Below are 237985 nucleotides of genomic sequence, written 5' to 3'. Positions count from 1 at the left end.
CAGAAGGACCAAAGCAACGGCCAGTGGCTTAAGAACTGCTAGCTCGTCGTTAAAAAGTGGGTAGGGGTTTCTAAAGACTGGGGAACGTGGCTGCTTGTGGGGGGAGTCGGGCCTTGCAGGTCCGAGCTCTCCCACCAGCCTGTGTTCGGCCTTGTGAGGCTGCTTGCAGAGATGAGGAGATGAGGGAATCTGCAGGTGGGCGCCCGTGGTCGTCTGCCTCCATGGTGGGTGGTGGACTCTGGCGCCAGGAAGCCCAGGAGCTGGGCCCGGGAAGCTCTGGTTTCTTGATATTCTCTGGACGGTAGCTTTCCAGTGATAAACTTCAAGGACTGTGATTAGCCACAACTTTAGTGGGAGCCCAGCGTGAGGCCAGCTGCGCTTCAGCTATTTGTAACTTCTATTTGGTCTAAAGCTCAGGGAATCAAAGGTTAGGGAAACAGATGTTTACACAAGTGAAACAGAAGAAGCAGGCGAGGGGATGAGTGCTTCTGGTTGTAACCCCACACGTGCTGGGTCCAACGTAGGGGAGCCGACGTCAGGCGGTGCTAATTACAAGCCTGTAACAGGCTGAGTTCCCACCCTCTCGTCCCCTGTCCTTCCTGGTGACCTGAGCCACCTCGTAAGCACAAACACACTCCCAAATGGGGTGTAGACGCCGACCTACAGAGTCAGCATCAGATTTACCCACGCTTTACCTCTTTCCCTGTGCATGCCAACCTTGCACTGAGACTTTCCCTTCTGGGACTTTTGCTACAGGACTTTCCTTTTGCTGAAAGTCATCCTTTAGAATTTTTTTTTTTTTTTAAGATATTTTTCCTTTTTCTCCCAAAGCCCCTGGTACATAGTTGTGTATTTTTAGTTGTGGGTCGCTCCAGTTGTGGCATGTGGGATGCTGCCTCAGCATGACCTGATGAGTGGTGCCATGTCCACGCCCAGGATTTGAACTGGTGAAACCCTGGGCCGCCGGAGCAGAGTGCGCGAACTTAACCGCTCAGCCACAGGGCCAGCCTCGTCCTTTAGAGTTCTTTAAGTTTTAAGTTAGGCTCTGCTGTGGCAAGCTTTTTGTACAATTCTGCACCCAATTCCGATGTGAGGGTTCTTCCCCAACTTCATGCAGTTCTGCGACTACAGCGGGGGTCCCACCGTTCACCCTCGTTCTGACATGTGGAGATGGCGTCAGACCCCCACAGGTTAAGGGCTCAGTCCTACAAGACCGCCTCTCCTTCAGATGCCAGGTGTCACCTGTGCACCTGACCACTGGCTCCAGATCAGAGGCTCCCCGACCCCTCCCCGGTTGGACAGGTTTGCTGGAGCGGCTCACAGAACTCAGGAAACATTTCGCTTGCCAGATCACCAGTTTCTAGTGAGAGCATATAACTCAGAACCGCCAGGTGCAGAGACGCACAGGGCAGGTCTGGGAAAGCGCCCCGCACTCCCACTTCCTCTCCGAGCACACTGCCCTCCTCCAGGCACCTCCACGTGCCCGCCAACCCACAAGCTCTCAGAACCATCCTTTTGGGTCTTCTGGAGGCTCCATCACACAGGCTGATCAAATCATGGCCCACTGGTGATTGATTGAAGCTCCAGCCCCTCTCCCCTCCGGGGGTCCGGGGTGGGACTGAAAGCTTCAGCCTCTAATCACAAGTTTGGTTCCCATGGGGACCAGCCCCATCCTCAGGGCTGTCCAGAGTCACCTCGTTAGCATAAGCTCAGGTGTGGTTGACGGGCTTGTCGTGACTGTCAAGACCCGTTTATCGCTCTCATCACAGGAGAGTCCAGGGGTTTTGGGAGCTCCGTGCCAGGAACGGGACAAGACCGAATACGTATTTCTTACTATAAATCACATCACAGTGTGAGAACGTCTTATTTAGGATGAGACAGTTTTGCTGCTATGCAGTTTTAGGCCGTTAATTTTTCTCTCAGTACATTGAAGATACTATTCGCTTTTCTTCTGGCTCCCACGGTTGTTTTTGATAAGCCACATTTTAAAAAAAGATCTTGTCTCTGCTTACCTTTAAGATCCTCCCTCTGTCTTTGGTTCTGCACTTTCACTAAGATGTGACAGGGTAGAACTTTTTATTCATACTGCTGGGGACCCACTGGGCTTCCTGAGGCTAAGAGCTAATGACTTCCATCAATTCTGGAACGTTCTCAGCCATTTTGTCACCAACTAGATACCCCGAGGAACTCACGGGTGGGTTTGGACATTTTAACGTTTTCCAAATTGTTCTTTTTCCTTTTGTTATGTTAAGGAATGCCATCACCAACCACCCTGAACCAGACTAGGCCTCGCCATGAGAGCTACACCTGTGGCCTTTGCCTTATTTTTAGTGCTAAGATCTTTCCAGGAAGAGCTAAAGCCTTATTCTCATCACCTGCAGTGTGTGTGGGATCACGTTTTCCAACTGAGGCTGCGCAAGAGGATTTCCACCTTTCCCTTTTGAATATTCATTCCCCATCCCAAATGTCCCTGCTTCCCAGGGGCATTATGACCCTGGAGTGATTCCTCACGGTCTCCTACTTGCCGCAAATAGACCTTCCTTTGTGAGACAACTACTTCTGGTGTAGTCTGATTTAACTCGCCAGGAGAGAACTCACTTGGGTTTCGGTAACAATTATTTCTTTGAAATAACAATCTCCAGGGAGAGCGGGGCTGGAGGTCCCGCTGCACAGACGCTCCTGGGCCAGGAAGTTGATGAGCTTCCAGGTTGGAGCCCTGGAGGTGCTGGGGCATTGCCCGGAGCAACCACGGGGCTGCACGCACCACACCCCATGCTCACCTGTGCATCTCTCCCATTTGGGTGGTCGTGACTCGCATCCTTTATGATAAACCAGTAAACCCAAGTGTCTGCTGAGCTCTGAGTTCTTCTAACCCATTATCAAATCAGAGTAGGGGGTTCTGGGAACCCCAAATTTATAGCCAAGTGACATCAGTGCTGGTGGCCTGGGCACCCCATTGTGACTGGCATCTGAAGTGGGGGCAGTCTTGTGGGCTGAGCCCTCAAACCTATGGGGTCTGTGCCGACTCCAGGAACTCACTGTCAGAACTGAGTTGAATTGTCAGACACCTGGTTGGTGTCAGAATTGGAGAGTTGGGTGATATTGGAAAAGACATCACATATTTGGTGTCAGAGAAAAAAAACCACAGATACATCCTCTGTCATCATTAATTGGTAAATCAAGTCAAGAGAAGTCAACAAAGACAAGATGATAACAGAATTGAGAAGCTTGATCTAAAGCATCCGTGAGCCATTGCACTCACGACTGGAGAATGACATTCCGATCAAAAGCACATGGAATATGTGTGAAAATTAACCTGGTTCTCAGCCCTGAAGTTTCCATAACTTTCAAGGTATCAGTTTCATAGGGACCGTATCCTTTGACCACAATTCTGTTAAAAAAGACAGCAATGGCAGAAAGGCAACTGAAACCCTTCACACACTCGAGTTAAGGAGCTCGTTGTAGATGCCTCATGCATCAAGAGAAAATCACAAATTTTCAGCTACTTAGAAATGAATGACAATGAAAATACAACAAAATATGGTTGTGGGTGTACATTTATTAGGGGTAACTATACCATTAGTCATATTATTAAAAAAGACTGGAAATTGATCAGCTGTGCTTTCGACTGGAGACATTCGCAAAATAACAACAGAATAGGCTCAAAGAAAGTAAACCGAGGGAAATAATTAACAGAAATGAAAGAAAGATGGGGCGGAAGGGGTCCGAGGCTCCATGCTGCGTTGGACAGCTGCGTCCCTCCCTCCCCAGCCTGGCCGCAGCGCTGTGGGTCACTGGATCTTCCAGGAGTGCTGGTTCGAAGATAGACAGCTGTCGGGTGTTCATCGGTCTGCCTGTGCCTTCTTTCTCCGTGTAGCGGGGGCACACGTGTTCAGTAGTTCACAGTGCCGTGTCTTGCCTGTTCCCCGCATCGTGAGCACGCTCCCTGTCGTCACGTGCATGTTTGGCGGCGTCCAGTGTCTGCATGTCGCTCAGTTCCGTCACCTCCGTGGACGTGGGGTGCCCTCCCTGTGCTCTGCTCTCTGAACAGTGCTTTGATGCGCATCTACCAGATAAGTCCTGTGGGACGATTTTCTCTTGACTGTATGCTTGCATTTCAGGGGCCTTGTCCACCTGGGCAGGAATGGGGACACTTACCCCCTAACGTCGCCACCGTGATGTGTTTACCTGGCACTGGTGTGAGGAGTATTTATCAGTGGGTTTGAGGAAGATGTGAGTTGGAAAGCTGAGACAGAGTAGGGGAGAGACCCCATTTGAAGAGGGCTGTACCAGGAGCTTGTGCCCTGACTCCCAAGTGTATCTGAGTGGTGGCCAGCGGGCAGTGAGCACCAGGGTCTGGGGTCACTGGCCCTGCTGGGGGAGCCCCCCCCCAGTTATGGTCCTTGTGTAGAGGTGCTTTCTCCATTTGATGTTGGAAAAGCACGTCACAGGAAGTGAGAGCTGTGCAGTAAACACCCACGGACGTGCGTGATTGTGATGAGCTGCTGCTGGCCTCGCCCCTTTGGGTATCAATCCCCCGGCCCCCATCCTCTAGGCCCCCTCTGCCCTTCTTATCTATTGACGCATTTCCCAGCCAGTGGCAGGCCTCAGCCCCCTCACCCCTAACGCCTTCCTCAACGTCATTTACGGTTATTTTTCTCCCTTGAAGGTAAAATTAACATACAGTAAAATTGTGCATACAGTGAAATGCACAATTTCGGCTGTTTGATGGATCCTGAGAAAGCAAGCATACCACTGTGCCACCCAGACCTGGGGGAGTCTGGAACATCCCTCCCTGGGCAGCTCTCTCCTGCCCCAACCACCCCAGAGGCACCCAAGCTTCTCTGAAGCTGTGTGTCGGTCTGGCACAGGTGCCCACATTTCTCTCTCGGCCCCTCTCTGAGCCTCCGCAGGCTGTGTGTCTGCCCACAGTGCCGGCCTCTGTCAGGTCGCGTGCTGGGTGGAGGGACACAGGAAGCTTGTCATTGCGGCCTGGGTGCTGCGGGTTGTTACGGGCAGAGCGGCTCTGAGCAAACGGACTAGGTCCAGATTGCAGTAAATAGGACTCTGACCCGCAGCCTGCGGTGAACTGAAGGACGCCCGCCCACCTTCTCCCTCCCGGCCCCTGTCCTCTCTGTGGTCTGAGGGAGCATGTGCGGGTCAGCTCTGGGGCCCCTGTCCTCTCTGTGGTCTGGGTACCTGGTCCGCTCAGTGTCTGTGTCCTCAGTTTCTTTCCCAGCGATGTCGGTTCCTTGGCTCAGGTGTTTGTGGGAGAAGCATTGTTTCTGAATAGGCTTGATGTCGGAGGCGCTGGAAATGAGCCGTTGGTGCGGGAAGTCAGGGCGCAGACCCTGCTGTGAGGCCAGAGGGCTGGGCTCTGTCTGTCTCTGCTCGCCCTTCCTTCCGTGCTGACTGAGCGCGGCCAACCACACGCGGGAGCACGGCGCCCGCGGGGCCGGACCGGTGCGGGCAGAGAGCAGGGCGCGGGGCTCGGGGCCGTGCGGCACGGGGTCGGGGGCCTGCAGGACGGGTGTGTCCAGGCGGAGGGCACCGTGGGGGCGAGGCCCTGAGCCCGACGCCGTCTGGAAAGCTCTGCAAACAGCCGAGGCCAGTGCGCTTGCGGCCGGGCCGCTGGGACAGCTGGCGCGCACGAGCGGGCACCACCGGCCCCTCCGCCCGCGGGGTCTGCGCGGCAGGCACGATCCCGGGGGAGCGGGGCGACGGCGAGCCCTGCGCCCGGGGCGGGCGGGCGGCCTGGGGTCCCGGGCACAGCGTGGGCTGCGGGCGCGGGGAGCGCGGGGACCGGGAGCGCGGACACGGCCCGGCCCCAGCGCGCGCCTCTCCTGCACGCGGGCGGCCCCATGTGCTGCGCCGTCGGGACTGTTCGAAGGAGGTTCTGCCGAGACCACCGCCGTGTAGGAAATGATGCGTGGAGGTCCCCCACCCCCAGGTCACTTCTGGCAGAACTGAGCCGCAGCACACAGGGGCGTTGACCTGCCCGCCCGCTGCCCTCACTCAGACCCGCGGTTCTTTGCGCTCCTCTGTGGTCCGCGAGTGCTGTGCTGTCTATCACAAGGGGAGGTGGCGTGCCTCGCTCTAGTCCACATACAGAACATCGCATCCTGTAGATACCGCTCGACACAAGGTTGACATGAGGGAAGCCATTGTAGAAAAGAAACCGTACTGTAACTTTAAATGACCTCAAACTAGCCCAGACAGGCTCTGTAGATTTTGTGGCCCCTCTCAGCTGCTTTAAGATGATAGCTTTCTTCTTTCGAGTTCCTTAGGAATGTGATGACCCTGGGCAGAGAGTCTATGCTGATGGCTATCATCAATGACAACTGAAAGATCAGGGTATAGGCATTGCTCCATTCTCTGGTGCATATCCAGTAAAACAAAGGACTAACGGGAACTGTGATCAGATGTCTGCCCCACCCAGAGACCAGCCCCGTATATCGCTGGCCTGTAGTCTTTGTTCTGGGAGATGGTTCTTTTGGACACGAGGCGACCATCTTCCCTCTTGCTAGCAAGCTGTAATAAAGGCCTTTCTCCCCTACCCCCTTGCCTCCTATTGGCATGTCTTGCGGCAGGCAGACGAGCCCACTTGGGCGGTAACAGCAGGGTCCCTGCTGGCCCTTTGTAGCCACCACACGGTCACCCACCCCAAGCCCCTGGCCACCACCCATCTGCCCTCCATTCCGAAATTCTGTCAATCCCAAAATGTGACGTAAATGGTTTCGGATAGTGACCTTTTCCACTCAGCCTGAGTCCCTGGAGTTCTGCCTGGTGGTGGCTCTGTCAAGAGTTGACTTGTCCTCAGTGCTCGGTGCAGTCGGTGGTGTGGGTCACAGTCTGTGAAGGCGGCCACCTGGGCGAGGACACTTGGGTTGTCTCCAGTTGGGGGTATTAGAAATTAGGCTGCTCCAGGTTTCGTGTGGACGCAGTGTCATTTCTCTGGGCTTAGTGGCCGGGCGAGCCGTGGCTGGGCCACGTGGCGGTTGCCTGTTTAATTTATAGGAACTGCAGACTTCCAGAGTGGCTGCGCCATTTTACACCCCACCATCAAAGTCCGAGAGGCCCAGTTTCTCTGTCTCCTCACTGGCTGTTTTCAGCTCGGCCATTCTGACGGCTGCAGCGGCCTCTCCCTGTGGCTGACGTGTTGACCTATTCCCCCGGCTCATTCGCTGCCTCTCATGACGTTTGTCCGTTTTCTAATTGCATTGTTTTGTTTTCACTGTGGAGTGTACACCTCAACCTCAGTCCTCTGTCGGATGTGGTGGATTCTCGCTGTTGGAGGTGGTTCTGTCTGAAATCACACAGACACTGACTTGGCGAGTCCCGTGCCACTGCCCCCGGGCAAGAACGAGCGAGGGTCCCACCAGCCTCTGGGCACGACATTTTTGTCAACCGACCAATAGGTGACTGGAGGGCTCGTGCCTGGAGGAAGCTCGTCTCACACACGTGTTTTCTCCCTGCACACGTCCCAGCCTTCTCGAGCTCAGGAACACTAGACAGCACTCCAGCTGGGCGCCTGCCGGCCATTTTAAAGAGTGAAATTACCAACAAGCAGCACAAGAACGCAAACAACAGAGCACCAAATAGACCGTGAAAAGGCCACTTGTTTACAGTCCGAGCGCTGGGACAAGAGGGCAGGGTGAGGCCTCGTTCCACCTCGGCTGGGAGCCTGGGCACTGGGAGAGTCGAGCTTTGAAGCTCTGAGCGTGTCCGCCAAGGCTGCGAGAGCACCTCGAGTACTGGTTTCGCGGTTACAGGTAAACCTATGGGTAGGTGAGTTCACGAGTACAGAATCTGCAAGTAACGAGGACCAACTGGCTTGCACATGTTTTCCTCCACTGTAGCTTGTCTTTTTATCCTCATCTCATGGGCTTTTGCTGAGCAAAAGCTTTTAATATTCATGAGATCAAGTTACCAGTGTTTCCTTTTACGAATCATGCTTTAGGGCTCGCTCAAGTCCAAGCGCTCTTTGCCTAGCCCTGGATTCTGAAGATTTTCTCCTATGTTTTTCCTGAAAGTTTTATAATTTTATGTTGTATATTTAAGTCCATTATTTGAGTTAATTTTCACATAAAGTGTGAGATTTAGCTCGAGGTTCATTTTCCGCGGACATCCCATTGTTCCAACACCACTTGTTAAAGGTTCTCCTTCCTCCGTTGAATTGCCTTTGCTCCCGTCAAAGATCAGTTGGGCAGATTCGTGTGGGTCTGTTACTGGGTCTCTGTTCTGTCCTGTTCATCCGTGTGTCTGTCCCTCTGCGACACCCACTGCCCTGACTTCTGGGGCTGTATAGCAAGGCTTAACGTCGGGTAGAGTGATTCTTCCCGCTTTATTCTTCTTCTTCAAGACCATTTTAGTTACTCGGGGGCCTGTGCCCTTCCACGTGAGTTTTAGAACAAGCTTGTCTGTGCCTACAAGAGGCCTTGCTGTTTTTTTATGTTTCGTTTTTTTTTCTTTTATTGAGAGCATGACAGTTTGTTGTGCACAGGAAGGCTATGACTTCCTGTATTTACGCTAACAAACTTTCTTTAAGTCTGTTTGACTTTTGAGGACATGAACATCAGTTTATTTAATTAATTTTACAAATATATTAAGAACCTCCTTGTGTTGGATGCTAGAAATCTAGTAGTGAAAAAAGTGGACATACTTTAGCAGTTCTCAGCATGCATACTGTGTATTTTAAGTAAACTGCGTATTGATAGAACTGTAGAACTGGTCAATTTGGCCCTACTTTACTTGGTATTAATTGAATATTTGAAATTAAGAGATTTGCCCCATATTCATAAAAATTTTCGTTAGAATGCATCCCCTCAATGCAGGATTTGATATTATCACCAAAAACACTGGAATGTCAGTCAAGAGGACAAAGTCTGAAGTGTCCGGGAGCCCAGAGTATAGATTTAGGAAAATACTTGATCAGCAAAACATAACTACACAATATTCTCCAGTATCTAATGGAGAAGACAATGAACTAAGTGTTGCAGCTTAGATTTTCCTCCAAAGGAGGAAAATAAAGCTCAAAGGAAAACTGATTCATTTTCTGGAAACTTACTTTATGGCCAACTTACTTTATGGCTCAAGAGTGAGATGGGCAGTGGGTGATGCAGAGAGGAACTGCCAATGGAGAAGGTAGACGGGGCACACGGCAGGCCAGCGCTGGCAGATTTTTAAAGTGCAGGAAGGGGACAAACAGGGAGGAAATGGCTACAGCAAGCCCTCCACTCAGCCGGGCTCTGTGGCAGACGACCAGGGACAGGCCTCAGGTCTAGAGCCAGTGTGGAAACATAACCCCATAACCCGCAGTGGGAGAGGAGAGTCAGCTGCAAGGGCTGAGTGCTATGAATAAAACACAGTGCTGTGGGGAGGGAGATGGAGAGACGGAGAGTGAGGAAGATCAAGCAGAGTTGAACCACGCACACCGCGGGGTCCCAACACATCCTGGAAGGGAGCGTGCGCGTGTGTGGTGTGCAGGGGTGCAGAGGCGGCTCAGATGCCTGGGCGGGCAGCAGGGCAGTGTCAGGCGACATTTGGGTCTGGGCAGCAGCTGTTTGGCAAGCCTTTACCGTTTCTAGACTTAACGGAGCTTGAGCTAGTTCAAGAGTATGGCTGATCTCTTGCTGGGATTTTGGTAGGAGGTGCATCGGACTTACAGACCTGTCTGGGGACAACTGACCTGTTCTGTGGAGCGGGGTGATGGTGGCCACCCCCCTGGGTCTTGGGAGGCCTCGGTGTGTCCCAGGTCCGCCCCAGGGTGCATCTTGCATTCTTAGGGCTCCTGTCCTTAAAGTGATGCCCATGGGCAGCCCTCGTGGGCGACACTTTGCCAGCAAAGCTGTTGGTCTCAGTTTTGCTGACTTTCAGTAAGAAGATGACACCACGTGGGCCAGCCGAGCAGCAGCTGTGGCCAGCGGCCTCCACAGCTTGCAGGATGTGTCCGCCCCACCCCATCCCGGTGTCCTGGCCACAGGCTCCCAGCACCAACCCACACCTCGCGGGCCTGTTCCCTGTCTGTGCAGGAACACACAGCTGGGGCTGCGCCCGCCCGCGTGGGTCTGCGGTGTGCACCTGGCGCTGCGAGGAGGCCCGGCAGGTGCGGCCCACTGTCATGGAACAGACCACCTAGAGGGGCGGGGGCTCTGCTGTGAACGGACTGCCGGTGCAGGAAGGGAGGCGGCGGCCGGGGGGCGGGGGGGTGACAGCCCTGCGTGCAGGTCACCGAGACGTAACCGGTGGTCCTGGGTGGGGGTCCAGCAGTGGGACCGGGCCCCCAGCGGTCCCTCGTGACCCCACCACCCACCCCCCCGAGTCAGAAGCTGTGTGCATCAGCTGCTTCCCATGTTAGTTTGCTCTGATGCAGCTGAGCTGGCTCCCGGGGCCGGGTCAGGTAGGGGTCCCAGAGAGAGCGCCTGTTCCCCCTGGGGGCCGGGAGGGAGCACTGGAGTGAGTGGGCATTTAGGTGCTGAGGGGGGTTCTGGGGTGGGAGGGGTTTCTCTGGCTGGAATTGAACACGGGGGCCTGGAGGGGGCCACTCAGAGCGGCTCCCTGTGGGAACAGCTACCCCCCGACAGTCCAGGAGTGAGCCCAGGCGTGTGGCATCAGCTCTCACGCCGCAGGTCGGGTCCCTTCAAGAGACATGGGTGTGACTGCAGAGTGCGGACAGCTGGAGAGTGGCAGGAGGCTGGAAACAGGAGGAGGAAGTTCTAGGAATCCATGAAATATGGCAATCCAGTTTTTAAAAAAAGTTTACATTTTAAAATTGTGGTAAAATATATACAACATAAAAATTACCATTTTAACCATTTTTAAGCATAGATTCCATGTCATTAAGCACATTCACATTGTTGTGCAACTGTCACCACATACCCCACTTCCAGCAGTGGACAGATCATCCAGACAGAAAATCTGAGGAAATACTGGACTTGAACTCTACCTTAGACCAAATAGACCTAACAGACGTATGCAGAACATTCTCGTTTTCTTTGGTGATGTCTTTTCAGGGCGGAAGTTTTTAATTTCAACCCAGTTAACTTTCATGGATTTTTTCTTAAGGTGTGTGCTTTTTGTACCTGAGGTCATGCAGCTGTTATCTACTCTCACTTCTAAAACTTCTGTAGTCTGCTTTCACACTCAGGTTTTCATTGCCTGGGGCCAATGTGGACGTGTGGTGTGAGGTGGGGTTAACTTTGGCGTTTTGCTGTTTGTGTGACCAGCTGTCCCAACCCTGCTCACAGAGCAGCCCTCCTTCCGCGCTGACCCGCAGCGTGCTTGCTCACCCCCGACTGGCCCACCTCTGGGGGTCTATTTCTGGCCTTTGCATTCTGTTCCACGGGCTCCATCTGCCCGTCTCTGTGCTGGCACCGTGTGGTCTTAATTACTGCATCTTGAGGACAATTCTTTGGCTCTGGTGCGGCTCTATAACAAGCCAAGACCTCGAGACGGCACTGTGGCTGTTGGTGCTTTGCTCATCCACGTGAATTTTAGAGTCAGCCTGCTTATGATCTGTTCACATACATCCTCTTGCACACGCACAATAGCATTTTGATCGGATGCATTAAATGTTTGGGTCACGTTGGGGAGAACTGCCATTGGGGTGCTCTTGAGTTTTCAAGTCCATGAACATCACACATCTCTCCATTTATTTAGGACTACTTTAATGTCTTTTACAGCAATTGTATCATTTTTCTAGAGTTCTTATATACCTTTTGTTAAATTAATCCGTGTGGTCTTAAAAATAATTTTGATACTATTGCAAATGGCATCCTTGTGAAATTGCATTTATCTAAACTTTTGTTCACGATGTCTAGAAATAAATTTGCAAAATTGTAAGTGGTTCTCAGTGACTCTTTTCTGCAGGTGGTTTGGGCTTTTACTGTAGGCAATCAGCTAATCTGAGATGAATGACGGTTTTGTTTCTTTCTTGCAGCTCATACACCTTTATTTTTTTCCATGCTTTCCTGTGATGGCTTGAGTTAAAGAGGGACGTGGTGCCTCACTGTTCTTGACCTTAAAGGAAACGTCATGGTTGTTTCACCACTTGGTCTGATGACTGCTGAGATTTTTGGTAGAAATCCTCTTTCAGGTTGAGAAAGTTTTCATGACACTTCAAGTCCCAGTTTGCTAAGTTTTTTTGCTGAGGAAGATTAGCCCTGAGCTAACATCTGTGCCAGTCTTCCTCTATTTTGTATGTGGGTCACCACCACAGCACGGCCACTGACGAGTGGTGTAGGTCCACGCTCGGGAACCAAACCTGGGCTGCCAAAGTGGAGCACGCTGAACTTAACCACTAGGCCACAGGGCTGGCCCCCCAGTTAGCTAAGTTTTAAAAAAACCTCATGAATGCTGGTTGAAGTTTATTGATTTTGGGGGGGGGTATGTTTTGTAAGAATTTGTCCATATCATCTAAATTTTCAAATTTTTTGTAATAACATTATTCTTAATATCCTATTGTATAAAAAAAGTCTATGCTGAGGTATAGTTGATGTACAATAAAATGCATCCATTTAAAGCATACAATGCGATGGCTTTGGCAAACGTCCTCTTATCTTTTTTCTAATCATGCTGTACATTAGAGCCTCAGAACTTTTTATCTAACTGAAAGTTCGTACCCTTTAGCCACATCTCCCCTTTTGCTCCTTCCCCTCGTCGCGGCAACGGCCATTCTACTCTCTGCTTCTGTGAGTTCAGTATCAGGAGCTGTCGGAACTGGAACAGGAACGCACAGCTGAAGAAGAGGCATGAGAGAAGGAAACTGCAGGAGAAGAAAAAGAAGAAGAACCTCCAAGAAAACTCACTGTGAAGGGTTTAGCGGAAGCTCTTGCAGACCTCAACAAGCTCTTTAAAAAGTTTGAAAACATGGACCCCAAGACCAGACGGTTTCCATTAATAGAGAGGAATGTTCATGGTACATTATCTGCTTATGAGAAAACCCATGATGAGAAAAAGAAACAAACGACCATGGACGTATTTCTGAAAAGAGTGACACCTCCTCAGTAAGAGCCTCAGGCAGGTCCTTCAGGGGGTGTCGCAGAAGAAGGCCTGTTATCATAGGAGATGACAGCTCCATGCGTGTTATTGCCCCTGAAGACCTCCCAGTGGGACAGGATGCGGAGGTGGAAGACAGTGATGTTGATGATCCTGACCCTGCGTAAGCCTGGGCTAATATGTGCACTGTGTCTTAGTTTTTAACAAGAAAGTTTAAAAAGTAAAAGAATTTAAACTATTTTAAAAATAGAAAAAAGCTTATAGAATAAGGATAGAAAGAAGAAAATACTTTTTGTACAGCTGTAAAATGTTTGTATTTTAAGCTAGGTGTTATTACAGAAGAGTCGAAAAGTTAAAAAGAATTAAAAAGTTTCTGAAGTAAAAAAGTCACAGTAAGCTAAGGTAACGTTATTATTATCATTTTTTAGGATTTTACTTTTCCTTTTTCTCCCCAAAGCCCCCCGGTACATAGTTGTGCATTTTTAGTTGTGGGCCCTTCTAGTTGTGGCATGTGGGATGCTGTCTCAGCATGGCTTGATGAGTGGTGCCATGTCCGCGCCCAGCATCCAAACCGGCGAAACCCTGGGCCATCGAAGCAGAGCACGCGAACTTAACCACTCGGCACGGGGCTGGCACCATAAGGTGATTTCTTATTGAAGAAAGGAAAATATATATTTATAAATGTCACTTAGTCCTAGTGTGCAGTGATGTCCTGGCCCCTCACTCACTGACTCACCCAGAGCAACTCCCCGTCCTGCAGGCTCCATTCACGGTAGGTGCCCTAGACAGGTGTACCAGTTATCTTTTACACTGTCTTTTTACCTTTCTATGTTTAGCTGCGTTAGACACACAAATACTTACGCTGTGTTACAGTCACCTACAATACTCAGTGCAGGAACATGCTGCAGGTTTGTCACCTGGGAGCCATGGGCTATGCTGTGGAGCCTGGCTCTGCAGTGGGCTACACCGCCTAGGTTTGTGTAAGGACCCTCTGTGACGTTCACAAAATCACCAATGACATTTCTCAGAACGTGTCCCTGTGAGGTGTGACTAGATCACCGCTTCTTTATCCATTCATCTGTCGATGACACCGGGTAGTTTCCATATCTTGGCTACTGTGAATAAGGCTGCATTGAACATGGGGGCACAGACATCTCTTCAAGATACTGATTTCATTTTCTTTGGTTAAACACCCAGAAGTGGGATAGCTGGGTCATATGGTATTTCTAGTTTTAGTTTTTTGAGGAACGTCCATACTATTTTCCATAGTGGCTGCACCAGTTTACATTCCTACCAACAGTGCACAAGGGTTCCCTTTTCTCCATGTCCTCGCCAATATTTGTTATTTCTTATCTTGTGTTTCCTCCCCAAAGCCCCGGTGCACAGTTGTATGTCCTGGTTGTAGGTCATTCTAGCTCTTCTGTGTGGGACGCCGCCACAGCACGGCTTGATGAGCGGTGTGTGTGTCCGTGCCCAGGATTGGAACCTGCGAACCCTGGGCCGCCAAAGCAGAGTGTGCAAACTTAACCACTAAGCCACTGGCCCAGCCCCATATTCCTTATATTTTTGATAATAGCCATTCTAGGAGGTGTGAGGTGATAATCTCATTGTGGTTTTGATTTGCATTTCCCTAATGATCAGTAATGTTGAACATCTTTTCATGTCCCTGTTGGCCACCTGTGTGTCTTTGGAAAAATGTCAGTTTGGATTTTCTGCCCATTTTTAAATCAGATTGTTCGTTTTTTGCTATTGAGTTACATAAATTCATTAGATATTTTGGATATTAACCCTTTATCAGATATGTGGTTTGCGGATATTTTCTCCATCCCATAGGCTGCCTTTTCACTCTGCTGATGGTTTCCTTTGCTGTGCAGAAGCTTTTTAGTGAGGGGCCGGCTCCATGGCCGAGTGGTTAAGTTCTCACGCTCCTCTGCGGCGGCCCAGGGTTCGGATCCTGGGCCCGGACATGGCACCGCTCATCAGGCCACGTGGAGGCGGCGTCCCACATCCCACAGCTAGAGGGCCATGCAGCTAAGATATACAACTGTGTACAGGGGGGGTTTGGGGAGATAAAGCAGAAAAAAAAGGAAAGAAAAGATTGGCAACAGTTGTTAGCCCAGATGCCAATCTTATGAAAAAAAAAGAAGCTTTTTCGTTAGATGTGGGCCCAGCTGTTTAGTTTTGCCTTTGTCGCCTGTGCTTCGGGAGTGAGGTCCAAAAGTCATCACCGAGACTGATGTCACGGAGCTTTTTTCTGTTTCCTTCCAGGAGTTTTGTGGCTTCAGGTCTTCTGTTTAACTCTGATTCATTTTGAGTTAATTTCTGTGAGTGCTGTAAGAGAGGGATCCGGTTTCATTTTTTGGATGTGGATGTCTGGTTTCCCAGCCCCATTTATTGAAGAGACTGTCTTTCCGTGTTGTGTGTTCCTGGCGCCCCCGTCAAAGATGAGTCGCGAGGGTTTGTTTCTGGGCTCTGGATTCTGTCCCCCCGGCCGGTGTGCCTGTTTCTAGCCTGCAGCACACAGTTCTGACTGCGGCAGGCCTGTGGTACAGCTTGCATCCTCTCACTTCTTCAGTGTGTGGCATCCTTTCCTTCCTCGTGTGGACTATCCAAAGACACATCCTCTCCTTTTTTCTTGGTCAATTCTGACAAAGGCTTGTGGAGGAAGCACACGTAGCTTTCTTTATCCTCTCTGCTTTCTTCTTGCGCTCTATTTTGTTAATTTCTGTTCTTATCATTCTTCTGTCACTCCTTACATGTCCCTTGTGCTTGTTCGACGTTTGTCTTCCGAGCCTCTGAGATTGGTGAGTAGCTTTTGGCTGTGGGCCGTCTTCCTTTTCTGCTCTGGGCCGTACGTCCACTTCTTGCTCAGAGTCCTCCGTGTGTCCCATTGCTGGACAGGCAGTGGTGCTGTTTCATTTTAGTTCTAAATATATTAAAATTTCCATTGCAATGTTTATTGGCCTTAAGTTATTCAGAGGTGATGTCTAAATGAATGGAGCTTGTCTTTGTCTTGTTTTTGGTGAATTTTTACACTCTGGTCAAAGATGAGCTGTTCCGTTGAAGTTACGCTCCCTGCCAGACTGAGCCTCTTCTGACGACCTCTGAACTTCAGTTGTGATTTCCCCAATTTTGTTTCCTCGTAGCATAGCTGCTCCAGCTTTCTTTTGGTTGATATTTGCCTTTTCTGTATTTTCCAGTTCTTTTTCTTTGGACTTTGCTATATGCTTATGTTTTAGATGTGTCTCTAATAAAAACTATTATTTAAATTTTTATTTTTGTTGTCCATCCTCCAAATCCTTTTCATTTAGCTACAATATGTGTGTGTTCGTGATACACACACACGTACCTAACTGGTGCATTTCTACCACTCACACAACAGCTGTTAGCTTAGGAACTGAGTCCTCATGTCCGTTGTTCAAACCATTACATGGTTTAATGCCGGCGCTTTAGATTTATGTCCCGTGCAAATCTGGGGTCACTTGGGAGGGTTTTGGCCTTGGAATTACTTCAGGTCCTAACAACTTTTGTGGACCCCAAAGAGCTTTGCTTCCGCTGTGATAAATCTATTGATATAAAAAATGAGACAAAATTTATTTAAAATAATAAAAAGACCATTGTATGTTAATATCACGAATATATTTTTCATGAAAAAAATAACTGTACTTTCCAAAACCAGCAAAAAAAAAAAAAAAACATAGGGAGGACAGTGGTGTTTGTTACAGTGTGCAAACCACTCCAAGGCCTCATAAGACACGGCCGGGCTCTGCTCTGGAGTCCTGCAGCCGTGGGCGAACTGCGTGTCTGAGGGGTCAGCCTGAAAGAGAAAGCGCAGCTCAGCGTCACGTGGAAGCCGGAGAGATGATGGGTCTCTGCAAGGGGCTCAGAGCCTCCCTCACCTTGGCCCTACCATGACCCTGATCCTGACCCACAACCTGACTGTCACCCTCCCCTGCCCCAGGACCTCCCCTGAGACCTACCCCTGGACCTCACCTGGGCCTCACTCTAACCCTCTGCCTGCCTTTGCTCTGACCCTCACCATGGCCCTCACCATGGCCCTCACCCGGGCCTCACCCTGACTCTAACACTGACCCTCACCCTGACCCTCACCCTGGCCCTCACCCTGGCCCTCACCCTGACCCTCACCCTGGCGCTCACCCTGACCCTCACCCTGGCCCTCACCCTGGCCCTCACCCTGACCCTCACCCTGACCCTCACCTGACCCTCACCCTGACCCTCACCTGACCCTCACCCTGACCCTCACCCTGACCCTCACCCTGGCCCTCACCCTGGCCCTCACCCTGACCCTCACCCTGGCCCTCACCCTGGCCCTCACCCTGACCCTCACCCTGGCCCTCACCTGGCCCTCACCCTGGCCCTCACCCTGACCCTCTCCCTGGCCATCACCCTGGCCATCACCCTGACCCTCACCTGACACTCACCTGACACTCACCCTGACCCTCACCCTGACCCTCACCCTGACCCTCACCCTGACCATCACCGTGACCCTCACCCTGGCCCTCACCCTGGCCCTCACCCTGACCCTCACCTGACCCTCACCCTAACCCTCACCTGACCCTTACCCTGACCCTCACCTGACCCTCACCCTGACCATCACCCTGGCCCTCACCCTGGCCCTCACCCTGACCCTCACCCTGACCCTCACCCTGACCATCACCGTGACCCTCACCCTGACCCTCACCCTGACACTCACCCTGGCCATCACCCTGACCCTCACCCTGACCCTCACCCTGGCCCTCACCCTGACCCTCACCATGACCCTCACCCTGACCCTCACCATGACACTCACCCTGACCCTCACCCTGACCCTCACCCTGACCCTCACCCTGACCATCACCGTGACCCTCACCCTGACCCTCACCCTGACACTCACCCTGGCCATCACCCTGACCCTCACCCTGACCCTCACCCTGGCCCTCACCCTGACCCTCACCTTGACCCTCACCCTGACTCTCACCCTGACCCTCACCCTGACCCTCACCTTGACCCTCACCCTGACTCTCACCCTGACCCTCACCCTGACCCTCACCCTGACCCTCACCCTGGCCCTCACCCTGACCCTCACCCTGACCCTCACCCTGGCCCTCACCCTGACCCTCACCCTGACCCTCACCATGGCCCTCACCCTGACCCTCACCCTGACCATCACCTGGGCCCAAACCATGACCATCACCCTGACCTTCACCCTGGCCCTCACCCTTGCCCTCACCCTGACCCTCACCCTGACCCTCACCCTGACCCTCACCCTGGCCCTCACCCTGACCCTCACCCTGGCCCTCACCCTGACCCTCACCCTGACCCTCACCCTGGCCCTCACCATGACCCTCACCCTGACCCTCACCCTGGCTCTCACCCTGACCCTCACCCTGACCCTCACCCTGGCCCTCACCCTGACCCTCACCCTGACCCTCATCCTGGCCCTCACCCTGACCCTCACCCTGACCCTCACCCTGGCCCTCACCCTGGCCCTCACCCTGACCCTCACCTGACCCTCACCCTGACCCTCCCCATGACCATCACCCTGACCCTCACCCTGACCCTCACCCTGGCCCTCACCCTGGCCCTCCGTATGGCCCTCGCCCCCGCACTGTGTGTTCTGCAGCTGCTGCCTCTCTGGTCCCCCGTTTTCTTTGCCCTGTGAGCCGCCCGCCCGTCATCTTCAGCTGCTCCGGTCAGGACATACACTCCGGTTTGGGCACCTCCTGGTTTCTCCCCGGCCTCCCCTCTGACCACAGTGCTGCCTGTGCCTGGCTGGGTTGCCCAGGTTCCCGCCCGGTGCCGCGCTTGCCCGTGCCGCCCGGTGCTGCCCTGCCAGCTCCCTCCGCCCCGGATGCAGCTCCAGAGCCCTTCAGCTTGGCTTCCGTCTTCTAAAATACTCCCCTATTGTTGTTTTTAAGTGTAATGGATATGCGCCTGCTGAGTACAACTTCACGCCACAGAAGCCCAAGGCATGAGCCTGTGTGTCCTGTCGACCCTCCTGAGGCCTCCACGGTCGGCTGTTGTGTGCTTACAGACACAGAGACATCAACGCATTTGTGTCCACACCCTCTGCCATGAGTCGCTCTCTCCAGGCTTAAATGGCTCTTGCCTAGATGTGCTCTCTCTGGCTTGCAACTCGCATGTCCGCATGGGTATGGGTGTCGTGATGGCTAATTTTACATGTCAACTTGACCCGGCCGTGGGGAGCCCAGGTGTTTGGTCCAACGTGATTCTGGGAGTGTCTGCGAGGGTGTTTCTGGATGAGGTTCACGTTGAACGGGTGGAGTGTACACAGCACATCACCCTCCCCAAGCTGGTGGGCTTTGTCTAATTAGTTGAAGGCCTGACTAAACTGGGTGGAGGAAGAGGGCCCTCCTCCTGCCTGAGTGTCTTGAGCTGAGACACCGTCTTCTGTGCTTGGACTCGGAGCGTCGGCTCTCGGCTCTCCAGCTTGCCGACCCGGACGCATGGTAGGTGCATCGTGCTGGATGTGCCTCTTTAGACGGGGTCTAAACACCACCAGCGTCTCCCGTGTGGTGGGCGAGGCCCTGCGGGCTCTTCCGTGACGGCTCCCTGCCCTCAGCGATTCCTTTGATTCTCCGGTGACTGAGCTTGCTGAGGACGTTTGCTGCCCGTGCCGCCATGGGTGTCTTGTGCGGCATCAGGGCACACGTGTGTCAGAGCGCCGGCAGCCACACCTGCACCAGGCATCACTTCGAGTTTCTTTGGTGACTTTTTTTTTTTTTTTAAGATTTTTTATTTTTTCCCTTTTTCTCCCCAAAGCCCCCTGGTACATAGTTGTATATTCTTTGTTGTGAGTCCTTCTAGTTGTGGCATGTGGGACGCTGCCTCAGCGTGGTTTGATGAACAGTGCCATGTCCGCACCCAGGATTCGAACCAACGAAACACTGGGCCGCCTGCAGCGGAGCATGCGAACTTAACCACTCGGCCACGGGGCCAGCCCCTCTTTGGTGACTTTTGCGGGCAGACGTGACGAGTTTTAATGTCGTCAAATTAAGTTTTTCTCTTTTAGGATATCTTCTGTTTTGTGTTTTGCCCAAGAAATCGTTGCACACACGTATTCCCAATTTTCTTCTAAAAGCTTTTTTTTGTTGTTAGGTTTTTAAATTAATCTCAGCTGGATTTTTTTTATTGAAATAAGATTTGCATAACATAAAATTAGCCATTTCAAAGTGTGCGGTTTAGTGGCATTTAACACATTCTCAATGCTGTGCAACCATCAGAACATTTTCTTTATCTCAAAAGGAAACCCCACACCCACTAGCACTTGCTCCCTGTCCCCTCCCCGTAGACCTGCTGGCCTCTAGTCCACTCTGTCTCTGTGGATTTGCCTGTTCTGGACGTTTCCTATGAAAAGAAACAGGCAAAATGTGGCGTTTTGTGTCTGGCTTCTCTCACTGAATATAGTGTCTCCAAGATTTGTCCGAGTTGCAGCACATTGCAGTGCCTCATTCCTCTTTGTGGCTGAATGGGATTCAGTCAGGATAGACCACACTCTGTTTATCTGTTTGTCCACTCACCAGTCGGTGGATATTTGGGTGTCTCCGCATCCTGGCGATTGTGGACAGCGCCGCTGTGAACGCTCACGTACGCGTTTTGCGTGGCTGTGTTTCTGTCCTCTTGAGTCTGTGCCTAGGCGTGGAACTGGAGGTTGTGTGGCAATTCCATGTTTAATCAGCTTGAATTTCATGTATAGCATTGTATTAATTTCCTAGGACAGCCGTAATAAATTACCGCAAATTGAGTGGCTTAAAAAAGCAGAAATTTGTTCTCCCACAGAAGCCCAAAACCAAGGTGTGGGCAGCCGTGCTCCCTCTGGAGGCCCGAGGGGGGATCCTTCCTGCCTTTTCCAGCTCCTGGTCCCCCGGGCGTCCTGGCTTGTGGCTGCGTCCCTCTGGTCTCTGCCTCCGTCTTCACATGGCTCCTCCCTGTGTCTCTACGTTGTCTTCCCTCTGAGTGTGTCACTGTGTCCAGATTCCCCCTTAGAAGGACACCAGTTATTGGGCTGGGGCCCATCCTAAGGACCTCATCTAACTTGATTGCAGGAAGATCCCAGGCACAGATTCTGGGCTGAGGACTTCAACATACGTTTCTCTGGGGACACCATTCGCCCCATGACAGGTCTGAGTGGAGATCTGGTTTCTGTTTGTTCAGAGCAAGCTGGTTGTCCAGAAGATTCTCGGCTCCTCTGCAGGGACATCTGTGTCTGGAGGTGTGCAGGCCAGCTTCCAGACTCCAAGCTGCCGCAGCTTCCCCAGCTCAGTGACATCTGGGTCTGTGGTTGGAAAGTGGGGCCTGCCTCTCGCTTGGACGGCTTTCTCTGTCCTCTCGACTCTCCTTCTGTGCTAGCCCCGGCTCTGGCTGGTGAAAACCCAGCAGTGGCCATGTGGAGGCCCTGACAGCTTTGTGGTATGCCCCGCAGATGACTTTGTCCAGGGCTGGCCCCGATGCTCAGTGGTTAAGTTCGGTGCACTCCGCTTCGGTGGCCTGGGTTCACTTCCTGGGCACGGACCTGCACCACTCGTGTGTTGGTGGCCATGCTGTGGTGGCAGCTCAGACAAAATAAAAAAAACTAGTTTTAAAAGAGGAAGATCGGCAACAGATGTTAGCTCAGGGCTAATCTTCCTCAGCAAAAAAATAAATAAATAAAAATGAAAAAAGAAAAAATGGAAAAAAAAAAAAACCCAAAACACAAATGACTTTGTCCAGAGCCTCTGGCAGCACAGCCCTGGGACAAGGAGAGGCCGACAGGATGTTGCATGAGCTGAAATCTGGGAGACAGAGCTGGGGTCTCTTCAGAAAGGCCAGTGAGGCAGGGGATTGAGACGAAGCAACTGCGTCACTGTGGCAAAGTGGTGGCCCGAGGAGGTCCACTCTCCAAGCGTGATAGGGTGGCAGGATCGCCAAATTAAGTCACCCGGTTAACTGCGGCCCTTCGTTTCTGCTCTGGACTCTGTGCCCCCTAATCCGGCGTTTCCAGGGAGGGAAGGTGGCTGTGGGGGGAGGTGGCCCGTGTTCTGCCATGAGCCCAGGGCCCGCGGGCTCTAATTTTAAACCATGACAGGGAAGGAGGGCCCAGCTGCGCTGCTGACACCCGTGCAAGGGCGCCCAGAGGTTCACCTTCCTGGGACATGTCAAGAGGATTTTCCACGAGCCTTTTCAAAGGCAAATACTCTGGGCCAAAATCTTTTTCATACGCATTCTCTGGAATTTGTTTTAGTGGATGCAGGTTAGATCATCAAAATCCACGCAGGTAAATTGTTTAAATTCTTATGCCAGCTCTGCTTCCTGAAACACTCTGTCCAACTACGGAGTCATTTTTGGATTTTCACCCAAATAAGTCATCACCACTGAATTCCTGTTGAACCCTGTGAGGACACCCCAAGGACGGAGGAGAGAATTCCTAGAATTCAACCAACAGCATTGCAGTCCCACCAGCAGGCACTTCAAAGCATCCCCAGGATTTGAAATCAGGTTTAATAATAGTTACTGATCTGAATAATAGTAACATAATTTCAAGCATGTTGCATTTATTTCAGTGCTCTGACTCACGTTTTTGAAGATCCCATTTTGGCTGATGAGCTGTTGTGCCGACAGAGGAGGATTTACCCTCAGTCCGTGCTCTGCTCCTGCTGCCTCGTGGGGCCGGTTGTCTCTGATGAGAAACGAGCTGTCAATCGTGTTGGGTGACCTGTTTTTATCGTGCTATCCTGGTGCGCCTAAGGGCCTCCCATGTTTCTCGAGGATTGTTGGCGTTCGTCATCTCTGTTCTCTGTTCTTTGGATTGTGTAAATGTAGCAATCTGTCTTCAAGTTCGTGGATTCTTTCTTCTTCCAGGTGACATCTACCAGTGAGTCCCCCAGGGGAGGTTTCACTTTGTAATTTCTGTCTCTTGATCGCTGTTGTGTTCGGTGAGACGTCATCACGGCACCTTCCTTTCCCTCTTCCTGTGGTTTCCTCGAGTTCTTTGAACAGTTACAATGGCTGCCGAGAAGCCTCGTGCACCAAGCCCAACATGTGGGCCCTCACGGGCAGAGCTCTTCCTGCTTTTCTTCCTTCCTGTGTGTGGCTCACTTTCCTGTTCTTTGCTTGTCTCTTAATTTTTTTTTCATTGAAAACTGGATATTGCATCCACTCTGGCCCCCGTTTGCCCTCCTCCCTCTGCAGCTTGTTTTCGCAGGTGCTTGTGTACTTCTGTGCTCAGTGACGCCCCTGGTGTCACTCCTCTGAGGGTGCAGCTGGAGCACGAGCACTCCCCAGGATGCAGGACTCTTGGCGTGCCCTCTGACCGTCTCTTTCCTGGTCCCCCCATTAAGCTGCCTGTCTCAGCTGGCATCACACCCAGCTGTCGGGCTCCACTAATTGCTGGCCGACTGGCCTGATGTTTTCAGCAATGCCCTGGGGCATAGACTGCTCCACAGTCTTCTGGCCAGGGCTCAGTTCGAGTCCAGTCTCTGAGGTTTGTTTCAACCCAAGGTCTCCTCTGAGCCGTCTCTTTCCATGGTTCTCTCTGGTGAACTAGCAGGTAAACTGTGGTGCAGCTTCTTGCTCTTGATTAAGAGGAGCTGTTGTTTTCAAGAGCAGCCTCAGGCCTCAACTCTCTTTCAACTCTTTTTCAGAGAAATCTGTTTCCCTTGGGGAGATCTTAACGCCTCCTCTGGGTGGTGGGTGAGCTGGGCTCTGGGCAGCGGCAACCCTCGTCTGCTTGCTGGCTCTCCTGGGCTGGAACCTCTGCTCTGTTAGTGAGCTGTGGTGGGCACAGTCAGGTCTCAGTGTTCTCAGCCTGCCAGGCCTCCACGGATGGAGTCGAGCCCCCAGTGGGGGGCAGGTGCCAGGCGGAGGAAGGGCATCCCCAACTCGCGGCCACACTCACCAGGAAGATAGCCCCTCTGGCATGGAGTTGGGGGATGGGAAATGTTGCTGGCCTGCCCCCTGCAGATCCCACAGCCCTCGTGGGGAGCCAGGGGGAGGGAGAGCCAGGGGGAGACGGAGCCTGTCTTCCTGGCCACACCCACCCCAAGTGGAGCTCTGCCAAGCTGAGCTCAAGTGCCCCAGGTTCTCACTGTTCTTAACGAGTTTTAGTAGATTTCCTTGAATCAATGTCCCTCCATTTGCTGTACGTATGAAGGACCATTTTCAGAGGTCATAAATGTTTGGTTTTTTAAATTAACTTTCACCAGATTTACCTATTTTGCTGTGGAGTGGGTCTGCAGAGCTCTGAGGCTGACCTGGGAGTCGGACCTTCCTGCCTTGTTTGGAACTGAGGCTGATGCCCGTGGTACAGCCTTGGATGCATTGGAGTCACCTGGGAGGAGCCTTAAAAACCCTGCTGCTTGGCCATTGGGTTGCTTTGTGTTGACGTGAATCACACGGGTAAGAAATGAGGAAAATTAGGGAGGCTTTGTGGGCTTGTCCTGGAGAAACACCGGCCTCAGCCTCACTGGATCTGCATTTGACGTGCCCGTGGGTGCCAATGCACCTCCAGCATCATTTGTGAAAATACGTGACTGCTCTTCCGTCTTTGTTGCAAAGTCTTTTCAAAGTGCGCAAGAATTCTTCTAGTGATAAGAGGGCACAGGTGGAACCCCCTGCATCAGATAATTTCTGCAGGTGACTGATGTTTTACAAAGCAAAATAGCTATTGAAATGTTCAGCATTTACAATATCCCATTGTGTAGTAGCAATTTATTAGGATGTTAACAGAATTAAAGTGTCAAATACTGACTTGAATTTTTAAATGGCTATAAAGGACGGCTGTGTATGTACAGGTGACAGGATGAGTTCATGTATCTTTATTCCTTACGGGTCCCCCCCCCCTCAGTGTTACATGTATCCTCAGTGAAGTTTTCTGTTACAATTACAGTGCCCCTTAAGCTTTTAGAATAGATGGGTCCTGGGGTGTTTTCCAACAACCACAACCAATTCTCCTATTCTTGGCAGATACCAGCTGGGTGTTCAACAATTTAACTCAATTCTAAAACTATTTACCTGGAGATGGTGTCACATCCCACAGGTTAAGGGCTCAGGCCCACAAGACTGTCCCACTTTAGGCCTGCCTCACTTCTGACTGACCGGTTGTGAGTCAGGGCTGCCAGGACCCCCTCCTCAGGTTTGATAATCTGCTAGAACAGCTCACAGAATTCAGGGAAACACTTACCTACGTTTATTGGTTTATTATATAAGATATGTAATGGATACAGGTGAACAGCCCCATGAAGAAGCACATGGGGCGAGATCCAGAAGGGTCCCAAGTGCAGGAGCTTCTGTCCCCATGGAGTTGGGGTGCATCACCCTCCCTGTGTGGACGTGTTCACCAACCCAGAAGCTCCCCAAGCCCTATCCTGTTAGGGTTTTATGGAGGCTTCATCACCTCGGCATGATCATCTTTAACTCCCTTTTCAGGTCTTCTCCCCTCTCTGGAGGTTGAGAGGTGGAGCTGAAAGTCCCAAGCTTCTAAGCAAGGCTTGGTCTTCCTGGTGACCAGCCCCATCCTGAGGCCATCTAGGTGCCATTAAGAGTCACCTTGTTAGTACAAAGATGCTCCTATCACCCAGGAAATTCTAATGGATTCAGGAACTGTGTCAGGACCGGGGAGAAAGAACACATACGTGCTTCTCGTTGTGCCACAGGCCCTTGACTGTTTCAGAAACCAAACTGCCCAGTACCTGACCGTGAGCTCTCTGACCCCAGGAAGCTCCACAGCCACTCTGTTCTCCTGGAACAAATTTTGTCTTTCACTTCTCTTTCTGGCAAAGTGTGAAAACTAATAAAAGGAAACCTCATTTAAAACCGAGTCAGGGGGCCAGAAGGGAGAGCTCCCCCACAGTACCACTCGAGGTCAGTTACAGACCTCAGCAAGAGTCAATAGGAAAGAATTCTTAATTATAGGAAGAAACGTGCATTCCATCCCACACAGAAGTCAACAACCCCAGCGACTCAGCCAATGAGAAACCACCACCACCCTGAATTCCTGCTCTTCTCGATAGACTTTCATGCAGAACAACCCTCCCAATTTCCTCCTTTCTCCCTAAAAAATGACGTTCCTCTCCCCTGTTTGTTGGATTTGCCCCTGGTCTGCCACAGCATGCACATCTTGAATTGCAATTCTTTGGCTATTTCCAAATAAACTCATTTTGCTGATACAATAACTGGCTCTTTTTTTAAGGTTGGCAAAAGAAGTCTGTGCTCTGTGTTCAGAATTCAAATAATATGCAAGTAGATATTACCTCCCCCCCATTTCTAATGATAACCACAGTTGGCAGTTTACCAGGAGTTTTCTGGATGTTTCTCTCAGTCCTTTCATGGTTCCTGACTATGGAACGTGGACAGTGGTGGCCTCAGGGTCGCTTCCTCCCCGGGGCAGGCACTTATGCCCTGGGGATTCTCGAGGCTTCCCCTCTGAAAGCTGGTCAGAGCCACACAGACCGTCCTTGTAACCAATGTTGGAGCGAGGTTCATTTTCAGTTTTTCTCGGTCGTCCTTTCTCCTAACACCTTGGGAGGATGTCTGTCATGAGACAACCTTGTGGCTGTTCTGAGGATTGAAATGCCTCGTGTTCCAAAAAACTGCAGTCACTGTCGTGGGGTCCTCTCCATGTTGAGTTTGGCCTCACTATTTCTTACACATGGTACAATTTTGCCACAACCCCCATTCACTGGCACTTGTTGCATCTCTTGTGTTTTGCAGTGTCAACTTAAAAAGCAAATTTGCCTGTTATTTATCTCAAAATGAGTTTATTCAGGAACAGACAAAAGAACTGCAATTCAGGCTGCGCGTGCTATGGGGAACCACGGGCAAATCCAGAGAGCGAAGGAGGGAGCTGCTTTTATAGAGAAAAGGGGGAGAGGCAGGGACTGTTCTAAAGGAAAGTCCACTGGGGGAGAGGAACAGTTCAGGGCAGCAATGGATTCTCATTGGCTGGGCTGTGGCATCTTTCATTGGCTGAGCTGAGGCATTTCTCATTGGCTGGGCTGTGATGTTTCTCATTGGCTGGGCTGTGATGTTTCCCATTGGCTGGGCTGCGATGTTTCCCACTGGCTGCAGCATTTCTCATTGGCTGGGCTGTGATGTTTCTCATTGGCTGGGCTGAGGCATTTCTCATTGGCTGGGCTGTGATGTTTCTCATTGGCTGGGCTGTGATGTTTCTCATTGGCTGGGCTGTGACGTTTCTCATTGGCTGGGCTGTGATGTTTCCCATTGGCTGGGCTGCAACGTTTCCCACTGGCTGCAGCATTTCTCATTGGCTGGGCTGTGATGTTTCTCATTGGCTGGGCTGAGGCATTTCTCATTGGCTGGGCTGTGATGTTTCTCATTGGCTGGGCTGAGGCATTTCTCATTGGCTGGGCTGTGACGTTTCTCATTGGCTGGGCTGAGGCATTTCTCATTGGCTGGGCTGTGATGTTTCTCATTGGCTGGGCTGTGATGTTTCTCATTGGCTGGGCTGTGACGTTTCTCATTGGCTGGGCTGAGGCATTTCTCATTGGCTGGGCTGTGATGTTTCTCATTGGCTGGGCTGTGACGTTTCTCATTGGCTGGGCTGCGACGTTTCTCATTGGCTGGGCTGAGGCATTTCTCATTGGCTGGGCTGTGATGTTTCTCATTGGCTGGGCTGTGATGTTTCTCATTGGCTGGGCTGTGACATTTCTCATTGGCTGGGCTGAGGCATTTCTCATTGGCTGGGCTGTGATGTTTCTCATTGGCTGGGCTGTGATGTTTCTCATTGGCTGGGCTGAGGCGTTTCTCATTGGCTGGGCTGTGATGTTTCTCATTGGCTGGGCTGTGATGTTTCTCATTGGCTGGGCTGTGATGTTTCTCATTGGCTGGGCTGAGGCGTTTCTCATTGGCTGGGCTGTGATGTTTCTCATTGGCTGGGCTGTGATGTTTCCCATTGGCTGGGCTGTGATGTTTCCCACTGGCTGGGCTGCAGCATTTCTCATTGGCTGGGCTGTTGCCCTTGGGGAGAGAAATCTTCCCTCCTAGTAAAGTAGCTGCACTTGCTGTGGAAAGTGCTCTGTCTCTTCCTTGGTCTCGTTGCCTCTTTGGTGTGATCGACAGCATGTGATGGGCTGAGCGCTCCCCCAGCAGGCCTTCCCCATCCAGTTTAGTTAAGGTCTCCTTATTAATTTCCACAGCAGCCTCCCGTGTGGTGCGCCCGGGTTTCCTGACCCCTGGGAGTTGGGGTCCTGGACTGAGAAGACAGCCCCCCTGTCTTGGGACTTGCTGTGGTCCTGGCGAGGACCCTGAGCTCAGGCCTAGAGGCAGGCCACACGTGTCCTGGATCATGGTCCCCGGGTCCACGCTGCCAGGGCAGGTTGGGGCCAGGACAACTCCTGCCCTGGGTGTGTGGTGCACTCAGATCCAAGAGGAGATGGCCAGCACCAGACAGGGAGACAAGTGGGGTGCTGGTAAACCCCACCTTGGTCCCTGTCCTCTGGACGTGTGTGCCCCTGTGCTCCCTCCCTGTACCTATGGCTCCAGCCCTCCCTGCACCCAGGGACCCCGTGGGGCCCCCTCCCTGCGTCCAGGGCCCATGACGCCTCCTCCCAGAGGCCTGTCCAGAGCAGCACTCCCAGAGCCAACTCCCCTTTCTCAGTGCCCTCCCACCCCGCCACCTGGTGAGTCAGTCCATCACCCATGCAGAGCCAGGCCCGGCCACTCCCTCTCCTGCTACCCACACGACTGGTGGTCAGTGGTCAGCCCAGGATATCCCTCAGGTACCTCCCTTCCTCCTGGGCCCTCACCGCCTGGCCAAGGGCCCCCTTCCAGCTCTGCCCTGGGGAGGGCGTCCTGCAGCTGTGACCAGGTCTGCACTCCTGAGCAGGGGGTCCCAAAGGCCTTGTGGGCAGATGCCAGGACCCCAGGGCCCTCCGCAGCCCTGCCGTCCTCACCCAGGCTGTGCTGCCTGGCGGGGCCTCTTTCCTTGTCCTTCTGGCACGTTCTTCCTTCCTCCATGAGCTCCGGCCTCATCTCCTCTTCAGCCTCACGCCTACCTCTCCTCTGCTGCCTCCTGAGGGGCTGAGCCTCTGGGGCTGAGGGAGCGGTGGGGGCACCAGGAGCCACAGGTGGTGCCGGGAACAGAAGCCCCAACTTCGGCTGGTTGTTCTTCTCTTGATCCCTTACTTTATTGACTGACATGTTTTTTACGGCTAACCCTGGATACAATTCCAGTTCATTGTTAAGAGTCATTGTAACCCTCACTGCCCAATGACACAACCACTTCTTCATCCTTTAAAATGTCGGTGGGCATTTAGGTTTTTCCAAAGTTTCTGTATTAAAGCAACTGTGTGGTTAAAATCCTTCCATCCACTTGCATACACGCAGGAGTCTCATCTGGTGAGCTGTCTTCAAGCACGTTGTCTTTGTGTCCCCACGGGAACTTTTAACGCTTTACGCACTTTTTCAAAGCTTGAACTCCAGACTTTATATGTATTTCCGAGTTTTCCCATTATTGTCCCGTTTTGGTCCAGAATGTCACGAAGGCTGTGATGCTGCACTGGGTCGTCACTTGCCCTGGTCTTACGAGCTGCTTGTCATTAGTCTCAGGAGAGACTTGGTTAAGCACCGTCCGTTGTGTGAACTTAAGCAAATCATTCCAACCTCTCTGAGCCTCAGGTCCCTCTACTGTGAAATGAAAAACACCGTTTTTGAGAATATCCAATAAGATATTAATATGAAATACTGGAAAGTGTTAATACGCTTCTTGTTTTCTACGTGGGAGCGGCATTAGCTACATTTGTGTTTCCGCTAGCTAGCCAAACATCATAAATGTCTTCCCTTTAAAATGCTCAGAAGGGAATCAAGCCCTCTTTCCACCCAGAATATACAACTTCATCTTTACAACTGCCATGAACCCACAGACTCCTGGCACGTTCATACAGGACTTGCCCAAGATCCTCCTCTCTGCTCATGGGAGCATTGGTGTGAGGGTCCCAGCAGGGTGGAGAGAGTGGTCAGCGCCCCAGGACCCTGGAAGCACGGGGTCTCCCCAGATTGACAGACACTCATGGCACAAGGGGACCCGGTGGGTGATGGGTTCTCCTGTCCCTGCCACGGCTCATGAGGGTGGACGCCGCACCTTCCATGGGGAGCAGCAGCTGTGTGGGTTGTCGAAAAAGACCAGCTGGTTGAGTGCCAGGCACTCTCCTCCAGGATGGCGATCACCCAGGGGACCTGGTGTCCTGCGAGGGCCCAGTGATGTCTCTGGCAGGGGACTTAGCTGATGATCAGGCAGAGCAGAGATGGGCTGTTCCTAGGGTTTCCAAGGCCTGGAGAAGGATGGAAGACAGAGGAGGAGGACGGGGGAGGAGGAGGGTGAGAATGGAGAACAAGGAGGAGGACAGAGGAGGAGGAGGGTGAGAATGGAGAACAAGGAGGAGGACAGAGGAGGAGGAGGGTGAGTGGAGAATTGAGGACAGAGAAGGAGGACAGAGGAGGAGGGTGAGTGGAGGATCGAGGACTGTCACACTGGTTGTAACCGCATCTCGGAGGAGGGGCAGGGTTCAGGCCTCCGTGTGAAGATGGTAAGTGGAGGCAGGATTCTACCTGAGCTTTTCCTCCAGTTTGGCCCCTCAATGACCCCACGCAGGGTGGAAAATTCTCTTTGCGGAGGATCCAGCAGGGAGCGCCCGCTGGCCTGCAGCCCAGCTGGTGGGCAGGACGCCTCGGGTGCTGTCTTGAGATGGCCTATAGGACGAGCACCCCACCCTCTTCAACAAATAGGCTGTGGGACAACAAGAGGGACAAGGAGGAGAGCCCACAGACCGGCCACAGGGAAGTCGCAGGCCAGGCGGGGACAGGGCCGGGCGGTGCCGTCCAGGGTCCAGGGCGGGGCTGCCTCCAGCCTCTCTGGCTTCACCCGCTGCAGCCTCTGCGCTCAGCCCGCGCTGTCGTCTTGGGGTCAACAGTCAGGGGAGAATGGACATCGTGCCCGTCTATCTGGGCCTCACTTCTGCCAGGACGCCCTGTCGGCAGCTGGCCAGCGTGGATGTCCCCTCTGGGCCTCCTGTGGCCCGCCCCTGGGGTGTGCAGCATGCACAGATGCACGCATGCACACAGGCGGCACACGCACACACACGCACGCATGTGCATCAGCTGTGGGTCCCCAGGCCTGACTCCCGACGCTGGGCTCTCCTTCGAGTGTTCTCTTCCTCGCTGGGTGCTACAGACTGAATTCACGTGTGGAGGCCCTGCCCCCGAGTGTGAAAGTGTTGGAGGTGGGGCCCTTGGGATTAGAGGAGGGGTTGGGGTTAGAGGATTAGTGATTGGGGTCAGAGGAGGTCATGATGTTGGGGCCCCCATGGTGGGGTTGGTGTCCCTGTAAGAAGAGGGCAGACACCAGAGCTCTGGCCAGGTGAGGACACAGAGCAGGCGGCCGTCTGGGAGTGGGCAGAGCTCTCACAGACACAGAACCTGCCGACAGCTTCAGCCGGGACTTGCAGCCTCGACAACAGGGAACAATATATAGGCCCTCCCCCCGTCTGTAGTATTTGTTATGGTGGCCCGAGATGACTAAGACCTTGGTACCCCCAGGGGACCCAGGACCACCCCTCAGGGGACAGGCTGCCATCGGCTACACGGGAAGTCTGGTCTGTGCTCGGAGCCTTGGTTTCCCCACCGGCTACCAGCCTGGGTGCAGAGGCCATAGACGGGTGAGGGGATGGGTTGGACCCTGGGCTGGGGGCGCCAGGCAAGGACACAGCGCCCTGGTGCTGGCTCAAGGGTGGGGGTGAAGCTGGGGTTGCAGAGCAGCACCCCCTCTGGCAGGGGTCAGCCTGTGGACACACCTGCAGTGGAGTCCCCGGATCAGATGGGTGCTGGGGGCCTGCCTCAGCCCTGGCTCCCACCTCAGATGGGGGCCCCTGCAGGGAGGGCCCCTCTTTCAGGCCTGGGCCCCTGGGGATGAGGTTTGGCCCTTTCCTGGGAGAGGCTCCAGGACTACCACCGGGCAGCCCCTCTGGCTGCCCGTTAGGCCCCGTGGGTGGGCCTGGTGTCCTGTCCCTGGCCTGGGGCAGCCCTCCTGGGGCATAAAGCAGCACCCCTGGGGCAGGGCCCCTGGTCCCCAGGCAGTGAAGTTCCCAGGCTGGGGTCTCAGGGACCTCCACTCCCATTTAAAGGTGCCACGGACACCCAGCTAGCTCGAGCACTGCAGGAGGGACCAGGGATAAAGGACCCACCCCCATCATGGGTGGTTGGGGTGGAGCAGGGTTGACCTTGGGTACCTGCACTAGGTCCCTGGCTGCCTGCCTCCACCGAGAGGCCTCATGACTGTCAGGCAGCCAGTCATTTTGGGGTGATCCTGGGTCCCCTGGAGGTGTGCTAGGTCCCCTCTAGGTGGTCTTGGGTCCTCTGGGGGTGTCCCAGGTCCCCTGGGGGTGTCTTGGGTCCCCATGGAGGTGTCCTGGGTCCCCCAGGGGTGTCCTGGGTCCTCTCTAGGTGGTCCTGGGTCCTCTGAGGAGTGCTGGGTCCCCTAGGTGGGTGCTGGGTTCTCTGGGGGTGTCCTGAGTCCCCTGGGGGTGTCCTGGGTCCTCTCTAGGGGGTCCTGGGTCCTCTGGGAGGTGTCCTGGGTCCTCTGGGGCTGTACCAGTTCCTCTGGGGGGTGTCCTGAGCCCCCTCTAGGTGGTCTTGGGTTCCCTGGGCTTCTTCCCACCCTGCACTCCAGGATGCTGGTCTGGGAGAGGGGTCCTAACCAGCTGGGATCTCTGCCCTGCCCATGTCATCGCTGAAGATGTGGGCCTCCCCCTCCTCCTGGCAGCCCTGAGCCTCTGCCCTTTGCCTCAGTGGGGCCAGGGCTGAAACCTAATCCTGGGCAGTGACACCAGGCTATTTTGGAGCTGGGCTGGGCCAGCCATGTGGGGGCCGGGTGGAGGGCGGGCCCAGCCTTCTCCAGCTGACAGCGTCTGCCTGTCCTTTCGTCCCCGTCCAGTCTGAGGACCGGCCGGAGTGCAGGCTGCTGGGTGGGAGCCGTGTCAGTCCTGGGCCACAGGAGGGAGGTGAGACCTGGTGGCCTCTGCCCCACCGTCTGAGCCCCCGGCCTGGGCGTCCGCCTGGAGCCCACGTAGAGACAGGTGAGGAGGCAGAGAGCAGGCAGGGGTGGGGGGCCATCCTGTGTCCCCTGAGGGTGGCTCAGCTGAAGGTCACGGCTCTGGGGAACAGAGTGGCCTGGTGGTCTGGCCAGGCTGTGCTGCTCCTGGGTTTGGAGCCGGGATTCCAGCCCCTGGCCCACTGGAGGGCTGAGCTGGGCCCTCTGGCTGGGAGGGAGCTGCCAGGCAGGAGGATGGGCGTGCATGCACCCACCTCCTTCGCCTGCTGCCCAGCTCCGAGGGTGGCCTGGGGGTCCGGCCAGCCCTGCCCCCAGCTCTGCTGAGATGGATGCCCGCTGACAGCTGGGGCTATTTTGAGCCTGTTGGCTCAGCGGAGGGGACAGCCACAGGGGCAGTGACACCTGACTCCAGGAAAGAATTTCCCCTGGAGTTCTGGAAGCCGGAGCCCGGGGGTCCAAGGGTCCAAGGGGAGATGCAGACTCCAGGAGCTGCCCTTGGCTGGGAAGTCTTTTCTGGAAGGGCCTAGGAGCAACTGAGTGGTGGGTGGAGGGGGCACCAGGGAGACGGGGCTCCGGAAAGGGGCAGGGGGGCTGAGGTTCTGCTGTCAGGCTGCAAGCCACTTCCCACTCCCAGGGCCCCACAGAGACCAAGGGTGGCCAAGTTCTGGAAAAGCAAGAGTGGGGGGTGTGGGCGGAGCTCCCAGCTTAGGGCGCCTTGGCCCTGCTGGCCTGTGAGGAAGGCTGCCTGGCGGGGCTGCTGTGGGGTAGACTCCCAGGCAGCCGTGTCTGGGTGAGCCCCCTCGGACCTCACAGGGTCTGCCGCATGGAGGGTGGGGCATGCAGGCGGGGCCTCTGCCCACCCTTGCCAAACCAGGGGACAACCTGTGCACCCCAAGGGCTGGGGCCAGTTCTCCCAAACTTGTGCAGCGATGAAAGCTCCCTCCGCTGTCCCTGTCCTCCTGGCCCCCAGAGACCACCGGGCTGAGGTGGCCCCCTGCCCCCACACGTGCCTGCTCATGTGCTCGGAGCAGCCAGCCGTCTCAGGCGCCTGCCCTGGGTGTGGAGCGGGGAGGGTGCTGCGTCCTGTTTCAAGGAACCCACAGACCCACCATGTGATTTGGGAGGGGGCACTGGGAAGCACTCAGGGCTCAGGGTCCCCAAGGTCTGGTGTGAAAATAACTGTTCCACAGAGGGGTGTTGAGGCCCAGAAGGGTGCCATGGAGGGGGGTGCCCCCCGCCCCTCCCAGGCCTGGAGCCGGCCAGGCCATGGGGGGAAGCCAGAGGTGGGGGTGTCAGAGGTGCTGACTGCACCGTGAGTCAGCAGGCTGGTCTGGGCTGAGCCTCCTGTGGGGGGAGGAGGATTAAGGAGATTAGCTCCTGAATCACAGGACTGGGAGCCGGAGGGCTGGGAACACAGGCTGCTGTCCGGAGGTGGGCAGCCCGAGCCCAGAGGCTGGAGGCTTGGCCCCTGAGGTGGAGGGAGTCAAGGTGCTTGGGGCCAGCCTGGGCCCAGGGGGGCCCACAGTGCCCACTGTTCTTATAGGAGCCCCCGTGCAGGCAGGGCCCAGTCTCACCTCACCCACCCGTGCTGGGGGACATGGGGGCCCAACCCAGCCTGGGTAGAGGCCAGAGGCAGCTGGGGCCTTTGGCATTGATGGTGCCCAGCCAGTGGAGCCGCAGCTGAGAGCTGCAGAGTGACTGGGCCACCTGCAGACCCCCAGGTGGGGGCCTGGCTAGCTGGCCCGGCCATCCTCAGCCTGGAGGTCCCTGGCTGTTCTGGGGAGACTCTCTGGCTCCCCTCCCCAGGCACCCCGCTGACTGTGGGCTGCCTGGCCCCTCCCCACTGTGACCTTCGAGGGGAGGAGGCAGATGCTCCTGGCGATGGGGCACTGGCAGCCCAGTGGGCCAGGGGCACCTGTGTTGTTAGGAGGAGCCCACTGGCTGTGGAGTTTCCATTCTTTCCCTGCTCATTGACGAGCATCCCCCTCAGGGGCCGAGGGGAGGTGGGGGACCCCAGCAGAAGCGAGGTGTGCCCCAGCCCAGGCAGCTGCAGACAGGACTGGCCCTGTGCACAATGCTCTCTGTCTTGGGCACCACCTGGTGAGGAAGGCTGCTGGGCGCACAGCCAGAGGTGGAGCCCAGAGGCCTGGGCGGGGCGGGGAGTGGCCCAGGGAAGGAAGAGGCGGGCAGAGGGGTGTGCCAGGCAGAGGGTTCAGAGGAGAGCCTGGCCCGGTGGAGAACCTGTGACCTCTGGTGTGCCACAGTCAGAGAGAGAATAGGCCAGGGACCCACTGTGGCCCTCCATGGGCAGGCCCTGTCAGGGTGCATAAAGGGGCCTCTCTGAGTGGGGGAGACTAGGCAGACTGCAGTTTTAGACCCCAAGAGGCAGTAGCGTGTGGGGAGGGGGACAGGATGCAGGAAGGCAACTGGAGTGAGGAGAAGGTTGGGGGCCAATAGCGCAGGCGCTGCACAGGGAGGAGGGCCCGGCTGCACAGGGAGGAGGGCCTGGCTGGTGCTGGGGCCGTCCGTGTCTAGGGACAGGCGCTCCACTGGATCTTGAGCTGGGGCAGCAGGACTGGAGCTGGGGGAGAGAGAGAGGAGATGCATCAGTTAGAAGAGCCCTTTTGGGAGAGGGGCATGAAGCCAGTACCCAAGTGCCCAAAAAGGGACAAATCTGCGCTTCTGGACCACGGCGCCTTCTGGCAATGCCACATGCAAGAGGGAGAGGAGGCCAAATGCAGAGGGGGTCATGTAGGGGTGTCCACACTGGGTTAAGCTGGGTTCTCCAGGCAGCACTGGATGGGTGAGGTGGGCGGGTGGGGCAAATGTGGGGGCTTGGAGCTCACCCGGGTACATCCGCAGTGTGACCTTCCCTCATCCCGCTCGCAGGTACACCCGCCCCCGCCATCACTATGGATCACTCATTCAGCGGCGCGCCCCGCTTCCTGACCCGGCCCAAGGCCTTCGTAGTGTGCGTAGGCAAGGATGCCACGCTGAGCTGCCAGATCGTGGGCAACCCCACGCCGCAGGTGAGCTGGGAGAAGGACCGGCAGCCAGTGGAGGCGGGCGCTCGCTTCCGCCTGGCCCAGGACGGTGACCTGTACCGCCTCACCATCCTGGACCTGGCGCTCGGCGACAGCGGGCAGTACGTGTGCCGCGCACGCAATGCCATAGGCGAGGCCTTCGCGGCCGTCGGCTTGCAGGTGGACGCCGACGCCGCGTGCGCCGAGCAGGCGCCTCACTTCCTGCTGCGGCCCACATCCATCCGCGTGCACGAGGGCGCCGACGCCACCTTCCGCTGTCGCGTGCGCGGCTCGCCGCCCATGGCCGTAAGCTGGGCCAAGGATGGACGGCGCCTGGGCGCGCCCGACGCCCCCCGAGTGCGCGTGGAAGCGAGCGGAGAGGCCAGCGCGCTGCGCATCCAGGCTGCGCGGCCGCACGACGAAGGCACCTACACGGTGCACGCCGAGAACCCGCTGGGCGCAGCCAGCGCTGCCGCCGCGCTCACAGTGGACGCGGATGCCGACGCGGCCGGCCCGCCCGGGACCTCCACCGCCGCGCTCCTGGCGCACCTGCAGCGGCGGCGTGAGGCCATGCGCGCCGAGGGCGCCCCAGCCTCACCGCCTGGCTCTGGCACGCGCACCTGCACGGTGACTGAGGGCAAGCACGCGCGCCTCAGCTGCTACGTGACAGGCGAGCCCAAGCCTGAGACCGTGTGGAAGAAGGATGGGCAGCTGGTGGCTGAGGGCCGGCGCCACTTGGTGTACGAGGACGCGCAGGAGAACTTCGTGCTCAAGATCCTCTTTTGCAAGCAGTCGGACCGCGGCCTGTACACCTGCACGGCGTCCAACCTCGTGGGCCAAACCTACAGCTCCGTGCTGGTCGTCGTGCGAGGTGAGCTCAGGGCGCGCGGGCGCCGTGCGCAGTCGCTGGGGCGCGGGCGGAGGCTCCTCCCCAGCGCCCGCGTCCTGTGGCGCCGGTAGTGGAAAGCAGAGTTGGAGGTCTTGGCGGCTCTCGCCTTTCCGGGTCCGCAAAATGCGGGCGACGAGGGCACCCTCAGCCTCACTCACTGTCTTTGTGATCCACACGAATTAAGAAAAAAACGCTTTGTCACCGGCAGCCCCTCCCACTGGGACACGGTGGGGGGGCCCAGTAGCTGACCCTGTCCTGTCCAGGCTGGGAGTGACCCGGGTCCTCCCTCAGGATGCTAAGGGGGCCCTGGCAGAGTGGGAAGGAGGGCAGGAGCAGAGACAAACGCTTGTGCCTTCAGAGGCCTCGCTCGGGACTGGGGGAGCGGACAGGGGTCCGCCACGATGCAGCCTGAAGGCGGTTCTGGGCCAGCTTGCAGCCTCCCGTCGGGGTCTCGGGCTCTCCCAGGGCACGTGGGGGCAAGTGTGGGCAACACGATCAGATTTCGTTGGGGAGGCCCATTTATTGTTGTCTCCTAAGAGCAGCCCCTTGATGTGGTCCGAGTCCCACCTGCACTTCTTACACATCTTACCTGCTCTAGGATTTCGGACAGGGCTCTTCGGTCTTCGCGTGCATGCCTCAGTTTCCTCGTTCTTGCGGGAAATGGCCCCTCGCTCCTCGGGGGGTCGGGGCGGTCCCTGCAAAAGCTGCCTGGGGAGGATGCTTGGGCAGCAGGGCCTGGCCCACAGCCAGCGCTCGGGCAGTTTAGCCATTTCGCCGGCCAGTCCTGGTCTCGCTGCCTCGCCAGGTGCGCGGGCCGCCCACCTAGGACCAGCGTCGGGGCTGGTGGGCGGGGCCGCTCCGCCCGCCTCGTTTCTCCTGTGCTTTTCCAGACTTCTCATATTTGGGGCGGGGACTCTTTCCTTTACGTTCTGTCCCCTCCCCTGCCCTCCTTCCCCCAGCCCCCTGCCTGCAGCCCCTGCCCCCTACTCTCCTTCCCCCGTACCCCTTTCCGCGGCGCCCCCCTCCCCGTGTCCTCCTGTCCTCACTCCCCTTCCCAGTGTACCCCCTGCCCCGCCCCCTGTGCTGCCCGGCCCCGCCCCCTCCCCGCGGCCCCCTCCCGTGCCCCCGTCCCGCTCACCTGCCCTCTCCCCGCAGAGCCCACCGTGCCCTTCAGGAAGCGGCTGCAGGACCTGGAGGTGCAGGAGAGGGAGTCGGCCACGTTCCAGTGCGAGGTGCCGCTGCCAGCCACGGAGGCCGCGTGGTTCAAAGAGGAGACGCGGCTGCGGGCGAGCGCCAAGTACGGCATCGAGGAGGAGGGCACGGAGCGCAGGCTGACGGTGCGCAACGTCTCTGCCGACGACGACGCCGTGTACATCTGCGAGACGGCCGAGGGCAGCCGCACGGTGGCCGAGCTGGCGGTGCGAGGTGCGCGGGAGCGCTCAGGGGATGTGGGCGGGGCACATGGGGCAGGACCCTCCGGGGACAGGGGTCACGGCGCAGGGGGCAGGGCGCTCAGGGCACAGGGAGCGGGGCACAGGGGGCGGGACATTTAGGGGACAGAGGGCGGGGCACGTGTGGGACTTGGGGCGCGGCACAGGGTCTGACCAGCTCAGGGCCCTGCTCACCCCAGGCAACCTCACCCGAAAGCTCCCGCGGAAGACGGTGGTGCGAGTCGGGGACACGGCCATGTTCTGCGTGGAGCTGGCCAGGCCTGAGGGCCCCGTCCGCTGGCTGCGGAACCAGGAGGAGGTGGTGGCTGGGGGCCGCGTGGCCATCACTGTGGAAGGCACATGCCACACGCTGACCATCTCCCGGTGCAACCTGGACGACGTGGGCGAGGTGGCCTTCGTGGCTGGGGACTGCCGCACATCCACCCAGTTCTGTGTGTCGGGTAAGGGCCTGGGGATTGCGAGTGGAGGGACCCACCCCTTCCAGCCTGCCTCCTTGGGCCCCACTGCACTGGCTTGCTGCAAGGAGGGCTGCATGGAGGGGGTGACCGCTGTCCCAGCTCTGTCCCCTCGGATCCCTGGTTTGCTGGCTCTCTCCTTCACTGTGGTCACCCTAGTCGTTTGTAGTGAAGAAGTCTTGGTGGCCCCTCCCACTTCGAACCAGAGGGAAGGTGCAGATTGTTCTAGAAGCAGAGCATGTGTGTGGGGCATCATGTGTGATCATGTCCTCTTTCTGCGGCCTTTGGTGTCAAGTTTGTAGATTGGGCAGCAGGTCCCTGCTCCCTCCAACCCCCACAGGGTCAGCCTTTTGCTAGGGGCAGGAAAGTGCCCCTGCACGCAGGTCTCAGCCCCCCAGAAGGGTCATTGTGCCCTGCCTCAGCCTCTGCCTACCCTACCATCCCGATGCACAGGTAGGGATCTGTCCCCAGGCCACGTGGACAGCTCCTGGTGGCCCTTGAGGCCCAGCTGCCCTCAGGACCGGGGCTGGGGGTCATGGGCGTACAGCCTCCCTTCAGGCCAGTGGTCCGCTTGGGCTGTGGCCGTTCCAGACCACCAGAGTGGGTCTGGGAGGGTTGGAGATTCTGACGCCCTTCCCCGACCCAGGCGATGCTGGACTTAGGGCTCAGGGAGGAGATCCCGTCGGTGATGTGGTCCGGTCCTCTCCCCAGCCCCTAGGAAGCCACCCCTGCACGCCCCTGAGGCCCCGGTGGTGAAGGCCAGGACGGAGAGCTCTGTGACCCTTGGCTGGTCCCCACCGCCCCATGGGGACCGCCCTGTCACCATTGACGGCTACCTGGTGGAAAAGAAGCGACTCGGGGCCTACACCTGGAGCCGGTGCCACGAGGCCGAGTGGGTGGCCACACCCGAGCTGACGGTGGCCAGCGTGGCTGAGGAGGGGGACTTCCAGTTCCGGGTGTCAGCTGTAAACAGCTTTGGCCAGAGCCCCTACCTCGAGTTCCCGGGGACTGTCCACTTGGGTAAGTGTGGAAGGTTCAGTCCACCCGCCACGTGGTGATGGCCTGGGGGCCATCCGCCGCTGTGTTAGTCAGACCCAGAGCATAGCCCAGGCCTGAGGAGGCCCCAGTGACCTCATGGAGCCTCTTTATTGGGTAGGGGTGGTGCCAGGGTCCTGATGCTGTTTGAACCTCCTCTGTGGGAAGAGGAGGGGACCCTGAGACAGTATTTGAGCCCCTCCCCACCCCCCGGTTTTGTGGGATCTGGAGGGGATCTCTGGTAGTTCTGACTTGTCCCCACTTCGTCCTGGGTCCAACGTTCGCTTGTGGTGTCCGTGCATCTGTCTGCCGGGCTTCCTGGAGGACGAGGCATTTCGGCCCGGGCTCTGGAGGAGGAGGAGGAGAGGAGGGCAGGGGCCTGGCTCCTTCCTGACACTGCCACCCTGCAGCCCCCCAGCTGGCCGTGAGGACGCCTCTGAAGGCAGTGGAGGCAGTGGAGGGTGGCGAGGCGACCTTCTCGGTGGACCTCACCCTGGCCTCGGTGGGTGAGTGGTTCCTGAACGGGCAGCCCCTGAAGGCCAGCAGCGTGTATGTGATCCGCAGCGACGGCGCCCGGCACACTCTCACCATCCGCTCAGTGCCCGCCAGCCTGCACGGCGCTGAGCTCAAGTTTGTGGCCAATGGCATCGAGAGCACCATCCGCATGGAGGTCCGAGGTAGGGGCCTGGCTGGTGACCCCTGGGCCTCTCCAGCCGGTTCCTCTGGGCGTGGGGTGGGACAGGGTCCCGGGGCCTCAGGGTTCCTGGAGGGTTGCTGCTGCTCTCGGGGCAGGGGCACTGCTGGGTGGGTGCCTGGATGAAGCAGGCTGGGCGGTGGGTGTGCCAGGCAGCTCGCCCAGGCCCAGTGGGCGGTCCCAGACACGGGGTGTGACGGAGGAGGGGCTGGGGAGCCCTCAGTGGCGCAGAGGTTCATCTCCCCATCTGTCTCCCCTACCCCTCCTCATCTTCCTTTCTCTGTCCTCTCTTCCTCTCTGTCCATGCCCCCTCTGTCCACCTGTCTGTGGCCCCAGCGGCCCCAGGGCTGACCACCAAGCCTCCAACAACAGCTGCTCGGGAGGTGCTGGCCCGGCTGCATGAGGAGGCGCAGCTCCTGGCTGAGCTGTCGGACCAGGCCGCGGCCGTGACATGGCTCAAGGATGGCCGTGCGCTGCCCCCGGGCCCCAAGTATGAGGTGCAGGCGTCGGCCGGGCAGTGGGCCCTGCTGGTGAAGGACGTGGCCCGAGACGACGCCGGGCTGTATGAGTGCATCAGCCGCGGGAGCCGCATCGCGTACCAGCTGTCCGTACAAGGTGATGCCGGTGGGGTGTGTGTGCGACCACGTCTTTCCTGGGACCCCCATGGCCACGGCCACGTGTTCTGTCCCCCAGCTCTGGACAGGCTCTGGGGGGTTCTGGGCAGTGGGATCCACTGTTCTCTGTCCCTGTGGAGTGCGTGGGGGTAGAGGGCTCAGGTGACGGTGCGGGAGGATGGGGGACGCGGCTCTGCTCGGTGGAGGAGGAGCTTCCTAACAGTGGGTGGCACTTGGGTGGCTGGCAGTCAGCAGCCAAGGCCGGTCCTGTTGCTGAAGGGGACCCTGGTCTGGGCCAGTGGTCGGGGCTCTGCTGGCCCCCTGACTTCCTGTGTGCCCTCGCAGGCCTCACGTCCTTTCTGCACAAGGACACAGTGGGCGGCCACGTGGATGCCGTGGCTGGGGGTCCAGCCTGCTTTGAGTGTGAGACGTCGGAGGCCCACGTGCGCGTGCGCTGGTACAAGGATGGGGCCGAGCTTGGTGGCTTGGGCCAGCGCTTCTCGCAGGAGGACGTGGGCACGCGGCACCGGCTGGTGGTGGCCTCTGTCACCAGGCAGGACGAGGGAACCTATTCATGCCGTGTGGGCGAGGACTCCGTGGACTTCCGGCTGCGTGTCTGTGGTGAGTGCACTGCCTCCGGGGCTTGGTGGGGGGGGAGCAGGTCTGGCTGCATCCAGCACTTGCAAGACCACCCACTGGGCCCTTCATTTCTTTGACAAATGCTTGCAGTGGGGCAGTTGCTTCTGGATTTGGGAAAAGAAACTGCCCACAAAACTCACTTTTAGAAGGTTGAAAAATGCAGATGTGGAAAATAAAAGATAAGGAAATTTGAAGCCCTGTCCTCCTTTCAAAGATGAGGAAATGAAGCTGAGGGGATCCAGAAGGTGCTGGGAGTATTCTCAGAAGGGTAGATTTGGATCTCAGTGGATCTAAGGCCACAGCTCTTTCTAGAAGCCACTGGGGCCTCTTGGGAGGTGCTCCCAGTCCTGCTCTACCCAATCCTGACCCTTGGGAGGGTCTCCACCGTGCCTTCCATGCCTTCTCTGTCTGTCCCAGGCACCGCCACTCATGGTGGTCCCTGAGGCCCCTCCCTGCCACACCCAGGAGGGTCAGGCATCGGGCCCACCTCTGCTGGGGTGGCCCTGTGTGCAACACCCGACCACCAGGGATCCCCGTGGCACGACCTGAGACTGCCTGGGGTCCGGAGCCTGTGTCATGGCTCCAGGACTGGGAACCTCACCTCAGCAGGGGCTCTGACCCCGTGTCCCTCCCTACCCCCAGAGCCCACGATGGTGTTTGCCAAGGAGCAGCCAGCCCGCAGGGAGGTGCAGGCTCAGGCGGGGGCCAGCGCCACACTGAGCTGCGAGGTGGCCCAGGCCCAGACGGAGGTGACGTGGTACAAGAGCGGGAAGAAGCTGAGTGAGAGCTCGAAAGTGCACGTGGAGGCCAAGGGCTGCACCCGGCGGCTGGTGGTGCAGCAGGCGGGGAAGGCAGACGCCGGGGAGTACAGCTGCGAGGCCGGGGGCCAGAAGGTCTTCTTCCGCCTGGATGTCACAGGTCAGTTGGCATCCATCCTGTGGGACCATCTCAGAAACAGGCCTGGAGGCAGCGTTTGGTGGCGGGGGGATGCTCAGCAGACTCATCAGGCCTGAGTCAGTTGGTTATCTGGTGCCCAGTAACAAATGCTCCTAGACATAGAGTCCAGGAGGAGCAGTGGGTGTGCATCCCGCGGCTCTGTGGGTCAGGAGTTGGGGCAGGGCTCTGTGGGTGCCTCCTCCTGACTCTCACGGTGACGGCTGGCACAAGAGGGTCCAGCCTGGCTTGTCCGGCGTCTGATGTCCCCGTGGGGATGGATCCCTTGGATGGACTGGCGGGGATAACGGCCTCTCTCTCCCTGTGGTTCACTGCTGTGTCTGGACCCCATTCTCTCCTCTGGGGTTACCGTCTCCTCGTGACGGTGCACCCCCAGGCCCTCATTGTTCGTGTGGGCAGCCCAGGCTCCTTCCCCTGGTGACCGGGCTCCCCTCGGGACAGTAGATGCAACAGGACTTGTGAAGGTCTGTTCTCAGCAGTCCTAGAATGTTACCTTCTCCGTGCTCTATGTGAAGACCGGGCAGCTCCGAGCAGGTGGAGAGGTGGCTTGCTGTGGTGAGGGTGTGGACACAGGGAGGCTGCTCACTGGGGACCGTTTCCAAGTTGTGAGAACCTCACGGGGGCACAGGCTCTGTCTGTCTCTAATTCTCTGGCGTCCTGAGCATGAGATAAAGATCCTTCTATGCCTAATGCCTCCCGGTCCCAAGAAGGCTTCCGTAGCTCTGGCCACCATGTTTAAGGAGAGAAGAACACACAAGAGGCGTGTGTGTATTTTTTTCTTACTGCTGTACAGCAAATTGTCCCAGGTTCTGTAGCTTAAACGATACCTGTTTATCCGCTCATAGTTCCGTAGGTCCTGACGTCCAGCTGTGGTGTGGCTGGGGTCTCTGTTCAGAGTCTCACAGGCTGGAATGCACAGCCAGCTGACTGAGCTGTCTGGGAATCCTTGTCCAGACTCATCTCAGTTGCTGGCAGAATTCATGTCCTTGTGGTTCTGGGTCTGAGTCTGTTTCCTGGCTGGCTGGCAGCCGGGGGCCACTCTCAGGTCCTTTGCCACGTGGCCCCTCCGTCTTTAGTCCAGCCATGGAGAATCCCCCTTGTGTCCACATGCTCTCGTGCTTCAAATCTTTGGCCAGGAGGAGCCCCCTCCCTTTTAAGGGCTCACCTGTTGAGGCTAGGCCCACCTAGGGTAATGTCCCTGTTGATGAACTCAGTGCCAGCTGTTCTGGGACCTTAATTCCTTCTGCAGAGTCCCCTTCACAGCAGTGCCCAGATTAGTGTTCCCTGGGGTCACTGGGGGAGGGTGTGTGCACATCGTGGGGCAGGGGTCTCGGGGGCATTTCTACCCACACAGGGTGTCACCCCTGCTGTTTCTTCTATTTGGAAGACAAACGCTGTCTGAGGAGCCTGTGGCAGATTCCCCTTACTCTTCCTGGCTCCATGTGGGTCCCAGGCTGCACCCCACTCCAGGCAGCCTGGGAAAGTGAGCTCCTGCCTTCCAGCCTCACCAGTGAGACATCAAGGATGGTGGAGGTTTTTCAAGGTTTATCCATGTTGTAGCAACTGTGGGTGCTTCATTCCTTTTTACGGCTGAGTAATATTCCATTGTGTGGACAGACCACATTTTGTCTGTCCTTTCGTCAGCTAATGGACGTTTGAGTTGTTCTCACTTTTTGACTGTTATGAACAGTTGTGCTATGAACATTCTTATACAAATTTTTGTGTGAACATATATTTTCAATCCTCTTGGGATTGCCGGGAATTTAGCAGTTCTGTGTCTAACTTCCTGATGAGCCACCGAACTGTTTTCCAGAGCGGCTGCGCCATTTTTCAGCCCCACCAGGAACGTGCAAGGGTTCTGTTTTCTCCACAGCCTCACCAACACTTGTTATTTTCAGTTCACTTTTTTTGACTGTAGCCGTCTTAGTGGATGTGAGGTGCTGTGTCATTGTGGTTTTGACTTGCATTCCCCTGATGACTAATGACAGTGAGCATCTTTCCTGTGTGAATTGGCCGTTCATCTGTCTTCTTGGAGAAATGTCCCTTAAAATCACTTTCCTGTTTTTTGAATTGGGTCCTTTATCTTTTTGTCATTGAGTTGTAAGAGTTCTTTATATATTCTGGGTATTAGATCCTTATCAGATATCTGATTTATAAATATTTACTCCCATTCACTTTCTTGATTGTGTTCTCTGATGTACAAAAGTTTTTAAATTGCGATGAAGTCCAGTTTATCCTCTTTTGCTTATGTGTTAGTTGTTATATCTAAGAAACCATTGCCTAATCCAAGGTCATGAAGATTGACGTCTGTGTTTGCGTCTGAGAGTTTTCTAGTTGTAGCTCTTACCTTTAGGTGTTTAATCCATTTTGAGATAATTTTTTTGTGTGGTGTGAGACGGGGGTCCATCAGTATCCTTTGCACATGGAAATCCAGCTGTTGCAACACCATTGTTGAAAGGACATTTTTCCCTCTGGATTTTCTTGGCACACTGGTCAAAAATGGATTGACCGGGGGGCTGGCCCCGTGGCCGAGTGGGTAAGTTTGCGCGCTCCGCTGCAGGTGGCCCAGTGTTTCGTTGGTTCGAATCCTGGGCACGGACATGGCACTGCTCATCAAACCACGCTGAGGCAGCGTCCCACATGCCACAACTAATAAAAAAAGGGACCCACAACAAAGAATATACAGTTATGTACCAGGGGGCCTTGGGGAGAAAAAGGAAAAAAATAAAATCTTAAAAAAAAAAATGTATTGACTGGAAGTGTCAGGATTTATTTCTGGATTTGCAGTTCCATTCCATTGATATATATGTCTGTCTGTCTATCCTTGTGTCAGTACCACACGGTCTTGATTACTGTAGCTTTGTGGTAAGTTTTGAAATTGGGAATTGTTCTTTTGTTCTCAACTTTGTTGTTCTTTTTCACCCAAGACTTTTTTTGGCTATTTGAGGTCCTTGCATTTCCATGCAGATTTTGGGATCGAATTTTGCAAAAAATGCGCCTGGGATTTTGATTGGGATTGTAGTGAATGTGTAGATCAATTTTGGGGAATATTGCCATCTTAACATTAGTCTTCTAATCTACAAGTGTAGGATGGCTTTCCATTTGTTTAGGTCTTTTAAAAATTACTTTCAATGATGTTTTGTAGTTTTCAGTGTACAAGACTTGGACTTATTTTGTTAAGTTTGTTGCGAAGTATTTTGTTCTTTTTGATGCTACTGTAAATGGAAGTGTTTTCTTAATTTCATTTTTGGATTGTTCATTGCTAATATACAGAAACAGAGTTGATTTTTGTACATTGGTCTTGTATCCTACAACCTTGCCAAATTTGTCTATTAGCTCTACTCATTCTTTTGTGAATTCTTTAGGATTTTCTTTATACAAAACCACGTCACCTGCAAATACAGATAGTTTTACTACATTTCCAATCTGGATGCCTCTCATTTTGTTTTTGATTACTGATTAAATCTCTCAAAAAGAATCTCTATGTGTTATAGGTCTGTTCAGGTTTTCTATTTCTTCTTGAGTCAGGTTTTTAGTTGGTGTGTTTCTAGGAATTTGTCCATTTCGTCCAGGTTATTTAGTTGTTCAGTGTGCAATTGTTCACAGTATTGTCTTGTGCTTCTTTTTATTTCTGTAAGGTCTGTATTGGTGTCCCCACTTTTATTTCTGATTTTGGTAAGTTTAGTTATCCAACTTTTTTTCTTGGTCGGTCTAGCTGATGGTTTGTCAGTTTTCTGGAACTTTTCAAAGAACCAGCTCTGGCTTCCTTCATTCTGTCTGTTGTTTTTCTATTTCCTGTTTCATTTATCTCTGCTCTAGTCTTTATTTCCTTCCTTCTGCCATCTTTGTGTTTAGCTTGCTCTTCTTTTTCTAGTTTCTTAAGGTGTGAAGTTAGTTGTTGATTCGTGATCTTTTTTAACACAGGCCTTATAGCTATGAATTTCCCTCTGAGCACTGCTTTCACCACGTCTCCTAAGTTTTGGTATGTTGTGTTTTCATTTCCACTTATCTCAAAATATTTCCTAATTTTCCTTGTAATTCCGCTTTGTTAAAGAGTACTTGGTTTAACTTTGATATACTAGTGAGTTTCCCAGTTGTCCTTCTGTTATTGATTTCTAGCCTCATTTCACTGCAGTTGGAAAGATACTTCATATGATTTCAGTCTTTTTAAATTTATTGAGGCTTTCTTCGTGGCCTAACATATGGTCTGTGCTGGAGAATTTTCTGGGTTTGCTTGAGTAACGTGTGTCTTCTGCTGTTGTTGGGCGGAGTGTCCTGTAGACGTCAGTGAGGTCTAGCCGGCCTGCAGTGTGGTTCAGGTCCTCTGCTTCCTTATTGATCTTCTGTCTGGTGCTCTAGCCATTATTGAAAGCGGGGTATGAAAGTCCCCTGGGTATTACTGCTGAACTGTCTCTTTCTCCTTCTAATCTCTTAGATTTCACTTCTTATATTTTGAGGCTCTCCTGTTAATTGTGCTTATGTGTATAGTTGTTGTATCTTCTTGATGAATTGACCCTTTTATCAATATATAATGCCCTTAATCTAGATATGTCAATCAGTATATAATGCCGCTAATCTCTGCATATCAGTCAATGTGCAGTGTCTTGTAGTGGTTTTGCCTTGCAGCCCGTTTTGTCTGACATTATTGCAGCTGCCTCAGGTCTCCATCGGTTGCTGTTCGTATGCAGCATCTTTTCACTTTCAACCTATTTGCATCTTTGGATCTAAAGTGAGTCTCTTGTAGACAGCATGCTTTTTAAAAAAAATCCATTTTATCAATCTCTACCTTTTAATTGGGGGGTGGGCTCTATTTACAGTTAAATTAATACTTACAAGGAAGGACCTACCTCTGCTATTTTGTGGGGTTTTTTATGTGTCATATTTTTTTTTGTTCCTCATTTTCTCCATTACTGTCTTTATGATTAATTAATTTTTTTTCTAGTATAACATTTTTATTCCCCTCTCATTTCCTTGTATATCCATATCTATGTATCTGTGTATCTCTTTCTGTACAGATCTATTCGCTTCTTTTCTTAGTGGTTATCTTGGGGATCACAGTTAACATCTTAACTTTATAATAATCAAGTTTGAAATTATACCATCTTAGTTTCAATAAAAAATTATGCTTCTTTATAGCTCTGTGCCCCACCCATGCTTTATGATGCTATTGCCACAAGTTATGTCTCTATACATTAACTTTAGTTCATTAACTTTATAGTTTTATAATTTTGCACTTGTATTTTAAGTTATATAGGAAAAGAAGAGTTACAAACTGAAAGTTCTATAAAACTTTTATATTTACCTATATAGCTATGTTTACTGTTGTTTATTTTTTTCATGTGGTTTCAAGTTATTATTTAGTGTATTTTCATTCCAACCTGAAGGACTCCTTTAGCATTTCTTTTTTTTTTTCCCTGTGTTTTGTCCCCAAATCCTCCCAGTACGTAGTTGTATATTTTAGTTGTGGGTCCTTCTAGCTGTGGCATGTGGGATGCTGCCTCAACATGGACTGACAGGTGGTGCCGTGTCCATGCCCAGGATCTGAACTGGCGAAACCCTGGGCCGCCGCACCAGAGTGCGTGAACTTAACCACTTGGCCATGGTGCTGGCCCCTCCTTTAGCATTTCTTGCAGGACAAGTCTACCAGCAACAAAATCCCCAGTTATTGTTTATCTGGGAACATATTAAATTTTCCTTCTTTTTTTTTTTTTTCATGAGGCAGATTGTCCCTGAGCTAACATCTCTGCCAATCTTCCTCTATTTTGTATGTGGGTCACTGCCATAGCATGGCTGATGAGTGTTGTAGGTCTGTGCCTGACATCTGAACCCATGAACCTGGGCCGCCAAAGTAGAGCGTGCTGGACTAATCACTATGCAATGGGGCTGGCCCCCTCCTTCATTTTTGAAGGATAGTTTTGCCAGATATAAAATTCTGGTTGATAGTTTTTCCTTTCAGCAGTTGAAATGTCATCCTACTGCCTTCTGGCCTCTATGGCTTCTGAAGGGAAATCAGCTGTAAACCTTAGTGAGGAGCCCTTGTGTGTGATGAGTCGCTTCTCTCTTTCTGCTTTCAAGTTTCTCTTGCTCTCTCTTTTTTTTTGGCTTCTGACAGTTTGACACTTAATATGTCTCAGTGTGGGTCTCTTTTAGTTTATCTTGTGTGGAGTTTGTTGAGCTTCTTAGATGTGTAGATTCATGTTTTTTGTTCAATTTTGGAAGTTTTTGACTATTAATTCTTCAAATATTCTCTCTGTTCCTTCCTCTTTCTCCTCTCCCATGCACTCCCATTATGCAAATGTGGGTACAATTGATATTGTCCCATAGGCATCTGAGGCTCTGTTCATTTTCTTCATTCCTTTTTCTTTCTGCCCTTCAGACTGGGCAATTTCAAGAGACCTATCTTCAGTTGTCTGATTCTTTCTTCCGCCTGTTCAAATCAACTGTTGAACCCCTCTAGTGAATTTTTCATTTCCATCATTAAACTTTTGAAACCCAGAATTTCTGTGTAGTTTCAAAAAAATCTCTGTCTTTATTGATTTTCTCTATTTGATGACACATTCTTCTCATACATTCCTTTATTTCTTGAGAAATGGTTTTGTTTAGTTCTTTGAACAGACATAAGATAGCTGATGTGAGGACTGTTTATGGACTAACACTGGACGTTCTCAGGGGCGGTTCTGTGGACTGCTGCCTTTCCCACGGATGGGCCGTGCTTTCTTGTTTCTTTGCATGTCGTGTAATTCTTTGTCGATGACTTGAATATTAAGTAATGTAATGTGGAAACTCTGGAGTTCAGATTCTCGCCCTCCTCCCCAGAGTTTGTTGTTGCCGTTGTCTGTGTGTCCAGTCACTGTTTTGAACTAATTCTGTGAAGTCTGCATTTTGTGTTGTGCGAGCCACTGAAGCCTCTGCTCAGTGACCTTATTATTCAGCTAATGATTGGATAGTGATTTCCTTGGCTGCATGTAACCAGCGAGTCTCCCAGCATTTGCCAGGGGCCTTTGTTGTGTGTGGGTGCAGGCATACACCCCATAGCCGGGTGGTCCACGGCTCCCCCTTGCCTTCATTCATGCTTCCGCAGAATCTCAAGGTCAGCCAGACGTGTGAGGTCAGGGCCTTCTCGGGTGTTTCCTGACCGTGCGTCTCTGTGTGGCCTCCTAGATACCCAGGAATGTGCCAGAGCTGTTCAGAGCCCTCTATGGACATCTCAGGCCCCAGCGTTTCCTTTTAAGCTCATTGGTTAGCCTGTTGTTTGCCCGACTGTTATCCACTACCTCAGGCAGCCGTGATGCTCATTAATTGCCTGTAACTGTTTTCATCAAATGCTCACAGGGAAAAGACTGTTTTTACTCAGTGAGCTTCTGTTCAGTCTTGAATAATAGATAAAGACAGGCTTGGGAGTAGAGTTTTCCAGAACCACTGAACAGATCAGATGGTGACAATTCACCTGGAGTGGGGCTTTGAAAGAACTCTCACCCCATTCTTCCCCCTCAGGAGGCTTTAACACTGCTGGTTTTCACTGTAATTGCAAACTCTGGACTCAGAGCTGGGGAGGGAGGTATGAGAATTGGGAAAGTTAAAACACCACAAATCTTGCTGTTCTTACTGAGATTCAACTGTTTTTCTTGGATATGTGCTCCCCAGATTAATTTCCAGAGCTCTGAAAAAGTTGATTGCAACAATTTTTGCAAGTGTTTTAATTTTATGGAGGAGAGATTTTAAAGAATTTGTTATTTTGCCGTTTTTGCTGACATCCCTCTGAGTGATCTTTAAATATTGAACCAGCCTTGCCTTCCCGGGATTATGCCCACTTGACTGTGGTTTGTTATTCTTTTTACGTGTTACTGGATTCAAGTTGGTAGTCTTTGGTTGGGTTTTTTTATATTTATGTTCATGAGGAATTTTGTAGCTTTCTTATACCATTTTGTCTGGTTTTGGTGGCAGGGTAATGCTGGCCTCACACAATGAATTGGAAAGTGTTCCCTACTCTTTTGATTTCTTTTGTGTAGGATCTATGTTATTTCCATTCCTTATTTAGTTTCGTTTTTAATTATTTCACTGACTAAGCCAAAGAAGCCATCCTGGCTTAGAGATTTTTTTTAAGGAGATTTAAATGATAAAAACATCTTATTTATAGTTATGAAACTGTACAAGTTATCTGTTTCCTCTTGGGCACGTTTTGGAAGTTCATGGCTTTTGAGGAATTGGTCTGCTTCACCAAATTTGTTTAGTTCATGTGCATAGAGTTGTTTGTAGTATTTCTTTATTACACTTTTAATGTCTGCAGGGTTTGTGGTGATATTCCTTGTCTCATTCCTGATATTATTAGTTTGTGTCTTTTCTCTTGTTTTCTTTTTTAATATTGCAAGGGGTTTATCAATTTTCTTCATCTTTTCAAAGAACCAGGCATAGGTTTCACTGATTTTCTCTATTTTTTTAATGCCATTGATTTCTGTTCTTATCTTTATTATTTACATTCTTCTGCTTGCTGTGGGTTTATTTTGCTCTTCTTTTTCTAATTTATTAAGGTGGAAGCTTAGATTACCAATTGAAATCTTTCTAATTTTATAATATAAATATTTAATACTCTAAATTTCCCTCAAGGCACAGCTTTTAACTTTATCCTACACATTTTGATATGTTGTATTTTCATTGTTGTTCAGTTTAAAATATTTACCCATTTCCCTTGAGACTTCTTAAACTGACATATTATTCAGAAGAGTGCTGTTTAATCTCCAAGTGTTTAGAGACTTTACTGTTATCTCTGTTATTGATTTCTAGTCTAATTCCATTTTGGTCAGAGAACATACTTTGTATTTTTTCAACTTTAAAAAATTTTTGGAAATATCTCTTGTGAACCACCATATGGGCCATGTTGGTGAATGTACTGTGTGTACTTGAAAGGGGTGTGTGTTCTGCTGTTGGGTGGAATGTCCTACAGATGCAAGTCACACTAATTCAGTTCTTCTATATGCCTGAGAATTTTCCGTCTACTAATTCTGTCAACTGTTGTGCTAAGAGTGTTGAAGTCTCTAGCTATAATTGCGGGCTTCCTGGGTTTTCTTGCAGTTCTGTCAATTTTTGCTTCATGTATTTTGAAGCTCTCTTGTTAGGCACTTACTCATCTAGGATTGTTATGTCTTCTTGTAAACGGACCCATTTATCTGTGTGCAATGCTCTCTTTATCCCTAGCAATTTCCTTAGCTCAGGAGTCTTCTCTCTGATATTAATGTAAATACTCCAGAAATGTAGTGATTAGTGCTTGCACTGTGTGTATTTTTCATTCTTTTACTTTTACCTACACATGTTGGAAGTGAGTTTCTTGTAGACAGCATAAAGTTGGGTCATTTTGATCCATTCTGACAATCTCTGTCTTATAATCAGTGTGTTTAGACTGTTTTCATTTAATGCAATAGTTGGTATGTTTGGATTCAGGTCTACCATTTTATTATTTGTTTCTGTTTTTTTTTTTCTCTTTTTTTTATTCCTCTTTTTCACCTTTCCTGCCTTTTTGGGTTATTTGTGATGTTTTTAGTAGTCCATTTTAATTTATCTATTGTGATTTTGCATATATTTTTGTGTGGTCGCCCTAGGGATTGCACTACACTTACTCACCTCCTCACCATCTACTCAGAGTCAGTATTTTACTACTCAGTCGGAATGTAGGACTTTATCAACAAATAGGTCCTATTGTCCTCCCACCTTTATGTTATCAGCTGTTTTATGCATTATCTTTATTACTGAAAACCTCTTCAGGTGATGTGATGATTTTTGCTTTCAGCTATCAAACACGTTTTAAAGAATTCAAGAGGAGGGCGTGATCTGTTTTACTCCCCAGTGTATGAGTCAGTCTAGGCTGCCCTTACGAAGCACCACAGGTCGTGTGGCTTAAATAGCAGAAACTTATTTCTCACGGTTTTGAGGCTGGAAGTCCCAGATCAGGTGCCACCAGGTGCCAGCATGCCAGTTTCTGGTGAGCGCTCTCTTCCTGGCTGGCAGACAGCTGTGTCCTCTCGTGGTCTTTTCTCTGTGGGCACGGGGGGAGCAGGAGACATCCCTGGTGTCTCTTCCTTTTCTTGTAAGGACACCGATCCTGTCAGACTGGAGCCCCCCCGTTATGACCTCTTCTAACGTAGTCCACTCCCGAAAGGCCCTGCCTCCAACACGGGGACTTAGGGCTTCAGCATGTGGATTTGGGGGGACATGATTCATGGTCCATGACACCCAGATGTTTACCATTTCCGTTGTTCTTCCTTCATTCCCGGTGTTCCAGGTCTTCCTACAATATCATTTCCCTCTATCTGAAGAACTTCCCTTAGCAATTGTTTTAGAGCAGATCTGACGGCAATGAATTTTCTTGGTTTCCTTACTTTGGAACGTCAGTATTTCACCTTCGTTCCTGAAGGATATTGTTGCTGGATATAGAATTCCGGGCTGATGGTTTTCTTTCAGCATTGACTGATGTTTGGTGAGAAATTCACAGTCATTCAACATGTTCCCCTACAAATCGTGTGTTAGCATTGTCTGCCTGCTTTCAAGAGTTTTTCTTTGTCCTCAGTTCCCAGCAGTTTTGGTGTGGTCTGTCTGGGTGTGGATTACTTTGGGTTTATTCTGTCTGGGCTTTGTTAGGCTCTTTTAGTCTGGTTTATGTCTTTCACTAAATCTGAGAAGGTTTAGGCATTGTTTTTGAATTTTCTTTTTCTGCACTGCACTCTTTCTCCTCTCTAGGACTAACAGCATAAGTTTTAGTCCTTTTGGTTTTGTCCCATAGGTTCCAGAGGCTCTTTCTAGAAATTTCCTTTCTTGCCATTGTTTAGACTGGATAATTCCTATTGATCTGTCTTCAAGTTCAATAACTCTTTCTTCTCTTGTCTATATTCTGACATTGAGCCTATTTAGTGAGTTATTTCACTTATTATATTAGTCTACTTAGAAAAGTTTCACTTGATTCTTCTTTACCTCTTGTATTTCTTTGTTGAGATTTCCTATTTTCCCATTCCTTTCAAGGGTATCTGCTTTTACTTGTTGGAGCATTTTTGTAATAGCTGCTTTAAAGTCTTTGTCAGATATTTCCAAGATTTGTGTCATCTTGACATTTATATCTGTTAATAGTCTTTTCCCCTGCATGTGAATTGGGAGTTTTCTGGGTTCCTCATGGGCCAAGTAATTTCAGATTGTATCCTGGACGTGTTGAATACCATGTTGTGAGACTGGGTCTTCTTTACATCCTATGGGGAAGGTTGAATTCCTTAGCTGGAAATTAGCCAGTTGAGTTCAGGCTGTGGGTTCCTGCCAGCCTCCCACGGGTTGTTTCCAAAGACTTTGAAGTGCCATTTGGATCTGTCGTGAACATGCCCACCCAGTGGTCAGTGTGGTGGACAGTGGCTTGTGTCCTAGTTTAGGGCTCACAGTCCTTGGTGTGCTGATGAGAGTCAGACCCACTCACGCATGGACTAGGGGTGAGCCCTGGAGTTCCTGAGTGACCTCAGTGCCACATCCTAAGCTTCTCATTCTCCAGCCTCTCTGGGACCCTGGGGATTCCTTTTCAGTTCTGTAGTTGGAAGGCTGGAGGTAAGGTATGCTGCTCTGATGCTGCCTTGCCATGGCACCACCTGTGTCAGAACCAGTGATGGGAGCTCAGAGAGAGGAAGGTCAGTGGGGCTCACTCCTCCCTCTAGGGACCAGAGCTCCTTCAGTTGGAGAGGAACACTCCATGCCCTCACAGTTTTAGGGGTCTTAAGTCTTCATGGGCTGGAGTGTGATAGCATGGAGAAAAAACAGGGTGTCTTGGGGTTCCCTTCCTCACACCTTGTGCAAGAGCTGAGGAGCCTGCTTCTGGATTTGGGGCTACCCTGTGTGCAGGCCAGGGGAGAAAGGCAGATTCCTTTCTCTTTTATTGGGACTTGGAACTCTGTTTTTTCCCACAATCCACCTACTACCGCTTACTTTGAGAGCCCTCAAATAGTTACTCTGTGGCCTTGTAGCTGCATTTGGTGAGCAAGACAGGGTGAAGGGTGCGTGTGTGAAAGGGGAGCTGCCCGTAGACGCTTTTGTGAAAATACAAGTTTAATTTTTGTAACTATGCAGATGAACCCAAACCTTGGCGTTTCTAGTGTGGGACATATCCTAAGTCTTCTTACAGTGGTATTTGTAACTTGTTCAGGTGAATTTTGAAGGGAGACCACTGTGTAGCCGCGGACCTCATGGTGTGGGCTCAGCTCTGGTGTCAGAGTGACCGTGGAGGGCTCCCACATGCTTCTTCCCCAAGTGCAACCATCGATAGATGGTCTCAAACAGACACATACACGTCCCCCAACATCTGCATATAGACGCGTCCACACACACAGACATGCACACACTTACACACACGTGTACACGCACATTTATGCTCGTAAACACACACGTATGTATACACACATGCACAGACACACAAATACACACAGACATACCACAAACATGCTCCCATACATGCACTTCTACACACACACACACACACATTTAAACATACATACACTCTCACAACACACACTCAGAAACACACACATACACACGGACATACAGACGTACACACACCCGACATATGCATATCGACATACCCCCACACACAGACATACATGTACACGGACACACATGCACAGTGTGCTCAGGAGTGATTTGGGAACATTTGCACAAAGTGCACAATTCCCCTCAAGATTAGTCTGAATTCTTCTGTGAAGTGAACATTGAAACAGTAGTGACCTGGGGCAGCCATGCCCTGGAGATGCGACTGAGTCTGGGGCCGTGAAATGAGCAGCAGGTGCTGCACGGTACCATCTGGCCATGGCCGCGGGCGACAGCTGGCTGTGGTTGGGTGTTGTCTGCTTCACATGGTGGATTTGTGAGGGCTTGTCAGTTCACAGAGTGCCAGGCAGTAGCCTCACCAGAGAAGAGATGAAAATGAGAAGTTGTGGTTTCAGAAGCAAGAGTGTCATTGCTGGGAGAGCAGGGCAGGCAAGCAGGTGGGCGTCAAATCCACGAGGGGCACGTGGATTCTCACCAAGGCTCTTGCATTGCCAGGACCTCCTGACCCCTGAGGACATCTCACGGCAGAGATCTTCCTCTGGACACCCCACCTGCAGTGTCCGCTGAGGGGAGTGGGCTCCTGATTCTGGCACAGAAGCACAGAAGGGACTCGTTTAGATTTGGGTTTTGGAACGGCCACTCTGGCTGCACTGGGGAGAATGGATTTGGACACAGGGAAACCAGGCAGGAGCCCCTGCCCTGGGATAGGAGATGCCTAGGCCCAAATAGAGGCCACAGTCAAGGGGATGGAGAGGGAATGGGGGTGGAGTGGATAGAGTGGTGGTCAGGTAGATGTGGGGAAGAAGCATGTGGGAGCCCTCCACTATCTGGGATGTGGCAGGTAGACAGGGGCAGGTGTCTTGGGAGGAGTGGGTGATGAGCCAGCGTGGGTGCCTGGAGTGTCCAGGGGGTGGTCAACTGTCTGGGCGTGGACTTTGGTCAGTGCTGGGCTGGAGAGAAGACTTGGGAGTTGCTGGCCCATTGGTGGTGGGAGAGGCTGGGCATGTGTCAGGGAACCTGGGGGAAAAGTCAGTCTGGAAAGAGAGGGTGATGGCAGGACCTATGCTGGGAGTGTTGAGGGAGCTGGGACCATGAAGGGAGAGGCTCAGGGGCAGTGGGAGAACCCAGAGAGAGCCCTGCCGTGGAACCAGGAGAAGACTTTCCTGCAAAGGGTGCAGTGAGGGCACTAATGCCACAGAGAAATCAGAGAGGCAGGGGAGGAGCTGAAGGATGGGCCTGTGGGCTTTGGTGAGGTGAACCTGGGCTGAGGAAGTGGACCCAGCAATGTCTGCAGCTGTTTTCCAAAGCCCAGCTTTGAGGGGTTGGTGAGACAGCAGAGGGGAAGACCCACTGAGGCAGAGGCCAACCGTGGGCCCAGAAGGCCTGTGAACCACTGTGTGGATTGTTGGATCCTCATCACTGCCTGCTGTCCAGGCGCTTGCCCCTGCGTGGTACCAGGTTATTGAGGATGAGCAAGCAAGACAGCCAGCTTGACACTTTATCTTTTCCTCCATGAAAAATATGTTTAAGGCATAAAAATAGAACCATTTGCATTTTGGACACAGATGCATTTTTTTTTAAAAAAAAAAGATAAAAAATCCAATTCAGGGGGAGTTCAGAGCTTCTGCTGGCTTCCCTGGGAAATCAGAGAGGCGTTTGCAGAGCACAAAGTCCCTAATAGATGAAATTGAATAATCTCATCTGGAGAAGTAGAGTTGAAAACACCCATCTGGATTTCTGGTTCCAGCGGTACTGCAGACTGCTGTAGTGTGAAACTCTCCCACCGTGGACATCTGAAAATGTGGGGCAGAATGGAGCAAAGTCAGGTTAGGTTACTATCTGAACTTGCAAGGGAAATTTCCAGGTCCTGGAAGTGAAGAGGGAAGGGAACTCTAAAGCAGTGAGTGATGGGTTGGTGCACAGTGGGGTTTGGTTCCAGACCAGGGCCTGACTCACACCACCAGCTTGCACATAGGCAGTGGGTGCTTAGGTGAGAGAGGTGAGGAGGTGGGACAAAGACCATACAAAGAGGGGTGCTAGTAGAAACACATCGTTAAGGAAAAGATGGACCAGAAGAGTGATCTGCCCACAGCCCAGGGAGGTGACAGGGCACTGGGCTGTCTGCCTTGGCTCGGGTGGGAAAGTTCCCCCAGGAAATGGAAACCTGTTTGTTACTTGGGATTGGGGTTTTAATTTATATAACTGAAGACCCCAGACTGAGACGTTAACTTAAAGATGGAGCTCCAGGGGGCCGGCCTGTGGCCTAGTGGTTAAGTTCAGCATGCTCTACCTCAGAGGCCTGGGCTTAGCTTCCAGGCATGGACCTACATCACTCAGTGGAAGCCATGCTGAGGCAGCAACCCACATACAAAATAGAGGAAGACTGGCACAGATGTTAGCTCAGGGCCACTCTTCCTCAGCAAGAAACCAACCAAACAAAAAACCCTGAAAAACATGGGGCTCCAGGCCAGAGATCCTGGAGTCCCTGGCAGGAGTAAATGTGAAATACTCAGGAGGGCTACCACCCCTGAGGCCACACTTAATTACTGTCAAGTAAAGAAGCCCCGCTAATGATTGGTTCACAATAAAAGTGTATCTAAGCACCAGAGAAACAACCCAGTGTAAACAAGAGTTGTAAGTTACAAAGAAGATCAGGATTAGACCACCCAGGGACTTCAGATGATAGAAGAACAATCTGGAAGAGTATCTAAAATAAGCATATTTACAATATTAAAGAGATATATGGGATACTTGGAAACATAAGAAAAAGCAAAATACCATGGAAAAAAATGGGCAGATTCAAAGAACCAAAAGTCCTAGAATAAGAGACACAACATTCGTAATGAACAATTTGGTAGAGGGATAAACAGCAAATTAGACGTAGCTGAAGAGAGAATTTCTGAATTGGAAGATAGATCTGCAGAAATTACTCAGCGTGAATCACAAGGAGATAAAAAATAAGAGATATTGATGGATATGGAGAAGAGAAGCAGGAGGCCATACATATGTCTAAAACAATTTCTGGGAGAGGCTAGAATGATGAAGATGAAATAATGAAAAAACTCATGTAGAGAATTTTTAGAGTGGTAAAACGTGATTCCAAAACTTCGAATCCCACGAAGAATATGGGAAATGCTAAGAAAATAAATTCACAGCTAGACACACCGTAGTGAACCACAGAAGGCCAGAACCCAAGAGGAGATCTTAAAAACAACCTGAGACCAGAAAAAGATTTATGGAGCGACAGTTATCCTTCCTGTAGATTTGTGGACAGCAGTGAAGAGCACAGGAAAGATGACATAATCTCCAAAGTAGCGAGGGACAGTGACCGTCAACCTAGATTCTATATCCAGCTAAACCACCATTCAAAAGTCAGGGAGAAGTAAAGACATTTTCAGAGAATGGATGGAGAGAATTTACTGTTCACAAAACCTTCTGAAAGAATTACCAATGGGTGTATTTCATAAAGAAGAAAATCTAGTCAAGGGTAACAGAATGGGTCATGGAATAATATGCTGTGAAGCTAAGGAAGTAAGTTAATAAAAAAACAACCCTGATCTCAAGGCCAGGGATTTGGTTACATGGATGGTGACTGGCGCACTAGGAGTTGTAGACTGCATGAGCAGCCCTAAGTATCACTGTTCTTGTGACTCAGGGATATCGCCCATTCTTGGTGACTCTGCATAAGGATATCTCCTTGACAATACCTATGCTTTGAAGTGCTGGCTTCAAACTGTGCCTCCATTTTTTAAGATAATTATGAAATCACTGCTGCTAAACAGATGCCAGAGCCTGAATTGTAACATAGACAGACCTGAGAATTACTGAAGGGGCAGGATGCAGATTCTGAGAACCGACCTGCTCCCTGCTTTGTGCATCTGAGCAGTATGAGTTCTCTGTGTTGAGAAAGGCAGGGCGGGGCAGGCATTATGGTGTCGTGATTCAAGGGTGGACTCTCATTCAGAACTAGAAATTTGATTGTCTCTGACCCCGTGTCCCTCTCTGTCCCCAGAGCCCACGGTGGTGTTTGCCAAGGAGCAGCCGACCCACAGGGAGGTGCAGGCCGAGGCGGGGGCCAGTGCCACACTGAGCTGCGAGGTGGCCCAGGCCCAGACGGGGGTGACGTGGTTCAAGGACGGGAAGAAGCTGAGTGCGAGCAAGAAAGTGCACGTGGAGGCCAAGGGCTGCACCCGGCGGCTGGTGGTGCAGCAGGCGGGGAAGGCGGATGCTGGGGAGTACAGCTGTGAGGCCGGGGGCCAGAAGGTCTCCTTCCACCTGGGCATCACAGGTCAGTTCTTGAGGAAGGGGGGTGAACTCGCCTTGCTTGGAGGTGATGAAGGACTGGCTTACAGCCCAGATCACCCTGGTGCTCTTTCCACTGGACCTCATCTCTTCTAGCCTTCCATCCTCCCAGTTCTCATATCATACCCATGGCTGGACCAAGGGAGGCGGGATGGGAAGGGTGTGAACAGAAGGGAGGGTGGTATTTCCACAAGTAATGCATAGTCATAAATTCCCAGCATCTGCTGGGAAACTTCCAGGTGCTTCCTGGTGTCTGAAACTCTGCCTCTGCCTTGCACTTGGAGTCTGATGTAGACCAGGCGTCTCTCACCGGTGGGTATATGAACTTCCTCATCTTGGGAGTCCTGGCAGCTCCCAGGTGCCCTTACCCAGCAACACATGCGGCTTCACACTAGGCAAGGAGGTTTGCATTTCATTAAACCAAGATAAGGGGAAATTTCTGCTGCTGAATTGTACTTGGATTTATCTCGAGTGAACTCTGGGTTATCAAAGTTTTAGGTGTTGCAGACACTCTTCCCTCCTTGGATAAAGAAGTTATCTGTGCACCTACATATAACAAAACCTACATCCATGTTTTCTTGCAGTGTCTGTGCGAAGTAAACAAAAACCAGAGGATTGATGGATGTGCATCTGAGACATGCATGCATGAGGTCTGGAGTCTCCTTTTAAAAGGAATCTTGTTTCTCTCCTGTTAGAACATTCTGTGTCAGGGGGCCAGCCCCGTGGCCGAGTGGTTGAGTTCGTGTTCTCCACTTCGGCGGCTTGGGGTTTCCCTGGTTCGGATCCTGGGCACAGACCTAGCACCACTCATCAAATGATGCTGAGGTGGCATCCCACGTAGCAGAGCCAGAAGGACCTACAACTGGAATATACAACTGTGCTGCGTCCTGGGGGGCTTTGGGGAAAAGAAGAAGAAAAAAGACTGGCAACAGATGTTAGCTCAAGGCCAATCTTGAAAAAGAAAAAAAAGAACATTCTGTGTCAGAATTCCCCTTGGAGTGTGATTTACAGATTGAGCAATGAGGAGAATAAGTGGCTCATCCCACAGCGGCAGGCCTTGTTAGAGACGAGTTCCTAAAGAAGCGGCCCGACCGGCGAGGCAGTGCTGGTTTCCCGCATTTCCTGATGATGGGAGTGTGTCTGTGCCTCCCTGGCTGGTTCACAGAGAGGTCTGAGGACTAAATTTATTTTCCTTTTGTTAAGAAACTTCACGCCAAATAAAGATGGGCATCAGTCCCGTGTTGACTTCTAGTCAGTATGTAACGGTGTGTAATTGTATCTGTGCGCAGTGGTTTGTGGGTGTGTTTAGACACCAAAAAACCCACTGTGTATCTTTTTTCAATGTTAATTTAGGAGAATATGACAAATTGTTTTATAGTAATAAATATGAAAAGGTTTGACAAGTTGACCAAATTCTTAGAAAAATATATAAAAAGTGACATAAGAAGAATTAGACAACCCCAACAGTCTATAACCTTTAAAATAAATGGAACCTCAGTAAGTAATCTCGTAGAGAAAGATCTAAGCCTAGTGGCTTGTCTGGTAATTATACAAAATATTATGGAAAGAAATTATTACGTGTTCTTGGAGATTCTTCTAGGGAATAGAAAATCCAGATAGTCTCTGATTTGTTTTACGTAGACATCATGACTTCAGTAACCAAAATCTGACAAGGAAAGTAGGAATTACAATTACAGGCCAATCTACGATGGACATCAAGGCCAAAAACTTAAACAAAATATTATCAAAATAAAATCAAAAATGTAATAAATGAAGCGGATAATTCACTCTGATGGAAGTTGTTGAAATCTTAGAAACATTAGTAAATCAATATAATGCACGACATTAACAGATTGAAACAAAAAATGAAGTGATTACCTCAACAGATGCAGAATGAAGCATTTGATACAATTTAACATCAAATCCAAAAGAAATGTTTGGTAAAGTTATCACTAATTCATGTCAGAAAATTCTTAACAAATTATAAATAAGACAGTTCTTCCTTAATTTGATAAATCATACTGCAGAAAAGCCGGCTAATCACAGAAAGAGAAATCTTGAAAGCTTGGCCTTTGCAATAGGGAACCAGAGGAGGCGGCTGTCAGCACCCCTTGCCACAGGGCACAGCACAGTGAGGAGGAAAATAAAGAAAAACAGATAAAGGGGTGAAAAAACAAACAGATGATGTGATTTATACAAAATATAAATTATTAGACTTAGTACGATAGTTGAGAAAAATCATTGTGTAAAAAAATCAATATGCAGGAAACACTTCTCTGTCTATATACTTGCAACAAACACTTGGAAAATGAAAATTTAAAAGAGTTAAACAGCATCAGAAGAATGTTTTTCTAATTCTGAGTCGAATAAAAGGTGCTTAGAGGCTTGGTGGGGGATTACTGAATGTTTTTGAGAGACAGACAAGAAGATCTAAGTAGATGGATAGAAATCCACGGAAGAATCCAAGATGTTCACTAACAATCAGAATGTGAGCAACATTCGTTTGGTGGGATGGAGTGGGGTTGAAAATTGACGAGCAGATCGCAGAGGCCTTGTGCAGCCACCATACTGGAGAAGAGAGCAAAGTGTTAGCGTTTGCTGGCCTGGCGTCAGGACTGCCCTAAACACAGTGGTGAAGACCGCGGTGTCTCGACTCGCAAGTTGATACCCCTCTGGAGGACCAGGCAGCGACCTCACAGCCCTGTGCTGGAGTGGCCCCACACTCCTCTCCGCCTTTCTTTCACTGTGGAACCGTGCAAGGACTGGAGACAGCATGGTTTTAATAAATGCTGCACGACCATTTAACTACATAGAAAAAAGATCGACCAGCTCCTTTGGGTACAGACTTCAGAGAAGAGGGGCAAACCGTGAGACTTTGAGATGATAACACAGATGCGTTTAGCCACCTCAGTGGAAGGAATGGTTTCTCAAACAGAATGTGAGTGCAGTAACCACAGGGAAACAGGCCTGACAGACTTGAGTCTATTAAAACGGAAACTTTGATTCATCGGAAGATAGTGTCAGGGAGAGAAAGACAAGCCACCAGCACAGGAAGATATTTTGAACACAGCTGTCAATGCTCTAGCATTTAAAGATCTAAAAGACCCTAAACATGAACGGATGAATGACAGACAGGGCTACTGAAAGTCGGGCAAAAGCTTTGAGTAGTGACGCCAAAGAAGAATGAACACCAATGACCAAAACATCAGAAAAGGTGCTCCCCGTTGTGTGTCAGCGGGACCTGAAGGGGCAGCCCTGGGAGGTCCAGCTTCACTCCCACCAGTCGGCCATCAGCTGAGACACTGAGGGAGGTGAGAGAGTGGAGCTGCAGGACCTCACCCGCACTGCGGTGAGAACGCTCGCTGCACAGCTGCGTGGAGAAGACCCATCGTCCCCTAGGAGGTTGGGCTGTGCCTGCCTCACGACCCCAGATCCCACGAGCACAGAGGTCCTTCACAGCCTCCCCACCTGGAACAGCCAGGCGGAGCCATGCTGTAATGCACAGATAAATTGTGTCTCTTGTTGCTGAGAGGGTGGTGGGGCTCCTCCAGGCCACTCAGCTGGTACAGAGCCTGGAGAAGTTTCCAGCCCTCTGCCTCCCCCATCCAGGCCTTCTTTCCCCAGTGCTGCCTTCCTGACTTAGGTGGTGTCTCTGACCCCGTGTCCCTCTCTGTCCCCAGAGCCCACGATGGTGTTTGGCAAGGAGCAGCCGGCCCTCAAGGAGGTGCAGGCTGAGGCGGGGGCCAGTGCCACACTGAGCTGCGAGGTGGCCCAGGCCCAGACGGAGGTGACGTGGTTCAAGGATGGGAAGAAGCTGAGTGCGAGCAAGAAAGTGCACGTGGAGGCCAAGGGCTGCACCCGGCGCCTGGTGGTGCAGCAGGCGGGGAAGGCGGACGCAGGGGAGTACAGCTGCGAGGCCGGGGGCCAGAAGGTCTCCTTCCGCCTGGATGTCACAGGTCAGTTCTTGAGGATGGGGGGTGAACTCGCCTTGTGTGGAGGTGATGAAGGACTGGCTTACAACCAGGACCACTGTGGTCCTCTTTCCATTAAACCTCATCTCTTCACGAATCCCAGTCCCCCTCCCATTTTCTTACTCATGGCAGAGCCCAGGGGTCTTGGACTGCAGGGGTGTGTACAGCAGGGAGAGGCCCTTCTTCTCCATCTTAATGGTGTTTGCACGTTGCAATTCCACATCTTGCACTTTTCCCAGAACCTCCTCAGGACCCACCGTTGGTCCTTGGTGTCCCGGACTCTGGCTGTGTCTAGTGCATTGGGCTGAGGTAGAGCAGATGTCCCTCACCTGAGGACGTTCTCCTGGTTCCCATTTGCCTTCACCTGCCCCAGATGAGGGATCTTGCTATCAAGAGATGTCTGCATTTCATTCAGCCAGGATAATAGCAAATTTCAGGCACCAGTCATACTGGGATTTATCTCAAGACTGAACTTGGGTTCCCAAAGTTCTGGGGGTTCTGGAGCACTCTCCCTCCTCGCACATGGCTGGAGAAGCTCTTTCTGCACCATATGGGCCAGAACACAGACACATGTTTCACTACAGTGTCTGTGCAAAACCAGTGGAGAGCAGAGAATCGGGAGCTGAGCATCCGTGATGCACACGTGTGAGGCTGGAGTTTCTTTTCAGGGCAAATCTTGTTTTCCTTTGTCTTCAGTTAGAATATCCCAAGTCAGAATTCCTCTTGGGGTTTGATGTGTAAACTTAGAAGTGGGGAGAAATAAGCAGCTGTGGCATACGGGCACTCTGTTTCTGAGGACTTCCTGAGGTGGCAGCCCCTGCCTGGTAGAGCCGCGTTGATTTCATAGCGTTTCCTAATGGTGAGGGTGGGTCTGTGCCCTCCTGGCTGGTTCACAGAGAAGTCTGTGAACTTGCTGTTTTCCCCTTTCTTAGGAGGGTTTAACTCACATGAGGGTCAGCTGAGGTCTCACATGGACTCCTGGGTGCCACCCGTAACTGTTTGTTGTTGTGTCAGTGTGCAATGTTGTAGGTGTGCATGGATACCAAGAATCCTGCTGTGTATGTTTGACATGCTATTGAGGAGAATCTGACAGTATTCTGTGCAAGAGAATAGGAAAAGTTTGAGAAATTATCCTATTTCTAGAAAACTAAATAAAAACTGACCTAAGAAGAAACAGACAGCTCAAACAGTCCTATTGGAGAAATAGAACCAGTGGGAAAAAAATCTTCTCATAGAACAAATTCTAAGCCCAGCGCTTTACTGGTAGAGTCTTCCGGTAACTTAGAAATTAATTATCCCTTGTCCATGGAGAATCTTCTAGAGAATAGAAAAAGGAGATCAACTTTTTAACTCTTTTTATCTGGTAGCATAATTTTGATATTGTAATATGACAGGCCAGTAGGAAGAATTCATATTATAAGTAAATCCATTATGGATTTCAAGGCCAATATGCTAAAACAATTAGCAAACTGAATTCAGCAGTATATGAAAAGAATCCTACAGTCTGATAAAATTCAGAATGCACCAGGAATCAAGGCTGGTTCAACATTAGAAACATTAGCAAATCAATGTAAAGCCTGACATTAACAGATGGAAGAAAATCAAGGTGATTACCTCAATACATGCCGAATCAAGTCTTTGACAACAATTTTACATCATAAATCCAGAAGAAATGTCAGATAAAATCTAGCATCAATTCATGCCATAAAATCCTAACAAAGTATAAGTCACAGGATTCCCCTGAATTTTATAAATGGATTGCAGAAAAGTCGTGCTCACTTCACAAAGTGAAACCGTGAAGGATTTGCCTTTGAGCTGGGGAACAGGACAGGAAAGCCATGTCACCACTTCCATCCCACACTGCACAGCACAAATAAAGGGGAGGAAAATAAAATGAAAGTTTGAAAAAACAGAAGTAGAATTCACAGCAGATGTGATTTATCCAAAAGAGAAATTGTTAGATTTAGTGAGAGTGTTGAGAGAGATTACCACATTCAAAATCAATATAGAGAAATATATATATAGTGTGTATATATATATATATACTATCTATATACTAGCAAAAAACAGTTAGAAAATGAAAATTTAAAAGATTTGGAATAACATCAGAGGTATTGTGGTTTTCTTCCAAGTCTAATAAGAGATGTTTAGATGCTGTGTGGGAGGGGATGGTTAGATGTTTTCAAAAGAGGGTAAAGAAGAGTGAAATAAATGGATAGACATCCATGGGGGAAACTAACATGTTCACTAACAATCCAGTCCTCACAAGTGCTTATTTGGTGGGATGGGGTGGGGTGGGGTTGATAATTGACTAGTGGACTGCAAAGGCCGTGTGCAGACAGACAGTGTGCCCCTGAAGAGAGCCAGTGTGGGCATTGGGGTCGCAGATCTCCAGACTTACAGCTCCAGTGACGAAGACGGCAGGGCTCGATGCAGGAAGAGTTGTCAGATAAGGGGACGGGACGGGCCCAGAGGCAGATTCCTGGGTGAATGGACCTGCCACTGGTTCCCTGCCCTCCTTTGTTTCTACTGTGGCTCCTGTGCAAGGTGTGAAGAAAGGATGGTCTTTTCATAAACGGTACTTTGAACATTTAACCATATGTTTTAGATGGTATCTCTGACCCCGTATCCCTCTGTCCCCAGAGCCCTCGGTGGTGTTTGCCAAGGAGCAGCCGGCACACAAGGATGTGCAGGCTGAGGTGGGGACCAGCGCCACACTGAGCTGTGAGGTGGCCCAGGCCCAGACAGAGGTGACGTGGTTCAAGGACGGGAAGAAGCTGAGTGCGAGCTCGAAAGTGCACGTGGAGGCCAAGGGCTGCACCCGGCGGCTGGTGGTGCAGCAGGCAGGGAAGGCGGATGCTGGGGAGTACAACTGCGAGGCGGGGGGCCAGAAGGTCTCCTTCCGTCTGGATGTCACAGGTCAGTTCTTGGAGGTACTTGGTCAGCCTACTTGGAGTTGATGATGGGCCTTGCTCACAGCCTAGACGGCCCTGGTGTTCTTTCCATTAGACTTGTTCTCTTAATGTCTCCCATCCTTCCATCTTCCATCATACCCATTTTGGGCTGAGAGATGCTGGGCTGGAAGGGTACATGGAAAGGAGAGGCCGTTCCTGCAAACCTGGAGGGGCAGCTCCATGCAGTAATGCTCCGTCGCCTGCCTGGAACCTTCCTGTCGGTCCTGGTGTCCCAGGCTCTGGCTCTACCTGGAGCTTGGGTCCGAGGTAGACCAGTTGTCTCTCACCTGGGATGTGTAACTTCCTCGCATTGTTTGTTCTGACGACTCCACATGCCCTCACTAGCACCTCATGCCAGCTCTTATCAGCAGGAGATAGTCCAGTTTCACTGACCCTGGGTTAGTGGAATTTTGGCTACACCATCATACTTGAATCTATGTCAAGAGTGAACATTGGATTATCAAATCTGAGGTGTCTTCCCTCTGTGTAATGAGATGTAGATACATGTTTTGTTGTAATGTCCGTGCAAATGCAGGAGAGAGGTGATATGTAGGGTCATTCTGTCAAAGTGAATATCATTTTGCCCTTGTCTTCAATTTGGGTGTTCAGTGTCAGAATTCCCCTTGGAGTTACGTTTGTGAAGTTAGGAATGGAAAGGAAGTCACTTCTGCCACATCAGCGTGCTTTGCTGTGAGGAGCAGCCTCTGACTGGTAGAGAGAGCAGTATTGATTTCATAGCGTTTTCTAATGGTGAGTGCGTACTTTGCCTCCTTACCTGGTACATAGAGAAATCTAAGAAATTAAATTATTTTCCTCTTGTTAAGAGAGTCTTGATGCCAAATAGGGGTGGCTCCCATCCCACATTGACTTCTAGGTGCCTACACGTAACAGTTGGGTATCACATCAGTATATAATGGTTTGTGGTGGGTCTAGATACCAAAAATCCACCTATATGTCTTTGTGAAATGTTAGTTTAAGAGAGTATGACAAAATATTTTATGGTAATAAATTCGAAAAGTTGTGACAGTTTGTCTAATTCCTCGTAAACTATATGAAAATCAACACAAGAAGATATAGGAAGCTTGAATAGTCCTATGACTTTTAAATAAATGGGACCAATAATAAAAAATCTTCTAAGCCCAGTAGTTCTCTGGTAAACTCTATTAAACATTCTAGGGCACAGTATTTCCATGCTTGTGGAGATTGTTGTGGAGAACAGAAAAAGGAGATACGCTCTGCATGTCGTTTTATGTAGATAATGTGACATCGACATCAAAATCTGACAAGAGAAGTAGGAAGAATTAAATTACAGACCAATCCGTGATGGATATTAAGGACAAAATCATAAGTAAAATTAGAAAAATGAATTCAACAATATATCAAGAGGATATACACTATGAGGAAAGTCCTTGCCCAGGATTGCAAGTTTGGTTTAACATTAGGAACATTAGATCAATATAAAACTTGACATTAACAGATTGAGTGAAAACTCATGTGATTTCTCAACTAATACAGAATAAGATTATTTGATTACTATTTAACGTCATAAATTCATAAAAATTGTTTGATAAAAATTAACATCAATTCATGCTGTAAAATTCTTAACAAACAATAGAAAAGTGTTCTTCCTTACTTTGAAAATGGTGCTGCAAAAACATGAATTATGTCATGCTTAAAGTGAACCTTGAAAGCTTTGACGTCAGGGACAAGACACGGGGAAGCTGCCCTCACCACTTCTGTCCAACACTGTATTGTAGAGTAAGGAGGAAACTAAAATAAAAGGCATAAAATTTGGAAAAAATAAAAGTGGAGTTCACTAATGATGTGAACATCAATTCAGAAAATCCGAAAGATAAATTATTATGGTATGATTGTTGAGAAAGATTACAGTAAGAAAAGAAAAGGGAACACTTCTCTGTCTGTACACTTGAAACAAATACTTGGAAAACAATGTTTTTGGTGAGGAAGGTTGGCCCTGAGCTAACATCTGTTGCCAATCTTTCTCTATTTCGTACGTGGGATGCTGCCTCAGCAGGGCTTGAATGGTGCATAGATCCATGCCCTGGATCCGAACCTGCGAATCCTGGGCCGTCGAAGGAGAGTGAGTGAACTTAACCACTACGCCACCGGGCTGGACCCTGGAAAATGATATTTTAAAAGAGTTGCAATGGCATCAGAAGAATCATTTTCTACCTGCAAGTCTAATAAAAGGTGCTTAGAGGCTCAGTGGGGGACTATCGAACATTTCTGAGAGATATTCAAGAGATCTAAATAGATGGATAGAAATCCATGGAAGAATCTAAGACATTCACTAACAATCAAAATCAGAACAAATGTTTTTTAGGAGGATTGAAAAATAACAAGCAGATTCCAAAGGCCAAGTTCAGTTAATACACTTTTCTCTTGAATAAAAGCAAAGCGTGAGTTTTTGCTGTAGCAGATGTCAGGAATTATCATAAAGCTGCAGTAATTAAGACAGAGGATCTCGATGTAGGGACAGTCATCAGATTAGAGGAACAGAATAATGAGCTCAGAGACAGATCCTTGCATAAATGGGCTCCCGCCACTCCCCTTTTTACTGCAGTGTCTGTGCAGAAAGTAGAGAAAGGATAGTGTTTTCATAAATAGTGCTTAGACCATTTAACCATATGGAAAAATTAAATTATACTGGTAATTCACACCATACACAAAGTCAACTCCTGGTGTGTTAGAGGCCTCCATGTAGAGGTAAAACCATGAGACCCTCAGATGATGGCATGGATTGTTTAAAGACCTAGGGTGAGAATAGATTTCTTAAAAGGCACGCAAATGCCCTAACCACAATGGAGCAAGCTAGACAGATTTTTCTGTATTAAAACTAAACACTTTGATTCACCAGAAGAGAGTGAATGTAAGTCCCACAGGTGGGAAATGTGTCACAGAATACATGGTTGTCATTGACTAACATTTAAACATATAAAGAGCACCTTAAAATGAGAAGAGAAAAAGAAAGACAGTACTGTTGATAATGGGACAAAAAGATCTGAATAGTGTCACCACAGAAGAGCAAACAGTAATGGCCAACCCAGGAGCTGGAAGAGGCGCTCAGCTTCATTAGTCATCAGATAACAGGAAAGAAAGTCAGAGGAAGGAAAAGGTGCACCCACCAGGTGCCACAGGCGACAGCACCAAGAGCCTGCAGCCTCAAGAGTCTCATGAACGGCGAGTGGGAATGCTCGCTGCACAGTTCTGTGGAAAAGACTCCCCGAGACTCCTTGTCCCCAGGAAGTTGAGGACCGCATGTTCCTTCCCAGCAGACTGTGTGCACAGGAGTCTTTCACAGTGTCCTCACCTGGAATAGCCCATATGGATGTGCAGATAAATTGTTAGAACATACACATGAATTGTGTTGCTTGTTGCTGAGAGGATGGTGGGGCTCCTCCAGGCCACTCAGCTGGTGCAGAGCCTGGAGAAGTTTCCAGCCCTCTGCCTCCCCCATCCAGGCCTTCTTTCCCCAGTGCTGCCTTCCTGACTTAGGTGGTGTCTCTGACCCTGTGTCCCTCTCTGTCCCCAGAGCCCACGATGGTGTTTGCCAAGGAGCAGCCGACCCACAGGGAGGTGCAGGCTGAGGCGGGGGCCAGCGCCACACTGAGCTGCGAGGTGGCCCAGGCCCAGACGGAGGTGACGTGGTTCAAGGACGGGAAGAAGCTGAGTGCGAGCAAGAAAGTGCAGGTGGAGGCCAAGGGCTGCACCCGGCGGCTGGTGGTGCAGCAGGCAGGGAAGGCGGACGCTGGGGAGTACAGCTGTGAGGCCGGGGGCCAGAAGGTCTCCTTCTGCCTGGGCGTCACAGGTCAGTTCTCAGAAGTACTAAGTTAACCTATCTGGAGTTGATGGTGGGCCTGACATACAGCCCAGATGACCCTGGTGTTCTTTCCATTAGACTTCATCTCTTGATGTCTCCCATCCTCCCCCCTCCCATTTTCACACCCAAGATTGGGCCAAGGGAACATGGACGGAGGGCGTGTACGAAGGGAGAGGCTGTTGTGTACCAAGCATTGCATTTCCATGTCGTGGTGCTTAGTCACATTTTCCCAGCACCTGCTCAGAACCCTCTGGTGGTCTTCATGTCCAGGAATCTGGCTCTACCTGATGCATGGGACTGAGGCAGACCAGATGTCTCTCTCCTGGGTTGTTCTGGCAGATCACACCTACCCTCACCCAGCACACATGAGGGGTCCTGCTAGTCAGAGATGCTTGAAGGCATTCAACCAGGACAAAGGGGAATTCCAACTACATAATCAAACCTCAGATTAGCTCAAGACTGAGCTTTGGGTTATCAAAGTTTTAGTGTTCTTGGACACTCTTCCTTGTTTTCACGTGCATGGAGAAGTTCTGTCTGCACCCATGTGTAACAAAATCTAGATCCACATTTTGTTTCAATGTCTGTGCAAAATACACAAAGAGCAGAGGATTACAAGTTGATCGATTCCTAGAAAACTATATCAAAACTCACACAAGAAAAAATAGACAAGTTGAACAGTCCTTTAATCTTTTAAATAAACAGAACCATAATAAATAGTCTCCTCACAGCATAATATCTAAGCCCAGTGCTTCTACTGTTAAATTGTACCAAATATTCTGGAAATAAGTTATTCCGCATTCGTCGAGATTCTTCTAGAATGTTGAAAAGAGAGATATACCCTTTACTCACTTTATGTAGGTAACATATCAGTACCAAAATCTCACAAAGTAAATATGAAGAATTAACACAGGCCAGCGTCTTGTTGATATCAGGCTAATATCTTGAACAAAATACTAGCAACCTGAATTCAGCAATTTATTAAGATGATGCTACACCATGACAAAAGTCATATTCCAGGACCGCAAAGCTGGTTTAACATGAGAAATATTAGAAAATCAGTCCAAAACTTGACACTAACAAACTGAAAGAAAAAATTATGTGGCTTCCTCCCAAAATGGAGAATAAAAGCATTTGATAAAATATGACATCATAAATCCAGAAGAAATATTTTATAAAATTTAGCATCAACTCCTTCCATAAAATTCTTAACAAAATGTAAATAAAAGGGTTCTTTCTTAATTTGATAATATTTTAATTTAATAATATTTCTTAATTTGATAGTATAATAATTTAATAATATTTCTTAATTTGATAGTATAGGGAAAATTAGCTGAATCACACTTAAAGTGAAACTTTGAAAGCATTGCCTTTGAGACGGGGAACCAGCCAAGGGAGCGGCTGTCGCCACTGCAGTGCAACCTTGACAGCACAGTTAGGAGGGAAATAAAACAGGTGCAACACTTGGAAATGTCAAAAATGGAACTCACAGATGATATGATTTCCAATTTAGAAAACCCGGAAACAGTAATGATTCAACTTAGTAAGAGAGTTGGGAAGGATTACTGCGTACAAAAGTCAACATTCAGAAAGCACTTAAACGTCTACATACCAGAAACAAGAAGCTGAGAAATCACGTTAAAAGAGTTGCAGGAACATCGGAAGGATGATGTTACCAATTCCAAGTCTAATAAAATAGATTAGAAGCTTCATAGGCAAAAACTATTAAGTATTATTGAGAGACAGAAAAAAGACTTAAATCAATGGATAGAAGTCAGTGGAAGACCCAGAGGTGTTCAGTCCCTGTCAAAACTCAAATAATAGTTGTTTTGGGTGTGAGAATGTTGACAGGTTGATTGCAGAGGCCAGCAGAGCCCAGCCAACAGGCGGAACATGTGGGGACATCTGCTCTATCCGGCGTCAGACAGTGGGTCTCAGTGCAGACAGACAGCAGCCCGAAGGAGCGGAGGTGGGCTCCAAGTCGGCTCTGTGTAAGACCTGACTGCCTCCCTTCCTGTTACCCTGGAGCTGGCATGAGCTGTGGAGAAAGGAGCATCTTCTCATAAATGGTCCTAAGACCATTAGCCATATGGAAAAATAAAGTGAAATTTGACAGCTACCTCACACCACACAAAAATCACCTCCAGGAGGCCAGCCCCATGGTGGAGTGGTGGAGTGCAGTGCACTCCACTTCAGCAGCCGGGGTTTGCAGGTCCAGATCCCAAGCACGGGCCTCCACCACTCGTCATCCATGCTGTGGCAGTGACCCACATATAAAGTAGAGGATTATTGGCACAGATGTTAGCTCAGGGAAAATCTTCCTCAGGAAAAAAAACTCCAAGGGAGTTGGAGACTTCAGCGTGAGGGGTAAAACAAACTTTTATCAGACAATGTGGATTATTCAATGACCTCAGGGTAATGAAAGATTTCTTACACAGAACACTAATATGCAAACCACAAAGGACAAAGTGATATATTTGCCTATAGCAAAACTAATAACTTTATTTCACCAGAAAACCTTTCCTCATGAAGGAGTGAAAGGCAGGGCACAAATGGGGAGGATAATGACAGACACACCCGTCAGCACCCAGCTTTAATGACTTAAAGAGCTTCTCAAGGAAGGCGACCAGTAAGTCAGTGCTGTTGAAAGTCGGGCAAAAGCCTTGGATAGTGATGCCACAGAAGAACAAACACCAATGACCAAACCATTGAAAAGGTGCTCCCCTTTGTGCGTCATGGGGACCCACTGGAGGCAGCTCTGGGAGGTCGGGCTTCACTCCCACCAGGCTGCCATCAGCCGAGACACTGAGGGAGGCGAGAGGGTGCAGCTACAGGACCTCGCCCGCAATGCAGTGAGAATGCTCGCTGCACAGCCGCATGGAGAAGACCCTGCGTCCCCTAGGAGGTTGGGCTGTGCCTGCCTCACGACCCCAGATCCCACGAGCACAGAGGTCCTTCACAGCCTCCCCACCTGGAACAGCCAGGCGGAGCAGTGCTGGGATGCACAGATAAATTGTGTCTCTTGTTGCTGAGAGGGTGGTGGGGCTTCTCCAGGCCACTCAGCTGGTGCAGAGCCTGGAGAAGTTTCCAGCCCTCTGCCTCCCCCATCCAGGCCTTCTTTCCCCAGTGCTGCCTTCCTGACTTAGGTGGTGTCTCTGACCACGTGTCCCTCTCTGTCCCCAGAGCCCACGGTGGTGTTTGCCAAGGAGCAGCCGGCCCACAGGGAGGTGCAGGCCAAGGCGGGGGCCAGCGCCACACTGAGCTGTGAGGTGGCCCAGGCCCAGACAGAGGTGACGTGGTTCAAGGACGGGAAGAAGCTGAGTGTGAGCAAGAAAGTGCAGGTGGAGGCCAAGGGCTGCACCCGGCGGCTGGTGGTGCAGCAGGCAGGGAAGGCGGACGCTGGGGAGTACAGCTGTGAGGCTGGGGGCCAGAAGGTCTCCTTCCGCCTGGGCGTCACAGGTCAGTTCTTGGGGCTGGGGGAGCTGGGGGGCAGAGTGCCAGCTGCAGCTGTCAGAAGAGATTATGAGATTGACTAATAGACCCAGTGGACCCAGCGCTCTTCCCTATAGGTTTCATCTCTTCCGGTCTCCTATCCTTCCACTTCCTTGTCTCATGCCCATGGCTGAGCCGAGGGAGTTTGGATGGAAGGGTGTGTATGGAAGGGTTAGGGTAATTCTTGTACACCTTGAGTGGTGTTTCCATATAGTAATGCTTAATCACGTGTTTACAGCAGCCTTAAGATGCCACCAGCAGATTCTTCCTGGTGGTCCCTGGTGTCCAGGACTCTGGCTCCACCTGGTGCTCGAGGTTCGAGGTAGACCAGGTGTCTCTGACCTGGGAATATGTGACTATCCTTCTGTGGAATGTTCTGGCAGTTCTCACATCCCTCACCTTGCACCATGTGGGGGTTCTTGCTAGTGAGTGTGATTTTTAAATTTAGAAATTTAGAAACCAGTAAATAGCTTATACTGCATCACCACACTTTGTTAAAGATGAATTCCTGAAGTAGAAGCAGCCACTGTCTCATGACACAGTATTTATTTTATAGAATTTCCCTGATGGTTACTGTGTGTGCCTCCCTGGCTGGTTCACAGAGAAGTCTGAGGACTAGATTTATTTTTCTTTCATTAAGAGACTGTTAATGTCAAATAACAGGGGCTGCGATCCTACCCTGACCTCTGGGTGCCAACACATAATTGTTTGGTGTGATTTCAGTATATAATGGGTTGCGAGTGTGCACAGATACCAAAAACCGCATTCTGTATCTTTGTCTGACATTATTTTAAGACAATATGGCAAATTAATAATCAATTTGATTGGCAAAATCTGGTAATCAATTGGAGAAGTTTTGACAATTTGGCCAGTTCCTGGACAACTATATCAAAAGTGACACAGGAAGAGTCAGACAACTCCAACAGTCCTATAACCTTCTAAATAAATGGAACCACAAGAAATAATCTTCTCAGAGAGAAAGATCTAAGCCCAGTGGCTCTACTGGTAAATTACATGAAATATTCTGAAAAGAAATTACTCCGTGTTCATGGAGATTCTTCTGGAGAATAGGAGATGCATTCTCCAAATGGTTCTCTGTAGTTAACATAATATGGTTACCAAAACATGACAAGGGAGAGACAAGAATTAAAATTACAGGTTAATCTAGTATAGATATCAAGGCAAAATCTTAGACAAAATATTAGCAAACTGAATTCAGCAATGTATGGAGAAGATACACACTGTGATGGAGGTTGTGGTCCCGGATCATGCAAGGCTGGTTTAGCTCTGGAAACCTAAGCAGATCAATATAAAGCACGACATTAATGGGTTGAATGAAAAAACTGATGTGATTATCACAATAAATGCAGAATAAAACTTTGATAAAATATAGCAGTGTAAATCCAGAAGTAAAGTTTAATAAAATTTAGCATCAATTCATGCCGTAAAATTCTTAACAAACTATAAATAAAAGTGTCCTTCTTTCATTGGATTAACGGTGCTGCAGAAAACACCAGGTAGCTGCACACTGAACGTGCACCTGAGAGCTTTGCCTTTGGGACGAGAGCAGCAGAGGAGGCTGCATCACCCCCTCTGCCCACCGCTGTACAGCAGAGTGAGGAGGAAAATAAAATAAAAGCTATAAAACTTGGAAAAAGCATAAGTGGAATTCACAGGTTATATGAATATTGTCAGAAAACTTAAATGATTATAGTTAGTACAAGATTGAAAAAGATTACCATGTAAAAAAATCAATATGAAGAAAACACTTCTATTTCCATATGGTAGCAACACAGTTAAAAGATTGACAACAGCTTGAAAAGTATTATGTTTCTAATTCCAAGTCTAATAAAGATGTTCAAGACCTCATTGGAGGAAAATTGCCAAACGTTTTTGAGAGAGAGTAAAAAGAGATCTAAAGAAATGGATGGAAATCTATGGGACACTCAAATATATTCGCATCCAATCAAAATTCAACAAATGTTTTTCCTTGGGGGTTGAAAATTGAGAAGCAGTTTCCAAAGGCCAAGGAGAGTCAACACGCTCTTGAAGAGGTGCCAAGTATGGACATTTATCTACCAGATATCAAGAATTAGCATAAAGCTACAGTAATAAAGAAAACAGGGTCACAACACAGGGACAGCTACCAGATCAAAGGGCAGAAGAGTGAGCTTACGATCAGACCAGTGAATAACAGGTGGACTCCCCCCCCAACTTTTGTTTTTTTACCATTGAGCCTGTGTAGGCAGTGGAGAAGGATGGTCTCTTCATAAATAATGCTTTCAACACTTAATCATATAAAAAATTGCATAGGTAACTCGCACTCCACTCAAAATTGAACTCCAGGTGGGTGAGAGACCACAGTGGGAGGGTAAAACTATAAAACCCTCAGATGATGAAATAGATTATTCAGTGACTTCAGAGTAAGGAAAGATTTCTTAAATAGAACAATTTCCCATATTTGACTATGTTAAAACTAAAACTTTAATTCATCCAAAGATGCCACAGGAGTGAAAAGGAAGATTGTACAGATGGATAAGATACTTAGAAAATACTTAATTGTCAATCTCTAGCACTTAAACATATAAAGAGATCCTGAAAATGAATAAGGAGGAGACAGTGCTATTAAAAGTTGGGCAAAAGACTGAACAGGACACCACAGAAGAGCAAATGGTAATGGCCAAAGGATTGAAGTTGCTCCCCTTTGTGCGTCATCGGGACCCACGGGAGGCAGCCCTGGGAAGTCTGGCTTCACTCCCACCAGGCTGCCGTCAGCCGAGACACTGAGGGAGGCGAGAGCGTGGAGCCACAAGACCTCGCCTGCACTGCACTGAGAACGCTCGCTGCACAGCTGCATGGAGAAGACCCTGCGTCCCCTAGGAGGTTGGGCTGTGCCTGCCTCACGACCCCAGATCCCATGTGCACCGGGGTCTTTCACAGCCTCCCCACCTGGAACAGCCTCATGGAGCCGTGCTGGGATGCACAGATAAATTGTGTCTCTTGTTGCTGAGAGGGTGGTGGGGCTCCTCCAGGCCACTCAGCTGGTGCAGAGCCTGGAGAAGTTTCCAGCCCTCTGCCTCCCCCATCCAGGCCTTCTTTCCCCAGTGCTGCCTTCCTGATGTGGGTGGTGTCTCTGACCCCGTGTCCCTCTCTGTCCCCAGAGCCCACAGTGGTGTTTGCCAAGGAGCAGCCAGCCCTCAAGGAGGTGCAGGCTGAGGCGGGGGCCAGCGCCGCACTGAGCTGCGAGGTGGCCCAGGCCCAGACGGAGGTGACGTGGTTCAAGGACGGGAAGAAGCTGAGTGTGAGCAAGAAAGTGCACGTGGAGGCCAAGGGCTGCACCCGGCGGCTGGTGGTGCAGGAGGCGGGGAAGGCGGACGCAGGGGAGTACAGCTGTGAGGCCGGGGGCCAGAAGGTCTCCTTCCGCCTGGGCGTCACAGGTCAGTTCTTGGGGCGGTAAACTAGCCTTTTGTGGAGGTGACGGGACCAATTCAGAGCCTAGATCATCCCTAGTGTTCTCTCCATCACTCACAGCTCCGATCCTGCTTCCTGCCTACTTTTCCTCCCACAGCTGGGCTAGGGCAGCTAGACTGGATGGTGTGAAGGAAGGATAGGCCCTTCCGTCTTTCCCTAGCGTGTTTAGCACAGCGGGGCTCAGCCTGGTGTCCCCAGCACCTGCCTGGTGTTCTTTGTTGTCCGAGACTCTGCGTAACTTGGCTCTTGGGTCTGAAGGAGACCAGACGACTCTCCCGTGGGACGAGTCTATTTCCTCCTCCTGGATGGTCTGACAGCTGCCAGGTTCGTCCCCTAGAACCACATGCAGGTTCTCACTCGCGAGATGTTGGATCCCACTGACCAAGGATCAGGAGGAGTTTCAGCTCCCCAGCCAGCAGTATCGCGGACTGCACTTCGAGTATCAAAGGCCCCTCCTCGCACCTGCGTGGAAAAGCTCTCTCTGCGTCTGTGTGGCAGGATCTAGACCCTGCCTCGCTGCAGTGTCTGCAAGGTGCACACGGAGCCGACATTGGCGGACATGCGCCTGTGGTCTGCGCGTCTGAGGTTGCGATGTTCCTTTAAAAGCGAAGCTTGTTTCCCTTTTGTCTTCAGTTAGAATGTCCTCTGTCAGATTCCCCTTGGAGTCTGGTATATCAACTTAGAAATGGAGAGGAGCAAGGAGCTTGTGCGCCCTCGGCATGCGTTGCTGGAGATGCGTTCTCGTGGCCGCGGCCTGACCCGTAGAGCAGTGTGGGTTTCCCAGCATTTCCTGGGGTGAGGTTGTGGCTCTGCCTCCCGGGCTGGCTCGCAGAGAAGGCTGGGAAACAAGTGTATTTTTTGTTGTTGTTAAGTGTTTTAACATTAAATATTAGGGGGAACTGCGATCCCACGTTTGACTCCTTGGTGCCACCGCAAAACAGTGTGGTGTTGTATGTACTCAGTGGTTTGTGGGTGTGTATAGATACTAAGACCCGCTATGTGTCTTTGGGAAACGTAATTTAAAGAGAACATGACAAATTATTTTATGGTAAAAATGTGAAAGTTGTAACAATTTGGCTAATTCCTAGAAAGCTGTATCAAAACTGACACAAAGGGAAACAGAAAACTCAAACAGTTGTATAATCTTTAAAGAAACAGAACCAGTAATTAAAAAAAAGTGCTTTCATAGGGAAAGGCCCACGCCCAGTGGCCCTCCTGGTAAATTACTGCATGTTCATGGAGATTCTTGTAGGCAATAGAAAAAGGAGATGCACTCTCCAACCCACTTTATGAAGTTAGCATACTATCAATACCAAAATCTTACAAGGAAAATACGCAGAAGTAAAATCGCAGGCAATCCCTTATGAACGTCAAGGGCAGGATCCTAAACAAGAAATTAGGCAAATAAGTTGTGATATGTGAACAGGACAGTACGCTGTGAAGGAAGTTGTAGGCCGAGATTGTATGGTTGTTTTAACATTGGAAATATTAGAAAGTCAAAATTAGGCTTGATATTAACATATTGAAACAGGAAAATGTGATTATCTCAATAAGTGCAGGATTAAAATATTTGATAAATTTAACGTATATCCTGAAAAAATATTTGGTAAAATTTAGCATCATTTCATGATATAAAATTCTTAATGAACTGCAAATATAGGAGTTCTTCCTCAATTTTGAAAATGGCGCTATAGAAAAGACCAGCTAACATCATACGTAAAGGGAAAGATTTGCATTTGGGTTGGCTTCCTGTCACCACTTGTCTCTAACATTGTACAACGAGGAAGGAGGAAAATAAGATAAAGGTGTAAAACTAAAAAACGAAACTAAAGTGATATTTACAGATAATACAGTTATCAACTTCAGAGAATACAAAGATTAACACTAATTAGAGCATTGAGAAAGATTACCACATAAAAAAATCTACAGAAGGCACTTCTGCATCTATATACTAGCAACAAACACTTCGAAAATGAAGTTTTGAAGCTTTACCATAGCTTCAAAAGTATCATTTTTCTATTTGCAAGTCTAATAAATGATGTTTAAGGGCTCAGTGGGTTAAATTATGAAAGGTTTTTGAGAGGTAGTAAGGAAGATTAAAGAAATAAATAGAAACCGTGGTAGACTCAGATGTTCATTCCTAGTCAGAATCTGAACAAATGTTCCTTTGAGGGCGGTGAAAACTGACGAGCTGATTCCAAAGGCCAAGTAATGTGTGGGAGGTGAGCAGAGTGAGAGCGCTGGCTGTGCCGGGTGTCCGGACGCACTGCGGAGCTGCAGTAATTGAGACGACGTGGCCTGAATTCGTGGACAGACCAGAGGAAGGGAATTAGCCTCAGAAACAGCTCTGTTCACAACTGGACTGCCCCCCTCGCCTTTTTGTTTGTTTTACCACGCTGCTAGTGTGAGGTGCAGAGAAAGGATGGTCTGTTCATAAATGGTGCTCAGATCATTAACCATAGGGGAAAAAAATAAAATTAGACGTCCCTGGCACACCACACACAAACATCGACTCCGGGTGGGTGGGGACCTCAGTGTGAGAGGCAGGACAAGGTCAAAGCAGGCAACGTGGATCATTTAATGACTCGACATAATGAAAGGTTCGTAAACAGAACAGAAGTGCACTAGTCACACAGGACCAAGTGATGTATTTGTTTAGATTAAGAACTTTATTGGATCAGAAGATATCATGAAAGATTGAAAAGGCAAGACATAGAGACGGAAAGATTTTTACAACGTGCACAACTGTCAGTGCTTTAGCATTTAAGTAAGTAAATAGCTCCTAAGAATGAATATGAAAAGAGAAGTAATGCTATTGAAAATGGGTAAATCTCGAATAGTGACAGACAGCTGACACTAATGACCAAACCATTGAAAAGGTGCCCCCCTTTCTGCGTGATCGGGACCCATTGGAGGCAGCGCTGGGAGGTCGGGCTTCACTCCCACCAGGCTGGCATCAGCCGAGACACTGAGGGAGGCGAGAGTGTGGAGCCGCAGGAACTCACCCGCACTGCAGTGAGAACGCTCGCTGCACAGCTGCGTGGAGAAGACCCTGCGTCCCCTAGGAGGTTGGGCTGTGCCTGCCTCATGACCCTAGATCCCACGAGCACAGAGGTCCTTCACAGCATCCCCACCTGGAACAGCCAGGCGGAGCCGTGCTGGGATGCACAGATAAATTGTGTCACTTGTTGCTGAGAGGGTGGTGGGGCTTCCCCAGGCCACTCAGCTGGTGCAGAGCCTGGAGAAGTTTCCAGCCCTCTGCCTCCCTCATCCAGGCCTTCTTTCCCCAGTGCTGCCTTCCTGACTTAGGTGGTGTCTCTGACCACGTGTCTCTCTGTCCCCAGAGCCCACAGTTGTGTTTGCCAAGGAGCAGCCAGCCCTCAAGGAGGTGCAGGCTGAGGCGGGGGCCAGCGCCACACTGAGCTGCGAGGTGGCCCAGGCCCAGACGGAGGTGACGTGGTTCAAGGACGGGAAGAAGCTGAGTGCGAGCAAGAAAGTGCACGTGGAGGCCAAGGGCTGCACCCGGCGGCTGGTGGTGCAGGAGGCGGGGAAGGCGGACGCAGGGGAGTACAGCTGTGAGGCCGGGGGCCAGAAGGTCTCCTTCCGCCTGGGCATCACAGGTCAGTTCTCTGTGATTCTCAGTCTTGTTTCGGGTCATGACTGGAGTGGGTTCTGGATTCTGGAGCTCTTTCTATTAGACTTCATGTCTTCAGGTCTCCCGTTCTCCCACCTCCTATCTTCATATCCATGACTGGGCCAAGGGAGGCTGGATGGGAAGGTCGTGTGTGGAAGGGAGAGGAGAGCTATTCCTGTGCACCGTGAGTGGTGTTTCTGGGTAACCGTGCTTAGTTGTGCCTTCTGGGAACTTCGTGGTGTTCCTTGATGTCCAGGACTGTGGCTCTCTTGGGTGCTTGGCTTCTGAAGTAGACTAAGCATCTCGGCCCCAAAAAGACTGCTTGTTTTGGGTGTGTTGGTAGCTCCCAGCAGCCCTCTTAGCACCATGTAGGGGTTCTCCTTAATGAGACATTTCAATTTCTTTGAAGCAAGATAAGGGGAAATTTCAGTCACATAATCATACTTGGAATTATCTCAACTAAACTGTGGATTATCAGTGTTTTAGGATACTCTGTCCTCTTTGCACATGGGTAGAGAAGTTATCTGTGCACCTATATGTAGCAAAATCTGGATCCATGTTTTCTTGCAACATCTGAGCAAAGTAGATGAAGACCAGAGCGTTGCTGGATGTGCATCTGAGACATGCACATGTGAGGTCTGGATTCTCCTGTTAAAGCAAATCTTGTTTCCCTTTTGTCTTCACGAAGACCATTCTGTGTCAGAATTCCCCTTGTAGTTTGACTTATGATTTCAGCACTAAAAAGGAATAAGCAGCTTAAGCTACACCAGCACGCTTTATTAGACAAGAGCCCCTGTGGTGGCAGCCACTGGCCGGTAAAATGGTATTAACTCCATGGCATTTCCCAGTGATGAGTGTGTGTCTGTGCCTCCCTGGCTGGTTCATGCAGGGGTCTGAGGACTAAATTTACTTCCCTTTCACTGAGTGAGTCATAGCATCAGAGAGGGGTGAGCTGCAGTACCACGCTGACTTCTGGGTGTCAACAGGTAACAGTTCGGCAGTATATAATGATCTGTTGGTGTGAACAGATACCAGAAGACTATGTCTCTTTCTTAACTGTCTTTTAAGAGAATATGACAAGTTATTTTATGGTCACAATTTTGAAAAGTTTTGACAACTTGACCAAATTGTAGAGAACTATGTGAAAAAGTGACACAAGAAGAAATAGAAAACTCAAACAGTCCTATAACTTTAAAAAAAAATGGAACCAGTAATAAAAAACATCTTTTCATAGAGAACAAGTTAAGCCCAGTGGCTCTACTGATAACTTATACAAAATATTCTGGAAAGTAACTATTCCATGTTCATGGAGGTTCTTCTAAAAAATAAAACAAAGAGATGCACTGTCTGATTTGATTCAGGCAGATAGCATAACATCAATACCAAAATCTGGCAAGGAGAGTAGATAGAATTAAAATCACAGGCCAATCTCTTATGGATATCAAGGCCAATATCTTTAACAAAATATTGACAAAGTTATCTGAGCAGTGTGTCAAGATGAGAATACTTGATGATGAAAGTCATAGTCCAGGAATGTAATGTTGGTTTAATATTTGAAACAAGAGAAAATCAATGTAATGCATGATATTAACTGATTGAAAGTGAAAACCAATGTGATTGTCTCAATAAGTGTAGGAAATAAAAGTTTGATAAAGTTTAACATCATAAATACAGAGTAAATGCTTAATGAAATTTAGTGTCAATTCATGTCATAAAATTCTTAACCCACAGTCAATGAACAGACTCTTCCCACCTTGATCAATGGTGCCGCATAAAACACCAGCTAACATCACACTTAAAGGGAAACCTTGGAAGTTTTCCCGCGAGGTAGGAAACAAGAAGACCGCCAGCACTTCTGTTCAACATTGGAGAGCGTGGAACGGAGGAAAATGAAATAGAACGTATGAGGGTGGGAAAAACAAAGTGGAACTCACAGATTATCAATTCCAAAATTCCAAAGATAAAGTGTTAGACTTAGTGGGGGTGTTCAGAAGGACAACTGCATACAAATATCAACATACAGAAACACTTTTTTATTTATATAATAGCAACAAACAGTTGGAAAATGAAATTTTGAAAGATTTACAATAGCATCAGAAGAATCATGTTTCTAATTCCAAATCTAGTAGAAGGTGCTTAGTGACTCTGTGGGGGAAAATTATTGAATATTTTTGAGAGATGATAAAGAAGCTCAGAATTAATGGATAGAAACCCATGGAAGAATCTAGGATGTTCAATAATGATCCAAATGCAAACACATGCTCTTTGGGAGGTGGAGGCGCTGAGAACTGACCAGCAGATCCAGCGTGAGTATTTGCTCCACCGATAGCAAGAATTACCATGAAGCTGCAGTCATGAAGACACTGGGTCTCCGTAAAGGAACAGTGATCCGATCAGAGGAGCAGAGTAGGGCTCAGAGACAGACCCCACCATCAATGGGCTCCTGCGTCATCCCCGATTTTATTTTTTAATGTCGTGCTTGGGCAAGGAATGGAAAAACAATTTTTGTTTTTCTGGGAAAGACTCACCCTGAGCTAACATCTGTTGCCAACCTTCCTCTTTTTTCTTTTTCCCTCCCCAAAGCCCCAGTACATAGTTGTAGATCCTTCTCGTTCTTCTACATGAGCCACCACCACAGCATGGCTATGGACAGACGAGTGGTGTGGTTCAGCACCTGGGAACCAAACCTGGGCCACTGAAGTGGAGTGCACTGAATTTTACCACTAGGCCATCAGGGCTGGCTCAAGGATGGTTTTTTCATAAAAGTCTTTTGGCCGTTTCATCAAATGGAAAAAAAAGTTGACCGATAACTCAAACCACACACAAAGCCAACTCCAGGTGGGTTAGAGACCACAGGGTAAGGGGTCAGGCCATAAAACTGTTCAATGACAATGCAGAAGTGGACAAAACCCACTGACCACTGTGGAGCAAGGACGACATAGCTGGCACATTGTGACTGAACACTGATTCATGAGAGGACAGCATAAAAGACTGAAAGGAGGGTCACCCACATGTGGAATATCAAGGCTCTGCATATAAACAGAGGTCCTAACAGCGAAACAGGAGACAGACAGTGCTATTAAAGGTTGGACAAAAGACTGAACACACACCACAAAAGAGCAAACGGTAATGGCCAAAGGATTGAAGAAGATACTCCCCTTTGTGTGTCATCAGGACCCGCAGGGGCAGCCCTGGGAGACCCGGCTTCACTCCCACTGGGCTGCCATCAGCTGAGACATTGAGGGAGGCAAGAGCGTGGAGCCGTAGGACCTCGCCCGCACTGCACTGAGAACGCTCGCTGCACAGCTGCATGGAGAAGACCCTGCGTCCCCTAGGAGGTTGGGCTGTTCCAGCCTCACGACCCCAGATCCCATGTGCACCGGGGTCTTTCACAGCCTCCCCACCTGGAACAGCCAGGCGGAGCCGTGCTGGGATGCACAGATAAATTGTGTCTCTTGTTGCTGAGAGGGTGGTGGGGCTTCTCCAGGCCACTCAGCTGGTGCAGAGCCTGGAGAAGTTTCCAGCCCTCTGCCTCCCCCATCCAGGCCTTCTTTCCCCAGTGCTGCCTTCCTGACTTAGGTGGTGTCTCTGACCCCGTGTCCCTCTCTGTCCCCAGAGCCCACAGTGGTGTTTGCCAAGGAGCAGCCGGCCCACAGGGAGGTGCAGGCTGAGGCGGGGGCCAGCGCCACACTGAGCTGTGAGGTGGCCCAGGCCCAGACGGAGGTGACGTGGTTCAAGGACGGGAAGAAGCTGAGTGCGAGCAAGAAAGTGCACGTGGAGGCCAAGGGCTGCACCCGGCGGCTGGTGGTGCAGGAGGCAGGGAAGGCGGACGCAGGGGAGTACAGCTGTGAGGCCGGGGGCCAGAAGGTCTCCTTCCGCCTGGGCGTCACAGGTCAGTTCTTGAGGAAGGGGGGTGAACTTGCCTTGTTTGGAGGTGATGAAGGACTGGCTTACAGCCCGGGCCACCGTGGTCCTCTGTCCATTAAACCTCATCTCTTCACGAATCCCAGTCCCCCTCCCATTTTCACACTCATGGCTGAGCCCAGGGATCTTGGATGGCAGGGGTGTGTACAGCAGGGAGAGGCCCTTCTTCTCCATCTTAATGGTGTTTGCACGTTGCAATTCCACATCTCTCACTTTTCCCAGAACCTCCTCAGGACCCACCGTTGGTCCTTGGTGTCCCGGACTCTGGCTGTGTCTAGTGCATTGGGCTGAGGTAGAGCAGATGTCCCTCACCTGAGGACGTTCTCCTGGTTCCCATTTGCCTTCACCTGCCCCAGATGAGGGATCTTGCTATCAAGAGATGTCTGCATTTCATTCAGCCAGGATAATAGCAAATTTCAGGCACCAGTCATACTGGGATTTATCTCAAGACTGAACTTGGGTTCCCAAAGTTCTGGGGGTTCTGGAGCACTCTCCCCCCTCGCACATGGCTGGAGAAGCTCTTTCTGCACCATATGGGCCAGAACACAGACACATGTTTCACTGCAGTGTCTGTGCAAAACCAGTGGAAAGCAGAGAATCGGGAGCTGGGCATCCGTGATGCACACGTGTGAGGCTGGAGTTTCTTTTCAGAGCAAATCTTGTTTTCCTTTGTCTTCTGTTAGAAAATCCCAAGTCAGAGTTCCTCTTGAGGTTTGATGTGTAAACTTAGAAGTGGGGAGAAATAAGCAGCTGTGGCATACGGGCACTCTGTTTCTGAGGACTTCCTGAGGTGGCAGGCCCCGCCTGGTAGAGCCGTGTTGATTTCATAGCGTTTCCTAATGGTGAGGGTGGGTTTGTGCCCTCCTGGCTGGTTCACAGAGAAGTCTGTGAACTTGCTGTTTTCCCCTTTCTTAGGAGGGTTTAACTCACATGAGGGTCGGCTGAGGTCTCACATGGGCTCCTGGGTGCCACCTGTAGCTGTTTGTTGTTGTGTCAGTGTGTAATGTTGTAGGTGTGCATGGATACCAAGAATCCTGCTGTGTATGTTTGACATGCTATTGAGGAGAATCTGACAGTATTCTGTGCAAGAAAATAGGAAAAGTTTGAGAAATTGTCCTATTTCTAGAAAACTAAATAAAAACCGACCTAAGAAGAAACAGACAAGTCAAACAGTCCTATTGGAGAAATAGAACCAGTAGGAAAAAATCTTCTCATAGAACAAATTCTAAGCCCAGCGCTTTACTGGTAAAGTCTTCCAATAACTTAGAAATTAATTATCCCTTGTCCATGGAGAATCTTCTAGAGAATAGAAAAAGGAGATCAACTTTTTAACTCTTTTTATCTGGTAGCATAATTTTGATATTGTAATATGACAGGCCAGTAGGAAGAATTCATATTATAAGCAAATCTATTATGGATTTCAAGGCCAATATCGTAAAAAAAAAAACAATTAGCAAACTGAATTCAGCAGTATATGAAAAGAATCCTACAGCCTGATAAAATTCAGAATGTACCAGGACTCAAGGCTGGTTTAACATTAGAAACATTAGCAAATCAATGTAAAGCTCGACATTAACAGATTGAAGAAAATCAATGTGATTACCTCAATACATGCCGAATCAAGTCTTTGATATAATTTTACATCATAATTTCAGGAGAAATGTTGGATAAAATCTAGCATCAATTCATGCCTTAAAATGCTAACAAAGTATAAGTAAAAGAATTCTTCCTGAATTTGATAAATGGATTGCAGAAAAGTCGTGCTCACTTCACAAAGTGAAATGGTGAAGGATTTGCCTTGAGCTGGGGAACAGGACAGGAAAGCCATGTCACCACTTCCATCCCACACTGCACAGCACAAATAAAGGGGAGGAAAATAAACAAAATAACATAAAAAGTATAAATCTTTCAAAAAACAGAAGTAGAATTCACAGCAGATGTGATTTATCCAAAAGAGAAATTGTTAGATCTAGTGAGAGTGTTGAGAGAGATTACCACATTCAAAATCGACATAGAGAAATATATATATGTATATACTATCTATATACTAGCAACAAATGATTGGAAAATGAAAGTTTAAAAGATTTGCAATAACATCAGAGGTATCATGGTTTTCATTCCAAGTCTAATAAGAGATGTTTAGATGCCGTGTGGGAGGGGATGGTTAGATATTTTCAAGAGACGGTAAAGAAGAGTGAAATAAATGGATAGACATCCATGGGGGAAACTAAGATGTCCACTAACAATCCAATCCGAATAAGTGCTTATTTGGCGGGATGGGGTGGGGTGGGATTGATAATTGACTAGTGGACTGCAAAGGCCGTGTGCAGACAGACAGTGTACCCTTGAAGAGAGCCAGTGTGGGCATTGGGGTCGCAGATCTGCAGACTTCCACAGCTCCATTCACGAAGACGGCAGGGTCTCGATGCAGGAACAGTTGTCAGATAAGGGGCCGGAACAGGGGCTCAGAGGCAGACTCCTGGGTGAATGGACCTGCCGCTGGTTCCCTGCCCTCCTTTGTTTCTACTGTGGCTCCTGTGCAAGGTGTGAAGGAAGGAAAGTCTTTTCATAAACAGTACTTTGAACGTTTAACCATGTGCCTTAGATGTTGTCTCTCACCCTATGCCCCTCTCTGTCCCCAGAGCCCACAGTGGTGTTTGCCAAGGAGCAGCTGGCGCACAGCCAGGTGCAGGCTAAGGCGGGGGCCAGTGCCACTCTGAGCTGCGAGGTGGCCCAGGCCCAGACAGAGGTGACATGGTTCAAGGATGGGAAGAAGCTGAGTGCGAGCTCGAAAGTGCACGTGGAGGCCAAGGGCTGCACCCGGCAGCTGGTGGTGCAGCAGGCAGGGAAGGCGGACGCTGGGGAGTACAGCTGTGAGGCTGGGGGCCAGAAGGTCTCCTTCCGCCTGGATGTCACAGGTGGGCACCAGGCTCTAGCTGGTTGTGGCAGATCAGCACCTGACAAATCCCCCAGATGGGCACCCCTCTGTGAGGCTTGTCCCTGCCTCGTGTGAGCAGTTGTCCTATTCTCTGTTCTCTACTGATGTGCCCAGCACCCTGTCCACTCCGAGGTCATTTCGTGGAGCTGGGCATCTGCTGGCAAAGTTCCTGGACCTTTCACGCCATCCCCACTTTCCCCAGCATGAAACCTACCGCTGCACCTTCCTTAGCCATCTGCGGGCTGCTCAGGCCTGAGGTCTGTGGAAATGGGGACTGGAGCAGACACTTTTCCCATTTTAATTCCCTCTGGGCAGCTGGAGAGCCCAGCCTTGCTCTGGGGAACCTCACCTGAGGGGCTGCTGGACTTGGGTGCCATTACCTTCAGTGAGGATGAGGTCCCTGTCTCTGGCCTTGGGGCCAGGCCTGTCCAGCTGTCCTTAGGCCAGCCCTGTGGCCAGATGCCCATCATGGCCTGGGCCTGCGCCATGTCCATGTACTGTCTGCACCTGTCCCTCTCCAACCCCCCACCCCCACCCCAGCAGCCGATGACATCGTCAGGCTTCACCATCCTGAGTTGACCGACACTGCCCCTGTCCCCAGCTGTGGCCCTCACCCACCTGTCCCCAGCCCTGTAGCCAATATGACTTTTCTAGTTCTCCTGGGTCAGACCTCACAGGGTCCCTCCAGGGCCCCCTCCCAGGGCCTTGCCCTCCCCTCTGGGCCTCAGGCTCTGTCCAGCTTGGCTGCTGGAGGCACTGAAGTTTTGCACCTACCAGTTTGCCCTGATGTCCCACCACCCAGGCTGCCCTTGCGTGCCTCCCCTCCTGGCCCTTTTCCCCGAGGCCCTTCTGGAATGCTGGCCCACACTCCAGGCTGCCTGCCACTCTCCCTGCAGTGTTTTCCCAGGGGCCCGTGCTTCCCGGGAGGACAGTGGTCTCGGGCTCTTGGCTCTTGGCTGAGACAGAGCTGGTGGGCCTCAGGCTGTAGTCCCTGGGCTCCGCCTGGCTGTCCTGCACCATCTCCGGGAGCCTGGATGGTGCCATCAGGCGGCGTGTGGCTCTGCTTTGTTTGCTGTCGGGCTGGCTCAGTGGAGAGGCTTCAGCCAAGGGCTGGACAGAGCTGGCCGTTGCAGGAGATGGGAGGTTGGGAGGGTTCTGTCTCAGGTCTTGTCCCACCGAGGGTGGGGTGCGGGGCCCAGGCCGTGGGTGCCAGGGTCCCTGCTCTCATGCCCACTGACCCTCCCCACCCCGCACCCAGAGCTGGAGCCTGAGCCACCAGCCCTGGAGAGACCCGGCCGCAGGGAGCCTCTGGTGGTCAGGGAACACGAGGACATCGTCCTGACGGCCACGCTGGCCACACCCTCTGTGGCCGCGGTGACGTGGCTCAAGGATGGCGTGGAGATTCGCCGCAGCAAGCGGCACGAGATGGCCAGCCTGGGGGACACCCACACCCTGACCTTGCGCGGTGCGCAGACCATGGACAGCGCCGTCTACAGCTGCCGCGTGGGCGCGGAGGCGCAGGACTTCCCAGTGCAGGTGGAAGGTCAGCGGGGCAGGGGGCAGTCCTCTGGGAACCCCGTGTCTGTGGCGTCCCAGAGCGGAGCCAGGCTGGGACTCAGGGCGCGCGACCGGGCAGCGCAGAGTAGCCTGCGCCTCGCCCGGCTGACGTCCCTTCCCTCCCGCAGAGGTGGCCACCAAGTTCTGCCGGCCCCTGGAGCCCGTGCGCGGGGATCTGGGCGGCACGGTGACGCTGGCCTGCGAGCTGAGCCCGGCGCAGGCCGAGGTGGTGTGGCGGTGCGGGAGCACGGAGCTCCGGGCCGGCAAGCGCTTCCAGATGGCGGCCACGGGGTCCCGGCGCTCGCTCACGGTGTCGGGCCTGCGGGCTGAGGACGCGGGAGAGTACGTGTGCGAGAGCCGCGACGACCGCACCAGCGCGCGGCTCACCGTCAGCGGTACGCGGCCGCCGGGCGGGCGGGCTGGGGCGCGGGGCCGGACGTTCCGAGCGGCTTCCTGGAGGAGGCGTCCTTCTGCGGCGTCTGCAGGGTGGGACCTCCGCTCCTCCTGCTCACGTCTCAAGCGGAGCTTCTGTCCACAGTGCCCCGCGAGGTCAAGTTCACGTCCGGGTTGAGTGCCGTGGTTGCGGAGGAGGGCCGCGAGGCCACCTTCCAGTGCGTGGTGACCCCCGCGGACGCGGCGGTCACGTGGTTCCGGGACGGCGCGCAGCTGCAGCCCAGTGAGAAGGTTGTCATATCACAGAGCGGCGGCAGCCACAGCCTGACCATCTCGGGCCTGGTCCTGCAGGATGCCGGCCAGATCACCGCCGAGGCTGAGGGCGTCACGTCCGCCGCTGCCCTCCGAGTCCGAGGTGCACGCCTGGGGCGCAGGGAGGGCGCCTCCCCCTGGGCTGGTTCCGCGGGCGCATGCCGCTACTGGCCTGCGGCCAGCTCGTCCCGCTGACCTCAGGGGACCCGGGGTTTGTCGGCTGCACAGAGGAGATTTGGGTGAGACCGAGGGACCAGGCACTTGCTCTGAGGAGAGAAAGTAAACTCCTGTACTGCTCACCTGGGCTGGGAGTGGGCAGAGGCTTCTTGGAGGAGGCGTCCCACGCTGAGCCCATGGACAGCAAGGTGGGAGGGAGTGGAGTTGGCAGACAGGGCAAGCAGAGGCAGGAGGTGGAAACATGCTTTGCCGGCTGTAGCCAGATTGTGTTGGGGAGAGCCAGGACTCACCTGGGGGTAAGTGGCAGCCATCGCAGGTTTTTGAGTAAGGGAATACATGGGCTGATGCACCTTCTGGGAAGATCACAGCACAGCCTGAGACTGGAAGCCCCCTTGAGCCTGTTTCTCTTCCGTAACGTGCACCTGCCCAGGCTCTCCTTAAAGGCCTGTGGGCTCACAGGCTGCCTGGCTCACTAGCTCCCACATCCTGATGCTGCTGGTCACTGGCCACCCTTAGGAGATCCAGGCACTAGGTGGGACATGGCAGGGTTGTTCAGAGCAGGGCAGCAGCAGGTGGGAGGGGGCTGGGGAAGGAGAAGCCCCCGTCAGCTTCGATTTCCTCCCGTAAAATTGTACCTGTGCAAGTGTGCGGCCGGGCCCTGAGTACCGCCAGGGCCTTGCCCAGCTTGAAGTCCGAATGTGAGGTCCTGGTGGGGGCCCTCTGCGGCTGGCTTTTCCGAGAGTGACAGTGGCTGAGGTGACCTCCCTTTTCTGTCCCCAGAGGCTCCAGTGCTGTTCAGGAAGAAGCTGGAGCCGCAGACGGTGGAGGAGCGGAGCTCGGTGACCATGGGGGTGGAGCTGACGCGGCCGTGGCCCGACGTCAAGTGGACACGCAATGCCGCGGTCCTGGCGCCGGGCAAGAACCTGGCGATCCACGCCCAGGGCGAGAGTCACCGCTTGGTCATCCATAGTGTGGGCTTCGCTGACCGCGGCTTCTATGGCTGTGAGACACCGGATGACAAGACGCAAGCCAAGCTCACGGTGGAAAGTGAGTGGCAGGGTGGGCTTGGCCTGAGGTCGGGCTTCTAGGAGGAGGGGGGCTAAGGTGGGAGGGGAGCAGATTTCCCCCACCCCCACCCTGAGGGCAGGCCCTGGGGACAGGGCGGGGCAGCGGGAAGCGTGGGGGGGGGCCTCCCCTGGAGTGGCAGGCCCGCCCCACCCCCTTCAGGCACCTTGCTGAGCTCTTAGGCCCCCTCCGGCGGTGGGGAGTTGGGGCTGGCCCGAGGACCAGGGTCTGAGGCGCAGTGCCTCACCTGCCCCCACGCTTGTCCCGCAGTGCGCCAGGTCCGGCTTGTGCGGGGCCTGCAGGAGGTGGAGGCACGGGAGCAGGGCACGGCCACCATGGACGTGGAGCTGTCGCACACCGACGTGGAAGGCAGCTGGACGCGCGACGGCCTGCGGCTGCAGCCGGGGCCCACGTGCCAAATGGCAGTGTGTGGCCCTACCCACACCCTCACGCTCTCGGGGCTGCGGCCGCAGGACAGCGGCCTCGTCGCCTTCAAAGCAGAGGGCGTGCATACATCCGCACGGCTCACGGTTACGGGTGCGTGGACCCACTCCACACCGCAACTGCCCTTGTCGCCAAGCTGGCCCAGGGAAGCAGGTGGGGGCAGGGATTCGGAATCACGAGGGGGCGCTCATTCCTAGAGCCGGCTGAGTGATTCCTCCAGCTCAGGTTGCGGCCCAGCCCGGAGGGGCACCTCCAGTCCATGCTTCTCACCTCCCGCTCCTGCCTCCCTAGAGCTGCCGGTCAGATTCACGCGCCCGCTCCAGGACGTCGTGGCCACAGAGAAGGACAAGGTGACCCTGGAGTGTGAGCTGTCTCGCCCCAACGTGGACGTGCGCTGGCTGAAGGTGCCTCTGTCCCCCGGTCTCCTCTGCCCACTCCTGCTCCTCAGTGTGTGACGGTAGGTGTGGGATGGCTCTGCTGGCCAAGCTGGGAGCCTGACGTGGCCTGTCCCTCCACAGGACGGCGTGGAGCTACGGGTGGGCAAGACGGTGGGCGTGATGGCCCAGGGTGCCTGTAGGAGCCTCATCATTTACCGGTGTGAGCTTGGAGACCAGGGCGTGTATGTGTGTGATGCCCACGACGCCCAGAGCTCGGCCTCCTTGAAGGTGCAAGGTGAGGGCGGGCAGAGTGGTGGATCGGCAGGTGCGGGGCAGGTGCAAGAGCCCCCTGGTCCTCCTGCATCCCCCAGGGGGCTGTGCTCTACTCCTGTACCCTCAGCCAGCTGGTGCGGGGGAGCAGGGGGGCAGCTTTGTGCGTCCAGGTGTGGCAGAGCCTGCTTGCTGCCCCAGGCCGCAACGTCCAGATTGTGAGGCCCCTGGAGGACGTGGAGGTGATGGAGAAGGAGGGCGCCAGCTTCTCCTGCGAGGTCTCCCACGACGAGGTGCCCGCCCAGTGGTTCCGGGAGGGCAGTAAGCTTCGTCCCAGTGACAATGTGCGCATCCGCCAAGAAGGTGCGACTAGGATAAGGGGCGGCCGTGGGAGGGTCTCTCCACCTTCCCTTCCCTGCCCACCCCCCCCAGAGCTGAGTGGCCTGTGTTCCCAGGAAGGACATACATTCTTGTCTACCGGAGGGTACTGGCCGAAGACGCAGGGGAAATCAAATTTGTGGCGGAAAATGCAGAATCGCGAGCTCAGCTCAGAGTGAAAGGTGAGACCGGCTTGGGGAGGGGGCTGCCGGACAGTGTGTGTGAACCCGCACGTGTGCTGGGCCCTGCAGGGCGGACAGGCCTGCTGTCCTGGGGCAGGCCTGGGGCTCTGGGCCCGGGCTCAGGAGAGCAGTGACCCAGGACAAGGAAAGTGGGTGTTGCCTTCTTGGCGGTAAGATGGCGGCTGGGGGAGGGGCCTTGGGCTGTGAGGGCTTGGGGTCTCCTCCCTTGTTTAAAATGGAAGTACCAAAGGGTTCTTCATCCTGAGACTGCAGCAAGCACGGAGAAGGGTGTGAGGCCCTGGCAGGCAGGGAGTGGGAGGCCTTCCCTGGGGGCCTTGATGACAGAGTGGTGATGGATCACGAGGAAGGGAGGGCCTGTGGATGGGCGAGGGCGGGATACGGGGAGGATGCGGGGTGAGGGCGGGGCGGGCATGCGGGGCTGGCGCATTGGGAAAGGGCGGGTGTGCAGGTGTGCCCACCTTCCTGGTGGTCAATTGTACACTGAGGGTCTCGGCCCTGAGGGCGACCCTCTGCCTAGCTACCTACTGGCCCCGGCAGACGGGTCTGCGTGGGTGTTGGCCCGGAGCGCAGTGGCCCAGCCTGGCTGGTTGGAGGTGGCACAGGCACAGTACCCAGCCCAGGGGCTCGGGAGCAATGAGTGCTGGCCCTTACCCCCCTTCCTCCCGCCCCCCCGTTCCCCCCCCCCCCACGCCCACAGAGCTGCCAGTGGCCATCCTGCGCCCACTGCGGGACAAGATCGCCATGGAGAAGCACCGCGGCGTGCTCGAGTGCCAGGTGTCTCGGGCCAGCGCCCAGGTGCAGTGGTTCAAGGGCAGCGCAGAATTGTGTCCTGGGCCCAAGTACGAGATGGTCAGCGATGGGCTCTACCGCAAGCTCGTCATCAACGACGTGCAGCCCGAGGACGAGGACACCTACACCTGCGAGGCTGGCAATGTGAAGACCAGCGCACAGTTCTTTGTGGAAGGTGCGGGCAGGGCCGCCAGCAGTGGCCCCGTGTGCCGGGGCAGGAGCTACTGCCCCTACCATTTGCCCTGGCACTTGGAGGTGGCCAGTCTGAGAAGGGCCTGACTGGGCACGTGCGGGCAGCCGGGGAGGATGTGAGCATGCGTGTGGGGGAGAGGGTTTGTTCCCAGGAGGGACCTCGGAGCCTGCAGGGGCGGCTGGCGGCCTTCCCGCGGTCACCGCACCCGGTGACTGAGACCTCGCCCACAGAGCAATCCATCACCATCGTGCGGGACCTGCAGGACATGACGGTGATGGAGCCCGCCCCTGCCTGGTTCGAGTGTGAGATTTCCATCCCCTCGGTGCGGCCGCCCAAGTGGCTCCTGGGGAAGACGGTGCTGCAGGCAGGCGCGGACGTGGGCGTGGAGCAGGAGGGCACTGTGCACCGGCTGACCCTGCGGCGCACCTGCTCCACGATGACCGGGCCGGTGCACTTCACCATCGGCAAGTCGCGCTCCACCGCGCGCCTTGTGGTATCAGGTGAGCGCGCGCAGAGGGGTAGGGGCTGCCGATGGGCAGGCGCGGGGCGGGGGCGGTGGTTTTGGGGTTCAGGCCCCGCGGTCCGGTCCGCTCGCCGCAGCTGTGCCCTCCCCCACCCCCCAGACATCCCTGTGGTGCTCACGCGGCCGCTGGAGCCCAAAGCGGGACGCGAGCTGCAGTCAGTGGTCCTCTCCTGCGACTTCAAGCCGCCCCCCAAGGCCGTGCAGTGGTACAGAGGGGACATGCCCCTGGCGCCGTCCCACAAGTTCAAGATGAGGCTGGAGGGGCACATGGCGGAGCTGCGCGTCCTGCGGCTCACGCCCGCCGACGCCGGCGTGTACCGATGCCAGGCCGGCAACGCCCAGAGCAGCGCCGAGGTCACCGTGGAGGGTACGGAGCGAGGGCACGGGGCCACGGGAGGGTATCGGGGCAGGCGCCCGTGGCGTGAGCGCTGAGCCGGCCGGTGTGCTCCCGGCAGCGCGCGAGGTGACAGTGACGCAGCCGCTGCAGGACGCGGAGGTCACGGAGGAGGACCGCGCCTGCTTCTCCTGCGAGCTGTCCCACGAGGACGAGGAGCTGGAGTGGTCGCTCAATGGGACGCCCCTATACAACGACAGCTTCCACGAGATCACTCACGAAGGCCACCGCCACACGCTGGTGCTGAAGCGGGTCCGGCGGGGGGACGCGGGCATCGTGCGCGCCTCTTCCCCCAAGGTGACGGCCACTGCCCGCCTGGAGGTCAAAGGTGAGGCGTCCCTGCGGAGTCCGTGTGGTCTCCCCGGGACGCGTGCCCGGCTCCCTTTGGGTCTCACCTGGCGGCTCGCTCCCTTACCTGCCCACACTCTCCCCGCAGCGAAGCCGGTGGTGTTCCTGAAAGCGCTGGATGATGTGTCTGCGGAGGAGCGAGGAACGCTGACCCTGCAGTGCGAGGTCTCCGACCCCCAGGCCCGCGTGGTGTGGCTCAAGGATGGCGTGGAGCTGGGCCCCAGCGACAAATACGACTTCCTGCACACGGCGGGCACACGCGGGCTCGTAGTGCACGATCTGAGCCGGGACGACGCGGGCCTGTACACTTGCGACTTGGGCACCGACGAGACCCGCGCGCGCGTCAATGTGCACGGTGCGTGGCTGCGGCTGGCCGGCCCCAGAGGGCGGGGCCCGGGCTCGGGGGCGTGGCACTGGGGCGGGGTCGCCTCTGCCAGGGCCCCACCCACTCTCCGAGGCCCAGGCCTGTTCTCCTGAGCCGGCTTGACATGGTCATAGGAGGCCCAGGTACAGGTTGGGTCAAGGATGATGGGCAGCAGAGCCAAGGGTGGGAAACTGGACTGGCTTTGCCTGGTAGAGCCCCGCGCTGGGAGAGATTAGGCAGAGCCAGAGACGTTCACCCTACACCACGGAACGTGTGGGCTAGTGCACGGATGTCAGGGGAGCCTCCTGGAGGTGTCAGGCAGGAGATGCCTGGCAAGGGCTCCCAGGCACGGGCACAGCCTGGTGAAGGCAACTGTAGGCGGGCCACGTTCCTTTCAGACATCGTCCCAGCTTGGCCTCAGACCACGGGGCAGATGCCTGGCCTCTGTTATCCACCGCTGTCCTGGCCCAGCTCTGATAATCCTGTTCTCCCCACATGCAGGGGGGCCTGCTCCTCTGAGACCGCCATGTCGGGTCTCAGACAGTGTGGCTGGATTTGAGATGAGACGGAAAGGGAGGGTGGTGTGGTGAGTTTGTCCCAGGGCCGATGCTCCTTCCTTCAGGGCACTCTCCTTCTGGTGGGAGCCTTGGGGCTGGCGACCACTGTGGGCCGTGCTTGTTCTCTGCACATTGTTCTGTAGAGATAGGAAGGCAGCCGCCGTGGGGGGGACTCACAGCTGTTGTCCATCCACCACCAGTGTGCAGCCCGCAGGAGGCAGGGGGGCGTTTGCCTGAGGGGCAGCAGGCTGGCCACGGGTGGGGCTGGGGAGGGCTGGTCTCGCCTCTCCCGGGGTCTGGCCTGGGCCACTGTGGGCTCGATGGTGTGTTCTTGACGGTGGGCATCTGTGGGCCTGGCCGGCATGACGGCCGTCTCCCATGGTCTGCAGACCTGCACGTGGGCATCACCAAGAGGCTGAAGACGGTGGAAGTGCAGGAGGGCGAGAGCTGCAGCTTCGAGTGTGTCCTGTCCCACGAGAATACCAGTGATACGGCTGTGTGGACCGTCGGTGGGAAGACCGTGGGCAGCTCCGGCCGCTTCCAGGCCACACGCCAGGGCCGCAAGTACACCCTGGCTGTGCGAGATGCCGTGCTAAGTGACGCCGGGGAGGTGGTCTTCTCTGTGCAGTGCCTCACCTCCAAGGCCGCACTCATCGTCAGAGGTGGGCACCCCTGGCTGGGGCGGGACAGGGTATCTCCTTGGTGGGGTCTGCTGGGCGGGGACCTCGGGCAGCCGCCAGGGAGTGTTCCTGGGGACTGTCTTCTCCAGCCTCTGATGGGGCCCCGAGACACCTATTTGGGCACTGGGGGCTTCTGGTCATCTGGGGGCTCACTGTCTCGGCTGAGGTTCTGAGTCTTTGGACAGGAGCAGGGTTTCTGGTCTCTGACCTGGGGTCTGACTGCCGCACTAGCCCCAGGGCACGTGGCTCACTGTCTATGGAGTCACCGTGGTCATTTCTGAGCGTGCTGCCAGCATAAATACCAGTGCAGATGCATGACGTTCAGTTCACAGCCTGCCTCTGCCCATGGCCACGATTTGAGTTGCAGGGCTCCTAACGATGCTGAGAACATAAGACTCTGTGCTCTAATAGCTACCTCCCACACCCCTCTCTTGTTGTGACTGTGGGGACTCCCAAACTCCAGGGCTCTGAGACTCCCAAGTCCGAGGTCCCAGAGTTTCAGGCCTGTAGGTTCTGTGGTCTCGGCCTTGGGAGTCTGAAGGTCCCTGAATGCTGGCCCTGCTTTCGCCCCAGGCATGGCTGGGAGTGTGGCCATGGCTGGGGCTGTGGCCGTGCCTCATGAGCTACTGGCTCTGCTCCCCTCAGAGAGGCCGGCAGACATCGTGAAGCCCTTGGAAGACCAGCGGGCTGCACCAGGTGAGGATGTGGTGCTGAGCTGCGAGCTGTCGCAGGCTGGCACCCCGGTGCGCTGGCTGAAGGACGGGAAGGCCATTCGCAAGAGTCAGAAGTATGAGCTGCTCGTTGAAGGCACAAGGGCCATGCTGGTTGTGCATGCGGCCTCGCTCAAGGACTCGGGCGAGTACATGTGCGAGACTGAAGCTTCCAAGAGCACAGCCAGCCTCCGCGTGGAAGGTAACCCCACGAGAGACCCTGGAGTGGCCCTGGTGTCCTCTGGGGCCTCTTGGAGCTTAGCTGTTCTGTCCCAGGTGGGAATAGAGGGGAGCCCATCAGAGAAGGGGCTCGCCCAGACCTTGAGGTTCCACAGACAGACCGGGAGGAGAACTGCCTGTGGTGGAGCGATGCCCTGTACCCTCGGGTCTAGCGTGGGGTCTGGGCAGGCCTCACACCCGGCCCCTCTTGCCCCCTCTCCAGAAGCAGCGAACCGGTTCACAGAGGAGCTGGCTGACCTGCAGCTGGAGGAGAAGGGCACGGCTGTGTTCATGTGTAGGACGGAACGGCCCGCGGCTGCGGTGACCTGGCGCAAAGGCCTCACAGAGCTTCGCCCCTCGGGGAAGCACACGCCCAGCCAGGAGGGCCTGACCTTGAGGCTCACCATCAGCGCCCTGGAGAAGGCAGACAGTGACACCTACACCTGTGACATTGGCCAGGCCCGGTCCCAGGCCCGGCTCCAGGTGCAAGGTGAGGCCCGCATCCTGCTGGTTTGCACACGGGTTTCCTGGCTGTGGCGCACTGGGGTGTGAGCATCTGTTAAAGTAGAGTCTGGGGGGTCAGAGGTCAGGGCTCTGCTGGGCCCTGGAGCAGCCTGATGCAGAATCCACCCCCGTGTTTATGACTTCTCTGTGAGCTTTCGCCAAACCTGTGTCAGCAGCAAGAAAGTTTCTTTCTACCAATTCACGTCGTCTATTCTCCAAAGCATTTGACTTGAAGTTTTACACGTCTGACGTCTTTTTCACATTCCTACTTCTTCTGTTAATTCAAGACTTAGTTGCCTTACTTGACTTCGGGGACAGGCACGATCGGCATAGGCGGGGAACGTGCACAGCTGGGGAGGGGCTTTCTGTGGACCCCCCCTGCGTGCTCTGCAGAAGGATCCCAGAGGTGGATTTGGGGCTCATCAGTGGACCTAAAGCAAGTACAGTGGATGGTTCAGCTCTGACCCAGTCACTGTTTTCTGAGTTTCATCATTCTGAGGCTGTTGAAGTCAGCTGCTCCCTCTTGGCTGTGAGCCCGCCTGGGTTTAGGGGATGCCATGTTTCCCTCCACATGGGCGACCATGGTGTACCTGTCTGTGCCCCTGCAGGCCAGCGGGTGCTCATCACGGAGGACCTGGAGGACGTGGAGGTGCGGGAGGGCTCCTCAGCCACCTTCTGCTGCCGGATCTCCCCTGCTGACTATGGGCCTGTCCACTGGTTCCTGGACAAGACCCCTCTCCAGGCCAACGAGCTCAACGACATCGAGGCCCAGCCAGGAGGCTACCACGTGCTGACCCTGCGGCAGCTCACGCTCAAGGACTCGGGCACCGTCCACTTCGAGGCGGGTGACCAGCGGGCCTCAGCTGCCCTGCGGATCACAGGTAGGCTGTGTGCCTAGTGCTGGTGGGGGCCAGCACATGTGGCTGAGGGCACAGCCAAGGGGTCCTGGGGCTCATGGAGAAGGCGCCGTGAGCTGTGGGTGGGCTCAGCCCTCAGATCCCGGATGGGTGGGGGCCAGCACACATGGCTGAGGGCGTAGCCGAGAGGTCCTAGGGCTCACAAAGAAGGCACCATGGGCTGCCCGGGGGATCGGCCCTCACATCCCAGGTAGGTGGGTTTGGGAGAACAAGTGGGGCTTTTTCAGGATGAACCATGCATGTGCCATGGAGAGGTGACCCCACAGTCAATTTGGTCTGGGATGAGCCACACCCCTCTGGTGTGGGGAGCCACATAGAGCCTGTCCTGTTCCCCCAGTGGCCCCGTCGGCAGCCCCAGCCTGAGCTGGGCAGGTGGGGTATCAGCTGGTCTGCAGCAAAACCCACGGTTTCTCCTGCAGGAGCCCCCAAGCTCCCTGTGCTTCCCTCTCTGTCCCCAGAGAAGCCAAGTGCCTTCTCCCAGGAGCTCGTGGATGCCTCGGTCACAGAGGGGGAGGATCTGACCCTCGTCTGTGAGACCGTCACTCCAGACAGCCCTGTGTGCTGGACCAAGGATGGAAAGGTGCTGCGGTCGTCAGCCCGCTGCCGGTTGACCTACGAGGGCCGCCAGGCCCAGCTGGTCATCACTGGCGCCACCCTGCAGGATGGCGGGCGCTATAAGTGTGAGGCCGGGGGTGCCTGGAGCAGCTCCATCGTCAGGGTCCATGGTGAGCCCCCGGGCGGCGCCCATGTCTCAGCTCGCTCAGGGGAGGGACCCGGGGACCCCATCTGCCTCCCTCTCTCTCTGTGGGGGGGGGGGTTACCAGCTCCTGGTCCCCCTCTCTCTCTAGCAGCTTGTCCATCTCACTTTGCTGCCTCCCCGTTTCTGGGAATCTGCTGCTCTGATAGGATTCCCCTTGCCCTCTCTTGGTCTCCTGACCAGCAGTCTTTTTTTACTTCATTCCTGTCTTTGTCTTGTGTTCCGACATCTGTGTCCCTCTCCTGCTAGCTTTGGCTCATCTCTGTCTGTCTCTGTCAGCTCAGGCTGTGTAACAAACACCGCACCCTGGGGGCTTAAACAACAGACATTCATCGTCCCCCAGTCTGGAGGCTGGAAGTCAGAGGCCCAGGGGAGGGCAGGGCTGCTCCCTCCTGAGGCCTCTCTCGTGGGCATGTAGATGGCCGTCTTCTCCCTGTGTCCTCACATGGTCACCCCTTCATGTGTGTCTGTGTATGTCCTCGTATCCTCTTCTTATAAGGACACTGGTCATGTGGGATCGGGGCGCACCCCAGTGACCTCGTTTTACCTTCATCATCTCTTCGTCATCCGTCTCCACATACAGCCCCATTCTGAGGTCCTGGGGGCTCCAACATATAGATTTCTGGGGGCAGAATCAGCCCATGACTCTCCACCCTCCTCTGTTCCCTCCTGTTTGGCTCCCTCTCCTGGAGGGGCAGAGGTCTTAGGGTCACCATCACTAGCTCCCATTGTAGAAGAGGTGAGGTAGCCCCCTGCGCCTGCTACCCCTGGCCCTCCTCACCTGTAGGGGGTGCCCCAGGTAGGATGCAGGGGGGTGAAGGCAGAGCTGAGCCGTGCCTGTCTGCAGCTCGGCCGGTGCGGTTTCGGGAGGGGCTGAAGGACGTGGAGGTGCTGGAGGGCGGCGCTGTGACACTGCGTTGCACATTGTCGTCCGTGGCTGCGCCTGTGGAGTGGCGCCGTGGAGATGAGGTTCTGCGGTCAGGAGGCAAGTTCTCTCTGCGGCAGGAGGGCACCATGCTGGAGCTGGTGGTCCGGGACCTGAGGCCCCAGGACAGCGGGCAGTACTCCTGCTGCTTCGGGGACCAGACAACCACGGCCGTGCTCACTGTGAAGGGTGAGCATCCCCCCACATCCTGCCCACGCAGCCCCTTCATTCCGTACGGGAGGGTGGAGATGACGTTGTTTATCCATCGGACCTCGCTGCAGCTCTGCCTGCTGAGTTCATAGGAAGACTGAGAAGCAAGGAGGCTGTGGAAGGGGCCACAGCCACACTGCGCTGTGAGCTGAGCAAGGTGGCCCCCGTGGAGTGGAGGAAGGGCTCTGAGACCCTCAGAGCCGGGGACAGAGTCAGCCTGAGGCAGGACGGGGCTGTGTGTGAGCTGGAGATCCGTGGCCTGGCCGTGGCGGACGCCGGGGAGTACTCATGTGTGTGTGGGCAGGAGAGGACCTCGGCCACGCTGACCGTCAGGGGTAAAGACCTTGTGTGGCTAAGCAGAACCATATTTGGTGTCCAGTTGTTGACTCCATGATGTCCCCCTACATTCGTTCCATGTTCTCTCCCTGTCTTTGTGTCACCATGTTCCTGTAACTCCACAGATTCCCTTCCACCTTTCTGGGCTATTGTACAAACCCTGAGACCTGGCATCTAAGCCACTTTCCACTCCTCGTGTCACCACTGGTTCACTTCTGTTGTCCTGTTGGAGTCTGTGTCTTTTCCTCCATCCCGTCCTGTCCTGTCCCCCAGCCATCTCCAGAGAATCTCATGTTCTCTGTCTGACTTTCTTCAGCTCTGCCCGCTGAGTTCATAGGAAGACTGAGAAGCAAGGAGGCCCTGGAAGGGACCACGGCCACACTGAGCTGTGAGCTGAGCAAGGCAGCCCCCGTGGAGTGGAGGAAGGGCTCTGAGACCCTCAGAACCAGAGACAGAATTAGCCTGAGGCAGGACGGGGCTGTGTGTGAGCTAGAGATCCGTGGCCTGACCGTGGCAGACGCCGGGGAGTACTTGTGTGTGTGCGGGCAGGAGAGGACCTCAGCCACACTGACCGTCAGGGGTAAAGACTGTGTGTGCCCACGTGGAGCAGCGGCTTCGTGTCTGAGGACTTGGTCGCATCCCCTCACTCTGCCTTTGTCTGTGTGTGGTCTTTCTGGTTCTCTCTTTGTTTCTTGCATTTCTGCAGCATGGTCTGCTTGTGTGAGGTCTGTCTCAGATAAACAGTAGAGAACAAGGCCCTTGTTGCCCTCAGGGGGGTCACATCTGGGGAAGTTGAGGGCAACCACACAATACCAACAGTGGGGTTATGATCGTCCTGAGGCCTTGGCGGTCGGGGGAGTGACGTGCCAAGAGAGAAGCTGGGAAGTAACTCAGTGTGGTTCTTGAGGCAGGGATGCAACAAGGGGTGATCGAGGGAAGGAAGCCAGGCACCCATGATGGGCCATGAGAGAGCCATGTGGGGAGTCCCAGGGACTACCATCCAGCATCTAGGTGCTATGGGAGGTGAGGTCTCGGGATGAAGGGTGAGGTGGAGGTGAGTTGAGGTGGAGGTGAACTGGGTGTGAGGTAGAGGTGAGGTGGGTGTGGAAGTGAGGCAGGTGTGGAGGTGGAGACGAGGCAAGGTGAAGGTGAGATGGAGGTGAGGGGTGTGGGGAAGTGAGGTGGAGGTGAGGTGGGTGTGGAGGTGAGGTGAGTGTGGAGGTGAAGATGAGGTCAGGTGGAGGTGAGATGGAGGTGAGGGACCTGGGGGAGGTAAGGTGGAGGTGAGGTGGGTGTGGAGGTGAGGTGGAGGTGAGGGGGGTGTGGAAATGAGGTGAGTGTGGAGATGGAGATGGGGTGAGCTGGAGGTGAGATGGAGGTGAGGGGCACGGGGAGGTGAGGTGGAGGTGAGATGGGTGTGGAAGAGAGGTGAGTATGGAGTGAGGTAGGTGGGTGTGGAGGTCTGTGTGTGGAACGTGAGGTGTGAGGTGAGGGTCTGTGTGTGGATAGAGCTTGGCTGTGGAAGCAGAGAAAGGAGGGTCAGAGAAGGCCATGAGGAGGGGACCCAGAGCCAGAAAAGGCATATGCATGTCCGCCTGGGACGGGGGTTCATGCCTGTTGTCCGTGGCTGCATCGATTGGCTCTCAGCACCATCCATGGGAGACAGTCTCTTGGGCTGGGGCTAGGATGTGGGATGAGAGGGCACAGGCCAGTGGGGGTGGTGCATGGTCAGCTGGAGCAGGAGGGCTGGCCACAGGCTAGGGGCTTGCAAGGCCACGTCCTATGAGGGGCAGACAGCCGATGGCGTCCCGTGAATAGGGGGAGGTGGGAGCCTCCTTTGTAGTGGAGTAGCCACCATGTGGGGCTCTCTCGTGGCCCATCATGAGTGTCCTGGCTTCCCTCCCTCGATCACCCCTCCTTGCATCCCTGCCTGGAGAACCACGCTCTGAGTTACTCTCCTGGCATGTGCCGCCGCACCCCCAAGGCAGGTACCTGTGTTGCCAGCATCATGTCTGTGGCCCATTTCTTGTCTGCAAGCTTCAGAGTCTGATGGTCTGTGTGTCCGTCTGACCTTCCCCAGCCCTAGCCACCCAATTCACAAAAGTTCTGAGGCCTGAGCAGGCCACTTGAGAGGCCACATCCACACTGTGCTGTGAGCTGAGCAAGGTGCCCTGTGCTACGGTGGAAGGGGCTGGAGACTCGCAGACATGGGGAGTCAGGATAAGGCCTGGCTATGGTGTGGCTGGTGGCCTGGTCAGCTCCCCATGCCTGGGGTCCTGGTCCTCAGTAGCCATTCTGAGGGCCTAGTCACTTACTATGGGGGAAGCAGACGAGACAGAGGTGGGATGAGGCTGCCTGCCACGTCCTGGAGGGTCTCAGCAGCAGCATTGGTGAAGGGGCATGGAGGCGGGCGTGTCTCAGAGAAAGCAGAGGAAAGGACAGCTCTTCAGGTGCACAGGGGCCTCATGTCCTGACCTCTGGTGGGTCCCACTCACACAACAAGGACGGTCAGAGAAGAAAAGGATTCTGGAGGCTGGGCAGGGCCATCACGTGCACAAATGTTCAGACCTTTGGGGAGAGGCCAGGCCACCATGCCGCCTCGACTGCATGGACGGAGCACAGCATCCCCAGTATGGAGGCAGCAGGCCCTCTAGCTGGTCAGACCCACCAAGAGACTGTGGAGGATGTAGGCTTGGAGGCCCATCGCATGATCTGAGCAGCTTCCACCCCGGGAAGTGCTGCCAATGGCCCAGGAGCAGAGGACCCAAGTTGACCAGCTACAGTTGGCCCAAGAGAGCTGCTTGCAGAAGTGTGCAGCTCCTAAGGACACCTGCTCAAGTGTGACTGGCCAGGAGAAGGGCAGCTCCTGCTTCCCTCCTGGCTGGGATGTTCTTTGCTCTGGTCAGCCCTGGTCAGTCCCAGGCTCTGGCCTCAGGAGCAGCAGGAATTGACGAGATGGGGGCACTGGTGCAAACTCATGGGAGAGTTTAAGCAGCCTTTTTGGTGTCTCCTTCCCCAGCTGTACTTGTCATGATCACAAAATCACCAAGAAATAGGGAGCCGCAGAGAGGGCCACAGCCACGGTCTGGTGTGAGCTGGACAGTCAGGCATGTGTAGGGTGGGGAAGGGGCCTGGGCCCTCAAATCTAGCATCAGATGCAGTCTGATGAAGGACTGGTCATTGTCTCTGTCCATCCTGTGACCACTGTGGTCATTTCCATGAGGACCCTGACCTGAGGTCCTCAATGAGGATCCCAGCATCTCCACCTCCTCACTGGACTCCACCCAGATGAACCTGGCCCAGTCTATCCTTACCCCCACGGTTCTGCTTACCCACTCGTGTGTCCAGGCTTTTATTCCCTGTTTGCTCCAGAGTGTGAATGTTTCATTGTCCAGTGTCCATGTCCAGACCCCCAAATTCTCCAGTGAGTCTAATGTTCTCTGTGTCCCTCTGACCATCCCCAGCCCTGCCTGCCAAGTTCACCAAGGGTCTGAGAAAGGAAGAGGCCACAGAGGGGGCCACGGCCACACTGCGCTGTGAGCTGAGCAAGGCGGCCCCCGTGGAGTGGAGAAAGGGCTCTGACACCCTCAGAGCTGGGGACAGAGTCACCCTGAGACAGGACGGGGCCATGTGTGAGCTGGAGATCCATGGCCTGGCCATGGCGGATGCCGGGGAGTACTCATGTATGTGCGGACAGGAGAGGACCTCGGCCACGCTGACCGTCAAGGGTAAGACCGTGTGTTGTGGGGCCAAGCTGTGTTTTGGCGTCCAATTATTCACTTCATGACATCCATCAGAATTCATTCCATGTTCTCTCCCATCTCAGTGTCCCCCTCTTCCCGTAACTCCACACAGTCCCTTCTGCCTCCTGGGCAGTTGTACAAACCATGAGAAGCCAGCATCGGGGCCACTTCCCACCCCTCATGTCCCACTGGTGGGGTCCTGTTGGAGTCTGTGTACTTTCCTCTGTCCTGTCGTGTCCTGCCTCTAGAGTTCTCCAGAGAATCTGATGTTCTCTGTGTGTTTCTGACACTCCCAACCCTGCCCGCCGGATTCATACACAGCATGAGGCCTGAGGGGCCACGGAATGGACCACGCCATACTGTGCACATACTGGCCGAGGGAACGCACACCCCACAGTCTGTCCTTGGCACCCCCAACACATGGCTTGTGTGCCCATGGGTTTCTGTCATCTCTGTGCTGTCCATGTCCTGTGTCTTCCACGTGTTCAGAACATAATTGTTACCATGTTGTTCTTGCCCTCAGCCCTGCCCGCCAAGTTCACCAAGGGTCTGAGGAAGGAAGAGGCCACAGAGGGGGCCACGGCCACACTGCGCTGTGAGCTGAGCAAGGCAGTCCCCGTGGAGTGGAGGAAGGGCTCTGACACCCTCAGAGCTGGGGACAGAGTCAGCCTGAGACAAGACGGGGCCGTATGTGAGCTGGAGATCCGTGGCCTAGCCCTGACAGACGCCGGGGAGTACTCGTGCGTGTGCGGGCAGGAGAGGACCTCGGCCACGCTGACCATCAGGGGTAAAGACCGTGTTTGGCCAAGCCAAGCTGTGTTTCGGCGTCCAGTTATTGAGTTCATGACATCTGTCTGCGTTCCCTTCCATGTTCTCTCCCATCTCAGTGTCACTTTCTCCCCACAACTCCCTGGAATTCCTTCCACTTTCTTGTTGTGTGAACCACAGGAAACTGGAATCTAAGCCACTTCCCACCCCTTGTGGCACTGCTGGTTGTGTCCTGTTGTCCTGTTGGGTTCTGTGTCTTTTCCTCTGTCCCGTCATGTCCTGTCTCTGAACAATCTCCAGAGAATATCGTGTTCTCCGTGTTGTTCCAAACCTCACCATCTCCTCCCATCAGTTTCATACAAAGCATGAGGCCTGAGGAGGCCATGAAAGGGGCCACAGCCACACTCCACAGGCTGGGCTGAGCGAAGCCACAGCCCACAGCATGTGCTCAGTACACCCAGCATGTGGCCTGTGTGCCCACGGGTTTCTGTCATCTCTGTACTGTCCATGCCCTGTCTCATTGGTGTGCTCAGCAAGTGTGATAGCCCATGTCTTTCTGGCCCCCAGCCCTGCCTGCCAAGTTCACCAAGGGTCTGAGGAAGGAAGAGGCCACAGAGGGGGCCACAGCCACACTGCGCTGTGAGCTGAGCAAGGCGGCCCCCGTGGAGTGGAGGAAGGGCTCTGAGACCCTCAGAGCTGGGGACAGAGTCAGCCTGAGGCAGGACGGGGCCGTGTGTGAGCTGGAGATCCGTGGCCTGGCTGTGGCAGATGCTGGGGAGTACTCGTGTGTGTGCGGGAAGGAGAGGACGTCGGCCACGCTGACCGTCAGGGGTAAAGATCACGTGTGCCCACATGGACCAGTGGCTCGGCATCTGCACGTTTCCACTATGTGTCTACCTTTTCCCATGTCAGGCTCTGTGGGCGTCTGTGTCTCTCCATGTGGGGTCCCTGGGTCTCTCCCAGCTCACATCTCCCCCTACAATCTGTGTCCCGATGTTCGTGTCCCGTCCTTTGTGTCCTCTGTTCCTCTCCTTCCATTTGCCTCCCTCACCATCTGTGCCTCTGTTCACTCATTCATGCCGTGACCCTTGGCAGTTTGTGTGGTTGTTGTGGGTGTCCCTGTCCTGGACACAGAGTCCCCCATAGAGTGAGATGTTCTCCCTGACTTCATGGCCATTGCAGCCCTGCCTGCCAAGTTCACCAAGGGTCTGAGGAATGAGGAGGCCACAGAGGAGGCCACGGCCACACTGCGCTGTGAGCTGAGCAAGGCGGCCCCTGTGGAGTGGAGGAAGGGCTCTGAGACCCTCAGAACCGGTGACAGAGTCAGCCTGAGGCAGGACGGGGTCTTGTGTGAGCTGGAGATCCGTGGCCTAGCCATGGTGGACGCCGGGGAGTACTCATGCGTGTGTGGGCAGGAGAGGACCTCGGCCACAGTGACCGTCAGGGGTAAGACCGTGTGTAGTGGGGCCAAGCTGTGTTTTGATGTCCAATTATTGACTTCATGACATCCATCAGAATTCATTCCATGTTCTCTCCCATCTCAGTGTCCCCCTCTTCCCGTAACTCCACAGGATGCCTTCTGCCTCCTGGGCAGTTGTGGAAACCATGAGAAGCCAGCATCTAGGCCACTTCCCACCCCTCGTGTCCCCACTGGTTGGGTCCTGTTGGAGTCTGTGTGCTTTCCTCTGTCCTGTCGTGTCCTGCCTCTAGAGTTCTCCAGAGAATCTGATGTTCTCTGTGTGTTTCTGACCTTCCCAACCCTGCCCACCAGATTCATACACAGCATGAGGCCTGAGGGGCCATGGAATGGACCACGCCATACTGTGCATATACTGTCCGAGGGAAGCTACGGGCCACAGTGTGTGCTCGGCACCCCCAACACATGGCTTGTGTGCCCATGGGTTTCTGTCATCTCTGTGCTGTCCATGTCCTGTGTCTTCCATGTGTTCAGAACATGATTGTTACCATATTGTTCTTGCTCTCAGCCCTGCCTGCCAAGTTCACCAAGGGTCTGAGGAAGGAAGAGGCCACAGAGGGGGCCACGGCCACACTGCGCTGTGAGCTAAGCAAAGCGGCCCCCGTGGAGTGGAGGAAGGGGCCCGAGACCCTCAGAGCTGGGGACAGAGTCAGCCTGAGACAGGACGGGGCTGTGTGTGAGCTGGAGATCCGTGGCCTGGCCTTGGCGGACGCCGGGGAGTACTCGTGTGTGTGCGGGCAGGAGAGGACCTCGGCCACGCTGACCGTCAGGGGTAAAGACTGTGTGTGGCCGGGCAAAGCTTTGTTTTGGCATCCAACTATTGACTTCATGACGTCTGTCTGTATTCGTTCCATGTTCTCTCCCATCTCACTGTCACTTTCTTCCCACAACTCCCTGGAATTCCTTCCACTTTCTTGTTGTGTGAACCACAGGAAACTGGAATCTAAGCCACTCCCACCCCTTGTGGCACTGCTGGTTGTGTCCTGTTGTCCTGTTGGGTTCTGTGTCTTTTCCTCTGTCCCGTCATGTCCTGTCTCTGAACAATCTCCAGAGAATATCGTGTTCTCCGTGTTGTTCCAAACCTCCCCATCTCCTCCCATCAGTTTCATACAAAGCATGAGGCCGAAGGAGGCCATGAAAGGAGCCACAGCCACACTCCACAGGCTGGGCTGAGCGAAGCCACAGCCCACAGCATGTGCTCAGTACACCCAGCACGTGGCCTGTGTGCCCACGGGTTTCTGTCATCTCTGTACTGTCCATGCACTGTCTCATTGGTGTGCTCAGCAAGTGTGATAGCCCATGTCTTTCTGGCCCCCAGCCCTGCCCGCCAAGTTCACCAAGGGTCTGAGGAAGGAGGAAGCCATGGAAGGGGCCACAGCCACACTGCGCTGTGAGCTGAGCAAGGCGGCCCCTGTGGAGTGGAGGAAGGGCTCTGAGACCCTCAGAACTGGGGACAGAGTCAGCCTGAGGCAGGACGGGGCCGTGTGTGAGCTGGAGATCCATGGCCTGGCCGTGGTGGATGCTGGGGAGTACTCATGCGTGTGCGGGCAGGAGAGGACCTCGGCCACACTCATTGTCAGGGGTAACGACCATCTTTGGGCACCTGAATGACTTTGCTATTCGTTCTGTGTTCTCCTCTTGTCTCTTGGTGTTACTGTTTCTCAGGGCACACTCACCATCTCTCTGATCCATCCCACAAACACACAATGAGAATATACTAGTTGACCCTGTCTAGGCCCTGGGGATACAGACCCCGAGGGGAGGTGGTGCAGGGACCTGCAGGGAGGCACCAGCAGACAGGCATCAGGGTCCATGAGAGCTGCCTGGGGCCACTGGCCTGCATGTGGCCGAGCCTGCAGAGATGTGTAGGCTGTGGGCCCCAGGCATGGAATTGGGGGCTTGCCTGTCATTTGACAGACATTCCCAGGAGGACTGAGGTGGAGCATTGAGGGGTTCAGGGAAGAAGTAGCCAGACAGGCCAGGCCCTCTGTGTCTGGTGGCAGCATTCGACCCACCCTTGAGGTTTTGCAGAAACGCCCTCAGCTGGGGATGTGTAACAAATACCAGACAGTGACTTAACAGCCATTTATAGTCTCCCAGTTCTGGAGGCTGAAAGTCCGAGATCAAAGTGTCTGCTGGGCTGCTTCCTCCTGAAGCCTCTCTCCTTGGTGTGTACACGGATGTCTTCTCCCTGTGTCCTCATCTCCTCTTATCGCCTCTTCTTATAAGGACACCAGTCCTGATAACCTTATTTTCCTTAGTTATCTCTGTAAAGACCTTATTTCCAAACAAGTTTACATTCTGAGATCCTGGGGGTTAGGACTTCAACATACGAATTTCAGTCTGTAAGTCTCTGCCCTCTTGCCCCCCCAGAATGCGTGTCCTCACGTGCAGCGCACATTCATCCCATCCCCAAAGCCCAAATGTCCTAACCCATTCCAGTGCCAACTCTAAGTCCAAAGCGCGATCTAAATATCGTCTAAATCGTGGTGAGAGTCGAGGTGCAATTCGTCCTGAGGCGGAATTCCTCTCCAGCCGTGAACCTGCGAAAGCAGACAAGTTATGCACTTCCAAAGCACCAGAGTGGGACAGGTGTAGGAGAGAGATTTCCATTCCAAATGAATAAATACGAGAGAAGAAAGAGGCCTCTGGTGCCATGGAAGCCCAGCACGGGTGGACAAATTCTGTTCGACTTTAATCCTGGAGAAGGATCCTTTGGCTCGATGCTCTGTCCTCGGGCCCCACCTGAGTGGTGGCCTTGCCCCCTTGGCCCTGGGGAGAGGTGGCATGGCCCTCTGAGCCTATGGATGCAATGGCAGCTCTGCCAACCTTGGAATTGCCTTTGGAGTCATTTTTCCCCATCCTTGAAGGATAACGTGTGTTCACAGCCAGATAGCTCTGTTGGCCCATCGTGGAGAAATCCCAGGACTCTGACAGCTTCCATTGTTTCATCCCTTCTCTGTCCTATTCAGGCATGGTTGGCAGCATTTCTGCTGGTATAAAATTCTCAAAAGCCTTGTTGGTCTCCCATGAAGTCCACAGGAGTCCAAGCCATGAGGCAAGAGGGCCCTCCACGCATCCTTCCTGGATCATCCCATCTCTATCCCCGGCTTCTGCTGAGAGGGCTGGTTGGATCCAGGGCTCATGTTCATCATCTGTTATGCAAATGATATTCCAGCCGCACCCTTGGTGTTCTCTATGGAACGTGGTTTCTCACTTTTTGCTATTTGGATAGACTAAAAATTTTCTCAATTTTCAATTTCTGGTTTCTTTTTGCTTAGCAATTCCTCCTTCAACTTCTCTCTCTCCTCTCTTGTTGTACTATAAGCAGCAAGGAGAAGGCAGGCTGCTCCCTCAGCACTTTGCCTAGATGTCTCCTTGGCTAAATGTCCACATTCACTCACAAGTTCTAACTTCCACAAAACCCTAGGCACAACTCAGCAAGTACTTCACTGAGGACTTTTATAAAAGGATCACCTTTCTTTCAGTTTCCAATAACAGGTTCCTCATTTCCATCTGAGCCCTCACCAGAAGCACCTTTAATGTCCACATTTCTACAGATAATCTCTTCAAGGCAACCTTGATTTGTCTAACACGCCCCTCAAAACTCTTCCAGCTTCTACCCATTACCCAGTTTCAATGCCACCCCCGTGATTTTAGGTATTTGTCACAGCAGCACCCCAACTCCTCGGACCAAAATCTGAATGGCTTAACAACGTAACTGTGGCTTAAACATCAAAAATTTATTTCTTCCCAGTCTGGAGGCTGGAAGTCCAAGATCTGGGTATCAGCAGGGCTGGTTCCTCCTGAGGCCTCTCCTTGGCATGTGGACAGCCCTCCGTCTTTCCCCTGTGTCCTCACATGGTTGTCCCCCTGCAGGTGTCATGATCTCCTCTTCTCATAGGGACACCAGTCATGTGGGATCAGGGCCCACTCCAGTGACCTCATTTTGCCTTAATCACTTCTGTAAAGACCCCATCTCCAAATACAGCCCCATTTTGAGGTCCTGGAGGTTAGGACCCCAACAGGGAAATTTTAAGGGAATGTGGTTCAGCCCATGACAGGGTGTAACCAGTGTGGGCCCTGTTCAGCTGTAACTTGTGAAGCTCACACTCTGCCTGGAGTCGGGATGAAGAAGAGGCTGGCAGGTCAGCAGACCAGAGGAGGTTAGGAGGCCACGACTGGAGTCCACTGGGGTCTGAGGGATCAGAGACAGGAAGTGGGGGTGCAGTGGAATCAGGACAGGAACGTGTGATTTGGAGGTGGTGGAGCCTGGCATGGGTGGGGATGGCATGCATTAAGCCCAGATGTGTCCAGGTGCAGGTGGTGCTGGACGGACGCGCTGCTTGAGATGGGCAGCACGTAGTTAGGGTGACAAGGGGGCTGTGGATGTCATGACCAGAAGGTGTGTCCCAGGGGGTCTTCCTGGGAAAGGTGTCCATTGCATTGTTGCATGAGAGGGTGGTGAGCTAGGGGAGCCCGGCTGGGAGCTTGGGGTGCAGGAGAGGTCAGCACTTGGCCCATATGAAAGGTCACGGGTGGGACAGGATGCCCTTTAAGAAGACAAGAAGCTGGATGGAGCCAGTGCCCCGCCACCCTGCACCTTTGCAGGCAGGACACAGGAGGACCTTACTGTCATGCACACACTGTCTTGCCTCCTCCCACGCGTCCACCCTGCCTGCTTTTGTTTCTACCTTGTGTTCACATGGTGGCCCCAGTCCCCCAGAAGAGCTGATGGCTTCTGTCCATCTGACCCTCCGCAGCCCTGCCCGCTAAGTTCATCCAAGATCTGAAGACTAAAGAGGCCACAGAGGGGTCCACGGCCATTCTGCGCTGTGAGCTGAGCAAGGTGGCCCCCGTGGAGTGGAGGAAGGGGCCTGAGACCCTGAAAGCGGGGGACAGAGTCATCCTGAAGCAAGATGGGGCCGTGTGTGAGCTGGAAATCCATGGCCTGGCTGTGGCAGACACTGGGGACTACTCGTGCATATGCGGGCAGGAGAGGACCTCGGCCACGCTGACCGTCAGGGGTAAAGACCATGTGTGGCTGGGCCAAGCTGTGTCTTGGCATCTAATTATTGACTTTGTGACATCTGTCAGCATTCATTCCATGTTCTCTCCCATCTCAGTGTCCCCCTGTTCCCGTAACTCCACACAGTCCCTTCTGCCTCCTGGGCAGTTGTACAAACCATGAGAAGCCAGCATCGGGGCCACTTCCCACCCCTCATGTCCCACTGGTGGGGTCCTGTTGGAGTCTGTGTGCTTTCCTCTGTCCTGTCGTGTCCTGCCTCTAGAGTTCTCCAGAGAATCTGATGTTCTCTGTGTGTTTCTGATCCTCGCAACCCTGCCCACCAGATTCATACACAGCATGAGGCCTGAGGGGCCACGGAATGGACCACACCATACTGTGCACATACTGGCCGAGGGAAGCCACAGCCCACAGCGTGTGCTTGGGACCCCCAGCACGTGGCCTCTATCCCCTTGGGTTTCTGTCATCTCTGTGCTGTCCATGTCCTGTGTCTTCCACGTGTTCAGAACATGATTGTTACCATGTCGCTCTTGCTCTCAGCCCTGCCTGCCAAGTTCACCAAGGGTCTGAGGAAGGAAGAGGCCATAGAGGGGGCCACGGCCACACTGCGCTGTGAGCTGAGCAAGGCGGCCCCCGTGGAGTGGAGGAAGGGGCCAGAGACCCTCAGAGCCGGGGACAGAGTCAGCCTGAGGCAGGACGGGGCCATGTGTGAGCTGGAGATCAGTGGCCTGGCCTTGGCGGACACCGGGGAGTACTCGTGCGTGTGCGGGCAGGAGAGGACCTCGGCCACGCTGACCGTCAGGGGTAAAGACTGTGTGTGGCCGGGCAAAGCTGTTTTTCGGCGTCCAGTTATTGAGTTCGTGACATCTGTCTGCGTTCCTTCCATGTTCTCTCCCATCTCAGTGTCACTTTCTTCCCACAACTCTCTGGAATTCCTTCCACTTTCTTGTTGTGTGAACCACAGGAACTGGAATCTAAGCCACTTCCCACCCCTTGTGGCACTGCTGGTTGTGTCCTGTTGTCCTGTTGGGTTCTGTGTCTTTTCCTCTGTCCCGTCATGTCCTGTCTCTGAACAATCTCCAGAGAATATCGTGTTCTCCGTGTTGTTCCAAACCTCCCCATCTCCTCCCATCAGTTTCATACAAAGCATGAGGCCGAAGGAGGCCATGAAAGGAGCCACAGCCACACTCCACAGGCTGGGCTGAGCGAAGCCACAGCCCACAGCATGTGCTCAGTACACCCAGCACGTGGCCTGTGTGCCCATGGGTTTCTGTCATCTCTGTGCTGTCCATGCCCTGTCTCATTGGTGTGCTCAGCAAGTGTGATAGCCCATGTCTTTCTGGCCCCCAGCCCTGCCCGCCAAGTTCACCAAGGGTCTGAGGAAGGAGGAAGCCATAGAAGGGGCCACAGCCACACTGCGCTGTGAGCTGAGCAAGGCGGCCCCCGTGGAGTGGAGGAAGGGCTCTGAGACCCTCAGAGCTGGGGACAGAGTCAGCCTGAGGCAGGACGGGGCCGTGTGTGAGCTGGAGATCCGTGGCCTGGCCGTGGCGGATGCTGGGGAGTACTCGTGTGTGTGCGGGAAGGAGAGGACCTCGGCCACGCTGACCATCATGGGTAAAGATCACGTGTGCCCACATGGACCAGTGGCTCGGTGTCTGCACCTTTCCACCATGTGTCTACCTTTTCCAGTGTCGGACTCTGTGGGTGTCTGTGTCTCTCCATGTGGGGTCCCTGGGTCTCTCCCAGCTCACATCTCCCCCTACAATCTGTGTCCCGATGTTCGTGTCCCGTCCTTTGTGTCCTCTGTTCCTCTCCTTCCATTTGCCTCCCTCACCATCTGTGCCTCTGTTCACTCATTCATGCCGTGACCCTTGGCAGTTTGTGTGGTTGTTGTGGGTGTCCCTGTCCTGGACACAGAGTCCCCCATAGAGTGAGATGTTCTCCCTGACTTCGTGGCCATTGCAGCCCTGCCTGCCAAGTTCACCAAGGGTCTGAGGAATGAGGAGGCCACAGAGGGGGCCACGGCCACACTGCGCTGTGAGCTGAGCAAGGCGGCCCCTGTGGAGTGGAGGAAGGGCTCTGAGACCCTCAGAACCGGTGACAGAGTCAGCCTGAGGCAGGACGGGGTCTTGTGTGAGCTGGAGATCCGTGGCCTAGCCGTGGTGGACGCCGGGGAGTACTCATGCGTGTGTGGGCAGGAGAGGACCTCGGCCACACTGACCGTCAGGGGTAAGACCATGTGTAGTGGGGCCAAGCTGTGTTTTGGCATCCAATTCTTGACTTCATGACATCCATCAGCATTCATTCCATGTTCTCTCCCATCTCAGTGTCCCCCTCTTCCCGTAACTCCACTGGATCCCTTCTGCCTTTTGGGCCATTGTACAAACCATGGGAAGCCAGCATCTAGGCCACTTCCCACCCCTCATGTCCCCACTGGTTGGGTCCTGTTGGAGTCTGTGTGCTTTCCTCTGTCCTGTCATGTCGTGCATCTAGTGTTCTCAAGCGAGTCTGATGTTCTCTGTGTGTTTCTGACCTTCCCAACCCTGCCCACCAGATTCATACACAGCATGAGGCCTGAGGGGCCACGGAATGGACCACGCCATACTGTGCACATACTGGCCGAGGGAAGCCACAGCCCACAGCGTGTGCTTGGCATACCCAGTGTGTCACGTGTGTCCCCAAGGGTTTTCTGTCTTCTCTATGCTGTCCATGTCCTGTATATTCCACATGTTTAGAACGTGATTATTACCATGTCGTTCTTGCTCTCAGCCCTGCCTGCCAAGTTCACCAAGGGTCTGAGGAAGGAGGAGGCCATGGAAGGGGCCACGGCCACACTGCGCTGTGAGCTGAGCAAGGCGGCCCCCGTGGAGTGGAGGAAGGGGCCCGAGACCCTCAGAGCTGGGGACAGAATCAGCCTGAGGCAGGACGGGGCCGTGTGTGAGCTGGAGATCTGTGGCCTGGCCGTGGCAGACACCGGGGAGTACTCATGCGTGTGCGGGCAGGAGAGGACCTCGGCCACGCTGACCGTCAGGGGTAAAGACCACATGTACCCACATGGACCAGAGGCTCGGCGTCTACATGTTTCCACCATGTGTCTCTACCTTTTCCCATGTTGGGTTCTGTGTGCATCTGTTTCTCTCCATGTGGGGTCCCTGGGTCTCTCCCAGCTCACATCTCCCCTTCCGATCTGTGTCCCGATGTTCATGTCCAGCCCTTGTGTCCTCTGTTCCTCTCCTTCCATTTGCCTCCCTCACCATCTGTGCCTCTGTTCACTCATTCATGCCGTGACCCTTGGCAGTTTGTGTGGTTGTTGTGGGTGTCCTTGTCCTGGACACAGAGTCCCCCAGAGAGTGAGATGTTCTCCCTGACTTCATGGCCATTGCAGCCCTGCCTGCCAAGTTCACCAAGGGTCTGAGGAAGGAAGAGGCCACAGAGGAGGCCACGGCCACACTGCGCTGTGAGCTGAGCAAGGTGGCCCCCGTGGAGTGGAGGAAGGGCTCTGAGACCCTCAGAACCGGTGACAGAGTCGCCTTGAAGCAAGACGGGGTTGTATGTGAGCTGGAGATCTGTGGCCTGGCCTTGGTGGATGCTGGAGAGTACTCCTGCGTGTGCGGACAGGAGAGGACCTCAGCCACGCTGACCGTCAAGGGTAAAGACCATGTGTGGCTGGGCCAAGCTGTGTCTTGGCATCTAATTATTGACTTTGTGACATCCATCAGCATTCATTCCATGTTCTCTCCCATCTCAGTGTCCCCCTCTTTCCATAACTCCACAGGATCCCTTCTGCCTTCTGGGCAGTTGTGGAAACCATGAGAAGCCAGCATCGGGGCCACTTCCCACCCCTCATGTCCCACTGGTGGGGTCCTGTTGGAGTCTGTGTACTTTCCTCTGTCCTGTCGTGTCCTGCCTCTAGAGTTCTCCAGAGAATCTGATGTTCTCTGTGTGTTTCTGACCTTCCCAACCCTGCCCACCAGATTCATACACAGCATGAGGCCTGAGGGGCCACGGAGTGAACCACGCCATACTGTGCACATACTGGCTGAAGGAAGTTATAGCCCAAGGCGTGTGCTCAGCACACCCAGCACGTGGCCTCTGTCCCCTTAGGTTTCTGTCATCTCTGTGCTGTCCATGTCCTGTCTCATTGGTGTGCTCAGAAAGTGTGATAGTCCATGTCGCTCTTGCTCTCAGCCCTGCCCGCCAAGTTCACCAAGGGTCTGAGGAAGGAAGAGGCCAAGGAGGGCACCACGGCCACACTGCGCTGTGAGCTGAGCAAGGCGGCCCCCGTGGAGTGGAAGAAGGGGCCCGAGACCCTCAGAGCTGGAGACAGAGTCACCCTGAGACAGGATGGGGCCGTGTGTGAACTGGAGATCCGTGGCCTGGCCGTGGCAGACGCCGGGGAGTACTCCTGCGTGTGCGGGCAGGAGAGGACCTCGGCCATGCTGACCGTCAGGGGTAAAGACCTGTGTGGCGGAGCCAAGCTGTGTTTTGGTGTCCAATTATTGAGTTCGTGACATCCATCAGCGTTCATTCCATGTTCTCTCCCATTTCAGTGTCCCCCTCTTCCCGTAACTCCACAGGATCCCTTCTGCCTCCTGGGCAGTTGTACAAACCGTGGGAAGCCAGCATCTAGGCCACTTCCCACCCCTCATGTTCCCACTGTTGGGTCCTGTTGGAGTCTGTGTGCTTTCCTCTGTCCTGTCATGTCCTGCCTCTAGAGTTCTCCAGAGAATCTGATGTTCTCTGTGTGTTTCTGACCCTCCCAACCCAGCCCACCAGATTCATACACAGCATGAGGCCTGAGGGGCCACGGAATGGACCACGCCATACTGTGCACATACTGGCCGAGGGAAGCCACAGCCCACAGCGTGTGCTTGGGACCCCCAGCACGTGGCCTCTGGCCCCTTGGGTTTCTGTCTTCTCTGTTCTGTCCATTTCCTGTGTCTTCCACCTGCTCAAAATGTGATTGTTATCATGTCTTTCTGACTCCCTAAGCCCTGCCTGCCAAGTTCACCAAGGGTCTGAGGAAGGAAGAGGCCACAGAGGGGGCCACGGCCACACTGCGCTGTGAGCTGAGCAAGGTGGCCCCCGTGGAGTGGAGGAAGGGCTCTGAGACCCTCAGAGCTGGGGACAGAGTCAGCCTGAGACAGGACGGGGCCGTGTGTGAGCTGGAGATCCGTGGCCTGGCCGTGGCGGACGCCGGGGAGTACTCGTGCATGTGCGGGAAGGAGAGGACCTCGGCCACGCTGACCGTCAAGGGTAAAGACTCCATGTGGTCACTTGGACGAGCTCGGGTGCCCATTCTCGTCTCCCTGTGTCTGTGCCCACTGGCTCCCCATGTGTCTCGCCTCTCTGTGCCCTGGACAGTTTCCGTCTGTCCCTGTCTGCTCACCTGTCACAGCATTGTCCGGTTGTCTATTGTCTGGTACTGATCTCAATCCCAGTGACCTCATGTGGCCAGTGCTTTTTGTGGGGACAGAATTCCCACCTTGTTCCCTCTCCATCTTAATCCACCCAACTTTCCCCCATCCCTCACAGCCTCTAGTCAGGATCTGAGGGTTGTGGCCCTGCCCACGGGGTCTGCATGGACCCCCTGCCCTGATGACCTGGAGGGACACAGCCCTGCCCATGGGTGTCCTGGGTAGAGGCCACATGACAACAGCCCTGGCCAGATCTAGAGCTCGTCTCACGGTCCTCACCACAGTCCCTCCTCCCCTTAAAGGGGACCCAGACTCGTGACTCACGCTCCCACCTAGGCCTCCTGGAGCTCAAGGCAGTGGGCCTGTGGGCAGGCCAGGCGGCTGAAGTGACGCCAGTGGCCATGCCTGGCCTACGCCCTCAGCAGAGCTGACTGAGTGTTGGGTTGCCCGTCTCGGGGCTGACCCTGTCTCCCCTCCTTCCGCCAACCCCACAGCCCCACAGGTGGTGTTCAGGGAGCCGCTGCAGAGCCTGCAGGCTGAGGAGGGCGCCATGGCCAGCCTGTGGTGCGAGCTGTCAGAGCCCAGCGCCACCGTGGTCTGGAGCAAGGGCGGCCTGGAGCTGCAGGCGGATGGGCGCCGGGAGCCGCAGCAGCGGGGCCACAGGGCAGAGCTGGTGCTGCGGGACGTGCGCCGGGAGGACGCGGGCGAGTACACCTGCACCTGTGGCTCCCAGGCCACCAGTGCCACCCTCACTGTCACAGGTGGGCCCCGAGGCCAGCCTGCCCTCGTTCAGGGCCCTCATGCTTTGGGGGGACCCTCTGGGCTGCAGCCCCACCCTGGGCGTCCCAATGGGGGGAACATGAGCTCACGCAGGGTGGGTGGAGCTGGCCTGAGGCTCTGCGCCCCACTGCTCACAGCCCCCCTCCCGTAGCTGCCCCTACGGTCCCACCTCCTGTATCTGCGCCTGTACCCAATCTCATGCTCTCTCCCTACTCGGTAGCTGCGCCTGTGCGGTTCCTCCGGGAGCTGCAGGCCCAGGAGGTGGATGAGGGCGCGACAGCGCACCTGCGCTGCGAGCTGAGCCACGCAGGTGCCAGCGTGGAGTGGCGCAAGGGCTCCCTGCAGCTCTTCCCCTGCGCCAAGTACCAGATGGTGCAGGAGGGCAAGGTCGCTGAGCTGCGGGTGCATGGCGCTGAGCAGGAGGATGCCGGCCGCTACACCTGTGACACGGGCCACGCGCAGAGCACAGCCAGTCTCTCGGTCCGTGGTGAGCTGCCCGCCAGCCCCTGCCCGCCCCGGCTCCACCCCCAACCGTCCCCGTGGAGTGGGCAGGCTTGCTCAGTGCCCTAAGCGCCCTCCCTGGCCCCCCAGCCCTCAGGCCCGCATTCGAGACGGAGCTGCAGAGCGTGGAGCAGGAGGCAGGTGGCGTGGCCCGGCTGCGCTGCGAGCTGAGCACGGCGGAGCCTGGGGCCCCTGTGCGGTGGCTCAAGGAGGGCGAGGAGCTGCACGGGAGCCCCAAGTTCGAGATGCGGCGCCAGGGGGCCGTGTGCGAGCTGCTGATCCACGGGCTCGAGGCCAAGGACACGGGCGAGTATGCCTGCGTGGTGGCTGGCCAGAAGACCTTGGCCTCCGTCAGGGTCGGAGGTGAGCCCTCCTGCCACACCTGCCGCCCCAGCATCTCCCCCGCCTCCCATCAGGCGCTGTTGCAGAGGTGGCTGCGAGGCCCCTGGGGTTACAGGCTCTCTCTGCTCATTTCTGCACCACACCCATCCTGATGCCCCCAGAGAAGTGTTGACAGTGGGGAAACTGAGGCTGTGGCCCCTGAAGGCTGCCCTGCCTCCTGCCCCCAACCAGCAGGTGGGCAGTCTGGCCTGGGCTACCATCTCTGAGCCCCTGCCTGTCTGTCCTGAAGGTCTTGCTTCCCTGATGTCCCAGCCAGGGGAGCGCTGGCTGCAGGGTGGGGACCAACCGAGGCAGCCCACCACCCCACAAGTCCTTGCCTGCTTCTTCCAAACAGAGCCACCCCCAGCCAGCCTCTGCTTCCAGAAGCTCAGTGTCATGGGAGGGGGCCGTGTTTGGTGGCAATGCCCTGTGGGGCAAATAGAGGCTGTGGCAGGAGAAGAGCATGCAAGCGTTTGGGAGGTCTTCCTGGTGGAGGGGCATGGGAGCTTGTCTGGGTGCTCTGACCTGGCTGGTAAAGAGCCCTCCTCGCCCAACTCCCAGAGCCGGAGGTGACCATCGTGCGGGGTCTGATCGATGCCGAGGTGCAGGCCCACGGGGACGTGGACTTCAGCTGCGAGGTGTCTCGGGCCGGGGCTACGGACGTGCAGTGGCGCCTGCAGGGCCTGCCGCTGCAGAGCAATGAGGTGACAGATGTGGCTGTGCGTGGCTGCACCCACATGCTCCGGCTGAGGGGCGTGACGCCCGAGGACGCAGGCACTATCTCCTTCCACGTGGGCCGCCACACATCCTCTGCCCAGCTCACCGTCCGAGGTAGTAGCTGCCAGCTGGTCTCCCTGCTCACTGCGCTTGAGCCCCAACGTCCAGGGCCTGTGGGGCAGAGAGTCAGACCGCAGGGGTGTCCGCCTCTAGGGGCGGGGAACTGGCAGGGAAGTGGACCTGTGAGTGGGCCACGTGGGGATGGCCCGAGGTATCAGGGTGGGTGGGGGCATCCCGGGCTGAGGGGCCGAGTCAGGCTGGTGGGGTGGGGGTGGCGGGCTTCATGGAGGCTCACGGGGTGTCTGAGCTTAGCTGTACCTCCTGATTCTCTTGTTGGGGGGCTGCTGCAAATTTCGGCTCACCCCCAGCCTGTGGTCACTCCATCATCTCCGAGGGTCAGAGTCCAGACTTCGGACTCTGCCGAGAGGTGGAGGACGCAGAGAACGGGACTCCTACTTGTCTTCAGGAATTGAGGGGGGGGTGTCTGGGGACAGACCCCGAGGACTGGGAGGTGCTCCTGATGGAGTGAGGGGCTCCCAGACACCGAGGCTGACACCATGCCCCACTATGTGCAGCTCCTGAGGTGACCATTGTGGAGCCCCTGCAGGACGTGCAGCTCAGTGAGGGCCAGGATGCCCACTTCCGGTGTCGGCTGTCCAGGGCCTTGGGCCAGGAGGCTCGCTGGGCCCTGGGAGGGGTGCCCCTGCAGGCCAACGAGATGAATGACATCACGGTGGAGCAAGGCACCCTCCACTTGCTCACCCTGCACAAGGTGGGGTCCCCGGGACCTGCTCCACCCACAGTGCTCCAAGGGGTACAGGAGGGGGACGGTTCCAACTCCAGCTGGGTTGGGCTGGGACTTGCAAGCAGAGATGGTTGGCATGGGGTTGTCGGCTGAGACCCCATCTCTGTCCCTCAGGTGACTCTCGAGGACGCTGGAACCATCAGTTTCCAAGTGGGTTCGTGTAGCTCAGAGGCCCAGTTGAAGGTCACAGGTGGGCAGCCCCTCCCGCCCCTGGCTCCCCTGCTGTGGGTGTGCGTGTTTCTCTCATCTAGTAGCTATTGGGGGTACAGCCAGGAACCCAAGCCTTCTAGTAGATATCTTGCCTTAGGGGACAATTTACTACCCCCTGACCACTAAAGCCACAGGCCAGAGAGGCCACTGTGGTGGACCAGTAAGGATCAGTTTGAGAAATGCTGGGGTAGGGCATCCCTGTGTGGGATTAGTGCTGTCTGCAGGAGGGAGACGGGAGCCCGGCTGCTGTGGGCCTGGGCCCTGAGGTGGAGACAAGGCCTTTTGCATTTCCACCCTCCACATAGCTACTCCTGTGACAGAGGTCCATGCGCTCATGTCCATGTTAACACCTGCACGCCCGACGGGCTCCAGGTGCTGATGCAACAGCGTACCTGTGACACGTGGGCAATTTTGGGCATAGTGTACTTGGCCCCAGGCATGCAAACAGGATTTTTAAGGATATTCAACTTGGGTTATACTTTGTCCCCAGAGCAGCACATCCCTGAGTGCCTGACCTTGAGTGCCCCTCCCCTGCAGTCCTACTCCAGCTTCTCAAACTGGTCCCATCCATCCACCATCCATCGATTCATCTATCCATCCATCTACCATCCATCCATCATCCATCCACCATCCATCTACTATCCATACATCCATCATCTATCAACCCTCTTCCATTCATTTATCTGTGTATCCTTCCATCCATCCATCCATCTATATTCATCCATCCATCCATTCATCCACTATCCATCCATCATCTGTCATCCATCTGCCATCCATCTACCCACCAGCCATCCATCTATTCACCCCTCTACCATGCACCCATCATCTGTCTACTATCTACCTCAAGAGAGGTCAGATACAGCGCTGCCCTCAGGGAGCCTCCAATCTACTAGAGAAGTTGGACATGGAGACAGTGTGTGTCCTGAGTCCCAGGTGCCCCCTACCACAAGTCTTTAGAGGATGGACAGACATGGTCAGCTCTGTGGCCTCTGGGGCCAGGAGAAGCTCCAGAGTGCAGTGCCCTCAAGTTGAGTGATGGGAGAGGGTCAGTTTTCTGCATGTCCTCAGCAGGGCTGGACCTCATGTGTTCGTCAGGGTGGGCATCTGTGAAGGGCAGCATGGAGCTGGGTTGGGTCCGCTGAGGGCTGTGCCTTGGCCCCTCTCTTGGCCAGGTGTCCTCAGCCAGGGCAAGCTGGCCTGCATACAGACACTGGGCTGTGGGCGTGGGTGCCCAGTGGGTGGCGTGTAGGCAAGCCTGGGAGCTGTGCTGGAGATGACAGGCACTGTGGGGACAGACATGCACTCTCGGGAGAGGGTGGGGGTGGGGGGGCTGGGGCTGGGTGTTGGCAGTGCACGACGAGGAAGGCTGTGTGGGCTTCTGAGGGAGGGCTGCCTGGGGTGGACAGGTGGCTACCCTGTGGTGTGGTCCCCGTGTGTGTGTCGCTCGCCTGCCCCTCTCACCTTCCTCCTGGTGGACAGGAGTCAGGGCTGTGGGATCAGGTGCAGAGGAAGCTGGGCTTTGCCAACTGTGGACGTGTCTCCCTCTTCACGAGGGGCCCCAGGCTGGCCTGGGGAAGGTGCGCAGAGGGGAGCGTGGGGGCAGGGTATGAGCCTCACCGGGGAGGACGCACCCCCAGCCCCAGGCAACTAGGGTGTTGCTATCCCTGCCCCGAGTCTCCCCTTCCCTCTCGCCCACGGGGCGAGGGCAGCCGTGCTCTCGGCCGGTCTGCTGTGTCTGCCCTGAGGTGGAGGATGGAGGAAGCGAGGCAGGTGGGGACAGCTACCACATGGCTTTAGGGCCTCAGAATCTTAGGGACTGAGGGACTTCACGGGACATCAGGACAAACAGCACTCTGCGAAGGGAGAAGCTACTGCTCCCATACTCCCAGGGACGGAGGGCTCACTTCCTGAGGCAGACCCCCCTCTCAGAGCGGCAGGCCCCATGGTCCTTCCTCCCCACCCCACAGCCTACCCCATAAAGATTGCAGTTGTGGGGCTTGACGCATGTCCATTCTGCCTTCTGCAAAGGTAGATGCAGGTCACTCATCTCCTTTGGTGAAACCAGGCGTGTTCTGAGGGGGGCTGTGGGGTGCAGGGGGGCTCGGCCAGCTCTCACGGGCTCACTGTGGGTGGTTGCCATGTCTCATTCTGTGAGCAGGAAGGGCCAGTTGGCCCAGGCAGATCTCAGATGCCAGCCCCAGGGTGGCCCCAAATAGTGGACCCCAGTGGCCCCTGAAGACCCCAGGGTGTCCCTGCAGACCCCAGGCACCCTGGCATGTTGGACCCCAGGGTGGCCCCTGAGACCCCAGGGCAACCCAGACTGCCCTCCTTTCGCCCTCTTGCACAGAGGCAGCACCATACCTGGTACGAGGCTTGCAGAACATGGACGTCTTTGCGGGGGAGGTGGCCACATTCTCCTGCGAGGTGTCCCGTGCGGGTGGGCCAGAGGCCCGCTGGTGGCTGGATGGGACCCTGCTGCAGGACGGCCCCCAGAGTGCCATCTCCGTGCGTGACGGCACCTTCCACTCCCTCGAGCTCTCGGGTCTGGGGGTCGCCGACTCGGGCACTGTCACCTACCGTGCGGGGCCCCTGGTCTCTACGGCCAAGTTGTTGGTCAAAGGTATCGGCCAATGAGACCCCACCCCTTGCTGGCGCTTCTGCACCTGCTGCCCCTGCACGCTGCCTTCAGTCTTCGGGGCGAGAAGTCAAGGACTGGCTGCCAGGCCCAGGACTGGACTCTGCTCCACATGTGTCATGGGTGCGTGTGGCTGGCAGGCTGCTGTCCCACATGATGATGACTGGGAGTGATGAAACTGAAAGCCAACCCATGCCACCTGCTCTGTAGGGCCCTGGGCACTGCTGCCTACCTGCTGCCACTCGGCTGCACTTCCCTCACACACACACAGAGGGCAGCCTGGAGGCAACGGCACCCTTCACGGTCCCGGCGCGGCCTGCACTGTCCCTGCTCTAGACTGCTTCCCTGCTGTGGGCTTGGGCTAGGTCTTTTGCTCTTCTGGGAAAGAGCGAGCTGAGGGGGAGGGCAGCGGGCTGCCAGGGACCCCTCAACCCATTCGCAGTCGGGTGTTGGGTGCTCCATGGGCAGCCTCTCACGGGGCTTGCCTGGCGTGTTTGCTGACAGGCCCCCTTGGCACTACTGCAGAGTGAATGTGACGTTCACCCAGGTCCGCAGGGAGAACCATTTGTTGACTAGGATTTTGGCAGGGGGATATGGGATGGAGACTGGGGGGGCGGTGAGACCCATGGAAGAGGGACAAGAGGGCTGGGGGTGCCGTGCGCCCAGTGGAGTCTGTGGACCCTGAGGAGGCCTGTGGGCTTTCAGGAGGGGGCATTGTGTCCCTGCTGGGGCAACATGTGCCCTGGGCCTCCAGGGGGGCTTAAGGGGGAGGAGGGGCACAGTGGATGGAGGCCAAGCCAACGGTGCCATTTGCCATGGGTAGGGCGAGTGGGGGCAAGGTTTGCCCTGTGTGTAGGGCCCTGGGCCACCGTGGAGGGTCCCGTTCCCACTGTAGCCCTGAGCTTGCTTGCTGCTGAGCCGCTGATGCTGACCACAGAGGGCGGGCGGGTTGCAGTCACACTGCTCCAGCTGACGCGTGCCCGGCGTGTCGGCCGACAGATCCCGTGGTGGAGGTGGTCAGTGCCATGCAGGACCTGGCGGTGGAGGAGGGTGGCCCGGCCGAGCTCCTCTGCCAGTACTCACGGCCGGTGCAGGCCACGTGGAAGATGGACGAGCAGGAGGTGCGGGCTGACGGGCACCGCGTCATCATAGAGCAGGACTGGACGGTGGCCAGGCTGTCCTTCCGGCCGGCCTTGCCCTGCGACAGCGGCATCTATTCTTGTGAGGCCGCGGGCACCCGTGTGGTGGCCCTGCTGCAAGTGGAAGGTGAGGTGGCCTGGGGGGCAGCCCAGGCCCAGCATGGCTTCGGCGTGGCTTGAGCCAAGCAGTCCTGGTGGAATGGCAGGCAGTGACAGCCAGCGCCGTGTGACCATACTAGAAAGACAGGATTCCAGCGGGTGGATCCTGCTGAAGCTGCGCTGGGCCCTGAGCCGACCCATCCCAGACCCCCTCCCCAAGCAGCCTGACAGGACGGGGTGGCTGGAATAACCCTGGGCAGAGGCTGCACTGAAGAACCTGCATCCAAGACACCCAGGGAGGTTGGGGGAGGTAGAGGCAGGCAAGGCGGAGCGGTGGGCGGGCCTGGGGTCTGCAGGGCTGTGTCCTAGAGCAGAGGCACTGGGCTGAGCTGCCTGAGGCCCGGGGTTCAGACCCCAGCTCTGCCCCTTCGCTGGCTGGTCACTCAGAGGATGCTCCCAGTCCTGCGTCCCTGTTTGCAACACTGCAGCCACACACAGTTGGGGGACCAGGCGCGGGGGACAGTGGGCTGCAGCCCCTGCTGGGGAGGGGTGTCATTTGGCTGGGACTACTTCCTATTTGGGAAAATTTGAAACGTTCAGGTGGTGAGTGAGCGGGAGGGTGGGGGCAGTTGTGAGGGGAGCATCCAAGCGGGGATGAGCATGGGGGAGTGGTCCAGGCCACTGACTGCCTGAGGTCACGCCGGCCTCATTCACTCATGAGTTCAACAAGCAATTTTTTTAAACATTTTTTTTTTGGCCCCTAGAGGCACAGCAGGGAACATACAAAAATCCCTCCCTTCAAGGTTGTGAAGTTGTGGGGAGGCCTGCAGTGAGAGCCCAGCCTGGAGGAGAGGGGCTGGGCAGTGGCCATCTGGGGCGGAGCCTTCTGGGCCTCGGCAGGGCTGAGGGGAGAACAGGCACAGGGCAGCACCCGGGGCTGGCACTGCTGTAAAGTCGGGGATTTTGTTGAAACCCAGCAGCGGTGATGTCCTTGGATGGGAGCTGAGGAGGTGAGCTCCAGCAGTGACTGCAGGCCTGGCCCGCTCCCTTGTCACCCTGCCCCTCCCGTCGCGGCCAGAGCAGCTGTAGATCCTGCTGGCCCCCGGCTGTCCACCGGAGCTCGGTGGAGATGTGGGACACACCCCCAAGGCCCCGTGGCCACTGTCAGTTCTGACGGGTGGGGCTGGGACGAGGGAGAGCCTGGTGTGTGCGCAAGCAACCCAGGGCCAGGAGGGTGGCCCAGAGAGGGACGTGGTCAGGCCCCACCGGTCCTCTGCTCTGAGATGGCCTCCCCCCTACTCCCCCAGGGCCCCATCCAGAGCGGACACTCCTGCCTGTGGTGTGTGTAGACTCTGTGGACGAACTGAGAGGGAGCATCAGGGCTGTGTGCGGGTTCCATTTGGGGTACCCCAGAGAGCAGTTCGGACTGTGGGCCTGGACGTTGGGCCAGGCTGCCCCCATCCCTCAGCTCAGTGACTGCAGTGGCTCCTGGCTGTCCTGTGGCTCAAGGCCAGACCCCCAGCCCCCCAGCATCCAGGCCAGCCCTGGGTCACCTGGTGCTCCTTTCCTACCTGACCTCACCCTCTGCTCTCAGTCCTCTGCCTGGCCATTTGCATTCTTCACCCCGTTGGCCTGCCTTCCCGCTGCCCCCACACACCCTTCCTTATTCCCATTCTGGTGTCCCCTCTTGTCACTCCTCCTGCGGGGACACCTCCTCTGCCCAGCTCAGTCATGCCCATCCTCAGAGATATACCTCCTCCAGGAAGACCCCCTGGGCTGCGCAGCCCACTAGCATCCCCTGCAGTACGTGGATTGTCATCAGAAGGGGTCCTGGGAGGTGGCAAGCCCCCCTGTGGCTAGACATGGAGTTCATGGCTTCCATGAAAAATGGGTGGCTGCTTATTAGACTCACAGACAGCGTATACAGGAGAATTAGAAAGGGGTTCTGACTTAGGGCCGAGGTCTCTGTTCCACTGGGTGAGCAGCAGGGGGCAAGTCTGACAGGACTGGCTGGGGGACCAGAGGAAAGGGAGCTGGATCCAGAACCGGAAGCAGCAAGGCGCACTGGGGCTCGAGCGTGCTGGGGCTCTGGGAGCTTCTAGTCTGTGAGGCTTCTCGCCTGTGAGGCAGGGAGGAACCTCTCCGGGCCAGAACGTGGTGATGGTGTCGGCAGGGCACATGGCAGCTCCACGTTGACACCGAGCGCGGCCCTGCTTGTGGTCACATTCTATTCAGCCCTTTGTCTTGCGGGGATGGGGGGGAGACTCTCCCACGTGACTTCGGGGGGTGGGGGCGCCCTGGGCCGGAAGAGGCCGGCGCCCCTGAGCCATCCCCTCCTTGCAGCCAAGAACACGGTGGTGCGCGGCCTGGAGAACGTGGAAGCGCCCGAGGGCGGCGAGGCGCTGTTCGAGTGCCAGCTGTCCCGTCCCGAGGTGGCTGCCCACACCTGGCTGCTGGACGACGAGCCGGTGCGCACCTCCGAGGACGCCGAGGTGGTCTACTTCGAGAACGGCCTGCGGCATCTGCTGCTGCTCAAAAACCTGCGGCCGCAGGACAGCTGCCGGGTGACCTTCCTGGCGGGGGACGTGGTGACTTCGGCGTTCCTCACCGTCAAAGGTTAGGGGGCGGGGGCGGGGGCCAGGTGGGCGTGGTCTCCGAGGCCCCTCCCACCGGATCCCTTGCAGCAGAGGCGCGCGGAGGGCGGTGCTGGGGCTGCGGGGAGGGGCCGCAGGTCTCTGAGGCTTCTCCCACCGAACCGCGCGCTGTGGGGGTGGGGGAGGGTGTGTGACCGCGGTGGGGGCCTGGGTCTCTGAGATCCCTCTCTCTGAGGCTGGGCTGCCTCCTCTGCCAGGAGGTAGGGGCCGCGAGAGGGGTGGCCTGGGGGTCTCCGAGCCTGCCGGAGGCCGCCCCTCGGCCCCGCGCTCACGCCCCCCTTCCCCCCCACCGCAGGCTGGCGCCTGCAGGTCCTGGAGCCCCCGCGGGACGCGGCCGTCCCGGCTGGGGGGCAGGCCCGCTTCAGCTGCGCGCTCAGCGAGGCGGTGCCCGTGGGCGAGGCCACCTGGTACGTGAACGGCGCGGCAGTGCAGCCGGACGATGCCGACTGGACGGTCACAGCCGACGGCAGCCAGCACGCCCTGCTGCTGCACCGCGCCCGGCCGCACCACGCAGGCGAGGTCACCTTCGCCGCCCGGGACGCCGTGGCCTCCGCGCGGCTCACCGTGCTGGGTGGGTGCTGGGGCCTCCCGCTGCAGCTGGGGTCCAGGGCTCTGCGGGGCGGGGTGGGAAATTTCAGCCCCTGAGGCTCCTGGGGGCTCCCCGCGGCCCCCACGCTGGGCGGGCTGTAGGTACACAGTCTCGCTGTGACTCCAGCACACGACCCTGGCTCCCTGAGACGGCCGGGCGCCGGGCACAGCGGCTCACAGGCCTGGGGGCAGCCCGCCCAGCGCCCACACTTGGCCGGGACCAGATCCCAGGGCGGGCGGGGCTGGGGCTGACCGGGACCCTCCCCACAGGCCTCCCCGACCCTCCCGAGGACGCCGAGGTGGTGGGGCGCAGCGGCCGCTCCGTGACGCTGTCCTGGGTGGCGCCCGCGAGCGACGGCGGCGGCGGTCTCTGCGGCTATCGGGTGGAGATGAAGGCGGCGGCCACGGGCGAGTGGCGGCTGTGCCACGAGCTGGTGCCGGGGCCCGAGTGTGTGGTCGACGGCCTGGCGCCCGGGGAGACCTACCGCTTCCGCGTGGCAGCCGTGGGCCCCGCGGGCGCCGGGGAGCCGGTGCACCTGCCCCAGATGGTGAGGCTCGGTGAGTTGTGCCCTCGGCCGCTGGTGAGGGTGGGGCCCGCCTGGAGCGCTCACAGCCTCCCAAGTCACCGGGGGAGCCTGGGGTGCGTCCTTGCTGATGCGCCCTCCCTGCCGGGACGCTGTTCCCGCAGAGCCTCTGGAGCCCGCGCCTGCGCCTGCGCCCACCGTTCCGGAGAGCCTGCAGGTGGCAGCCGGCGAGGAAGTGCGTCTGGAGTGCGAGGTTTCTGAGGCAGGGGAGGTCCTCTGGCTGAAAGGGATGGAGCCCATCCAGCCCAATGGACGCTTCCAGGTTCTCACCCACGGTCAGCGGCAGACGCTAGTGATCCGTGGCTTCTCCGCGGAGGACCAGGGCGAGTACCGCTGTGGCACTATCCAAGGACCGGCCTCCACCGAGGCTGCTGCCTTCCAGGGTGCGTCCTCTTGGGGCCCAGCGTGGGAGGGGCTGGGGCATCTGGGTGGGCTGGCCCTCCATGCACGGGGTCCTCCTGGGGAGCTCTCCTCACACCAGGGGAGATTGAGATGGGAGTGGCTCAGCCCCCTGTCAGAACCCCTATCCCTGGGTTTCAGGCCAGGCTCTCCCTGAGCCGAGTTCTGGCCAATGTAGTCCTTGGTACTCACTTGTGGTCCCTTAAGTCCTCAGGCTCTTGCACTCTTAGCCCCCCTGCGCTCTGAACCCCCTTCCCCCTGTCCTGAACCCTCCCTTCACTCTGAGACCCCCCCCCCCCCCCCGCACTGACTCTGACTCTGCCTCCCCGTGTCCGTCTTCTCCCTACGCTGTGACAAGGCCCCGTGGGTTCCAGGCCTCCTCTTGTGCAACAGAAGCAGAAGGGCCCAGGCAGGCCCAGTCTGACTTGGCTGAGCCCTCTCTTTCCTGATGGTCTCGTACTCCATGCTGGAGGAAGGCTGGGGCCTCCCCTGGTCAGAGGGCACTGAGGCTTTGAGAGGGCCCTTCAGAGCCTCTGAAACCTCAGCAACATTGTGCCATCAGAGTTCTCTGGGGGCCAGGCAAGCAGCAGAGGCCTGTTGAGGGGAACCACGGTCAGCAGCCAGTGCTGGTCTGGGATCTGGTCCTGTCCCAGCCTGGCTGACCAGTCTCCCGCCCTCCTTAGTGGTGCTGACCCCGGGATCAGGGGATGAGGCCCCTATGCAGCCCAGCCTGCCCCCTGAGGCAGCCCAGGAGGGTGACCTGCACCTGCTGTGGGAGGCCCTGGCCCGGAAGCGCCGTATGAGCCGTGAGCCCACGCTGGACTCCATCAGCGAGCTGCCGGAGGAGGATGGACGCCTGCAGCGCCAGCGGCAGGAAGCAGAGGAGGTGGCCCCGGACCTCTCCGAGGACTACTCCACGGCTGACGAGCTGACACGCACTGGCGAGGCTGATCTCTCGCATACCAGCTCTGATGACGAGTCCCGGGCGGGCACTCCTTCCCTGGTTACCTACCTCAAGAAGGCTGGGAGGGCTGGCCCCTCACCACTGGCCAGCAAGGTGAGGCTCCAGCTTTGCCTGAAAGGAGAGGCCTGGGTGTCTCAGATCTTCACCACCCATCCATTGTCCATCTGTGCCTTGTCCATCCACCATCTGTGCGTCGGCCCATCTGCCATCCATTTATCCATCTGTCTGTTCATCCACTGTCCATCTTTCCATCTATCTACCTACCTGTGTGTCTGTCATCCATCATCTAGCATCCATCAACCATTCATGCATCATCCATCTACCACCCAGCCATTCCTCCATCCACCATCCATCCACCTGTTCATTTATCCACCCATCCATCCATCCATTCTTCTACCTGTCTGTTTATCCACCCGTCCATCTATGCTTCTGTCCATTCGTCCATCCACCATCCATCCGCCCACCCATCCATCTATCCAGCCTTCTACCTGTCTATTTATCTACCCATCCATCTGTGTTTCTGTCCATTCATCCACACATCATACATCCATCCACCTATCCACTCACCCGTCCATCTATTCATCCACCATTCCTGCACACATTCACCCATTCATAGGGTTACCTGTCAGCCTATCCATCTCTTCATCCACTCATCTACCTACCTATCTGTTCATCTATCCATCCATTTACCCAACCACCTATCCATCCATTGACCACTTCTGCACTTGTTTATCTGTTCATACGTTGATCTGTCAGTCTGTCTACCCACCTGTTCTTTCAACTGTCCATCTGTTTGTCCTCCACCTGTCCCACTATCTACCTATCCACCTATCCATCATGTACCCATGACACCCCTTCACCTATCCTTTCTCCTTCTACTCACCTCTCCACCCCCCATGCATCCATCCATCCACTTACCCATCCACCATTCACCTGGCTGTTGAAACTTTTTTCTGAAGAGCTGGAACTGGTTTCTCTGGGGCGTTCCTCACAACTCTGTCAGTCCTGACCAGGGTGACCATGTGAACTGATTTCAGGGAGGGTGGGCTTGCTTTGTGGCAATAGCAGGAGCCAGGCATACCGGCTCAATGAAGGTAGTGTGGTTGCCAGCAGGTAGGGAGGCAGAGTGGCATGCAGGGGGGAGATGTGGAGCTGGGGTGGGAGACCGGCCCCTGCTCCCAGCCCTGCCCTGTGTTGCCCTGCTCCATCCTTCCTCAACCCGGGCTTCGGTTTTCCTGCTTTACCTGTACATACAGGTTGGGGTCCCAGAAGCCCCGTCTGAGAAGCCGCAGAAGCAGCAGGAGCAGCCGGCCACAGTGTGCCCACCGCCAGGAGAGCTGAGGGTGGAGGACCTGGGTGCCCCATCCATGGACCAGGCAGCTGTGAAGATCCAGGCTGCCTTCAAGGGCTACAAGGTCCGGAAGGAGCTGAAGCAGCAGGAGGGGCCTGTGTTTTGCCGCACATTTGGGGATGTTGAGGCACAGGTGGGGGATGTCCTGCGTCTGGAGTGTGTGGTGTCCAGCAAGGCGGACATGCATGCCTGCTGGCTCAAGGATGGTGTGGAGCTGACTGACGGCCGGCACTACCACATCGACCAGCTTGGGGACGGCACCTGCTCTCTGCTGGTCGCTGGCCTGGGCCATGCGGACGCTGGCCACTACACCTGTCAGGTGAGCAGCAAGTTTGGCCACGTGTCCCACAGCGCCCGCGTGGTGGTCAGCGGGACGGAGAGCGAGGCCGAGAGTTCCTCCGGGGGCGAGCTGGACGATGCCTTCCGCCGGGCCGCCCGGCGGCTGCACCGCCTCTTCTGCACCAAGGGCTCGGCCGAGGTTTCAGATGAAGAGATCTTCCTCAGTGCGGACGAGGGCACCGCAGAGCCTGAGGAGCCTGGGGACTGGCAGACCTACCATGAAGACGAGCACTGCATCTGCATCCGCTTCGAGGAGGTTGCTGAGGCCCAGCAGGCGGCCGCCCGCTTCCAGGAGATGTTTGGCACGATGGGCATCGGAGTGGACATCAGCCTCTTGGAACAGAGGCCTCGGGGGGTGGAGATGCGCATTGGCAGGGTGGCCCCAGCCCCTGCAGCACCTCCGGAGCCAGTGCCCAGCTTGCTGACCCCAGAGGCTGGTGAGTCTGCAAGCCACCTGAATTGGGGTGGGGAGAGAGGAAGGGCAAAGCTGAGCACTCGGGGAGTTGGCTGGGCTCAAGCTTCAGTCCGTTTACGGATGCAACCCACTGGGCTGGGAAGAGCCCTGACTTTGGGGTTAGACAGAGCTCAACTTACATCCCACCTCTGCCTATGACTAGCTAGCTTCTCTGAGCCTCATCGGTGAAACAAGTACGTGAATACTGACTTCCTAGAGGTTTTGGTCACCTGCACCATCATGTCTTGAGGTCTCTCTTCTCCAGTTCTGAGCCACTCTTGCATCTCCAGTCCCTGACGCCCAGCCCACACGACCTTGGTCTCCCCTTTACCTCCCTCTCCTCCCTGTTTCTCATCTGCTGTCCCTCTGGCCTCACGGTAGCTCAGGAACCAGGCTGGCAGAGAGAGGATTCTCCTGGAGAATGGGGAGAAGCGTTTAGCCACTGGGTCTGCAGCACTCCCATGGGAATGGGTGCTGTGCAGATCGTGCACATGGAACCCTGGCAGCTGGGGCAACTAGGGGGAGCCCAGGGCTAACTCCTGGCATGCCCTCCTGTCACTCCCAGCCCCCGTGTTCCTGACCGAGCTGCAGAATCAGGAGGTGCTGGACGGGTACCCTGTGAGCTTCGACTGTGTGGTGACGGGCCAGCCGGTGCCCAGTGTGCGCTGGTTCAAGGATGGGAGGGTGCTGGAGGAGGATGACCACTACATGATCAGTGAAGACCAGCAGGGTGGCCACCAGCTCATCATCACAGCTGTGGTGCCGGCAGACATGGGCGTCTACCGTTGCCTGGCCGAGAACAGTGCAGGCGTGTCCTCCACCAAGGCAGAGCTCCGCGTGGACCGTGAGTACCACGGCCAGGGTTTGATGGCCCCAGGGTGGGCGGCATGGGGACTCCAGCCGGGAGGGACAGTGCTGGGTTGGAGGATGGTCAGGAGAGCGTTGGTCTTGGCCAGACAGGAACTGGGGCCTCAATGTCTTGTGGCCAATGGAGAGTTCTCTGGGAGCCCCCTGGGGTGGGGTGGGAGCGTTGTCTCCTTGAGAGGCGTCCAGACTGGGGAGGAGCCCAGCAAGGTTTGGAGGTGCCCCAGGGCATGGTGGGTGGTTAATGTCACTGTGGGATAACAAGAAATGCTCATTTGGTCTTTGTCTCTGGTTCCTGGCCTGCAGCTCTTAAGTCCTTTAAAAATTCCTGAGTGACCAGGGTGGGCGGTGCCCTTCGTTCTAATGTGGTGACTCCTGCTGGGCCCCTAGACAGCTTCAGGATGGAGAATGGTTGCCAGGACCCCTACAAATAACGTCCACTAATTTTTGGCAGAAGTGCAAAAGCAATTAATTGAAGGAATAGAATTTCAACAGATGGTGTGGAGTAATTTGGACATTCATAGGCAAAAAAAGGAACGTCGACCTTATCTGAAAGTTAACTCAAAGTGGGTTACGTACTTAAAGGTAAAATATAAAACTGTGAAACTTGCAGAAGAACAACAGGAGGAAATCTTCAGCACCTAAGACTTCTGAGACTTGGTAGTAAAGCAACACCTGTGAAAGAAAGAGTGGTAAACTGGACCTCTTCAGAGTTAAACACTCCTGCTCTGAGAAAGACTTGGTGTTAGGAGGGAGGAAGTATCTGCAAACCACAGGTCTAATAAAGGGCTTTTTTCTAAAGTGTATGAAGAATGCTCAACATTAAACAGTAAAATATTATTCAAATCCAGTTAGGATAGGAGAAAGGACACATCGGGACATTCTGTGGGAGGGTGCACAGGTGCAGCTGGGCCCACGGAAGGTGCTCAGCTTCGTGTGCCGTCAGGGAGAGGCAGAGCAAAGCCCCAGCGGGATGTCACTGTGCGCTGATCAGGATGGCTAGAGTAAGAAGTGGTGACAGCCCCAAATGCAGATGAGCACACAGAGGAACGGGATCCTCCATGCACTGCTGGTGGCGTGTAAAATGGGGCAGCCACTCTGGAAACAGTGTGGCAGTTTCTCACAAAACTAACCATGTAGTTACCGTACAACCCAACAATTGCTTTTTGGGGCATTTACCCCAGAAAAATGAAAACTCAAATTCATAATAAAACCTGTACCCAAATGCTCATAGCAGCTTTATTCCTAGTAGTCAAAAACTGGTAACGACCCAGCTGTCCTTGAGCAGGTGAATGGTTAAACTGTGGACGGCTGTCCTACGGAGTAGACTTGGCAAGGAAAAGGAACGCGTTATTGACATGTGCAACAGTGATAAAACAGCATTTTATTGCGCAAAATTAAACACGCATACACTCAGTGGAGTTTGGGTGAAACTTGTGAAATCGGAACAAGGTCAAGGGACATATCAATGTCCCCTTTTATAGTTATGAGAGGAGTTAACGTTGCTGGAACCTGGGTGAAGAGTGCGTGGGATCTCTGCTATTTCTTAGAACAACATGAGGATCTACAATTCTCTCAAAATAAAAAGGAAAAAAGCTGTTAAAAAACTCAACAAGAACAACATACCAAGAATAAAGAGGAAACAACCTGACGAAGATCATTTGTAACATGTGAACTTGAGGGTTTTTTTTTAAAAGCAAAGAACAAAAAAAGGTCACAAAAGAACAACAAAAAAGCCAATGTATGAAATAAAAAGTTGAACTGATATGTGAAGAAATGCAAATCAAAAACATAATTTTGTCACTCAAACTTCCAAAGATTTTAAAAAAGATAGTGAGTATTATTCTCAGGGGTTTCAGTAAGTGACAATTTACAGCTGCTGGTAAACAAATGTATATTAATGATACAAGTTTTCAATGAAGAATTTTACCAAAACAAGTGTTTTAGACAGCTGTACGTCCCCAAAAATATTAGATGAACAAAAATATGTGTAAGTCTCTTGAATTGTAGTTATTTATATTAGCAAATAAAAACCTAATCTGGATGTCTACTAGCAAGGAATTGGTTAAACATTTTATGATAAAAACCCCACAACAATAACAACAGGTTGATCACCTTAAATAGGAACCCATCTTATCTATTTTTGCGGGCCATTCTCTTTCCATGCTTTCCATTCTGTTGTGTACATCCAGATTTCCGTCTGGTGTCACTTACTTTCTGCTTGAAGGACGTCTTTTAACATTATTTTTTGTAGTATGGGTATGCTGGAATTCTTTCTTTTGTATGTCTGAAAAAATGTGTTTATTTCGCTTTTGTTTTTGAAAGATATTTTTGCTGGTACAGTGTTTCTTTCCATACTTGAGTGATGTGGCTCCACCAGCTGCTAGCCTGCATGTTTCCACTGAGAAGTATGATGTCGTTCTTGTCTTTGCTTCTCTGTACATAAATTGTCTTTTCTATTTGGATTTTAAAGTGTTTAGATGTTTGCACACCGTAAAATTCACCATTTTAAAATGTGCAATGTAGTCGTTTTCATGTATTCACAAGGTTGTGCAACCATCACTACCATCTAATTCCAGAACTCTTGCATTATCCCAGAAAGAAACCCCATATCCACTGTCCCTCACTCCCCAGCCCCCTGGAAACCACTGAACTACTTCCTGTCTCTTTGGGTTTGCCTGTTCTGAATATTTCATGTAAATGGAGTCATATGATATGTGGCCTTTTGTGTCTGACTTCTGTCACTGGGCATGTTTCCAAGGTCCATCCATGTTGTAGCATGTGTCAGTACTTCATTCCTTTTTATGACTGAAAAATACTCCATTGTGTCTGGACCGATCAAGCACACATTGGACGATGTTTATCCATTGATCCTTTGGGCTACTACGAATAATACGAATACACGAATGTGAACACTCATGTACCAGTTTTCGTGTGGATGTCCGTTTTCACTTCTCTTGGGTGTATACCTAGGAGTGGAATTACTGGACCATATGGTGACCCTATGTTTAACTTACAGGTAGTGATGGTTGCACAACCTTGTGAATACATTAAAACCACTACACTGCACATTTTAAAATTGTAGCTGTTTTCCACAGTGGCTGCCCCATTTTATATTCCCATCAGCAATGTACGAGGGTTCCAGTTTCTCCACATCCTCACCAGCACTTGTTATTGTTCACCTTTTCCATAATAGCCATCCTAAAGGGGGTGGAGTGGTATCTCATATGGTTTTGTTTTGCATTTCCCTAATGACCAATGATGGTGAGCATCCTTTCATGTGCTTATTGGCCCTCTGTATATCTTGTTTGGAGAAATATCTGTTCAAATCCTTTGTGCATTGTTAAATTGGGTTATTTGTCTTTTGATTTTGAGTTGTTAGAGCTCTTCATTGTGCGGGGTACTAGCACATATCAGATAGGTGATCTGTTATCTATTATCAGATGGATGATTTTGAATATTTTCTCCCATTCTGTGGCCTGTTTTTTCCCTTTCTTGATAGTGTCCTATGATGCATAAAGGTTCTTAATTTTGAGCAAGTCCAGTTTATCCACTTTTTCTTAGTTTCCTGGTTCTTTAGTTGTCGTGTCTAAGAATCCATTGCCTAGTCCAAAGCTATAAAGATTTACACCTGTGTTTCTTCTAAGAGTTTTATAGTTTGAGCTCTTATATTTAGGTCTTTGGTCCATTTTGAGTTAATTTTGGTATATGGTATGAGGTAAGGGCCCAAATTCATTCTTTTAATGTGGATATCCAGTTGTCCTAGTACCATTTGTTGAAAAGACTATTTTCTTCCATAAAGTTGTCTTGGAATTCTTGTCAAAAGCTAATCTCCATTAAATGTATGGATTTATTTCTAGGCTCTCAATTCTGTCCCATTGATCTAAACGTCTCTCTTTTTGCCAGGGGCTGCACTGTCTTGATTAGTGTAGCTTTGTAGTAAGTTTTGAAACCTAGATGCGTGAGTCCTCCAACTTCATTCTTTTTCAAGATTGTTTTGAATTTTCTGGGTCTCTTGCATTTTTATACAAGTTTTAGGATCAGCTTGTCAATTTCTGCAAAAATGGTCTCAATATTTTTTGATTCCTTTTTATTATTGGTTTTGAGTAATTTGATTATGCTTTTTTTTGATGTACTTTTCTTCATGTTTCCTTGTGCTTGCAGTTAATTGAGCTTCTTGGTATTTGGTGTTTATAATTTTCGTTAAGTTTGGATTTTTTGTTGGCCATTACTTCTTCAAAGGTTTTTGCTCTCCCCCCTCATTTGGGGACCTCAGTTACACGTATGTCAAGCCGCTTGAAGTTGTTCCACTGCTCACGGGTACTCTTTTCGCTCTTTAAGTTTCGTTTTTCTCTGTGCGTTTCATTCTGGGCTTTTACGTCCATGACTCTTTTCCTGTGTGACGAGTAGTCTGCTTTTCATCCTGCGCCTTGCATTTTTTTTATCTTTAGAAATTCCACTGAAGTCTTTTTAGTATATTCTATGTCTCTACTTAACTTTTCCAACACATAAGATACAGTTCTGTGCCTATTTTAATGTCCATCTCTGCTGTTCTAACATCTGTCAGTCTGGGTCGGTTCTGGCTGAGTGACTTTCTCCACGTTCTGGGTCCTGTTTTCCTGCTTCCTCGCGTGTCTTGTGCTCCCTGACTGGACGCCTGACACTGAGTCTGACCCTGCTGGGAGCCGGGTATTTTGTGTTTCTGCAGGTCCTGTGGGGCTTGTTCTGGTTACAGTGAGTCTCTGGGAAGCAGTTCCATCCTTTTGGGTCTGGCTGTGTGGTTGTCGGGCGGGGCTGAGGCTGGTCCTCCCCTCTCCTGGGGCGAGAGCTTTCCTGAGCCCTCTGCCACTGCCCTGTGGACTGTTTCCAGGCCAACTGTGCAGCCTTCTGTTTCTCCGGCTCCATTTCCTCTAGCCCTGTCACGTGGCTCTTTCCTCATGTGCGGTGCAAATCTGTCCTCTGCTGAGTCCTCCAGGGAGGGGGTCCTCTCTGTGCAGCTTTCTCTTCTCTGGTTTTCTGTCCTATGGACTCCAGCTACCGTCGTCTCCCAGGACATCAGCTCTGTCTCCTCAACTCAGGGTCTGCCTCAGTTTCCCCTCCTGGGCCTGGAAACGCAAGGCAGGGAGCTTGGGCAATCATGGGGCTCACTTCTGTTTCTTCTCTCTAATGGATCACTGTCCTTCACTCACTTAATGCCCAGTGACCCGAAAACCATTCGGATGATTCTGTACCCAATTCCAAAGTAAGGGTTCTTTCCCCACTCCATGCAGTTCTGCGACTGCAGCGGGGCTCCCACCATTCACCTGCGTTCTGACACCATCCATCTGGACACAGCGTCAGACCCCACAGATAAGGGGCTCGGTCCGCGAGACCGCCCCACTGCAGTTGCCAGCCCCAAGTCCGGGCATCACCTGTGCTCCTGACCACGGGCTCCAGAATAGAGGCTCCCCAACCCCTCCCCGGTTGCTGGAGCAGCTCACAGAACTCAGGAAACATTTCTCTTGCTAGATTGCTGGTTTCTGTGAAAGCATATAACTCAGAACCGTCAGATGCAGAGACATACAGGGCAGGCCTAGGGAAGGGGCTCCGTGCTCCCACGCCCTCTCCAAGCACACCGCCCTCCTCCCGGCACCTCCACATGCCCACCGACCTGCAGGCTCTCGGAACCGTCCTTTTGGGTCTTCTGGAGGTTTCATCACATAGGCTGACTGATCAAATCATGGGCCACTGGTGATTGATTGAAGCTCCAGCCCCTCTCCCCTCCAGGGGTCTGTTGTGGGACTGAAAGCTCCAGCCTCTAATCACGGGGTCCCTACCCCTGGCGACCAGCCCCATCCTCAGGGGCTGTCCAGAGTCACCTCGTTAGCATAAGCTCAGGTGTGGTTGACAGGCTTGTCGTGACTGTCAAGACCCCTTTATCGCTCTCATCACAGGAGAGTCCAAGGGTTTTGGGAGCTCCGTGCCAGGAACGGGACAAGACCAAGTGTGTATTCCTACTGTAGATCACAGCATCCCAGGCATGCTCCGTATCTTCTGTTTGTTTTGGTGGTTTCAGCGGGGAGGGTGTCTTAGTTCGGCGGCTGTAATGAAGCACCATAGACCGAGAGGCTTATAAACGACAGTTTACTCCTCACGGTCTGGAGGCTGGAAGTCAGAGTCAGGGAGCCAGCGTGGTGGGCTCTGCTGAGGACTCTCTTCAGAGTTTCCGACAGCTGTCTCCCCGTGGCCTCACGTGGTGGTGAAGGGAGGAGCTCTCTGGGGTCTCTCTTATAAGGAGCTGATCCCATCCTGGGGGCTCCACCCCATGACCTCAGCACCTCCCAAAGGCCTCATCTCCCCATACCATGATGTTGGGGTGAGGATTCAGCTTGTGAATTTTGGGGGACACAGACTTTCAGCCCGTAACAGAGGGCAAACCCAGTCCCTGTTCCTCCGTCCTGGTGGCTGTGTTCTGAGGCCTGTACACGCCGTCCTTGCTTTCCACTGCAGTGTGACTGGGAGACGCTGCCATTGGCCCTGCTTGCCATTTATGAAGCCCAGAATCGCCTGGTATCTACAATTTGTTGGGTCTTACAGTCAGTTACAGGCCTGGAAACATGACGGGCACAGCATGGGGGCGGAGAGGGGCCACAGGGTAGCTGTGTCCCCTGAGACTTCTGACTCAGGCATGCGAGTGGCTCCCAGGGACGGCTGTGCAGTGGAAACCTGGTGGCCTCTAGGGGGCCGTGTGGGGGCAGATGGGTGCAGGCCTTGCTCCAGCTGCCCTTTCATCCCCAGTGACCAGCACAGACTATGAGACGGCCGCTGATGCTACCGAGACGTCATCCTACTTCAGCGCCCAAGGCTACCTGTCCAGGTGGGGCCACACAGAGGCGGCAATGCCAGCCAGCTGGCAGTCCTGGGCCCTGGGGTGGGGGTGGCAGAGCTGGATTGGAATGACAGAATCAAAGTCCTAGAACCTTCAGCCAGGATGCAGCAGCCAATGGGACCTCAAAAGCTATCTGTACCTGACCCTGGCCCCCTCCTGTCTCCTCACTGGTGCACTTCACGTTGCCCTCCTCTGTTCTCCCTGCCAGCCGCGAGCAGGAGGGCACGGAGTCCTCAGAGGAGGGGCAGCTGCCCCAGGTGGTGGAGGAGCTGAAAGACCTCCAAGTGGCCCCTGGCACTCGCCTGGCCAAGTTCCAACTCAAAGTCAAAGGTGAGGGGGAGGGGGCAGAGGGTCAGGAGCTGCCTCCCCCCAGCAGAGATCGGGTGGTCCCCTGCAGCCCAGGGGTCTCTGAGGCACCCCCTCCCTGGGCCATGTGGAGGGCAGAGTGCCCACTGGCTGACAGCTCTGTGCTGACCTCTCCCCTTGTGGCCCCAGGCTACCCAGCCCCCCGCCTGTACTGGTTCAAAGATGGGCAGCCCCTGACGGCGTCTGCGCACATCCGCATGGCTGACAGGAAGACCCTGCACACCCTGGAAATCCTCTCGGTCACCAGCGAGGATGCCGGCCAGTACTCGGCCTATATCAGCAACACTGTGGGCGCCGCCTACTCGTCTGCTCGGCTGCTGGTCCGAGGTGGGTGGTGGGGGACCCGGCAAAGGCTGGCGTCCACACCGGGCTGATATCCACCCACATGCTGGCTGGGGCCGAGCCCAGCAGTCATCACCCCATATGCAGAAGCCTCACAGGTGGCCAGAAGCCGGCCCCAGGGAGCGCGTGCCCCCGGGGGCATGGGGCCCATGCACGCTGACCGGGCAGGCATGCTGGCTGGTGAGGTAGACCCAGGCGAGCATGTGGCCCCCAATAGACTGTTAGGAATAGAGGTCGGAAGTTCCTCATTCTCCAGAGTTCTGAGCACTGCAGGGTGACTCCATATCTGTGCCCCGACCCACCCTGGACACAGGGCTCAGCGCCACCTGGGCCCCTTCAGTGTGACGTCCAAGTGCTGGCCCTAGGGTGACAACCCCGATTCCTGGGGTTGCACAGAGTCTGGTCCATGTGGCCTCTTGTCTCTCCACACCTGAGTGTGAATTCCAGGGCTGCACAGCCAGGCTCAGGAGAGGTGCTGTGCAGGAGCGGGCGGGCCGCCCTCGGCAACCACGCTCCACCCAGCAGCCCCACCAGCCCAGGGAGGGAGGCGCCTTCAGCCGCAGTTCTGACTTCTATGCCTCTTTTAGGCCCCAACGAACCAGAAGAGAAGCCGGCGTCTGGTGAGCCGCCTCTCCACGGGCAGAAGGAAGGGGGAGGGGGGCAGTGGGCACTTGGGGCTTTGCGAGAGTGTGTGAGGGGTGACCTCGTGGGTGGGCGGGGGGGCCTGAGCAGGTGGGGGCCAGGCCGTGGAAGTGGGACCACACCAGGGGCCCCTTGAGACCACGGAGCCCACCCCACACACAGAGCCAGGACTCTGTGCTGGCTGTTCCGCTGCACTGGGACATGGTGTGTGTTCCCCACCAGCTGCCCCGTGTCTCCCCAGATGTGCAGCAACAGCTGGTGCCGCCCCGCTTCCTGGAGAAGTTCACCCCCAAGAAGGTGAAAAAGGGTGCCAGCATCACCTTCTCCGTGAAGATCGAAGGTAGGGCGCTCCGGCTCCCGTCCCTACTGAGGACCCCAGGAGGTTCAGAGCAGATCCTGTGTCCCCACTGAGGCCCCAGGAGGCTCAGAGGCAATCCCCTTTCCCATACCCCGCCTCCCAGTTGGGGGGGTGACTGCACTGTCCACTCCTGCCTGCAGGTCGCCCCACCCCGGCGGTGCACTGGCTGCGGGAGGAGGCCGGTGAGGGCGTGCTGTGGATTGGCCGTGACACGCCAGGCTACACGGTGGCCAGCTCCGGGCAGCAGCACAGCCTGGTCCTGCTGGATGTGGGCCGACAGCACCAGGGCTCCTACACCTGCATCGCTAGCAATGCTGCAGGCCAGGCCCTCTGCTCTGCCAGTCTGCATGTCTCCGGCCGTGAGTGGGAGTGGATGGCCGGTGGGGTGTGGGAGGGGGTCCAGGGCCTCCTGGGGGCAGGCTGCTCCTCCCCAGACCCCTCTCCCCTCGGCCCAGCCAGAGCTGGCGAGATCTGAGTGCAGAGCCCCAGGGGCCAGCTCCTATCCCCTGCCCTGTGGGCTCCGCTTAGCTGGCCAAGACCCTCCCAGAAGCCCCCTGCTGCCCCGAGTGGTTTCTTCATGGGCCCTCAGCCCCTCTGAGGCCTGGCAAGTCAAGCACGGAACCTGTTCCTGTCCCCACCCCCAGTGGGGGAACTGTGGCCCGAGCTGGGACGCTGGGCACAGCTCCTCCTCAGGGCTCTGGATGAACAGGGTCAAGGCCTCTGGGGTGGCCTAGACATCGTGGGCAGGGGTCCCGATCGGAATCAGCTCAGCAGAGGCCAGGGTGTCATCTGCTGGCTCACCTCGCTCTCCTGACAGTGTCCAAGGAGGCAGGGGCGGTGGAGGAGCAGGCCGGGGTGAAGGAGGCCCTCATGTCCACCTTCCTGCAGGGGTGAGTGGGGGCTGCCCAGAGCTGGCCGGCCATGGTGGGGCCGGGGGCAGGGGCCTGGGAGTGGGGTCAGTGCTGCAGCTGGGCAGGGAAACCTGCCCTGGACCGCAGCCCAGCTCTGCCCTTTGAAGGCAGGGTGGCTTGGGCCAGCCCCTGTCCCTCTCTTTGCCTCAATTTCCCCATCGCAAAAGGAGCGCTTTCCGGGGCCCTGACTGTGGCATCCCAGCCCCCTGTCCCCAGACCCTCTTCCTCTCAGAAGCTCCCGCCCACGGGTGCGGGGAGGTGGGGTCCACCCCAGGCCCCTCAGGACACCCCTCCCTCCTTTAGGACCCAAGCCGTCTTCGCACAGATGTCAGAATCTGCAGGTTTCACAGACCTTGCCGGGCAGAGGAAAGGTACCAGCTGGGTGGTATTCGCAGGGCCAGGGTGGCCGAGGGCCCCGATGCCGGGGTGGGATGTGGAGGTGGCTGCCCAGCCAGCAGGCCCCAGTCCCACGAGGCTCCTCCCAGACCGTGTGGCCCCAGAAATGCCTGCTTGTGTAGCTCTGAGCTGGGGCTCTCTGCCCCTCGTGACCCTGCTTCTGAGCCTTGGTTGGTCTTGGGGCCGTTTCTGAACCTTGTGGATCTGGGAGCCCGAGGGGCCATGGGGATCCTGTAGCCTGGGCTCAGGGCTCATGTGCAACAGGCTGTGTGGACTCCTGGACCAGTCGGGGCTGGTCTGGTATGAGGCCAAGTGTGGAGATTGGTGCTGGGCGTGCCCTGGCAGGGATGCACTGTTCCCACCTCCCCCTCCTGTGCCTCCACGTGGGCCCCCACCTGTCCAGCTGCTGTCTGGCCACCCATGGGGGGCCTCCCAGCACCTCAGCGTGTGTGTAACTTTCTTATGGAAATGCTGAATTTGCACAGACGTAGAAAAGAGAGAGCTATGCTCCCTGCGTGCTCGTCATCCACCTTTGGGATCACTTCTCGGTTGACCACTTCACACTGCTGTTCCATGTACCGCCCCCCGCAGGCCCCTCGTTCACCCTTAACCCTGACTCTGCACAAAACATCCTGCTTCTGTCGCGCAGACTCCAAACCTCCAAATCTCAGGTCCCCCAGCCCTCAGGCCAAGATTTGGGGCCCTGCCCCTGCCTCAGTGTCCAGAACCTGCCCTCGTCTCCCGCCATCTGGCTGAGCTGCCCCTGCCCCGTCCTGAGCCCCTTCCCAGACCAGCGGCGCAGTGGCCACTGAGAAAGGAGGCTGCACAGACCCTGCCATGGCCCCGTGGCTCAAAGCTCCTGCCCCAGCTCGATGGCCGGTCTGGCCTCTACCCAGCATGGCTCTCAGTGCCTTGACCGCTGTGCCCCTGGCTGGCTGCTGCCTCCTGGCCACTTGGTGTCCTTGACTGCCCACTGTCCCCCTGCCCGGACACTCCCCTGCGTTCACAGCCCCTCTGCCTGTCACACCTCGGCTCAGATGCCCTTGAGCCAACCCAGCCCCTAGTCCTGGTCAGCCCTCCCTGCTTCCAGTGGCACTGGCCCCAGGCCTGTGCATCCTCATCTCCTCGGACTCCTGAGCCCAGGACGGGCTGGAGGGGTGCTTGGGCACGTCTGTGGAGCATATGGCTGGCTGAGCTAGAGTTTGGCCCCCAGGAGAGCCCCCGGTGATGGAGGCCCGCAGCCACCTGTCCCTGGCTGAGGTGGGCACGGAGGAGTTCCTGCAGAAGCTGACCTCGCAGATCACAGAGATGGTGTCGGCCAAGATCACGCAAGGTGAGGGCGCTGGGTGAGAGTGAGGTCGGGGGGCTGTGTCCTCTCCCCACCACCCATGCCCTGGAGACCCACGGGGAGAGGGCTTGGGGAGCTGGCCCTTCCCGGGCGTCATGTGCCCTTTGCCCCCCAGCCAAGCTGCAGGTGCCTGGAGGTGACAGCGATGAGGAGTCCAAGACGCCATCTGCGTCCCCCCGGCATGGCCGTTCGCGCCCCTCCTCCAGTGTCCAGGAGTCATCCTCAGAGTCAGAGGACGGGGACTCCCGGGGCGAGGTGCGGGGGCTGGGAGGGGGCAGGGGGCACACACCTGAGTGGCCTACATCATCCCCATGATCCAGAACACCCCGGCACCTCCAGAGCTTCCTCCTTTCCTCTTTGGGGTGGCTCCACCCCACGCCCCTGATAGGGTTTCCATCAACAGAGAGGGGTGGGGCCTATTCTAGGACTTCACAGAATCTCCTCTTAGCTTCTTCTCTCCACTTAGTGCCAGAGGCTCTGCAGTCTGGGGCCTTGGGAGGCCCACTGGCCCCTCTCCGATCCCCCTCCCTGTGGGGTCTGTGGGGGCTGTCGGGGCTTTGGGAGGTCTGGCTAGCCCCTTCCTGGGTCCGACTAAGCGCCCCCCCCTACAGATCTTTGACATCTACGTGGTCACGGCTGACTACGTGCCCCTGGGGGCCGAGCAGGACGCCATCTCACTACGGGAGGGCCAGTACGTGGAGGTGCTGGACTCGGCCCACCCGCTGCGCTGGCTCGTGCGCACCAAGCCCACCAAGTCCAGCCCCTCGCGGCAAGGATGGGTATCCCCTGCCTACCTGGACAAGCGGCTCAAGGTAGTTGGACAGCTGGTGGGGGGGTCCCAGGATAGTCGACCCCCCGTGAGGGCGAGAGCCAACCTCACTGGGCAGGGCCAGAGCTCACCACCTGCAACCCCTCCTGTTTCTCACCAGCTGTCACCCGAGTGGGGGCCTGCCGAGGCCCCTGAGTTCCCCGGGGAGGCTGTATCTGAGGACGAGTACAAGACAAGGCTGAGGTGAGGGGTCGTGGGTGGGGGCCACAAGGGGGTTGAGGTCCTGCTGGGCCTCTGAGATGCTAATTCCACAAGAGCCTCCTGGCCAGCCTCATGCCAGTGACACCTGTTTGATGACTCCGTGTGGCGGGTGGCCTTGGGGATGCAGCCATTCTGAAAGTGGGCGGCAGGCTGCACACCACGCGAGGTGCCCCCGGCTCCGAGCTGCGCTCCAGGGCCTGCCCCTGCATTGTCGCCTGCAGCTCTGTCATCCAGGAGCTGCTGAGCTCAGAGCAGGCCTTCGTCGGCAAGCTGCAGTTCCTGCAGAGCCACCACATACGGCACCTGGACCGCTGCCCCCATGCGCCCCCCGCCGTGGCCAGCCAGAAGGCTGTCATCTTCCGCAACGTGCAGGACATCAGCCACTTCCACAGCAGGTGGGCAGACGGGCAGGCCTACAGTGTGCACACGGGGACACAGACACGCAGAGGTGTATGCACACACCGACACACATGAGGACGTGTATATGCACACGGGAATATTCACATGCTTGCAGACACATGCACCCAGATACAAACACACGTGGACACATGTACTCATGGGGCTGGGACATGCAGGTATGGGCAGGCGTCTAGGAAGGAGAGAACCTTTCTGGACGTGACTTATCTGTTGGCCCCCCACACCCTGTACAAGGACACACGTGTCCTAGGACACAGGCGTGTGCACCAGCTTACCCAGTGAAGTGCCTGCTGCAACCCACGTTCACCGGCACGCCCCAGAAACATGCACACACATAGCTGTGCACACTAGCATGCACACACTAGCGCACACATACATGCTCTCACACGTGACACGTACACGGCACACACGCACCTGCATACTTGGGTGCATACGTGTACGTGTCACACAGGCCTACGTGTGCATGCCGACACATAAGTGCACACCCACACCTGTACACAGGGCATGCACCCTCAGGCACACCCTCACAGACTGCACGTGTGCCTCCACAGTCCAACACACTCACTCTCACCCGTGGGAACCTGGCCCTGGGCAGGAGCCTGTTTCCTCCCAACTTGAGGGCTCGGGGCTGGGTGTTGGGTCGTGGGTGGGGGTCCTGAGGTCAGCCGTCCCCTGACCGCCGTCCCCTCTGTGGCAGCTTCCTGCGGGAGCTGCAGAGCTGTGACACAGACGATGACGTGGCCATGTGCTTCATCAAGAACCAGGCGGCCTTTGAGAAGTATCTGGAGTTCCTGGTGGGCCGAGTGCAGGCCGAGGCGGTGGTGGTCAGCACGGCCGTGCAGGACTTCTACAAGGTGCCCCCCTGCCCGGCTCAGGGGCCTGTCAGTGCCCCTGTCCCCAGCCCCAGTGCTGGCCCTGGAACTCATCTTCCCTGACCCTGCCCGGGCCCCCCAGACCTTCCCAGACCCCCTGGGCCCTGGCTTAGTACGGAGAGCAGGCAGAGCCCCCAAGCACTGATCACTTGTCAGTGACATGGGCCATCGCCCGGGGCAGGGTGAGGCCCTCCGGGTGCAGAGGCTGCCTGTGTGTACATCCCCAGGACCCCGACACCAGCTCTGGAGTTCTGATGACATGGGCCGTCCGGGGGCTGTGTGTTCCTGCCCTGAACCCTGCCCCGCGGTCCTTACAGAAATACACCGAAGAGGTGCTGTCGGCCGCAGACCCCTCGCAGCCGCCCCCGCCGCCCCTGCAGCACTTCCTGGAGCAGCCGGTGCAGCGTGTCCAGCAGTACCAGGCCCTGCTCAAGGTGGGCGGGCTGGCCGGGCGCTGCGGGCCACCCCTTGCCCAGCTGCCCCAGACCACAGCCTGACCTGTCGTCTCCGCAGGAGCTGATCCGCAACAAGGCGCGGAATGGGCAGAACTGTGCACTGCTGGAGCAGGCCTATGCCGTGGTGTCTGCCCTGCCCCAGCGTGCTGAGAACCAGCTGCATGTGTCGCTCATGGAGAACTACCCCGGCACCCTGGAGGCCCTGGGCGAGCCCATCCGCCAGGTCTGGGGGCGGGGCGTGGCAGAGGCCCTGGGCAGGGTGCATGGGGGTCTGTACCCCAGCCCGGCCTGGCTGACCGTGGGCTGACGGCTCCCCCAGGGCCACTTCATTGTGTGGGAGGGAGCGCCGGGCGCACGGATGCCCTGGAAGGGCCACCACCGGCATGTCTTCTTGTTCCGCCACCACCTGGTCGTCTGCAAGCCCAGGCGGGACTCGCGCACTGATACCTTCAGCTACGTCTTCCGGAACATGATGAAGGTTTGCGGGGCACCGGCAGAACTCGGGGGGCCCTCAGGGCGGGCAGAGGCCGTGTCTGCTCCTATGGCGGCGACCCCATCCGTGGTGACCGAGGCTCGGCCTGTGTCCAGGAAGTCACCCTGCGTCCTCCCCCTACAGCTGAGCAGCATCGACCTGAACGACCAGGTGGAGGGGGACGACCGCGCCTTCGAGATCTGGCACGAGCGGGAAGACTCGGTGCGCAAGTACCTGCTGCAGGCACGGACGGTCATCACCAAGAACTCCTGGGTGAAGGAGATCTGCGGCATCCAGCAGCGTCTGGCCCTGCCCGTCTGGCGTGAGTGCCCAGTCCTGGCAGCGGGGCTGGACGGGGGACTCGAACCTTTCAGCCTGGCCGCCTGCTTGGTTTGCATTAGGGAAGAGGGTCCATCCAGGGGCAGACGGCTCAGTCTCCCCTCCTTCAGCTCAGCTTCCTGGGAGCCCTGAGCCGGGGTGTCATGCTGGCCCTGACCTGAGTGTGGGGAGCCTCAGGGTCACTCAGGGGGGCCGCCAGCACAGGGCAGCACCCAGACCGGGTTAGGGGATGTGAAGGGCCTGGGAGCACTGGCTCTGCTTCCTCACCTGGAACAGAGAGAGGCTCCCCTTTCAACACACTCTCCTTCTCCACAGTCCCCCCCACGCCCCAATATCCAGCCAGCCTGCCTCCCTCACTCTGATTCCTTTCTGGGCCCAAGTGTGAGATCCTGGACGAAAGATCACCAGGGGTGGTGTTCGTAGCAACACACCCTTGGTCATGGGGCTTCTGGCCCTGCCAGGGGTCGCCTGAGGGCACTGGTGAGTCACCCACAGAGCACTCAGGGCACCATGCGTGTGTGCGTGTCCCCAGGTCCCCCGGATTTCGAAGAGGAGCTGGCTGACTGCACGGCCGAGCTGGGCGAGACGGTCAAGCTGGCCTGCCGTGTGACGGGCACACCCAAGCCCGTCGTCAGCTGGTATAAAGGTAGGCCCCAGCGCCCAGGGACGCGCATCCTGCAACAGGCAAGAGCTGCCCAGAGGGAACAGGCTGGGCAGGGCCTGGGACCCAGACTGGGGCCTGGCTGAGGGCTGCGGCCTGCTCTTCCAGTCGCCTGCTCCGAATCACAGTCACCCTGGCCAGGGTGCACAGTGGACGCGGAGGGCGTGCGTCGGTGTTTCCGACTCCATGACCCTGCTGGCCGCGGAGTCTTGCTCGTTAGCTCTCTTGTTTGACCAGTTGCACTGAGTGCCAGGTGCCGCTCCAGGTTGGGGGAAACAGCAGCAAGCAGGCCAGGCAGCCGGTCCGAGGGGGCCAACCTTCTGGGTGGAGACAGACGGCAAGCAGACAGACAAACGTGTGATGTGAAGTGGGGAAGTGACGTGGCCGGCCAGGGAAATAAGGCAGAGCACGGGGCAGGGTGACGGTCAGCCAGGCCCCTCCCAGGGGGCCTGTGGGAAGAGATCCGAGGTGGCCAGCAGGGCAGGGGGCAGGCGCTGAAGCGGTGCAATGGGAGCGAGGGCCACAGGGGGTCATCTCTGCACGTGAGGGGAGCTGCACAGTTCGAGGGTCCCTGTGACCACCCTCACTCTGACACCAGGTGGGGGCCCCATGACCATCTTCGGGTTCAGCGACGTGCTGGACGGACTCATGCAACTGAGCAGGCTGTTCAGCTCAGGGTCCTGTGTACTGCAGAGAAAGGAGGAGGCGCACGGGGCAGGGTCTGGGCGTCCTCTGTGGAAGGGTGTGGAGGGCGCCTGTTTCTCTTGCATCGACGTGTGACAGCACTGGGAGTGTGTCCACCAGGGGCGCTCACCGAGCCTTGGTGTCCAGGGTTCTGTTGGGGGTCACTGCTGTACCAGGCTGACCACTGCATCGCCCCTCCAGAGGTTAAGCTGATGCCACGTGGCCCAGAGCCCCCACCCTAAATCACAACATAGCATAACCATCTGGTGTGGTCTGAGGCCCCCAGGTGAAGCAGGACACTTGTCAGGATTCTGGGCTGATGGTTGGCCTCACCTGGGCTGGCAAATAACCCCCTGAGTTCCCAGTTCAGTCTGAATAACCAAATCCAGCCCTGGTTTTGGAGGAGCCATCCCAGGCCAGTCAGTCCCTCCTGTCCTGCTTGACCACCACCAGCTAGGGGCATTTGTCCGCCCACCAGCAGCTAAGGATGGGGCTGGAGAGGACATGCTGGAGGGGCTGTCCTGGGTCCCTCAGTCAGAGCCGCAGGCTGGAGCCCTGGTTGCAGCAGCTGATTCCTGGCGGCAGCTTGAGTGAGCCGCCCCTGAGGTCTCCCTTCTGGAGCAAGGCCCGTTGCCCCACGTCCTGGGTCCCAAAGGTCCTTCCCAGTCGCCGCCTCCTGCACAGAACCTGTGAGGGACTGCCCCCCCCCACTCCCCACCCCGTCATCCCTGCTCAGGCCCAGACCTTCCCCCTGGGAGGGCGGCTTCCCAGGGACCAAGCCGTTCGTAAAAGTTGTCCAGAAGTGAGCATGAGCCCCTCAGGCCACTCTCCTTTTGGCCAGGCTGCACCCAGGAGGGTGTGCCACCCGCGCCGTGTCTGAGGGGACAGGAGAGTGCCCTTTGCCCAGGAACTGTCAGGGAGGGATGCGGGGTCCCCACCCACACCTGGGCCGTCCTTGGTCACTTTCATCCTGACCGTTACTCGGTGAGCAGCCTGGTCTCTGGGGACAGTTTTGTCCAGTGAGTGGAGGAGGCGAGGAGCAGCCAGACACTCAGCTGGTGTTGGCACAGGTGGTCGAACTGCAGGTGGTCCAGGCAGCACACACGGCCAGAGGGTGTGGCCAGAGCTGACCGTTCACTGAGCCAAATGGCGTCACGATGGGAAATACCGCATACAGCACCAAGAGTCAACGATCTGCCAGGATGGGGGTCCACCCCGTGCGATGTGTCCCCCACCAACTCAGCGTCTCTCTCAGGGTGGCGTTCTGGGGACTCAGCGCCACGTAGAACCCTGGCGGTCTGGGTGGGGAGCCCCGTGAGTGGCCTCGCTGTGCCTCCGTGGCTCATGGCCCCAAGGAGGGGTGTCCTCGACCGCCTGTCTAGTGTGTAAGTCGAAAACCAGCTTGGCCATTTGCTATAGCTCAAGGACAGTGAGCACATATGGCCTCGGCCCGGCAGACTCCGTAGGGCAGAAGTCAGACTTGCCACCTGGCAGGACGTCGTGTAGACAGTGGGAGCCCCAGAGCAGGGGGCAGAGGGCCAGGTTCTGACCCCCAGCGGCAGCCGCTGGTGAGCAGGGATCTGGAGACGAGTGTTACAGCTCCTGCCACATGAGTGCGAAGCGGTCTTGGTCCCAGCGCCCATGAGACGGAAAGCAAGCGGCCGAAATTCCAAGACTCCTCTGGAGCTGTCAGCCTGCACGGACCTTTACAGCCCCCTGTCTACACCAGCTGGAGCCACAGGAGCAGTGCTGGATGGGGTGCAAGCATCGAGCCAGCTGCCAGCTCCCTCTGGCCGTCCAGGGCTGTGGAGGTGGGACGCGGCCTCCCTGGTCACCCCAGATGCCTTCCTGTCACCCGGAAGGCCCCGAACTTCCTTTCTCTTCCTGGCTTCTGTTGGCTGACCCAAGGGGACAGATTGCTGGGCTGGGATTGGTTATGTGCTCCACGGCCGCCTCTCCACGTGCAGAGTGTCCCCCCCAGGAACGTCCCCCCACCACTCGAGGGGCAGGAGACACAGCAAACATCGGGTCCAGAGGCAGGAGCCACAGCCACGCCACCATGACTTGGCCCCAAGATGACGTCACCTTCCCTGCTCAGCCAAACTGTGTGCAAATCCCGCCAGTGGGATCCAGGTGCCTGCACCTGGCAGGGCCGTGGCAACCTGAGTCCTCCCCGCTGAGGTCCCCCGCACATTGGAGGGCACTCAGCGCCCCTGGTCCCTCTGGGTACATGGAGACCACAGCCCAGCCCTGGTCGTCTTGCTCTTAAAGCTGCAGAGGTCAGGGAGGAGGCGAAGGAAGGGGGCAGGGGCAGGGCTGGAAGAAGACGTGCTCCACGGCTCAGTAACATCTGGTGTTTGGGGCTCACCAAAAGCCCCAAACGGGGCAGCAAGATCAGTGGTCGATGCTGATACCGTCTGTTGCAGCTTTGGTCCCCCCTTGACGTACAGCTTCATCCAATGGCTCCCCACGCTCTGTGCCTCTCCCCTGCTGGAGTTCAGCTTGCAGGCGGTGCCCTATGGACGGGGCCTGCATGGCAGGGGCGTCCCCGCCTCTCTCCGGGTCTGCCTGTAAGGGCGGAGCGAGGTTTCCTGCCAGAGTGCACTGACCTCCCTCCAAGTCACCTTCTCCGTCCTCAGCTGTCACCGGGGTCATAGGTGCCCTCCAGGTGCCATGGCCCACAGGCCAGCCATTGGCAGTTCCCCATGGGGTTTGTCTGCGTTGGAGACATCCCAAGCAGGGCCCCCTGCAGACACTCGGCTCCTTTACTGTCATCTCGGAAAGAACCCCTCAGCATGTTTGGTGCCTGTGTCTCAGAGTTCCAGCCCTGCTCCTGCCTTCTGCCCGCGGGGTTGGCGACAGCCCTCCCTGTGCCCCCAGGGTGGGTGTGTGTTTCTGTGCCTGGTCCGAAGGATGTGGAATCTTCCTTGCGCCCGGCACTGGTGCTAGCATTTGTTGGGAAGTGGGACCACCTAAGGCACCTCCCGGCTCCAAGGAGAGAGCATGTCAGCCAGGGCACCGTCCAGGTGTCTGTCTGGACCCACTGCTCACTGCTCAGACTGTGGCCACCAGCCCCGTGTCCCTCCATTCACAGGCAGCAAAGGAGATGGCTGTTTACTGCCCAGCTGACCGTGCAGTTGGGTCAGCATGTCCACCACAGCCCCATGGGCCTCCCTCAAGTCCTGTTAACTCATTCAGGGGCCACCTTCTTTTCCTTCTGGAATGACAGTGTCCATTGTCCCGAAAATTGCAAATCAGAAACTGTGAAGGATCTGAGGTGTTTCCCTGCTTGGAAGCCAATAAGCCAGCTGCCAACCAGAGATGGACAAAAGACACAAGACCCTCGGGTGGGAGACCAAGACTCTTTGTCACAGGACAGCAGCAGCATCTTGCATGGGCGGTCCACACCCCGGTCACCCCATCCTGGGACCAGATCTTAGGTGCATGCAGTGGGCTGCACCATGAGAGAGAAGCCCCCAATTCTAGTTGACACTGAGGTGTCGTGGGGCTGCCGGTGCATCTGCCCGTCCTTCCCTCCAGAGAGAAGTGACCGTGGCCCTGGAAGGCAAGCCTCTCCCAGGGAAGGAAGGAGAGAGCTTTGTCTCTGCTGCCCCGGACGGCCCCTGGGGGTCTCCTTACACAAGCAGCCCAGGCCCGGCCGCAGGTGCCTTTGGCTGGAGGATCTGGCCATGCGAGATGCCGGGGTCCACAGAGGACTGATTTGTGACAGTAAGATGAGGTCTGGGAATTGACAGTGGATGGAAGATGTCACGGGTAGCCTGGCGAGAACTGTTTTGTGGGCGAAGTGAAGGCCGGCGGTGTGGATTTGAGAGAAGATGGAAGGGGAAGCATCTGGAGATGAGGAGTGAGAACAGCTCTTTCCTGGAATTGTGATACTGGGACGCAGAGAAGTGGGGTGGCAGCTGGAGGATTTGGGGTTATTTTGTATAACTTAAAACCGTTTCTTAAGATTTCCTGTGAATCAGAAGTCAAGAACCGTCACAATTTAAACAACCTTGTTCAGAACATGCAGAGCTATTGGAAAGTGTTTCTCTGTGAAATTTTGCATGTTTATGGGGGAAAGAGTTCTTTGTAGTGAAAGATGTGCATCTCCCCATCCTTCACCGAGAAGAAACGTGTGAGGGCAGGAGATGTAGGTGGGTGGGCACCCGGACGAGGGTGGTTAAAGAGGTGGATGACGTCTGAGCACCTCTGCTGCGTGCATCAGCGCCTTGGAGGTACCCAGGGAGTCACACAGGCGCTGGCCACGTGAAGGAGGGTCTGGTTGTCAGAATGGGAGGTCCTCTGTGGGGTTTGGGTCCCCAGCCCGGCCCTTGCCTCCAGCTAAAAGCCTGCCTTCCAGAGGCCACACTATGTGCACCAAGGTCTGGGGCAGTCGGTGGGGTGGGTCAGTGCCGCCTCTCCATTCAGGGCTCCATGTCAGCTAGGCCAGCCGGACCACGATGGGGAGCCCACAGCCTTGTGCTCCAGGGGCAGCCCCCCATCACCACCCGTGACTGTGAGCCCCAGGCAGGCCCAGCCTCTTGGCCCTGATGGGGTCCCCTCCATAACAGCTTGCCTCTTCCTTCGCAGACGGGAAGCCGGTAGAGGTGGACCCCCACCACATCCTCATCGAAGATCCTGACGGCTCATGCGCCCTCATCCTGGACAACCTTACTGGCGTTGACTCTGGCCAGTACATGTGCTTTGCAGCCAGTGCCGCTGGCAATGCCAGCACCCTCGGCAAGATCCTGGTGCAAGGTGGGCGCCCGACCCTAGCCCACCGCCGAGGCCCAGTGGGGGCCTCGGCCTGGGCCTGCAGACGGGGCTGGCAGGGGTGGTGTGCATGTCTGACCAAGGTCTAGGGGCTTGCTGGTGCGTGCGGGTTCCTGCTCCATCATGGTGTCTCTCTCTGTTCCTCTCTGTCTTTCTGTGCATCTCTCTCTCTCTGTCTGTCTCTCTGTCTCTCACTCTGTGTGTGTGTGTGTCTCTCTCTCTCTACCCTCCGCCTCCTACCCTGCAGTCCCCCCGCGGTTTGTGAAGAAGGTCCGGGCAGTGCCCTTTGTGGAGGGAGAGGATGCACAGGTCACCTGCACCATTGAAGGCACCCCACACCCTCAGATCAGGTGGGCTGCATGGCTCGGGGCACGTGGAGGAGGGGAGGTGGGCCTTCCCTGGGTCACCCCTGCCGCCTGTGAAACAAAGAGGGCAGCGCATTCTCCCGGTCAGGGGCGGGCTGGACCCAGAGCCTCAGCCTTTCCGATGATAAGTGGGTGTGGCTGGGCTGAGGCCCATTCTGGACACAGTCCTGGCTGCACCAAGGCAGATGTTGGCTGAGCTGGATGTTGGGTGGGTGTGTGGCGTAGAGAATGTGGGCTCAGTTAGGACACTTGGGTCTGCCAGTGGGAGAGGGGAAGCTCCTGAGCACAGGTGAGGCTCTGCCTCACCACCCCGGGGTTGACTGCAGGTGGTACAAGGATGGAGCCCTCCTGACCCCCGGGGGCAAGTACCGGCCCCTGAGCGATGCCCGCAGTGGCCTGCTGGTGCTGGAGATCCGGGCGGCCAGCAAGGAGGACCTGGGCCACTATGAGTGCGAGGTGAGGTGGGCAGGCACAGGAGGAGGGGGCGCTGGGGCAGCCTGTCTCGGGGACCCCAGTGTTGTCACCACCATCCATGACCTATGATGAAAGAGAGGACACCAGGTCCACTGTCACCCACCGTCCATGATGAGGGGACACTGACTAATGCCCCGGGTGGAGTGGCCTCGGCCTTCTGTGGCTCGCAGGTGGTCCAGGAAGCTGTATGCTGGCTGTGGCTCTTCCTGGCTACCCGCCTCCCTGATGCTGCTTCCTGTGGCCTGGGGGGCCATGTGGCGCCTGCCCCCATGGCTGCTCCCAGAGAAACAGATGGACCCGAGTCAGCTCTGGACCTACCCTGTCCAATTTGGTCACTGCTGTCCACACATGGTGATTTAAATTTGAATCAGTGAAAGTTAAGTCTAGGTAAAGATCTGGTTCCTTTTCAAGTGCTCGGGGCCCCCACGGCCTCCACGCTGGACAGTGCAGACAGAGCGAGTCCCCACCATTGTAGAAAGCTCCCAGGCAGTGCTGGGTGTCCTTGGAGACATGGTGGCTGGGCTGGGACCCTCTCCCCTGTGGCCAAGCGTCGGGGCTCTGCGAACAGCCGGGGCGGGCCCCACGTGCTACAGCCAGCCTGCACAGCCCCAGAGAGATGGCCCAGGCCCCTGGGGAGCCACGGCCTCTAAGCAGACCCCTGCCATCCGTCCTGCAGTTGGTGAACCGGCTGGGCTCCACACGGGGTGGGGCAGAGCTGTCCATGCAGAGCCCGGCACTGCGGGCCCGGGAACAGCGCCGCAGGGAGCAGCTGGCTGCTGTGGAAGGTAAGTGCTGTGCTGCTGGTCTGGGCAGGGCTGGACCCTCCATGCACCTGGGCAGGGCCGGGAAGGTGAGACCACCAGCCCTTCCAGTGGGGGCATGCTTCCTGGAGGAGGGGAGGGGGGATGCGGGTGGGGGGTGAGGGGGGCTGCAGGGGCTGCAGAGCAACTGCTGGTTCCCGGCCCCTAAGCGTGGGCTGGCGAAGGGTGGGCTGTGAACCCAGAGCCCAGAAAGACGGAGGGGCAGTTGTGAGGGTGGGGAGTCCCTTAGTCTGCTCACCATCCCTGGGGGAATAACAAGTGCATGTAAAGGCTAGACCTGGGGCCGCCGGCTAGGCGCTGGTCAGGGACGTCTCTGGGAGGGGTGGCAGGGACAGTAGGAGGCATGGCTCCATGAAAGGGGCCCCTGCCAAGTGCAGAGCAAGGCCGTTGGTCCCAGGTTGGCTCCCAGGAGAGGGAGCGGGTTTCAGGGGCCTGGTCCCTCCACACCGGGTGGGGCTGGCCGTGGAGAGGACAGACCACTGTGGCTGGGCCTCCCCGTCCTAGCCTGGATCCCCCCTGGGGTCCTGGATGGTGGCTGGGCTGCAGAGTGGTCTCTCCAGGGAGAGTGTGCTCCTGGGCAGGAGGTGAAGGGGGGTGAGATGCTCATGCCTTGACTCACACCTGGGCTCCAGGGTTCTAGCTGGCCCAGCTCAGGGATGGCCACGAAGGCAGGAGGGCACCTGGCGTCTGTCCTGGGCTTGCTCGGTCCGAGGGAGCAGCCTTACAGGGCTCGCAGGGCAGGCTGCGGCCCCAGGGAGAGCTACTCTTTGTCTGAGCTGCACCACCTGGAAGGGGCTGCCTGGGTGGGTGGCGAGCCTCCTGTCCCTGGTGGCATGCAAGCAGAGGCTGGACCAACACCTGGTGGAGCTGCAGTTCTCACAGTAGGATGGGTTGGGATACGTGTCCTCCCAAGTCCTGGAAGTTGGCTTCTGTGATGCCTTGGGCCACTGGATCCAGTCCTCACAGGGCCCAATGTCTGGGGGCCGCTGTCCATCTGGACACTCACAGAGTCGGGCCACCTGGCACCCGGAGCCCTGCCTCGGGGCCCTTAGCGCCCTCCAGGGCCCTCACGGAGACCCCTCCCTCCCCCAGAGGGCAGCCAGCACTGGTAGAGCCTGTGCCCTCTGGAGGCCCACGGTGTCCACGGCGCCTCAGCTTCCTGCCACGTGGCGTCTCACGTCAGGGAGGTGCTGAGCGGGGACCTTGGCGCTCCCTCTCAGCTGGTGACAAGTGTGCGCTACAGAGCCATTCACTTCGTTATCGTGATGGGTCTCTTTCTGTCAACGTCCCACGGCCATGGAGGCTGGGAACGGCGTTGGTGCCTCCTGCGGCGAGAAGGCCGGTCCTTGCAGACCCCGGAGTTGGAGCCCGCCGCCTCCTGCTTCCTAACCCTATCCTGCCGCTTCATCCTTAACCTGGCGGCCGCAGCCAGCACGGGCCCTGGCTGGCCCTGGGGGTGGGCGCCGCCCCCTCGCTTGTGAACTGCGGCTGGAGCCCTGCTTCGCACAGCTGCTCCCCTCCTGTAGTTGCCAGCACTCACGTGGCCCAGCGCCCATCAGGCGGCAGGTTAGGTCAGGAGCAAAGATGTCAGGAGTGTAGCAGCCCAGAGGTGCCCTGGCCACCACTGCCAAGAGCAGCAGAACGGGGCCCCAGTCAGGAGGATGAGGGAAGGCGTCCCGGGTTCTCCCAGTGCTCTACGCACGGGGTCTGGCCTACAGGCCACCAACAGACTGGCTCTCTCTGGGCCCAACTTAGTCTAAACACACAGGGCATCTTGACTTGATCCCGTCTCTCCCAGTATGCTGCCCTCTTCAGGAGGCAGCTTGCACAAACATGCACGCACACATGTATGCATGCACACAAATACATAGGAGTGCATGCCATACACATGTGTGTGCATGCATATATGCACACCATAAATGTGGTTCCCGTGTGCCACACACACACAGTGAGTACATTTAATTCACATGCACCTAATCAGAGACATCTAAAGGCACCTAACCTGAGCCTTCAGCAAGTCGTAATCCTTTTGCCGGTGGAGGGTCTTATAAAAAACACAATATCTGCAAAGCACGATAAAACAAGGTGGGCCTGTACTCTTGGTCATCTCAGGGAAAGCTTTCCTCTATGAGGCACTGCAGCAAAGCAGAAAATCCCCAGACCAGGAAGCAGGAGGCCTGTACCCCGGGCCACACCATTTGACTTTCTGAGCCTCCCCCTCAGTTTCCCTGCAGGATGGTGAGGGGGCTCTTGGGATGTGAGGGTACTGGTAGCTGGTGGAATGCCTACTGTCCAGCTGGGCAAGGCTGGGAGGGGGCATCTCTGTGCCAAGACTGACCCTGCCCAGGAGCTGCAGGGGAAGAGTAGTGCTCCCTGGACCCAGATGAGTCCTGCCCTGTCTCTGGGACTTGGGTCCCCTGTCTGCAAAATGGGAACCACAGGCCCTATCCTACTGGCTCCAGGGCGGAGGAAACTAGGAGAATCAAAAGAGACAGTTGAGTCTGTGGGGTGCTCGATGGGAAGACCTGGCTTTCCCTGCTCACTTGGAGCTCGGGATCCTGCCCAGCATCCTCAGGTTGCTCCCAGTGGGATCTCCGTGGCCTCATGCTGTGGAGCCCAGATGCGCTACCTCTAAGACCCCAGAGTCGTTCTCCCCTCGAGTGATGGTTTTCGGTCTTTAGGACTTTTTTGTAAAACAGGCATCAGCCATCCCAGTCCCAGTTTGGCTGCTGGTTCACCTTGCAACCACAGGTCATTCCTCCTACCTCTCTAGGCCTCAGTTTCTGTCTGAGAAGTGGGACTTTAGGCCTGACACATTCACAGGGTTCCTGACCACATGCGCTGAAGGAGAAGCTGGGGTTTCTGTGTGGGCAGCAGGGCCCTTACTCTCCCTGAAGCTTCTGCAAGACCGTCACGAGGGACAGGGGCCTACTGTCATGTGGGGCGCATTGCTGTCATACCTCCTATCCCCCAGGCACTCAGGGCAGGCATTGTCACCTCCATGTCAAAGGTGAAGGAACTGGGGCTCTAAGCTGAGGCAGCCCTCCCAGGAGCACACAGCCAGATAGGGTTGGATCCAGCACTCCTAAGCTGAGCAGGTTGCCACACTGCCATGCCACTCAGACAGCTCAGCCTCCGAGTGCTGGCTCATCTGTAATCCTTGCTATTCCAACTGTTTTCTTTGTAGTCACTGAGCAAGAGACTAAAGTCCCCAAGAAAACCGTCATCATGTAAGTGCAGGCGTGTTCCTAACCCCCCTCTGACTGCAGTGCCCCTGCATGTCCACTAACCTGCCTGCACCTGCCCCTTGGCCCAGCCGCCTGCCTGGCTGACCGCTGCCCACAGGGCCTCTGCTCACTGCTCAGACTGCCAGCACCGTGCGGATACTCCCAGGGAGCCCACCTTCCCCGGGACCCTGGCCACCCTCACACTTCGCAGCTCTCTCTTCAGTGCCTCAGGACGCTCTCCAGGGCCCTCTCGGCAGGACAGACTTATTCTGTGCACTTCACAGTGGCTCGCCCAGGACTTGCACCCAGAGCCACACCAGTGAGGGCTGCAGTTGGAACTGTAGGGCCACTTCCTGCAGTGGGCTGGAGGCAGAAGTCTGTCCTTCAGTACCCTAGCGTCTAGGGCGTTGTGGTCCAGCAGGACTTTTCATGATGATGGAAATATTCTGTATTCACACTGCCCACTACAGCAGACACTAGCTGCCTGTGGCTGTTGAACATTTAAAATGTGTCTAGTGTGACTGAAGAAGTGAATTTAAAAATTTACTTAATTTTCATTAATTGGAATTTAATTTAAATGGTGTAACCAGGGGCTGGCCCCGTGGTGTAGTTGTTAAGTTTGGCATGCTCGGCCCTGGTGGCCCAGGTTCATGGGTTCATATTCTGGGTGCAGACCTACACCACTCATCAGCCATGCTGTGGCAGCATCTCACATACAAGATAGAGGAAGATTGGCACAGATGTTAGCTTGATAAATCTTCCTCAGCAAAAAAATAAATAAATAAAAAAATAGTGTAGCCATAGTGGACAGCACAGCTCTAGGGTCCCTGGAGGTCTCATTAGGAAGATGGGAAAACTGAGGTTTGGGGAAGAGGCGGCTTGCTCGGGGTCACTCATGATTGGAAACCAGCAGAGAACCATTTCCACAGTGCCATGCCCACTGTCCCTTTTTGCATCATTCACTGCCTTCAAGGCTGGGGAAAAGCCACATGTGTTGTTGATAATCAAACAACACAAGAGGTCTGGATCTGGGTGAACCAACAGAATGCAGGATTGGTTTTGACCTGGGTAATCTGAGAGGACTTCCAATAGGAGGTGTGTGCAGGTGGAGGTGGTGGAAGAGCTTGCAAAAGCCAGGAGGCAGGGCCGGCCTTTGGCCACATGGTTAAAGTTCCACGTGCTCCACTTCAGTGGCCTGGATTCATGGGTTTGGATCCTGGGTGCAGACCTACTCTACTCATCAGCCATGCTGTGGCGGCATTCCACATACAAAAAATAGAGGAAGACTGGCGCAGATGTTAGCTTAGGGCTAATCTTCCTCACCAAGAAAACGTTGGGAGGCAAAAAAAACTGGTTTCCTAAGGCCAGATGACTGGGAAGCTCCAGAATCAGGAACTTCTTAGTTCCCCGTGGGCCTAAGACCTCTTAAAGGGGCCTGGAGTTGGCCATGTTGCTGGAGAGTCGCATCTTCAGACATTTGATGAGATCCTGGGTTAACCCTTCCTTGACTTCCTCCCTTGTCCCCCAGAGTAGGTCACCACTCCACAACAGATGGGGCTGCCTGGAGCAGCAATGAGAACCCCATCCCTGGAGGATGAACTATGCCAGAGCCTTACACAGATCAGCTCTGCATTTCACCCACGAGGGGAGCATTGTTATTATCTGGATCTTATGATAACGAAACGGAGGAGCAGAGAGGGGGCCAGGCAGCCCCACTGGGAGGCTCCAGAAAGGACTCATGCCTACAGGAAGCTGAAGCAGATGACTCACAGGCAGCCTGAAGTCCAGTCTATTCCAGGCTTAAGGAGCTAGCAACTCTCACCCCACAAGGACAAGTGTACCCCCTCAGCTTGGGGAATGGACAGAGACACCTGGCCGGCACTGCATCCCCCACAAGGGCACACAATACAGTGAAAGGCTCTGGGGAGCAGGGGTGTTAGAAGGATATGGCCTGGAGGGAGACCCCTGCCACATGGCAGCCCCATGTGCGGTGCCAGTGGCCTCGGAGCAGGATGCCTGCATGCCCTTCCGGGGGAAGCAGTGAGCCCAGCAAGGGGAGGCATTTAGGAGAGTGATCTAGCTGCCCCGTTCCACTCAACTCGCCATCTTGCCTCGGCAAATTGGGCAGCATGAGGCCAGCAGGTGGGGACTGGCACAGGTTCCAGTGATGGGCAGGCTCCGACCCAGGGGCAAGCCTAGTGCCCCTGAGCCTGGATGTGAGCAGGAAGGCAGGCCCGTTGTCTTAAGTAGGCCATGTTTCCAAGCCTCAGCTTTCCCATTAGCTAACTGGGGTATAATGTTTCCCCTTTACCAAGGGGAGCCAGGGGAGGCAGGATCTATAACTGCTGTGCACCCCAAGGCGTGGCCATTCCTGGGAGTAGCTGCTCCTTGAGGAGCCCTGAGTCAGACAGTAGCAAAGCTGAATGAGAGAGACAACACCTTAGTCACGGTGGGCAGCTGGTGACTGCACCAAGTTGTCACCACACACATGCCAGGTCCCTCTGCCTGAGCCCGAGAGGAAACGCAGTCCCAGGGCCCCGGGGAGCTGTCTGTGACTCAGTGTGCTCCTGCTCCCTGTCTGTCACTCACTTCACCCTCAGCGAGTTTTGTGCCTTTTTCAGCCTCATTGTCCACACCTGTAAAGGGGGTCAACCCCATCCCCAGGGTTGCTGCAGAGTCCCCAGCCAGCGCCCAGTGCTCACCCATGTGCCCCAGGCCTTGAGTTCTGCCTCCTCATCCCCTTCCTCGCCTCCCATGTTGGGAGACAGGCCCAGGAAGGGGAAGGGCTTGTCAGAGCTCACACGGCCCGTGACGGCGAAGCCACGCCAGAGCCAGACATCCTTGTCAGGCCTCACCCCCCCAGATGGAGGGGCCAGGAGCACAGGCTGCAGGCCGGGGCTCTGACCACCCTCCTGTACCTGAACCCGCGGCCTCGTCTATCCATCCTGTCCCTAACTGAGGACCGCTGAGATGCTGCCTCCCCACCAGAGCTTGCTGGGGCCCCCCCACTCATGACGCAAAGCACAGAGCACTGGAGGGATGGACAAGGAGGGCCAGGTAGCCACGTCCCTGCACCCCGCCTGTCAGCTCTGTGAGAGGGCTGTGTCTCCAAGATGGGAGGAAGGGGGACTGGTACCCAGGGACACTGCAGACCAGGTTTGGCCTGGGCTGGGGTCCTGTGTGGTGCGTGTGGCCCCCTGACACCTCACCCCTTGTCTTGAGGCCTGTGCCCGAGCCGAGGCTGGCAGGCGGGCTCATGCCGTGCTCCCTGGTTCTCTGGCTGCGGCCGTGCAGGCCGACTTCACGCACACAGGAGTGTCCTCCCGCAGCCTTGCTGTTTGCTTGTGCACTAACCCGCCCCTCGCACTGGCCCCGCATGTGCTGGTGGCGCGGGCGCCGGGCGAGGCTGTGGGCCCTGTGCCCACCTCCTCTCGGCCCTCTCCCCACAGAGAGGAGACCATCACCACCGTGGTGAAGAGCCCCCGCGGCCCACGCCGGTCGCCCAGCAGGTCCCCCTCCCGCTCGCCTTCCCGCCGCCCTGCCAGCCCGCCCAGGCCAGGCCTCTTGGCCCCTGAGCCGCTGCGCTCGCCGGGGGCCGGGCAGCCCCGCAGGCCCGAGGCGGGGCCAGGCTGGAGGCCCACTGTGCCCACGCTGTATGTGACGGAGCCCGAGGCCCACACGCCGGCCGCCCCCAGGGCCGCTGGGCCCCAGCCCCAGTGGGTGGAGGTCGAGGAGACCATCGAGGTCCAAGTAAAGAAGACGGGCCGAAGGGGTGCGTCTCCCGCCAGAGAGGTGCCCGGCAGCTCCACACGGCTTCTCTTCACACTGCCTGGCAGGACCCCCGGAGGGGACCCCAACACAAACAACTCCAACAACAAGCTGCTGCCTCAGGAGCCCCCAGCCCAGGGCAGGACCACAGTCCATGTTGGGGAGCCCCTGGTCTTCCACGTGGATGCCGAGCTGGAGACCCCTGAGCTGTCCCCTCCCCGGGCGGATGGAGAGGAGGGCCCCCTGGAGGAGGAGGAAGGGGGAAGTGCTAGCCTGATGGAGGAGCCCCAGGACACTGAGGACCTTCGGGGCCGTGACCCCAAGATCCTGGCACACGACGGCCGCGTGCTGACGCTGGCTGACCTGGAGGATTACGTGCCCCAGGAAGGGGAGACCTTCGGCTGTGGCGGCCCGGTGCCCAGCGCCTCTGACGACCCACCCTGTGAGGTCGCGGTGCTCCAGAGAGAGATCAACGAGCCGACCGTGGGGCGGCCCGTCCTGCTCAATGTGGGGCGCCCCCCGCGCCCCCGAGGCCCACTTGGTTTGCTCAGCCACAGGGTTGGGCCCCGGGACGTGTCTTCATCGGGGTCACAGGAGCTTGGCCCTGCAGGCGTCTCCTTCTGCGTGCAGGAGGCCAGGGCTGGGGACGCTGCATCCTGGAAGCCATCCTTCTTCACCCAGGTCCAGCGGTCTGCGGACCGTGGGCAGAGCAGCTTCAAAACGGAGGTTTCTACCCAGACGGTCAGCTTCGGGACTGTGGGCGAGACAGTCACCCTGCACATCCACCCAGATGGGGATGAGGCCTCCGGCCCCTCCCAGGGCTGAGGCCCTGAACATCATGGGCTCTGTGGCCCCAGGTTTAGACGAGGGGCTCGCTGGGCCAGGACACCCTTGATGCAGCTGTGTGGTTGCACGGGAAGCCTGCGCCCCTCGCATCCGTGTGCTCTTGACCCCTGGCTCTCTGACAGCTCGGGGCTTCAGCTGCCCTCCCTCCCTGCCCCGGGCACTTCCTACCTCACGGGACTGGGTCTTGCCCTGTGGACCTTCATGCATCGGTAATCTCACAAGTACCAAAGTCACTCCGAGAGCGCTGGCCTGAGCCACCCTCAGAGCCTCCGGGCTCTGGACACGGAGCGAGACTTGGGCATCGGTCCTGCTCCATTCCCAAGGTGGCAGCTGCCCCAGCTCCCACCCCAGTCCCAGTGGCCAGGCCAGCACAGCCCTGCCCTTGCCCAGGCTGGGGCCTGCTCTCCCTCTTGGTGGGGGGCTTTCCCCCGGCCACATCTTACCCATGAACATTGTTCTTGGCTTCCTGGAGGCCTGGGTGGGGCCCAGCTCTGCAGACCCTCCTGGGTGGGCAGGTTCTGTGTGTGGGAAGCAGCAGCCCGTCGGTCGGTCCGGATGATAATAAACTGGTTCCCTGCACTGCCTTTGTCCTGCTTTCTTGCTTCTCTGCCCGGTGGCTCTGGCAACTCAGGCAGGAGAGCCCTCCAGGCCTGGCCCTGGGGATGCACCACTGGCCTCCTCCATGGGCAACACTTGGTGGCACCCAGCAGCAGCCCGCAGGTCCTGGCCCATCTTAGGGTCCTTGGGTGGAGGTGTGACTGCTCACTGGTCCAGCTTGCTGGCACGCAGGCTGTGGGGTGGTCGCAGGTACACATGGTGGGACCAAGGCAGTTTACAGTGGTTGCTGCCAGCCTGCTGGGGACTGAGCAGGCCTTCCTGTCCCCCCTGTGTAGCAGGGCCATTGTCAGGTAAGATGTGGGGGGTTGTGATGCATTGGGGATCCTGCTGACCTCCTTGGAGTAGGGAAGGAGAGAATGGGAGTCCCAATGCCAGAGAATGGTAGCCCCAGTGCCAGAGAGGGCAAACAGCCCAGGGGGTTTCTTCTCTAGCCTAGGGGCCTGAGGACAGAAGAGGGAGGTCCTGGGGCAGGAGAGGCTCAGGCAGGGGAGGTTCAGGCAGGGGAGGCTCAGGCAGGGGAGGTTCAGGAAGGGGAGGTTCAGGCAGGGGAGGCTCACGCAGGGGAGGCCCTGGGGCAGGGGAGGCCCTGGGGCAGGGGAGGCTCAGGCAGGGGAGGTTCTGGGGCAGGGGAGGCTCAGGCAGGGGAGGTTCAGGAAGGGGAGGCTCAGGCATGGGAGGTTCAGGCAGGGAGGCCCTGGGGCAGGGGAGGCCCTGGGGCAGGGGAGGCTCAGGCACAGGAGGTCCTGGGGCAGGGGAGGCTCAGGAAGGGGAGGTTCAGGAAGGGGAGGCCCTGGGTCAGGGGAGGCTCAGGGAGGGGAGGTTCAGGCAGGGGAGGCCCTGGGTCAGGGGAGGCTCAGGGAGGGGAGGCTCAGGCAGGGGAGGTCCTGAGGCAGGGGAGGCTCAGGCAGGGGAGGTCCTGAGGCAGGGGAGGCTCAGGCAGGGGAGGATCAGGCAGGGGTGGTTCAGGAAGGGGAGGCTCAGGCAGGGGAGGCTCAGGCAGGGAACCTGCTGGGAGGGGAGGCTCAGGGAGGGGTGGGGCTCAGGCAGGGGACCTGCTAGGAGGGGAGGACATGGTTGGGCCACAAGAGACCTGGCAGCCAGGCAGAGGAGGGGGCTACACTGGGGTGCTGAGGACTGGGAGCCGAGACACAGAGGGTCTGATGCTTCCCACAGTGGGCCATGTGGGAGGCAGGGCAGGGGCCAGGTGATGGCGTGCTGGCCTGGGCTGTGGAGGTGGTGGGGAGAAAGCTGCTGGGCGGGGACAGGGGTTGCTCTGGCAGGGCAAGAAGGGGGTCCACCCCCTCCAATCCCCTGGCCCCTGACTCTGCATCAGGCTGTTGCCAGGCTTCCCTAGAGTGTGGAGCTGGGGCCACTGGGCCTGGGCAGCCCAGTACCCTGGGGTCTGGGGTGGGATGGGGGGAGGGGGCAGCCCTAGGATGAAGGGATAGAAGGAGCTGAGACAGGGCAGACCCTGGTGGAGGGCGGGTGTCCAGGCCCAGCTGCCCCTCGAGGAGACAGTGTTCTCCCAAAGGCATCTGGGCGCCAGCCTGGAGGTGACTGGGCCCTGAGCTCGCTGCCTCCAGTTTTCTCTCCCTGGCACCGTGCCTGCGTCCCCTCCTCTCTCAGGACTTCCACCTCTGGCACCTCCAGAGCTGAGTGGGTGGGCGTGGCGGTGGGTGGGAGCGGTAGCCCAGAGCAGCTCACCTGGGCAGTCTCTGAGGACTGGGATAGAGTTGACCCCCTCCCCAGGCCCAGGTCACCCCTACACTCTGACCCACCTCTCCCACAGATGCTGCTGTCCCACCCCCAGCTGCCCTGGAACAGGGAGACCAGGAGATCACGTCAGTCCAGGGAATACTGGTGTGCCCCGAGGCTGTGGGACCCTCTGCAGGGGACCATGCTGGTCCAGGCCCTGGCCCTGGGGGGCCACCGGAGCTCCAGGAGGCTGGCCCCCCACCCCCAGGCATGGAGGCTGCAGACACATCTGGTGAGGCCCAGTGGCGGGCTGACTGCAAAGTGCCCTCTGCTCCCAGACCACCCACCCGTGCTGACCGCAGTCTTGGTCACCCTGGGCGTCCTTCCCGTGGGGGTAAACTGGCAGAGCCCTCGGGACCCCAGCATCCCTATGGCTCCATGCACTGGGGACCCTGGGCAAGGCCCACTCCTTGCTCATACTCAGTCTCCCCATCTGTGAAACTAGACAAAGGAGTGGGTTCTGGGAGGTTCTTAGCCTCAGCACATCTGTCCTGGGAGCCAGAGGCCTCCTGTGGTCAGCCCTCAGCAGACAGTCTGGGCACCCTGTGCTCCTGGGGAGGTCGGGGGGAAGGGGGAGGAAAATCAGAAGGGGAAGGAGGGAAAGGAGAGGGAGGAAAGAAGAGAGGAGGAGGAGGAAGAGGAGATGGAGGAGGAGGATGAGAAGGAGAAAGAGGAGAGCAAGAGGGGGAGGAGGAGAGGGCGGGGGATGAGGAGGAGGGAAGAGAGGGAGGAGGGGAGGAGGAAAAGGACCAGGAGGAGGAGAGTAGGAGGGGAGCAGGAGGCAGAGGTATAGAGTTTTGCTCCAGAGAGATGAGACCCAGAGATGCTGCGAGGCTCCTGCACCTCATTGTAGGGATGGCGGGGGCCTTGTGGCCAGCCCGGCAGTGGGGAGCCTCAGGGCTGGTGCTCCTGGCCTAGGCACTAGGACAGGAAGGTGCCGGGACTTCTGGGCTCTGCAGGGAGGTCGAGGGGGCCGAGGTACGCATGTGCAGCTGGAGTCCCGCAGTTTCGGGGCATAGACCCTGCGCCCCTGCTCTGCCTGTGTGCCCACCCTCTGGGCCCTGGAAGGTGACACGGGGCACGTCGTGGGGCACAGCCCCCAACCTCACCCCCTTAAGTTTGTGTGTCACTTAAGTCTCTTGCCTCCCACTAGCCGAGCCCCCTCTGAAGGTGCCGGAGCCCCTCCCTGACGCGGGCCTGGAGCAGGACTCAGGGGCCCATGGTGCAGCCCAGGAACGCATTGTGCCCATCCGGTAACCTCCCTGGCGTGTTAGGTGGGGGTAGCCCATGAGGGGACATCCTGGGGGCAGGGCAGAGCCCACCAGTTCTGCCCACGGGGACAGCAAGAGTAAGGGGTCCTGGCACCCCAGGACGTTCCTTGTCAGCCCCACCCTGAGCCCAAGGGCAGGGCAGTGAGGAGAGGCTGCCCTCAGGGTGATGGGCGTGGGAGGAACCCCTCCTCCCCCAGGGCTGGGGCCCAGTCTGTACATCCCTTCCAAAGTGGTCAGGGACCCCAACTTATCAGAAATGGAGGGGCGGGCCGAGAGCTCACCCTGCCCCAACCACCCCAGGATGGAGGGCACAGTCTGGCCTGGGGCAGGCGCCGCAGAGCTCTGGGATGTCCACAGTCACGTGTTCACGGAGACCACGCACCGGACATACGTGTATCAGACCAGCGACGCCGGTGCCACAAGTAGGCAGGGGCCCAGTGGGTTACGCGTGCCCCTGGGCTGGGAGGACATTTGCAGGGTGGGGCCTTTGAGGCCACGCTGCACCTCTGAGCCCTGTTTGGCTGGGAGCCCACTGCCCTGTCTGTGTGTCCCCGCAGTGGGCACCACTCGGAGGGGAGGGGGCAGCAGGAACTGGACGTCCGGGGCCCTTCCCAGCCCAGTTAGCATCTCTGGTGCGCTGTCCACGGAGATCAAGGTCGGAGCAGGAGAGACAGTGGTTGGATGGAAAGAAGCACTTCCCGACTGCCAGGGGCCTGGGTTGAGTGAGGAGGGGTCGCCTTCACTTGGGAGGCAGGTGGGGTATCTCAGGTCTCGCTGCCCCCTCAGGGCACCAGGACAGCCAGGGGCGATGCCTGCCCACTCAGGTCTCAGTGATCGTGACCGCAGGCTGGCTGAGGTGGGCTGGCCAGGGGCGTGCGACCCGGCCCCTCCCCACCGCTCCCTCCTGCACCCCCAGGGCCCCCGTCCATGCAGGTAACCATCGAGGACGTGCAGGCACAGAGAGGCGGCACCGCGCAGTTTCAGGCAGTCATCGAGGGCAGCCCACAGCCCACGGTGACCTGGTACAAGGTAGGGACTGGCGGGGGGTGGGGGCCCTGTGCCAGAGGAGGGAGTGTGAAACCCCCACGGGACACGTACTCACTGAAGCACTGGGTGGGCCACAGTGCCTGGGCCCCCAGGTTGGGCTGATGGCCACTGCACCCTATACCTCCAGGACAGCACCCAGCTGGCAGACGACACCCGGCTCAGCCAGCAGCAGGAAGGGACTACATACTCCCTGGTGCTGAGGGACGTGGCCCAGCAGGACGCCGGTGTGTACACCTGCCTGGCCCGAAATGCTGGCGGCCAGGTTCTGTGCAAGGCGGAGTTGCTGGTCCATGGGGGTAAGTCCGGGACCCCTCCCAGGCCCTGTCTCAGTTCGACGCGGGCTTGGGGATCCCACGGCCCCCAAGGGCACAGGCACAGGCAGCTGCCCCCGCGGACACTAGAGTTGGGGATAGAGGTACCGGGTGGTCACACCCGCCCATGCTGTCGGCTTCCCCCTTCCTGACCACAGGGGCTGAGCTGGACTCAGAGAAGCGAAGCTCCCGGAGGAGACTGCACTCCTTCTACGAGGTCAAGGAGGAGATCGGCAGGTATCACCCCCAATCCCGCCCTAGGAGCCCCCCAGCTCTGCACTCCCAACCCTCGCCCCCTGGAGTCCCCGCTTTGGAGTCCCCGACCCGGCAGCCCCCAGTTCCCCCGCACGCAGATCCCCCACCTCTGGGGACCCAACTCCCAGAACCCCGACCCCCAAGCTCCTGCCTCCCCGGAAATCCCGTCTGCCAGGAACCCCCCACCGGACCCAGTATCTGGGTACCGATACCCCGGGGCCCGGGTCCCTCTAGAGCCGCGACGCCCAGTAGCGCCCTTTCTCCAGAGTACCCTCTTACTCCCGGAATCCCCGCCCCCGGGAGCCCCGCCCCAGCGCGTCCAGCGTGGGCGTCCAGCATGGGCTCCCGTCCTCCCAGGGGCGTGTTTGGCTTCGTGAAGAGGGTGCAGCACAAGGGCAACCAGATGTCATTCGCCGCCAAGTTCATCCCCCTGCGGAGCAGGACGCGAGCCCAGGCGTACCGCGAGCGGGACGTCCTGGCCATGCTGAGCCACCCTCTGGTCACTGCGCTGCTGGACCAGTTTGAGACGCGCAAGACCCTGATCCTCGTCCTGGAGCTGTATCCCGCCCTGGGCGCCAGGGTGCGAGGAGGGGCGTGTGCCCCGGGCGGGCAGGGGTCCAGAGGGCCGCGTGGGGCCTGCGGTTCTGGTGTCCCCGGGCCTGGTTTCCCACGTTCCGTTATGACGCTGCCTGTCTGACTACCCCGGACACGGCGCCGTCCTCCTCCTTCTAGTTCATCCTCCCTCGGGCCAGGAATTTGGGCAGGGCCTCTTCCAGGCAGTCCCAGACATGTCTCGGCAGGCCCCTAGTGTGCTCTCCCTGCTCTCTCCAGCAGGGAGGTCGGACTTTTTAGTGGCTGCTCCTGGCCCCAAGTGCTAGGGCTTCCCAGGCTGCCCACCCGGGCTCCAGCAAGGGGCACATGCCCTACCCCATCCACTCTGGGTCACGCCCAGCTGAGGCGCTCTGGGTGTCATGTGCTCGCCACACCCCACCTCCCCAGTCAGCATCCCCAGCCAGGCGGGGGTGTGGGGAGGTGGGCGCTGTGCAGAGAGGAGAAGATGGCTCTGTTCCCATTCTGCCGCAGCCCACTGGCCTCAGCCCTTCTCCTCCGGGTCCCTGTCTCTCCCACCCTCCCCAGCATGGTCCCCCACCCCCATCCCGAGATAAGACTCACCCCCTGTGTGTGGGGCCGGCTGGTTCCAGACCCCAGAGCTTTCCTTGACCGGAGCCCCAGGTGCTCGGCTGAGGAGCTGCTGGACCGCCTGTTCAAGAAGAGTGTGGTGACGGAGGCTGAGGTGACCTTGCCACTGGAGCCACAGGCCTCCCGCTGCCCCCTGCCCAGACCACATGTCCCTGCAGAACCCCTCCCCCCCACCAGATGCTCCCCAGCTCAGAGACCTTCTGGGGCTCCCCAGGGCCTCACCAGGTGTGGCAGCTCCTGTCGGGCTCTCAAAGCCCTTCCTGGTGGCCAGGCTCACCACTGCCCCCTCCCAGACGGCCCTGGCCAGCGGGCCAGCCACGACCCACTCCAGAGACGCCCCCCTTCCTGCTGTGCTTAGGCGGCTCCATATACCCATGCTGGCCCCCATCTTGGGGCCCAGAGGACTCCCTGGCCTTGGGGGACATGGGAGCTTGGGAGGCTTTGCACTAACCTGCCCCTTGGGACCGTCCCAGGCTCAGATCTGGAGGGAAGGAGAGGCGGTGTAGTGGCAGCGGGGTGGGGAGGGGAGCGGAGCGGGAGGTCCAGGCTGGCTCTCTCACCTGAGCACCAGCCTTTGCTGCAGGTCAAGGTCTACATCCAGCAGCTGGTGGAAGGGCTGCAGTACCTGCACAGCCAGGGCATCCTCCACCTAGACATAAAGGTACTTGCCCCCATGCCCCCAGAGCCTGGGGAGGGGCAGGTGGGACCCTAGGGCCTGCAGGCTGAGAAGGCACAGACCACGACTTCCAGCCTCCCTGTTAGGGCTTGCTTACCTCTGGGGACAGGGAGCTCACTATCCTAGAAGCCCCTTCAGGTGCGGTGTGGTTCTGATGGAGCAGAGATCACCTCCAAATGGCACTGAAACTTGCCCCTGGGGCTGCCCACTGCTCCACACTGGGCTCACCATCAGCGTGGGACAGACCCCTGAGTGCCCCCCCCTCCACCGGCAGACCTGGGAGTCACCTCCTTAGTGCTTGGCCTCATCCACTCCCCGACTCTTCCCGACAGCCCCCCAACATCCTGATGGTGCATCCTGCCCGGGAAGACATTAAAATCTGCGACTTTGGCTTTGCCCAAAAAATCACCCCGGCAGAGCCGCAGTACAGCAAGTATGGCTGCCCTGAGTTCGTGTCGCCCGAGATCATCCAGCAAACCCCCGTGAGCAAGGCCTCTGACATCTGGTGAGTGTGTGGGTCCCAGGGACGCGGCCCCCGCACTGTGTCCCAATCCTTCTCCTCCCTCGGTTCTCGGGCCCACCCTGCTCACCCCCCGCCTGCGGGCCAGGCCTGGGGTGACTCACGGCTGTGGTTTTGTTCCCGCAGGGCCATGGGGGTCATCTCCTACCTCAGGTGAGCAGACCCCTGCCCCTGTCAGCCGCATCGTCTGAAGCCAACCCCAGACCCCTCCCCAGCAGGCCCACAGGAGGCCACGCGCACTGCTGGCCACTCCCCAGATCAGAGACCTGAGACCCAAGGGGCAGCTATTCTGGGGACAGGCAGTGGGCCAACTCTGATAAGAGGTTTCTGCAGAGTGCTTTTCACACACACCCTGTCCCAGAGGAGCTCTGTGGCAGCACGAGGCAGAGCACTGAGCCGTTTCCCTAAAGGGTCTGGATGGTTTGTCCAGAGCCCCCTCCTAACAGGCACTGCTGCCCTGAGGACTCTGTTGCTGTAGACTGAGCTTGGATCTCCTCTACAGGCTGAGCCTGGATCCCACCTCAGGCTAAGGCTGGGTTCCTACTCCACACTGACCCTCGGTCCCTGTCCCAGGCTGAGCCTGGATCCCACCTCAGGCTAAGGCAGGTGGCCACCCTAGGCTGACCCTTGACTTCTATCCCAGGTCAAGCCCAGATCCTCACCCGAGCCTGAGCCTGGATCTCTAGGCAAATCTGAAACACTTGCTAGGATTCTCAGGGCCGGATGGGAGTAATGCTAAGGTCATCCCTAGTCAGACCACCATCCCTGTGAGACCCAGCACTGCCTGTCCTGGTGACCTGCCCCCATGGACCCAGAAATACGGGGCCACGTCTGAAGGTGACCCACGTCTGTGCTTTCAGCCTGACTTGCTCATCTCCATTTGCTGGCGAGAGTGACCGAGCCACCCTCCTGAATGTGCTGGAGGGACGGGTGTCCTGGAGCAGCCCGGTGGCTGCCCACCTCAGCCAGGATGCCCAGGACTTTATCAAGGCTGCCCTGCAGAGGGCCCCAGAGTGAGTGCAGACTCCCTTCCCCTGCCCGGGGTCCTCATCGCCTGCCCGGGGACCAGGTGACCCCTGGCCTGACCCCGGCCTTCCTCTCCCTGCAGGGCTCGCCCCAGTGCCACCAAGTGCCTGGCCCACCCCTGGTTCCTGGTGAGTAGGCTGAGCCTGGGGCAGGCCTGGCGCACAGGGAGGGAAACTGAGGCCAAGGGGGGCAGGGGATCTGTCTGGGCCAAAGGGCGCATCCGGGTCTCCCCTCGACGTGGCTTTTCCCCTGGGCCCCCCAGAAGTCCGTGCCGGCCGAGGAGGCCCACTTCATCAACACCAAGCAGCTGAAGTTCCTCCTGGCCCGCAGCCGGTGGCAGGTGAGCTGAGCTGGTGCTAGGGAGGAGGGGCTGGAGACCCCGAGGGTTGGCCCTGCGCCCCGCGGGCCCGGGAGAGCGGGAAGCCGGGCTGGGCATGCTTTGCGCGGGGTGGGCTCTCGCTGAGCCGTCGGGAGGGACGAACTGCGTGCGCCGGGCGAGTCCCAGGGGCGAGCGCACAGAAAGGCGGTGCCCTGGGGAGGGCGGGGCTTGTGACCCCGCCCCCGCCCCCGCCTCCGTAGTCGCCCGTCTGGGCCCCTGGAGCCGCGAGGGCGGCAGCAGCGGCTGACGCCCTGTTCCCCGCACCCCCAGCGCTCCCTGATGAGCTACAAGTCCATCCTGGTGATGCGCTCCATCCCCGAGCTGCTCCAGGGCCCGCCGGACAGCCCGTCCCTCGGGGTGGCCCGGCACCTGCGCGGCGACGCCAGCGCCTCCTCCAGCAGCTCTTCCTCCTCCTCGGACAACGAGTTGGCGCCCTTCGCCCGGGCCAAGTCGCTGCCGCCCTCCCCGGTGACCCACTCCCCGCTGCTGCACCCCCGGGGCTTCCTGCGGCCGTCGGCCAGCCTACCCGAGGAGGCCGAAACCAGCCCGCCCGCCGCGGCCGCGCCCCCCGCCCCCTCGCCCCGGGGCGCCGAGCCGCCGGCCGCCTCGGCCTGCGTGCCCCGGCAGAGCGTCATCCGCAGCCTGTTCTACCAGCAGGCGGGCGAGGGCGCGGAGCGCGGGGGCCTGGCCGCGGGAGGCAGGCGGCACCCGGCCCGGCGGCGGCACCTGCTCAAGGGCGGCTACTTCGCCAGCGCCGTGCCCGGTCTGCGCGAGCCGCTGCTGGAGCACCGCGCGCTGGAGGAGGCGGCGGCCCGGGAGGAGCAGGCCGTGCTGATGGCCAAAGTGCCCTCCTTCGAGACCGCCCTGCGGCTGCCGGGCACCAGCGCCCAAGGGGCGCCCGGCCGCAGCCGCTCCCTGGACCTCGACTTGCCGCAAGGCGTTAGCTCTTCTGCTGAAGCCTGCCTGAAGGGGCAGTGTCCCACCCCCGCGGCCTCGGTCCTCCCTGTGTCCCCAGGGGAGAGTTCACCCCAAGGGGTCGCAGGATCCAGGGAGACAGAGCATCCAGAGGGGTCCCCACAGGGACTGAGACTGTTTCCGTCTACCAGTGGTGAAGTGGCTGGTGTTCAGCAAGAGGGGTTGTCCCAGGACAGCTGTGGGGGGCAGCAGGAGCCTTTCTTTCACCCCCAGTGTGGTCCTGCCCCCCAGGAGGGCTGCAAGCCCCCTGCAGCTGTTGTACCGCAAACTCCTGGCTCCTTCCCTCCAGGGCCGGGCCCAGACGCCCTCTCCGCACCCCGAAGCCCCTGCCTCTCGAGGGAACCCCAGGGCCCCCCATCCCCAGCCCAAGCAAGCCCCCAGCCAGGCTCTAAAAGGGGGCTGGAGGACACCCCTCTCACTGGGAGACCCAGCTCCCCTGGCTCTGTAGGGCCAGCCTCCCCAGTGGGCTCTGAGCCTGGCCTCACCCTGGATGCTGAGGACCAGGAGGCAGAGGGCCTCTCTGACTCTGAGCCCAGCCCACCACGGCCTCAGGAGCAGGCGACCACCCGAAAGTTCTCCCTGGGGCAGCATGGGGGCTATGCGGGTGTGGCAGGCTATGGCACCTTTGCCTTTGGTGGGGACGCAGGAGGCATGCTGGGGCAGGGCCCACTATGGGCCAGGATGGCCTGGGCCACCTCTCAGTCCTCAGAGGAGCAGGATGAGGCGGGGGCCAGCACAGCACCCCCACCTGAGGGTAGCGAGGCTCCCCCGAGGGCTTCCCCAGAGCTCACCTCCTGGGACGACTTGGGTGGGGGCTCCCAAGTGTCACTTGTGCAGATCCGGGACCTGTCAGGGGACTCGGAAGCCGCTGACACTGTGTCCCTGGACATCTCGGAGGTGGAGCCCGCCTACCTCAACCTGTCCGACTTGTATGACATCAAGTATCTCCCATTCGAGTTCATGATCTTCAGGAAGGTCCCCAAGCCAGAGCGGCCGCCCTCCCCTGAGTCTGAGGCTGGGGAGGAGCTGGCGGAGTTCCCGGAGGCCGCGTGGCCCTGGCCTGGCACGCTGGGCCCGTCAGCCAGCCTGGAGATTACCGAGGAGCCAGAGACCATGGAGGCCCTGCTGGGGGAGACTGCTGGCAGCCGGAAGCGCAAGTGGTCACCTCCCTCCAGGGGCTTCTTCCACTTCCCCGGGAAGCACGTGCGGCTGGAGGAGCCCGTGGAGCTGGGTCTGCGCCGGAGGGTGAGGGCCTCGATGGCCCACATCTCCCGCCTCCTGAGGGGCAGGCCTGAAGGTGACTCCCCCTACCCCCTCCGCCCCCACCCCAGGTCTGGGCACATCCAGGTGCCTTGGGGCGCTTTGCCCCTCCCTTGCGCAGGAGCCCTCCTGACGCAGGAATCCCCCTTGGAGTCCCCCCACCGCCCTCCCCCTGCCCTGGCACACAGGATCCTCTGTTCCCAAGGTCACCTTCTGGGCCTAGACCCCTCCCCACGTGCATCTGCAACCAGCCTCGGGACCTAACACAGGGAGGCCTGGTTACCACCCTGCCCCTGCCCCTGCCCCTGCAGAGATGGGAACTGTGCCAGCCCTCCCTGATGGTTGACCCCTGGGCCCTGCCTGACCCAGAGCCCTTGGCCAGGCCTCCCGAGGCACCTGTGGTCCCTGAGCTGCCAGCCTTACTTGCCCCAGGTGTCCGTGCCTAACGAGTTGATCTGACGGGGTAGGGAGGGGTGCTCCTCACTGCAGACTTAGCTCCAGTTTCCAACAAAACCCCCAGGATTTGGGCTTTTCTGCCACCTGGCAATCTGGACAGCAGGCTGTGGAGGGCCCTGGAGTGTTGCTCCCATGCTCCTGGTGGCAGTGCCAGGCTGCTGGCCACTGGAGGGGCTAGCCCCTTGTGTGACCTCTCATGGCCCTGTCCTCCCTGCAGGTCCCGAGAAGGAGAGTCCCCCCCGGAAGAAGGCAGGCCTGGCTTCTTTCCGGCTGTCAGGCCTGAAGAGCAGGGACCGAGGTGACTGCATCACCCAGGGGACCTGGCTGTAGGGGAGGGAGCCCCTCCTCAGTGTCCAGACCAGCAGGGCGGGCAAGCTCACACCCACGGGGGCCCCATCCCAGACAGGTGCCTCTGGCACCCCAGCTATTGAGGCTGAGCTGTCCTGGAGGTCTTCCTGGGGGAGGCAGTGGTGTTGAAGATGAACTAGGTTGGGGTGGGGCTCATCTCCATTGTCCCCACTGTGGGGTCTAGCCCGCGCTCTTGGGCTGGGGGTCACTTCTGAAGGCTCACCTCATCTCCCTTCCCCAGCGCCATCATTCCTAAGGGAGCTTGTGGACGAAACGGTGGTCCTGGGCCAGTCTGTGACTCTTGCCTGCCAGGTGTCGGCCCAGCCAGCCGCACAGGCCACCTGGAGTAAAGGTGAGGAGCCGTCCTGGGCTGGGGGTGCTTGTGGAGGGCACCGCTCTCAATGTACAGAGGGAACCCGAGGCCCAGGGGAGGGGCGTAGGGCCGTGGGTACCTGGGGCTGCTCCCTAGGCCCACTCTGTCCTGCTATAGATGGGGCCGTCCTGGAGGGCAGCAGCCGCCTCCTCATCTCCTCCACACTCAAGAACTTCCAGCTGCTGACTATCCTGGTGGTGACGGCCGAGGACCTGGGCCTGTATACCTGCAGCGTGAGCAACCCGCTGGGCACAGCGGCCACCTCAGCCGCGCTCCGGAAGGCAGGTGAGTGGGCCGCACTGGGCCCTTTCCGTGGAACGGGGAGAGCAGTCATGGGTGTCTGTTGCCTCCACTTGGAGGTTTCCGCCAGGCCCGTCGAGGCTGTGGGGGGCGGCCTGAACTGGCTCTGCACCCCAGGATCCCTGGGTGAGGAAGCAGGAGGTAGGGTGAGCGGGCCGGCCGGGCCCTCTCTCTGATCCCTCTGCCTGACTCCTGGCCTCATGCTTCCCATGGTGCCTCCCACCCATCCCTCGAGCAGACGCCGGAGAAGGTTGTATCTTTACTACAGTCAAGCCGTGACCTCGAAACACAGTGCTGGGTGTTTCTGGGGGAGCCAAGCCGGGGGCTGTGGGCCTAGCTCTTGGACTCCTGATCCCCAGGGGGCCCGGCAAAGCTGAGCAGCCAGGACAGGCCCCTCTCACCTGGGCGGGGGGCTGTGAACGAGGGCCGCTCCATGACTTTCTGGGCAGGTAGCAGTGGGAGGGAGGCCTGGTGGGGTCGGAGGCAGATACCTCCTGCGCCCCCCGCCAGGTGAGGCACAGGGACCCTCCTGCCATCAGCGCTGGAAAGGGACCCCTGAGTGAAGGGGGCCAGGGGAGGGTGGGCTCAGGGCCTGGCAGCAGAGTGCAGAAGGGTGGGGCAGGCTGGCCAGGGCTCAGAGCTGCTTCGGGTGGCCCCTGGGAGCCTGCATCCGACCCCTGCCATGGGCCCTGCAGAGCTCCCCTCGTCCTCCCCACGGCCGGACATCGGGGAGGTGTACGCAGACAGGGTGCTGTTGGTCTGGAAGCCTGTGGAGTCGTACGGCCCCGTGACCTACATTGTGCAGTGCAGCCTGGAAGGTAGGGCCGCCCCGCTGCCCTCCCGTCCTGGCGGCCCCGGGGTCAGTGGCGGGGAGCAGTGGGGAAGTGCCAGCCTGGTGGGGGCCCTGGACCCCATCAGGGAATCACCCGGCCCCTCTGCATCCCTGGGCGGCTGCCCTGGGGGCGGGGTCTCTCCACCCAACTCCGGTGGGCAGGCCTCGGGCTGAATCACACCCGCTCCCTGTGGCCAGGTGGCAGCTGGAGCACGCTGGCCTCAGATGTCTTTGACTGCTGCTACCTCACCAGCAAGCTTTCTCGGGGCGGCCTGTACGCCTTCCGGACGGCCTGTGTCAGCAAGGCGGGCATGGGCCCCTACAGCAGCCCCTCGGACCAGGTCCTCCTTGGGGGACCCAGCCACCTGGGTGAGCACTCTGCAGGGCCTGGCGGGGCAGCAGGGGCCCTCGGAGGTTGCCTGCCCCGTCACCGCGCAGGTCACCGGTACCCGCTGGGGACAATTTGTTCTGTGTGCTGTGTCCCCACCCCCAAATGGTCGAGGAACAGGTCCAGTGTGTGGGGTCAAAGAGGGGACCTCGTCAGGGCGCCTGGGAAGGGGTGATGGGAGACAAGGTGGGGTAGCTGGGGCTGCAGGCCCCCGTCACCAGCTTCCCTTCCACAGCCTCTGAGGAGGAGAGCGGCCCTGCCACGCCAGCCCAGCCCCTCCCCAGCACGCAGACCTTCGCCTTCCAGACGCAGATCCGAAGGTGCGGGGGCTCGGGGACAGTGGGTGGGCGGTGCTCTTCCAGCTCCCACCCCAGCCTCAGCTACTCCATCTGCAAGCATGGCTCACCTCCCCTGATGCTTGCTTCAGAGCATCTGCGCCTCCTCCCAGAAAGTTCCGGTCCCCTCCCTCCGGGCTTCCTCCTGGCTGTTCGCAGAATGGGAGGCGGGGCGGGAGCTGCGGGAGAGCAGTGGGGACCTGCATGGGCTGGCAGGGCGGGAGGGGTCCACACGAACCTGGCCGGTGCTTCGTCGCCAGGGGCCGCTTCAGCGTGGTGCGCCAGTGTCGGGAGAAGGCCAGCGGCCGCGCGCTGGCCGCCAAGATCGTGCCCTACCGCCCCGAGGACAGAACGGCCGTGCTGCGAGAATACGAGGCCCTCAAGAGCCTGCGCCACCCCCATCTGGCCCAGCTTCACGCCGCCTACCTTAGCCCCCGGCACCTGGTCCTCATCTTGGAGCTGTGCTCCGGGCCGGAGCTGCTCCCCTGCCTGGCCGAGAGGTGAGGGGCCGCCCGGCGGGACGAGGGGCACGGGGCGGGGCAGTGTGCATCGCAGCCCCGGCTCCACCGGCCCGCCCGCATAGGGGCGCTCAACAAGGCTCGGCGCCCCTCCCTAACCGGCTGGGACGGCTGGTGCCCCGAGCCCCCTCTGCGGTGGACAGAGTCCCCTCCCAATGTGCTGCCCCCTGAACCCTCTGCTTGGTCTGAACCGCCCTCTGCTGCCAGGACCTCCTACTCGGAATCGGAGGTGAAGGACTACCTGTGGCAGATGCTGAGTGCCGCCCAGTACCTGCACGGCCAGCGCATCTTGCATCTGGACCTCAGGTCCGAGAACATGATCGTCACCGAGTACAACCTGCTCAAAGTGGTCGATTTCGGCAACGCCCAGAGCCTCGCCGAGGAGAGGGTCCTGCCCTCGGAGGGGTTCAAGGACTACATGGAGACCATGGGTGAGCGTGGCACAGCCCTGGGCGGGACCTGGGGGAGGGGTGGGCCAAGAGCAAGGCCCTCCCCGAGTCCTGCCTCCTGCCCCGTTCCACTGTAGACACACTCAGCCACTCACCGGGGCCCCTCTTGTGCCCCCCAGCTCCGGAGCTCCTGGAGGGCCAGGGGGCGGTCCCGCAGACAGACGTCTGGGCCATAGGCGTGACGGCCTTCATCATGTGAGTCCTCTGGGTGAGAGGGCAGGCCTGGGATCCATCGAGGGTGACCCCAGAGCCCCGTGTCCCCCATCCATCGAGAGTGACCTCAGAGTCCCCGTGTCCCTCATCCAACGAGGGTCACCACTGAATCGCCCGTGTCCCCCATTCATTTGAGGGTGATCTGAGTCCTCTGATCTTCACCCACAGGCTGAGCGCCGAGTACCCGGTGAGCAGCGAGGGGATGCGCGACCTGCAAAAGGGCCTGCGCAAGGGGCTCATCCGGCTGGGCCGCTGCTACGCGGGCCTGTCCGGGGGCGCAGTGGCCTTCCTCCGGAGCACTCTGTGCGCCCACCCCTGGTAAGGCGGCTCTGCCCCGCCCCCTGCCCGCGCGTCCCGCCCACTTCGCCCCACCCGTCCCTCCTGACCCGCCCGGGCCCAGCTTCCGGAGCGTGGCTGACGCCCCCTCCTGTGCTCCAGGGGCCGGCCGTGTGCGTCCAGCTGCCTGCAGTGCCCGTGGCTGACCGAGGAGGGCCCGGCCGGCTCCCAGCCCGCGGCCGTGACCTTCCCCACCACGCGTCTGCGCGCCTTCGTGCGCGAGCGCGAGAAGAGGCGGGCGCTGCTGTACAAGAAGCACCACCTGGCCCAGGCGCGCTGAGGCCTGGCCCTGCCGGCTGGGGTGTGGTCGGGGCCGCCCTGCTGGGCCACCCCTCAGCCTCCCCTCTAGGACTCGCTCCCTGTGCCCAGACACACCAATAAAGAGCAGAACTGGATGAGTCATCTGTTTCGTTGTTTTGTTTGGGGGAGGGAGGAGATAAGGGTCCTGCTGTATTCCTAGGGGCCGCCAGGCAGCAGAACTGCCCTTCCTTATGGGCCGGTGGACTGAAGGGTCCGGCTTCGTGGGGTGGAGCAGCCGGAGCCTGTCAAGGCAGCCTCACTTTCGGTGACCAGTTCATCCTGGCCTTCAAACGGAGGCCCCTTTAGCCCCAGGCAAAGTGGGACAGTCGGTCCCCTGCCTCACCCACATGTCGGTCTCTGAACCACTTCCGCTGGGGCTCCTGGTGCTCCAAGGTGTGAGGATGGAAAACCCATAGCCTGGCTCCCACAGTCACCTCCCTGGCCTGGCATGGCCTCCAGGACCAGCCATGGCTGCCCTTTCTGGGTCTGAGGCAGAAGGAGCCTGTGACTGACCAGCCAGGCCACCCAGAGAGTGGGGAGAGGTGGACTGTGAGCTTCAGGAGGCACCAAGAAGCTGCTCAAGGAGCCTGAACCCGAGTCACTCCCCTACCAGCTCCCGCAGATGATCTGGCTGCTGCCCTCACAAGGGAAACCCCACTTAGGAAGAGTGTGTGGTTCTGAAGTTGCGTGAGCATAAACTGCCTTGTTTCATGTCGACTGGCTCTGATGCTATTTGACATTAGGAGTGGTGTCCCACCAACACCAGTGCTGCCTCTAGGACGAGCGCGCTGTGCGCAGGGACCACCCTGAGCCCTCTGCTAGGAGTCCCTCACAGGGCACCTTCCTGTAGCCCTGCCACTCCTGTTCAGACACACAGTAGCACCCGGAGTCTCAGCCCTTGTGGTGCCCTGTGGGCACCTGCGTCTGAGCCCACGCCTTCCTCTCCATCATGTGCTCACCCAGCCCCTGCCAGCTGTGTCCACACCAAACCTGGCTCTGAGAGCCGGGACCCAGGGAGACTTCCAGCTCCTTATCTCCGGAGGCTGCATTTCTTTAGTAACCTCCTGTGCCGTGCGCTGAGATGACGTGTCCTTGCCCAGGCCTGTTCACACCAAATTTTGCAGGTTCGGCCCAGATCCGACCCTGGCATGTTGCGTGGCGCTTGACTGCACAGAGGCAGCCCCCTCTGTGAGCTCAGGCGCTCAGCTTTCCCGGTCCGTGCTGGGGCTGGCCTTGCTTCTCCACAAGCCCGGCTGTCCTGGTGTGTTCTGCCTCTCCCTCTGTGCCAGTGCTATTTGGGGAATGGCAGTGCCCCCCCCGCCCCCAGCCCCTCCTGGCATCGTGTGGCCTGGCCTGTGCTGCAGCATCGCTCCCTCCTGCCATGAGCCTCTGCTCCCTTCTCACTCGAGGTGGCCCTTTCCCAGACTGAGCCCTGCCCGATGAACTGCTCCCCTCTGAAGCCCCTCCATGTGAGTTAGGAGAATTTTACTGGTAGTTTTTGCTAAAGATCAAATCTAATGTACCAAATGTTTTAAACAGTTGTATCATATTTTATTAAATAGTGACTTTTTCAATTAAGCTTTTTATTTTGAGGTCATTGTTGAATCACACACACTTGAAAGAAATAATATGGAGAGAGTCCAGGTACCATTTGCCCAGTTTCCCCAACGGTAGTACCTCCCCAAACGATAGTAACATGGCAACCAGGAACGTGACGCTGAGACAGTCGAGCTACAGACGATTTCTGCCACAAGGACTCTCATGTCACCCTCTTTCACAACCACATTCCCTCCCTTCCCACCGTTAACACTCCTTAACCCTGGCAACCAATATCTGCCTCACGTTTAGACACTTTTGTCATTTTAAGAATGTTACAGAAGTGGAGTAATCCTATGTCACCTTTTGAGACTGGCTTTTTTTCACTTGGCATAATTCTCTGGCAGCTCACGGACCTAGTTGTGTGTGTCACTAGTTCACTCCTTCTGTTGGTGAGCAGTGTTCTGTGGTGTGAGTGACCACAATTTGCTTGGCTGTTCACCCACGAAGGACACTTGGGTCGTCCCAGTGTTTGGCTCTTTCAGATAAAGCTGCTGTAAACGTTCGTGTGCAGATTCATGTGTGACTGTCATCTTCGTTACTCTGGGATCCGTGCCCAGGAGTGCCATTGCTGCAAAACGCTATTCCATCTGCCCTCCGCACGCCCCCTGCGGTGGAGTATCTGTTCGTGCCTTTTGCCCGTTTTCTCATTAGACTGCTCGTTTACCTGCTGTTGAGTTTTGAGAGTTCTGTGTACATTCTGGATCCTAGTCCTTCCTCAGATACGTGGTTTACAAATATTTTCTCCCACTTTGTACCTTGTCTTGTCCTTTTTTGAAGTGCAAAAGTTTTAATTTTTAAAAGCATTTTTAATTGTGGTGAAACACACTTAACATAAAGTGCGCCACTTCTAAGTCTGCAGTTCAGTATTGTCAATTACGTGCACATTGTTGTGGAACCATCACCACCAACCATCTCCAGAGCTGTTTCGTCTTGTAAAACTGAAACTCTGTCCCCGTTGAACAACTCCCCACTCCCTGTCTCCCCAGCCCCTGGGAACCACCCTTCTACTTTCTGTTTCTATAAGCTTGACTGCTCTAACACCTCATGTAAATGGAGTCGTACTGTGTTTATCTTTCTGTGTCTGGCTTGTTTCACTTGGCGTGACAGGTTCATCCCTGCTGTAGCACGTGTGAGGATTTCCTTCCTTTTTAAGGCTAAATAATATTCCACTGCATGTGTGTACCATATTTTGTTTATTCATTCATCTGTCAAAGGATATTTGGGTTGCTTCCACCTCAAGCAGCTATCGTGAATAATACTGCAGTGAACATGGGCATGCAAATATCTCTTTGAGGTCCTATTTTGAATTCTTTGGAGTATATTTTCGGAAGTGAGATTTTTGGATAATATGGTAATTCTATTTTTAATTTTTTGAGGAACTGCCATACTGTTTTCCATAGTCGCTGCACCATTTTACATTCCCACTGACAGAGTACAAGGGTTCCCATTTCCCCATGTCCACATCAACACATTATTTTCTATTTTTTTAATAGTGGCCATCCCGATGGGTGTGAGGTGCTATCTTTTTGTGGTTTTGAATTGCATTTCCCTAATGATTAGTGATGTTGAGCATCTTTTCATTTACTTGTTGGTCACTTGTATATCTTCTTCAGAGAAATATCTATTCAAACCCTTTGTCCATTTTGTAGTTGGGTTATTGATTTTCTTGTTGAGTTGTAGGAGTTCTTTATGTATGCTGGACATTGGTTCCTTATCAAATATGTGGCTCACAAGTATTTTCTCCCCTTCTGTAGGATGTCTTTTCACTTTGCTGATTTTGTCCTTTGAGGAAAAGAAGTTTTTAGTTTTGATGTGGTCCAATAATTTACTTTGTGAAAAGTTTTTGCGTTTTATGAAGTCAAATTTATCAACTTTTCTGTTATGGATCATGCTTTTGGTGTCAAGTCTAAGAACTCTGTACTTAGCTCTGTACTTAGATCCTGAAGATTTTTTTCTAAAAACGTAATTGTATATTTATAGCTGTACATTTTGTATTTAAGTCCACGATCCACTTTGAGTTAATTTCTTTGCATAAGGTGCGATCCTCAGCTTGAGGTTCATTTTCTTTTCTTGCCTGTGGGTGTCCAGTTGCTTCAGCACCATTGTTGAAAAGGCTCTCTTTCCTCCATTGCTTTTGCACCTTTGTCAGAAATTAGTTGGGCATATTTACATGGGTCTATTTCTGGATTCTCTGTCCTATTCCGTTGATCTACGTGTCTGTTTCTCCATAATACCACACAGATTCAACTACTTTAGCTACGTGGCAACCCTTAATATCAAGTATTAAGAGGTTCCTCCGCATTTATTCTTCTCTTTCAAAATTGTTTAGCTGTTCCAGCTCCTTTGCCTTTCCATGTAAATTTTAAAATAACCTTGTCCATCTATACAAAAATACGGCTGAGATTTTGGTAAGGAATTGTGTTAAACCTGTGTATCAATTTGGGGAGAATTGACATTTTTACTATGTTGAATCTTTTAATCTATGAACATGGTATGTCTCTCCATTTATTCAGGTCTCCTTTGATTTCTTTCATCAGAATTTTGTGATGTTTAGCATAGAGATGACAAAGTCTTGTTAGAGTCAATGTTTTGAGTGATTGTAAATGACACTGTATTTTCTATTTTGGTGTCCACATGTTCCTTGCTAGCATATACATACACAACTGATTTTTGTATGTTTATCTCATATCCCACAAACTTGCTGAATTCACTTAGTTCTAGGAGGGTTTTTTTTGTAGATTCCTTGGGATTTTCTCTGTAGACAGTCATGTCATTTGCAATTAAGGACAATTTCATTCTGTATCCCTTTTCTTTTCTTCTTCCTTTATTGCACTGGCTAGAACTTCCAGTAACGTGTTGCAAAAAGTGGTGAGAATGGATATCCTTGCCTTTTTCCTGAGCTTAGGGAAAATCATTCAGTCTTTCACCATTAAATACAATGCTAGCTATAAGATTTTTGTAGAGGCTCTATATGAAGTTGAGGAAGTTCCCCTCTATTACTATTTTTCTGAAAGTTTTTACCATGAATGAGTGTTGAATTTATTCAAATGCTCTTTCTGCATCAAATGACACGATCTTGTGATTTTTCTTCTTGTTAACATGTAGATTACATTATTGACTTTGAATACTGAACCCGAATTGCATCTCTGGAATAAATCCTACTTGGTCACGTGGTATAATTTTTTTAATATATTGCTGAATTTTATTTGCTAATATTTTAAGGGCGTGTGTCTATAATTCGTGACAGGTATTGCCATTGTTGGGTGGAATGGAATGGTCTATAAATGCCCGTTAGATTCTGTCAGCTGATGGCTTTGTTAGGCTCTCCCACATCCTTACTGATTTTCTGGGAGTTGTTCCATCAACTATTGGTAGAGGAGTGTTGAGGCCTCCTGCTGTAACTGTGGGTTTGTCTATTTCTCCTTCCACTTCTAGTTCTATCAGTTTTTGCTTCAGACGTTTTGCACCTCTGTCCTTGGTGCATGCGCATTTGGGATTGCTCTGTTTTCTTGCTGGGCTGGCCCTTTCCTAATTCTATGATGCCCCCGTCTGTCTTGGTAATTTTCTTTGCTCTGAAGTCTACTTTGTGTGACACTAGTGTAGTCACTCCTGCTTTCCTTTGGTTAACGTCCGCATGATACATCTTTTTCCATCCTTTAACTTTCAACCTGCCTTTATGTTGCAGTCAAAGTGAGTTTCCTGTACACAGCATATAGTGGAGTCATGTTTTTTAATCCACTCTGCCAATCTCTGTCTCTTTAATATTGTAGTTAGACCATTTACATTTAATGCAATTATTAATATGTTAGGGCTTAAGTCTGCCATTTTATTTTTGTTTTGTTTCTTCTTTCTGTTCTTTGTTTCTCTTCTTTTTCCTGCATTCCCCTGGGTTGCTAGAATGTTTTTAGAATTTGGTTTTGGTTTATTTATAGTGCTTTTGAGTGTACACCTTTGTGTAGCTTTTTGGTGGTCACTCGAGGCTGTACGTTATGTACATGTAACTTATCACAATGTATGGATATTGTCATTTTCCAGTTCAAGTGAAGTATAGAAACTTTACCTTCCTGTAGGCTCCTCCACCTCCCTTGCTTATAATACCATTGTCTCACATATTTTCTTTACATACATTTAGAACTACAGTTGTTGACCAAAGAAAAACCCACTACAATTCAAACATCGGACATTTATTTGGGTAATTAGAATTGCAATTCAGGAGACAGATTCAGACAAAAACCCAAAATGTGCTCCAAGGAAGACAAAGAAAGCAAGAATTTTTAAAGGCAAAAAAATAGATAAATTACATAGGTTGTTTTGCAGAATTTGTGATCGGTGCTGGCAACAACTGTTACATCTTGGCTATATGTGACCGGTTGCTAAGCCATCTCTAAGGCGAAAAGTTCTCATCTATGGGAGTAAGCGTGCTTCCTGAAAGAAGGTCAAGAGGACAACAGTGAAGCACAGTTCAAAGTTACGTTCCATCTGGGTAGAGAAGTGGTGTGCGTGCTTACGCCCGTTTCTTTAATGGCCTCCCAGCTCCATTTTAGAAGCGTTGACATGTGTTACTCCATTCTGTTATTGCTGTTCACACAGTTTGATAGATTTGCACCAATCATCAGAGATAATTTAGAAAGTCAAGAGGAGTAGGAAGGTCTGTCGTATTTATCCATACTTTTGCTCCATGATCTTCCAAGTCTCTTTCTTACGCCACTACTTTTCTGTTTAAAGAGCTTCCTTAGCCATTCTTTTAAGGTAGGTCTGCTAGCGACCAACTGTCCTAGTGTTTCTTCATTTGAGAATGACTTTCCCCTTCATTCCTGAAGGATATTTCCTTTGGGTACTGGATTCTGGTATAACAGATCTTTACTTTTAACCTTTAAAAATATTTTTCCATTTCCTTCCAGCTCCCATGGTTTCTGATGAGAAATTTGCTGCCGTTTGAGCTGGTTTTTCAGTATAGGTCAGGGGTTGTTTTTCTCTGTCTGATATTGAGGGTTTTTCTGTTTCTTAATTTTCAAAAGTTTATTAGGATGTGTCTTGGTGTAGATTCTTTGGGTTTATTCTGTTTGTGGTTTTCTCAGCCTCTTGAATTTGTAGGTTTATGTCTCTTCCAAAATTTGGAAAGTTTTCAGTCATTACTTCTTTCGGCACTTTTTCAACCTTACTGTGCTCTCTGCTCCTTCTAGGACTCTGATGACACCAATGTTGGCTCTTTTGTAGTAGTCCCGTAGACCCCTGAGGCTTCATCTGTACTTTTTTCACTCCGTTTTCTCTCTGTTTGCTTACAGGCAGGGTACTTTCTTTTCCCTGTCTTCAGGTTCACTGCTTCCTTTCTCTGTCCCGTCCATTCTGCTGTTGAGTCTATCTTCTGAGCTTTTAATTTCAGTGATTGTACTGTTCAGTTCTCAAATTTCCACTTGGTTATTCTTTATATCTCTATTCCTTTTCTAAGACTTTCCTTTTATTTGCAGAAGCAGCCTACTTATTATTTGGTTCAAGTATGTTTGTAGTTTTTTGTTGAAGCATTTTTTTTTTAAGATTGGCACCTGAGCGATCATCTGTTGCCAATCTTTTTTTTTTCCTTCTCCCCAAAACCTCCTGGTATATAGTTGTATATTCCAGTTTGAGTGCCTCTGGTTCTGCTATGTGGGACACTGCCTCAGTGTGGCCTCACAAGTGGTGCCATGTCTGCACCAAGGATCAAACTGGGGGAACCCTTGGCCACTGAAGTGGAGCACATGAACTTAACCACATGGCCACGGGGCCAGCCCCCTGTTGAAGCATTTTTATCATACCTGCATTAAAATCTTTGTCAGGTCTTTCCAACATCTTTGTCATCTTAGTATTGGCGCCTTTTGCCTGTCTTTTTTTCACTCAGTTTGGGATCTTCCTGGTTCTTGGTTATGACAAGTGATTTTTTATTGAAATGTGGACATTTTCACATCATATTACAAGACTCTGGCTCTTATTTAAGGTTTCTATTTTAGCTGGCTATGGTATAATAAGAAATATATTTTGTCTTTTCCCCAGTTCTTGGCACAGAGCTCCTAAAACCCTGGAATTTCCTGAGTGGTAGGAGTGTCTTTTGTTCTCATACAAGCTCTTTTAGATTACACCTGAGTTTAAGCTAATGAGGTGACTAAGGATGGGACCTCTAGATGGCCTCTGGATGAGGCTGGTCACCGGAAAGACCAAGTGATTAGAAGGTTAGAACTTTCAACCCCACTGGAGATTGAGCTCGATAAAAACTTTTGGACAAGGAGATTCAGAGAGCTTGCAGGTTAGTGGATACGTCAACTTGCTGGGAGGGTGGTGCGCCCAGAGAGAGCATGGAACTCCATCCCCTTCCCGCACCTTGCCCTGTGCATCTCTTCCACCTGGCTGTTCCTGGGTAATATCCTTTATGATAAACCGGTAAACATAAATAAAGTGTTTCCTGAGTTCTGTGAGCCATTCCAGCAAATTATCAAACCTGGGGGGGGGCGGGTTGTGGGAACCCCTGAGTCATAGCTGATTGGTCAGGAGAACAGGTGGCTCAAGACTTGCAACTGGCATCTGAGGTGAGAGCAGTCTTGTGGGGCTGAGCACTTAACCTGTGGAATCTGATGCTAACTCCCAGGTAGTCAGCGTCAGAATCAAATTGAATTGTTGGACACCCAGCTGGCGTCCAGAGAGTCGGAGAATTGGTGTGGAAAATACCCAAGACTGGCTTTCTCCAGGGCTACTGTGACAGAGGAAGAGTTGGTGCCACTTTGTTACTGACACATGGAGGTAGAAGTTCAGGCACCCCACTGGGCCTCCGCTGACATTGGGGGTGTGCGTGGGGGGGGGGTCCTCGCACTGCTGAGCGGAGGTGGGAGTTCCAGCTGCCCTTGGTCCCCCCTGGCCCCGGGTATTGGATGGCAGGACTGAAAATCCAGCTCCCTGCTGGCCTTTGCTGACACCACCCAGCGGGGAGGGTTTGAGGTACCTCGTCACAGTCTGGCGAAGGCCACAGTGCAGGACAAACAAGTTTTCTCTCCTGCTAGGCTGCCCTGTCCTGGTCCTGGGGCTGGAGAGAGCAGGCTTTCATCGGGCACTTTTTGTCTGTGCCCACTGGGGTTTCTGAGTCGTGGCTTCCTCTGCTCCGAGTCTGAGATGTATTGGGGAAAAGAAAACTCAGGGAGCTCACTACAGTGTGGTTCCTGGGATCATGAGTTCCCTCTCTAGCCAACCTTCTTCACTCCATCTTTCAGGGTTGCTATGGGCTGATGGTGTCCCCTAAAATCCATATGTTGAAGTCCTAACCCCCAGTAGCAGAATGTGACTCTATTTGAAGATGGGGCCTTTAAAGAGGTGATGAGGGTAAAAAGAGGTCACTGGGGTGGGCCCTGATCCCGCATGACTGCTGTCCCTATGAGAGAAGATTAAGACACAGACACTCAGAGGGAGGACAATGTGAGGACAAAGGGAGAATGCGGCTGTCTGCATGCCCAGGAGAGGCCTCAGGAGGAAGCAGCCCTGCTCACACCCGGATCTCGGAGCTCCAGCCTCCAGGACTGCGAGAGAATAAATGTCTGCTGTTTAAGCTCCTACCATGTGGTATTTGTTATACAGCCCGAGCTGACTAATAGAAGGGTCTTCTTGCGTTTGGTTTATATATAATGTCTGGGGGTGGGTTTTGGTTAGGAATATAGTCCCTGAGCTAACATCTGTGCCAATCTTCCACCACAGCGTGGCTTGATGAGTGGCTGGAAGGTCCACGTCCAGGATCCGAACCCAGGAACCCTGGGCCTCCAAAGTGGAGCGTGGGAACTTAACCACCATACCACCAGGCCGGCCCTGTAATATCTGGGTTTTTAATTGTGCTTAGCAAGAGGAATAGCGAGAAGTTCATGTCCTCCGTTTTATCAGAAGTGACAGTCCCCCTGTCATCAGGGTGGACTCCTGTTGCACTTTCCCTGTTCTCTTCTTTCAGGCAAACCATCCCACTCGGAGCACGGCACCACGCTGGAGTTGCTGCCTGCTGCAGTGTTTCTCCCACAGGCGCCAATTCAGCAAACCTCTCTTTGGCCGCAGCAACTCGGATTTTCTCTTTTGAATTGAATTTTGCGTGTTAGTGACTGTTGGCAGGTGGCAGATCTGTTCCAGGATTTCTCCTGCTTTCCTCTCCCCTAGTCTTTGGTTCTCATCTATTTTTTTTCCATGTTCCCTAGTTTACATATTTTTCTATCACCTCTGTTCTCCGAAAAAATATTCATCTTGAAAGCATTTTGTGATTACTCCCGTTTTCCTGTTTTTCTGGGCAGATGTCAGTCATTTCAGGCCGCCATAAGAAAACACCATGGACAGGGCAGCTTAAACACAGAAATTTCCTCCTCACGTTCTGGGGACTGGAAGTCCAAGGTCAGGTGCCAGCAGGTCGGGTTCTGGGGACAGCCCTCCCCCTGGTTCACAGACGGCCGCCTTCTCACCATGTCCTCACCCGGCAGAGAGAACAAGTTCCACACGCTTCCTCTTATACGGACACCAACCCCACCATGGGGCCCACCCTCCTGACCCCCTCTAGCCCCAAGCACCTCCCAAAGACCCACCTCCAACGCCTTCATGTCGGGGGCAGGGCCTCAACACGTGAGGGTAGGGGGACACACATGCAGTCCCCAACAGTGGAATTCTCCCTCTGACCACTTGTCGTGTGGCTGTGGTGGTTTCACTGTGTCTGGTGTGTGCCCGCCTGGCCTGCGGGTGCTCAGAAGTGCCCTGGCCAGTGCCCGCCTTGCCCTGGGTCTGGGAAAGAACCGTCAGGAAGCCTCCATCCTGCCAACTGCTCTTTTTTCCTGATTTGTTCTTTCCATAGAAAATAACTTGTCTCTTTTTCTTTTATGCCTAGATCATTGTTGCTCTCCTCTTATTTACATACTTCACCTTTCCATGCCACAAATTTAGAGGCATTTTTCTCATCCCATGGACCCCAGTGCCCTGAAATCCGTCGTGCCGGAAGCCTAGATGGACACACCCCTAGACATTCATTTCTATTCAGTCAACAAACGCATATATTTGTGTATATATATTTATTGATTGAATTAAAAGTATATCAATATCTATTAATGAATAAAATGATAAAATATAAAATAAATTTATATAACAATTAAAATTAAAATATCTATAAATATAAAATATGTATAAATATAAACAAAAATTATATAAATATAAATGAAAATTAAAATATAAATAAACAAAAATTATATATAAATATATGTTTATAAATATAACTATAAATAAAATATATACTAATAAATATATTAACATAGAGATATCTACATATCGACCTATGTCTATCTATGTCTATCTCTATACATAATCACATGCTTGGTCTTTCTGTCCACCAGCCCCCACCTTGAAGCTATCTGGGGCCACTGTGGGTCACCCCATTAACATAACACAGACAACACACATATTATGATTAATATGTATGTATTGACTGAATAAAAATGTATAGCCCACAATGTTCTAAGAACTGTTCTAGGCACTGGAGATACAGAAATGAGAGAATCGACCCCAGTCCTAACCTCAGAGTGGCTGCATTTCCTTTTCATTATAATCTGGTTTGGTTTTCTGTCATCAGGAGATGCAGAGCCTGAGCAGGACCGGGCTGAGACTCCGTGAGACTGCAGAGGCAGGTGCGGGGGACCTGGTTGACCCCGGACCTGAAGGGGAACGCCAGCACTTCTCAGGGGTGGGAGTGGGTGCGGCCGGCTGTGAATAAGCAGTCACACTGTCGAGTAAATGACAGTTGAATTGAGGGGGGCAGGCCTGGGCTGAAGGACCAGCCCTGGGCTGCTGGCAGCGGCTCAGAGACGTGGAAATGCAGTTTCAGGAACAGCCCTCACCTCTCCCCTGTGAGGCAGACACACAAGTGCGGGTGGGACGGGGAGGAACGGCTGTGTCCACACAGCAGTGAGGACTCTGTGCCGCCCGGGGACCCCTGCCCGTGGAATGATAGACACATCTGGTCTTTGTCCTCAGTCGCTGGCAGAGTTTCAAAACCCCTTGAAATTTCCCAAGTGACAGGAGCATCTGTGTAACGATAACGAGCTGACCCACAGTGGCCCCCAGACAGCTCAGGATGCCGCTGGTCCCAGAAAGACCAGGTATGTGAGGGGAGGGCAGGAACTCGGAGCCCCTACCCCGACCTCCTGGAAGGGGCAGGGCTGGGGATGGAGCTTCATCACATGGCCAGCGATTCAGTCAGTCACGCTTGCGGAATGAAACCCCAATGAAAAGTCTGCACCCCGAGGCTTGAGGGAGCCTTCTGGTGGGTGACACATGGATGTGCAGGGAGGGGACGTGCCTGATCCCACATGGCGGGAAGCTCTGCCTTCCCTCCTCGCCCTGACCGTGCCCTGCTCATCCCTCCACCTGGCTGCGCCTGTTTGCCTTTATGATAGAACCATAACTGAAAGGAGAGTTCTGTGACTCATTTTACCAAATCACTGAACCTGAGGGGTTGTGGGAATCCCCGAGTTTAGTCAGTGGGTCAGAAGTGTGGGTGGCCCTGAGACTTGCCACCAGCTTCTGAAGTGGGAGTGGTCTTGTGGGACCAAGTCCTTGACCTGTGGGGCTGCATAGACTCTGGGGAGTGAGTGTTAGACTTGAATTGGACTGCAGGACGCCAATCGGGTGTCGGAGAGTCAGTGTGGGGACAGATCCCTCTGGGAGTCCACAGCTTTGGGACCACAGAAAGCTGAGCCTACGGCAGCGGCCTCCAGAAATGTCCTGATTGCCACTGGCGTTGCTGACCCTGACTTCTGCTCCCCCATGTAGCCCAACAATCTTGTAAACACACATTTCCCTGAACCGGATGGGTTTATGCTCGAAAGCTAGAGTGGTTGATTATTTGACTGACTCTGAATGGAGCTGTCTCTTCACAGAGCCTTTCAAACTCGAGGTGAGAGATGACAGGCCATGGCAGGGCCTCCATCGATGTCCACTCTTACTCCGCTGCCTCCTTCTGATGAAGCCTCAGTGCCTCTCACTCCTGCACCCACACGGCAGGTTCCTAGCTCTGCTCATTTGGTCGTAAGCGATGCCTTCAGTGTTGGTGATTGTTTCACTTGACTAGCGGAGTGAGTGGAAATGATGTTCCTGAACCAGAGCAGAGACCTTAGGGATGAGAGTGAGCTGCCACAGGAATTACCGTACAAAATACGCGAGATCTGAACCTGAGGGCTCGCAGTGACTGTGCATCTGATACTCGAGAGGATGGACGAGGTCTGGATGCCCGTCCCCAACAACTTCTAAGTAAGAACCGATACAACACAGTCTGGCACCCATGAACCGAAATGGTGATGAATAACAGCAATTAACACTGAAAACAGTGATCAACTTCATATGGTTTAGGTATTATTATAAGCAAATTACTTGTATAAATGTGATACATCATAACTTAATAGACAGGAAACAGAAAGTTATGGAAATCAAAGTGAGATTGATACACTGGCAATCACAGTAGGAGATTTTAATATGCCATGTTCAGACACCAAGAGAGCAGACATACAAAAATAAATGAATTTGTAGAAGTATCAATAACACAAGTGGAAACATTTATGTGTTGGGCAGAAAGACAGACAGGCCGTATTTTCTGGCCTCTGTGAATGACATCGGTAACCATCAATGACAGTATAAACAAGTTATAGATATCCACTTGGGAGTTTTAAAAACCATCCTAAATAATTTCTGCATTAAATGGGAAAACAGAAACGATAATTAATTTTAAAGAGGCAGCCTAAGGACGAGATGTGGAGGTCAGCAGCAAAGGACTTCTTCATCCCCCAACTCTAGGAATTCCTAGGTGAGAGTTGGGGAAAATCATTCATCCTGGTCATATTCAGGTTCTCTTTGCTAAAACAGGGATGGGATTACTGCAGAACATAGAACATCAAAACAAATTTAAGTTTTCATTTTATCACACTATGCAATCTGCCGTTGCCATGTGGTACCTTGGAAACAAATAGTGTTCAGAATACAGACACTTGGGGTTTCTTCTGAGACCCTGCGTTCTGCGGCCAGAGGTCAATGTGCCTTCAACACAAGTCTCCCTTGCACATGGGGCTGCTGACCCCTTGGGCAGCTTGGCCAGCAGATATGATAGCTAGCTAGCTAGATGGCAGATATTTAGATAAGATAGATCAATCAATAGATAGATAAATAGATATAGATAGATCTGATCGATATATGATAGAAGGGAGAAAGATTATAGATAGAGAGATGAGATGGATGGATGGATGAGATAGGTAGATACGTATGTGACAGATTAGATAGATAGGTAGATATGATGGATAGATAGATAAAGAGATAGATTCTAGATAGAAAGATAGATGATAGATTAGATTGATTGATCAACAGATTACATAGATTAGATTGATTGGTCAATAGATATTCTGAAAACGCTTTCTGATTCAGAAAACTGAAACTCTGAAGCAAATTATAGCAGGCACACTCTATCACAGCAGAATTCCCAAGAAAGTCAGGGTATTCCCAGGGCAAAAGCAAAGACAGACCAGGGTTGGACATGGCAGCTGGACACTTGTGTTTCAACAGTGGTCACAGCTCAGGACAAGGCAGGTGGGCAAGTAGACAGAGGCCCCCACTGAAATGGGACGCTCAGTTTTACCCAATCTGGCTGGGGAGCCACGAATCCAGACCAGGCAAACAGGAGCGTGGAATCTGAAACCATGAGGCACCAAAGGAAGCCGGACACAGGGAGGAAGGTCAGAAGCCGAAAAACCAACGGACTCCTGACACAGGTATTGGCAGTGTGTCAACAGATAAAAAGTGGAACAGAGGAGGAAATCAAAATCGCTTGGAGAGAAAGACACCATGAAACTGGCCAGGTTGTTTGGGAAATAGCCAGAAAGAAATTCTAAAGTGGAAAACTATGATAACTGAAATTAAAACCAAGGTGTGGTGTGGATTAAACACTAAATGAGACTCAGCTGTAAAAAGCGTCAGTGACCAGGGAAGCTGAGGTGCAGGAAGCTGACAGCCACAGAGACGGCAGCACAGGAAAAGGTCCGTCACACAGGACGGCTGGAGAGAAAGAAGGTGGACCTGACTGGGTGTCTAGAAACAGAGAAGAGAGTTTTATAAAAACAATCATGAGTAAAATAACAAATTATAAATTTCCTAAAAGTGAAAATAATTCTCAGATTCAGAAAACACAAAAAGAGGTTGAACTAGCTAAGTACGTGAGCCGAGTGAAATATCCTTAATGACTAAGGACAAAGTAAAAATATTTTCAGAAGCATGAAAACTGAGGACTTTTATCACCAGCAGGAGCTTCTAGAGGATAGATGGTTAGAGGAGTGAAAAGAATGATAACTCTAAGAGAACTGCAGCGACTCCTGAAGGACTGGGCAGCCCACAGGAGCAGTAAGAACCGACAGGCACGAAAAGACTGACAGGACAGGGACACAGGGAAAATGACCCACCAAGGCACGGAGTTAAGCCAGAGGGCCATGCTGTGCTGCATGAACAATCGATCTGAACCAGGAGATTCATTTAAAACAAATGCCATCACTAATTTGTTTGAACTGGATGGCTCTCCCTCAACATATTTTGAAAAACTCTGGTTATCTTTTTATCAGCTGTGATTAGCAGCAAAGCACTGACCGTGGCCTAACTGTTGGCTGCAAGCCTCTGGACACCAAGAGTGACCGAGTGCTTTGTCCATAACATGTTGAGAAGAAAGAGGCGTTGAAGTCCTCCCAGTCCATGCCCTCAGAGAAACCCACCAGCAGTGCGATGGGCTGACGGTCCTTTGCTCTGGGGGCTTCTTGGGGAGAAGCTGGTGCTGTGACAGAGCTGGGACTGTCTCTTGTGTCTGCACTGGAGAATGACCATGGATGCACTTGAGAGCAGCACAATGCCTACAAAGGAGACATCGCTGGACAGTGACAGCGTGAAGAGCAGGTCCCCGACAACTAGCTCAGAGGGGAGGAGGAACACTACTCACTGATAAACGTGTGGCTCAGTGAGGACACGCTGGGTGAAGACACAGTAGATGACCAGGTTACTACAGAAGGGCACGTGTGGGAACCACAAGAAGAAGAAGAAATGGAGGATATAATTTGTGGATGTGAATTTGACCAGCCAGGAGGTGCTGGGCCTGACGGTGATGGCCTGGGGCACCCTCAGGAGTCAGGTGGTGCAGATAGAGAGGCCCTTCAGGATCCAGTTCAGGTAGACCAAGGCCTTGCATGGGAATCATTTTGGAAATTCCTTATCCCAAACTTGTCTGTCAGCATTAGGAGCACCATGGTGACAAGTATCACCATGTGGAGGATGGCCAAGTGACAGACAGGTCGGGGGTGGGGTGAGGTGCTTACGCCTGCAATCCAGAAGGAGCATGAAGAGAAGGAGGAAGGTGTTGGCAGAGACTCCAAGGCCAGCTTGGGAAACGAGATGTTTTTTGATGTTAATGTAATCGGGAAGTTTGCTCGTCTTAACAGAGAAGATAAAATGTAATACGTATCTTTGGAGGAAAAAAAGAGAGGGCGAGCGAGCTCAGACCTCCAAGATTACATCCATCATCGCCATAACTCCCTCCACCATCACCAATCTCCACCATCATTATTAGTTCACCAAGATGTTTTCACTGATCCTGCTTTGCTCTTACGTATCCATAAAGATTCTTCAGAAACCTTGCTCTCCCAATCAAATGGTCCTTACAGGACAACCCTCGTGTGTAACGTGATCTCCTGGGACTCGTTCCTCCTGGCTCCCTCCTGCCTAAGCAGTGGTTTCCGGGAGATAATGAACCCTGTTAAGATTTCATGGGAATGGTCCCTCATCAGGCGTAAGGGAGAAATAACCCCCTGAGTGTCAGTATCTTTCAGAAATATTGAACCTGACATCTCTGAGTGCTTCTCATCTGGATGCCCACGGCATGGCCCCAGCCAACACATGCTCTCGATGAGCTGTTTTACACAACCAGCACGTATCTGATAAGGGTATGGGTCCGATGACTTCATCCTATTTTCTCTAAAAGTTTTACATTTTACACTCAAGTCTGTGATCCATTTTGAGTAAATTTTCACATAAGGTGTGAGCTTTAGGTTGAGGTTCGTTTTCCCCCGGACATCCCTTTGCTCCAGCACCATTTGTTGAAGAGGCTCCTTCCTTTGTTGAATTGCCTTTGCTCCCGTGAAAGATCATTTGGGCAGATTTGTGTGGGTCTGATCCTGGGTCTGTTCTGTTCATGTCTGTCTGTCCCTCCTCAATACCCACCGCCTTGATTCCTGAGGCTGTACGGCGAGTCCTGAGTGTGGGAATACGGGTTCTGCTCCCTCGACGCCTCCCTCTCAAAACTGTTCCAGATTTTGTAGCTCCTTTACTTTTCTGCACAAATTTTAGAATAATCTTGTTTATATGTGCAACAAAATCTTGCTGAGAGTTTGATAGGAATCGTGTTAAATCTGTGTATCAATCCACAGACATGCTGTGCCTCCATCTACTTCGATCTCCTGTGAATTCTTTCATCACTTGCGTGTAATTCTCAATGTCCTAGCTCTGTGTATGTTAACTGTGGCCATTGTTGAGTCCTTTGTCATTTACAGTTACTGTTTTACTTGGACATTTTCGCAAGGTGCTTGTTTCGAGGAGCTTCATGGAAAGAGCTCTGACAAGGACAGATTTCTGATAACTCTCAGATCATACCACTGAGGGGTAAGGATTCACAGAACCCTAGACGAGAAACTAATGGCTTCAGAAAACTGCTAACAACAGATCAAGATCAACAAGAATTAATCCCATGGGCCAAACAAACTCATGAGGATGGTTATACTTTTTACAGCTTTTTCTTTAAAACATTGCTGGTTCTTTAATGTTTTGTTTTTCCAGCTTTATGGAACTTTTTTCTCTTAAGCTATCTATAACATACAGCAATTTGGTAAGTTATGGCTTTGTAAACAGAATTGAAACATTTATCCTTTTCTCCCTACCTGATCCCTCCAGAATTAAGGAACTCATTAAGTATTCTTATTTTCATGGCAAGATACTTATTTGCGTAAGTTCAAGAATCTGTTCTCCTTGTAACAGGACACAACTGGAAACATTGGTTACAATAAGGTTTTTACTGGAATGTCACATTTGAGAATATGCATAAAATCAGATATGACCAGACAGTTTCAAGGAATTAAGGTTGACTTTATGGAGCCAGTAAATCTTGGACAAATCAGCCTGGTGTCTTGCTTATAGGACTCTCGGCAGCCTCTCCAGGTGAATTCCTGGCAGGTCCAGGAATCTCAGGATATTTTAGGGACCTCAGGAAGAGAGGAATTAACCCAAATCTATAGAAATTGCAAGTGAAATCTGACGTCGAGGCAGACTTGGCTTGTCTTCCGAGCCTCAAGAGGCTTTTACAAGTCTAATCTGACATTCCTTATGGAAAGTTCCAGAAGAGCAGATTTACAAGATTCTACATGGTCATCACTATTCTTGCTGCACTTACGTTAACAATCAGGCTAAGTTTGAAACTAGACAGACTAATCTCACTTTGGTGATGTATGGTAGAAATGGGGTGACTGTAGAGACAAAAATTATTTCCGTATAATCAGTTGTAATGTCCCCTTTCATTTCTGATTTTAATTGTTTTCTTTTTTCATAATTTAGCTAAAAGTTTGTCAATTTTATTGTTCTTTTTAAAGAACAAACTCTTAGTTTTGAAGTTTTTCTCTGTTGCTTTTCTATTCTTTATTTCATTTATCACTGCTCTAACCTATATTATTTCCTTCTTTCCGCTAGATTCGCATTTAATTTGCCTTCTTTTTCTAGTTGCTTGAGGTGTAATGTTAGGCTGTTGATTTGAGATTTCTCTTCTTTTCTAATATAAACATTTACAGTATAAATTTTCCTCTTAAAACTGCTTTCACAGCATCTGGTACGTTTTCCTATTTTGTGTTTTCATTTATCTCCAGATACTTACTAATTTCTATTGTCATTTCCTCCTTAGATCATTGGCTGCTGCCAATCATCTACTGGTGGTGGAGACCACCCACTGTTAGCGTAGGAGCTCACCACAGCTAGTGTAGGAGCTCACCACGGCTAGTGCAAGAGATCACAACTGCTAGTGCAGATCACCACTGCTAGTATAGGAGTTCACCACTGCTAGTGTAGAAGATTACTCACTTCTAGTGTAAGTGATCACCACTGCTAGTGTAGGAGCTCACCACAGCTAGTGTAGGAGCTCACCATGGCTAGTATAGGAGTTCACCACTGCTAGTGTAGAAGATTACTCACTTCTGGTGTAAGTGATCACCACTGCTAGTGTAGGAGCTCACCACTGCTGGTGTAGGAGCTCACTACTGCTAGTGCAGGAGCTCACTGGTAGTGTAGATTACTCACTTCTTGTGTAAGAGCTCACCACTGCTAGTGTAGGAGCTCACCACTGCTAGTGTAGATTACTCACTTCTAGTGTAAGTGATCACCACTGCTAGTGTAGCTCACCACTGCTAGTATAGATTACTCACTTCTAGTGTAGGAGCTCACCACTGCTAGTGCAGGAGCTCCCCACTGCTAGTGTAGCTCACTCACTGCTAGCGTAGATTACTCACTTCTAGTGTAGGAGCTCACCAGTGCTAGTGTAGATTACTCACTTCTAGTGTAAGAGCTCACCACTGCTAGTGTAGGAGCTCACCACTGCTAGTGTAGATTACTCACTTCTAGTGTAAGAGCTCACCACTGCTAGTGTAGGAGCTCACCACTGCTAGTGTAGATTACTCACTTCTAGTGTAAGTGATCACCACTGCTAGTGTAGCTCACCACTGCTAGTGTAGCTCACTCACTGCTAGTGTAGATTACTCACTTCTAGTGTAGGACCTCACCACTGCTAGTGCAGGAGCTCCCCACTGCTACTGTAGGAGCTCACTTCTAGTGTAAGTGATCACCACTGCTAGTGCAGGAGCTCACCACTGCTAGTGTAGAGCTCGCCATCGCTGTCTTGTTAACAATACAGGTTAACGAGAAAAACCTGTTGTCTTGTCTCGTTAAGACGGGTTAACGAGAAAAACGAGTCTGTGAACATGTACACGTGGGAGACAGCCAGGGAAAACGAGGCACTCAGAGCAGTGGCTTAGACTCCTGCTTATCCAGCACCCTCCACAAGGAACGAAAGTGTGTGGATAAATGACAGGTCAAGGGAAGTGGTTATGGACTTCGATGGCCGGCCCACCATGGCCAAGTAAAGGAGTGGCAGATAAGCTAGTTAGTAGGTTAGTTAGGTGCATTCTCAGTGCCGTCTCCAGGCTGGGAGGTCGGGAGCCGTCTCCTGTGCCGGCCTGTTCTCCCTGTGCGGAGGGGCCAGGACACCCGTCAGTGTCTGCCCTGCCCAGTGTGGCTGCTCCTGCTCGAAACATACCTTACGCCAAATGGGAGTTCAGGGGTGGCGTGTTCTGCTGCCCCCCACCGTCAGAAGGGATGAGCTCCCTGGTGCTCACGGACAAGCGTGATCACACCTGACTCACCTTGCTGGGTGTTCTCCCTGCTGAGAGCAAGGTGCAGGCGGGTGCCCCCGCTGCTCTAGGTGTGAAGCGATGACAGGAAAAGCGAAGGCCCTGCACGTGGGCAGGTAGCTCCAGGAGGGCCAGGGAACGACCTATGACGTGTCCTTCACGAGCAGTGCTGAGCTCCTGCACTAAGAGTGGGTGATCACTTACACTAGCAGTGCTGAGCTCCTGCACTAAGAGTGGGTGATCACTTAGCTGTAGTGAGTGAGCTCCTACATTAGCTGTAGGTGGGCGCTACACTAGCAGTGGGTGATCTGCACTGACGGTGGTGAGCCTCTGCACCAGCAGTGACGAGCTGGTCTCTGCCCAGAACTCAGAACGGTAGACACAAATGGTTTTCCCTCCCCCCGACTGGTGTCCAGCTCTACCCTAACGCCGTGGCTGGAGGTGTCTGTCCTGGTGCCCTGAGTGCGGCTGAGTGCTTGTCCATGCTCTCACCCATGAGGCTGTCCTCCCAGTGGCGTTTCTGGCAGCCATGGTGAAGTCCCAAACCTTGATGTCCAGATCTTGCTCCAGGCGGGAACCCACGGTACACTCAGATTGTCAACAGAAAGTGACAGTGGGCTCAGGAAAAGGAGATGGGGACACTTCTCCAGCCAGGAAAATGCCCGGACTCCTGCCTCAAAAATCCTTCCTCCGTGCACATAATTTGAAGGAACTGCTGAAGACATTCAAAGGGGAATACATCTAACAACAAAAAAGCCCAAGGATGAAAGAATTGAGTAAAGGAATGACCAACAAGTGGAAAACTACCTGGCTACTGAACACAGTGTTTATCAGGGAAAGGTTATCTGGAAAAACAAAAAATTTCTGCAGCAGGTGCATGAAATGAACACGCACGTCGAGCAAAGACCAGGGAGACCACGTCTGGGAGTCGCTGTGTTCACGGGGGCAGCAGCCGCGTCCCTGACTTTGCCTGCAAGCATTCTGCCTCAGCGCCAACCTCCCTGGGCTGACCCTCTGCCCGGCACTTTCCCAACCCGCGTCCCCGCCTCCACCCCGCACCCCCCCCCCCCCGCCACTTAAAGACAGTGGGATTACAGACAATGCTGTTTATTTACTGTGAGAAGGGTCCTTGGAATAAATAAATCCTAGGGATGCAGATGCCACACCACACCTTCCTGAGAGGGTGAAGCAGTGCAAAAGTTAAAAGCAAAACGAATCCCGGATTCCATAAGCAGTATCGCCCCTCCCCCAGGCCAGGCAAGAGCAGTGGGGGGCCAGAGACGCCGGGATGCCCTGCAGGCCGTCTGTGAGGGCAACGCCAGCCTGCGGCTCTCAGCGCAGCTCAGATGGAAACTGGGAGCTTGCCCACCAGTGCTCACCTCCAGGCCCACAGGACCCCCACATCCCAGCCTCCGCACCAGGGGCCAGTGAAGGGGCATTTTCAGGATCCCCGAGTGGTTGGCACTTCCGTGCGTCCTGGTTACTAGGCTGCACTATCAGCGCCTTTTGCTCCCTCTCCCCTCCTCTGGCCTTTCCCAGGTCCCCCCTGCTGCACCCTGACTAACCTGAGGCAGCCACATCCAGCCCGTTTTATGGGACCAGACCCCGAGACTGCTGGCAGCTTTCTCAGGGTGCAGCCCTAGAGTCGTAGGACCCTGGTGCCTCTCCATAGAATGCAGCCAGGCTGGGTGGGCTCCTGGAACCAGAGCTGCCGGGGTCCTGGGCTCGGGGTTCTGCGAAGGGCTGTTGGTGATGCCCCAGCAGAGAGGGTCTCGGCATCCGACGATCTGGGAGGACATCCCAGGGTAGGATGCAGCCGGCTCTGCACGCCTTGCACAGCTTCCCAGGAGTGACAGCAAGTTCAGTTTTACTGCGCACATCAGAGGCCCTACGAGCTCTTTCCACAGCTCAGAGGACACGCACCTTCCTCCCAGGCTTTCCAAGCGGCTCAAAGACCCAAAGCCAGGACGAGGAGCCATGAGAGACCCACTCACCACGAGGGCCACCTCACTGGGAAGCCAGCATGTCCCCAGGCCCACCTTTCGGTCTGCAGATGGTCATCGGGGTGGGGCTGCTGGACAGAGGCGAGAAGAGGGCCCGGAGGGGCCCCGAGAAGGGCGTCTCGGGGAAGGCATACAAAAGCGAGCCGTCGGTGGCGCTGTAGAAGGATAAGTGTCCCGCCTCGTAGTCCAGAAAGATGCCCACGCGCCGGGGCGGGTCTCGGAGGGGGGTGAAGGCGCGCTCGGAGGAGTTGTAGTAGCTGCCCAGGAACACCAGGATCCAGAAGCCGTTGCCGGCGAACAGCTCGCCCTTCTCCTTGCGATTGGCGTTGTCTCTGCAGACGCCCAGGGCCCAGCTGGCCCGCTCCCCCACCTCTACCTCCCAGTAGTGGCGGCCGGAGGTCAGGGGCTCCCGGCCCAGCACGCAGGGCCCGGGGTCGAACCGCTCAGGACCGTCAGGCAGGGCCTGCCGCAGGTCCCCGCGCCGCACGCTCCGCCTGTCCTCCGACAGGACCAGCTCAGGATTGGCGGTGTCGGGATCAAGAGTCACGTCCCCTGCAGACAAAGCAGCGGTTACCCATGGGCTGTCTGTCCCAGGCCCTGCACCCCGACGGCCGGCCAGAGAGACTGGCTGCAAACCAACCACGTCCCCACCCACTCTGAAATGACCACCCACCCACTTGTAGTCACAACTTGAAATGTTCTAGAAAGCGGCCCACACTGCCTTGAGAATCCTCCTCCTTCAGAGGACAGAGGAACCCCTGGTGCTTTCTACGTCCATTCTCTCAGTCCCTAGAGCGAAGCGTGTCCCTTCCAGCCCAGCTCGCACTCAGGGCTCCCCAGGCCTGGCCTCCCCTTGGCCACTGCCTCCTGTCCGACGGCCCTGACACCTTCAGCCTTCCTGTCTGTGAACTGGGAGCCGTTCCCGCCAGACCCTGGGTATCAGTAGGAGCTCAGACCCTGCACTCCTGGACCAGAGCCAGCAGCAAGCCCCCTGGGCCCCACATGCCAATGGGACCCACCTCGGAACCTCCGCAGGGCCTCCACCAGCCCCGGCACCCTGCACACCGTCCTCATCTCCATGGGCACCACCTCGGGAGGCTGCAGCTTCACGTCTTGGACCCTGGGGGGGCAGCGTAGATGTCACCCCTGTGGCCGGCCCACCCCGCCCCCCCACTCATCTTCCCGGGGGGCTGGCCAGGGCTCCTACCTGCACAGGATGTCCCTGACGTCCTGTGGGAGAAACACGCAGTGTCAGTGCCTGTACTCTGGTACTGCGCCTGCCCGCGGCCCAGCCCTGTGCACCAGCGCCCCTCAAACCTCGCTCTGCTCCCTCTCTCGGCCCCTGGAACCCCAGGCAGGAAATACATATATACCTACGTACATACGTGTACACACACACACACATGCAGTCAGAAACCACCCGGGGCCTGGAGTATGGCTCAGACATGGGTACGCTGGAGACACTTAGGGCGAAGCTAGCCCTGCAGACTCGGTCCCATTCCCTGCACGCATTCAGAGCACACGGGATGTCAGGAGCGGGCTCCCTCATCCAGAGCTCCAAGCACCCTTGGGTGTTGGGACAGGTGGGGTGGGGTTCCAGTGGGTGAACACCTGTTTTGGTGGAACACCCCAGCTGGGACCCCACCTGTTTTGGCCCAGTGCCTCCCGCCTGCTGCGCTCCGGGCAATGGCTGTCTGGTGCCTGCAGCCTCGTCTGCTCCCATTCACCCCTCTGCCTGCCCAGCCTGTGCCCGTGGCCCTCCCTCAGGTCCCAACTCACACTCCACCTTCCCTGTGGTGATCCATGAGAGCCTTCTGCTCAGTGTGACAGGCTGAACTGAGTCCCCTGATTCCACATGCTGGAGCCGCAGCCCCCAGCACCTCAGAATGAGACTGTACGTGGAGACGGGGCCTTTCGAGAGGTGATGACAGTAAAGTGAGGTCACTGGGGTGGGCCCTGATCCCACACGACAAGGACGCAGACACTCTGAGGGACAACCACGTGAGGACACAAGGAGATGGCCGTCTACACACCAAGGAGAGGCCTCAGGAGGAAGCAGCCCTGCCCTCACCTGGGCCTCTGACTTCCAGCCTCCAGATAGGGAGACAACGAAAGCTGTGTTTGAGCCCTGGCTGTGGCATTTGTTACGCAGCCCAAGCTGCTGAGATGCTCAGCTACTTGGAGCGCTGGCTCCTGGCAGCAAACAGCTTGGTCTTTTGCCTTTTTAGAACAGCGCCCAGGCATAGCAGGGACCCAGTCCACATGGTCAATCAAACAAACCTCACGTGTGGTCATTCTGACCCCAGTGTGCACCAGCTACCGGGCTGGACCCTGGGACACAGAAGTAGGTAACACTGTGCCCGATGAGGGCTTCCCTCGAGGCAGGAGATTGTCACACACACAAGTGGCTGATTCTGTGTGGGGGGAACAAGACACACTAGGCCTCAAAGGAAAAGGAAGACTTGTGGGCTTCTGCAGCCCAAGAAGGGTGCACTGGGAGACACGGTGAAGTGCAGGCCTGGAGAGGCATGTGCAAAGGGCCCGGGGCACAAGGAACCTACCGTAGCCTGGGTGCAAAGCAGAAACAGCCTGAGTTGTTTCACCTGGGTGCTGGGAAATGGGGGGAGGAGGGGTCTTAGCTGTCACGAGGCCGGCTGCTCAGGAACAAAATGTATATGTGTGCGTGAGAGGCAGGGCTGCAGGAGAGGAAAGTGCAAGGCCCTCCCTGCCCAGGGGTGGGGGCCGGGGCCTCCAGAGGAGAGGCTTGGCCTCTGCAGAGACCGCCTGGCCGCCTCGGGCAGTGGGGACTCGGACACACAGCCTTAGGCAAATGCTCTGCACCCATGGAGGACGGCGGTGGAGGAAGGCCTGAGGGGCAGCTGGGAGCCAGGCGGTGGGCCCCTGGCAGGCACCCAAACCCTCGCCTCCTCCGACCACGGGCTGTGGGCACTCCTCGTCCAGTACTGTGGCCAAGGGCACAAGCGCACCTGATCTCCCCCACCTACATCAGTAAACAGGGTGCTGCTGGGGCTGCTCCCCAACACCTCCCACACAGCATGGGCCGGGGGTGCTTGGGGCGGGGGCACCTTCCCTGAAGTTGGCTAGCAGGGCAGCAGCGGATGGCAAGGCCTTGGCTGGGAGACAGGAGCAGCAGGGGGCAGGAGGGGGCACCAGTGGGGTCACTGGTAGGAACAGGTGGGGGCACTGGTGGGGGCAGGTGGGAACAGGTGAGGGCAGGGGCAGGTGGGGGCATTGATGGGGGCAGGCAGCAACTCAGCAGTAGGAAACGCGGCCAGGCCAGCAGAGACCACCCCCACGGGGCCCCGTCAACTGAGACCCCAATCGCATTTCCGTGGGTCCCACCTCACTTGCTGGGCCGACTGCTCCTCCTTCAAGAACCTCCACTCCCTGGGCCCCATCCAGCACCATTCGTCATCCGAGGGTGCTCGCGCTCGCTTCCTGGCTGGCCACCCAGCCCCTCACGTCATGACCCAGCCACTTCGGCTGCCGTCCCTCACGTCCCCCAGACACTTGCCAGGTTCTTCCTGTTCCCTAGGCTTCTAATCGCTCGACGGCTCAGCAGAAGCCACAGGCCAAGTTCAAACCCCAGGACAGGATTCAAGTTCAAACCTCAGAAGCCTCTTTCTGACCCCTGCAGGTCCACTCAGCCCTGAGGCTCCACAGGGTCGCCTCCCACAGGAAGTCCCCTGGGCCACGCACAAAGAGCTGGGCCAGGAGCCAGGTAGGTCCTCAGGGTGACACAGCCAAGAGGAAGCCTACAGGAGACCTGCTGGCCTTTCCTATCAGCCCAGTGGGCCCGACCCTGCAGAGGGCTGGGCCACGACCCACAGGCCCCGGGCCCTGCAACACCACTCACGAGGCCCGGCCCGTCCCCAGTGGGGCTCCAGGACCAGCGCCAATAGCCGTTCTCAACATGGCTGGGGACTGGTGTCCACCCCGAGCTGCGTGGCGTCCATGGGACCCACACTTACACCTGGACGCCTGTGCCAGCCTGCCTGACCCCCGACGTTGCAGGCAGGACCTGGAGGTCAGGAGAGCATGGCGGGTGGGCGGCCGGCTCTACCCCTGCCTTCCTGGGGCTTCCTCCACGACCCCGCCTGTCGACAGCCCCCTGCGTACCACCAAGGGCTGGGCCGCCTCACCTGCAGCAGCCCCAACGCAGGCAGCTGGCAGCGCCCCTCCAGCTCCTCGATGAGCTGGGCCAGCTGGGTGCTCTGCTGCTCTAGCCGGGCGGCGCTCTCTCGCAGTGGGGGCAGCACCTCCAGCTCCTCCTCCTCTAGCCTCTGTAGCAGCCGCTGCTCCTCCTCCACGAGCAGGCGGCGCAGCCGCTCAAACTCCACCAGCACGTTCTGCCGCTGGCTCTCCACCATCTTCTGCGGGTGCCGAAGCGGACAGCTGAGGGCTGGGGCCCCGTGGCCACCCTGACCCCAACCCCACTCCCCTCCACCCTTAAATCTACACTTGAGATCCCTCCACACCCCTTCCTCCCACCACCTGAGCCCCCAGCCCATCCATCCCTCCCCCCAGCCCCAGCAGGTTATGAATGGAGTCTAGAACTGGGTGCCGCCTGATGCAGAAGCACGAGGCCGAGTGGACGGTGGCCTCCAGCAGTGCGGGCCCAGTGCCCCCGTCCCCCACCCACCAGGACCCTGGGCACCCAGCCACCTGCCTGCCACAGGGTGCAGGTCTCCTCGGCCTGGGCCTGGAACAGCAGCGCGTCCTCCATCTGCTTCCGCAGATGCTCCAGGGACTTCTCCAGCTTGCCCTGCAGGGAGGAAAGGCCAGCCAGAGTGACCCCGCCTGCCCACCCCCAGCTGAGCCTAAACTCGGCGGGGACACAGTCACAGGAAACAGCGTCTGGGATGTGACAGGTAGAACACACTCGAATTTGCCAGGAGACGCCCTCCCACCTACCACTAAGGCCGACATCCCCCCTCACCCAAATTTCTTTTCCCTGACCCCCTCCTCATCTCTGGCCAAGCTTCCCACACCCCACGGCCGAGGTTCTGCCACATTGCAGCCTTCCTTCCTCCAAACCCCCTTGCTTCTCTGTGCCTGTGCCAGGCGGGCCGTGGCTCAGCTTCAGAGGAACGAGTGGTGGGACGGGCACATCTATACCGGCTCCTCGGGCCAGACCCCAGGCCCACGCCCGTCTACTTCACCCAGTGCAATGCGGGTGGCCCTGGGAGAGCCACGAGGCCTGGGCCACGAGGGCCTGACGGCTGTCACAAGAGGGGTAGTGGCGGTGCTCAGGGGCATGCCGGCGGCCTTGTGCTCGCGGCACCCTCGGCTCTCCATCAGTGCTCTGGATGGACTGAGGTCCTGAGAGGTTGCGCTTTCTGGAGCAAGCACCCCCAGGCTGTGTGAATGTCAGCCATGGCCCACTGGGGTCAGCGCAGTTTGCTGGGCACTAAGGCAACCCAGGCACCAGCACAGGGAGGGATCGGGACTCGTCGCCCCAAATGCGCCCTTGGGCATAAGGATGATTTTGAGCTGAAGGTGAGTGAGAAACAACAGATGCAGAAGAGCTCTCTGTCCTCCTCTTGGCCTAAAGGCAGAGCGCAAGCTTCCTGTGAGACAGAGGCCCACCCTGTACCAGGCAAGAGAGAGCACTCGTCCCCAGAGTCATGGACACGGAGATGAGCCCGCCTGAGCACACCTCGCTAAACAGCCCTGACCTTCCATTAGTTCCCCCGTACAGCTCCCAGCTCCTATCCCACGATTCATCAGCCCGAAAAGCCCAAATCCCCATCCCTTTGTCTAGTGACTTCTCCACAACTTATCACCCTGTTAAAATGGAACATCAACCCTCGACTCTAACCACTTCTTTGGGTTTTTCGCTTCTTTTCTGTGAAGCTCTCGTGCCATGTAAAACTTAATAGACTAACAAGATTTTACCCATTTCACCTGTCCCTTGGTGTTTTGTCAGTTTAATTCACATACCTCAATCACTGGTGCTAATAGGGTAGACGTATTCCACCCCCCCAAAATAGAAGCGTTAAGTGCTGCCCCCTGGGACTTTATGAGGTCAGCTGGGAGTGGCTCTGGAGAGCTGCTGGTCACCCTCTGCTCCCTGGTCACTTTCTGCACCCTGATCGGGGTGCTTGGTGACGGGAGTGCAAACCTGTGGCAGGACAAGAGAAGTGGACATTCCTATGTGTGTTGTACCTCAAAATAAGAAGAAAAACCACAGGAATCTGTATCAGGACAAGCCCACTGACGTGGATCGGGGCACAGGTTTCTTCTGCTGTCCCAGAAGCTTGTTCTACGGCAGTGACAGACTGGCGGGGTACCGACTCTAACGCTGGCTAAGCTGTGTACCTGGTGCATCTCAGCAGACACACGCTACTGATGCGGGGTTGGTGAGCCGAGGAGTCGAAAGAAAGATTTCTTGGACTCTCAAGATCTGGCAGTAGTGCTCTTTTATTTAGAGAATAGTGTGGAATAGCATGGGGACAGGACCCATGGGCAGTCAGGCTGCTGCGTGGGGACAGGGCCCACGGGCAGGAGGAGCCGCTGCTGCTGCCCCCACTACTGCTGCCATGGGGACAGGACCATGGGCAGGCAGAGCTGCTGCGTGGGGACAGAACCCATGGGCAGGAGGAGCCGCTGCTGCTGCCGCTTCTGCTGCAAACATGGGTGCAGAGTAAGACTAAATTTAAGGCTTAGGTATGTGAGCCATCTCTTTACAAGACAAAAAAAGTTAAAACGGTACCAGTGCCGGTAGGGTCCGGCCATTGGGCGGTCCCACAACTTTTAGATAAGAATCAAACTGGATTGAGTAAATGGCAGAAGCCACCGCTTAAATATTATCCTCAGCCAAAGACAAAGGAAGATGGGGGGGGGGGGGGTCAGTTACATGAGGTTGCCAGACAGTAACCAACTGAAGTTCTTGCCTTCCCCATTAAGTTTCCAGAGATAAGGCCATGCCCCCTTCCTTCACAAATGCAAATGTCTCTCATCAAAGAGCAAGCAAATTCCAGTCCCCGGAGCCTGCTTCTCCTCTGCAGTTTTAAAATTAACCAGCCTAAAATCCTCATCAGCTACCACCCGTGAAGCGAAACGCAAACCGCAGTCAAGAAGCTTGAAAGGTGCCGCCCAGGCATGCAGTCCCTGGGTCCCAAAAGCAAACCCAGGGCAGCCGTGCGGAGCGTCCGCCCTGAGGCTCCGGCAGAGGGAGGACAGCCGGCATCGGCCGGAGTTTTAAAGACATGCACTTCCGGTCCGGGAAAACTAGGCATGTCAGCCTGGGGTCGGCTCGGGACTCAGCCCTGGCATGTCCGCGGCAGAGGCGGCCCTAGGGCCCCGCGCCTGCCTCCGAGGGCAACGGCTGTGTCCCCCTCGGACGCCAGCCTGGGGCTGTGCGGGGGCTTCCTCCTGCCTCCCCAGTCTCTGCTCTCCAGGGCTTCAGCCCGGCCTCCGCCCCACGGCCGGGCCTGCCCACCACCCTCCGAGGGCTCAGAATCCTCGTTCGTGGCCGTCCGTCTGGGACCGGCCATCTCTGAGATTCTCTTCCGGCTTTCTCCTCTTCCGGGCTCCATCTCCACCCGGGGTCAGGCACAGCTGCCCAGTCCCCGGACATCCCCCGAGAGCACGCCCCCCCACCCCAGGACCCCAGGAGGCGCCCCACTGGTGAGCGGTGCTCCAGCCCCACGAGGCAGCCGGTCAGGACGCGCTGCATCCCCCGGATCCCCCAACGCCCAGACTCGCACCGGGCCCGCCTCCGCCCCAGCCCGGGAGCCGCGGCGCACCTTGAGGTCGTCGGCCGCCTCCTGCAGCGGGCGCACGCGGTGCGCCCAGTGCTCCCCGGAGCGCTCGCAGGCGGCGCACAGCAGGCGCAGCTCGTCGGCGCAGAAGGCGGCCAGCGGCTCGCGGTGCGCGGCGCACACGCCCTGCGGGACGGGCGACGGCGGGTGCAGGCGCCGCGCCATCTCGGCCATCTTGGCGAGCGGGCGGTTGGGCCGCAGGTTCCTCTGCGGGGACAGCTCGCGGCACTCGGGGCAGGCGTACGGGCCCTCGGGCTGGCCCCAGCAGCGCCGGATGCACTCGCGGCAGAAGTTGTGGCCGCAGTCGGTCATCACCGGGTCCGTGAAGTAGTCGAGGCAGATGGCGCAGGTGGCCTCCTCCTGGAGGTTGGTGGACAGGTCGGGGGCGGCCATGGTGCGGGCGGAGCGGAGGAAGGCGGTGCTCTCCGCCGGGTTAGGCGTGACCTGCCACCGCCGGGACTTTGGGGAGCGCGCGGGGACGCGAGACGCAGGGCACCGGGGGTCGCGGGGCTCAAGGCTCCACGGATGCGAGGCCCGGGCTCCAGGGACGCGGGGGCCTCCGAGGCGCGGGGACCCCGGGGCAGCAGTGGCTCTGAGGACAGGGCGCAGGGCTCCGGGACGCCGGCAGGAAGAGGCGGCTCGGCGGAAGCAGGAAGCCGCTGGGTGGGTTTTTTTTTTTTTTGGAACAACCCGCTTTACCCCGGGATTGGCTACGGCCTATCACGCGGCCCGCGGGCCGGACAGAATTGGAGGCTGTTCCCTCGATGACCTCGCGTCGCCGCCGCCGGCTCCGGGTCGCTCTGGGGTCGCGCGGCCCGGCGTCTCCCTCGGGGCTGGGCAGGATGGGGTGCAGGCTGCGCGCGCAGCGACCGCGAGGACAAGGGGAGCCCCTAGCCGTCCCACGCGCGCCCCTGGGCTGGGCACGATCGAGATGAACGGGGTGAGGGGCTCAGCTCGCAGGGACTCCGACCTTGTTGGCACAGGAGTACTGAGGCATTCTGGGGTGCTAGAGACCGTTTCAGGGCTACTAATGCGCCTGAAACTGCGGGGGGTGGGGCGCGTGGAGAGGGAGTGAAAGGCAGGAACGCGACCCCTCCAGGATCCTTACCTCCTTTGAATTTCGCCCCGTAGGGGCAACTTCAGGGGGGTGGAAAGGGATGGAGTGGGCGCCCTGAGGCTTTTAGGGGTGCAGTTTGAAGTCTCACTCTCCCGCTTCCCCCTGGGAAGGACCCAACCATGGAATTTCTGGATGACAAAGAAAGTGGACACAGGAGCCCTTGGCTCTATGCACAATAACTGGACCCCAGAGGAGCCAACGGGCAGGGGTGGGGGGTAGAAATGGCTAAAGAAAACTGCACACACTAGCCTGGTTTTCTGTATGTATTTAGAAGTCAGTCAACTATCAAACTTGGGGGCTTCTGGAATTTTCCTCTACGAAGTGCCTATGAACACAGTCTCTGTTTAACTGCTTGAATCACAATTATATTTGGGCCTTATGAAACCACCCTGCCCAGCGATGGCTCTCACAGCTCCACCTCAGAGAGGCCAGGCAGGCGGCCCCTGCCAAGCTGGACCACCTCACCTTCCGGAGAAACCAGGGCCGCCTGTGCTCCCTGGCCAGCACCCCTATCCCTTCACCCACAGGGTCACTGTTGAGATGACCATCTGGCCCGACTTGGGGGCCCCGAGGCAGAAGAAGGGCTGTAGGGGGCCAGGGAAGGTGGGCTGGGAGTAGGTGTGTAGATGGGAGCCGTCCTTTGCGTTGTAGAAGGACACCTCCCCGGCCTCGAAGTCCAGGAAGACACCCACGTGGCTGGGGGGCTCGGCCAGCATGATGGGCGTCGAGGGGGGCAGTGCAGGCAAGCACTTCTTCCCTCTGCACAGCTGCACCACCCAGAACCCATTTTCAGGGCACTTGGGGACCCTGTCCTTCCGGCTCACGTTGTCCCTGCACACGCCCAGGGACCAGAGTGCGTCTCCGGTGAGGTTCATGCCCACCTCCCAGTAGTGCCTGCCTGAGGAGAAGGCCTGCTGGCCCACGGCGCAGGGGTAGGCCAGGAACCTGTCCGTGCCGCGGGGCGTGCCATCCGGCGGGGCGCTCAGGTAGTGCCTCTGACGGCTCTCGTACAGGAGGAGGTAGGGGTACGCTGTAGCAGGGTCGGGCACCACGTCCTCTGCAGACAGGCCCAGGGCCGTGGGGAGAAGGGGCCTGAATCACCCCGATTCTCCCCATCCCCCCAGGCCTCCCCTCTGCTGGGTCCAGCTGTGACACGGGGTCACTGCGCCATCCCACCCCCAGCTGCGGTCCACACTGCGGGTGCCGGGGAGAGGGGCTGGGCAACTGGGCACTGGGCAGTGTGGTCACAACCCCCTTGGTGGCTCCTCCTGAGTGGCTGGGAGCTGGGCCAGATGTTGCTAGAGAGCTGGGCCCTGGTTACCTTGGAAGCTCTTGAGCACTTCTATCTCCCCAGGGACCCTGCAGACGGTCCTCAGCACGGTGGGGGTGGTCTCCGGGTACTGCACACTCAGGCTGTTCTTCCTCCAGTGGACACAGGGCTCACTGTCCCCTCTGGCCCCACGTGGAGCCCTCCCTGTGCCCATAACTGCCTCCACCAGGGGTGGCCACGTACCTGCCCAGGGGGTCCTTCATGTCCTGCGAAGGACAGAAGGGAGGGAGAGAGATGGGTGAGGCCTCGTTAGGAAGCCAGGGCATTCCCGAGCACCGTGTCCACACTTCTGGCCTGCAGAGCTGGAAGGGCCTCATGATGCCATGCTGTGGTCTTGTCTGCAGTTTCCAGAGCATGACCCTGCTTCCAGGCCACACTCAGGAATCATGCATCCAAGCCACCCAGGCCTCCTGCTCTCCCTGCATGATGAGCGAGGACACAGGGCGGCTGTCCTGCTCCCAACAGGACAGGTGGGGACACCAAGCGGGCCTGGTCACTGCAGGCCACAGGCCTTAAGAGGGTCAGAAGTCAGTGGGTTGCAAACAGGTTGCATTTTACTAGAAGACAAAATATTCCCCAAAGTGAGGACGAGTGTGTGATCTGTAATCTAGGACACTTCTCGGGGATGTCCCAGGGTGTCAGGACAATGGGGGCCATCAAGGCAGACCAGGATGCATAGGTACCCTGCTTGTGGCATTCGCTTCAGCTGTATAAATGCATGTGCGTGCGTGTGTGTGTGTGTGTGTGTGTGTGTGTGTGTGTGTATGAAGACGTGTTCTCTGCTGTGGATTCCATCACTCCATACACTCGAAGGGCCAGTTACCCACTGTCGGCACCAGAACCCCGTCCAGGGCTGCGGCGTGCAGCCCATCCCTGGCTGACCAGCTGCTCCTCCCCACTTCTATCACCTTCAGGTGGGGATGCCTGACTCGCTCCTGCCCGTAAAGTCGCGGGTGTCTGTCTGGGCCAGTGTGTCCCTGCCCCAAATCACCACATGGATGACAGCTGCCCACAGGCCACCTTGCTGGGCGAGGAAGGGAATGCAGGACACAGGACTGTAGGACTGGAGCTTATCATGGGCTGCATCATGTCCCCTAAATGCCTAGGTTGGAGCCCCCAGGACCTCAGAATGAGACTGTATCTGGAGACAGGGCCTTTCAAGGGGTGATGAAGGTAAAGTGAGGTCACGGTGGGTCCTGATCCCACATGACTAGTGTCCTTATAAGAAGAGGAGATGAGGACACACACACGGAAGGATGACCATGTGAGGACAAGGAGAGGCCTCAGGAAGAACCAGCCCTGCCCTCACCCGGGCCTCTGACCTCCAGCCTCCAAACTTGGAGACAATGAATATCATCGTGGTTCAAGCCCCAGGGTGTGGGGTTTGTTTACACAGCCCAAGCTGGCTGAGACGCAGCCTTCCCTGCTTGTCTCGTTCCTGCAGGTGGACCACACCTGGGCTGGGACGCAGGCCCCACACCCACCCCGCCAGCAGGCAGGTGCGCCCCTCACCTGAAGCATCTGCAGTGGCTCGCGCTCCCTCCTGTCCTCCAGCTGCAGCAGCAGCATCTCCAGGGAGTGGCTCTGTTGCTGCAGCGCAGCCGTGCTCTCCCGCAGCCTGGCTGCCGTCTCCTCCTCCTCGTCCTTCAGGGTCTGGAGGAGCCGCTGCTTCTCCTCCACCAGGAAGAGGCCCATCTTCTCAAACTCTGCCACGATGCGCTCCCTCTGCTCCTTCACCTTCTCCTGGGGGGAAGGGGTCCCCAGATAAGGTGCCGCCCAGACACGCTGCCCATGTCCATGTCCGCTTCCCTATTGCCCTACTGCACCCGCCAGCCTAGAGGGATGCTCCGGGGACACTGGCACATCTCCCCAGGGCCCCGGTATCCACAGAAAACCAGCAAACCCAGCAGGGTGGGAGCCTGGGGCTGTGCAGAGGTCTCCTCCCCATGACACGCCTGTGGAGCATCACGTGCCAGCCTCCCTGCATCTCCAAAACGGCCAGTCGGCCCAGCCCATGTGCCCAGTCCTGATTCTGGCAGGAACTCCACCACATGGGCATGCGTCCCCTTTCCGGGTCCCGTGCTCTTATCCACACACGGCAGTGACTCCCACCTCGACAGTCCCGCAGGAGGCCCTGAGGGTGCCCTGGGGCCTGGCCCAGCCTCCCGCCCCCAGCACCTGCCTGCCACTCTGCCAAGGTCTGCTCCTCCCTGGCCTGCAGCTTCCCCGTCGCCGTCATCTCCTGCCGCAGGTGCTCCATGTCCTCCTCCAGCCTCGACTGTGGGACACAGCCCGCGGGAGAGGGGTCAGGCCCCTCCACACCTGGCGGCTGCACGGTGCCCTCTGAGGCTCCATCCAACCAGAGATCAGCCTAAGGGGGCTGTATGGGATGGAAGTACCTCACCCCAAAATGTGCCCCGTGGGCAAGAGGATTATTTGGAACTGGAGTGCCGTGAGAGCCAGCAAACACCCAGATGCCTTCCCGGGGCTCCCCTTATCCGACCAGAAGCAGAAACTTCTGAGAAATGAGGGGTGGGGAAGTTCTGGGGCCGTGAAGGAGAGGGAGAGTCAGCAGGGAAATGGACCTGCACTGGGAACCTCTCACTTCCGTCAGTTTCCCCGAAATGTCTACCTTCTGCTGAGGTCTGCAGGTTTGTGCCCCCAAACTCATGCTTAAAGGCCAACCCCAGGGCGACGGTGTTAGGAGTTGGGGCCTTCAGGAGGTGACCAGGTTGTGACGGTGGGGCCTTCAGGAATGGGATCAGTGCCCTCACAGCAGAGACCCCTTGAGCCCACTCGTCCCTCCACCGCGTGAGCACATGGCGGGAAGGCGGCCGTGTAGGAACGGATGCGGCTGTCCCTCGGCCACGTGGCGCCCTATCTCGGACCTCCAGCTTCCGGGACCGTGGGCAGTAAGTTCCTGCTGTTCATCGGCCACCCCGTCTCTGGTATTCTGTCACGGCAGTGGGAATGGACGGAAACACTCTCCCTGTCTGTGGCCGTGGGGCCCACAACTGTGTGGTCTTGTCACTTCTCTCGAGGCACCGTCCCCCTTGAGATGCTAGGTCAGCCCCAGTCCTGAGTCCCTGTTCTGTCACTGCGTTTCCCCACGTGACGTGCCGCCCGTACATGTTAAGTGGTTTGCCTTTCCTGTTGGTCTGTCTCTGCTCCATCTGATTTCTGGGCCCCCAGCGGGAGAGCCTTAATGGGTGGAGGAGAAAGGCTGGACCCCCGTCAGGTTGTTGCCCGGCTGGCCCACACAGAGGGCCACAGGTGGCCACCAGGGAATGCGGACGGGCCTGGGGCAGGGCCTTCCTCAGCCTGGACTCGCGAATCCCTGTGGAGGCGATGCCCGGCTGGCCAGCCAGCTGTCTGCTTTCTCGTGGGAGCGCGCAGACACTTCCACCGTGCGGTGCTCCCCACGGGGCCGTTTGTCACCACAGCTGCCCCCGGCCCGACTGACACACTCCTTGACACACCCACCCGGGCTTCCTCGGCCGTCCCGGCCTCCCAGGCCCACCTTGTACACCTGCACGGCCTCCTCGACGGGGACCACCCTGTGGGGCCGGTGTTCCCGGGACTCCCTGCAGACCACGCAGATGGGGCTCTGGTCGTCCTCGCAGAAGAGCTTGAGCAGCTCCTGGTGCAGGGTGCACAGGTCCCTGCTCTGGAGGCTGGGGTGCTGCCGCGCCATCTCTGCCACCTTGGTCAGCAGGCGGTTGGGCCGCAGGTTCCTCTGGGGGGACAGCTCGCGGCACTCGGGGCAGGGGAAGGCGCCCCTGCGCTTCCGCCGGCCTTTCTTGCCTCTGGCCTTCTCCCAGCTCAGCCGGAGGCACTCGCGGCAGAAGTTGTGGCCGCAGGCGGTCATCACGGGGTCCGTGAAGTAGTCCAGGCAGATGGAGCACGTGGCCTCCTCCTGCAGCTTTCTGGCCAGTTCCACGGCATCCATGGCTCCTGAGGAAGGAACAGAGCATCCCGCACACCCGCTGCCTGGAGCAGGGCCTCCTGGGCACTCTCACAGAGCCCTCTGCAGACGGGGCTGAGGACGGGGTCCTGTCAGGGCTTCCCGAATTGCCGTGTTGACCCTCTTCAGTAAGAGGCACGAAGGCCTCCCTGGAAGCCTGCAAAGGCCCCCTCCAGGGTGGAACCTGCAGGCTTTCTGAGCAGCCTGCCTCCTTTGGGGAGAATCCTGCTGGTTGGTTTAGAGTCCCCAACACCGTGATGTCTGCTCTGGTTACTCTTCCCCCACCTTTGATGAACGTGTCCTTGGCTCTCCCGACAGGAATCCCGCTGGGCCAGTTCAGCAAGAAGCCCCCTCCCCAGGTGGCCTCAGTGACCGTCCATCCCTGACCCCCACCCTGCTCCTTGGCTGTAGACCCCCGTCTCAGCTGCACTGGGAGAGGAGCCCCATCTCCCTCCACTGTTGCGAGGGTCTGGAAAAAACTCTTCTTTACCAGTTTAACAAGTGTCAGAATCAGTTTCTCTAACAAAATGCCCGTGCAACAAAGGAAAGGGGATTTGAAGGGGAAAAATCTCTCTCCCAACGGGAGCAGGGCTGGCAAAGGTCCTCTGCTTGACCAAACTGCTCAGTCTCCGCGAACTTTCCGACTGGACCTTGGCCTTCGAGTCAGTCTCTGCATCGTCCAAGTTTAGCAAGAATCCTGCCAAGGGCATTTCGCCAGAACTGCCCCCCATCGATGTTTCCTCATGGTAATTTCCCATCACTGACCCCCACCCTGCTCCTTGGTCTAGATCCCCACTGGCAGGTCTGCATTCAGAGTTGAGCTGTATACGGGGTTCAAGGCAGAACCCCAGGTCTATGCTGGGCTGTCTTTTCCCCTGTTGCAACAGTCCTGAATAAATCTATTACTGTTCTAACTACTGTCCAGCTCTGGTTTTCCTTGATGAGCTGCAGTGCAGAAAAGACAAGAATGTGCATGCCTGCACACGTGCAAACACACACACCACACAAACGCATGCACATGTGTAAACACCATATAAACATAGGTGAACACAAGCATGCACACACCACACGAGCACACGTGAACACATGCATACACACACCACATGCATATACATGCAGCCCACATACAAACATCTACCACACAAAACATGCATGCACACAAACACACACCACATGAAACGTGAACACATACACAAACAGCTTGCACATGTATGTGCACACACGCATACACATGACACCACACACATAAACGCACATGTGCGTGCTTGCATGCACATACAGAGACACATGCACCCAGGCACACACGTGCACCTGTGTATGCACACACATGGGCATGCAAATACCCATGACCTCATCCCGTGGAGATCCCAAGCATCCCCTACGCATGGCTCGTGTGGCGATTAGGGCGAGTGGGAGGTTGGATTTGGACATATTTCTGAACTAAAGCACTGCTCAGGTCCCCTTCTCTGCGGTCACCCCAGGCGATGGCGTCTGGATTCCCCACACGCCTGAGCCCTCGACATCCGTTCCCCTTGACCGGGGCTGACTGCGCAGACCCTCTGGGGCATCTCTCCCTCCGAGCACCGCCGCCCACCCAACAGAGGCCGCAGGAGAGCAGGGCGGTCCGGTGGGCCCGGGGCCTGGCTCAGGCCGGCGAGCAGCCGTCCGGGGGCTCCGGGTCAGTGACGGTGCCGCGCCGTCGTGGGCCCTGGAATGTTCTCCGTAAACGCGGGCTAAACCAGTCGCCCCGACCGATTCCAATTTATAACCATCTTCAAAGCGGGGCCGCCAGGTCTACACGGGCGGGGGTGCGCGGCCCGACCTGAGCCCCGCGCGCGCCGCCCAGGCCTGTACTCACCGGAGAGGGGCGGTACCCACCGGAAGGGGGCGGTACTCACCGGAGAGGGGCGGTACTCACCGGAGAGGGGCGGTACTCACCGGAAGGGGGCGGTACTCACCGGAGAGGGGCGGTACCCACCGGAAGGGGGCGGTACCCACCGGAGAGGGGCGGTACTCACCGGAGAGGGGCGGTACTCACCGGAAGGGGGCGGTACCCACCGGAGAGGGGCGGTACTCACCGGAAGGGGGCGGTACTCACCGGAGAGGGGCGGTACCCACCGGAAGGGGGCGGTACCCACCGGAGAGGGGCGGTACTCACCGGAGAGGGGCGGTACCCACCGGAAGGGGGCGGTACCCACCGGAGAGGGGCGGTACTCACCGGAGAGGGGCGGTACTCACCGGAAGGGGGCGGTACCCACCGGAGAGGGGCGGTACTCACCGGAGAGGGGCGGTACTCACCGGAAGGGGGCGGTACCCACCGGAGAGGGGCGGTACTCACCGGAAGGGGGCGGTACCCACCGGAGAGGGGCGGTACCCACCGGAGAGGGGCGGTACTCACCGGAAGGGGGCGGTACTCACCGGAGAGGGGCGGTACTCACCGGAGAGGGGCGGTACCCACCGGAAGGGGGCGGTACCCACCGGAGAGGGGCGGTACTCAACGGAAGGGGGCGGTACCCACCGGAGAGGGGCGGTACTCACCGGAGAGGGCCGGTACCCACCGGAGAGGGGCGGTACCCACCGGAAGGGGGCGGTACTCGCGGGGAGAGGCCCGTACTCACCCGAGAGAGGGGCGCGCCGCTCCTGGCCCTGCGCCGCCCGCCGGGCGCCCACGCCCGGGACCCCGGAGGCGTCGGGCGGCTGCCGGGCTTTGTGGCGTCAGCGGGGCGGGGCCCCTATGGGGTGGGGATGGGTGCGGGAGGTTTGAGGGGGTTCTCGGCAGCCGGGGGACGGGGCGGGCGCCCCTGGAGGGACGGACCGGCGGGCGGCGCGGACCTGGCCGGGGTCGGGGCGGAGGGAAGTGTCCTGGGGGGCGGGGCCCTGCCGTCGGGGAGGGGCGGGCGCGGGTGGGGGGCGGCGGAGGGGGGCGCGTCCGCAGGAGGCCGCGGCTCCCGGGGGGGCCCGCTTGTGGTCGGCTCCGGGTCGAGGGGAGGGGGCAGCATCGGGTCCCGGGAGGGCCACCGGGCAGGCTCGCCCTCGGGGGTCTTGCCAGCGCTTGAGGTGGTTTCAGTGGGTCGCTGCCCCCCAACCCTGACCTAACCCTGGCCAGTGGCTGCGCGCACCCTAAGTCCTAATCCGGAGGAGAGGACAGATGTGGAAACAGGCTCTGGCCACCGCAAGAGGCGGAGAAACAGAGGGGGGCGAACTCCAGGGCCTGCGGTGTGGACGGCTCCCCCCGCGCGCCCGGCGGGGTGTCTCCGGGTGGCTCCCCCACTAAAACAAACCTAGGCCAGAGTCGGCCGCTCAGCCCTGGGTGCGCCTGCGCCGGGCGTGGGGACCGGGCGGACGACGCGCTCCAGGAGTCCACACGGAGGCTAATCCTAACCCCTTCCCCCAAAGTCCCTGAGCTCCTCTGCGGGTCCTTCACAGCCGTGAAGGGATTCTGAGCTGAGGGTTTCTTCCAACTTGAAAACTGAATCATAGAATTTTTAAAACCTTAATATAAATTTTCAAAGAAACACTCGAGAGAACAAGAGATCCCATATATAAATTGCCGCAATCAGCATTTCACTAGATTTGCTTCTTTTGTCCTGTTGTTTGGTCTTGGCTGAAGGAGTTTTTTTTTTTTTTTCCCAGCAAACCCCAGACATCATTAGATTTACCTCTACAGGGCCGGCCAGTGGCCCAGTGGTTAAGTTCGAGTGCTCCGCTTTGGCGATCCAGGGTTTCCCAGTTTGGATCCTGAGTGTGGACATGGCACCGCTCATCAAGCCATGCTGAGGCAGCGTCCACACGCCACAACTAGAAGGGCCCACAGCAGAGTATACAACTATGTATACTTTGGGGAGAGGAAGAAAAAAAATTTGCCTCTACATGCTTCTATAGGGGAGGAAAAACTCTAAGGGTCTTAGATTCAGTGACTGGGGCCTGTGAATTGAACTGAAACAAAACAGACTGAGAGGAGAAAACTGCATTTCGTCTGCATTTGGGAGCCAACAAAGGAAGCAGCTGGCATGTTAAATGGTTAAAGTTAAAGGCTTATATACCTCTGCCCTTCCCGGGCGGGGGGGTGGGGGGGGGGGGGGGGGGGGGGGGGGGGGGGGGGGGGGGGGGGGGGGGGGGGGGGGGGGGGGGGGGGGGGGGGGGGGGGGGGGGGGGGGGGGGGGGGGGGGGGGGGGGGGGGGGGGGGGGGGGGGTGGGGGGGGGGGGGGGGGGGGGGGGGGGGGGGGGCGGCCCTGGGCACTGGGATCCCTGTGCTCAAGTTCGAATGCATTCCAAGCTCTCGTCTTCTTCAGGTCCAAATGTTAGAACAAACCGGTGCAGCCGCCATCTGTCACCTTTCATTTCCTAGGACTCTGGGTTGCAAGTGAGAGAAACCCCAGTTAGAACTGGATTCATAAGTATGGCACGTCTGTTACAGGACATCGGGATCTCACGCAGTGGGGCCTTGGGGGCAACGAGATCCTGGTGCCCAGGGCCAGGCTCCTCCATCTCTTCACCGCCCGCCTCTTCTCTCTCAGTGCCCACTGTTTTCTTCCGGCCTTTTTCACACGACAATAGATGCCACAGCAACAGCTCCAGCATCTCACGCTTTCTGACTTTTATCCATCAGAATCAGAGTCAAAGTCTCGCTTGTCCCCAAATCTGAAAACCCACCTCTGGTGAGAGGGACAGCAAGAACTAATACTAAAGCTAATTTTAATTATAATGATAGTCTATGGTCAGCCTGGGCTGTGGCACTAATACCCCAAACTAGGGGCTCAAACCACAGACATTTATTTCAGCAAGCTGCTTCCTTCTGAGGCCTCTCTCCTGGGTGTGCAGATGGCTGTTGCTGTGGAAAAATGCATTTCTGTGATTTCCTTTACACTCAATTCTCCATTTCACCTCTGGCACCTCTGATCACCAATGTGAGGGTTCTTCCCCCACTCCAAGCAGTTCTGCAACTGCAGCAGGAGTCCCACCACTTACCTGTGTTCTGACAGTGTCCACCTGGAGATGGCACTGGACCCCAGGGGTCGAGGGCTTGGTCCCGTGAGCGCCCCACTCCAGATGCCAGCTCCACGTCCGGGTGTCACCTGCGCTCCTGACCACCAGCTCCAGATCGGAGGTTCCCCAACCCCTCCCTGGTTGGATCAGTTTGCTGGAGCGGCTCACAGAACTCAGGAAACAATTCACTTGCCAGATCGCCGGTTTATTGTCAGAGCATATAACTCGGAACAGCTAGATGCAGAGACGCATGGAGCAGGCACAGGAAAGGGCTCTGAGCTCCCAGGCCCTCTCCGAGCACACTGCCCTCCTCCAGGCACCTCCACGTGCCCGCCGACTCACAAGCTCTTGGAACTGTCCTTTTGGGTCTTCTGGAGGCTCCATCACACAGACTGATCAAATCATGGCCCACTGGTGGTCCATTGAAGCTCCAGCCCCTCTCCTCTCCGGGGCTCCAGGGTGGGACTGAAAGCTCCAGCCTCTAATCACGTGTTTGGTTCCCCTGGCGACCAGCCCCATCCTCAGGGGCTGTCCAGAATCTTCTCATTAGCATAAGCTCAGGTGTGGTTGACAGGGGCTTGTTGTGACTGTCAAGACTCCTTTATCGCTCTGATCACAGGAGAGTCCAGGGGTTTTGGGAGCTCCGTGCCGGGAACAGGACAAGACCGCATCCCTGTTTCTTACTGTAAATCACAACATCATAGCTGTCGTCTCCCTATGTCCTCACATGGTCATCTCTCTGTGCATGTCTGTGTTCTAATCTCTTCTTATAGGGAGCCAGTCCTATGGAATCGGGGTCCACCCTAATGAACTGACTTTACCTTCATCACTTCTTTAAAGGCTCCATCTCCAAGTCCAGCCCCATTCTGAGGTTCTGGGAGTTGGGGCTCCATATGAATTGGGGGGGATCCAGTCAACCCACGACAGATAGCAGACACACTGAGCGCACCCTCAGTTGGATTGTCTCATGATTTTATGACAGTCCTCTGTGCTGGTTACTGACGTTCTTATGCCCAAAGGCTCACGGCCCAGCTCAGGGCAGGGGTACACACCTGGGCCACAGACTCAGGTAAGAAGAGAGCATCTCCTGGAAAGACTGCAGGATGGCCCCAGTGGGATGGCTGGGGATCGCAGACAGTGGGGCTGGCAGAAGATGAAGAAATAGTTGTCCCCTAAGAAGGGTCAGTGAGTGAGGCTGAGAGGATGTCCCCTGATTCCTCCTGCCTCTCCAGTCAAGTTCTAGAAGCAGAGGCCATGCCTGCTCCCCGCTGCGCCCCAGTCCAGGTGCAGCCCCAGCTGCTTAAGTCTGTCCCCTCACGGAGCACCAGCCCCACAGGGCCCTCATGAATGCACTAATGCACCTGCTATGCCAGCCCCTCCATGACGGCCTGTCCCGTGGGGCTCCCAAACCAGGAATCTCATTCCCTCATAGATTGCTAGATTCTCCATGTTCGTCCTTTCTTTCAGGGAAGCACGTTTTTCTTTGGAATGCAGACAATATCTCAGGCACTGAGGACCCTTCCTGCCCCCTGCAAAAATCAGGGTATGTATTCACAGCCACAAGGAGCATAAAGAGAAAGACAGACACTTGATTTATTTCTCTTATTAAATAGTAAAGGCATGCACCAGAATATAGCACGCATAAGATATCAAGAATAGGAAAATTAACATCCCCCCTGCCCCTGTCTGCCCCCTTCTGCCATTAACCACTATCTCATCATGCCGGCTTTCCTGTTCAATTCTACCATGTGTGTGCGTTTTCCTATCAAACACATTGCTGTCTGTGTGAATGTCCCCAGTGATTGTGGCCGGGTCTCCTGATTTCCTAATGGAATGGTTTGTCCCTCTCATAAGCACCACACCCTCAGGCCGGCTCCGTGGTGCATGCACTGTCCCAAGACTTGGGCACAAGGCAAACAAATGTGCACACTGCAGTTTCATCTCCCACGTGATTAGGATGGGCAGAAACAGACAAGCTCATGTCTTAATTGTAGTAGTTTTATACTTTCATAAAGCTATTTGAATCTTCCAGCTGATACTAAATTGGTTCTCCTTACAGACACCTGAAAGCTCTTAAGTGGAGAAACACTCACGCAGTTATGGTCTGCTTCAGACGAAGATATTCACTTATTCTGTTTGATAATTACTGAGCCACCCCACCTACACCACGAGCGAGAGAACTCCTGGCATTTCCCCTCGTGGTGCTCTCTCCTCGTCCTGCTTTCACTGTGTTGGGCGGTGGCTGGAATGTTCTCTGGAGAGTGAGAACGTGGTCCCCCAACAATGCCCTGGCAGCTTTGGAGCCAAGTAGTTCTGAGCAGAGGATTCCTGTGAGGACACGTGTGTTGGAAAGGCTTCAGTGACTATCCATTTCCTGACCCTGAGGGACTTTGGTTACTTTCTTCCTTTATCCACACTTCTTTTGCTTCTCTTTCCTCCTACTGTTAGCTCCTCACCAATCCAGTCCTCATACACCAACTGCCCCAGGTCGCTCAGTTTTCCATCTCTATCTCCCCCTCATCCATTCCTTCACTAGCCCACCCCTTAAATAGGAAAACTCACCAATATCAAGCAGAATGTGCAATGCCAGACCCTATTCTGGATACAAAGAAGAGAATGACATGGACCAGCCCCTCCACTGGCTTAGTCTCCCACGGAAAAGTAAACTTTTATCATGATGGTTCAGCATACCCTGCCAAGAACACATCTACATCCAGTTCCCCCAACTGTAGCCTATCTCCCAAGTTCCTTCTCCCCCAAGGCCATACAGCAGGAAGCGGGGAAGCTCATGCAAGCTTAGCTCTCCAACATCAAGCAAAACTTCACCAAGATAAGGACTTCCTGAAGCACAGGACAGGCACAATGTCCGCAAGACTTTATTTAGAAAGGAGTCCCGTGTTGAGGGTTAGAGCTGACTTGAACCAGAATATGGCTGTGCCCAAGCACAAGGCTTTCTGGATGGCCCTTCGAGGATCTCACTCATTATATACATCTTAAAATTTAGAAAGTTACTTTCAACCTTCAAATCCGTCGTGTGTGCCAATTTGCTTGACGCTTTTCAATCTACTGGATAACTGCTGCATACCGACAGCACTGAGCTGACACTGAAGCATCTTCCACCTTAACTGCTTCTACAAAGCTCCTTCACGTGGCTGTAAGTACCTTGAGAGCAGATATCACAGGACAGTAGGGAAGGGATTGGCCAGTGCTAGGTTTCTTATTAAAGTTTTAAAAGATAAACGACTCTGATCAGCACCAAAGGAGACATAACTACCCTCACACTTCTGTCCTCACATCAAAACTCAATTTCTCTCAATACAGCTACTCTACTGCAGCTAGTTAACGTCACTGGTTACAGGGTTTCTCACTGAAACAGTCTAAGTTTGGACACCTGCTTACAAGTGCACCCACATGGGGTCAGGCACTGCTCCCGAAGTTAACTTATGGGACAAGCAGTCTTCAGCATTAGGGTTGGGACTTTCTCTCCTTAAATCCCCAGCAAGGAGCCTAGCCAGCACAACCAGTAAGGCATCAGCCAGTAGAAACGCCAGGCCTTACAGCACCCTTTGTGAGCAGATGGTGGCTCTTAAAAGAGCCTTTGGGGTGAGAGTGGCGACTGCGCTGCTGCTTAAGTGCGGTCCCCACGGATGCGGCGCGCCAGCTGGATGTCCTTGGGCATGATGGTGACGCGCTTGGTGTGGATGGCGCACAGGTTGGTGTCCTCGAAGAGCCCCACGAGGTAGGCCTCGCACGCCTCCTGCAGCGCCATCACGGCCGAGCTCTGGAAGCGCAGGTCCGTCTTGAAGTCCTGCGCGATCTCGCGCACCAGCCGCTGGAACGGCAGCTTGCGGATCAACAGCTCCGTGGACTTCTGGTAGCGCCGGATCTCACGGAGCGCCACCGTGCCCGGCCGGTAGCGGTGCGGCTTCTTCACGCCGCCCGTGGCCGGGGCGCTCTTCCGAGCCACCTTAGTAGCCAACTGCTTCCGCGGCGCCTTGCCGCCCGTGGACTTCCGCGCTGTCTGCTTCGTGCGAGCCATAGCCCCAGAAGCGTCAAAACGCTGCTGCTCTGCTCGCCGACCGCCGGTGCCGGGGACCGCGGCGCGCCCGCTTTTATAGAGACTGACGCCCTCCCATTGGTCAGCTGCCGGTGGCGCGATGGCAGGCTGTGCTCTGATTGGCTCATGAGGCGCTCCGGGGAGCCACCCGTCCCTTATCTTGGCGTCGCTCGGGCGTGGCCGGGCACTCTGGTGGCTGTTCCCGGGCTTCACAGACCGCCATCCACAGCACTCCCCTGCGGACCTGGTAGGTCCAGGTCGGGGTTCAGTTTGGGGTCCCGTCGCGGTGGATGTCGTCGTGAGCGTCGCCTCTCCCTGCACAGCTCCCTGGTTTCCCCTCAGCACTCCCCTTCTACTCCTTCACGAGCCAGGGCTGAAGAACTTTCTAGAAGCTCACACTCCTCATTCAGGCTTTGTGTGGTGACAGTGTTGAATTTTCACCCAGCGATGGTTAAAGGAATCCTCCACTCCTTGAGTCTTGCAAAAAATCCCTTCCCCATGTGATTCAGTGAGAGTCAGGGACATCCCCTTGTGGACCCTGGACAACACCAGGCACAAAGCCTCCAAATCCCCATCTTCACCTCATCCGTGGTTAGCTGAACTCTTGACCCCACTGATCAACTGGAACAAGATGCTCAGTTGCCCAGCTTTGGTTCAGCTTGTCTCCTTCCCTCCGGGGCCCTGGTCTCTGGCCTCTCCTGAGAACTGATCCACCTCGGTGTCAAGCCTTCCCTGACCCAATGTCCCATCAGCCGCCCTGACTCCCGCTTCCCCACCCAGTTCTTTCTAACCTTGTTCACTCCTCTCTATAAAAGGGAATCTCTGTTGCCTAATCCTGGAGACCTGCGGATCTAGCCCCACAGCTGAAGGGTGGCAGAATATGCCACTCAAGTGCAAGGATTATTTTGAGCTAAAGGCACTTGAAAAACACATGCAAGAAGAAGTTTTTAATCTCTTCTTTTTCTTCCTGAAAACAAAAGTTAAAATTCCCATGTGAAAGATGCCCATGTATACCCAAAGTAAAGAAACATTCTTGTCATCGAGGAGGGGAAGGTAAGCCCAAGAAGGTTCTGCACAAAAGACCTTGTTAAAATAATTTGTATCTTCTGCTAGCTTCCCGTATGTTTTAGTTATTTTTCTACAATTCCCTCTCTTTGTTCAATCTGGTATAAAAGCATTTAGGTTTTGCCACTTCTGTGGGTCTTCATTTTCTTATGAGGGCTCCCGTGTTACTTGTCACATAAGACTTAAATACTTTTCTCTTGGTAATCTGTCTTTTTTAGACACCTAAGATGGGCTTCCTAAGAAGCTTCTGAAGTGGGGGCGGTCTTGTAGGACTGAGCCCTTAACCTGTAGGGTCTGATGCGATCTCCAGGTAGACAGTGTCAGAACTGAGTTAATTGCTTGGAGGTGGGAAGAAACCCACACCTCAGAACTGGAATCGGAATCATAGTGCAGGGCTCCCTAAACCTGAGGCCCCCAGCGGATTCTTGTTCTCAAGCAGGTCTACATCCGGCCTCCAGCATTTATCAGAATGACAGTCAAAGTGCTTCTACCTGTTAATGCTCCCGCTGCTTCTGCCCCCAGCAAGCAGCTCTCACCTGTGACTATCTGCATGTACCTGTCTCTCCTGATTTGAGAAGAGGCTCTGCGACAACAGTTCTCTGATGGGCCCAAAAAAGTCATTAATTTTCAGTGTGTTCAGCTTTTCTGTCAAGGACGAGAAGGATGACTTCCAAGCTCTTTACATGTCAAGCTGAAACCTGAAGTCTCTGTAATGAGACACAGAAACACCTGCAATTTATCTTGGGGACAAAGTCACAGATATCACCAACACCAACCACCGTGCAAGGGAGGGAAATGCTACCCGTGGGCAGACATTACTGAGCGTAAGGACGCAGCTTTCCCTAATGGTGGAAGTTTGTGGGTCCCCTTCCAGGCGATGACTCCCTGGAAGAGAGGATGCTTTCTCCACTTTGTCAGCTTCCACTTTAAGGAAGATGATTGAGGGCTGATACTTGCATGAGGCTCGAGAAGGACAGGACGTGCCTTGAAGCAGGGGCCAATTGGGGTCACATCTCCTAACTCTGCTCATTATAGGACTCCGATCCCAGGAAAACTCAGAGAACACACAGACACCCAGGAAAATAAGGAAAAGCAGAAAGCACCTAGTGATGATTAACTTTGTGCATCAACCTGATACACTACAGGCACCCAGATTAAACATGATTCTGGGTGTGTCCGCGAGGTGTTGCTGGGTAAGATTAGCATTTGAACAGTTGGACAAATAAAGCAGCTTGCCCTCCCCAAGCAGGTATCATCCAAGCAGTTGAAGGCCTGAATAGAACAAAAAGGCAGAGGAAGGCGGAATTCACCCCTTCTGCCGTGACTGAGCTGGGACATCCCTCTTCTCCTGCCCTTGGCCTCCTGGTTCTCAGGCATTGGGGCTCAGAGCGAATGGCCCCACCAACTCTCCTGGGTCTCCCCAGCTTGAAGATGGCAGATCCTGGGACTTCTCAGCCTCAGTAATCACATGAGCCAATTCTTTATAATAGATCTCTTTCACTCTGTATATCCTATTGGTTCTGTTTCTCTGGAGAACCCTGACTAATACACACCTTTTAAGAGAAAAATGAAACTAAAGGTAGCAAAAGCCCCCTAAACACAGGGCCTGTGGTGTTTGAGAACATCTAATCCATTTCATGAATACAGCTTTCTTAGTGTGGGTGGCGACAGCGGTGAACTAGAGGGAGATTTGAGGGCCCTGTGGTGAAGGGACCTTTTTGACAAGTCAGGGAAATTGGGTTGGATCCTTTAGGTTACAGACAGTCAAGTTTTTGAAAAAAGATATGCCGTTAAACCTTTTTTTAAGAGAGATGAATTCTTTCATGAATGGCCTCTCCTTTCGAGCACGCTCTCACTTGGTGCGTTCATTGCAACAGACGATCAACCGTCACATCCCCAAGGTGCCAACGGCCTGCGCCTGCTGCTGCCTGGCAAGCTGGCTGAGCACGCTGTGTCGGAGGGCACCAGATCCGCCACCAAGTACACCAGCTCCAAGTGAGGCACTGGGAGCAGCTGAGCAACCTGCAGAACCAATGGCTCTCCTCAGAGCCCCCTCCACTACCAAGAGAAGAGCTGTGGTACTCATCAGCTTTTGTTTCAGTTTGCAGCAGGAAATAGAACAACATAGCACACTGATTTAGAAAAGAAATTTATTTTGCTCCTCCCCTGTTATGGGCTGAATTATGTCCCCCCCCAAATTCATATGTTGAAGACATAACCCCGAGTACCTCAAAATGTGACTGTGTTTGGAGGCAGAGTATTAAAGTGGAATGAAGTCATTAAGGCCCTAGTCTAATATGACCAGTGTCCTTGTAACAAGGTCAAATTTGGACACGTAGACACGCGCAGAAGGAAGACAATGTGAAGAGACACAAGGAGAAGACAGCCATCTACAGGGAGAGAGGCCTGAAACAGACACTTCCCTCACGGCCCTGAAAGGAACTGACCCTACTGACACGTTGATTTTGGACTTTTGGCCTCCAGACTGTGGGACAACAATTTCTGTTGTTAAGCCACCCACTCTGCAGTACCTTGTTCCAACAGTCCTAGCTGACTAATACGTGCCTTTAGTGGTTTCTATTTTAACGTGTCTCCTTTCATATGTCTCACCTATGGCCAACCTGGCAGATTCACCTCTATCCCCAGAGGGAAGAAAAGTGGCCCCATCCAAGGCGCTGGCCAGCGGTATATATGCAGGTTCCCTGGGAGAGGCTGACCACCACGTCCTGGGTGTGTTTTCGGGGGCCGGCTCTCATCCCCATCATGGACTGGGTCCTTTGGTCAGTGTTTCCTCATATGATAGCACGATGCTTTGCATCTTTCCAGATTTTGCTGTTTTACTTTCAGGTGATCTTTCCAATCATCACAAAATTTAAATATTATTCTATTGTCTTAAATTGACACATGAATATTGGGGCACAGTTTTTACATGACTGAGTCTGGCTGAGTGAGGAGGCAAAACCTTCTGCTTCTTAAGTCATTTTTAACCTTCTACAGATTTTTATGCATTTCTTCATCCCATTGTTTACACACTTTCATCAAGATTACTTGTGGGTGATTTTTTGCTGTACTGAATGGGATTTCCTCATTACACCTTCTGTTCACTGTCTGTAGTGGATACTGACTTTGCACAGCCATTTTGTGTTTGGACAACTGCAATCTCTCATTTCTGTGTTTCGGGGACCTTTCGGAAGGTTTGCTCTTTGTTGAATACTGGGCGACAATGAATATTCCAGAATAATGGTAAATAGGAATGATGATGGTGGTGTTCCCTGAGTTGTTCCCAACTTTCATGGTAACTACGCTCAAGTAATTTACCAACACGATGCTGGGCTTTTGCTGATCCTAATTTATAAAGATGAATAATTTTAAAAATGATGACGGATTAAAGATGCCTATGAGCCTTTTCTTTTTAGACCTAAATAAGGAGACTCATATTTTCCCCAGTACTAACAAAGCCATTCCATCATTCTTTCAAGAAATTCCGATTCATCATTGTTATCGTCATTCTTTTGATGCACTGCTGGAATCAATTTGCTAATATTGTAGTAGAATTTCAATTTGTTTCTAAATGATGCTGGACTGAATTTTTCTTTTTTTTGGTGGGTCATCTTCATGCATTTTAATAATATCATTATATTTTCTTTAGAAGAAAAAAAATGAGATTTTCTTCTATTCTTTATTTTGGGAGAATTTGTTTATCCATAGAATTTTATATTTCTGAGCAGCTTAACAGTAATTTGCCTGGAGGCCTGGCATTTCTTCAATACTTCAGGGCTTTAAAAATCTCTAACTCATTTAAAATACTTAAAAACAATTTTGTTATGAGCATGTATAAAAGTTGTATTATAGTCTTCTTGCAAGGAATAAACTAGTCGCAGCCCAATTAAAGAATTTTTCTTTTAAGAGAGATACTTACAAGAAAAAATAATAGTTAGGAAACCATCATTAACCTAGATTAGAAACAAACAGTTGGTGACAGTCCTAGGATTTTAAGTATGAGAGAATCTCCAGACAGGAAAGGAAGAAGTAAACTTTCTCTATTTGCAGATGACATGATCTTGTATTTAGAAAATTCTTATACTTTTAAAGAATTTTTCTGCCTCTTTTTAATATATATATATTTTTAAGATTTTATTTTATTTTTTTCCTTTTTCTCCCCAAAGCCCCCCGGTACATAGTTGTATATTCTTCGTTGTGGGTTCTTCTAGTTGTGGCATGTGGGACGCTGCCTCAGCGTGGTTTGATGAGCAGTGCCATGTCTGCACCCAGGATTCGAACCAACGAAACACTGGGCCGCCTGCAGTGGAGCGCGTGAACTTAACCACTCGGCCACGGGGCCAGCCCCTCTGCCTCTTTTTTATTTCCTTCTAGAGGATCTTTACAAGTTTTTTTCTTTTCAAATAATAAAGAAAATCCTAATGGGATTATGTTGAATGTACAGATCAATTTAGGGGAAAATAGATTTTTTTTTCAAACTTGTTTTAATAGCCAAGAAACAGGTCCCTCTGTTTTATTTAAAACTTCTCTGTCAACCTCTCAATGAACTTTATATTTTTCAACAAAATAAATTCTACTTTTTTTGAGATAATCTTTGTCAATGTTATTTACTGTAATGAGTGAAATTTCCCCATTAGATTTTCCTCTTTCATTTGGAGGCAGGAACGATAATGTTGCATTTGGTTGAATTTCTGAGTGAGCCCTTCATTTGTGTTTGGTTCTTTCTCCAGGGCAATGGCTCTCAGACATCGACGTCCATCGGAACTCCTGAAGAGCTCGAGGTAAAAGGGGGGCTGGGCCTCACCTCTCCTGACTTGGTGGGTCTCGGGGGGACCCAAGAGTCTGCATTCCTAACAAGTTCCTGAGTGATGTTGATGCTGGCCTGAGACCACGCTTTGGAAACACTGCTCTGGGATTTCCAGGTATTAAATACTCTCGAATAATTTGAAATGTGTACCATTTACCTTTTAAAAAAGATAACTATGTCTTATACTACATTCTCTCATAGTCCAGATTACAGGCAACACTGGCCTTGCTCATCACTTGGGGAATGATGTATTTCACCATCATAATCACGCTGGGGCTTTCTTGGAGAGCTACTTGTTTTTATCAGGAAAAGACGTCATTAATTTATTATTATCTTACCAAAAGTTTGCTATTTATTAGAGAAAGACAACTATCCAGTATTAGTAGTTTTAGTAATGATTGGGAATGTTTTTATTTTCATATGTATGAACGTCACGAGTCATACATGTTCCTGCTCATGCTCCCCAGGTGGTCCTCTCTGGAAGGGCGGGTCATATCCTGAGCTGGCTTCTAAGCTCTGACTTCTGTGAAGCATCTTTCTTATTCCAGCTGGAGAAAGTTCTCTGCTTTTAAGGGCTCTTGAGGTTAGATGGAAAATCCAGGATAATCTCCTTATCTTAAAGTCTGTAACTTTAATGACAGCTGCAAAGTCCTGTTGGCCATGTGACATAACTTATTGACACATCCTGGGGACTAGATCTTGGGTGGGGGAGGTTGCAGTATGCCCACCATGGACTCCTGTGCTCAGATTTCCCTTATGACCTATTTGCTGTCCATTCTTCAACCACTGAGGGTGTGGAGTAAGAAAAATCTCACATCCTCACATGGACATTCATGGAAGGCCCAACAAAAGGGGATAAAACGAAGCTGGAAGTTTTTGAGAAAAATGAAATGCCGAAACTCGAGTGTGCAGAGAACCCTGATGCAAAAGCAGAAGGTTTTCTTACGTCTCTGAGCGTCTCGAGGGGAGGGATATTTGCCTGCTTGCATGAATGACTGTGGGCTCATGGGAGACCTGTGGGAATTTGGAGTGAGTAGATACTACGGTTATACACAGATACCAGACGTGTCCAAGGCAGAACACGTCTGCTCTCATGGGGAAGAAATGAGGACAGTAATAGGATTGCACCCTCCTAGCATGTATGCTGAACACATACAGAGCAGTGACTTTGGTTATGACCATATGATGGGGGTCATGCCAAATAAGGTGACCTCAAAGGCTTTGTAGTTCAGTCTCGAGAAGAACAGAAATAATGTGTTAAATAACTGCATTCTCTCCCTTAAAAAAATGTGAAATTTAAAACACATACAAATATAGACAAAATGGTAAAAAGAACTAGACTTCAGCAATTATCAGCCTAAGACCAATTTGACTCATTTATACCTCTACCCTCTTTTTGCTCAGATTATTTTGAAAAAAATCCAAAATATTTTATCATTTCATGTGCAAATATTTCCCTGAGTTCTTAAGCCATCCCAGTCGACTGAAAGCGTGTGGTTTAATATTTCAGGGATGCAATTAATCACCCTCACCAACAGATGACAGATCTTGTCTTCCAGGTGTTTATCACCAACAAACCTCAAGAGTATGCCACACAGGGTTTACAAGCATGAATGTTTTCACGATGGTAACAGCAAAGTGGCTTTATGAAAAACATCACCAGGAGCAGAGCATTTACCCAGCGTCCTGGCATGTCAGTCAGCTTGGGCTGACATAACAAGTACCACAGATGGGGCGGCTCAAACAGCAGACATTCATTCTCTCACAGTCCTGGAGGCTGGAAGTCAGAGATCCAGGTGTCAGCAGGGCTGGGTCCTCCTGAGGCCTCTCTCCTGGGTGCGTAGATGGCCATCTTCTCCCTGTGTCCTCACATCATCTCCCCTCTGTCATGTCCGGGTCCTAATTTCCTCTTTTTTATAAGGACACCAGTCGTACGGGATCAGGGCCCACTCTTGCGACCTCAGGCAGCCTTTGGACTCCAGCTGCGACGCAGGCTCTTCCCTGGCCCCAGCCTGCCCTACAGACTTCACACTTGCCAGTCCCACCCACCGCCACGTGAGCTAGTTCCTTAAATCTTTCTCTCTAAATCCCATTGGTCCTGTTTCTCTGGAGAATCCTGACTGATAAAACCTGGAATCAGCATTCTCTCTTTTCTCTTTCGCCCATAGTTTTAAGCAGGCCAAGTTCTTTTCTGAGTTTATCATTTTTTTGTGATGCTTTATCAAATGCAGCTTATCAATCCACTCACGCTATCAACATTATCTATCAAAACGAGCGATGGTCTTACCACATGACGAGAAGTACAGATTTCCAACCTTATTACGTAGGCCACTTTCCCTGCCACCATTTCTTCTGAGGTAACCCTGCATAAAGATAGCCCTAAAGCTCGGTGACCTCAGCAGCAAGCCCCAGGGCTGCTGGTACCATGGCTGCTGGCTGCAGATTGCAGTTCTGACTAACATGTTCTCTCTCTGGGCTCAGGGAGCAGCTCCCCTCCGGGGTGTGCAGGTCTCGGGGTGAAGACAGGAGTGCAAGGCTGGCGGTAACTTGCGTCGCCTCCTGAAGCCCTTGCTCCACAAATGGTGCACCACCCCTTCCACCCACCTGCCATTCGCCAACTGGGGCCCGTGGTGTGTTAGCTTCTTGGGGCTGCCCTAACAAACTACCACAAACTGGGGGGCTTGCACTAGAAATTTGCTCTTCCAGTTCTGGAAGCCAGAAGTCCAAGATCAAGTGTCCGCAGGCTGCACTCCCTTCAGAAGCTCCAGGGCCGGATCCTTCCTGCCTCTTCCAGCTCCTTGTGGCTCCAGGTGCCCAGGGTTTGTGGCCACATCAGCCCAATCTCTGCCTCCATCTTCACCTTCTCTGTGTGTGTCAATGCTCCCTCTGCCTTCCTCCCATACAGAGACACACGATTGCATTTAGGGCCCAGGATGATCCAGGATACGCTCCATCTCTTGAGATCCTTGATTTACTGCATCTTCTCCATGTAAGGTAATATTCACCGGTTCCTAGGAGGGGGAAGATAATATTTCACTGGGCAGCCATTTTTTGAGCCAGCCACACTCTGTCACACCCAAGGTCAGCAGGGCAGGGCAGTTTGCCCCTGGGAGCAAGGAGTGGGGCACACGACTGGGGGACACTTGCAGAACTCAGATCACATCAGTGCAGGACACATCTACCTCCTCTCATGATTGGAAACTAAAAGAAGGAAACTGCATACTGGTGACTTGTTAAATTTTTATTGCTAAAAGGAGTGATTCAGATGGAACAAAATATGCACATAGCCCACCTGGCTCTGCCAAAGTGGAAGGCCACACAGGAGTTATGCAGAAGGAGGGAATGTTCCTGTCGTCAGTGGTGGCGCCAAAGAACCACGGTTTTACCCAGTGTCACTTCAAATTAGGTAAAACCACAAGGATGGCAGAAAATGCCAAAGTTGCAGTGGTTTTCATGAAATAACTCTAACACATTCTTTGTTGGCTATTCACGTGTGGAACAGTCACCAGAGCCAAGGGCAGAGCCAAGTACGTGCTTTTAGAAATATTTCTCCTTTGTTTCTACCACATCCTCACTTGAGACAACCAGAGGCCTGGGAATTGTGGAGGCCGCCAGTGATCCCAGTGACTCTGAAGGTCAGTCTGTCTCTGCAGGACACCTACCTCACCGTTAAAAGAGAGAACGCGAACAAAAGAAGCAAGAAGAGCAGAGTCCCTGCTCTCCACGCAGACAAATATCATGGACAAAACAGAAGCAGCATTTGCTCCCCTCCCAATACGGACACCATCACATGTGAATCCAGTTCTACAGTTCTGTCTGTGAGACTAATTTTCATGAAGAGCAGAACAAATGCCTTGGAGTGTAGTTGAATCCATGCCTCGAGTGCAAAAAAACAAACCAAAAACAAAAAAAGTTGAATCCATGTCTTGAGTCAAAAAAACAAAATCCAGTATGTTTTCCACACTACCAAGCAATTCTCCAGTTCTCTGTGGACATAGCGTGTCCCACGAATTTAACTCAGTTCCGACACTATCTACCTGAAGACAGCATCAGACCCCTTAGGCAAACCCCCCACCCCTTCAGATGCCAGCCCGAAGTCCAGGTGTCACCTGGGTTCCTGACCACAGGCTCCAGACCGGAGGCTCCCCGAGCCCTCCCCGGCTGGACTAGTTTGCTAGAGCGGCTCACAGAACTCAGGAAACGTTTTGATGCCAGATCGCCGGTTTATTGTGAGAGCATGTAACTCGGAACCGCCAGATGCAGAGACGTACAGGGCAGGTCTGGGGAAGGGGCTCTGAGCTCCCACACCCTCTCCAGGCGTGCCACTCTCCCTGAACCTCCGTGTTCACCAACCCGGAAGCTTTCTGAGCTCATCCTTTTGGGTTTTTCCGAGGCTGCATTATGTAAGCTTGATTGATTAAATCATTGGTCATTGGTGATTGATTTAATCTCTAGGGAGGTCAGGAGGTGGGACTGAAAGTTCCAGCCCTTCTGATCACCTGGTCGGTTCCCCTGGGGACCAGCCCCATCCTCAGGGACTTTCCAGAGTCACCTCATCAGCATATGCAAAGACACCTTTATTTCTCTAATCTGAGGAAATTCCAAGCATTTCAGGAGCTCTGTGCCAGGAATGGGGACGAAGACCAAATATGTATTTCTTGTTATAAGTCACAATATCACACAAAACAAAAAAACCCAAATCAAAATCCTGTGATGGATCTGAAATAACTTGTCGCTGTCAGAAAGCAAAGATACTTTCAACAATTTCAGGGGCTACGCTACAAGGACAAAATAGACGTTTATTTTAAAGAGTCTCCTTCTGGGCCACAGGTGACAATTTGAACATCACACAACAATAACGGCTAATTAGAATACGTTTAGCTTATAAAAGGAGAAAAGTTAATAGTGCAATTACAACCATAAGACAATAAAAGGACAGAAATAAGACTTGCATTTTTACAGATTTTGCTAAAAAGGAAAGAACTGACATACTCGGGTACTTGTTTCTTAAGCAGATGTCTGTCTGTAACGTTTAGATGTGGACGTGTGTATCCCTCGAAGCAGGAAAGAGCGAACAAACCTGGGAGACGACCTGGGCCGGAGATCCGATGGGCGCTGAGCAGAGGGGCGGCCGGACCGTCGCGCTCGGGGAGGGCGGGGCCGGCGGGCCGCGCGGGCGGTGCTGCGGGGGGCCTGGGGCGGTCCAGCCCCGCGCGCTCGGGGACCGAGGCGTCACGTAAGCCATCACCAGACACGGCGACAAGGGCTCCCTTTCAGGAAGAGCACGCCCTAGCCCTTACACGTAGGGACAGCGCGACCCTGCGGGACGCCAGTGACATCAAGCGTGCAAACCCGAGAGCGTCCAAGGTCCCGAGCCCGGGGGAGGGGCGGCGAGGCGGAGTCCGGAGGGCGCAGGGCAGCGCCAGCATCCGGAGACCCAGAGGACGGTTGCGCCGCCAAAGCGGGCAGGCCGAGAGTTTTTGAACTGACCAACCGGGAAGCCTGCCCCAGTGTAAACAAGGGCGGCAAAGGCTTCCTGTTTCCCGCTGCGAGACCCGAGCACAGCGCGCAGGAGCCGGAGCCTCCGAACCCACCGTCCGCCCTGCCACGCGCGCCAGAAGCCGCCTGCGACCGTCCCCTGCACCCCAACACCCCAGTATCCCCGCGCCCTGCCTCCCCGCACCCTTCTATCACCGCGTCTCTTGTCCCTGCGGCCCTGCATCCCCTCACCGGCACCCCTGCCGCCTGGCACCCCGCACTGCGGAGCCCCCGTGCCGCGTCGCCATCAGGAGACGGCCAAGTCTCCCGCTCTGCCGTCACCCGCCTGTGCGCCACCCCGCCCAGCGCGTCCCGGTCACACTCGAGACCCCCAGAGCATGCGCCGCATCCCGGGGCGCGGGCCGGGCACTGCAATCCCGGCTCCCGATGACGTAAAGCCCACGATCCTTTTTACATTTCAGCAAAAACAGCCTTGCGCTCGCTCCCGGAATGGCCTCTGAAGAGGCCGCGCCTTCAGACTCCCTTTGCAGCTGTCTGTCGCATCTCGGAGCCTGCGGGAGGGTGGCTCTCATCCTTAGGTGCCTAGTTTTCTTTTCTTGGAAACTTCCTCCAAATCAGAACTGGACCGTTGTAGAAAAGGATCCAGTGGGGCCGTTACTTAGTGCGGGGGGACTGAGGGCGCCCAGCGGCGGGATGGCACACCCTCCCCGCTCTTTGCCTGTGTGGTCCTTGGAGCTCAATTTCATTCCTTCTCTGCCCCCATTGACTAGAGGGAGAAGGAAGCCTTCGTGTGTGTGTGTGTGTGTGTGTGTGTGTGTGTTTTTAAATTTCATTCACTGAGTACCTGCGATGTGCCTGGCACGGCTCTGAGCACGGGGAGGAGGGCGGCGGGGGTCTCAGAGGAAAAGTGCCTTCCAGGAGCTACATCTGTGGGGAGGAACATGACCCGGGAAGTGAGACAGTGTTGCAGAGGTTGACCAGCTGAGCAGACATAGAGCACCAGAGGCCTGGGCAGTGTTGCCCGGGATGGTGGAGACTGAGATGTGAGCCGAAACTTGGAGGCCCCTAGAGTGGGGAGCGTCCTGTCTGCTCTGGGGGTGGTGGGACGCCTGGGTTTGGAGGGACTGAGACCAGCAGCGGGTAGAAGGCGCTGGAATGTGGCAGGAGGCCGGTCAGAGGTATATGGAAGGGCTGCCCGGGCAGCGGCGTGGAAGGATTGGGGCTGCTACCTGGCAAGCACTGTGCAGCCCCTGCGG

The 237985-nt window shown here is 55.3% G+C and overlaps 5 protein-coding genes across 24 annotated transcripts; 2 read left to right on the top strand and 3 right to left on the bottom strand.

The window, feature by feature from the left end:
* Positions 1-17771: 17771 nt before the first annotated feature.
* Positions 17772-18506, top strand: LOC139046175 (uncharacterized). Its single transcript, XM_070517349.1, has one exon. It carries the CDS (start codon positions 17772-17774, stop codon positions 18504-18506), a length of 735 nt encoding a protein of 244 aa, XP_070373450.1.
* Positions 18507-32921: 14415 nt separating this feature from the next.
* Positions 32922-180130, top strand: OBSCN (obscurin, cytoskeletal calmodulin and titin-interacting RhoGEF). Of its 19 annotated transcripts, XM_044778093.2 has the most exons (118): positions 32922-33080; positions 35945-36949; positions 38123-38392; positions 38598-38858; positions 39585-39893; positions 40319-40585; positions 40939-41217; positions 41562-41837; positions 42498-42773; positions 59383-59658; positions 63353-63628; positions 66287-66562; positions 70151-70426; positions 73619-73894; positions 77089-77364; positions 80743-81018; positions 84649-84924; positions 87599-87874; positions 89153-89437; positions 89580-89846; positions 89990-90259; positions 91114-91380; positions 91669-91935; positions 92134-92246; positions 92361-92514; positions 92691-92852; positions 92945-93049; positions 93768-94034; positions 94283-94552; positions 94676-94942; positions 95031-95297; positions 95406-95672; positions 96628-96900; positions 97564-97830; positions 98071-98337; positions 98960-99232; positions 99727-99993; positions 100873-101139; positions 101232-101495; positions 101813-102076; positions 104961-105224; positions 105763-106026; positions 106575-106838; positions 107190-107453; positions 107993-108256; positions 108803-109066; positions 112248-112511; positions 113051-113314; positions 113861-114124; positions 114476-114739; positions 115280-115543; positions 115896-116159; positions 116699-116962; positions 117503-117766; positions 118422-118688; positions 118928-119194; positions 119299-119571; positions 120151-120420; positions 120942-121138; positions 121286-121361; positions 123729-124001; positions 125016-125282; positions 127598-127870; positions 128204-128479; positions 128767-129054; positions 129185-129463; positions 130163-130536; positions 131700-132570; positions 133153-133431; positions 140229-140307; positions 140528-140649; positions 140815-141012; positions 141615-141647; positions 141911-142009; positions 142168-142386; positions 142845-142917; positions 143242-143309; positions 144548-144667; positions 144798-144937; positions 145294-145494; positions 145612-145694; positions 145934-146107; positions 146827-146983; positions 147319-147435; positions 147515-147679; positions 147776-147934; positions 148073-148250; positions 148800-148913; positions 154206-154373; positions 154636-154738; positions 155080-155209; positions 155904-156012; positions 166297-166494; positions 167416-167515; positions 167834-167955; positions 168450-168562; positions 168708-168876; positions 169050-169128; positions 169504-169704; positions 170380-170440; positions 170930-171007; positions 171355-171527; positions 171669-171695; positions 172403-172555; positions 172651-172696; positions 172831-172908; positions 173218-175219; positions 175856-175936; positions 176228-176338; positions 176477-176644; positions 177355-177477; positions 177690-177860; positions 178115-178199; positions 178475-178714; positions 178940-179163; positions 179301-179376; positions 179563-179712; positions 179833-180130. In XM_044778093.2, the coding sequence occupies exons 2-118, from the start codon at positions 35968-35970 to the stop codon at positions 180008-180010; spliced, it is 27216 nt and encodes a 9071-aa protein (XP_044634028.2). In that variant the 5' UTR covers positions 32922-33080; positions 35945-35967; the 3' UTR covers positions 180011-180130. The 19 variants fall into 19 exon arrangements, with proteins under 19 accessions (XP_044634028.2, XP_070374110.1, XP_070374108.1 ...); XM_070518009.1 differs by lacking the exon at positions 66287-66562; XM_070518007.1 differs by lacking the exon at positions 101813-102076.
* A 16393-nt stretch (positions 180131-196523) lies between these two features.
* On the bottom strand, positions 196524-210297 carry TRIM11 (tripartite motif containing 11). Its single transcript, XM_014826698.3, has 6 exons — positions 209890-210297; positions 206808-206903; positions 206281-206511; positions 203325-203347; positions 203137-203237; positions 196524-202669 (listed from the first exon to the last, which is right to left on the bottom strand). The coding sequence occupies exons 1-6, from the start codon at positions 210295-210297 to the stop codon at positions 202122-202124; spliced, it is 1407 nt and encodes a 468-aa protein (XP_014682184.1). The 3' UTR covers positions 196524-202121.
* A 973-nt stretch (positions 210298-211270) lies between these two features.
* On the bottom strand, positions 211271-218315 carry TRIM17 (tripartite motif containing 17). Its single transcript, XM_044778087.2, has 6 exons — positions 215872-218315; positions 214534-214629; positions 213864-214094; positions 212535-212557; positions 212343-212443; positions 211271-212078 (listed from the first exon to the last, which is right to left on the bottom strand). The coding sequence occupies exons 1-6, from the start codon at positions 216298-216300 to the stop codon at positions 211531-211533; spliced, it is 1428 nt and encodes a 475-aa protein (XP_044634022.2). The 5' UTR covers positions 216301-218315; the 3' UTR covers positions 211271-211530.
* Positions 218316-222844: 4529 nt separating this feature from the next.
* H3-4 (H3.4 histone, cluster member) lies at positions 222845-237330 on the bottom strand. Of its 2 annotated transcripts, none has more exons than XM_070518000.1 (2): positions 236223-237330; positions 222845-234241 (listed from the first exon to the last, which is right to left on the bottom strand). In XM_070518000.1, the coding sequence occupies exon 2, from the start codon at positions 225338-225340 to the stop codon at positions 224930-224932; it is 411 nt and encodes a 136-aa protein (XP_070374101.1). In that variant the 5' UTR covers positions 225341-234241; positions 236223-237330; the 3' UTR covers positions 222845-224929. The 2 variants fall into 2 exon arrangements, with proteins under 2 accessions (XP_070374101.1, XP_070374100.1); XM_070517999.1 differs by having other exon boundaries at positions 236311-237329.
* Positions 237331-237985: the final 655 nt, after the last annotated feature.

The sequence above is a fragment of the Equus asinus genome, chromosome 9 (genome assembly GCF_041296235.1).
Source record: "Equus asinus isolate D_3611 breed Donkey chromosome 9, EquAss-T2T_v2, whole genome shotgun sequence".
NCBI lineage: Eukaryota > Metazoa > Chordata > Mammalia > Perissodactyla > Equidae > Equus > Equus asinus.
The sequence above is the reverse complement of the archived record's forward strand: the minus strand, read 5'-3'. Positions and strand labels throughout refer to the sequence as shown.

Coding starts and splice junctions, on each gene's coding strand:
- OBSCN (XM_044778093.2), top strand. CDS start 35,968: ATGGATCACTCATTCAGCGGCGCGCCCCGCTTCCTGACCCGGCCCAAG. Junction 169,129..169,503: donor GTCAAGGAGGAGATCGGCAG/GTATCACCCCCA, acceptor CCGTCCTCCCAG/GGGCGTGTTTGGCTTCGTGA. Junction 171,008..171,354: donor TCCTCCACCTAGACATAAAG/GTACTTGCCCCC, acceptor TCTTCCCGACAG/CCCCCCAACATCCTGATGGT.
- LOC139046175 (XM_070517349.1), top strand. CDS start 17,772: ATGACCCTCACCCTGACCCTCACCATGACACTCACCCTGACCCTCACC.
- TRIM17 (XM_044778087.2), bottom strand. CDS start 216,300: ATGGATGCCGTGGAACTGGCCAGAAAGCTGCAGGAGGAGGCCACGTGC. Junction 214,095..214,533: donor AGACCTTGGCAGAGTGGCAG/GCAGGTGCTGGG, acceptor CCTTCCCCCCAG/GAGAAGGTGAAGGAGCAGAG. Junction 212,079..212,342: donor AGTGCTCAAGAGCTTCCAAG/GTAACCAGGGCC, acceptor GCCTGTCTGCAG/AGGACGTGGTGCCCGACCCT.
- TRIM11 (XM_014826698.3), bottom strand. CDS start 210,297: ATGGCCGCCCCCGACCTGTCCACCAACCTCCAGGAGGAGGCCACCTGC. Junction 206,904..209,889: donor AGGCGGCCGACGACCTCAAG/GTGCGCCGCGGC, acceptor TCCTCCCTGCAG/GGCAAGCTGGAGAAGTCCCT. Junction 202,670..203,136: donor GGCCCTGCGGAGGTTCCGAG/GTGGGTCCCATT, acceptor CTTTGTCTGCAG/GGGACGTGACTCTTGATCCC.
- H3-4 (XM_070518000.1), bottom strand. CDS start 225,340: ATGGCTCGCACGAAGCAGACAGCGCGGAAGTCCACGGGCGGCAAGGCG.